Genomic DNA, 243,793 nt, shown 5'->3' with positions numbered 1-243,793 from the left:
TCAGTCACCTTGGCCTCTCTGAAGGAGCAGACAAGTGCTTGTGTGCCAATCCAGTTCCCATTTAATGAAACCATCACCAGCTGCCTTTTCTTTGCCCTTAGGTCATGCCTCTGACCTCTCTTTCTCTTGCTCATGAAGGAGACTGGGAGGTTTAGAGGGCAGCTCCACCTGGCAAATGTCACATGGGCTCTGCTAGTCTGGCACCTTAGGGGACTGTCTACCTAAGCTTCAGGCAGTGAGTTACTGGTCTGATTCACTCCCCTCAATCTGGTGCATCTGTCCTGGCAGTCAGGTGTCTCCTGTGTCCATCAGTCGGGTGTGTGCTGCAGAATGAGAGCAGAGGAGGTGAACGCTGCCACTGCCTGCGCTGTCTCAGCTCTCTCTTGTGCCCAGCTCACCACCCTCAGGCGTGCAGCTGCATGATCAGCACTTGCTGATCAACTCCTGGCTTTCAAGGGTAAAAGAGAAAGGCGAAGAAGAAAAAAATGGTGTGCTGCTTTAAAGGTAAGTGCTTGATTGTGTATTTAGGATAAGTACTTCTATGTCTGTGCTGCCAGAGTTAAACTGGTGAAATGGTATGGGTCATGCTGTCATTCAGTGAAGCGTATGGCTGTTATATAAAGGTTTTAATTACTTTCTTCATCTGTCTGCTCAGGAACATCACGCGTCTGGCAAAATTTTGAGAAGGCTCAAGGCGTTAAAGAAAGCTCATCTAAATAAAGGAGGGTTAACGTGACATTGCAGTTACTTAATCCTGTATTGTCCTGCCATGTGACTGCAGGGACACTGAGGCGCAGCATTTCTTTTGCCTGGTGCACAGACTATGCTTTTCCTGTCATCTTCCAGAATCAGTTGCTTTGTTGAACACACCATGGGAAAGAAACAGAGGGGCAGCATACTTTTTACAGCAAGGCTTCCACACACAGTGACATTTCCACGGCACAGTGACAAGCTCACAGGCTGAAGAATGAATTTAAGGCAATCCCTACAGTCAGCTTTTGGACTTTTACCAGAATCAAAGAGAACTACGTTCTTAAGGTCAGCTATTCAAAATTAGCTAGAAGTATCTGGATTTATTCAGAGGAGTTAATCAGCTTTCTGTTTGACCTTTATCTATCAAGTTCTCAAAGGATCAAGCTAAAATCTGAATATTTGTGTCAAATATTTTGCATGTGTCAAATGTAGCATAGACAGTGAGCACTTTTCCACTTTCTTGCACAAAGTTTGCAGTTTTAATTGCAAAGCCTCTTTTACCTTGCAGCTGAAGATCCTGACACACTAACTCTGCTAGTGAGGAATGGATGTATACAGCTTCCAGATTTATCTCTGATTTTGAACAAGACATGCAATATGTAGATGTGCCAGATTTGGTTTTGAACAGTTTTTCAAACTAGTCTTTGGACTTTCTGTAAACTGCTACTATTATATTTTTTCTTTTGCTGCATTTACCACAGTGTCCATAATGTGCAGGATTGCATATTCATACAGAATTACTTAATTTAAACTTATCAGGACATCTTGTTAAATGGGGAAGTGATTACCCTATAGACTATGACAACAGGATATGTGAATGAAGGAAGTCTTGGAAAATACCGCTGTTCCAGGTGGCATCATGAGGACAGCAAAGAAGATGATGGGCACCAGGAGTGCCATGAAGGAGAAGAGGGAAAACAGCATAGGCTGACCCCATTTGAGAAGCTAATGCAGGATATGTCTCATAATGAAAAAGTGGTGAAAGAATTAACCCTGGGAAAGAGAATTGCCTTCTATCGAGTCAGAGGAGAAATAGGAAGTGGGAATTTCTCACAAGTGAAGCTTGGAATTCATTCCCTAACCAAAGGTAGGCATTATTGCATGCTGAATGACCTATATAAATGGCTTCCAATGGGAAGAAATATGCTGTATGAGCCTTAGGTACATATATAGATTGTGTGCGTTTCTGTATCTGTGTGTCTGTGTATTTTTAATGCTTTTGAGTTAATAGGCATACATAAAAGCTTAGGGTTGGATTAGGTGTTAAGGAAACTAGAAACATTTTCTCTACATGGCAGCTGTTACAGGAGGAGTTCATCGCTGCACTTCATGGAGTTAACACATCTTATCCTGTGTCTCAAACACTCCACAATTTGAAAAGTGGTATTGGGCCTCCCCTCCTATAACCTGCCCCAGCTCCTGGCCTGCAGGGATACAGGTGATGAATGCTCAGGACAGTGGGCTAGGCATCCTCCTGCCTGCAGCCAGAGGTAGCAAGACTTCCTTTGTTTCATCACAAATTTTACTAGTATGGACAAAAGTTTTATTTGGTCATGGTGATTCTGGTGACAAATGCTATGCCAAATTAACTGAATCATTTGCTGATGGTTCTTTACTGTAAAAATCTGGGATGGGGCTAGAGGTATGGGAGGAACAGGTGCAGGGAAACAAGCTCTGGTATTGCCAAACTGGTGTTTGGTTTGAATTGTCAGTTATTTTTCTTGTTTTAATTACAAAGCACCCTATCTGCTGCTTCTAGGAAGGACTACAAGGGCTAGGTAACTAGGGGACACTTCAGTCATAGATATAATTAAGAACTTGTCATCAGCCGTCCTGTTTCTTCTTCTGCCTTTGTCTGGCAATAATATAAATTGTTGTTGTTTTCCATCAGGGTGACAAAGTTTTTCTGTTTCTTTGTACATTACTATCTTGCTTTTCTTCTAATAGTCTTTACTTTTCATTTTGATTAACTCCCCTTCCCTTCATCATCTTAGAGGAGAGAGAACAAAATATGCCCCAAAACTGTATTATCTATTGTTATTTTCTCTAATCACTTCTTTCAGCCCAAATTTAAGAGGGGTGAATGCTCACAATTGTCTCTTGGGTGCAGCAGTTGTTGCACTGGGAATCTAAGTGGAGAACTGATGGTACTTAATTTTTCACATTTAAGCCTGCCAACACCCAAGGGTTGCTTTAACTGGGTGTTGAGTTTTTGGTTATGTTTGATTCAGAAAAGCATCTTTGTTCTACTTGGCCCACAAGTTGTTTTCTCTTCTGTGGTATTTCTTCTTCTTCCCAAGGTAACTGTTTTGTGCTTACTGTTGGAGGAAATGCTGCTTCTGTACTGGGAACACAGGGAATACTAATGAAAGGCAGTTAAAATTTTGATATGGATGAACCCTTTGCTGAACTTACTCAGGAAACAGGTTGCTTTAGTATATGAATAGAGCTGATTAAAAAATTATGAACTTCAGTAAGCTTGGAAACAATAAATACTAAAACCAAAACTGTACTTTTTCTTTTTCTGGACAAGGTTCTTTTTCAACAGATATCTCTCAAATTATTTTTCTTTTGTTTGTTTGTAATTTTTTTGGTTAAAGTGTTCCCTGGAGAATGAGTTGATTTATCAGCGCTAAGTTTGTCACTGTCATGAGGAAGAATGAAAGATAAATATTTTCCAGCTCATCTCTGCCTGTGAGCTTATCTGTGTTAATACAATACAGTACATGGACAGAAGAACAGAATGCACATAGGCATTCATGTATACACACTCACCATCATCAAAGAGGATTCTGTTTTTTGCAGTAGATATACATTGTTGTGTTGGCATTGAAATGATGTCCCTGCACAGTGTTAATGAGTGCAAGTCTTTTATAAAATCTGATTGTATAAATGAAAGGCTTCATCATTAATGCTGTACTGATCTCTGTGGTAGAGGGTGGTGTATGTGTCAGAGAGCTGTTCAGCTCTTCAGTTACTGAAGTTTTAATATGGTCTCTCTCCTGTATGATCCTGTATCAAAAGAGGAAACAATTTTTTTTTTCACTAACATAAGCATTTGTAACAATTATATATATGTGCTTTTTTGTTGCCCTTGCTATCTGTTGCAGCAAGACTAATGATTGAGAGAGAGAGAGAGAGGGGGAGAGAGAGAGAAAAGACTACTTCAGGATCATACTGGATAATGAACCATGTTTCCGTCATAAGGGCTGTCTTGGTTGTTTAGAAAACACAGAAAAATCTCTGGTGCTATGATGTGGATGCCCTGTCCTATGCCTTGGTCAGGTGCACTCTTCACTGGATAAAAAGCTGGCTGGCTGGACTTTGGGAGTGGTGCTGAATGGAGTTATATCCATAGGGGCTAGTCACTAGTGGAGCTCCACAGGACTCAGAATTCGGGCCAGGCCTAATCAATGTCAGCTAGTTTGCAGGTGACAACACACTGGGTGTGAGTGTTGCTCTGCAGAGGGATCAGGACAGGCTGGATCAATGGGCTGAGGCCAATGGTGTGAGGTTCAACAAGGCCCAGTGCTGGCTCCTGCCCTTGCGTCACACCAACCCCAGGCAGTGCCACAGGCTGGGGCAGAGTGGCTGGAAAGGACCTGGGGGTGCTGGTGGCAGCAGCTGAACATGAGCCAGGCTGTGCCCAGGTGGCCAAGAAGGCCAATGGCATCCTGGCCTGGCTCAGCAATAGTGTGGCCAGCAGGAACAGGGCAGGGATTGTCCCCCTGTCCTGGGCACTGGTGAGGCCACACCTGGAGTGCTGTGTTTCATTTGTTTTGGACTCTTCGCTACAAGAGAGACTTTGAAGTGCTGGAGAGTCCTGAGAAGGTCAACAGAACTGAGGCACAAGAGCTGTGAGGAGCGGCTGAGGCAGCTGGGGGGTGTTTAGCTTGCAGAAAAGGAGGCTCAGGGGAGACATTTTCAGTCTATAACTGCCTGACAGGATGGTGTAGCCAGGTGAAGGTTGGCATCTTCTCCTAGGTAGCAAAGGACAGAATAAGAGGAAATGGCCTCTAATTCTGCCAGGAAAGGTTGAGGTTTAGGTTAGATATTAGGAAAAATTTCTATACCACAGGGGTGGTCAGGCCTTGGAATGGGCTCCACAGTGAACTGATGAAGTCACCATTCCTGTAGATACTTCAAAGATGTGTAGATGCACCATTTAGGGACAATGTTTAGTGATGGGCTTGACAGGTAGGACTGCATGATCTTAGAGGTTCTTTTCTGGTATATGTTTCTATGTGTGTTGTGTTATTCAGGGGTTTTGCCCACTGTATTAACCTGAATTTTGGCAGAGATTTTCTCCAGAAATTCATGGAGTTTTCTTGCTAAGGACTGTTATGTTATTAAGCCCTGTATAACTTCTATTTTACATGCCTGCCAGCTGACAAAGGAAGTGTGAGAGCTCAGCTGAATAGAAGCAATTAAGAGCATCCAAAATTTATAGCTAGTAAGAAATCTGGCTAATGTGATATAAATTGCAAAAGCAGGAATGTCCAGGCACCCAGTTTCTGCTTTATTTTTAAAGCAATTTTAACTTGGTTTTGGTTGTATTTTTTTTCCTTCTGCCATCACAGCATACACCATTTCTTCCTGAAATTATTTTGCAACTTTTTCCTAGTTTCTCTTACCAGGATTTCACCTAGCACTTTTCAAACCTCATACACTGCATATAGTCAATCAAAGTATCTTTCAACTCTTTTTGTAATTATTTTGGTAAATAAGCTGCCTGCTAAAAATGTACTTCTGTTCAGCACAGCTGCTAAGCAAGAGTAATAGGGGATTTGTAAAACAAGCATTGTTTGGAAGCAGAAAGGAAGAATTTAGAAAATAAAAGAAAGGTGTCAGATTTTTTCACTCAAGGTGGGCTGGGTTTCTTTGCATGTCATGCATTTGCAAATGCAATGATGTTGATTTAAAGGTGCTTGGTCCTGATTTATGGTGGTGTTTGAGTAGGACAGGCTCTTCAGTTTTAAACCTTTTTTCCCCCTCCTCTTTCCTTTTAAAACCTTGCAGGGAAACTGACCAGGATGAAAAGTAGAGCAAAATGAAAGGGAAAAAGTAAAGCTTGAAGATTTTATTTTAAAGCCCAAATGTCCCCAAATTCTGTAGATGTAATGATGAAATTACATGGTTAATACTGGAAGAGTTGTAAGGATTTAGTTGTGCAAATATAATCTACTGCAAGCTGCTGCATTTTCCTCTTGGTTTAGGGGATCAATGCACTATGAACATAACAAGGGTCTTTCACCAGGTCAGCAGTCAGAGCACTGCCAGCATCACTGCCAGTAGCTGCATTTCCTCCTGGTTCACCCACCTCCACAGCACACAGGAGGTACCTGCTTCCCTCAGGGGCTCTCCCTCAGCTCAGAGAGAAGCAGTGTGGCCAGGACAGCTGCCCTGTGCTCAGCACAGATTCCTGAAAACAGGCACATCAAGGGATAATTCAGCACCTTCCACCACAAGAATCACTTGTGCTTCAAGTATCTGCTGCACTTCACTAGGGAGACCAACTGATATATGTATTATACTAAAAAAATTTAAATACAACAAACATGGAGTTTTCTTGATCTGTACAGACACATGCATAAGTATCCTTAACATTCCCTTATGTATGTTGAAATACTAAACTTGAGTTAAAATTTGATAACATTCAGTAAAGACTTGAATGATTTTATATCTAAACATGTGTAAAAATGTAATAGCCTTCTCATTCTTCTCACTTTCTACAGCAAGGGAACAATACTTTTTTCTAATTCATTCCCATTTACTAGAAACCAAGTGAAGTATTTTTTTTCTGAAATAGTTATTAAAAGTGATCAATTATTAAGAAATATGTGATTGTTTGATTAAGATAGTCTTGAAGGGAAAAAAACCCCAAACAACCAAGAATCCCTTCTTCACAGGAAAAAATAGTTGCTTCTATTGCTGTGATCCATTTAAATTTTGCTGTCCTGACAAGTTGTACAAAGCCACCATAAACCTGTTTTAACTAGACTAATCCTTCAAATACCAGCTGTATTCAGAAGAGTAAAGACAAAAGCCGTAACCTACAGACTAATACAGGAACATAAGGGCAACTGTGATTGACCTATTCATGCTGCTCTGAGCTACCCTGATAATGTAGTGTGGCTGCAGATATGTATGTTTTGTGGCCTTAGCTTCACTATGTAGGCTTTCAGAAACATGTAGGACTTAACAGCAGCTTTGCATTACCAGAACAGCATATGCCAGCTAGATTTGCTGTCTTAAGGATCCCTGCGACTTACTCTACTTCACTGCTCAGAATAAAATAGCCAAAGCCTCTAAATTCCCCACAAGCTTGTCTGCCTGGTAGGGAAAAAAGCACACGAATTTTGCAACTCCATTAGTGTCCAAGTACCTGGCTCGTCTGAGGAGCTCTGAGCTAAGAACAAAAGCACTGACTTTCTCTACCAGCAGTGGACACCTAAAGCAGCTGCTCTGCCTTCAGATACGTATTAGCCTGTCACAGCAAAGCACACCACGGCAGCAGATGATTTGATCAGCCCTTGGAATACTCTACCAGCCTTCAGTTACCCCAGCACTGAGTAGGATGTCACAGACAGAAAGGAGCAGGGGTTGTATGAAAGATTGCAGGGCTCAGTAGGTCCCTGCAGCTTAGTCTATACTGATGAGGTGAAATTTTATTGCACTTCTACAACCAAGCATTACTATATGTAAATAGTATTACAATTTGTACTTTGTTGCATTAACAACATGGAAAAAATGTTTTTCTCCTCAGAGAAAGTTGCAATTAAGATTTTGGACAAGACAAAGCTAGACCGGAAGACTCAACGTTTGCTGTCTCGTGAGATATCCAGCATGGAAAAGCTGCACCACCCAAATATCATCAGGCTCTATGAAGTGGTGGAGACACTCTCAAAACTGCACCTGGTGATGGAATATGCAGGAGGTGGGGAGCTCTTCACTAAAATCAGTACAGAAGGAAAGCTGCTAGAAACAGAGTGTAAAATAATCTTCTCCCAGATTGTGTCTGCTGTGAAGCACATGGTACGTTGCTCTTACACAGGCATGCTGCCTCTCACTACTCTAAGCACATTTTGTGGCTATTTCTTTTGACTTTTATTTCAGTTGTTTGAAACAACTGACTGTTGTTTCAGCAACAGATTTACTGTTACCCAAAATTTCAGACCCACATTTCTGAAAAGCAAAACAGCTATAGAAGTGCTGTGTTAAAGGTGTCTAAGGATTTTCATGTCCACCTCAAGTTACTGCCTCTCTTTTGACAGCTTTTGGGAGGAGACTGAACTGGAAACACCTGGTGGGTGGAATCACCCTTTTAGCACCAGTGTTGTATTTGCTTTAATGTGCTGTGGGCACCAGTGAACAAAGCTTCATTTATTCCCTCCCTGTTTCAAAACACAGGATCGGTGATTCTTCTGCTTCCAGAGAGGCTGGTTAGGTGTTGCAAATATCTGCTTTGCTTATGTGGGAGTCCGTCACTTAAAGACAGTCAACTCCTGGTTCCACTTCGATGCAAATCTGTGAGGTTAACACCCAACAAGTCACTTCTTGCCTTGTCTTCAGTATATACACTTAGGGTGATGCTATTTATGTAGAGCCCAAAGTAGCTTGTCACAGCAGAAAAAGAGCAATTAACTACTTTGGTACATCTTCTCTAAACCTTGAAGAGTAATTACAGCGACTTCAAAAAAATAAAAACGGGGAGAACTGTTCTACAATTCTGAGAAGCAACATTCGTTAAAACTGGCTCAGGCTGCCCTCCGGTGGCTCCTGTCCTTCTTGCCACGTAATAGCTTCTGCCGAAGTCAGAAGCAAGGGTGTTCTCAGGTCAGACATCTAGAGACGGCATCTCGCACTACACCTGGCTTATATAAACAGCATGCATTTCTCATGTATTTTGATGAAATGATCATATGCTTTAAGTGGTGGATTCAACATTTTATCCACAGGACAGGCACCCTGCAGCTACAAGAACTGAATTTACATTTCAAAATTACACATCTATTTCTTAGAATTAAACATAGACTATCAAGCTGGCCCAACCTCTTCATTTGTACACAGAGACTTCTGCACATTTCACTTTTGCTAAGCCATCACATCCAGGTTACATAAATCCCATCTCCCTGATGCCAGTGCACAAGGACAGAGGATCCCTGGCTATTACTGATGAGAGTTGAAATAGGATGCCAAAGGGTTTCTTTACAGCCTCCAGATACTGTGCAATGTTACTCCAAAGGATAAAACAGAGAATGCTCATCCATTCCTTCTACCTTATTCCAAAGAAGCTAAACTCTAACTTAATCAAGACAAGTATGTCATGACTAGGCAGAGCAAATTCAGTTTGAGTCCTTAGCTACTACTGGCATTTCCAAAGAAAAAAAGTAGAAGTTATGGTTTATGTATTACAGGTTTCTAAAACTAGAACACCACTAAACTTGGTTTCCTGCATCATGTAGCTCTATGAGGTCCAACTCTCTGGTCCTTTTCTCCTGGCACCACCAGTTCCTCATAGGACATTAGATCACAGAATGTAGTGGTAGCAAATTTCTTACTTTATCTGTGAAAATGTTCAGTTGGTGAACTAAATGTTTAAATCTGTAAGTTACATGCAGTAATGGCAAAACCCTAAACGGCTGTTAACCCTAAAAAAATACAGATTTTTCACATGGTATCTAGTCTCGTAGGATTAGCCACACTGCTCTCACACATTTGCTTCATGAAAATAGTTGCTATTAATTAATAAGTTGAGAGTGCTGTGCTTAAAAAATCCCAGCATCCTTCTTCTCCCCCTACTCAATTGTTTTGGTATCCTTGGAGAATTAAGTTAAATTTGATTAATATTTTTCCAATTGCAATACTAGTTTCTGAATTTGCCCAAGATAACTCGCTTTCTCCTTCAGGGTAATTAACCAATTAGAGGTAGCCATTGAGAACTGTCCTGGGAACAAACCAACAACTTTTCCTCTCCTTCCACAGCATGACAATAATATCATCCACCGGGACCTGAAAGCAGAAAACGTCTTCTATGCCAGCAACACCTGTGTTAAGGTGGGAGACTTTGGATTCAGCACAATAAGTAAAAGAGATGAAACTTTAAAAACTTTCTGTGGCTCTCCTCCTTACGCTGCTCCTGAACTCTTCCGAGATGAAAACTATATCGGCATCTATGTAGACATCTGGGCACTGGGAATCCTCCTGTACTTCATGATGACAGGTAGCATGCCATTCCGGGCAGATACTGTAGGCAAACTGAAAAAGTGCATTCTTGAAGGGACATACACTTTGCCTCCCTGCCTCTCAGAAAATTGCCAGAAACTGATAAAAGGAGTCCTTCAGCCAGTACCAACCAAGCGATACTCTGTCAAACTGATTATGAACAGTGAATGGATGCAAGGAATACAGTTCCCCAAACCTTTACAGACATTTAAATTGGATCCAAAGTATTTATCAGAAATCAGTACACTCAGAGAAGAAGAAATTGAAGTGAAAAATATTCTGGAAGATCTGGGAATCACAGAAGAGCACATTCAAAACAACCGGGGAAGAGATGCACGCAGCTCCATAACCGGAGTCTACAGAATTGTGTTGCACAGAGTACAGAAGAAAAGGGCACTTGAATCCGTTCCTATCATGTCCCAGCCAGATCCAAAAGAAGACGACTCAAGGAACGGAATCACTTCTTACAGTGGCATTAAGCACACATCCAAGCTGTGTTCTATTTTATAAAATTGCACTGCAGGCTTTATGCTCAGCACATTTGACAAAGGGGATTACTCACTTATCCTTAAGTTGTAGCATTACATTTTTTTTTGTAATTTTTGAATAAACCAGAAAGGCCTCATTTTCTTTGCATTTCTCAATTGACAGTGAAGCACTCAAATCAGAGCTCTCGTGCATTTGTTTGACCCATTCTCCAGACACTTGGTATAGCCAGTGCAAGAACTCAGTAACTGAAAAGATCATGAGTGGAGGGATCTTTCAATAAACACCATGTTACTGCACTTAATTTGGGAGTTACTCTGCACAGGCATGTAACAGCTAACTTCTGAAAAGGTGTATCTCAGCTCAACACAACTAAGCTCAACACTGCAAACTGGGACAGTTTTTGCAGAGAAATAAATTCAAGTAGACACCGACCATAATCTAAACCATTACAAATTCTGCTTTTGAGCTTCATCAAATTAAACAAGTTAATTTTGAAAAAGCTTCTTCCAAGAAGCATCAAAGCTGTTGTTGCCTGCAGTTCCCAACTTGTCATGATTCCAGAAGACCAGTCAGGATTCAGTATTTTAACCCTGCATGTGTGGGTGCCTGACTGGTTGGGCTGCCATCAATTACCCTTTTGACGCCTTCCACTGCTTGCACAATTCTGCCAGTCTGGAACTGCTTGGACTCCAGCTGCACTCCAATAAAGATAGATTTAAGCAGACTCCAAAACCTATGTGGTTTTAAGTTCTTGCCTTAGCTCTTGTTACCAGTAGCTGAATGCAAGCAGCAGCAAAATCTGCTTATATTCGCTGAGCATTACAGGCTTGTCCTCACTCCTGCCATCCTGCTTTGGCAACCAAAGCTGACACAAAGCTCGTCTTGACACTTGAAAGTTAAAAGCTGACAACTCCAGTTGTCATCTGCATCTGCACCAAAATGCAGATGCTCTGATTTTCAGCTTTAATTGCTTATTCTATGCTTAGATCTTCAACAGCATCAACTCCAGTACAAAGGACAAGTGTGGCAGCTGTTCTCTGAGCAGCGACAGCTGATGTGCCTAAGCTAGGAGGTAGAACCTATGAGTTTAGTTAAGGTAAGATACCAAACACAAGGTGTACACAGGCACAGCTGGTGCTTTCACATTTAAAGGTGGGGTGCCTTATGTGTTATGACATCGATGAGTCTATCATTTCACTTCAGAGGGAATAATTCATATAAATGAGGAACAGAATAACTATGAAAAGGCACGTATAGGAAACTGGACTCAGGGGGTTCAGGTGTGTACAAAGCAAGAACCATGCCTCCTTCACAGGTTTTCTGAGGGTAATAAAACAATAAAACAATCAATTTTTTAAAAACAGTAATTAAAATTAATTCCATTTCATAAAGTGGGTATTAATTCCTCTACTATAAACACTTTCCTTATAAAAGCATTTTAAGTTATCTTGAAACATGGCCCTGATAAAATTGTTTTACACCAGCCTAAGAAACTCTTTTTCCCCCTTTTGCAATGGAACAACACTAAGAAGAAAGATACAGAATGTCCACACAGCTTGTGAACCCACAACTTTGAGTTTTTACCAGAGCCAGCTTCTGTTTTCCTATTAAAGAAAAAGAAATCCATTCTAAAAAATGAACAAGTCAGCATTACTCCAGCAGGTTTCAAATATCTCAAACTTTATTTTAATAAAGGATCAGCCTCACAGACCCGTGAGGCCTGTGCCAGTAGCTCACTTCTTGGCTTGTCCACTGCCAGCAATGGACTTTGTTCCATGACAGTTTGTTTTACAGGTGCCAAGGTTAAGTTTCATGAGGGCAGCCTAAACCAAAATACTTGCAAACACTATCATCATGCATTGCTCCATCATTTTCAGCAGAACAAACAGATTAGTATTCGTCAATTTATAATAAACAACTATTTGTCAAGGCTTGACTGTACAAATACAGCAAGTTATCAAATCCTAGTGAGTGACAGGTAATACAAACACTTCATTACACACACACAAAAAAATGTAATTAACAGAAATAATTTTTTGCTACTTTATATTAGATGATGTAGCTTTGTAGAATTAGCAAAGAAATAAACTCAATGAAACTTCATTCTGTACATTAGCTCAACTTAAATATATATATATATATATATGTATGTATATATATATATATTACAAGCTTAAAAGGCTCATATCATAGTTCACTTCCAATCTGGGCTTTAAAAATCTACCAGAATGGACTCCCCATAACCACTGTATATGTATCTACTGCTTGCAAAATGGATAACTTTAGCTTGCACATTGGGGAAGGGGGAAAGAAATGAAAGACTCCACTCCTACAGTATTAACAATAGTGAGAACAACTGCAAAGTACAAAGCCAAATTCAAAGCGAGAAAGAGTCATTTGGAAATGTATTATATAAAGACAACTAATAGGCTGGAGTTCCAGACAAAGTGATGAACATCAGTCTCTTCCTTCGCTGGCCAATTAAAACAGCTCCACAATAGCTCTAAATTGTATTTGGAAAGTCTGCTGCCTTGGATATTCTACTAAGCAATCCATTATGGTGCCAAATCAATGATCCCCTTTCTTTAGAATAAAAAATTTACTACCTCCCTTCTTCTAAATCTTTCCTCCCAGTCTCCTGTGACTTAGAATGCAGGTATAAAACATGTAAGATGTTAGGAGGGATTACACAGTAACTAAGAAATTGGATCACGGAGTTTCTTCTAAAAAAACCACTTGTCAGCCTAGCTGTTCTTGATCCGGTCATTTTGACAGGGAAGAGAGATTCTATTCCAGAAACAGATGTTCTTGGCTCTATGCCTATCCCAAAGCAATGGGGTGATGGGAGGCAGACTGGGAGATGAAAGGGAAGGTGATAAAGTGAAAGAGAATTGCAGTATTCAGAAGGTTGACTGCTTACTGTCAAGGCACTGAGAACCCTAACATTAAAAGCTTGGACTATTTCGCACACACTTGAGTACTAGTAGAAGTTAACAGTGTAGGTTTCAAGTCATTTTACATGGAAGAGCAGGCAGAAGATTCCTTTTTTTTCCTTTCTGTGTATGATGACTTTGTAATAAACTACAGCTATTTCTCAGCAATTAAAAAAGTTCAGACATGTTAAGGAATCCCCACAGCACCTGGCAAGTCCTTCTATCTCCAATATACTCCTGATTGTAGTGTTCTGAAAATACTATAAAATCAGCACACCATATAATGATGATTTTTTTCAAGGAGCCTAAACAGTTTTTCATGCTCCAATTAAGTACTACTGTACACTGAAACTTCAGTGCTACTGCAATCCTTTTTCTCTCTCTCTCTGTCACCCTGCCCTCACACCTTGTTTCTTTCCCCACCTCACAGAGGTATCTTAGTGCTCCCCATTGGAAATGGCGACAGTAACGCCTTCAGATTCTGTTGTTGCAGGGATTCTTGGCACTTTCTTAGCAGGGCTTGGGATGTGCTAAGAAGAAGGGAAAAAAAACATTAAATACAGTTTTCTAGTTCACAGACATTCATACTTCATGGCTAGTCCAACTCTCAAACAACATTCATGCAACAATGGACGGCTTTGTCTTAAGTCAATCAAATTGGTCATGCTTCATGCAAACAGATTGTGTGAGAAGAGCCAGTTTGTTCTTCTTTCATTCTTCAGCAGTTTTGTTCTTTTTATGATGAAATGTACTTTTTAAAATCGCAGTTTCAACTTTTTACTTCTGGCTTGTATGTTACATGTTAACAAAGTATTCAAGGTAACTCGTAAAACCACTTCCTTTTAACATACATGCACATGCTAAGAGAAAGATGTAAATGGTTCCACCATTTACATCAAACTTTAAAAGAGTGCCGAGTGTTCACCTCATGAACAACGCCTGGGTGGACAACTCCAACTCTTGCTTCCAGAGGTCCATCGCTCATAAGTGGGCGCCGGGCGTAAGTTCTCCTGTGTTTCTCATCCACACGCACAAGGTACCATGTTCCTTCAAAGAGATCCTCCACTGAACACTGCGGAATATAATTGGCTGTAAGAAAGGAAGGAACACACTGTTAGTTGCTTCCCGGCAAGTTTTTCACCCAATGCACGCCTTTGCAGATTGGATGCACTGAGACAGAAAAAAGCAAGCCAGTATTTTTACTTTAGATATGTTGGGCCAAATGAACATAAGCTACGAAGAAGCAGAAAGAGTCAGACATTTCCTTCATTCTACACCCTAATCATTTAGTCAGGTGGATAAAGTGATAAGCATTTTGCTCTAGGACTAGGTATGACCGACATTTATTAGGTTCTTACCTAAATGGTGTGTTTCCTGTCTGAGCTTCATGTTTTCAGCAAAGACATCAGGTGCAACACATTTTCTTGAGTCAAGTCTTGTTTTGAGATCAGAAAGGCTGGCAGTTATTTTGTCCAGTGCAGAACCTGCAATATAGAATCATCATGTAAGGCAGAATCAGTATTGAGAACTGCACACTGGTATGTGAACATTTCATTCACATGAAATGAAAAGTACACCCCATTCAAAGTACTTTGCATTACAGAATCTGAAGTACTAGTCATTTAAAAATATTCCCAATTACCAACTCAAAACATTTAACAGAGTTTGAAGGCTATTATTTGTTTGTTCAAGGAGACACTTAAACACTCCCTGAAGCTGGATACTCTCAGTGTGGCATTGCTGTCATTAAGACACTGCCCTGCAGGTTTTCTTATGCTGGTAGGTTGTGTAACAACCTACCAGCTCTTATAAGAGCAAGCTGAGCAAGGGAGGCAGTTGATGTAACCTCGAGTCACTCACCAGGAGTGGCATCCTGTGTCACCCTGATGGAATACAGGGTAGCAGCAAAACCAGAGCCATATGAGAACACACTGATTCTCTGTCCCGCAAGCTGCTCTGGGGTGTACCTGCAAATCATACAACGGCTTTTAAAAGTCACAATTAAGCCAAAGTGACAGTTTTAAATAACTAGAAACTGCATCTAGCTTTGGAAATCAACCAGAAAAGTATAATGTCTATAATACACATTTAACATACTATATGCATAAATACAGACTTTTAAAAGCATATTCAAATACTGCTGTTATGTGATGAGTTAGAAAGCTGCCTAGAGCAAAACATGCCTGAGAAATGCCCAGAATATTATGAAGGCAAACAGATTTCATTCTTAAGCAAACTAAAGCCAAAAATAACCCCAAAACCACATCCTGGAAGTCAACGTCAGAATAAAGGAAAATAAAGAAAAAAGGAAAAAAGAGAAAACCCAGGAGTGGTTTAATGTAAACTTAATATGATTTTGCAAAAGACTGTATTAGAAAAAAAACCACTTTAATTAAATGCTAATTTAATTTAGCTTTGCTTATTACAGTAAGATAGAGAAGATTCAGATTTTTTTTCCACTTCAGGAATGCTTCTAGGGGAAGAAAGAGCCGGGGGAAAGTTGGGGCTGAGAACAGACGCTACCTTACAAATAACATCCTACTCTGCAAGGCAGTAAGCAGCTGTTTTTGATCAGCTTCTGACACAGACATTTTCAATCTGCTTATCACTTGAACTGAATGTATGTGCAGAATTGTGTTTTAGCTTTAATTTTTCTGCTTAAGGAAGTCTCATAAGAAAAGGTTTGCTAAATGATGCTTTTACAAAAGACTTTCTGAAAAAAAACTTTTATGACCTTATTCATAAACAGCTTTTCCCAATTTTATTCTTACTGGGCTAGAAGAGAAGCAAGGCAACCATAGACTGAAGGGGTATACATATTTCCATTCTGATTGGATACAAGTAATGAAGCTTTGGTTTTCTGATTGAAGAGCTCTGTACTAGCTTTCATAAAAGCTTTTTCCACATCTCTGTCAAAGTATGTATCTTCAAGTTTTATATCCCTATTCAAAAGAAAAGAAAACAAAAAGTTCAGAAACAGTTACTAAAATCGCAGAAAGTAAAAACACACCTTAGATGTGTAACAGATTATGTGAATAAGGAAGACAGCAGCCATTCTCACCTGAAAGCTTCCAGACCACTGAAAATACCAGTTGCTGTTTCTGGGTTCTGGTCACTGAGAAAGTCATTCAGCAAGAGTCTAGCCACAGATTTCTGTACCAGTTTACAGTACGGAGAATGGAAGATCATGAACCCAAAGTCATTCAAGGTAAAATGTCTGTCCATCCCCTCTGGAAGTGGCAAAAGTGTTGTGTTACAACCTATGTTTAGTACTCACTTCAATTATGGAAATAAAGCAGGGAGCCGGCAAAACACCAGTCATCTTAACATGTTTGCATAGAAAAGACACAAACACACAAGTAATACTACTGCCATCAAGTGCACTTAACACACTGAACTGCTTCTATTAAAGAATTCTTTTTTTACCACCTTTTGTAGCAGGTAACAATGTTAGCACTTTCTCTAGAACAAAAAGCTATGTTTAACAGAATCTCTGTATTTCTACCCAGATTATTATTTTCACATAATAATCTATTTAATTTGCCTCTCTTCATATCTATGCCTCTTAATATAACTGAAGCAATCATTAAACATGTTGAGTTAAAAAAATCTGTATAATTACATAACATTTAAATATTAACATAAGTTTCTTAGAAGCCTGGATGGAGGTAGGTAACAGTATGCTTTTAACCAAGGCATTATATGTTATACCAACAAATGCCTGTAAAGACTACTGCTTACACACTGTCATGAATTTAGCATGCCAGAACAGACATAAATGATTTTGTACAGGATAGAGCAAACATTTCAATTACTTCAAAACATACAAACATGAAGAGACTCACAGACTAGTTTTTAGATCAGATAATAAAACTGTCTGTGTAGTACACACTCCAGCATCTGCCAATCTTGCAGTATCATCAGGAGAAGGCTACGCACCCTTTTGCCACTGGGCGTGGATTTTGTTGCGATAGACGGTGTAGCAGCGGTCTAATGCACTGAGGTAGCACTGTATGGAGAGCTTGCCATCCACTACAGGATATTCAGAGACCATGTCTGGTTTATAGAAGTCATACGCATGCTGCATGTGGGTTCCACGCAATCCTGGTGGATAGAAATCAACAAAAGTTGAAAATTAGTTAATTCAGCTGCTTTGAGTCAATTGGGATGTGTAAATTGGCACACATGGGAAAAGAAGCAGTTTTGGCCCCAATTCAGCAGTTTTTTTAAGGCACTTCTGGCCTTTTAAGGTAAGGTTTCACACAGTCCACAACAGCCTGTACATTAGAGTACGACTGAGCATGACAAACACATGCAATAAAGGATTGTCATATTGTCCTGGAAGTTGAATGCTGTTTTATTCAGCTCTTGTATTACTCAATCAATTTTACTGGAGAATCCTCAAGGAAATAAACAAATAGGAGCACCTCTAATTGTTCTCTGACATGTCCTGTAACAGGACTTGGCTGAGTTAGCCCAGAGCAAAAGAAGGCAAAGAACAATTTCCAAAATTAGTGGGAGTTAATCTACCGCTTCAGCAAGGCACAAAAGCCAGGGAAGAGGCTCCAGGGAAATGCAGTAATCTGACCTGAACAGTGTATGTCCTCCCACAGGACTAACCTCTCTCAAAAATCAACGGTGCATTTGGTCCAACCAGCATTGCAACAGCACCAGCTCCCCCAGTGGGCCTGGCATTTCCAGAGGCATACACAGCGATATCTCCAGCCACCACGAGGGCATAACGTCCTGGGAAAAACAGACAGGAAAAATGGTGAGAAGGAGCCATGAGTCTGGCACACCATAACATCCATCAACAATTTTTAGACTTCAGTTATTGTGGAGATAACATCACGATTAAAGGGCTTGTCAATTTTGACTTTTCTCACACATTTCAATTGGCAATCACCAAAATTTACAGAAGACCTTTGCATTAGTAGCTATGTCCTTATTCTTCACACTGTAACTGAACTAGAGGCAAATGCCCAGGGCATTTAAGAAAAGGACTTCCGAAGAGAAAAACAGTTCACCCTCTGGATTTTATACGGTTAAGCATGATCACTGTCATTGTAAGGCAGTCTGATGTAAGGATGATGTAACTTTTCAAAAAAATACCCTTGACTTACCATCCCAGGAACTGGACTCAATCCAATTAATGGCATTAAAAAGAGCAGCAGTGCCTCCATAGCATGCATTGGTGGTGTCGATTCCTTCTACATCTGTATTACCAGACTCTTCAAAAAGCTGCATCAGGACAGTCTTCACAGACTTTGATTTGTCAATTATGGTCTCCGTTCCAACTTCTAATCTCCCAATACAATCATAGGAAAGGTTATTCCTCTCCATGAGCTTCTGAACCACAGTCAAGCAGAGGGAATTGATATCTTCACGGTCAGAGCAGAACCCCATCCTTGCCTGGCCTAGCCCAATGGTGTACTTCCCAGCATCCACACCATCATACTTCTCCAGCTCTGTCTGGTCAACATACTGAGAGGGAAAATATATTTCCAGTGCCACAATTCCCACATCTTTGGGCCAACAGGATTCAGCATTCACTGGAAGAGACCCAGGCATCGTGGCAGATCTTTAAGGAAAAAAAAGAAAGCCACAAAACCATGTAATTCACTCACATATATTTAGACAAACTTACTTTCAGTTCCTGTAATTGTACAGAGAGAGTTGTGTTGCACGTACTCTATAAGGTCATTTGCAAAAGGCAAGCCTTTGCCTCTGGTGAAGCTTCAGTACAAACATTCTGTAAACATCATCAGAGTTTTGTAAGATTTTTTTTTATTAAGGGAAAATACTTATATATAAGCCTATAAATAGATTTCAGCCCTGGAGATGTAGGTTAACCCCAAAGCTATCTTTCTGAAGCAAAACACACACCGAGTGTTAAGTGTTTGAGACATAAATGTTCAATATCTTACTTTTGCTTATATGCAAAGTCTCAATTTTGCATATAACCAAGCTAGGAACATTGGACATTTTTATTAGCATTACCAGTTGAAAACTCTTACTAGAAAATCGCCATCTTAAAACAGGCTGGGACCCTTCAAAATAATTTTTATTTTCAAACAAAGTGATATAGGTCACTTTGTTTTGTTTATACTTGCAACAAGGCAGAATTATTTCCAAGCAAGGTTTGTTTTTTTGGTTTTAGGGGGGGGTGTTGGTGTTCTTTTCAGGTTTTTTTACTTGTTGCATACTCTATTTTGGCATTCTAGAACACTGGCACTCCCAAGCCTGAGGACTCTTTCATGGGCTGAGATTAACAGTGTTCTTCCTGATAGGCTGAGTTTCCTTATTCTAACCCAGCTTTCCTGTCACCACACTTGAGGATTTACTACTCCCACGGACACCCTATACCCTAATACTACAACCCTCCCTCAATTCCACAGCCCGGCACCATGTTCCTCGGCTTACATCCTGACAGGGCACTCATCCCTTCCGTACCCAGCTCCAAGCTTCCAGAAGCCAGAACCAGCTGCGTAAACGGACAAAGAACGGCCCTATAGCGCACTGCGCAGTTTTAAGCAAAAGAACCATTTCACCTTGCTTGTGCCCCCTGCCGCCGCCCCACCACCTCAAGGTTATCCACAGGGTACCCGGGCGCCAGGCAGGACCGTACAGGGGGTCACAGCGCGCCTCAGCCGCAGGCTGGGCTGAGCCGAGCCGAGCCAACGCGAGCCGAGTCTGGCTCGGCTCAACCCGGCTCAGGTCGGCTCAGCCCGGCTCGGCTCAGCCCAGCCATCCTCCCGCCGTCCCCCCTCTGCCCCTCACGCCGCCCGCCTCTTACACGCTGCGGAATCCCATGGCCTGCTCCTACCGTAGTGCGCATGCGCCCCGCGGGCAGTGCGCATGCGCGGCAGCCGCCTCACCGCAGCGTGAGGGAAGCAGTGGGACAGCGCGCTTGGCTTGGCCGCCTGACTCGGTCAAAAACCCCGGTCAGGACATACAACTGAATTCGCCAGCACCCAAAATCCCGCTGTGGGGAGGCTTCCTGTGTGGTTTTGGCTTTTTTCGTTTGTTATTTTGGACAATCCCTCGTCACCTCGCTTCTGCTTGCAAAGTGAGGCGGCGCCGTATCGCCGCATTTTGCTTTAAACTAGACAGATAAAATAACCCACAAACTGAGCCAAACCATCGTTATTCGTGCCTCCTGGAAACTTGGATTTTTTTCGGTACAGCAGCAGGCTGATGCTATTAGTAGAGTGGCCATCACCGATTCGCTGAAGCCAGGGCCAGGGGAGGGAGTGTGCTGGTCCAGAGAGTCCCCAGGAGCTGCGGGGGCCAAGGGATGTCCCTGCTCAGCAGCACCGTGAACTAATCACACACACGGCTTGGGGACACAGAGCAGCGCCGGGGTACAAAACTTGGCTCCAAGCGCTGTGTCTTATTCCAGTTCATCAATGTCTGGCAGCCACACTGAGGGTGAGCCATGTACCCAGAGTGGAGCTCACTGTTGCTGCAAGGGCTAGAAAGCTTAAAGTTGGAAGCTGCAGAGAATCTGAAAAGGCTTAACTTTATTCAAGATTTATACAAAAATTATTGAATAGTTTGGGTTGAAAGGGACCTTAGAGATCATCTCATTCCAAGCCCCCTGTGATAGGCTGGCACACCTTCCACTAGACCAAGTTGCTCAATGTATCCAGCCTGGATTTAAACACTTCCAGGGATGGGGCATCACAGCTCTTCTGGGCAAAGTGTGCCAGTGCCCCACCACCCTCACAGAAAATAATTTCTTCCCTATATCTCATCTACACATATGCTCTTTCAGTTTGAAAGCATTGCCCCTTGTCCTGTCACTACACATTTTTGGACAAGCCCCTCTCCTTCTAAGCTCATTGTAAGTACTGAAAGGGCACAGTGAGGTCTCCCTGAAGCCTGCATGGAGCATGTAATGGACTTGACAAATAACAGGCATGGGAGAACAGCAGCTTTTAAGCAGGCAGTGAATTACTGGGAAAACCAGTATGCCAAAAGGTATTGCATTATTGGTGAGAGCTAATGAAAACCAATGTTTTCAGTGCTTGCTCCTTACAGAACTTTGAGATGCCAAAACTGGCATTTAAGTGATATCACTCGCTGCAGTTCTCTCATCAGAAAACTTTGTGCAGAACACAAAAGGGAGGGAGTTTCTGTCACGTTCCCAGGCTCACCAAATACCAAGCTCACCAGTCACACCTAGCAGGGCAGCAGTCTGGGCTATCGGGCTGTGCTGCCATGAGAAGCATGGCTTTGTAAGCATACTCTGACCACTGAAAAAAATGGAACATATGGCATCTTGAGTCAGTCATTACAGAAAAAAAATTGTTTACTCAGAGTAAAACAGACAGTCTTTTGTCTCCCTGGTCAAACAGCAAACAACATTCTATCATTGAGTTTCTACTGGAAATTAAAACTTTCTCAAAAGTATGATTTGTTTTAAAAGAACAAGAACCCCAAATGCTTTGATTTATGGAAATGAGAAACATGCTTTGTTTCGTGTCTCTATACGATTCTGCTGGGAATGAACAAGAAGCGCAAGACAAGCCCCTGCTTTCTTCTTGTGTCACCAGAAACATGTTCGCTCATAATGACTGGTAGCATTATTGTTTTCTTTGGGAATTTGAGCATATTATGTCAATAATTTGATTCTGTTATTTCCTGCCTAATTTTTAATTCTAACGGAACAGTTCACTCAAAGGTAGAAAATAAGTCCCGGCCTTGTCTGCCACAAGCGATGCCTTTGGCTCCAAAGCACCAGTGGGACGGGTGTGCTCGTGGCAGCCCCGGCAGTGACATCACCGGCTCGTCCCCGCAGGTAACACTCGCGCGCACCAACCCGTGCCGCCACCAGAGGTCGCCGCGTCCGCCCGGACCGCGGCCACATCCCCGCGGGACGCTCGGCTGCGGGCACCGGGATGGGCCGGGACAGGCATCCCAGCGGGATGCGCGCCCGCCTCCGTGCGCCGGCATACAGGCAAACCGCGCAGAGTCGCGGCGACGGAACCTTGGACGGAGCCGTGCGGCCCCACCCGCGGGGATGGCGGCACATCCGAGCACGGGGCTCCGGCAACACGGGTGGGCGCCGGGATGCCCACACCCTGCGGCAAACGCCATCAGGAAAGAAGGCTGCGGCATCCCTTGGGGCAGAACCCGGCTGCCTTTGCTTGGGCGGCGGGAGGTGGCGTGGTCAGGGAGACGCTCTCAGTCCGCCTTCCCCGGCTTGGGAGGGCGAGGCTGTCGCGACATTGAGAGGCAATTAGGGAACACACCGAAGGCTTCTCGCTTGCCTCCGAGGCAGAGCCCGGCGGAACCCCGCAGCAGCCGCTCACCGCAGCTCACACAGCCGGGGGCCTCCCCCGAGGGCAGGACGGGAGACAGCGGCCGGGACCTCCATTCCGGGATGCGATTCTTTCGGGAGGCACCTGGTTGCCCGGGCAGTGAGCGCCGCCCGTTGCGCCGCCCCACGGGCCGTGATGCTCGGGACAGCGGCCGGAGCGGGATGTGGGGTGACACCTAAGTTAGGACACCCTGACACACCTTTTTGGGGTGTTTTTTATCCTTTCCACCCCCCATCTATTTATGGCTTTTTTTAACTATTTTTTTTTAATTTCCCCCCTGCCACGCTACGGGCGTCCCTCCGAACACGCTCGCATCCACTGAAAGCTGCTCCCAGCTATGCCGACCCTGCATGCGGCTCCATCTCCCAGACCCGCCGCCCCTCGCGTGCTTCCCCCACGCGGCTCCGCAGTCCTTCGCTCCCGGCCCGAGTGCCTCCGAGGCCCGAGCCGCGCTCACCCGTCGGAGGTGATGGTTCCCGGTGTCGTTCCCGATGTCGCTCCCGTTGTTGCTCCCGGTGTGGCTCCGCACGCGCTCAAGACAGCACCGGCCTCCGGCGGGCGTGCGGCCCCTTTAAGCAGCTGCACCGCCTGCCGCCCGGAGCGCCGCCTGAGCGGCAGCGCCTTCCGCCAATCAAAACCGTCGCCGGGTCAGGTCCCGCCCCCCACCCAGCGCGCGGCGGGCGGAGCGGGCGGGGGGAATGGCGTGAGAAAGTGACGCGGCGTGGGCAGAGGGCGGTGCACCAATGGGGACACGGCAGAGGCGGCGAATGCCCAATGGGAGCCGCGCGCCGTGCGGGAACAGCCAATGACAGCGCGCGGCCGACCGCGGGTGAGGGTAGGACGGGCTCGGGCCGGGCGCGAGGCGGTTGCCTGGCAACGGGAGTGTCCGCGTGTCCCGGCCGGAGCCGCCCGGGCTATCCCGGCCCCGCCGCTCCCAGGCCCCGGCGCATCCCGGCCCCGGCCCATTCCTGACCCAGTTTGTCCCGGTTCCCGCCCGTCCAGTGTCCCGGCCCGGCATATCCTGACCCCGGCGTGCCCCGGCACCGGGGCTCGCACGGGGCTCTGCCAGCAGAATTACTTCACGGAGGATGTGACGGATGCCCTGCCCTGCCCTGCCCTGCCCTGCCCTGGATCTTCCCGTAACTTTTTCGTCCGATCTCTTAAATCCTCCGTGTGCCAAGCCGCACATCACGGGGTTACTGCTGTCTGGCAAATTGACATTGTGTGGGTTCCTCCTGCCAGCCTCGCTTGCCTGTAGGCCGTGCTAGGATTTATTTTCATCTAATCCATTGCTGCACACCCACAGAGAACTGGGAGCACAAACCTTTGTTGCAGATGGGAAACTGCTTGACAAAAGTTAAACACAAATTTTGTAGCTTGGATAATTGTCTCATAAACCACTGCTCAAGTCAAGGAAATGTACACCCTTGGCAGCTGTCAGGTTCTGTAAGATCTGACTGCTGAAGCCAGCAGAAGACACCACCTTGCTCACCTCTCACCACTCCAGGGTGTTAAACCACCATCTTAGGGACAGGTAAAAATACTGCTAAGGAAATGGAAAGCCATAACTGAAAGTGTTAACTCCTGTCCTGCTTGTTCAGTCTGTTTTGAACTTGTAACTGTTGTTCCATTGTCATGCAAAATCATCACAGATTTGTCACAGAACTATCTGTAGTGCCAGGATTGAGAAATACTACTGAGAAATCAAGAGAAGTTTCGTTTGTACCTGCTGCCCTGCAGCCTCCTGATAAGCTTGTGCCAGTCGCTGTTACAAGCCAGTCCCATTTGTTATTCTGAAAAAAAACATGTTGACAAAATGCAAACTCAGTAGGTGGTGGCATAGTTACATCATGTAGACGCACTGTTACCTCCTGTGCCTACAGACAAAAGGGATTTACCAGGAAAGTTCATCCTCTGCTCTGGGACTCTAGAGCTTCAATTCCTTCTTCTTGTCCATTCCTACTGAAAAACAAACCACAAAAAACCCCACAAAACCCCACCCCAAAAACCCCAAAAAACAACAAACAAACAAAAAAACCCAAAAAAAAGCCCCACCACCAACCAACCAACCAACCAACAAAAAAAACCAAACCCAAAACAACAAAACAAACAAACAAACCCAAAACAACACAAAACCAAAAAATGAGAAACAGAGCTGTATCCTTGTTCTAGATGTCAAAATGGGCTCCTAATGCCAACTTCTCAATATGTGCTTGGTGGCAAAATGTTTCCTGCCACAAGGATGCCTGGATTGCCCTGGTTTTACAGATGAGGTGCCAGGGAGCAGAAGGAACGGTCCACTTCCCTGCTCCCTGGGGTCTCAGCTGCCTATGAACAAGACCAGCACTGGTTCCTACATCTCAGATAGCCTGAAATGGGGCTGCCCTGGAGAAAGAAGTGTGACAGAGCTGTGAGGAGACTCCTTGGCCACCTCTTTCCTTTCACTTGAGATGGCAGTCAAACTTAGGCCATTGCCAGAGTGGTACCATGAATGTGCCTGTGCCTGGTACAACTCTTGCTGATCCTGACCCAGTGACTTGACTTCCCACCTTCACCTCTGACCTACTCATCTTTACAGACTTGTCTGGAAACCTGGACTCTTGGTTGACCCTGTTTTGCTGTCACTGCTCCTGCTCTACATGTTTGGGCACTGTGAGAGGGTGCCCTTGGTGAGGTCACTGCCCTGCCTGCTGCCTTGTCACAGCTCTGGCTGTGCCTACTCTTGCTGCTCCTGACAATGCAAACCTGCTCGCCTGCGAGCCTGCAGTCAGATGCAGGGTTTCTTTCTGATAAATGTCTTAATTGCTTTCAAAATGGTGAAGTCAGAATTGGATCAAATTTTTTTTTTTTTTGTGCGTGTATAGTCAACACTAAACACAGATCTTAAAAAAGAATCTTCTTTTAATGATCTTCTACAGATGTCATAAAGAAACCCTGCCAAAATTATGAAGATTAGCTTGGGGTGGTGATCCATATTATTGCTTTCTTTCCCATGGTCTATGTGTCTCTACTCTCTATTTAGAGATTTACCTGGTCTTTACACTGCTAAAAGCATTATTTTTGTCTCCTCAGGATGTTTATGGATCCAGATGCTAATTTAAATTTATATCAAGTCCAGACGTCCTCCTCTTGCAGACTGGTTTGATGACTAATTCTTTATAGCCTAAGATCTGGAACCTACTTTTTCTTATTAATCAGTGAAGTTTACTTTGTAATTGTTGTCAATACTGTTATTCTTTTTATTCAGTTTTATGACAGTTTGCTTTTCCTGCCACAGACTGTATTACAAGGGAATATTTATAAAAAATCACAATTGTTTCTTCACAAGAAAGGATCTGCCTATGCTGCTGTTGCAATAGTCTACAACAGTTTTAAACTAATTTCTCATAAAGACTGCTTTAATATCATTAAAGTTGTTGGTGAATCTTATTCCAAACATCTTAGTTAATTAATTGTAGTTCTCTAACCAAATTGTACTCGAGACATGTGATTGCACGATTTCCAGCCCAGCTACTGAGAATGCCGGTCATTTCTCTTTCATGGATATAGAGCTTAACCAGTCTACCCAGGGAGATATTCAATCAAAAATTGTATCTGCAAATTCTGTTTGTTAATTTGGACTAATGCACCAAAATGAATGCTGCACCTCAGTAAACTTAGAAATAGAAACCTAAGAAGGGACAGGTTGTTTTAATAAAGATGGTGCTACCAAAGAAACTCAGCATAACTCAGGATTGTCTCAGAAACATGTAGAGATGTGCTAGTCAGAGGGCAAGCATGTATTCTCTCCCTCTCTTAAAATCCAGGCTGTTTTGGTAAAAGATGGATTTGAATTTGAGCCTCTACCAACATTTTTCAGCCGCGTAAAAGTGTGTGGTAACTCCTAACCTGGTGCTGTTTTTAAAGAAAGGAAAGTATTTGCAGTTTTATGACTCTAGTGTGACTTCTAGTTTTAAGCAAGAGTATCAAATTGAGGGTGTTGGTTTTGCCTTAATAGACCCAACTTTGCTTCTGTTTGGCAGTTCTTGAGCAATGATAGCTGTGATTTTTTTTTAAGTACCCTAAAGACTTAGAGGCTGTCACATTAAGTTAATAACTCTTAAAATAAATGAAAAAGCCAGATGATAATAATCTGTTAAGCTGTTTCTTAAAAGTGCTTATAAGTGCCTTTATTGGAATTCTCAAGAATATTAATTACAAGCCTAATTTGGACTTAACTGGATGAAAGTTACACTTCTAAGCCACTAAAATACTCACTGGGGTTTTCAAATGCATCCAACTAAACCTTTTAAGCACCTAAACCCTTTGAAAAGAGAGCTTTATTCAGCATTTTTAGGGAAAACAAAGCTATGTGCCCTAATAATCTCTTCCACATAACAAGATGTTGAGATGACTTTAGCGAAAGGGGCATTGATTTTATTTTGTTGCCAAGTACAAAATAGCAAAGGTCAAAAATAATGCTCAGGTACAGAGAATATGAGGTCACTCAAGTGAAGGTTTGGACACTGGAAGACTTTTCTTCTACATATTTGTGTGTCAGCATTCAGGGATAAATGAAACTATATGAGGCAGTGGATCTTTCAAGTGCTGTTTTGGTACTTCATACACCAGTATCAGGGAAGGAAGTTTTTTTTCCTTTTAGATTGAATGACAGAAGAATGCAGAGGAACCAAAACTTGAAATACAGCTGGCAGCAGGAAGTGAACTTTGTAATCTCATAATATCTCAGTTTGATCTACTGGTTCCAGGAGAACCTGATAGAAGATATCACATTGAAGAGCTGGAAGATGTAAACAAAATTATAAAAGCCTGTCTTTTAAAGTAGGTCCAGTAAATGCAAATATTTCAATAACATTTGAGTTGCAGATCTGGCTGGGTCTTTAATTTTGAATACAGAGAAGGAATTGCTAAATTGGTAAGAATCAGAGATTTGGAGTCCAGAAAAGCTGGCAGCACAAAAACAAGTTACCACCTAGTATCTGTACTGCTTTCCAAATAGGAAAGAGAACTGCAGCTGTGCTCTGATCCTACAAGTGCCAGAGGACAGGTCTGCAAGCCAAGAGTGCATGGAGCTTCCCAGCAGCCTGTACCTAAACCAGCACAGACCCCTTCCCCTTCCCCTTCCCCTTCCCCTTCCCCTTCCCCTTCCCCTTCCCCTTCCCCTTCCCCTTCCCCTTCCCCTTCCCCTTCCCCTTCCCCTTCCCCTTCCCCTTCCCCTTCCCCTTCCCCTTCCCCTGGAAAGGTTGTTCCATACTCTAATCCTGTGAAATGCTCTCTCCCATAGCACAGCCATGGAAATTAGGGTATTAGTATGTTGTGTATACACTCTAAAGGTCACTGGTTGATGGCACAGCTTTTGGTACCATTGATGACACCACTGATGGCACAGCTCTGAGGACCTGAGATGCCGTCATAAACCCATGTAGAAATCTGAAGGAAGCAAGAAGATTCAAAATCTGAAATGCAGAGCAGAACATGAGGAAGAAAATGGAACTGCCAGAAAGAGTAATATAATATATGTTGATGCCATATTGTAAAGTGCTTCAGCAATTTTGCATTCCTGGTGCTCTGTTGACCTGGGCCCAGGGAGATTGGATTCTGTGTGATACTCATTAGCTAATTATCCATGTGGTGTCCAGGCAATGCAAATGGAGTGGTTGAAAGCATGTGCCATTTCAGCATCCATTAGCCAGGGTCACATAGTCTGCATCAGCAGTGTGCCAAGCACAGCCTTGGGAGGAAGAACCTCTGTGCAGGCTCAGAGTCAGAAAGGGCAGCTCCAGCTCCTGCTCCCAGCAGCAGACTTCCTGTATGCTATTCCAGCAGGCAGAAGATGGAGCCATGCCAGTGTACATGCTGTACAAATTATTCCCTAGGATCTGGAAGAAGAATTATATCAGTTGCCTCATCCCTGTCAGAAGACAGTTGGCTCATAAGAACAGTAATTGTTTCTCTTATCTCTTTTGGAGGGAGTCAGGTTTCTTTCCCCAGATTTGCATCTGTAGGAGTATGCTGTTTATCTCTAGTGACCTTGCTGCAGTTGTTCATCAGCTCTCTTATACAGGGGAACTCCCGGCAGCTGCTTCTATCCCCCATCATCAGCCTTGCTTTCTGCCGTGCTTGCAGGTTGTAGTTTTACATAAAAATTTCAAAGCAAACACTAGAGGCAAGTCTAAGGAACTTAAATAAGTGCAATGCAGTGATTGAAAAAAAAAAACAGTAATTGCTGGGAGGAGAAAGAGTGGAATTAAGCTGCTATATGAAGTATTTTTGGCTTATGAGATGTTGCATTCTATGGCACTTACTCTTTTAAAGATATCTCTCTTCTTCCTTTTTAGCTGCTTACTCTATAGGTGTCTGTGAGAAGAGCTGTTGATGAAATGTGTTTGTGGAAATACTAAATTAGTTTGAAGTTTTCAAGGAATGAGGGAGGGAATCAGGACTGTGCCACACAGGAGAAGGCAGTGCTGAACAGAAGAGGGCTATGGACTGGGTAGCCGAACTGTCATCCTCAGTTCTAATTATGAGAAATTCTGCAAAGAGTGTATTGAAGGATCTGAGTATTTGAATAAACAAAACTGAATGAACAAAAGCAATAGAGATGATCTTTATTGCATAGCTCTGAGTGCCACACTTTGAATCCTATGAAGAGGATCAGATATTACCACTGAAATTATATTTCATGGTATTAACAGCTGGGAGCAGAGACTGCTTAGAACAGGTAAAAGATATGGTGTTGACAAACAAGCTGGAACTATCTGAAAAAGTGTTTGTGAAACTATGTAAGATGAAGAAAAAAGATTAATGACTGGAAGAATGTAAACAAAACAGGCAACAGCAGAAAGATGATTGCTGGCAGGGAAGAATAAGGAAAAGGATAGGACTGGGTAAAAATTGAGGAATGAGAAGGAGCAGTATGTTAAAACAGAAATCACAGGGGAGGTTGCCATAAAAGCAGGGTGAGAGAGAGAGGAAGATTTAAGTCTTCAAAAAGATCCAGGAGGTATGGCAAGTACTTGTTACAAGGCATTACCAGGAACAACTTGTCATTTGTCTGATAATCTGATCAGCATTGTTCTGAGTACAGGTGATGTTTTCTGCCTCTGCTTTCTCTAGCACAAAGAGATTTGAAAAGTCATTTTAATCCTACAATCATCCACCACTGGTGAAATCTGGTATCCTCGCCCACAGTGCTGTATGGCACAGTATCTTCATCATGGTCTTGCTTCATTTTGCTGCTGCTTCTGTTCTTTCTGTTTGGTAATTCTGGTTCTTCTCTGCTTTCTGATATGAGATTTGCTCCTATGAATCTTGTGCTTCATCTTCTTCATCATTTTCTTGATTTTTCTGTTCCATGGATTCACACAGAACTTTTTGCCTTTCATGTGAAGACTAACAGAGAAAAAATGGTTGTTGGTTTCAAAGAAAAAAAGTAAAAATCCCAGCTTTTAAAAATCATCATAATTATCATTCACCTATGAAGACCACCAAGTTAGACTTGGTTAACCTTAAGTTATATTTTATGCCATGTTTATTAATTTTTTTGCTGGTTTCAAATATATTAGGATCTATGTTTACATGACTAAACTTATATTCCAAAATCTGAAAAAATGCTTTATTACTTCAGTACAAAAAGAACCACAGTGCAAAGCAAAACATTTCTATAAACAATAACTAAGCAGATTACTGTGTAGATATTCTGACTATGATTATCATGCAAAAGTCTAGAAAATGTACCAATTTAATCCAAATGGTATGATATTGTACCAGGAAAAAAATTAGATATAGTTTATGCACAAAAGTAAAGCTGATTTAATGAGTTTAGGCAAGGGTTTTAGAGGATAAATAATTTGAAAAAGCAGAGAAGTCTTTAAGGTGTATGAGTAATTTTTCAGTTCTGAAAATATAATATTCAGTATATTTACTGAAAAAGTAAATTTTAACAATCGAGTTCAAATATCACAAGGAAGGACATTTCTTAAATTGCATACAATGTTGTTTTTTGAAATTGTGTTAGCTTTCTAAAATGCTACTTATTTAAATGCTGCCTAATAGGTTTTAACTTGCAGTATCCCTTTCATAGTGAAAGACACAAAATATCTCTTACATAACAGCCTCTAGGTGACACAGGCCATCAGCTTTCTGGATTTCAAATCTCTCCACTCTTCTGAGAATTCCTTTGGGAATTTCATTTGAAATTTTCATGCAACAGTTAAAGGCCCCAGGAAACAAAGCTAAAAAGAGGAGCAGCAATGTTAGAAACAATACAGATATAAGAGGGATAAGTCATACTTTGACTGTACAGAATCACAGAGGGGTTGAGATTGGAAGGCACCTCTGGAAGTCATCTGGTCCAGCCCCCTGCTCAGGCAGGGCCATCTGGTCCCTGGGTCCTGCTTGAGCTCTGCTCTCAGCCCCTGATAATGTGCTTAGCTTAATTAACTCCATTTTATGGGACAAGCAGCCATTCTGTGATCAAGCAAGTCATGTGTTCATGCCCCTTCCCTCATTATCAGCAGAGCCATGTGATGCACCTGTAGGTCCTGGTGAACAAGAGACAAACCGATCAGAGTTTTATTTCTGTTCCTACTAGCCTCCAGCCTGCCATCATTCCTCCCCAGACTCATCATTTCCCCTTGCTGAACTTTGTGAGTTTCCTCTCTGCCCATTTCTATGTCAGCAAAACCATGTGGCACACCAGCTACTGCTTCCAGTTTGTTATTGTCTCCAAACATGTCACAGGCACATTCTGTTCCATCATCCAGGTCTTTAATGAAGGTATCAAACTCTATTGTAGCCCATGGTGACCCTTGGGGTTTTTGGCACCAATTAAAGCCCTCTGGACCTAGTCCTTCATTCAGTTCTCTGTCTGTGTCAATCTTCACTGGTCTCTCCTATATTTTTTCAGCTTGTCTATGATGATATTGCAAGAGACAGTAATCAAAGCCTTTCCTGAACTCAAGGTACACAAACCCCCATCTCTCTCCTCTAGACCAATAAGTTAGTCACAGTATTTGGAGATGGCTACCAGGTCAGTCAAGCATGATGTCCTCTTCATAAATCCATGCTGACCACTCCTGATGGCCATCTTGTCTTTCAGATCTCGGGAAATGCTTTCTCAGAAAATTTTCTTCATCACCTTCCCAGTGACTGAGATGAGGTTGGCCTGGGGAGTTTTCTGGATCTTCTTTCTTGCCATACTTGAAGATAGGGGTAATACTTGCTCTCTTTCAATCTTCAGGAACCTCTTCCACTTGCCATGACTATTCCAAGGTAACTGACAGTGGCCTCACAATGACATCAAACTGCTTCTTCAGCACTGGTTGTAGTCCATCCTATTTGTTCTGTGGTCTTATATACATCTAGTTTTTAAAAGTGCTCTCAAGTTTAGTCTTTCTCCACTGACAATAAATCACCCTTGCTGCAAACATTCCATCTGGTCCCAGGAACCTGGGATTCTTGTTATTCTGCCTAGTTTGCATAGTAAAGAGTAAGAAAAAGAAAGTGTTGAGTATCTCAGCCTGTTCTATGTAATTTGGCACCAGTCACTTTGTTCAGCTTAGCAGTGGGTTTTCATATTCAATCCTCTTTCTTTTGTTATTTATAGACTTGTGGGACATTTTGTTACACATGACATCTCTTGACTGATTCAACTCCAGCTCAGCTTTGACTTTGTCCTTTCTAACTTCATTCCTGCATGATCAGACAACCCTATACTCCACTTGGGTCAGTGGCCCTGCTTCCTCCCCTGTGTTAGACTGTTTTTAGGTTCTGGTGCAGTTAAAAGCTCTAAGTGCATCCAGCCAGGCCTCCTGACACATTCCTTGGGTTTCTATTTGTCAGAACAGACCTTTCTAATGCTTGGAGGGGGTGACCCTTGAACACTAGTCAGCTCTATTTGACCCCACTTCTACCCAGGATCACATTCCATGGGACTCTTCCAAATTTCTGAAGAGGTTATAAATCAGCTCTTATTAAATCCAGGTCCATGATCTTGCTTTTTGCCCTGCTCCTTTCTCCTAGAATCCCAAACTCCACTACTTTATGGACACTGGAGCCAATGCTGCCTCTGATTTCATGCCCCTGACTAGGACTGCCCTGTTTGCAAGTATCTGGTCCACCTGAGTGCTTTCCTGTGCCTTGATCACTTGTTGTGGATGATGTCATCAATGCACAAGGCTTGTGGATTGCTTCAGCACTGTTGTATTGCCCTTCCAGCAGATATCAGCATGGGTAAAGTCCTCCATGAAGACTAAGACATGTGAATTTGAGGATTTTTCCATCTATTTGAAGAAGGCCTCAGCTTCTTCTCTCTGGTTGGGAGGTCTATGGCAGACCCCCACACCACCACATCACCCCTGTTGGTCTGCCCACTAATTCTGACCTGTAAGCTCTCAGCCAGCTCATCTTCCATCCTCAGGCAGAATCCATGCATTCCTGCTGCTCTCTTGCATAAAGACCAACTCCCTCTCCTTGCCTTCCAGCCTGCCATTCCTAAAAGCCCATTTCCCTCAGCTGCAGCACAGCACTGACATGATCCACCCCTGAGCATGTGTCCCTGAGCCCAGTGAGGTCCAAGCCCTGCACCTGCAGCCACACTTCACACTCTTGTTTGTTCCCCATGCTGCATGCCTGAGTGCAAGGGAAATTCGGAGTGCTGTCAAGGGCTAGTTATCCTCACAGCTTGTGCAGTGAGATACTGTCCTCTCAGTTTCTCCCACTAGAGAGATTGGTGCTTTAAATAAGTTTCCTTTACCCCTCCCTGTGCATGTATATGTAAAGGCTTGTTACAGTAATATAAAAGTAATTTTAAAATATTTATTTTTACTTGTGGAAGATCACCAACATTAATGACACAGGAAGTGTCACGAGTATAATTTAGAAGCTCTGGTTTTTAGGTCAAATCAGGCCCATTATCTTTTGTTGTGTCTTTGAAATGATCAATGTTCTTGCTGGGATTTGTGTTTTCTTTTACCCCAAGGGCTCCCATGGTTGAATGTCTCTCCCCTATGGGATTATATGCTGCAGATTTTTTTCCTGTTTGCTAATACCATCTTGAAAATAAAAAGTCACTGAACTTTAAAAAGAAGATCATCAATCTAGGTGGATTTTTGTTTTTTAAGACAAATACTAACATTTGGGGCTTGATTTTCTTCTGTGTTAGCAGAGAAATAGATCTTCTAAAAGGGATTTCCTCCACTAGCTCAAGAACAAGCAAAGCTGTATTGCTCAGGGATTTATCTAGGATGAAGGTCTCAGGATTAAACCCATGCTTCAAAATGAGCCCAGCAAGGACCCCTGGGTCCCCTGGGTCCCTGACTCTGAACTAATCTGGGAGAAGTGTAGAGGGAGTTTCCTTCCTATTTGTTTTTGTTTTTCTTTCTATACATGCTTTCCCTAAGTAATCATTTAACCTTGAATGCAAGAGTCATGAGCTAGAAAAAAAAAAAGAGAATCAATTTCAGCTTCTGTAAGCTGACATAAGTCTGTTTAAAATTTTTCCTGTAAGCAAGACAATTCTGTGTGCTTCTTCTTACAAGAGTGCTTGCTTAGTGCTGGAATAACAGATGCTGGCACAGCCGTAGCAGTGAGCTTGAGCAGTCAGCAATGGAGCTGGGGTCATCAGAGAGCACTCACACTGCCTACTGCTGCTCAAAGGGGGATTTTATACCTGTAGGATTGATGACAGGGCCCTGGGATTTCATAGTCAGAAGGGAGGTGGAAAGACAGAAGCTGGCTCAGCAGTTGTCTCCTGAGCAACCCAGAGAGGAGTGCTATAGATAATCATATGGTTCAGAAGGACCAATTAAGTGTTGATTGCTACCTGTGTTATTTCCCAGTTGTCCTTTGTTTTTCTCTCGTCAGCAGCATACGTCTTGTGAGGCAAGTTAATTGATGTTCGCAAATGGAAATCCAGTTCATTGAGCATCACTAATTGTAATTTTTTTTCTAGGTCCTCAAGATAGAGTTGATAAAACTAAAGTATAAAGTTTTGTTGTTGCCAGTCAGCTCCTGACAGAAGGATTCTGTCAGATAAAAACTTAAGGAAGGATAACTGTATTTTAAACTGTCTGATGTTGCCTGCTGTGCTTTTTGGAGAGGTCTATTCCACTATTGCTTTGGGGTCCAGTAAACAAAAATGTTTGGCAGGGCCAGTACTGCCAGTTTCTGTGGAGTGGCTGAATATTACAAAAGGTGTTAGGGAGAGCCAGCTTCCCTTGAACTTTTCCTCAACTGGTTTTCCTGATGCTTTTGCTTGTTTATTACCTCTTGCTCACATCCTACTTTATGTACTTAAAACCATCCCTTGCTTTGATATTCAGATCTGAACTATCAGTATTGCACTTTTCAGTGCACTATATAGCACCATGCTACCCATTTGTACACTTTATAACTGAAAAATATTAAATTCATATTGATGTACTTTTATAGTTTATAGAAAAAACATACTCAGGCTCAACCAAGGAAAATAAAGTAAAACTCCTGATGCATCCAGGTGGGCTTGTGTGTGTCTCACTGGCCACTTCTGACTGACTGCCCTTTTGCAAAAAACTTAACCAACTGGAACTGTAACCTTTAACAACTTGTTTATAACTTCACATTTAGACACCACTTACTTGGCCAGAGTTGCCATTTTAGAGCAAATTCAATCATTCATTGCTCAGTCAGTCTTTGACCTGGAGCATTGGATGCCACTGACATCCAACCCACGCAGTTGTACAGAACTGTGCCCCACAGTGGAAGCACAGGCAGCAAGCTGCATGTGAACCTGGGGAATGCCCCTACAGAAACCAGACTGAAAATAAAATGTAAATAGGTGCTGATAAAGAGGCAAGAGCATTTCTTATGGACACTGAGAGCCTCCTAGTACATTTTTATTAGAGGCATGTGCCTGGGGATGCTTTCTTGCTTTCATATGTATTTATTCTTTGAGGAATTCTGATATGCACCGAGTTTTTGATGAAAAAGAAGCTGTCACAATTAATTTTCTTTTTTTTTTTTTTCCCTACATTTTGTTAAGTGTACGAAAGCACAGATACAATATGGAAAATAGAATTTGATAATCTGTGAATCACAGATGAATGCATGGCATGAGGGTCTTTCTGTCAGAGAACACGAAAGTTTTACCAGCAAAAAAGACAGAGGCACTTCTGAGAACTGGTACCTTTTTACATGGAAGTCAGTTTTAAAAGTGTTTTTTTTTCCTGTGTATGAAGTACAAAATCAGTGAGCCAAGGAAATCCTGTAATTCCCCAGAGCCCAGGAGAACTGATACTGCACTCATGGAGCACTGAGCCATTCTGCAGCTCCACTGTTACTGTAACTTCATTCTAATCTGCTAAATTACTATAATTTAATTTTAATCTAAGTGGGAAGAAATTAGGAGGTAAACCTAAGCAAAGCTAATAATTTCAGCCCAACCCAGGGCCGTATTTTTTATGTGGTTTCAGCAATTAGCTCAGGGTTATTAGTAATTGTTGATTTAACAGTAGTTAAAAGGAAAGAACTGTGGTTTTGCACACGGTTGTTGGCATGGCCTGTTTTATGCCATTTATCAGTCAAGAGGATTTTTGCAGTGCTGCTGATTTCATTTGTCTCTGTGCTCAGTGACACAGTAAGAAATACACAGCAGCTTACCCAAAAATTATTTTGACCTGTTGTCTGACACTGAGACTCTTAAAGCTAAAGGAGCTGCTGAAAGGACTAAGCTTAGTGATGGATCTTGAGACAGAAGGGATTCCTCTGTTGTTATTTCAGCAAGTGATATTATCTATTTTGGTATTTCTTCTTTGGGAACTCTCTCCAGGGAAAGACCTGTTGTCTTCAAAGTTATTTAGCACACTCAGAAAAAGGAAAAAAGAAAAAAAGAAAAGAAAAGCAAAAAAGGAAAAAAGGGGGAAAAAAAGGTAAAGTTGTCAAACTTGTCCCTGCACAGGACAGAAGGGGTTGGAACTGAATTGATTATTGATTATCTTTGATAATTTGAATTATCAAATTATCTTGATTTGGATGCCTTCCAAATCAAACCATGCTGTGATTGAAATGGAGTACTTGGGAATAGAGCACAGTGAAAACAAAGCTTCTCATGGAACAAGACCTCCATGAGTACTATCCATTATACCTGTCTTTACGTTTTAGTTTATTAGTATCAAATCTCTTTGACTTCCTAAAATTTATTTTTCCATTTCCTCTCGCTATCTGGCCAAACTTAGTCTATAGAAACTTGTCTTATCCTTTTTATCATTCTCGAACTTGAGAGCCACATGTTAATCAGCCAGAGAAGGCTGGTTGTCTAGAGTTCAGGCAAAAAATACTAAAAAGAATTATTGGTACCTACTTGATTTCTGGGGCCACAAAGAACTTCTCTGTCCTTCTTCAGTTTCAAGCTGATATTCCTAGATTCACCAAATCTCTTAGGAAAACTGTCATGCCTGATGAAGAACCTTCCAGTGGCACACAGTGGGAGCATGCCAGGCTCTTGTACCGCTTTCCTTTGCAGTTTCAGGCAGGTGGGGCTGGGCAAGGGGTAGGGTAGAGCACTGGCAAGGAGAGAAATGGCAGTCAGTGGTTCTGCCAGCCTCCTCCACACAGAATTTAACATGGCAGGGTGTTGGAGATCCAGGCACAGAAAATGTCCCTTTATCTATGCTGTCAGGCTCAGGCACCTGAGAGAACACTGTGTTTAATTTAAGACCATGGAGAAGGCTTCTAAAACTAAGTTGAGAAACTGGGAATGTGAATGTGTGAGTTAGATAGAATTATGTTAAGTTACTGAGTGAAAAATACAGAGTTTAGAGATATAGTAGTGAATAAGAGACAAGATGGAGGTTCTTAGGCATTGGTTTGTCTTTGCCTTCCTTCTTCTTCATGGATTTTGGTAATATTTTTGTGATTTTTGGAGGTGAAAAAGTTTGCAGTGCAGAACACAGGTGTTTGGTTTTTGGGTTAAATGTAAAAATAAGTTAGTTGTCATTTGATAATTGGATAGTTTTTGCTTAAAAGGCCTTGTGGACAGAGCCCAAGGTCACCATTTGTAGCTTGCTAGGTTAGTGTTTAGAAGTACTTACTATCTGTAAAAATGCAGTATAGATAAGGTAAAATAAACATTCTAAGTCTGAATGTGAAAACTGTCTCTCTGCTTGTCAATCCTGATCCTGGGGAAAAGAAGTGAACACTTTTACATTTGGTGCCCCAGAGACTTCTACAGCAGGGCAGGTCTTTGCCTCATGAAGGAGGGCCAGATGGAGGAAGAAAGGGGAGATGATGCCCCATGGAAATAGATGGTGAGTGATGGAGCCATTGTGCCCCCAACCCCTGTGCTTGCTCTTAACTATTGGTTTCATTTTGGTCTCTTTTGACTAAAGATGATAAAGAAAAGCTGTGCTTTAAGTGAGAACAGTAGGGAAGGCATTTTACCTTCCTTTCTCCATTTCCCTCCACTCCAGACCCAACCCAGCTGCCCAGAACTTGTGCAGCTCTTTTCTTCACAAGTTTTGCTCCAGCAGTCAGTTTTGACCATGCCTTTGGTGGTCCCTCCTGAATCCTACTGGCAGTGCACAAGAGCCTGTCAGTACTGCTGGCAGAGCACCTGGTTCACCTTTGTGAACTGGACTGCTTGAGTGAGAGGCCACACTGTACTTGTTCTTTCATGTAACCAAGAAAAACAGGACAGTTCTTGAATTTTCACAAACTAAGGGACCCCAACAAACATGGGTAACATTATTTAGCAGGATGGGTTCCCTCAACACTTTGTGTGGTCTGAGGGAATGCTTCTCTTGCATGGTGAGGTCCATAAATTTGAGTCACTTTCTGATTCTGTGCTGAAATGTGAGACCTGCTGCTAATTGTGCCTCAAGTTCACCCTGAATGGTTGCAGGTCTGTACACATTGCACAAGTTTGGCACACCTGTGCTATTAGCAGCAGGCATTAGTATTTCCTAATGGAATTCTTTTGAGGTTACAAAGTAGGCTTTGAACATCTGGAAAGAAAACCCAAACAACTTTGCATTGATTAATTGTATTAACATCTTGCTTAGTCAGGACATGGTGTGTATTGATACAAACATAGAATCCAGGCTCTTCCCTTGGATGGAAATTTACTATCACATCACCTGCACTTAATATTAACTACTATCAGGTAGCTTATTTAGCACTCATAGTGCATATTTAGCACTTTATTTCATAAAGCCAAAAATGGTTTCTCTCATTTAATTTGAGGCTATTTTAAGAGTTCAACACCTCAAGGCATGTCTTTTCCTCTTAACCTAACGCAAGCCAATAACTATTTCATTATGCAGAAGGCTCTGATTCTGGCTGACAGGTGAACAATGCAGGATGTTAGAATTCTTGGGAAATACAGCATAGACATAAACTGTAAAAACAAGGAAGTTGTTTAATTGCTGGACTTGAGAGGGGAGCTCAAATACTGAAAAATGTTCCAATGCATCCTACTATTTTGACATGGCAATACATACAGTTAAAGCACAATTCTGAGAGTTGAAAAAAAAAGATAGAAGGGATTCTAAGCTAAAACCATATAACCATAAAGAATAAGACATAAATAAAAATAGTATACTATATAAAGAATAAATATAAATGAAGTTATGAAGTGATGCTTTTCCTGTTCTGCTGTTAATACTGACATGTTCAAAGCTGGAAGGCTGACTGGAGATGGATAGATGGGTATTTCCTACAGGTCAGGATTTTAGGATAGGTTTTTGTCCATCAAATCATGATCAGTTTGCAAGCTGTCTGTCTCCATATAACATCCTTGGTGCTTGGGTTACAGAGCATCAAAGAAATGCAGGCTGAAAATTGGCAAAACAGAGTGTAATATTGATGTGGTCAAAAAACCAGTAATATCTACTGCCTTACCAGAATGGGAAATTTCTGCTATTCCTAGCAAAAACAAACATCACAATGTATTGCATATTAAGATGCAAAAAGAAGCTGTCATGTGAATATAAATCTGTTTTTTTTCTGTAAAGAAACACATTTTGAGAAGAGGGAACCCATCTCCCACACTGTACAGACCAGACTAGCATTACTGGAATATCTTCAGTAGGGTAAGTCCAGATAACTCCTTTGGGAAGTCTCAATCTTATTTAGTTGTTATTCCTGTGCTGTAGCATTGAACATTTGATTTGGATGCTATTACTGTATGTGAATTACCAGTTTTCTCCCTTCATGTCTTCAAGATGAAATTCATGTAGGAGCTTCCAGAATAGAATTTTTTTGTCTTTTCAAACTGAAATTCAAACCAGCCATCTCTGGAATAAGCTCCGTTGTCCAGCCTACTTCATACTTCTTGCAGTGCTGCCTCCTTCACTGAGGAAATCCCTGTAAATCCTTGGCTGAGATGTGATCATGGAAGATTACCAGGATTTTTAAAACAAAATTGAAAAATTTATTTTGAATTATGTTATGGGGAATTGGGGTAAAGGGGTAGAGTTTGTGGAGGAGAAATCCCCATCACATCCTACAGAATACCTTGATTTTTTTTCTGGCCTTGCCTGGCTGGGTCATGTTTAAGCCTGTAGCTAGGTGTGATTTTGAACAACAGATGGCTTTCCTGACCTCCATCAACAGCTGCCAATTCACATCCACAAGCAAAGGAAACTACCACAAGTTTATGTTCACCAGTCCAGATCTTACTTGTATGTCTGCTGTCACCCTGAATTAAATGGGTGCATAATGGCGAGCCTAGGAAGCGTAAGCATAGGTAGGGTTAAGTACAAATCTGGTTCAGCTCAGGTAGGGTGTGCCTGAAACCCAACCAGCCACCTGAAATTCTGCTCATTTTTATTGTGGGTCTGCCATTTGAGAATTTAGTCAAGTATGGAGCATGTCTGGATGAGGAAAGTTGGGTGGTAAAGGCATTCAGAAGGTTCAGTGTAAAAGAACACATTCTAAGAGAACCTTTACTTTGACCTGTGCATGTATGTGTCAGTTCTATTGTGCAAGACCTTGCTGACTGGCCAGAACAAAAGCACTTGCAGAGCCTTCCATGCCAGCAGGTGCAGTGGCCATTTTAACAGGATACAATTCTAAGGCAGATTTTGTCTATGTGTTGTGTAAATCTTCAAGGAATTCCACAATTCCTACTCCTACTGAAGCCAGTAGAGCCTGAAAAATAATCATCTTGAAGAAACTCCAGAATCTGAGTTACCTTCTCTGTGAACACAGTCTATTTTATAGTAAAAAATTACAAAGAAGAAGTAAGAAATCAAGCACAGCCTTGCCTAGTTGGTTTTGAAAGCTTTTAAAGTTAATTTTTAAAATTTCTTTTTAAATTTTGGGTTTAAAGTTAAGTTTAATTTTTAAGTGTTATTTGATCTCCTGAATCCTTGAGACATGCTGCACTGGACAGAGCAAAGTTGCATGCAAAACTGCTTTTCTGCTGGGAGAAATCTGTTGAAGTTTTTCATAAAAAGTTTTTTGAAACCTCTGTCACCCAGGGCAATTTTACTTAAATTTCACTTTAAAGGAAAAAGACCAAATGATTTTCTAAACACATTTCCTCTGGGAAGATTGTAAAGGAGGAATTTCCACCTGAACTTGTGAGTTCCCTTTAAACAATTACTGACATTTTACTAGGTGTTCCTTCAGGAAATCACTGCTGTAAAGGTCATACACCCTAAGCAGGTAAACCCTTCTTGATAATGTTTCCTACGACAAAGAGCTCATATGACTTTTCCATGCTTAAGCCACTTCACAGAATTATAACTTGCTCACATCTGTTGTGGAAACATCAGGTTTGCAGAGGAAATTCTCAGGTGAATCCCTGACTGCTGAAAATGCCAACTGCTATTCAGTTAAGACACCCAACTTCAACTTTTTGAAGAAAAGCAACACAGACCTTTGAGCTATCACCTCTGGTCCTGTGCAGAGCTGCAAAGGCTCAAGCAGACACGGTTCCAGGCAGGCACACTTCAGGTCTTTTTTCCTTCAAGAGATCAAAGTATAGAAAAAGATAAAATACAGATCTACTTACTCTCAGACGTCTGACTAACCATGAGTGGTAGAACAACCAAAACAATGACAAATTTCACATCCATTCCTCCTTGTTGCTGCGGGAACGCAGCCACAGAGCAGGTGGCGAGCTGCAGGACTAACACCTGATCCTACCTGCTGGCTGCCGGGGATGAACGTGCCTTAAAGCCCCACCCTGAGCAGCAGCTTGGCGTCAGTTCTGTCCTGTGTGGCACTATGGACTTCAGCAGGATCCCTCCTCTCACCTGAAGACGTGTGTTTTGCCAGATGGGAAGACAGGCTGTATTCCACCCAGATCCCCAAGACGGTACTGTCTTACAGCCAGATCCTTGCAGCCCTCCTCACTGATGAGGCTGTTCAGAAACAGACTTGCCAAGGGTAAGAATACCTCAGAAACAAGTACTTGCAGGACTGAGGATTAAGAAAAAAACCCTCTGCTATTAAGTGTTATCTGCATGGAAGCTACACGTGCAATGCTGTGGGCCGAACTTGCTGCGCTGCAAACAGGTACAGCCTTAAGGAGACTCCACCATTGCCCTCAGTTTCTGTTTGACCTAGGCATTTTCAGTCTGTAAGGACCATGTTATTCCTGTCATACTTGGCTTTCAGGAGGTTTCACAGCTTCCAAACCCCTAAAAGATTACTGTGTGGTTTCAGTCTGAACTGAGCTCTGTGGCTGTAAGGGTGGCAGACAGCTGCTGTATTCCACCACAGCCAGTGCAGTGCAGGCTGCCTGCTTTGACCTGCTTTGACCAGGGCTGAGCTAGAAAAAGCAGTCTGGGAATTTCCTACACCAAGCTCATCTTTACTCTGGCTCATTACACCATTCTTAGAATTCTTTAATTTCCAGACACAAAGTGGAAGAAATTGCTAGCTTCAGGGACTTTAGTCTATACTTACACTGTCTCAACACTGGTTTTGCAATTTCATCTAATAATAAATTAATAAAGTACAATCAACCTTTCTGGCTATCAGTGTTTTACTTCATAGCAGTTGGTTTCTGCTATTCACTGTTATCTGCCAGGATTAGAGACTAGGGCAAATCCAGACTACCACACTTTGAAATAAAAGTCTACTGTTAAAATGAAAAAGAGTAGAACATAATCTTGTGTGGTTTTTAAAGTATGATTTTGGGGAAGTAATTTATGTTGAGATCAGCAAGTTGACCCATTGTCACCATTCAGTTTATAAAAGCTAAACCACCCTGGCCAAAGCTAAGACAGGTCACAACACCACAACCTGAACCTAAGGACAAGAATACTAGCAACACTACTGTTCTTCAAAGTAGCATGAGGAGGAACAAACTAGATTAAAAGAAATACAGTGAGACAGATGCTACTGGAGTAACATGTTAAAGAAACAGCTTCAGTCAGTATTAGATTTTGTATTCCAGTATCTGGTTGATGCTGCTAATCAGGATGCTTTGTTTTCTTGCAGATAATTAATTAGTTTGTTCTGGCAAATGCTTCACATGGGATGGTACAGTTTTAAAGACCTGATCCAGATTACAAAGGTCTTTCCACAGTGAGAAAATGGACTACAGGGAGCTGTAGCAGTGATGGGGATGGAGGAAGAACCAAAACATTTTGTGTTTCTTAAGACTTGTTCCTCTATGACAAGTTCTAAGAGGTCCCCAGAGGTAACTCAGACACACACACCTCCTATGTTCTAAAACCAGGGAGTGAATACAGGTATCTGAGTATTATTTTCTCTGCTGCTGGTAACAACAGCACACTGAATAAAACTTATTTCAGCTTGAGCTCAAGTTTTATATCTTATGTTCCTCTATCTTATGTTCATATTGTCATTTATAGGTACAGAATAAAGTAAATGGCCATTTACTTCAACATGAAAGTGCAGCAAGGAAGCTGGGATTGTGTCAGACCCGGAACATGCTTTCCACTTTATGGAGGCTATATAATGTGTCAACAATTTAAAATGCTAAACCTATTGGAAAAGGACAAAATGTAAACTGAGGAAATAAGCTAATTTATGAGTCTGAGAAATTAAAAATAAAAACAAAGTCAGAGAACAATAGCAAATATTGTGCTATGGCCCCACATGAATGAGCAGGCAGCCATCCAATTTTCAAAGGAAGGAGTTAGCCAGAAAATCTTTTCCAAGAAATTGGCTGACAAGAGTTGACAGTGGCATTAGTTACAAGTATAGCTGAAAGAAGGCAAAGAGTTTTATTGACATATTGACTTGGAGTGCATTCAAAACTCAAATCAAAGCACTAACCTGCAGGTAGTAATTGTTGCATATGAGAAGCTAGTCATTCTTTTATCCTGAGAAACAAAGTAAATGGTTTTTAAAATCCTTTTTGAAGTTCTACCTTTTACTTGTGAAAGTAGAACAACTAGCAAGGCTAAAACTGACAGACCTTTTAATCTGAGCCTTCAGTTTTTGACCAGAGGTTAATGATTGTAACTTCTTCTACTGCACTGTGCACTGTAACATAATGCCCTCAGTTATATTTACTGTTCTTCAGTTTCTCAAGCTGAGGCAAGAGCAAATGCTCCTTCCTTCACACCTTCCTTGCAGTCAAATAATGATCTTTTGCCACAGGAGTGGCATGCTGAGGAAGACTAAGCCCAGTTTGCTAACACAGGGTAATTCATGCTAAAATACTGTTACTGTTTCCAGCAAAACTTAATTTCATGAAGGCTTCTAGCACATTGATAGATGCAATAGGCTTATTACAGTACTTATTACTCTGTTAATGATGATAATAATCAACTCACAGTAATATTTATTTTTTTTTTCCTAGTTTGGCTTGAAATCATGAATGGACATATTTCACAATGATTTACAAATATACTTTGGACTTCCTAGCAATGTCTCAATTGTTTATGTGGGTATCAAAACCCGAAACTGTGGCCTCCTCAAATGTCCCCTATTCTAGACTGCATTGCCCTGTGCCTGCAATAAACCTCTGACTTCAAAATGGTTTGCACAATTCTCATTCAGCCTTCTCCATACCAGAAATTTTGTCCGTGGCTACTTTATTTTGGGAAAAAAATAGAAGAGTCCCCAAGAAAACTTTGAGCTGTGAAAATTATTAGTGCTTAATATGCAAGTTCCAATATACAAGCCAGATTCAGTCCTCTGCCCAAGAGGGAGGGTATGGATACACCCACATATCAGATCAGCTCCCCAGCAGCCTGCTAGGGCCTCAGTGGGATGGATCCATCTTACACGCAGCACTGCATCTTGTGGGTAGATAAAACAGGAAAGGAACTTGAGGAGGGACTGGAGCACCCATTCCTCTTGCACCAGATGAATGTCCCCACAGATGATGTTCATGTGCTCCCGCTGTGCTCAGCCTCCCCAGCACTCTCTGGTGCACAAAGGTGCACCGCTTTCAGGAGTTGCTGAAAGGCTTGTTTCTTTCTGTGCTGTTGCCTGCCACTCGGGGCATAGATTTCCCGTTCCCTGACTACTAAATTTGTACAGAATAGGATGAAAGCTGAGTTCTTTGGGAGAAGATGAAGGTTTTTGTCCTGAAACGACATTTTGGGCTTTACAGACCAAGAAGCCAAAGCGCTAAAGTTTCACAGAAATACCTAGAATTTCCCATTGTCCATTTCAGTAAACTGTTTATTATGGGTATTTTGGATTTCATCTGGAGCAGCTGACACGCAAAGTCATGGACAGACAGACAGACAATATATATACACCTCCAGGCTTTTTACCTGGAGGTGGCTGTACGCATTTAAGCTCTTCCTGTGGCACCAATAATCATCACCAATGGAAACAGGACAAAGGAAGCCCCTACCACAGGAGGAGGAGAGAATTCCATGGCACAGGTGCTAATAGAGAAGAGGGGATGACTGGCATTCAAAAGAGGAGTGAAAATCTCTCTGAAGTGAGAACTGTGAGAAAACTGATGCTGAAAGAAGATCTGTGATTCTGTCCCTCTCTGAAGGAATGAAACTAAAGAGAAGGTGGCCATGAAAATATTGCAGACCAGAGAGGCAGACACCCAGAAAACAATTACTGAAGAAACAAGGGGTACCATGTGATAGAATTCCCTATTAGCATCATGTTGCAGATGGTGAACCATTCTGGGAAGTCAGTGCTGAGCAGAGCCCCAGGATTCACCTCAAAAACTTACTTCAAGACTGCCAAAGAATACATTATTGCTGGCGAATTAAAAATCTTGGCTCCTAATAGCATGTTCCCATCACTTGAGATAGCCAAAGTATAACCCCATCTAAGGCTGACACACTATCAGGCAGCATTAGAGGAATGACCTAATTTATTGAGGCAGTAAACAAAAGGACAAACTGAAGACCCTTCCCTTCTCATTCTCTACTAAAAAAACCAAAAACAAAACTAAAACAAACAAACAAACAAACAAACCATAATTTAGAGGACCACAAGGTAGGTGCTGAAGAGAAAGAATGGCAGATATTTTCCACAGCTGATTGACTCAGGAGAAAACTGACACTGAGATGCACAAGCAGGAAATAAATACACTGAGAATTGTGGTTTTGAATAGAACAAAGACCAGTAATTCTGCATGCTTCCTTATTGTTTTAAATGTATCTTCTTGACTGCATAGCTGAGTTGTTCTTCAAACCAAATAAAAAACATGACATTTGCATCAGTCCACACAGCCTCTTTCCAATTCTACCTGCCAAGAGACTTTGCCTTTTGTCATGACAATGCTGAGTTCCAAAGACCAGGTACTTCTAAATTTTGGATGGTTTTTTTTTTTTTGTCCTAGGCCTTAACTGACTTTTTGAATGAGGAACTGAGTCTGTGCTTTTGATTCCAAAAGGCAAAAACCAAAACTGGGGATGGACAGAAGGTCCACGTGTTTCACAAACATGTGAAAGCTCATGCCCTACAGCGGCAGTACCTGACCAGGTCAGTGGTCTGGATCAGCAGGATGTTCTGCTTCTCCTGAGTCCTAGAAAACTTGAAGTTGTCTTTCTGTTCAAGATGTACCCTGAACGTCTATTCTGATCTCCCTATCTTTTAAAACCCAACATTATATGCAGAGGATGATAACAAAAAGTGACAAATGGAAATGCATAAAGTCAAGTTTTTAAAAAAGTTTGGTGCTGTTTTCTACCAACATAAACAAACACAGAAATGTTCTGGTCTTACAGTTTGTCTGAACACGTTTACGGTCAGAGAGGCTTACGCAGGACGAGCGCAAACATGACCGCAGACAAGGTTATACCAACACGAGTGTGTGCGGGGCACATGCAGCGCACTGCAGCAACGCGTGGGGAACAGCAGCCTTGCACCAGCCTTGCAGGGAACAAATGTGATTATAGCTCTTTTCCTGACCCAAATCCACTGACTCTGACAGTAGCTTGTGAAGTCATTACCAACCCTGAACTATGATCTCTTGCAGCCCTTGTTTATACCAGGAAATTAAATTTTGTCTTATAAGCCATCATGTCCTCATATTACATGTTTGTTATTTAGTTAGCACTGAGGCTTTTATACAACTTCAGATGACCTCAGGTCTGCCAGGTAACAGGCAGTCATCTCCTCACAGCTCTGAGGCCTCTGAGGCTATGCTGCACTTGTCAGTCTCACACAGCCTATCTGGTTTTTTGTTTAGAGCTGAATTCACAGTTCATTTAAGACCATTGTGAGCCAAGACTTCTTTCATGCTTTCTAGCTGAAGCTAAGAAATGTGATGGTGACAATAATGAAGGATCTTTCTTTCCTGAACAGGCCTTGTGGCTCACTGTAAAAGTGTTTTCACTCTGTGTCTTTGCATAAATTTCTATCAATGCCCATTCTGTCTCTGGGGCTGTCAGGTAACTTGGGCCAAGTGGGGAAACTCACCATGCAAGGAGCAGTCATCCAAAACAGTTTCCTCCCCATGCTACTTTAATTTTTTTTTGGTTCATTTTTTTTCCACAGAATGGAACAAAATAATTTCAGCATACAATTCCATCATGTGTTATGATGAAACATAGTAGACAGGACTGCAGTTGGGTTAATCTCTACCGTCTCACTTAGAAAAAATCAGATTTGGCATGCTTTTAAAGGAGGCCAGACTCTACCAACAACAGGACACAGAAAGAGTAAATTTTTGAACAGTAAAATGATGCATAAATTGGATATAGGTCCTCCCCATGATTCTACATTAAGTCATTGTCTCAGGAAAACATACTTAAGAATTTTCTTTAAACACTCATTTAAAGAAAAAGCACAAAAAATGTGGGAGTATTCCTGGCCACTCTCTTTTTGGAATACCAGAAGCATGAATTTCACAAGCGCCTGGGATGCAGGGAATGTCAACAGTTTGAGAAAAAAACTACTCATCTGCATTCATTAGTTTTAGTTTACATTTATAAAGTCTGTTACTGGAACTTAAACAAGATTACAATCACTTCTTCCATTTTCATATTTTTACAGTTAAATGTTACCTACATGATATAAACCAAACTATTTACATTGTAAGACTACTTGAGCACAGATTGTCTTATTGTTAAACAATGTCTAACATGAGTAACTGAAACCTCCCTGCACTAACCCAGACAAATAAATTACTAATAAGGATGTTATTAATAATATGAGATAATACACTCTACAGTTATTGCTCATTAATACCAGAAGGTCTTTGGTTGCTGGATTTGGCCTGCTTTTCTTTTGAATTCTTCTTAAAAAATCTGGTCACCAAATATTCCTCTTTTACAGTAAAGGTTACATCATGAAACTACCATAGCAAAACAAGCTCATCTCAAAGCCAGCAGATAGAGACTACACAGATATAGCAGAGTTAATTTGATTCATGAACATACACAGCTATAAATCTGCACTTTTAGGTAATATCAGCCACTTGAAGTTGGGCAAGTAAATTTTTTGTTTAATCTCATTTACTCTCTAATACCACTTACCTTTGAACAGACATATTGGCTCAGCTACCCCATTTCTTCATATTAGACAATAAGCATTTTTACCTCCTGTAAACTAATTAGGGATCTAGTGAGATTGGGTAATTCTTACAAAGCACATTGGAGACAAACATGAAATACTACCACCAGGAAACTCATGGAGATGGAGCAAAGAAAGGACTAGCTATGAAGGAAACTTCAGGACTACTGAAGGAAAGCAGACAAGTGGCAGTGAAGTTTTATTTTGATAAAGTATGAAGGAATAAAACATTCAATAGCACTGAAATGTATTTTCTGTATGCTCCATAACACCTCTGCTCAACTGTTTTGATTTTGAAAGCCTAGTGAAAAGCCTTCATAACATTGGTAAACCAAATTTCCTTCTGTATGTAACTCTACATGTTTTGTCCTTTTATGTGAAGCAGCTAAAGGCTGGTAAATATGGTTTGGGATATATATATGTTTTGGGAAATACAACTTTGTGAGAGAAAGGAAGAAGAAACAGCAAACACCCTTTGTAAACATGGCAGGATGTGAGTGCTTTGAAACAACATCTCCAGTGCAAAGTATTCCATTGCCTTTTTTCCTTTTTTTTTCCTCTTTTTTTTTGCTAGTCTAGATGTAGCACATACTTGGAAAGTTTTAGTAGAAGCTGTTCTCATTACACTGAGAACATCAGTGTTTATTGCCTCTGTAGATGTAATTATGTGAGTACGTAATCTCATCTGAAACGCAAAGCTTCTCTCTCCTGCAGTAAAACAACTCCTGCCAGGTTCCCTGAAATATCACCAGAGCCAGGAAAATAATGTGTTCTCTACCTTCAATCAATACCAATCCTTTTGAGTGGTGCTTCCCCCACCCACTCTTGGGGGTGGTCTAGCACCACATGAGGAACAGAGTATTCTGCTACCATCAGGTAACTCACCTTCACCTGTGCATTTGAAACCCTTCCCCTCTCAAATAAGCTTAGTGTATGCACACACTGTGTGGCAATGAGAACAAACTCACTCAAAAGCCAGTCCTGCAAGGCAGGGAGGTAGAACAACTGGGTGAAATAAAAAGCCTGAGCAAAACAATTCTGTCTTCAACACTTTGTTTCCCAATAGACTTTTCACACTGTCATTTACTTTCTTGCAGAGGAGATTCACCTAGAGTATGTTATGTAAGCAGTTTGGACACATCCTGATTCAGTATTCAGTGCATGCCTGGTCTGAAGCATTCTCCATCTTCTATTGAATACCCTTCATAACTGTGACAGGTGAATGCTTGTGAATATGTACCAAAGGGAAAAAAATGTTGTCCTCAACACTTCCAAAGCCTTCTATCCGTTCACTAAAAAGAGGGGAAATGCTCAGACTTGGTGACTAAGAAAACATGTCCTTTACTTGCAAAGCTAATCCAGGAACAGAGAGCTACAGAAATGTGCCAACATTCCTCACTTTGCAACAGACAGCAGGAACATACTTGTAAATCAAGTCACTGACAAACTGGTTTTCTTATCTGAAATGAGTTTTCAAGAAATTTGATCATTCAAAAAGACTTTCAGTGGCTGAAATTCATTGGGGAAAATCCCTCTCTTTTTGAAACTCATGATTTGCTTTGTAACAGAAGCAGGTTTTAACACTCACGGAAACCACTGAAGCATGGAGCCCCATAGAGCACATACTCAAGCCATGGTTTCCCTTAACTAACACTGCAGCACTCCTTCTTCGCGCTGAGTCTGCAGACAGCAGCAGCAAACACTGCTCACACCTCCCTGGTGTCTGCAGAGCAGCAGCAGGGGCTTCTAGCTGCAATAAACATTTATCATGACAGTATCAGGTGGTCAGCTTTTCTATATTACTACAGAGACTAGCAAGCTAGACTACCTAATACAAGCTCTACTTTAGGAAACTTAAACAGAGCTTCTTCTGTGTCAAGTTTCAAGAGAGAAAAAGGTAGAAACTCTAAACAGATTTCATGTTCTTAAGTCCCCATATACTGAATTTAGAACATATAGTAAACTGAAGCAAATATTTAGCACTGAAAACTTCTGCCATGATAAATATTCTCACTGAAATTGTGAAATCTTTCAGAGAAACTCCTGTGTTTGGACAGATTTTGACAAAATTGTCTAATTATACAATAAATGCCTAATCTGCATTTTAAAAATTAAAATAATTTTAAAAACCTTGTTATCCCTTTACTGAAATATGCCAATCTAGAAGCAGCTATAGCATCAGTGCCTCTTGAGAAATGTCTCTAGTTGTCTCACTTTTTTATGTTTACATTATTATGTTACACATCAAAGAACCCCTGGATAAAATAGTCCTTAAAGGGATAGTTTCCTTCTCCAGCAAGGGGAAATCATGTGAAGGGTAGGAAGATAAGCCCAATCTACAATCCCAATTACAGTTGTGTACCATCTAGTTAGAACAATCTGTGATGACTGGAATGCAATTCAGTACACCAGAAGCATACATCTCTCTCAGGAAGAGATGAATCACATTTTAAACACCACTGAATGGACTGAGAAATCACACACTGAATAGAAAGGTTCTCTATAGTTGTTTACTTCTAGACAGATATCTACCACTTACATTTGCTACACCCAGGTGAGAAATCTGGTACACTGAGGCAGCAGGATCATGCTTATCATCCAAACTGAGTTAAGTCAAGCACCAGGAGAGCACATGAAATTCTAAGAGTATCTGCAGCCATATAAAATTGCTAGAAATACTATTTAGTCAACATTTATATAGATATTTAAATGCAATATGCATGATGCTAAGACGTGGAATTATTTCTTACCATGGCAAAAAATTAAAATTAAATTACAAAAAAATTAAAAATTAATTAATAAATTACGAATAAATCATGTGCACATATTTTTATAGTATGAAGTTCTGTGTGCCTCTGCTTTGCTAATTTATGTTGCACAAGCATACAGAACACTCACACAAAAGATGCTGGCAAAGCACTCAAACTTCCACCTTAAGAAAATGTATCAAATAGAAGGGATGATCTATCTCTATGTGGACTAATGAAACAAAAATTACTTGTGTTAAAGGGCTATGCTAGCTAGAGCATTTTGTACCAAAACTCCCCAAGCCACAAGCATGTTTCCACAATAAGACCAGGAAATGAGTGTGTGTACCTACATATGTACAGCTAAATGAACAAGATGACACCGATGCTTTTGTTGGAAATACATTCAGAAAGCCTTACTACTCAAATCTTACAGTATTCACTTGGCCCAGAAGCACCTCAGATTTTTAGAGCAGTCACCACAAACTTTGCTTTCGAATTACTGGCAGTAATACATAAAAATGAGGTAGTTTTGATCATCAGCAATTCAATCAGCAAGCATTCTACCTTCTAAATTCCTTATGCCAATATTATGTCCACTTGGACATAAACTGACTTAATTTCTTTTGCACAGTTACTGTACTGAGCTTCTTTGGCTCATCTGTAAAAACTGCTGCGAATAATTGGACAGTTAGTTTAAGGAAATTACCCCACCTCAGGCAAGGAGCCCTTGCTCAATGTACCTTTTAAAGGGAAATTGAGATCAAAGACTGAATTCCCTTGGCAACATGAGGAAAGCTCCAGAGATATTACTAACATTCCTAGACCAAAGGAGTTGTTTCTGTGGTGAATATAGCAACAGCAACTTGGCTGATTATCCCTGCAACAGTTTAATTATACAAATCCAATTTCATGCAGATTGTTCACTCATATTTGCTAACACAAATGTTTTCAGTTTTTATTAGTTTTGATTAAACAAATCTGTTTTTAAAAACTGCCTAGGAACCTAATGAATGCTTCCATAAAAGGACAGTATAATCTCTTTTATTGTTTTCAATATTCTGAAGATTTCCTTGCACTAAAATGTTTCTGCTAAGTTGCAGCATGCCTGGTTTTCTCCAGTCACTGAGAAAAACACTTCTCTTCACTCCAGGAAAAATCAATACAAAATTAGCTAAACAAATGCAAAATTATTGTATGAACATACAAAGAAAGATCAGGGTGTGATACACACACACACACACACACACACATATATGTATATGTATATATAGACAATAAAAGTACCATTTAACTTCAATAGCGGGCTTAAAAAACAGGAAACAGTTCTACAATACAGCATTCAAATATAAAATTTGCAAATATAAATTCAAAAATTCATTGCAGAGGGTGTAAAATTCGGGAAATTTTAAGAAAGAACTGAAGGCACCAACTTATCATTTTGAAGAAAAGCATTACTACTGTTTTTTTTTGTAATGAATACAAACTTCAACTTGACAGCTCTTCCTTTTCTACAATGCAAGGTCTGCCTGTAGCAGGGAAACAAAGCCTAGTTTTTGGGCTCAAAATTACCAGCTGATGAAAGCTCATGGTGTATCTCACGCTGAGAATACAAAATTTCTTCTGCCCTGAATAAATTTGCATAATTGACAGAATTTAGATTAGCTCAATTCCTCAAACAGACATGTACTCTTCTGATGCATTTCATCACTCAGCTTCATACTGACACTGATGGAATAAAAACAAATGTGTCCAAAATTAACTATGTACTAACATTTCCATCAGACTGAATTTTAATCTCTTCTCTCTCTTTCTGGAACTTTATTTCCATTAGCAAAGGAAATGTTCTTCTCATAATAAGTGGACTGCTGTAAAAATTATTCCAGTTTAATTCAAACTTAGCATCATTTTCTTTGAGACGTGGGATCAATTATGAATAATTCACTGTCCAATTATTAAGGGCACATGGTATAATACATACTGCACTGTAGTAAAAAGTGATACCAGCATCCAGGTGAGATTTGCCCACAGTTGTTGGTAAGGGTTAGTAAAATCAATCTCTGCTTCATAATTTCTTTTGCTACCTTTAATAAAATTGCTTCAGTATTACTTCAAAAATAGTGGACTGAACTAGACTAGTAGTTACAGCTACTTATACTACGTAGTAGATAATTCTGATTAAGATCTTTTAGTCTCATCATTATCATAATAAGTAATTTATATAAATATCTCTAGTTTGTCAACCTAAATCCTGTGGGACAAAGCTGTGAAAAGCTTCAATAACGGCTATTTAATCCATTAACATAAACCATTGACTGAGTGAGGGGCTAAGGATGGGTCCAGCTCCACCCAGAGGCCTCTGTTAGAAGTTTAGAAAGCAAGAGGGTCCTGTCTGCCTTGTAACCCAACGGGAGGTCTTCTCTATAATCACTGTAGCTCCCACTCTGCCCACGACAAACAGGCTGAAACAAACATCTAACTTCCCCTTTGTACCCTACTCTGGCTACCCACAAATTATAGCAGTACATGCCAAGTGTCAGTTTACTTTGAAAAGCTGCCGATGGCCTCAGCTAAAGCTGCCTAAATGTCAGGTTAAGGTGTGAGACTGCCATGTCTGTCTGGAGGGAAAGAAGTCATGGTAAAAAGTACTTGCTACTTTCCTTAATATGTATCTGAGAGGGGTTAACCTATTGCTGTGGTAGAACTGGTGTAAGAACACGGCCAGAAAACAGTTTCAAAATACAGCTCCAAGCAACTGTAAAAGCTCCCACAGAAATATCTAGAAATAAAGAGAATTAAAATATGTAGTTTTAAACTACTGAAGATGCACTGATCCTTAAACATAGCTAGAATGGTACAGTACTGATCTTAAGGACTGGAGGCAGACATACAGTTACCAGAAACACTACAGCTACAGTCTAAAAGTGAGAAAGTGTAATTCTACACTTTGTTCCTATATACATTTCCCTTTGCAAAAGATCTGGATAAAGCACAAAATTATGCAAGTATTATACCATGAAACAAGAATACAGAAAATTTTCTACACAGGTTTCAGTGTTCACCCCTTGCACAAAATTTATTCATTATTGGCATTTCATAGCCTGTAGTTTAAAATATAGGATAGAAGTGAATGAATAAGCAATGCTCCTCTAGTAAACCTTTATGCTTTGGATAAAAGACAGTTTTGATCTGAGGGCTCTAAAGCAAGACATTTCTTATGCTGTCTCTGGAAAACTCCAAAAGACAGAAATTCACAGCATGAGGATAACCCTCTAAGGAATGTTTTGTTCTTCCAATCTTCTTTCCAAGAAAGAAACCTTTTATTCATTTTATAATAAAGGATAGACAGGCCCACTGCACTATTGTACAAACTACCAAATTTGCATTGGCATACATTCCTAACATGAAGAACAGACATGACAGGGACTATTCTTCTGCTGCAAAGACATTTTAAAGAGGTGTAATGCTTTCCGTGATTAGCAGAGTGCTGCAAAGAGCCTTAAGTATTCTGCAGCTACAGAAAGTTTCTGGTACTCATTAAGACAGACATACTACTTAATAATTTTTTTTAAACTTTATTCTATTACATTTAATAACGTAAATTTACACATTGCTTAAACCCATTGCTTACACCCATTGGTAACCTAAGTTAAGCACATGCTACCTAATACATGCTGTTCCATAAAAATGATCCCCTTTGACAGCTATTCATCACAAGCTGGAGTAGTTAAGGCCCCATCTCTTCAATGGGTGGAGAATAAAAAATTTAAAAATTATTAATAGACATTCTCAGCTTGTTCATCATAAACTACACAAATCCAGACAGTCTTGTCTAGTTAGACAAGACCAGACAAGTTTTAATTTGGGACTCTGAGAGATGTCTATAAATGAAAACTGAATAGTCCATAGTGCAAATTACTACCTCATAAACTGCAGCATAATAATACTTTTCCTTATGGAACTTTTTTATGAGGAAATTTCTATTTCAGTATGATGATAATAATATTAATAACAATAATAATGCATTTTATTTTACAATTATGAGGATGATATTGCACTTAATGGAAAATGCTTTACTGAGTAGTAGTGTCTTTAAGCAAACTTGTGTTATAAGCAGTTTTTATTTTCTTGTGTCTCCTTGAAACTTCACACAATTCTTAAATATTTACTAAAATTCCCTGGTTCAAATTAAATAGTATTCATAATTAGTGTATTTTTCAAAATTAAACAATTTGGCCAGCACATCATAATACTACAACCAAACTGTCTACACCATTCTAATTTTGAAGCTAGTAATATCTGCAAATTTAGTACTAAGCAACTACACGGGGATATAGAATTTAGTAAAACACTCTGTGATTACAAGTTCAAAGAGGTGTGGATAGACAGTGTGAAATACAGGCAGTATTTCTTTTCAAATGGTTGAATACGAAAGTCCAGCCAGCCTCCTAACATATAAATAAATTCAAAAGGCTAACTGAGTGATTTTTTAGAAGTGCCATACACTGTTAAATCTTCAGTAATACCTAGCATTTATATAGAACTTCACAATTTTAAAGTGCTATACAGATACTATCTGGATGAAATGTATTCTCCGAAGGCAGAATACAAATCCAAAGTGAATACCGATCAGATGAATGGCAGTAATAGAAAGTACTTTACCATGACAGTAAAATGTAATGTAATTACTACAGAGAGGAACTAAGTACTTTATAATCAGCTCGCTATGCATGAACTATCATGGAAGACCACACACTGTACAAGGGAAATGTACAGATATAAAATTATTATCATTCCTTAAATAGGTTCTATGACCACAAGGAATTGACACAAGAGCTGTAATTGGCTCCACAACCTTAAAATTACTAACTCAGAAGGTGCAGCAAACATAAGGAAACCCTTCAGTGACAGACAGACAGGTTATTTCAAGTGCTACCACAAACCACTTTCAAAAGCCATTATTCCTATACATCAATGCGAATTCCATGTTTTATAGACATTAATTCTCTAGTGCCCGTTAAATACATAATAAATGAACATAGATGAGGTAAAGATGCTGTAATTGCCACATACAGCCAATACGGCAAGGGAGGAGTTTTTCCAAATGGGCAGATCCAGAGGCCATGACGAATCCCATCACGGACATGATGAGAAGTCCAGGATATGAACAACATCCAGGGAAGAAAGCACCATGAGTCCTTAAGCCTGAAAAGTTGCATGATAAACTTTAATGTCAGAGCCACCACAGGAATCACAGTAGAACAATGAAGAAGTGGTCTCCGTGGAAGAGTCAGAGCAGCCTGCAGAAGAGGAAAATATTATTGTCAATGGCTACAACAATGGTGACAAGAGAAAAAAAGTTTCATGAGTGTCTGCAGGTGTACTGTCAGGTGACTAAGTGGAAGCAGAAAGAAAAACATACTGTTCCTTTCCATTACAATTAATTTAATTTTATGCATGAGAGCTGTGTGCTGCCCTGTCTCTCTATTGTATGATATGAATCATGCATCCTACTAAGTACTATCATCAACAAAACAGGGAGGGAGAGCGATGAGGAATCCTATTTGTCACACAGTTATGTGGTACACAGGAACTTGTATAATCTGCTGCACTGATTATATGTATTTAATTTCAAGATAATTAAAAGGAAAACAACCATGCAATACACTTGAAATATTTAATGTTTTACTTGAAATAAATCATGTGCTTTAATGGCATTTACTTCCAAAAATACATCCTGTATTTTACTACAGTTGTTACATGGAAAGTTGGTTCAGTTGTGCCTTGTTTAAAACAGAAGGATAATTTTCAATGGGACAAAAATATGATCAAAGTTACATGTATTTTGAGCACCTCGACACAGTATTCTTCATGGACAGGCAAAACAAAGTTCATAAGCCAAGCTCTGAAGCATTTGTATCAACAATATCAACAACTTAACAGTAACTCAGTTAAAAGCCTGATATTTGGTTTTAATAAGGTGAATGTCTAGCCAGTGAAAGTCAGCCATTTTAAGAAATGATAATGTCAATTTAATATACATGTTTTAGAAGATACTCTGTAGGTACTCACTAGCAACAGTTACAACCACCACCACAAACTTAAACATAATAAAAAACCATAATGGCATTTTGAATTTGTATTCAACAAATAAGTAGATTCTGGTGTCTGTAAGCACAGGAGAAACAACAGCACATTACTAAGAGGTCTATGGAAGAGCTGATGTGATTTTCATTGGCTTAATTTAGATACTGGTGAGCACTCAGAAAACCTGTAGCAAAGCACCAGAGATGTAACATGACAGCATATCTTTACTATGTTGAAACACATCCCTCACCGCACCTCCTGCAGAAGGCAGACAAAGGCTAACCTGTTCATTCTTCAGTTGTCCCAATCCTTGCAGGATTCAACAGCAAGAGGACCTCGCACTGAGACTCTGGCACAGGTTCATCAAGCTCATGCATAATTTAGATTACTGCATGGAACACTATCCTCTCTGCAAGGAAACTTTGATGTAGCCTTAGCCAGTTAATACAGAGATGGGAAGCTATAGACTACCTTGAAATGTAACAGCTCACACTTTAAACCACAGCCAACATGAAAAGGCCTGCAGAAAGCTTTGCTCTTTTAGCTTCCCATCACATGCTTGTCTGTGACTCTCCTGATCAGGTAATGGGATCAGGTAAAAGCTCACAAACTGTCGCAACAATTCTTAACTCTAATGTTGTGGACCCAATTCCTTTAAGTTGGAGCAAAAGGTTTATTTTCTTCAATTTCAGCTCTGTTTCACACAAGCAGATTTTTCACAAATTAAAGTGGAAAAAATCTTGTGATGGTGAAATTGTTTATCATCTGCCTTTCAAAGAGTCAGATTTTTGTTACTGTCAACAGGAGCCTCAAAAGTACATACTAATCTAATTTTGAAAAAAAACTGCATAGTGATATGTTTTGGCAGATAATCTGTTGACTGGCCTCTATTTCTGCACTTTGAAAAAAAACCAGTAGCAAAGTCTAAATTAGTCTTCTCTCTGGCTGATTAAGGTAAGGTGCCAACAGAGAAACAGTGAGTAAGGAAAATTTTAATGTTACTAATGTACCCAGTTTATCGGTATTGATGCCAAGGTGATGCTTAAATTCTTTTCATATAAATTTCAGATGGCAGGGTTGTTATAGCAATATAGTTGATGTAGCAAACCTATATGTTCAATTTGAGCAAGAGAAAGTCCTGTTCTCTAACTACAGGACAGCCATCAAGCTTCTGATATGCTGCTGCCCAAGGTCTGAGAGAAGAACAGTCTGTTTCCTCTTTTACATTCTGCAACTAAAAGGAACACCTACATTCTTGAGTTGCCAAGCCGTGGAGACAGGTAGTTCTTTTTGCTAATATAAGCTGCTATACTCTTTCTCCTAATAGGAGAAACAATCAAAAAATTTGTTTGCCTTTAGAAAGCAGATCTTAAAAAACAAAACAACAAAACCTAACAAAACCCCAATAAATCAAACAACAACAAACTCCTGCAAAAAAACATAAAAACAAGCCTTTTCTGTCTTAAACGTCCTGAAAAATTTTGCAAACAGGATTTATTTGCAAATGACCTTTTCCATTTGCCTACATGTTCAACCAGATCATCTTGCAGTTGTTTCTCCTCCAGCCTCTCTCACTACAATGAGCAGCTGGAGACAGGAGACAGTAATTGCATGCAGGAGAACCCATGCAAATTATCTACTTTACTGCTCATGGCGACACCATAGATATTATGTAACAACAGATGCTCCCTTCCTGGTATTCTACACTGCTTCACAAGCCTGACGTCTTTAGTTTGTAGCAACATACTCAGCGTAACATATATTATAGTAATATACATTAATATTAATATATTAACAAGAAATATATTAACAACATAGTAACATATTCTATATAGAAATTGTGCTTGTGCAAAGCTTATTCTCCAGTTCCAGAAATGCTCCTGTACAGCCCTGGTCAGTCACGGGTGACACATTTCCCAGCAGTGTTACGTATGTTTGTCACCAACTGCATGTTCTACTTCTAGAATTTGGTGAGTCTTTAGCAGCAAGACAGCAATTTCTTCATGTTTGTGTGTCTATGGTCCTGGTGGAGTCTGAGAATAGTCCATTATGTCATGCCAGCACTCCTGACTGAAGACACACTGCAGAAACGACCACCTTTGGACTAGTCAGTGAGACAGGTTCTTCTATACTTGTGTGCACAGTAAAAACCACATGGAACACAAAGAACTACAAATTCCAAGTAGTGAAGTAATTGTAGACTTCATACTTGTTGCAAAAACAATGTGGGCAAAAGGTCAGATCACATGGTACTTGGTACACAAGTATTTATCAGAGCAAACATATAAATACCACAGGTGACTATTTACCCTGAATACTGCAGAAAAATAATGATGACCACGAAAAACAGACCAATGGCCAAAGAATCCAAGTGCTGAGTGGCATCAGCAGGAACAGAAGCAGAGTAGTGTGAAGGCAGCAATTGGAGGTAGAAGGCAGTACTGGTTACCACATAAAAAAAAAAGGTTACCACATAAAAAGGAACTCATCATCAGATTTAGAAGTGATGATGACGAGCCTTATATGTGATTGTGTACAGTGAAATATACTATTGGTACAAATTACTAATAGTGGTGTGGTTCGTTAATTAGACTTTTTAATTTGTTATTTAGTAATGTGTTGCAACAGCAGTAAACATGTTAGTCTCTTAAAGCAGTTACTCTCAACCATGCAATTTAAAGATGAAGAATGGGACTGTAGCTACCAGATATGTAGTTAAAAAGTATCTAAAAAACACATAGTAAAACAATATCCCATGAAGTAATAAATTACAAACGCAACTGCATGAAATTGTGCCAAGAAACTGAGAGGCACATCATATTAAACCCCAAGAAAGAAAAATTACATATTACAATCAGATCTAGCTGGCCAGACAGAAGCAAAGTAATGGGCATTATGTTACATCACAAACCAAAGGGACTCTGATGGCACTGCAAGAAGACAAAACCTGCAACAGATTATTATTTTTTTTTAAAGGAAAGAAGCATTGTATTTTTGTGCCATTGAAAGGCATTAAATTACAGCATTTGGCTCAAATGAAGTCTTACTTAAAATGCTACTCACAGTTGTGGACAGGACCCTTTAGAGGTAAAAGGCAAAAAAAGTGATACAGAGGAGAGGAGAAAAATTGTATGAGGTTTAGAAAACATAAATTTATTCCTTTAAGATTTTTTTCTTAAAGTTATTTAGTTGAGAAGAGAGTCTTTGGAAAGAATACTGGCTTTACAAGTTGTAATGATTTTGCTCTAGGAGTCAGAAGACCTACACTGGATTATTTCCTTTATTAGCACAGTTAACATATGGAAAGGAAAGGAGCTGGTAGGCAAATCAGTCTGTAAAAGCCTTTGGTTATGTTGTCTTCTCCTTACCTCAGCTACATAAAAGGGCTATGACTCTATCTGCTAAGTTTTGTGTTCCTGATTTGAAAAACATTTTTGGGGGGGAGCAAAGAAATCAGCTGTCTTTGGCAAAAAAACCCCGAACTTAAAGAGAACTGGATCTAACTGTCACCAACAATACTTCAGGCTGGATTAGTAAGTGATCTGCAATCTGCTTGGGAACTGAAACCACCTAGGAAGAAATTAAGTCACAAAATTACAAAACTTGACTTGGTTTCACACAGTAGGGATATGCCAGGCTACACAAATGTTCCCCATCATGGAAGGTGTATTTAACCTTGCCTCACTGCCAAGTGGCAGGTCACCTCCTAATTCCATGACACAATTCAACAGTCAGCTTCTCAGACTTTGGTGAAGTGGGACATCTAGTGTTTGTAAATAAGAAAAATACTGGTAATCATCTAAAATGCATGAAAAAAGAGCAATACAATTTTAATACTTTCTAACAGCTAGCCATTCATTTACTTGCATTCACTGATTTAAAAATAAGAAAAAACAGATGAGAATAATTAGAGATTTAAATTCTATTCCATATTGCATGCAGTAATAATTTTATATGAATTTTATACCATTTATCAACCAAGCTAACTTTCCTTCTCTTTACATTGCATTTCCACATGCAAGAAGTACACAGAAGGGGAGAACTAGGGACTGTTTAGGAAAGAATGATGCCAAGCACCAGGACATGCTGGAGTCTGACTGTCCATGTGACAAAATGGTGGTTAGTGGTATCCTGGGCTGCACTGGGAATGTGGCCAGCTGCTTGAGGAACCCAATTGTTTCCTTTTTCCTCAGCACTGGTAAAGCCAAGAGGGGAAAACTGATCAAATGCACAAATAAAAGGCATCTTTTCTCTACAAAAATAGTGATACTGTATGTCAACAAAGCCTATTTTTCCATTGTAAGTCTGATTTTTACATCTCAGCTATAAGCAATATTTGCCTCTTGCACTTAGCTGTAGCCTAAATATTTTTTAAAAATTGGTAAACCATTTTTCTTCTTTACTTACATGAATATAAAGGATTTCCTTTCCTTTCCTTCCCCTTCCCACTATTACCTTATGAACAGGGTAATAGCATTATGAGCAAACTAGAGGAGGAAAACTACTGGAAAAGAGTGCAATAGTCTGGTAGCAAAATCCTATTGAGAAACTCAGTCCTAACAAGCAGTTTTGCAAATAAATGATGATCTATTCACTGCTTAACAGGAGCCAATTCAAATTTTTACTTTTATTAATAAACTGATTTATTAATAAGCTTTCCTACTATTTTTTGGTTTTGTTTTTTTTTTTAAATTTTATTTTTGAATGAACTATATTTAAATGCAACTTAGACTGCCTTTTTAAAGGTGACAGTTCACATATAGCTTATTCGTGGGAGAAATATTCAGGGCTGGGTAAATCCAATGTACTACTCATAAGGACTGAATTAAATTACACAGAAGCTCTATCATCAAAGTTTCATATATTTCTACCCCACATTTCAGATATTTCTAACCCTTATGGTAAAGACAAGCAGAATAATCCACTTCATCCACAAAAGTGTGCAAGACAGCATTTAACTCCTTAAGCTGGGTAACAAAGCAACTATGTGACACATGTAGAATAGCACGTACATGTGCAAAACTCTCTTTTTTTCCTTCTCATAGGAAGGAAGCACAAAGTAGGAAGTAGCAGAAACTGAACAGTAGATGTAAAATATTTTTATGCCTTTTAAAATCATAATAAATATAAAATATAATTCCTGTATATCTATTAAATGTATTCAATTAAATTATCAATGGAACTTTTTTTGTATAGGACATGATAGAAGAACAATAACATAAATAGTGATAAATTAACAAATTACTGATCTATTGACTTACCTTTAATGACAGAGATCCAGCAAGAAAGAAGTGGTCCACATCAATGATAGAGGCAAGGAAGCCAGCCAGGGTGATCTCAGTGAGGTCACTTTTCTTCCTGAGTCCAATCACTATTGCCCAGGACCACATCCCCAGTATACCATGCACTGCATTATCAGATAAGGCTCGGAGCCAGTCATTTTGCTGAATGAAGGAAAACTGCAGAAGTCTGTCTGCTACAAAGCAGAATATCCCCAAACCTAGACTGGAAATAACTGACGCTGTGCTGAAAGTCTGAAGAAGAGCATGGGCCTTTTCAGTCTCAGATGCCATGACAAAAACCATGTTGTAGCACACAAAATGTCATCAGGATACACACTGTGCATTGTCCTTTGTATCGTCAGTTGTTCTGTAAATGTCAGAGATCAGAAAGAAAACTATTAAATAAAGAAAATCCATTTGCACAAAACAGTTGTTAACACAGCTACAACTGGGCATTAAGACCCCAAATTCAGTGTTTGCATTAAGCCTTCACAGGGAATTTTTAATTTCAGCTAGTTTATTGGCTTAAACACTACAGCTCTGAATTAAAATACCTGCCCTGTTTTAATTAGAACCAGCACAAGTAACATTGAGAGCTCTAATTCCACTTACTGAAATGTTAGATATTACAAAATAACTTGAAACATATCTATGATAATACACTGAATATGTTTGAAGATTCCTTCTGATCTTAAATATATTATTTAATCCAATGAAATACTTTACACTATAATAACAAAAGAAGATTCAGTTTGGAGGACTCTTAGGACTGATGCTCAAAATCCCAGATTTCTCTATACAACAACTGTTAAAACTGAGTTTTCAATCTGTAATCCAAACTGCTGCTTTAATTTACATTCTTTGCTAACACGTGTAGTATTCCCCTTGTACCCTTTCCTGAGCAATGCTTTGATTAGTTTGGAGACTTAAATGTAGAATAAACCTTATGAAAACCAAACCCACTAAAATATCTTCACTATTTATAATAAACACAAAGTCAACAACCATTTAGTCAAGCAAAGTAATCAAAACACCTCCTTACAGAGCAAAACTACCTAAGCTTTTCCTCAGCATGTGTTCCATCAGAGAAGTTGGCTGTTACTTTTAGGACTTACCTATTGTCTGCCACATTACCTACATAACTCCTCTTTTTGCAAGAGAAGTTCTAACTGTCCCAGCTGCTATGCTAGTCTTTTTGGGGAGCTGTAGGGACAGACCACAGTTTTAAAGCCTATATCCTACCAAAAAATGGATTCTTCCCATGGGTTTGCCATTTTTGTGCAATACATTAAATCTTGACAACCCCTCTTTAGGTAAATTCTTATTGTGAAGGGCCTTTTTAAGTGTATGTCTTGGTTTGAAAAGAGACATTATCAGACATATAAGACATTTGAATTCCTAAACTGAAACAGAACAATTCGTAATTTCAAACATATGTAAATCTCACAAAATATAAATGTTTCTTCCTGATTATTTACATGCCTGTTGTAGAATTATTCACAAGACAGAACTCCTGGCATTTCTGTGGGAAAAGAAAAAGCCTACTAAATAATTTATTTAGAAAACATTTTAAAAAGTAAAAGAGAAGAAAGCATGAATAATACATGGACTTTGCACAGAGATGAAAAAAGTGGGTCAAGTTTAGTCTGTTAACCATGACTGTGCCTCTTCTGAATGAATATGTAGACACAAGGTATTTCCTGAAACAATGGAAGTGCTGTTTTCTGGTGAGTGACCTTATGGCACACAGGACATTGCTGAATAAATTCCACTTTAAAGAAAAAAATGGCAGTCTCCTTACAAATGTATCTTCTATATGGCCATCACGTCAGATTGGAATTCACTTAAAATTACCATAAAAGCTGTGTAAGAATCCAATCTGTGAAGAGGTGATGTAGCAAGATACCTTTAAAAAGCACACCAGTATTCAGAATCAAACTTCCCCTGGGACTAGGAGAACATTTTTTTTTCCATCACAGGTGCCTTACTCCAGTAGGAGATGTCTGTGGTCTATGCCTCAGTGTTGAGCCTCTGTGCTTTCTGAATCCAGTCTGCCCAGTCCAGTGCAGGAAATACCAATCACCATTTGTCCCATCCTAAATAAAAACAAACCAGGCGCCAGTAAGCGCTGATATTAGGCAAAACAGCATACATGAAATATGAACAGTAAAAAAATCCAGAAAGAATAAACATATATTTAATTGATTTGTAAAAAAATGTAATTGAGCTAAAAGCAACTTCAGCTAAGCTTTGAAGCGCTATAAAAGAAAGCAGAAAAAAGACCATAAAACAAGAGAAGAGCAGAAATAAAAATAGAACATTATAGCAACTAAAAGATAATAAAACACAAAGTCCAAAAAGAACAGTTCCAGTCTTCTACATAATTGCATTTCAATGGATAGCGCAATCAATTTTTACAGATTTCTTCTTGTGCCCGGAAGATTCCCACCTGATGAAACATTTATGAGTCCCACTCAGGGATCTCTTTTTAAATTCCACCCCATCACTTAGTGACCTTGGAAGAGATGAAGAGAGATCTAGAAATTAATACAGGAAGAGAGGTCTGTGTCAGTTCTGTGTTAGGCTTACACTTTTGTTATGGGTAATGTTGGCAGGTGTTCTTTGCACCAGAATGAAGAACAGGATGCAAAACTGGCTTCAGGTCAAGTCAAGAGCCATGTCCTACTGTTCTTTTTAAACTGTTCATTTCAGCCTCTTTTTGAGACAAAAATGAGTGCTGCCTGTGTAAAAATCAACTCATGTTCCCAAGTACAACAGAATTTCCCAGAAATATTCTGCATATCAAGAAGGAAATCAGACCAGAAAAAGCAAAACTCTGGGCAACCAAAATAATCTCTGAAATTATAAATTTTAATGTAAAACTAGAACATTTTTTGTCCCTGAAAAATGATGTTTTTCAGGCTCTTTACAAAATATCATAATAAAGCGTCAATTTTTCCAGCACATAAACCTCAGAAAGCAGTTGTGTAGCTTGCATTATTGTTAAAACAGAAAAGTGGGGAATAATTCACAAAAGACTGCTTCAAAACTTCTGTGTCAGCCCACCTCACATCCTGAAGGAAATTCTAGTTAGGTTTTACATAAAACAAAACAGCTCTGACAGAGTAACCCAGCTTTGAGCTGTGGTTTCCCATGACATTTTTACATGAGATAAAGCACTAAGCATAGTCTCTGTAGTGCCAAAATTGAATTTTGCAGATATGCTTAATTTAATTTAAGGAAATTACCAAAGTAATTTTTATGAACACACAGTTAACACTTTAAATTACTGAAGAAGAAGATATTTAGATCAAAAACTGTAAATACATTTATGGGAAAATAGTTGACAATAAGAGGCCATGGTGTACAAGCAAAAAAAATACAATGGCTAAAATTACCACTCAGATATATTGCTCTGTGTAATTTTTGCCCTAGTTTTGCATGACGCTATCAGATATGTGAATACATATAGGAATTTAATGCATGAAGTTACAGAATCAATTAGGTTGGGCAAGACATCTGAGATCATTAAGTCCAATCTACAATGGAACAACACCCTGCCAAGTAATATTATTATGCAGTCTACACAAGAAGTTAAAAGACTGTGATCCTTTACAATTCTATAATCTCCTAAACTCCTCATTATATGATATTGGATGTTAATTTATTTTGAAAACTGTATGAAGCAGAATTAAAGGCTTGAACCAGTTCAAGCCTTTATCGTACAATCCTGTGGAAAAGGAGATACCAGCCCAAAACTATCCCAGAAAAACTGTCAGTGCCAGCATTTTTGGGTCAGATAATTGTAACACATTATTGGAGTGATCACGCAAATGCTTTTGGGCAAGATAATTACAATCCATTATTGTGGTGATCTACCAAATACTTTTGGGCCAGATAATTATAACGCATTTCTGAGGTTGGAGAGGGCAAAAGCCCAGAAGGAAGAGGTAGGATTTTACCACGACGCTGAAGAGCACACTAAATTAAACCCAGTAGGAAATTAACCTAGAAACCCGAGATCAGCAGGAGCGTGAGGGGAGGCGCGGGCCCTCGGCGGGGTGAGGGGCGCGGGAGCCGCCGCCGCCCGCCCCGCCCGCCCCGGAGCCCACCTGGAGCGCGGCCGCCGCCATCCGCCCTTCACCCCATGGGGCTCAGCCACCCCGATCCCGGCCGGAGCTGGCTGGGAAGCCCTCAGGCACCGGGCTTGGAAGCGCCTCCAGGAGCCGGTTAGGAAGCATGCGTGGCCGCGGAGCAGGCTGGGACCAGGACCCGCCTCGTCTCCTCCCGTCCCCGCCCCGCGCGGCCAGCGGGGCTTGGTTGTGAGGGAAAGATGTTTCCAGGATTATTAAATAAAGGATTTGGGAGTTCACGTTTTGGCTCCTTTAAGTGCTGGGGGCAACTCAGTTATGATAATGTAATATTTTTATGTTTCTAACATAAATTATGAGAGCTTAGTGTTGTTACTAAGGACATAGTGCACTACTGACATGCCACAGAGCAGAGAAGTGTCTTCTGCCCTGAAATTAGTACTTATTTACTCAAAGAAAGCACTATAGAAAGCATTTGGGAAACATTTTATTCGGTATTAAGACTTCTTGGTGGAAACATCTGAATAAAAGCACGTTTTTACACTGAAAACTTCCCGTGTCTCTGCTGGTCATTTCAGCAGTGATCCATTAATCAAATTTATTCAAACGTATATTCATACATTAAAAGCAACACTGTCAGGCCAGGCCTGACCTATTCATACAGCAGTGCTCCATTATCTCAACTGTTCTCTTTTCCTATACCAAACATAGCACTGGTGTTATTATTGATATTGCACTAGCACCTGACAGACTTCCCCAGAAATATGCTGGCAACTTGTCCCTCTGCTTCAGCCTTCATTCCTCTCTCCCCTCAGAGTCTCCCCAGACACAGCTGGGACAGCTTCTATGAGGACATGGAATACAGGGCATCATGTGCCTGGGGGCTTCACTTCCCAGAAGCAGCAAGCAGGCGTTCAATATCCTGAATGACTTTAGAAGTTTTTTCCAAAGCCTCCAAGACGCAACCTTCACTGAGTTCTTCCGTCTCAACCCTGTTTTCTTTTTTTCTGACAGCAATACCAGATGGATTGGATTTTGCAGCAGATGTCCTTTTCAGAATGTTGCTACTGTCTAATAAAACTAGTGTTACTTTGTTAAGAAAAAGTTTCAGATTCTTCCTCCTAAAAAGAAAAATTAGTCTCTGCATTTATATTCATCATTCTGCCTTGCCAAGTCTCACATTTTGTAGCATGGTAATTACATACAGCTAAAAAAAGAAAAAGACTATTACTTGAAACATCTACAACATTTATAGAAAAATGTCCTTTAGACTTCAATTTATCCAAAAGTTACTTTGAAAAGAAAACAGGTGTTAAAGCCTGCACTTTTCATACTAATAGAATTGAGCACTGGCTTAAAGACAATTATAGAGTGGCTTTAAACAGATTCAGCACAGTGCACGTTTTGAGCTGGCTCAACACAACACTGAGGTAGAACAATACTAAGGTAACTGATAAACAGAAAGATACCCAAAGGGAACTGTGTTGTTCCTCTTTCAAGAACAGATCAGCAGATGACTCTTAGCAAAACTGCTGCAATACACATTAAAGGGCTTTGTTTTCTGGTGCCTTTTCATTTTAGTTTTGTACTTTGACACTGTTTTTGTGGTTTTTGTTTGTTTTTCTTTTCCTTATCTTTACCACAAAATAAGTGTTAAAACAAAACAGATAAGCACAAAAATGAGGTTGTTCTAAGAAGTGAGACAGTAATAGAAGGTAAGATTAGGATAGAGAACCTTTGATGATCTAAAGTACATATTTGAACATGCAGATAAACAGCAGAATATAAAAGTGAAAAAAATCTTTACAGCTTTTGAAAGGATACAGTTAAATCTCTGTATTTTTTCAAGCTCAGCATCAGCAGACCTGTCCAAGAAAATAAAGTTTGTTAAATGATTCAGTATCATAAAAGGTTCTCAAGGATATTTTCTACTTCAGATTTCAATTTTTAACAGTTTCTAGCAATACTAAGAATTAGATCAGCAAAATCCAAGTGGAAAAAAAAAAGAATTTCTCTGTCTTTGATACCAGTATTCAATAGCTGACATTTGCCAATCACTTGTGTTTCTAAAATTGGGTCTCTGCCCTAAGAATAGTCTCTTTGCTGTATGTATAAATATAGATAGAATTTTCATTTCATCAGCTTATCAGCTATAAAATGTATCAGCTGAATCTGCTTTAATTCAAGTAACAAGTGCAACTGTAATTTATTTCAATTAACACATTTTTAATATCTCAATATGTGTGCGGATGATGGCAGTAGATTTTTGGTCAGTAGCATGTATTAAAAAGGACAAATATGTCAGCAAAGAGATACAAGTGTCATTAGGCAGTTCAAAGTACTGTTTTGGACTGCTTAGTGTTCCATTAAAAGCCATCTTTCTTAGTCTGGTATCTTTTCTTTTCACTGCAAGACACTATTTTTGTAACATTAATTGTCCTTTGACAAAGACACCATAATTCTGATTTTTAAGTAAGACAGCCAAAGCTCAATGAAACAACCTTCACCTGAAACTCACTGAACATTTTAAACACTGAATGAAAAATATGAAACCATATACAAAATAAATGGACTTTTAAAATAAATTTTCATTTTTGACCATTAGAAAATGCAAGATATAAAATTAAAAGCTTATAATATTTTTGAGTTTTGTTTTCAACATTATTTATAGTCAATTATCTGGGATAAAGATGAATACCAATTTTCTTCAGTTACAGAGTGTGAAGTATATTCAGCCATCTCTTTCCTTTCATTCAAACTTCTGCACCATTCTATTACTATTCTGATGTACCTGTGTTAACATGGAAATTCAAAAAAGTAGTTATTTATATGAGAAATAAACTTTATTTTCAAGCAAAAAACTAAAGGCACTAAAGAATACACTAGGATCTGAAAGAAAAAGCTATGATTCAAAATCTATCTTTTTTCCTAGTTTGCCTTGCCATTTTTTTGTCTAGAATCTTCTTCATATTTAGATCTGTACAGTTAGAGTAAATTATAACAAAATTGAATAGTGGACAAGTGTTAATTTTTGTTTGTGACGATCTGCTTACTAAAATGCAACACAGAAGACTTCTGATGATTCCCATAATGAGGCTGTAATTAGAGCAAGCAGATTAGAAAAAGCAATCTGCAGACGGAGGTCAGTATCTTTAATAAGCAAAAATTGAATAAAGTGCTGTTCAGTGCCTTTTATCAGCTCTATACAGGACAAATGTGTTTGGGCTTTTTTTGTCCACTGAAGTAAATGCCAAGTTGCAGCTTTAGTTATTTTTTTAAAAGACATTGCATTAACAGTTATAATGGGATCACAGCATGCAGTGGCCCTGAGTCACACAGGTCTTGAATCTTTGCTAGAAGTAAAATAGAGCTTTTATCATTACATGTTTGGTCCATCCCCACCAGTATATTGTCAGTAAATACTGTTTCTCCATATAAGAGGATTTGTAGAGAATAATTTTTATATTTAAATTGTTTAAATTAAATGATTAATTTAAATTACCTTTCATAGACCCCAGGATGACTTATTTGTATTAGCTGCTGTAGCCCATCAGGAGTGGTTAACTTACACCAGCCTACATCTTCATTTATCTTAGAATAAAAAAAAAAAACCAAAACAACTCAAATATTAATTTTCTGCTGCAGTCCAAAGGAAAAAAAAAAACCCCACAAGTATAGCATGCCACTTTAAGAAAGAAATATCTGTGAACAATCCACTTAAAAAAACTTGCAAGTATGTGTTTTGCTAGGGATAGAATCTGATATAGTCTTCTATGAAAAACACAGGGGAAAAACACCTGGCAAAGCCCCAACTCCTACTTTGTGCTATTCAAGAATAAACTGTTTCTAAAACTGTGTAAAAATGTCTCCAAATCTATAGAATTTTCAAATATTTTTTGGTTTTGTATTTTATTGGCATCAGAAGCTTTGTTTGGTATTCTCTTTAGTTTCCTAGTAACACTTTTTCATGGAAGGTTTTAGGAATAGTCCTTCCTCTAAGTCACACGTTACCTTGATCTCACTACAGGAAGAGCTGAAATCCCAAATCATAGTCAGAGTCATCCCATCCCAAAAACCAGCATGGACTTTATGATCCGAGTATACAAGCAGTCTTCCTATGCTGGGAATAACCTTTTCATGCAGCAAAACTGGCAACATTTCTCGTCCATCAGTCTCAGATACCTAGAAACAAACAAATACATTAAAAACTTGAAGAAAGACTATTTATGTTGTTAAGACTGTATCTGTTCCAGATTTTTAATTCACTTGTTTTTCCAAATCACAACCAGCTCTCTTCATTATGAAATATAAATATAAATATAAATAAAATATAAATAAAATATAAATATAAATATAAATATAAATATAAATATAAATATAAATATAAATATAAACATAAACATAAACATAAATATAAATATAAATATAAATATAAATGGCGTGGTTTTGGTTCCCATATATCTGCCTTCCAGTCTGTGAGGATACACTCACCATTCTTCCCCCTAGATTAAGTCCTGTTCCCTATAGCCTGTAAAATTATCCTTATAACACTGCAAGATTTATAAATTTTCAGCTACATACCACTTTCCAGCAGCAGAGATAATAATTATGACTTAATGACAGTTTTGTTTTGCAGCTATACTGAAGTATTCTGAGGAGAGAAAAAAACAATGTATTAAGCATTTAATTCCTACTATGTCTTCTAAACACTTGTAAATTTTGTTTTGTAAGTTTAGGTAGGTCCTAGTGCTAAGATAACTTCCTTTAATTTTTATACTTAAAATAATAATATGCATTTTGTGTAATTTTAACTCCTATCCTTTCTAAGTCAGTGGAATTAATGTAACATAGATAAAGTTACTTGGTTGCCTGAGTAATAATGGAGGATATAGAGTATGGGTGTCCTGGCACATCTGGAGGTAGGCTGCTCACTGAATACATCTTTTCTTCCACCTGAGTAAAGAGCAGAAAGAAGATGAGTCAGTTTCAGGTACTGTAGCATGAAAACAGAATTAAGAGCAAATTATGAAACTGCTAACCTCACAGAAGCCAACTATAATAACATAAATCTGCCACAGAACACAGACAAATATCTCATTGAAAAGTATATCCTTAATCCTATGTCTGTGCGAAGAAATATTAAAGTATTCAGTTTCTTTACACTCAGTAAGAACCAGGAAGTCCTCTTGTCACAGTAAACTGCAGGTCATTACTGAGTGGCAATGTTTGACTACAAATTAAAGGCTGGGTTCCAAGAGTACAAATGTGATCCTTAATTCTGCTTTAAAAATACAAGGTGTTACATTAGCCCTTGAGAGGATCTCTTCTCTGGGGGAGCTTAACAGACACACACAGAGGCAAAATCCTTTTGCCAGCACAGCACTGCTGGTCTGCAGCAAAGCCAGAACATAACCTGCACCTTGTAGGTTCTATCTTCCTACAGTAGGAAAGCATTTCCAAGAACAAAGAGATTAAATTCTAATCAATACACTAGCTTCAAGACTAAACTTCCAAATTAATGAGAAATGGTTGTTGTAGAATCTTACTCTTGAGTTTGATAAAAGTTACAATGAAGAAGAATTTTCTAATTGTGTAAAATTTACAAAAATACTTTCTGAAAGAGAAAGAATAGTATCATCTTTTTGTATGAATGATGAGGAATTATAGTAATTACCAGTATAGGGACTTCACTATGCATTGCGTAGCCAAATGTCTTAAGGAAGCTGCTAACTTGAAGGGATTTGGAACTTTTGGATAGTTTTGTACCTTTCTTGTTCCTTTTTGGATTGCATAACGTATGAAATATTTTCCCAAAAATGATCCCTCTGACTTGAAAAATGAGTCATCACCAGGGTAAATTTCTGTGATGTTTGTCCTACCATGGATAAATCTAAGAAAAATAACAAGATTGTAAGGAAGTATTTAAAATGCTGTGTCACTGGACAAGCAAAACAGGTTATTACACCTGAAGAAAAAAATAAGCAGAAACACATTTTCAGTAACTCACACGTGAAAAAGTTCTATTGTTTCACAAACAGCAGAATAAATACAAATACAAATAAACTATTTTAACACAGAATATTAACATTACTAGACTCTTTGTTTGCACATGTACATGGAGGTGGGATTTAAATAAGCTAAGGAAAGCATTTTTTGTGTTGAGGTAAACACCTCTCAAGAGTTGCTCATTCCACTGACCACGAAACATAGTGGTCCTGAAAAGAAAAATCCAACTTTTTTAGTAGACCAGCCATACCTAGTGTACACAGAGAACTGCCAGACTGAACAATTCCTGAACAATCAGAAGGTCTTATTTGAGAACAAAAGCTCTGAAAAAACTCGGAAGTGTTGCTAAACATTTTGTTTAGATGAGATGAAAATTTAGGAATTACAGTGAGGAAAAATCAAGAACACTCAGCAGAAAGGTTTAAACACCAGTGATGATGTCTTTTAAAAGTCTTTTATCAGACTTTCAGGTGCTAATAGCAGTTGTAGCAATTTCAATTTGAATTTTTTTTTTTCTAATTTTGTTTGTTTGTTTTGTTTTTGCTTTTGTTAGCCATATGGACAATGTAACTTGCCAGGAAATTGCACAGCTGAACATGTGAATTATGTAGGTCACCAAGACAAACATTTCTAAACTATGAAATCTTCAGGAGCAAAAGGAGAAAACTAATTTGCAAAGAAAGCAAGTACCATTATTGCAAGTGAAATTTGTGGGAACTCTGGCTGTCCAGTAAACCTTTAAGAAATCAGATAACCAGATCACTTAAACACGGTTTCAGATTTGGACTGAAAATACACCGTGCTAGAAAATGTGAAGTTAAATTAACAAACAGCTGAAACAAAGAGACTCTGACATGAAGATTGTGTTCCATTTCTCCAAGAGTGAGAGAGGAACAAAGTAAGACATTTCATGTTAAATTTTAATTCCCATACAAATAACATCTTCAAGATAACACAAATGATCTCCTACCTGTAGAAAACACCCTGGTGCCACACAACTTGAATTAGTTGAGGGAATGAATACTTCTCTGTATTTTCATTCTGAAAGAAGTCACAGAATGTCCACCTGTGTGTGTAAAATGCAATGAAAGACTCACTCAGTTGGCTTCTGTGAGGTTAGAAATCCATGTGTTGGTCGTTCTTCTGTGTGTGTGTTTGCTGGTAATAATTTCTATGACTAAAATTGATGCATGCACACATTCAAAAGATAAAAGGACGCATATTTTCAGAGTTCTCCAATTCCTTCGTGATCCACTTTAATTACCAAATGAAACTTCTCCATCCTGCAAATGATTTTTTCTTATTTTTAGTGATATGCCACTGGCCCACCTCACAAATATGATCTTTCCAAAACTGAAGAGGAAAAATCAACCCACCCCTATACAAAACCTATGTTCTTTTTTTCAATGTTCTCTTTTTCATGTACATATTCATACAGCATGTCAGGATTTTTTTTTTAATCTGAACTAATTACTCTAGCTTCATTACAGTAAGTTACAGAATATTGGTTTTACAATGTCATGTTTCAAGAAGTTCCTAAGAAATCCACAACTGATAGTAATTTAAAACTTTTTTTACAGCTAGGATTCAATTTTTCTCTAGAAGTTGAAGTTCCAATCTGCAGAATTTTAAAGCATATGTTAACAACCACAAAGTAAAGAGTTTAAATTACCTGTGTAAATGTGGGGCTCTGCAGCTGAGTGGCAAAGCTGTAGGTAAACAAGAAACTGTTTCATGTGTTTCAGGGTCTGCCAAAACATCACCTTCAACAGTGGTACAGCTGTTTTTCTCAAATGTCTTCATCACATTTTCCACAGTATCTAAGTTACAGAATTTTAGTGCCAAGGACAAAGGATATTTCCATTCCTCTGGGCACAAGGAAACAGTCCAACGCTGTGTAACCCATGTGTATTCAGAAGAACAATTTGTGTGGAACAAAGGGGCTTCATCTCCATCACTTTGGTCCTTTGGTTTGGTTGGTTCCCTGTATTTTCCTTCTGCACAACCATGTTTATTCCTATTTTGTATTCTTTGTTTCAATGAGGCTCCTGCATCAGAATTTTTACCTGGTTTTCCACATTGATGTCCACTTTGATAATTGCTGTTCTTTTCAGAGGAGCATGAGGTTGCTGCAGATGACTGGCTGACTTTGCATAAGAACTCCACTGTAAATTCTTGCTGCAATTCTGACAAGTAAAGGTGAGCATAGCCATCTAGAGATGAGATCTTCACACTGCCATTGTCCAAACATCTTGTCAGATCAGCTGTCGCAGGGTCAGGCCATTTAATTTCTAAGATATCACTGGGAAGAATCTAATACAAGAAAATGATTGGAATGTGCAGCAAGATAAAAATGACCTGCTGCCCAGAAACTACAATGGAGCATTTATATTTAAACTAATTCAGTCCTTCTGCAAAGTGGTGTATAGCAAAAAATGTTGCTCTGTATTTATCAGAGGAAGCAAACCATCTAATCTTCATATCTGCTTCCTCCTGTATTATCAGAGTTCTATGTAGCAATAATGTTTTAATTTAATCCAATCATAAATTAGTAAGGTACATGGGCAAGTGACCACATATTTGTGTTTCCAATGGCTTCTTCAGAAACAAGGGAGAGAATGTCAAAATTATCTTGTTCACTTCAATTACTAGTGAATTTGATAAAGAATTGCAAAAGGACACTAAAAAATAATCAATACCAGACAACAAGGTTACATAAACATAATGTGATCTCAATGGGGAAAAGCAATCCTAACTATATATAGTTATAAATACATGTATTTCTGTATAGGAGGATGGGCTCTGAGCTGACTGCCACCAACCAGGATTCTGGTGTTGTAATTCTCAGTCCCATGAAAACACACTCAGAGCTCTCCAGCTGTTTAATCAGTATGAAATGTTTGAAAGTTTTAGGAATGGAACAAGAGCAAACTGAACATATAGTGATAACACTAAATATATATTCACAGTTAACCTGCATTTTGTATACTAGCTGCAGTTCTGAACAGGCCAGACCACTGACAAGATTCCCCTCATGGAGCTGTCTAGACATGTGGGTGGCTGGAGTGGTCAAAAGAAAGCCTAAGCACACCACAGGGTTGTTTTGAACTGAAGCATAAGGCAAGTAATGCAGTCTAAGTGTTTTTGTGCCCATTAAAGTATTGTCACTGGTAGTAACAGGCCTCGAGTCTTAGATTAACTCTGCAAGGCCCCAGTCTGGCCTCATTAACAAATCATTATGAGAGCTGAAAGCTTAGTAACTCTTACTTTATTATGGTGGACTGCTGGCATGTGGGAAACAGCCAGGACTTTGAAAACATGGGCACTGTTTGGTAGCAGGCCACAGAACAATAAAGTGACAGTAAACTGCTGCAGAAGGACAATCTCAGGAGTTCTAAGACTATTTTGGCTTTAAGAAAAGCAGGAGTTTTTCTCAAACTGAGGGGGAAGAAACCAAAGCAACAAAAAAGGGGTGTGAGGGAGAAGCCAACCAACATAGTAAGCTTGCTGTGGCCTAAGAAGTTATATCCTTCAGCATCCTGAAGCAGGTAGTCACAAGGGATGCTGTAAATAAAACAGTCTAGAAATCCGGGCAACCTCCAGATGAGCAAGATCTTTCAAGGCTTGAGAGAAGGTGGAACTTACTGCTGCTAAGAACAGATAATTAGCTCTTTGCTGCTGTACTTTGCAGTGAATGCATGACTGGTAAGGACTGATGTCTTTTAATTAAGTATAGGATGACACTGAATGACAGTGCTTTAGGCAACTAAACATTAGCATGAAGGGTGTTATTAATAAATGGTCAGTCTAAAAGCTGTAAAACTCACTTATTAATCAGTTATCTTAAGACTCTGACCATGCTGTGCAGACACTAATACTCAGTGTGAACACCCAGAGAGATGCTGATCTGGAGTAGAGCTTCCAGAAATGCTAATTTTGTCCCTGCATGGATGTTGAGTCTGACCTGGAGCAGCCATTCCCACAGAGGGACACGTTGTCCCATTCCTCTCACAGACCCCAGTGGCACACAGGTACTTCAGTGGGGAGACCTGACTGCCTCGGAAAACACCATCCTGTTGCACTGTGACCTCTCCGAAAAGTTTCTACCGCTAAAATGTATCAATGTACAAAATCCTAGGTTTTACCCTTGCTAGGAGTAAACAAACTTGTGTGTTTCTTTCTCCAAAGACAATGCATTAACAGAGGTCTAAGTAACAGTTAAAGTGTAATTTAAAATGGCAGTAATTTAAGAAAGATGACAGCTCCATTAGCCAAATCGCAGCTTGTACCCACACACACGCATGTGAAATTACATCAAATCCGTTAGAGAAGTCTGTTTTACGAAAGTATTAGACACACCAATCCCACCTTTATTCGTTCTGGAGGTATAAGACGCGAAGGCAAGTACGGGCGAGAAGAAAATGTGTTCCGGAAATCCAGCGCTCGTAGAAGCTGTTCCTGTTGAAGTGCAGAGAAAAACAAACCCTATTACGAGTCTTTACATGCAATGATAACATTTTATGCTGATTTAATAATTTTTGTGGAGCTGAGGCTATGAAACCCTCTCCTTGTTCGGGAGGATCCCCGGGCCGCCCCGTTCCCGAGCAAGGAGACAACCCTGGCGCGGCCCAAGGGATGCTCCCCGGGACGGCGCAGGGATGAAAGACAGCTCTCCTGTCCCCAGAGGCACTGCCCACCTCATACCCGGTAGGCACTGACGACGAAGGCGACCCGCTGGCGGGTGGTCTCCGGCGGCTGGAGCGGGTGGGCGGCCGCGGGGAGCGCCGCTTCGTACAGATACTCGGAGCCGCAAGGAGAGAGCAGCAAGCGGGACCCCCCCGCGTAGTGCACCTCCACCGAGTCGTCCCCGAACAGCACCATCAGCCTTTCCGCCTCCATTGCACCGGAGGCCGAGCCCGCACCGCGGACGCTGCTCGGGCCGAAGCGGCGGAGGCGGCCGCGCCACCGCACGGCGGGAACCTCGGGGCGGGACGAGCGCCCCAACTCCTGCCCGAGCTCCGCCCGGAGCTCCTGCCGAGCTCCGCCTGAATTCCAGCCAGAGCGCCGCCCAAACTTCTGCCGAATCCCCGCCGAACTCCGCCCGAGCTTCTCCTGAGCTCCTCCCCAGCTCATTATGTCCGTGAGGTTACCGCGCCTTCCTGCTCTCTCATGGTGGGTGAGCGCATTCGATACACACCTCTGTAAAATAAGCTTGAAAGAACTGTACACGGCGTCTTTGTGATTTTTTTTTAAAATAAGTTTTAAAATTTGCTGAAAACGGGGAGGGGGGTGAGGATGTGGGGCTTTTTTTGCTACTCCGGAAATAAAAGCAGTACAACTGTGCCTCTCCAAAAGACACCTCGTTCAGCAGGTGCCCCGCTGCAGAGCAGGGCTCCCCACAGAACTGCTTCTCCTGCATCCCTATGCAGCCAGCACACAGCTCAGCAACTGGGCATTCGCTCCTCCCTCCCCGCAGCAGCACCTCTGGAAAATCAGGAGGTAGTCTGCCTATCTACAACATAGCCCGGAGACACACTACAGATAGATAATTCTCTGGTGACAGCTCCTTTTCGTTCACTCATTCACTCAGGGCAGGGTGAGCCAACACACAGCTCTGTACCTAGAACTGGGCAGTAGAAGCCCTATCTGAACAGAGAGAAAGACCAAGATGCCAAAGGACAATTTTAATACGATGCCTAGTTGCCTTTTTCTGACTATTGTATACACCATCCATCCCCCACCAATAGTTACAGTTTAACCCAAGCTGTTTCAAGTGGATTGATAGTTCATAGCTAAGTGACAATTATTATCAACCCCCACTCCCAGCACTTAGAAAATGCAATTGAACATCCACACTAGTCCATATGGTCTCTCTTAACTGCAACGATTGTCCATTACCTGCTTGGGGAAGTACAGGTTTCTTAGATTAGTGCTATCATGGATTGAGTGCATTCAGTACAATTTTCCATTCTCAACAGCTGTTGTCTCAGCATAGATCAACACCCAGTCAAGTGGCTGCTGACACAGCCATACATCAGAATAACCTGGTTCTAGTCACAATACCCCTTTTTAATGAGTATTATTCTATTCAGTACTTGCCCGAAGCAAGTTTCCAAGTATATATTGGGATTATGAATGAGTTATGAATATTGTTATTTATGGATGATGCATTATATTTTGCTGGCAATTTCACTGCTCTGGTTGGAGCCCTCAGCATAGGAACTGTGAAAGTAGGTCACCCAGGCTGAAGTAGAGGTGGCAAACCAGTAGTTCAGGGTACAGTGTAGCATCTTCCCTGAGTTTTGGCTGGAATGTAATTTTCTGTTCCTGTATCAACTAATGATCCACAGACATCAGCTGGATGACTGGAACTATAATTCAGTCAGAGAGAAGTTGCAAACTTGAGCTGTCAGTAATTCAACGAGTTGTGTGTAGTAGGAAGGAAAGGCAGAATATGATAAGGAAGTAATGTCCCAGTGAGAAATAAAGATTACTAGTACAAACCTGACCAAGTGTCACTGACATTCAGCACCACAACTAAGTATTGTCCTGAAAAAAAATCCTGCCTATGTGCAGTTTGTGATACCTGTGATAACTGATGTAGCTGGGCCAATCTTGCTTCTCTTTAGTGGTACAATTATTCTAAAACTCAACAGTTGAAATGCAGTGACCTCATCTGTTAAAAAAAAAAAAAAAAAAGCCAAAGTAGCAAGAACTTTGCAGATTTAAAATAAAAATACTGAGAACAAGCTGACTTCATTTCTGGATATGAAAATCACTGACCAGCAAAGCACATGCAAAGCAACAACTCTTGCAGCCCATTTTGAAATACTTTAAACAAAGTGTGATTTTCAAGTACAAAACATTTTTGCTTAATCATAATTAATTTATCAAGAGTGGGAAATAGCATGCATATTTTTATTGATCCGCAAAGCTTGGGTCTCATGCTCAAATTCAAATGTGAAGTCTGTTTCTTTTCAGAACCAGTGCTAAAGAACCTCGCTTCACATCTCCCCCAAATTTTGCTTTCCATGCCTTCACACTGATTTACCCTTACGCCATTAAGAAAATACATCTTTTAAAAAGGTTGTACATTTGCAAGGCATTGTTCAGAAACCTGTAGATGAGAAACACTTTTACACTTTTATAGTGCATTTGAAATTCGTAAATGCTAAAATTCAGGTGAAATAACCTTTAAACCTCTCATGACTCTTACTTTATCATAGGCAGAACAATGGGTGATTAAGAGTGGGCTGACAAGCAGCAGACAAGGGAATCTTGGCAGTGAGAAACCTGCTGCTTTCTTTTGCTCTCTCATATTCGCTAGCTATGAAGTAGTATATTGAAGTATATTGAAGTTCTGTGAGTTTTAAGACAAGTGGGAAACACTTCAGTGTTTCACAAAAAGATTATCCTGTTTTCCTTATGCAGCAGGACAAAGTTAAAAACATTTTTCCCTGCTGCAGTGAAGACTGAAAGCACTTAAAAAGTTCATATTTAAAGACCATAAACTTCTACATTAGTTTGAACAAAAGTCTCACATTACAATTTTTAGTATTTCCAGTGGAGGAAAAAACTTGTATTACAAACTTGACCTGAGCTGCTCTCTATAGATACAATTCCTAGCATCCTAATATCCTAGTTCCTGGATTTTTTTTTTATCCAGTGATTTGGTATGGTTCTTATCTACTCATAAAATTACTGTTTCTACAAGCTGACTGTACATCTGGAACTGACAGCTACCTTACAGAAAAAGAAGACTCATGAAAAATCATGCAAACTAAAACATGTAAAGTGCAGTCCTTCCAAGGAATGCTTGTTCCTTGGGACTTTAAATTCTGAATAAATATAATTTCCACAAGACATCTGCTTGTAAAGCCAGCAGAAAGTCTGACCTGTATTTAAAGTTTTGTATGAAAATTATGCTCAACTTAAGAGAATATGTATTTGAAAGTAATCTAGTTTTCATATTTCTAGTTTCTGAATTTTAGTCTAAAGACTTTGGAATGCTAATACAGTCTTTATGAACATACTGCATTTTGATACATTTCATTTTTCCAGCAAGAATCAAAAGATAATTGTCTCTGGAACTGTGTGCTTTGGAGAAAGGAATGCTCAGTGAAGGAGAAGCAGAAGAAAATAAAAAAACTGTTTTTGTTTTAAAGCAAGAAGACAAGGTAGTGATATTATACCAAAGGAAATAAAGCTAGTTAAATTTTATTTTCCAAAACTCCAGCCTAAATAAGTATGTTAAATAAACATCCAGAAAACAGTCACTGCTTACTCTACTAGCAGATGCACAACTTATTTAACCAAACAAATAACAGTGAAATATTATCAGAATTATTTACATGCATATTTACAATGCGTGTTCTTTAGAGTAGCTAACTGTTGGGAAATACTTGTGTTTGTTTTTGGTAAGGATTTCTACTCAAGTCTAACCAGCAACAGGTAACAGGAAACAGTTCAACTGAGTTTGGCAACAACAACAATGGAGTATCCTAGGAAAACTAACATGATTATATGGAGTCAAAAAAAAGAGCAGTTGGCTTCAGAATGCTAACATTTATGAAATATATGAATTTACTCCAACTACAAAATTAAATCAAACTACATAAAATTGGAAGATTAAAAGAAAGTTACAAAGTTGCAAAAGGTTAGACAAGTTAGATACATTACTAGAAAAAAAAGAAAAAAAAAAGCACTGCACATACTCTTGGTTTAGATGCATGGTTTAGAACATAACCGTATTACTACTGCCTTGAAGAACACAACAAATTACAGAATAGCTTTTTCTTGCAGATCTGAAAATAAGCTTATCTGAACCAAAGATCTTGAAAGCACCTCACTTCCAAAATACTGCTTGCTTTTTCACATATCGACATGTAACATATTTATTCCAGGAAAAAAGAAAAGTCCAGACCTCACCCATGTGTTTTGAAAGAAGAAAAAGGAAATGAACAAAACAAAAACTCATACACAAAACTTTCACAAGCCACTTTTCATGATTGTGATATACAGAAAAAAATTTCTTTCTTTTTTGGATTGTACTCTTCTTGTGGGGGGAAGTGGAGGAAGTAAATGCAAGATATATTGTATATGGTAAATAGGATGAGTAAATCCCAATATATACTAAAGCAAACAAGCAAGCAAATTCAGATCATTATTCTTTCCCTTTCTTCCTCAAGGGAAGTTTTAAGGGACAGTTCCCCATTAAATTTTAATTTCAATTATAACTTTTAAATAATTTTTATTGCAGCCAAAACATTGTTCAAAAAACATTTTTCACAAAATAAACTATGATATATACACAACATTTTAAGTTACAGGGCATAAGTTTACAATTTTTGGCAGATTCTGTTAAACAAAATGGAAATTGTGTAACTTTAGTACTTGGAGAAACTCAAGTTTCTCATTTTGGTACAAATGTTTTGTGTCCCCCTTCACTCTAAGCATACCTAAAGTGGTTAAATAAACTAACATTAATACATAACATCTCACTGTTTTCTCTTATGTTCTGATTCTAGACAGAATTTTTCATATGCTTCTTCAATTTCTGGGTCCATCTCATCATCAATCTCATCAAAATACCTGAGGGGGAAAAAAAATCACCAAAGGTGTTAAGTTTACAGATTTTCAGAACCAACAGATTTTTAGAATCTGTGCAGATGTCAGGAATAAAACAAAGCTTTATAAATGACTTATTTATGACGTTTTCTTAAAGGGAATGAAAAAGAAAAAATAATAGGTACTAGGAAAACAAATAAACAGAAACCTCAAAGCAGCATAGGTATGTATAAATATGTATAGATACATATTGTAGTATATGTATAGATACATATAGATATGTATAAATACCTACAGTGTTTGCCACCTTTTTAGATCACTCTGCCCAATTTAAAAGACGAAAATAGTTTCTAAGATGACAGAAAATGCAATCATGCAATCTAAGTTTCCCAAAGTTAAATAATACATCTGTACTGATCAATTTACAAAAAAACATAATTACTAACATATTAGTGTAATTTTGATTGGTCAACATCCTAATTCAAAGACAGAATACATTAATACAGAAACCCTGCATTCCTATTTGTTGATATGTAAAAGAAGGCCACAGAAAATGTGTAAGCAAAAGTTTTTTTCCTTCAAAAAGTTGTGCATTGAGGAAGCAGTCTACATATTTCTCATTGGTTAGTTCATTCCTGTTGAAGTGTAGCCTTCAGAAGAAAGAACCCTCCTCCCTGATGTCAGCCATGAGAAACAGCTGACAAAGAATCAGCAGACTGGCTGTCTAAGCTTTTCTTAAGCCTTCAACAAAGAAGGTTACAGTCACCTTGCTTGAAGGTTGACTCAGAGTGTTCTATACGTCACTCATAGGATTTGCTATGTTTTTTATCTGCTGTCCGTCTCCAGTTTGTACTTTTCTTCTAAGCAGAGGTTCACCTGCATCTTTTTTTTTCCCTTCAGTATGAGCTTATTGATTTCTGATGACATTTCTGATATATCTTCCAAGGTTCTTGACATTCCCCTCAGCTAGGTACAAACTGAAAGTTTTCTAATTTACTTAAAAAATACTGGTCCAGGCCTGCACTATTATCACACATAGAAACAACACTGAGAATGTTCTTCTGTGTCAAATCACGGTCTGGAAGTCTTCTGAGCATAAAGTTTAGAGCAATTTATTTTAGACCATATTTCTTCTATTTATTTTACATATTTCTTTCTTATAAAGTGGTGCCAAAAAGCCAGACTATATTCTCACCTATTGCTTCCCCTTTTGCCATTAGGCTGCTTTCCTTGCTTTACAGGAAGTCTGAGTAGCCCTCTAAGTGAAGGAAATAGTACTTAGGCTGAGGAGAGAAAGTTAACACTTCCTCCCTTTGAAAGATACTAGAAATTTGGTAATCATCACTTGCTGGGATGTTCATGCACATCAGTCAAAAAATTAAGGTTGCCTCACTACAAACACTTGAAGGCTTGGTGCTTCATTTTGCTTGCAATTTTTTTTTTTCTTAAATGCAGAAGTATGTTTGTACATGTGCACAACATCTGAAATGTAATTACCATACTCAGAAAAAAAAAACCCCATGATATAGGTTTCAAACTTGAGTGATTAAAAACCTATTTAAACCCAAACAAATATATTCACTGTAGAACTAAGTAACAATTACATTATTTAGTTTCATTTTTGTCAGCATTTGGATCCTAAGTCTGCACTATCACAATATCACAGTAAAAATTACTATTATTAAAAAAAGTCACTAAAAAAGAAAACATACAGTTCTCCAGGTCCTGTCAGATCTGCTCCATTTTCTTCATAATATGGAAACAAATCCTCTCTTTCAAGCAGCTCTTGGTATTTTTCTTGATAATCTGGCAAAGTAAAAATGACACTGAGTAATATACAAGACTAGTCCTCTAAATTAACAGAAATATATAAAGTTTGGAAATTGTCTGGTTAACAGAACCATAAAAGGCAGGAAACATATTAACAGGAAAAGCTCCTTCTGCAGTGTTTTCTCAGGACATGAATGGATGTCTCGGAATGATGCCTAACTTCCCATAGAACTGTAAAGGTAGTGACAGATCTCTTTACCTCAAATGACATTATGCTGCACTGTGCTGATTACAGGTAAAGAAACCAAAGATTTTGATTTGATTTTGATACTAACAACGGACAAACAAAAGAAGATTTGAATATTTCTGACTTTCTGGAAAGACCAAATGCTGTGGACTACTGAACAAGTTCTTCTGACCTATATGAACTCAAATGCACATTTTCCATTTCAAATATCTACATTCTTTAGCACAGAATAAATCATGTGCTCCACCAAAACAGGAATTCAGGCAGAATTTTGTCTTTTAAGTTGTATAGGTTTTAGATTCTTGAAGAATAACATATTATGTTCTTCAACAGGCCATAAACTTAATTACAATCTTTTAAAGACGATTGAGAAAATGGGTAAGATAAACTTGTGCCATACCTGGGTCTGCTGCAGTGAAAGGAACACCATCAGAAGTGTAAAATGTTGGTTCATTCTAAAAATAAAGTCATACAGAAAGTTACATGTATTCAGAGAGAAAGAGGTTTGTAGTTTTGAGTAATGCAATTCTCTATGAATCAAACCAAATTTGCATGAAATTAAGGAACTGAAATGTCCATATATTCTTACCATAAAGTAGTTTGGGTCATTTTCAGGGGTAGCTTCTGCATGTGGAGTTGTCCCATGAACTCTACCCCAGTTACTAGATCGCAGTTCTACTAGTTTCAGGAGCATGTGTTTCACATCTCTGAAATAGAGAAGCATTATAGAAGTTAGAATGTTTTGTGCAAAGCAGGAAATTTGGCTTCTCTTACTGTGCAAATACAAGATAGTTAAATCCATCCAAAAGAAACAAGTTCAAGAAGGACAATATTTGGTCCAGTGTGTAGATAAATTTGAATTCAATCTTACAACTGCAAGTATTGATGCTTTATGTGTCAGTTATGAGATATTCACCCTCTCCACTTCCTCTGCTGTTAAGTAAGGAGCTCGTATGAAAAAGAAAATTGCTGTAGTTTTTATTGAGATACCACACCTTGCAGTACAAGTTGAAGAAAAATTCCTTTTTTGTAAAAGGATAATACTGGGAACAAAAAGGGAGAATGTATCCAAATTTTATTTTAATTATGCATTCTAAGCTCCTAACTTTAGTCCTCTTCATCAAAGTGAAATGTTTTAGTCAAAGGGAAGAAGTAATGCCCCAGTACATCAGATACCAACACCCATTTTATCCCTAAAATAAGAGAAAATACCTTCTTCTTTTAAGCTAGTCTGTGGAAAAGAATACTTAAACAAATAAAATTTTCCCAGCTGAAACTGACTTTTGCCTTTTTTTCTTTCATATATTCTCTATATTCTTTACATATATACTTGTAGCTCTGTAATCTACTACAGTATTTGCCCTGTAACCTACTACAGTATTTGCAGCTAGTATTTTATCTACTCTGCTAGACAGAAAGACAAAACAAATTCCTCAGTGGCTCCAAGCTGGTGGTCCAAGGTTAGCTTCTCAGGGAAGCCAAGGTTGAAACCAGCTCTCCCAGACACATTTTCATAAATAAAGTTTAGTTCCTATCTTAAGTGGGGGAGGAATTCAGGAAGGGTTGCCACGGGGGGGAATTACCTCACCACTTATGTCTTTACCTGGGGATCCCTGTCAGTTAGGCTAATTTGCTAAACGTACAGAAATTGTATACGTGTTAGGCTGGGTGTGCATCTTTGGTACTTTTCCACCTAGTGAGTTGTGCACCTAAGGATCCTTATAAGGATAACCCCTTTTTGCCACCTAACTGTGTCTGGCTTGTGATTATAGGACCAGTGAAAAGTCATCAGAATTAGTCTGTTGTTCTGTATCTTTGAAGCCTCAGCCCTAGCCACCTATTTTGGTTTCTGAAGCAAAAATTTCCTCATCCTCATCCTCCTTGGGGGCAGCTCAATTTCAAGATGTTATGAGCTACTCTTGGCCTCCCTCCATATGGATAAATATTAGTGTCTGAGCCCTCTACAGGTTTTTAGTAAATTTGCAAGAAGCTGAGGATGAAGCACAGCAGAATCAGATAACCTCACATACACAAATGGTTTTATGACAATTTTATAATTAGTCAGCCACTAATACGTTACTAATATGTTACATTAGTCAACCACACATTTTTTTCCAGATTAAAGCTAAGACTGTGCCAAAAAGGTGTGCTCTCCGAAAACAAACAAACATCAAACCACGAAGTGTATTTCATTTTGCCTTTACATTTATAGTAATTTGTATGTATTTAATACTGCTACGTATTTAGTACTGTTTGTATGTATTTAATCCTGTTCAATTAAAAATAAAAAGTATATAAACTATGAGAGATTGCTCCTATTTTCTCTTTGTATATACTTGTTTTAAGTGCCTAAAGCACTTACCACAGATATCAAGATGTAATAGGTTAAAAAAACTTAACCAAACAGTGGAACTTGAATCTCTATTAAAAACTAAAATACAAAAAGCGCACCCCCCCCAAAAAAAAAAAATCAACCCAACTGCCAAAAAACCCACATTATCCTTTAACTGAAAAACACATTTTCATTTTTTTTACATGGAAAATTACCTACACATCACATTAATTTTCATAAATATAAGTTTTAAAGATAATCTTTTGGACCTGTTCATTATAGTTGAAGATTTCTCAAGGTGTTCTTTTTCATATAAACAAAACCCTGCACATAAGCTTATCTTCTCACCTGCTACAGTTTGCATCCAACACAACATTTTCAATTCTCTGAATCATTTCCTCCATATCATTCTTTCCTTTTTCTTTCCAGGCATCTTCTAAAACAGAACCTGTCAACTAAGGACAAGGGATTAGTATTTTTTTTAAAGAAAATTAGAAATCCTTAATAAACAATCAATTTAAGAGATTCTGTAACAATTCATGACTCTTGGACTACCTGATGGCTGATGTTCCCAGCTCCCTGTATCTCTTTGCTAAACAGATTAACAGATCTCAGGAATAGTATATTTTAAACTTCAAACAGTATAGGAGTTCTATGTCCAATATTTATGTTACCTAGAAGTTCATAGCCACTTGTTTTAGTCTTGAAATATTATTTCAAAACATCTCTTCAGTGACATTGGTCAGATCTTACTTGATTTAAGAACATACTACCATCCTTTATTTCCTTTAAATCTTATTTTTGCAGCTGATTCTACCAGTTTGCATGAAAGCAGCAAATACTTTATAGAACTTTAAAAACACTTCAGTCAACTTAGCCAGAATCACACATGCCAGAGAATTTCATCAGGTTATATATAAAGGAGACCAGAATTATCTGAATAAGCCAACCTGAACGTTAGTACATAAAATTCTGTGAGGCTAAAGCTGCTGCCAAGAGAGCTTTAGCAGTAGTCAGTCTAGAACACCTATAGATGAAAGACTTTTACTACAAGAGTAGGTACTTAGTTGCCCAAATATTGCAAGAGGAGTTAAATCAGAAAAAAATCGGAAAAAAAAAAATAATATTTTGCCTCTAATAGCAATCTCCTCAGCATAAATATTACACAATCAAAACTGCTTGGAATGGCACTTGATTATGCAAAAGGATAAAATCCCAAGAGAAAAGCAAGCGTATTGGTCAGCATTTGCTTGGCTTTCATAGTATTCCAGTGGTCTTACCTTAATCCTGGATAATTAGTTAAAAGCATCAAGATTAATTAAATATAAACATATTGCACAGTAAACAGAGAAAAACCTGTATCTATCACTGTATTAAACAGAAAAGATAAAATGAGACATTTATTGCTTCAGTAGTGAAACCAAGGTTTCATGAGGTAGCCCAGTCTAGCTACATATACATTCAACATTTGTAGATAGTGTAAAATATCAGGAAACACTTGTAAGAAAAAAGAGTCTATTCTGTAACACCTTTTAGATAGAGCAGTGTGTCAGAAAACAATTTAGATTACTGATTTTCTTCTTCTTTTCTTCTTTACTTCACTGTAAAGTTTCTTGATTTGTGTATTGATGCTTAGAAAGGATCTTCAGTGGGCCTTGCCTCAGGGAAGTGCTGCCAACATAAGGGCTGACCACAGGAGTGAATGTGCTCATTGAGCATAGTCTCACACTTGCTGTAAAGCAACCTCCTTAAACACCCAAGCTTCAAATTAAGGTTTTAAATTACAAAAATCTCTCTTCCCTACTCTCTGTTCATGATATCAAAAGAAGCTGTCAGAAATTAAATTCAGGATAGAACAGTCTGAGAAGCAGTGGAGCATGAAGAAGGGTAAAAAATGAAGAAAAACAAACAAGCCAACCAAAAATCTTCAGAAAAATACTGTTTAGCACTTGACCTTCATTCTTAATTTAAACTGTTTTCCCAACTACAAGTATAATGATACCTAGTGAAGATAAGAGTTTCTCCTGCTTAGAGGATAACCATTTTACAAGAAAAGATATAGGTTATGAGCAAAGAGAGTTATTTTCAACATGAAAGGGAAATCTATGTATTTCTACAATATAATGACACAGACAACACAGAATGAAGTAATGGATATTAAGAACCTTTTGCCACAAAAAGTGGTGTACCCTTAAACATCCTTCAGAGCACAGAGCATACCTAAGGTCTCACAAATCATTCAGACTGGTTAGTTTTCTCCCACACCAGAAGTAGCAAAGATCTAGAGGAAGCATTTACTCCTTTGCATCTTAACTTCAGTTCTATTGCTCATTTGTACACAAATGGCCTTAAATTTATTTTTAGAGCATATTGTTACTTTTTTTACTGTCTCAATTTCCTAATGGTACTAAGGAAAACAAAAGTAGTTTTCTCTGTCAATGCTGTAATGTATAAACTCCATATAAATACTTCCTCATTTGCATTTTATCCTACTATTCCCTATATTAAAGCTAGACACTTTAAAGAACTTGATCTTTTTTTCTTTTAAAACTACTGTCTCACCTTCAGCAGTTTCACTGCACATATCAAATTACTGTCCACAGGATTAGAGAAGAGTGCATTCAGTAATTCCCGAAGGCCTTCTTGAAGAATTTCTGCCCGTGTAACCTGTCCCTTTGTTCCTTTGATCTGCAAAACATATACAAAACCCCCCAACATTTAAAAGACTTAAGTTTTAGGAATTAATTCAGGCACATTTTCTCTCTTGAATGCTGTATGATTTGGTTTGGTAATGAACATAGCTGACCTCTATATGCCAAATACTGTAACCATTTTAGAACATAGACTTCCATGGAATCATAAAAGGGTTTGGGTTGGAAGGGACCTTACACACCATCTAGGTCATCACCTACCTCAATCTGCTGACCATACATCTTCTGATGCATGTTATGTTGAAGTCCTCATTCACCAACACCCAAAACCCTTCTCAGCAGAGCTGCTCCTGACTGATTCTCCACCCAGCCTGTATTTGTGCCTAGTCCAGATAAGTACTTTGCACTTGACCTTGTTTGCATGGTCCCACCTCCCAAGCCTGTCTTGGTCCCTTCAGGGTGGCATTACTTCCCTCCAGCATGTTGACTGCACAACACAGCTCGGTGTCAGCAGAAAACTGACTAATGTACTCAGAATTCTGACATAGCAATGAGTGTCATATTTTGCTTCTCTGCTAACAAATTGCTAAGAAAAGCTATCAAATGCCTGCCTAATGATCCAAAAAATACCAAATTCACAGAACCTCATGCTCTTTTCCACACTGCATTACGTATTCTCTACAGAAGTGGTAGCTTAGTTCTAGAAGGCAGTCTTTACATAAATTAAAAAATTACAGGAACTGGTTTGAAACCAAAAGGTAAAATCCAAGGTAAATGGTATACTCCACAAATGGACAATTTCCCCTGTTCCAAAGTATTTGAAAATCTTCCTTTTTTCTTCTGCAAAGTTAAAAGTAGAGTTCAAGGACCACTTACAGTCCATAAATCAAAGTCAGAGAAGGATTTTCCTCATGCCTGCAGAACATTTTTATACTGTTTGCTTAAATCAAACCACTGAAATAGGCAAGTCAAATTTATATGTTCAACTACACTACAGCAGGAAGTGAACTTGGTAAATGCACAGGTATAAAAATACAAAAAATTTGTACATATTTTTGTACATATCACAGATACAAGAAAACAAATCAAAATACAAGATTGCATGCTTCATGCATGAGCTAATGACTCCAGGAGAAATAACTTTAAAAGTCTGGATTTTTAATACCTCATTTTGCAGGTTTTCACATCTGCCTCAAGGGTTTGTTAACACCTCTTATTTGTACCTGCATACTGAATTACATGTGTTATTGATCCTGATCTGCTTCTGCTAGGCATTTAACAACATTTAATATGTTGGTTAAGTATAACCATCTGGGAATTTTGCTAGTAAAAGAAAATACTCAAAACATCTTCATTCACAACCAACAGTGGTTGGTTCTTTCCAAAAATTCTTACACTTTGATTTTTATACATTTCTTTTCCAATGATCTTGTCCGTTTTTGTTTATACGTTTATACGTATAAAATCCAATTTTAAATACAATCCTACTTTAAAGTTCTTTTACTTTACTGCCCTCTGCCTTTAGAGAAACACCTCAAACTATGGTCCATTTCAGTGTTTACTTACACACAACAAAAAATTTATGAAAAGCTGTGTGACACCCAACTTTCTTCTTACCTCTAGGTTAAGATAAAGTTCAGCTAAGAACAGCACAAAGGCATGAAATTGTTTTCTAGTAGTCTCATCCCCTTTGGTAGCTTCATCTCTGTTTTCATACTCGGTTCGACACCTGTAAAAATTAAAACATGATTATAACATCTGTAGCCATTCTAACATACGTAACATACTACTCATTTAAAGGAATGCTGAGAACTTATGAACTGCATGAAGACTGTTACATGCTGAATGCTGGCATGTATGATCTGTGAAGGGAATGAGAGACCTTCAGAAAGGAACAGTGGATTTGCATCCATTCAGAGGCACACATATGATTACATGATTATGTCTTTAAGCACTGAGATATCTGACGCAGAAAAACTAAATAGAACAACTTACAACATACAGAAATTAATACGGTAACACAATTTATACAATTGAATATGAGTCCAGGATGTGCAACAGTAACACAGACAGCCAGTGCCTAAAGAAATGAAGTAGACATGTTCCCCTCTTCAGAGTGGAAGAATTTGTTTCTCTCTGTTTCCACATTGTCTTAGATGCTGTTACACTCATTTGATAAACTCTTTATCTTTCCATGTTAAGTGACAGTGATACATAATTCATGACTCCCAGCTGAGTGGTGTTAAGTGACACTGTAGAGGGACCCTGACAGACTTGAGAGGTGGCCCTGACAGACTTGAGAGGTGGCCCTGTGCAACTCATGAAGTTCAACATGGCAAAGTGTAAGGTTCTGCATATATGTCAGGGCAATCCCAAGCATCAAGAACAGCTTAGGCAGGGAAGTGCTTGGCAACAGTCCTGATAAGAAGGACTTGGGGTGTTGTGTGATGAGAAGACCAATGTGACAGTGCATGCTTGAAGCTCAGAAAGCCAATTGTGTCCTGTATCCACAGCAGTTTGGGCAGCAGGTGAGTGAGGGTATTCTGTTCCTCTGCTCTGCTCTGGTGAGACCCACCTGGAGCACTGCATCCAGAGCTGGGGTCCTCTGAACAGGGAGGACACAGACATATTGAGTGAGACCAGAGGAGGCCAAGTTCACCAGAGGACCTGAGCATCTCTCCTATGGGCACAGGCTGAGAGAGCTGGGACTGCTCAGCTGGGAGAAGAGAAGGCATTGGTGACACCTTATAGCACCTTGCAGTACCTAAAAGGGGCCCACAAGAGGGTGGGAGAAGAGCTTTTCACAGGGGTGTGCAGTGACAGGACAAAGGGAAATACTTCAAACTAACAGAGGACAGGTTTAGATTAGATACTAGGAAGAAATTTTATACTGTGCGGGTGGTGAGGCACAGAGACAGGCTGCCCATAGAAGCTGTGGATGCCCCATCCCTGTTTTTAAAGCCAGGCTGTATGGGGCTCTGAACAAACTGGTCTAGCGGAAGGTTCCCTGCCCATGGCAGAGGGGTTTGGAAGTAGATGAATCTTAAGGTCCCTTCCAATCCAAATAGTTCTATGATTCTGTAACTTTAATATAAATACAAAACACAAGATTAACATACTATGGCAGTGAAGTTAATTTTTTCTAATATTTAGCAACTGCCAAAAATACACATGTTTACATAACAGTACAAAAGCAAAATTAAAAAATATTTGAGATAAAAGGAAACCTAGACAAATTTTAATGTATTCTGAATGACTGTGCAATGGATTGAGAAACAGTGGAGAAACTGAATTATCTAAAGAGCTGAAATACAAAATTTCATGTTTGAAACTTCATTGAGAAATAGAAGACGATCTCTCTGTGGTCATCTTTTAGGTCAATTATTAGGTTGTTTATCTACACTCTCCCTGCTCCCAATTTCATCCATATTAGCATGCAAAACATAAGCAACTTTAAATTTATGGCTTCAGAGTGCTAACATTAATGTTATCCATTGGGTTTGCTTCAAAACAGAGAGCCAGAAAATGCAATATTAACAGGAATTGCCTTTCATATTCAAGTAACACAGTTAAAAAAAATCATAAGCAATAACTTTGAAAGAAAAAAGAACAACAAAACAACAACAACAAAACATTGGGAGAAAAAATAGTATTTTCAGCTTCTGCATGCCCTGGTTTTAGCTGGTGCTTCACAGTGTTTACAATACATCAAGGACTCTTCTGCTTTTCCCTCCACCCACGAGGAGCCTGGTTTGAAGATGAGGGGAGACACAGCTGACCCCATGCTGACCACACAGGTATTCCATCCCATGTGGCCTCATGCTCAGGATATAAACCAGGGAGAAAGCTGCCTGGGGGCCACTGCTCACGAACAGTCTGGTCAACGTGGGCAGTGAGCAATTGCATGGTGTGCCTCTTGTTTAGTATATGCTAATTATTTTATCACTGTTATTATATTCTCATCCTTTTCTGTCCTAATAACACATCTTTATCTCCACTCATGACTTTTACTTTTTCTGCTCCAAATTTTCTTGCCTATCTCATTGGGAGGGTGGGGAAAGTGAGTGAGGGGCTGCAAGCTGTTTAGCTACCTGTCAGGTTAAACCACAACATTCCACTTATGACAAAATACCATTGGAATGCCCTACAGTAAAAGTGTATCACACTTTTACTAGACTAAGTAAAAACTTTTCAAATAAGAGGCAAACTTGAAACTTACAAAGCCAGAGGTCTTTAAACAAATAATAAAAGGCAAATTTCTAAAGAATTCTGAAGTGTCAAAGAGTATTCCTCCAAATGTCATGCAGTAATATTTGAAAGGATATATAACAATTTAATAATGTTGCGCTTTTGTCATATACGAAGCCTAATCATTATTAAGCTAAGGTCCCCAGAAACCTGCAGTAACTGAAACTGAAGAAATTTATCCTTTATATATCTGTTTCATAGATACAAAGTCAGTTAGCCAATCAGTGAATAAACCTTACATTCCAGGCAAAAAACAAAAGCACTAAAGAAAAAAAACCATAATGAAGTAAGTACTGTCAAGAGTCAAAGGGCAAGGACAGTACCTATATGTGCATTTAGTATACTTATAAAGTAGATTAACTTTCCAATTTGCACTATTTTGGGGATCAGACTAATATACTCAGTTCAAAAGATCTCCAAATCTTTTTTGAACTTCAAATGGAGTACTATTTTTATATTTAAAAGTATTAAAATATTTTAAATTGCATGTGTTCAATACTCAGCATGTACCTGTGTTTTGATACTCCTAAACCTATACTATTTTAAGTAAGTATCTTTGTATGCAACAAGAGGAGTTAACACACAACCCAGAAAGATGTAACTGAAGAGAATAACAGGCTTAAAGTGACTGATACTGACCTTTGAAGCAGTAACTGTCGGAAGTTCCCACTTTGTGGACTAATGGTTAGATGGTGAGATAGATAGTTACACAACCGTGCTCCCATGTACGAAAAATTTGGGACAGATGTGGCCTTCCAAAATAAAAAGGGAAAAATTAATTAATTATAAAACTAATGATTAGGCTATCAGGAAATATTTTAAAAGCTTTTTTGAAATCTATGCTTAATGTTGATAAGACAACTCAAGACCAGAAAATCAATGATTATTTATTACTATTTGCCATGTTTGCTTTTGTATTGCTTCAACATTTTACTATATTCATTTCAGCAAAACTTAAAAGTTCATTATATTGTGATTCTGTGGCTCTAAAAAAGCAACCACCATTATACCATGTGTCTTCATGTAACTCTACTTCCACACTGTGACCTACAATTAAGGGGTATCTCAAAGTCTAACAATGGACATTAAAACACTTTTTCAAGGACACATACTCTCTCAAGGAACAATGAGTACATTTAAACATCATAAAAAGTTGTCTTCTTTCAGTCTATAAGTTATTTATTCCATAATCTCTTTTTGCCATGGTTAATACACAGGGAAAGAGTGTAAGAATATGGCAAGTAAAGAGAAACAATTTCTCCCATACATGCTCCATAGCAATCTGCAGAATAGTAAACTTCTGAATTGGAGAGTAAGACATTACAATTAACAGCTCTTGATGGATCCTTTTTTTCTAAAACAAGTCCTGTTACTGCTGAACATCTATACCTTTGTCATCTAAAAAAAGGTTATAGGAATTGTGTAAAAAATCTTTTGATTTAATCTGATAATTCAAAATTTAAAGAGGTGACAATTTATTACTGTTCACAAATTTTCAAGCCTACTGTAAAAACACCTGAATTTCAGATTATTTCTGAGATGCAGTTTCAGTGAAAACAGGTTCTGCTGCAAATAACTTCACCAGCTCTGCTCAAAAGAAAATGAGGATACTAAGAACTCAGTAAATTTCTACCTTTTGCTTTATAATCTTTGAACATTACTTTTACATCTTGATCATCTATCAGTGCTATAGATATGTTTGCATATTTGAACTGTTCCAACATGTTTGAAAAAAAAGTCTTGCTAATGCAATTATACCTAGCTACCTCTTACAGGTATAGAAAAATATGCAGTTAATATAATTTGACCATGTGCACACAATTGCTGGAAACAAACTAAGTGTCTTTGGAAGATACAATAAGTTTAAATGATTAAGATAGACAAACTTTCCAGTAAGAGGCTTGTGAACTTCCTGAAAAGACTTTGATGCTTTGGTCCAATCAGTTGCTCTGACTAGAGGAGGTACCCCTTTTTTTATAAGGCGACCCTTTTTAACACCTTTTTGTAACAAAAAAACCCAAAACAACAAACAACAAAACAAAACCCAATGCAACAAACCCCCAGCGAACAAAAACTTTTAATACCAAACTCCTACACTTATTCTTCAAACCTCATTTGTATTTTTTAAACACTATCTTTCTTATTAGTTGGTCTGTACTTGTGGTTGCACCAAACATTGAAATAATGAAATTTAGGTATTATGATCTGGTGTAGCACACCCAGATTTGAAAAAAAACCACAAAAAAACCCCAACACCCTATATCTTCCTAATAATCAATCATCACATTGCAAAATCATATTCCTAGAACAATTATTGCTGGTAATGCCACTTTACCTCCAATTCAAAAAAGTTACAATCTCAGCATGAAGGCTAATCTACCAACATACCTTGAGAAACTAGTTGCTCTAACAGGAACAATCCACTACATTAGACAACAGCCAAGGTTCTTAAACTATGAAGTTGGTGTCCAACTTTTGGAAGACAAAAGAACTGGCACTTCACTGTGTTCAGACATAAGTAGGATTTTCAAAATTATAATAATTCGGAGGGAGGGGGTCTACATTCTTTCATCCCAAGGGAGGCTCCTGCTCTCCCTAGCAGACACCTGTCTTCTAGAACCAAGACACTATATAATTAATATTTACAGACAGGCTAAGACACCTTAGTGGTATTATTCCCTTATATATTCCCTTGGAGGTGCAGGGAAGACTCTACAGGACTTGTGTTTACTTAATTTCAGTATATTTCCTTTACAAACCCACCATCAGTAAATCTACTTAGTTGGGTCAAATTTGTATCACTGAAGCAGATGCATATAATTTCAGGAATTTTCATTGTTTTGTGAAAAGCCAGGAGACAAGTACTTGAGCCTTTGCTCAAGACTGAAGAATAGTAAGCATAGTTGGCTTTGCTTAAACACTATGCTAGCCTGACACATAACATATCTAAAATTAGATGCTTTTGGATACTAGCATAGCTTTTTGGCATTAAGCTTTATTCTTAATGTAATTTCAGACTAACATTGAGCTTCTCAGTTGAGAAAGTCACAGTAAACCCTAACACTGAACTTGTTTTTAAAGGGGGCAGAGAGGAAGAGGCAACATTAAAGACTTAAATGAGAATTAATGTATTTAAAATTCAGGAGGTTAAAACCAGAATAAAATCTTTTTTTTTTTTTCCTTCCAATAAATTTACACGGGATATTTTAATCTCTTTCTAAACTATCCTGCATGGGTTCAAATAAAGAATGGGAAAATTATGCTGCCAAATGCAGCACAGGTGATCATCATGTCTAACTAAACTGGTCTCAATTAAATTTGCATTAATTCTGTATAATAATGAGAAACCTGAGACTCTACACTTCTGTACAATGACCAACCAGTCATTCCACTTCTACATACACCAGATGAAAATATTCTGCAGATATCTGCAGTTGAATAAAAGTCTGCAAGGTAGAATTTGAAAGTAAGAAACCTGTGAGAGAGACACCCAACACAAAAGAGAGCAAGACAGAAACATGGCTTCATTCTCTGCAGAGAGCCCAAAAGACAGTAACAACTCATTTGCTAAGCAACACGTATCAAGCTATTCTTTCCAATGGCTCCCCCAATTAGTACAGAGTTCAGCTCAAGGTCTCTGTCCTCATTTTCATGACCATCAATGGGACTAGGCCTAGTTACCCTTAGAGGAGCTTTCCTTTTCTCCATTTATACTGTTCTGAAATAGGTATATTTCAATTAAAGAAAAAAGTCTGGCAATAAAGAAGCATTTCCCAAAAGTGTGTGAACTTTAGGTATGAATTAAATTTTTTTAAAGTATCTAGGAACTAAAAAGTATCTTTGGACTATGAAGACTTTTTTTCTTTTTGCACAAGAGAATAAAAGTATTCAACATTGTATAAGTTTCTTCAATCTTTGCTATACAAATACAGAAATTAAAATATAACTTCCTTTAAGTAAGTGCTGTAATTTCAACTGCAGTACATTACCCAGGAGATAAAAACAAAGGAAACAGAGCAAACTGGAAAATGTGTACAATTCAGGCATCCCAAATCTGGCTACCATTTCAATTTACTGAGCAAAATCCTTCCCTATATATTTCAGTCTAAAAGGGAAAAATACCAAATCATTAAAATACCACATTCTTACAATTATGTAACAAATACTGGAATGCCTGTCTTGGACACTGGGTAACAGAGACATAATGTCCATCTTGTAAGACAGAATACATTACCTGCTGATAGATGAGTTCAACAAGTTCTTGTAAAGCTTCATCTGCAATGACCCAGCCATTCAGTGTTTCAGCAAATTGCTCTATTTCTGTTTCAAAACAACCTGGTTGCTCCATAAGGTGATTTAGGAAGTCTTGTACATATTCTGCCAGAGTCAGATAGCCATCACATCTATCTTCGAAGGAAGAATCCTATAGAAGTGAAAGAATAAACCAACAAATTAAAAACAACCTTGAATAATTGTTATACCTTTTGTCTCCGGAAATAACCATACAGCCCTTAGTTTTGAATATCTGCATACTTGATAGAGATCTTTATTATACAGTTCACTTTAACACTTTTACAGAGCACAGATCTCAACACCTCCTGGAGTGTTGACCTCAGAAACCCCCTGTAGTCCAATCACCTTAAGAACCACGCAAAGTATTTTTACAGACACTAGGGTCTCCCAGTAAAATACATAAAAAGATGGATTAAAGAGAAATAAGTTTCATAAGCTGGTTGCAAGATTAACTAATAAACAAATTAAGTTTATCTGTTAAAGGGTGGAACTACCAAATTGAGGCTCAACACCCATTCCTGGTGTGGAGACTAACTGTATTGTGGATTTATTAACTGTAAAAGGAAAAAGAATGGAAAATTTGAAACTAAGTATTTTTGACTTGGATAGTGTGTATAGTGCTCCAAAAATATGCAGAAGATAGAGTAATTAGAGAAATACAATAAATACATAGTATTGTTCCCATGTAAAGAGTATAATCAGAAAAAGTGATATTTTAAAATCTTGGCAAAAGATGGAAGATTACGAGGCATGAAATTCAAATGGAATTGCATTAATTTACAGCTACTGAGGTTTAAAACCAGACAATACAGTAAACACACTTGCTCTCTAAAGAGACGAGAAAGTACCCAGTATCACTCTATTGATATTTATGCTCCCACTGATGGAACTGAAGAACACTGATTTTGTCCATTCAGAAATGAATCTATGTGGGAGTATCTAAAGTCAATACAGTTCCACATAATTATAATGCTGGTATATGAGTGGAATAGCAAAGAAAGCAGCATACTTTGTGATGTCACTAGTAGAAAAACAGTACAAATAAATCACTTTGTCACACTACACAGAAGATTTTGTAAAAGACCTCATAGATTTCAGATGTGCAAGGAGCCTGAAGAGGCACTTTTAAAAAAATGACTTACAATTAGCAATTCAAGATATAAGTGTAACATAAAGAAAATCAGAACTCTCAACTGTTCTACCATTTAAAAATGTTTAAAGGACATCTATAGTAAAACTGAGCTAAAATGATAAAGCACTTTCTCTTTACTTAGTGTACATAAATATATCAACAAGGATTATAACTAAATTCTCCCACTCCCTCTTCTACCCCTTAATAAGGGATTTTTTCATTACTTTGTCTTCAAAATGTCTGTCTCTCCTCCACTGAGAAGCAATATGGATCTGTGAAAATTTTCTGGCTGGGTATGAACTATGAGAAAGACAGATACATGTTGAAAATCACATCCTGGTATTAACTTCATGACTTGTGAAGAATGTGTGGGTAAAAAAAGCAGAGTTTCCAAAATCATTCAGACACGTCATAAGTTAGTGAGGTGGGGCACACATCAGTGTAACAGAAGTAAAACTAGAAAGATTTCCTATGATATTTAATTAAGTAGAACATATGTCAGTTAATAACACTAAAGACTAAATAACTTAATGTTGCCCCACCAGAAATAGGAAAAAACATGGGTTTATGGAAATAGAAGCAAATTGTTATTACATAAATCCTATTACATCCTGAGGATTGGAGCATGGGCACTTCAGAGGTCCTTTCTATTATTCCCAATGATTTCTATGATTCTAATGGCTTGAAGCTTACAAGTCCAAAAACTAAAGGCTAACAGGCCTGTATATGACTTGCTACATAACCTGCTTCACTAAAGGAAATCAACATTTATAATGTTCAAACAGCCCAGTAGGAGTTCCACACAATATATTTAAAACTACTTTGTTTTACAGAACTATTACATTACTGGGCAGCTACTGCAGCTTAATCACACACAGCTGAACTAGCATCTCTCCAAACAACCTGCCTGACTCCAGCCAGGCTGCAGAGCATGCGAGTGCTGTAGCTGGTAAAAGAAGCTGCTCCTTCTGACAGCCATCAGATTGTTACAAGATCCTCAGCAGAGAAGAAGGTATCTTCCTCTCACACTCACTTGGCAAGAATCCAGTCTTAGAGAACATCCTTGTTTGTAAGGGATCCCGGTACCATTTGGTGTACTGGTGTCCCTGTTGTATACACTTATTTCCAGTTCATAATTAAGAGGCTACACACAGAGAACTAAATTCTGTACCATATTCATCTAGTTGTATTAAATATGCAACTTCAAAAGTCTCAGTTTCAGTAACTATGCCAGGGAACTGAACAGGAGAATAAAATGAGTAATTTGGAAATTCAGAAATATACAACTTTATTATTTATATTTGATACTTTAAAAACTAACTAAATTTAACCCATATCATTGATCTGATTTTTCTTCAGACTTCTTAGGAACAAGCTTTTTTTCCCTTCAGTTATATGAACTCAGCAAATTTTCAACCAAGTTATTGGTTGAAATAACCCAAGTACCAAAAGACTGTTGCATATACAAAACCACCTATGCATGCTGCATGAGGTTAAGTGGTACTCTCATACTCGGTCTTCTCATGGAAATGACTGAAGTTAAAAAAGAAAAAAACAGGAGGGAAGGATTGTGGAACCCTAAAATAAGAAAAATCTCACTCCTAAAGCTATGAAGTAAGAATGTCATTATGACTATCTGATGGAGTGACAGCCATATTATTACCATACAGACATGCCAAGGAACAAATCTGATGTTTCCTACTGGCAATCCAAACCTCCCTAGTCACTAGTTCTGCTGCAGACATCTAAAATTTCCAATGGGTTGGACTCTGTATGCAAACAGAGAATTCCCTTCTCTGGCCTCTCTCAGGCCTTTCTTCAAAGTCCTGGTAAAGTTTTTCTGAAAATTCTAGTAAACCTTGTAAGCTGTACTCCTTAAACCATCTTCCTGGGTAATTGATTGTTTTGAGCATCAAAAAATGGAAAGATTGGAAATTAACTGTCCCAATATCAAATGTTACATGGACAGACACAGTACTTATAATGGTACACAATCGAACAAGGAATCAACACTACTCTTAAAATAATTTTTTTTTTTGCTATAGCAAAACATCTGTATTTTATGAGAGAAATACAATATTTCAGATCAATAAATTCAGGGATCTTAATAAATGAAAGCTGAAAATTACTAATTTTAAGTAAAAAAAAAAGTTTCTCAAAACTTTGCTTTGATTCAAATTTTAAAACTCATGGTCTAAATCAGTGTAACTGTAAAGTGTGTTAAATTTCTCATTTTTATTACAACTGAGCCCAATTTATAAAATTCCTTCAGTTACTAAACTAAAAAAACAACAGATTTTGTAATAGTGAAGGATGAAAGAAAAATACCACTGTTTTATGTGTATCATATTCTCATTAAAGTCCCTGCAAATGTTTTGCTAACGTTTTTAGAGGTATTTTTATTAATAGATGAGTCACATTCATAGCCTATTCCAACAACATAGCAACCAGGAACTCCCACATGCTTGTGTGTTTTTGCAAAACAGCTGAAAAGCAACATTGTTGGCACTGAAACTTTGCAGTTTTAAGAGTGCACTATGTATGCTATTCTAAAGGTTGTTTGGGTTTTTTTCTTTGTCTTGAAACTGAAACACTTATTTATAGAAAACATGTAACCAGTGCTTGGGCAAAGTAGTTTTTTTTTCCCTCTAGATGATCGATTCACCAAAGCAGGTTCACATTAGCATTGTCAACAGTTTTATATTGGCTGTGGGCTTTATTATTCATGAAAATAATTACAATCAGTTAACAGGCAAAGCTGGTAACACTGAGGTAACATCAATTTTACTGGTGAGGAAAAGACTTCAAAATACACCACCATATTTAGCATTCAAATGAAGTATTTTCCTACCAGTTATTAAAAATCTATTTGATTCAGCATCCTTTTTTTTTTTTTTTTTTATCACTTGACTGTATTTGTAAAAGTTCCCACCTGTTTAGATATAGTACCAGAGTTTGACTGCTTGCATAACAAAAGGATATTCCAAGAATTCACAGAGATCATCCCTGGACTAGCATTACTGAAGCAGTAACACGGAAGACAATGGAGTAGAAAATAGAAGTACCAGCTTTTATTACATGATGCATCTACAAACTGATCTGAGTCTGGCTGGAAATACATTTCTTATTAGGTGTGTGGGTAGGTAACTGCTAGGAATGAGTCTAATACTTTTTTTTTTGCCCTTTGGTGATACAACACCACTGAAGGAATTAGGACACAAGATGGTACACTAGCTTAGGCAGTCACAATGAGTGGTACCTGTGGCACAGGAAATTCAGGAAAGGCAAAGCCTGTGGTCAGAAAAGCTAAAGTTCAAGCTTTCTCCCGTGCTTTCTTGAAAAACCTGTGAATTCTTTAACACTTAAGGTATGCTTTCAATTAAGATGCAGTATAAATGTAACTACAACAGAAAAGCCAGGTTTCTCTCATGTTGGATTTAACCAGTCGTGGTGTAGTCAAAAAGGAATGTGGCTATCTGCAGCAAGCTTTGGCAAAATATCCAACAGCAGAGGCTCTCACGTACATCCTGGCTGTAACTCTGGAGGTTATCATCAGAATTTTTGCAATCTCATCATCAAATACAAAATTCAAAGTATCTGACATAAAAGATCTCAAGAAAACATTATTAATTTGAATACAAGTAAATTGGCACATACTGAGGAAGGAAGTTAAAACACTCACCGTGAAATTCTGGTTGAAGTTCTGGTTGTATCCTGGTGGATAAAATTCAGGTGCTTTAACAGACAAGTTTGATGTTGCTACAGGGTCCACAGCTAACTGAGGTTCAGCCATTCCTGGTCCAGAATCAAGAACTGAAACTTTATCTTGTGATCCAGATGGAATTCCTGTCTTTTGCAGGTGTTCTGAAAAATTTTTGTTAACACTTATCTTAGAAATCACCAAATTAATATGTGTTCACACAGAGTAAACACAGAATACATTTTTCTTTTATTTAAAGTACGATTTTACTATAAATATATTTCCTTTAAATGCATAGGCTTACTTTAAATACATAGGTTTTATTGTTTATTCTTAAGTAAGGATACTCATTCAAGCACACTCTAGATGTCTTTCTACATGATAGAAAGTAAAGAGTGTTCATGTGCAGGTGCCCCCCCCCAAAAAAGAAGGTAAAAAACCCCTTTCTTCCATGTAAACACATTTTTTAAGAGTTAACCTAAGTAACTAGTAAATCTGCTTATAGTACATTTGATTATCCTGTGATTTTTCATAGATTTTAGATACAAATACAAGATACATTTGGAAGGTCAGTAAATGACAGACATCACTAATTTTTACCAATGTTTATTTTCAACAAAATGCTCAAGGACACTCGGTTACTATTGTTCTTATATACCATTTGCTAAAACATCCAACTGAAGTGTTTTTAAAACACTATTTTCTAAACCTCTCTTTACAGAGTAGCTCATAAGTTTATTGGAAAGAGAACCTGATACCTACCTGAAAAAAGCTGACCAACAAACATTGCTTTGTGTTACTGTTGGGTTGGGTTAGTTTTTTTGCAAATAGGCTAGAATTCTTCAGTAGGGGGAAGGCTGAGACCATCTGCAGTCAGATTAACAGATGGATAAAAAGCACACTCAGATGTGGGGGCACAAAAGGGGGGAAAAGACAGAAAGTATTGCAAGCAGATGCAATACAACATCACACCTTTACCTGGTCCAGGTCCATAACCCCATATGCTGATTTCAGCTGGGACAGAGTTAATTTTCTTCTTGCTAGCTGGCATAGCACTATGTTTCGGATTCAGTATGAGGCAAGTGTCAATAACACACATTTCCCATGCTCTGATGGTGAGCAGATGCACAAGAAGCAAGAAGGCAGCAAAGACCAGACAGCTGACCCGAACTGGCCAAAGGGATAATCCATACAAGAGAACGTGACGTTCAGTATATAAACTGTAGGGGAGTTGGCCAGGAGTTGTCAATTGTTGCTGGGGGTCAGGCTGGGCATCGGTCAGCAGGTGGTGAGCGACTGCACCGCGCATCACATGATTCTCTCTGGTTTTCTCCCTCTCGCCCCTCTAGTCACCCTGCTGTCCGCCAGCCCCCAGAGCTCACCACGCTGACCCGGCCTCAGCGCGGTGCACGCAGCGCACACCCGGGAACAGGACCACGTTCCCGAGGGCAGATGCCGGTGACCCTGCGGCGCCGCGGGGAGCCGCGCAGGTGCCCCGCGTAAAGAAAGAGCGGGGACAGCAGCCCGTACCTGCCATCCCGGTGCCCAGGGGCGCCGTCTTCGGAGGCCGCAATGGTTCCTGCTGCGGGAAGAGGCCGCCCGGCTGGTGGTGCTCCTCCTCGGCCGAGCCCGAACCGCGGGACGCACAGCCCGCGGGGCGGGCCCCGCCGCCGCTCTCCGGCGCGCCGCACCCGCGGCCCCGGCCGGCACCCGGCGTTCGGTTGAAACTCTCCGACATGCTGAGGCCGGGAGGCTCGGGCGCTCATGGGAGGGAGGAGCGGAGCGGAGCGGAGCGGGGCGGGGGGAGCGCGGGCCCGCCCCGGCCCCGCACTTTCGGTTTCACCCCCGCGCAGCGTCGCGATGGCCGCGCCCGCCCCGAGCCCGCCGCAGCCTGGAGACGGCGTTTCCTAAGCCACCGTATTCCCTGCGACTGCATCTCCACGGTAACGAGCGGGGCGAGGTGACCGCGGCAGAGCCAAGGTTTCAGCTACAATGGGAGACCTGCAGCCACAGGTGCATCATGCCACGCTGTGCATACACAGCTGTTTCCACCAGAAAAGGATGGAAAAACTGCAGGCGAAATTCTAAATTTAACCCCATAAAGTTAAGCCTCAAACTGGACCATATTATTGTATGGCTACGACTACTTAATAAAAATATGTTCGCTCAGAACAATATATTTTCATGTATAACTTATACAAGATGAGGTCACAAATGCTCTTCTGATTTAATGTTTAACAAGGACTTTCCATGCCAATGCGAACCAACTGAAGAATATGGTTCATGTAATGCATTTTTCCTAATATTATCACATAAACAGTGAGTGGTTCAACTCACATGTTCATTTACAATTTAATTCATCTATTCTTCTCAATTTCAGCCCAAAGTCTTGCTCTACTTGTTTTGAAAACCTGGTATCACAATCAGCTTTCAAGATTAGGCAAAGAAGTGTGATCTGGTACGCCACAAATATGCCCCAGCTGATCCTGCTGAGGGAGTTTATATTTTGTCTCCCTGAACAGTCTGATCTGTGCTGCCCTGCCACAGACGAAATCAAAACATTGTGTAGCATTGGGTCAAACTCTGTTCACCATTCATGAAGGGGGTGAAAAAAATAGGCAACTATGGATGAAACATTACTAAAAAAATCAGAATAGCTCTGTCTTGTATTAAAAAAAAGTCCAATTGGATTTTTTTTAAATGGTGCCTTTAGAAGTCAAGTTCCTATTGGGTTTATTATAACATGTTACCATTTTCAATTATTAACAGGGGAGAGGCAGGGTATAAAATATTTGTTATTTCCTCAAGGCTTGAATTGGACTGATTTTTGGTGAGATAAAAAGGTGGCCAGACATTGAAGGTGTCACAAGTTAAAATTAATGAGGTTCATGGGGAAACTGTTCCTAGGCAACCCCTCTGGAAATATAGAATGGTAAACTAATAAATCTATAGTCTGCAACTGGAATGAGAGCCGATGCAGGATGTTTTGAATGAGTCTTAAAAAAATTGTAATACCTTACCTGTGTAAACCACTGTTAAAACTAATTTAAGCAGTATTATCAATTCTTTAAAGATCACAAATTAGCTACTAAATTTCTACATTAAAAATATTCAGTGTTCTTGTGTTATTTCAGCTCCAGTTTTAATGCATATATTGTCACCTCTGTCCACATCTGTAGACTTTGCCTTACCAGGAGGAGAATGAAAAGCTTACATTACTGTGAAGATGAAAAATTAAATTCTCCATTGTTATATACTGGGATCACTTTTGAATACACCAATCTTTCAAGTTAGCAAATCTCATTCTTCAAGGTTTACACCTTATGTATATAACTTAATGTCTTAAGTTCTTGAGCAAGAAGTTTTCACCTTTGGACATAAAAGTGAACTCTTTTCACATTGCAGACATTTTGTATTAATTTAATTTAATGACTGTTCAGTAACTACTTACCATTTAAAGTGGAATGTGATCCCAAGTCCATATTTTTCTTACAGATGCACTACTTAAGTTTGCATGAACCCAGTTGCGTTTGGTTGGGAACCCAATTTCCTCTCCCTAGAATAGACACCTAAAACCAGAAAAATAATTAGTTAATTCCAAAATGACCCCCGAATATTACCTACACCCCTTTAGACTGCTTAACATTATGCGTAGAATGTTTTGGCCTGACTAGCTGTGAATTACTTCAAGCCTCTGAGACCACACAGCAGAAGTCCTGAGATCGCTAAACTAAGCAAACCTATCCTAAGTACCTAATGACTGGATTAAAACTTTCACTGAACACAACTTTGAACACTTCTAGGCAGCCACAAGGAAATACCTGCTTTGCCCTAAATGTCTTAACTAATAATCCAAAACTTAGTTCAGAACCAAATCTATACACATCTTCAGCGCCTGGCGCTGAGAAATCACACATTGTAACCTATCACTACTCAGAACACAGGCATTTTTACATGCTCTATTTTTTTTTTTATGCTGATAACATATTTCTAATTAGAGAATAAGAGAGGGCTGATTCTAGCTTTTCAAGTGTAATTTATTGTTAATAGCTGGAATTATTCCAATCGCTACCATACTGATGAAGCATGCTGTTGTAGGAGTCAATGGTTATTGAGCCCAAAACATAAAGCACAGGTATAATCTGTAGCTCTAAAGCTCTGCAGACCTCACACATGCTTATTTCAAAGCACAGTAATGAACACTTAGTTGTAGAGTATCCTATTAATTACTCTCAGGGTAACTTTCATGTTTCCAGTGCTTAACTTTGCTTGCTAAGTCACCATTTAGAAGTCTGGAAGCTGTATGACACCTCCAGCAATATGCAGTTTGCATGAGCAGCTACACAGACTTAAGCAAATTATAAAAGCTAAACCAAAATATGCCTAACTCATACATGGAACCCACAGATCGTCTGAAGTAAGACAACATATGCAGGATCATGCGAAGACAATATATTGGGGCAATGGGCAGCATGGCTGGCGGTCCTCTGGAACTGCTTCTCCAACCCCATGTGCTCTTCATCCAGCTAAGCACAGAATCGATTAAGTTGGAAAAGACCGCTGAGATCATCGAGTCCAGCCTATGACCGAACATTACCACGACAACCAGACCGTGGCACTGAGTGCCATGTCCAGCTTTTCCTTAAGCACCACCAGGGACGGTGACTCCACCACCTCCCCGGGCAGCCCCTTCAAAGATCTAATCGCCCTTTCTGTGAAGAAATTCCTCCTAATATCCAAAGTTGACACAGCTCCCCATTTTCTGTTCTCGTACTGCACCTACCACTCCAACACCCCGCTGCTTTTTCAGGCATTTTAAGAAGTAAAAATAATGAAGAGGACACCACCTACGTGCTATGGCGTTAGCCCCAAGTCCAACACGCGCGTTTCAGCACGTCTCCTGGCCAGCCCCGATCTTCGCCGCGACCAGTCACGGGCGGTTCGGCGCGGTTACCCCGCTCTGCCGCTGCCGGCGCCGCGGACTCGTCAGAACCACGGCCACCCCGCGCCGCCGCCCCTCAGACGCCGCGTGACGCGGCCGCCCGACCCCCGCGTGCCCCTCAGTCCTTCCGGGTTGGCGGGCGCGGACCCGCCCCCGCCCCGCCCAGAGGTCGGTCGGAGCCGCGGCGGCGGCACCGCGGGCGGGAGCGCGGCGTCGTGTGGGGCTGCGGCGGTGCGTGTGCGGAGCTCCCTCTGGGGCGCGTGCGGAGCCGTGTGCGGAGCTCCTTGTGGGGCGTCTGCGGAGCTCCCTGTGGGGCATGTGCGGGGTTGTGCGGACTCGGTGCGGGGCTGCGGGAGGAGCGTGTGAGGGGCTCTGTGCGGGGCGCGTGCGCCGCGTCCTGTGGGGCTGCGCCGGCACCGCCTCGTTCTCCCGCTGCGTGCGGGAGCCAGCCGCTGGTGGGGAGAAGGCAGCGGTGTCCCGCTGTCGGGGGGAGGGAGCGAGCGTGGCAGGATGGACGCGCGGGAGGGGGCAGGTGGCCCGGGAAGGGGCCCGCGGGAGCGGGGAGCGCGGAGGTGGCGGCTGCGGAGCGTCCCCCGAGCGGGGACAGTGCGTGGCAGGGGACGAGCCGCCCGCCCAAGGTCATTCGGTGGCCGCGGGCTATAAATAGCGACGGGAAAGAGAAGGGGCCGCGGGGGCCCGGCGGGATTCCGGGCGAAGAGGGCATTCTCGGCTCCCCTCCCCGAGTGCCTGTTCTGCTGAGCCTCCCGGGCGCCTGCAAGCTGTGTCCCACCCAGGGCGACTCCTCAGGGAGCTGTGGCAGGGATTGGAGTAGTTTGTTTGGTGCCTTGGGGCCCCGCGGTTTCCCGTACCGCAGTTCCTGTTTTAAAGCAATGGTGTAAAGAGAAAATGGCCTTAAGTCGCAGAAGTGCGATCCCCACGTCATCTGGTCATGCCAATTGCTTTGGTTAAGAGCTATTTTATTTAATTTGGAAAAAAAAAATGATACTGTTTTCTAGCCAGAAAGGTAAAGGTGGTTAGGAATGATTGTCTCGTGGCTACTGGCAGTTGACTTGTCCTAAACGTGCTGCGCTTACATGCCTTCTGTCCAGTGTCATTAATAACTCTTGATTTGTTTTCACATTTGCTGTAGGGATTCCATACGTGGCAAGGAATTTGTTCTGAAGTCGCAATGGCGAGCCTTCTGCGTGTTGCTGTCAGTGGGTGCTCAGCTCCTGTTTTTGGCAATGTGCTCCCACCGAAGGTGTGTTCTGCAAAGATGCCGTGCTTACGAATGTTTAGAACCCACCAGGTGCTTGGGTCTCAGGCAGCTCCAAAGCCAGGTAAATTGATGAAAGTACTGTAAATAATATGTTATTTTAAAACATGAATATAAATTCTTTCTTTTTTTCTTTCTTTCAGATCTCCCTTAGTACAGAAATGACTTAAAATAGAAAGAACACTCTTAAATCATATCAGCAGAATACTTGAGTCAGTTGCAGCACAATTTTAGACTGGCTTTACAGGGCTTATGCAGAAGGTGTTTGTGTTAATTATGAGCACTTTGGACCCACACAGTTTTTGTGGTTACATGGTCTGAGCTCCTGCTAATACTTTCCTTACTTGAAGGTACTTAAATAAATGTTTTGCTTAGTTAAAAGCCTGAGTTCCCATGAATTTTGGTAGTTTTGGTAGTGCAGCTCTTTGTGTGTATGTGAGAGAAAGTACAGACCTCACAAAGACAGCAACTGCTAGCATGAGGATATGTAGCCATTATCATCCCATCTATAAAAAATCTCATGACTTTGTTTAGGAAACACTTCATTGTATCACTTTGAAAAACTATTGATCTGTATCTTCATGTGCTTGTTAGTGCATTTGCACAAATTGCATTTCAGCAGATAATGGACAAGTTCAGGTATTTCCAGGAAAAAAAAAATGGGAAAGGGGGCACCCTTGTTTCCAGTTTCTAACATGAACCTGGTATATGAAGATCGTAACTGATAATTTTTTTCTCTATTGCATGCTGTACATAACGTAACAGTTGGAAGACTGAAGAATACTTAATGCAGGTTTAACAATATTTTTGCCAATTATTACTGCATAGGTCATGTCTCCCTTGGAATTTAGAGACCCTGCTTCTCTGCAGATGTAGGACCTTAGTCTGCAAAAGATTAATGTGGAGAGATGGACTGGTTGCACACATCATGTCTGGTTCTTCCAAATGTAGACAGTAGGTAACTGCATTAGATACTTGAGAGTATTAGGAAACTAGTGCAGTTGGAAACAGAAGTGTCTGGTTGTAAAAACATGGGACACAAAAGTAGCATGTAGTATCTATGATAAGCCTGTGTTGCATTTGTTGCAGTACTAACAAGGAATGGTGCATTTTGTGGTCCTTTCAACTTGGTGACTGAAGATTTTGGAACTTCTGAAGAAATGTCATGAGAGGAAGTTTTTTTACTCTGAGGGCTCCTGATAAATCTCTGTCATAGTTGTGTGGTGAAACCAGAATTTCTTTCATAGATTTGAGATGGTCTCAATTTTTTTTCCATGTTAAATATCTGAATGACTGAGATATCTGTCAGTCTTCATACGGCAGATTGTCCCTTGGTTGGGAGCATAAACTGCAACACAGGAAACTAGGTTCAAAGTTCTTTCTGAAATATCCCAGGTAAGTGTCCTCGTTTGAGTTTGGAATCAGTTTTGTATTTGACTTTGACCACAAATTTCATCATGAAACTGTAGAATCTCATCTATTTTACTGAAACTGGTATACTACTCTGTGTGTGAATTTTCTCATTTTTAAGAATAACTTGAAAAATTTTCCTACAAGGATGGAGAATTCTGATTAGTGTCTTCTGCTTAAATGTTCATTGTTGCCCCTTCCTGTTGTGTGAATGTATTTAAGGATTAGTAGTGTTCATGAAATACATTTATTTAATATGGAGAATTACAAGTTTGGTAGTCTTGGTTGATAATTAAGCTGTCCTTGTAGTACACTTTGGTAACGTGATTTGTCATTCAGTAGAGGACAAATCAAGGAAAAAACAGTAATTTAATGACAAATTAGAAGCAGGGCTATTGCTTGTATTTACTTTCTAAGTGCTCTTGAATCAAAATGTAACAGATACAGAATAACTGTGTTTTATTCTTTTAGAAATTAGCTTTGATTATAGTAATACTTGGTAAAGTCACTGTAGCACCAAGAAGAGTAAGTTTTCTGAGAAGGCTAGTGTCACAGTGATTCTTCTAAAGGCTGTAGTCATTACTTTCCTTGTCTCAGATTAGCTTGCATTCAATCTAGGCTATGTTATATACAAAAGCAATAACAGCTTAAGGAGAAGAAATATGGAGATACAGAGTCAGCTGAAAAGTAAGTCTGGAGCATGGATAATTTTCTTACTGCCAGCTATTATTCTGCTGCTTGCTTACTGGAAACATACCAACTTTCATACAGAAGTAAAATAATTTGTGCCAGATAATCACTAGGACCTGTGCTTCAGAAACAGAATCAAAACTTTCTGAAGCCCTCGGAAAAGTGCATATGGAGTGACTGACTCTGACCTTCCCAGTATACTTCCAGATTAGTTTGTCCTACAACTCTGTGACTTTAACCCCTCTCTGTTTTGGGATTTTAAAAATCCTTTTTATTTTGATGATTATTTCTTAAAATTTTCTCTTTTTTTTCTAAACCTGGAACAGTTAATTTTCAATTAGTTCTCTAGGTAAGCTTTATTTTATTTATAAACAAAAAATATGCTCCTTTAATTTTATTTTATTTTTTTTTTTAATTCCTTATTTATGTAATAGGAGGGATCAGGTGTTCATTTAATCTTCTGTACCATTTTTTTTTTTTCTTTTTGCCAACATCATATTGCTGTTCTTCGGAATATGTCCTCATCTTCAGAACAGGTGAGATGGTTTGTTTAAAGGTTATTAGTGTAACATAAAAAACAGGCATCCTGTTTTCAATCCCAGAACATGTGGCACATAGTCAAAACTCCTTTTCCCTAAGTCACTCTCTATTGGTTGATACTATTTTGTTGCAGACTACTTTCCAAAGTCAGGTTAAGGAGATCAAAAACCTGTATTTTCTGCTATAGTTTTCACTTAGATTGTCTCTAAGATTCTTGTAGATAGAAATTTCATGGAGAAAGTCACTGTCATAGTTTTGTTTACCTGAAATTTGAATATGTCTTCATTGCACAGTTAGGATTATGGTAAGGAAATGAGAGTGTGGCTTTTTACTAGTTTTTCAAAGTTCTAAGTTATGTATATGCCACTGCATTTCACAGGAATGTACACTCCATTTTAAGACCTGTGAAATTTAATGATTCTACTTCTGATAGTGGCAGAATCCAAGTACTGTGTATCTTCTACTCAGTATATTAAGAAACTTCATGACTGGAAAAAGTGCTCTGGGTATGTGTATATCAGTCAGTATTTGGAAGATGTCCATGATGTTGTAAAGCAGTTAGTTACTAAAACATACTCAAGGCAGTTCTTAAAGAGATTATCTGACATGAAGGATTAGAGAGACAACTTGTAGGCTTCACACTCTCATGTAACTTTAAACCCCTAGCAAGAATAGCAGACAAGCTTCCTCAAAATAAAACTTAAATCAAGGTCCTAAATATAATCCTAGGTTTCATCCTTTTGAAACTACCGACTTTGATGAAATTGCTGAATTCAACAAACCAACTCTGTGTTAATTGCAAAGTTCCTCCAGCCAGAGTACCAATTGTGTGTATCAGTGCAAACAGGCAGCTGGGAAGACACAAACTCATGTCTAGAATCCAAAGGGTAAATTTATTTCCATTACTTCACTAATGGGGTATTGCTGAAGCAGGGCCCGGGCAGAGGAAAACAAGTGGAGAAACAGGCACCAGTAAATCATCACAGACCTGCTGTTCACTTAGGCTTATCAAGAGTTATTTCCAGCTGAAAGGGAGCTTTGCAATCCTCCTTGCTAGTGTTCCGCTTTTTAACCCTTTCTTCCCAAGATCTGTGCTGCAGTTTTAAGATAGATCTTTGTTTTTAAGCTGTGGATACCTGCTCCATTTTGGTGCTGAATCATGTGGAAGCTCAGGGCAGTCTACTTGAAAAATGTCCTGTATCTTCTCTAGGTAAAAGCTGGCAAACTGACAGTTTGCTTATGTATTAATTTGCTTTTGTATTTATGGGTTACTAGAGTTCTGGTACAGTGGGAAACTGAAGAAAAGTAGGTACGGCAAATGAGACTTGTTGAGTATTTATCTTGGATTTGATCTCCCAAAGCTCTGGAGAAGAGCATGTTCCTCAGTGCTGATCTGTGCTCATTCTGTTTACTAAATAAGGTGCAGATACTTTACATCTGAAAAAGTTGTACTAATTTTTATTGCGTGTAAGATATACCAATAAACAAAGAAGTGAGGAATGAGGAAACACATTTGGCATGTAGTGAGTGTATATTTGTGTCCTGTTACTCCTAGCCATTTATTTTTCTATTCTGATACTCCACACAGCAGCAAATGAGCAAATGGAAATGAGAATCATCTATTGTCATTAGAGGCTTAGGAGCTAAAAGAAGATTTGCTTGAGAAAAAGAAAGGCTTTAGTCAAATGTATTTGTGCCTTTAAATTTGCAGTTATCTATTTCCTTTATGCTATAATTTATTCCTTCCCCTATTTGCTCCTCCTTTCCCTTCCCTTTCTTCCCCTTTTCCCCCTTATTTTTCCCTTCCCCTATTTCCCCCATGTTTTCCCCCTCCTTTCCTCCCTTTCAGCATTCTTGTGCCACAGAAATTTCCAAAAGGAGAAAGGGAAGGTTGTTTACTCAGTGCTTTTTGAAACTTTTTGCATACTATCCTACCCTAGAGCTATTTCCTCGCTTAAATTCTGATTGGTTTCTGTTATCCTAACAAATTTCAATCTTCTAGGTTTCATTCCTGCTTCTGAGAGACAAGAGAGCTCATTTCCACCGAATTGATTTAGTGAAAATCAGAAGCAGAACTTTATTGTGTAGTAATTAGAAGAGATGAGGAGAAAGTCTCTTCAAATGACAAGGGTAATTTGAGTGACAGCAACAGTTACCACAGCTGGTAACAAGTGGTTAGTGCTGCTGTGGTAGGTATGTCCTGAGCTGCACGGTGATGTTTAGATTTGGTGTATGCTGGTGGAGCAAATCATTGCAAAGCTCTGTTACCTTCGTGGATCTGTTATTTCAGATGTGCATTTTGCTTCTGTTGTGACTTTGTTCTATGAATGTATGTCTTTCTGAATTTGAATGTTGTCTTGTGATTAAAACATTTCAAATGTTCTCCACCATATAAAACATCAAAACACTTCTATCTTCAAATTATTTGATGCTATTTTATTAGTCAAATTTCAAAGACAAAGCTAAAATTAAAAAAAAAAAAAAAAGTAAAAGTAATTAGACTCATAGACTCATTAAGTTTGGAGAAGACCTCTAAGATCATGTCCAGCCTTTGAGTGGACTCCACTTTGTCAACTAATTGTAGCACTATGTGCCACATCCAGTCATTTCTTGAGCACTTCCAGGGATGGTGACTTGACCACTTCCCTTTAGCAACCTATTCCAGTGCTTAACCATCCTTTCAATGAAGAACTTCTTCCTGGTGTCTAATGGCTCGGTACAACCTCTCCTAGTGCAGCAACTAGAAATAATGAACTTCTTTTTTCTGGTGGGCTTTCATTCTGTCTTTTTGGATGTATTGATTTTTTTTTAAAGAGTTAGTAGGATGAGAGGTATAAGTAGGTATTTAAGTACCAGTTCTTAGCAACTCTGCACTGTTTTTTCAGAACACAGTATGTTGACAGTTTCTAACCAAAACATTTTCAGACTGTCAGCTTTAAGCACATTATAGTCCAGCTTCAATTTCATAGATAATTTATTTTTATGTTTTAAATCTGAATCTATTTCCTGAAAGCTGTTATATTGTAGTTTGTTTTTAGCTTTTTTTGCATGTTTCTATCTCAAAGTCATAGGGAGGCCTTCTTAAAATTTTCATTCTTTGCCTGGTACAATATTTTGTATCATAATACATAGTATTGTTGGACAATCTAAAAAGAGATTTGTGATTTTAAACAAGCCTGTTGTCCTCTTCCTCTCCTTTTTTAGGTTTGGGGTTTCTTTGGTGGGTTTTGTTGTTGTTGTTGTTTGATCATTAATATGAGTGACCGCTTAGACTGCTCAAATTATAGTTTATTAATATTCATGTGGTGTAAATGTCTTGCATAGTAATGCCACAATCCAGGCTTAAATTCTGGATAGATGTCAGTGAAAGCTGGTACAGGATTCAGCCTATGCCTAGCATGGACTGCATGCTGTCAGTGTAATTGAAGCAATGTAATAGTTTTATGTATGATTATTCTGCTTGAGCCTGTGTATTCATAAATAATGTATTTAAACACTTGTTTGGATCAGAGAAGTTTATCTCACAGATATGAGACTGAAAGCCCCCAAATTGTACTCAAGTGAAATTTGATGTTTGTAATTTGAAAACTTTAAGTAAACCCCAAATTTCTGTGTCAGCAGTTTCCCAGTGTTACTTAGTGGAGCTTTGAACAAATTAGGACAAGGAAATAACTTTGAAGAGAAATATTTTCAAAGAAACTAGTAGCTGGATATTCCATTATTTTGCAACTACTTTTGAATTCACGTTTTTCATTTCTGTGGCAACTTTAAGGGTAGCTCATTGATGTAGATATGCCTTTCAATGTTCTTTCTGGTGCATATGTTGCATTCAGTAATAGTGATTTGGTATAATTTGATATGTATTACACATTGTAATGTATATTACAGTTGTAATTTGATATACATTACAAATGTATTCAGTTAAAATGCAGTTCCACTGTTCAAGCTCATTTGTTTCTTTCTTCACAATAACCTGGAAGCATCTAGAAAGCGATTTAAATTCTGGCCTGAGGCAGAATCTGTTATCACCAGTACGCCAGGTATTGTGTAAATCAGAATGCCTGTTATACAGTTGGAACTCTGTAAATGCCAATGGGTATGAACTGCACCAAACACTTGTTATTGCTTGTGTGGCTGATTGTGCTCACCTGCTGATTGCTGAGAGAACAAGGTTCTCTAGGAAGATGGTGTAATTTAAGAAAATATAAATGAGGTTCCTAGAAAATAGCATTCTGCTTCCTCTTACCTTAGGAGGGAGAATTTCTAACTGTGACATGTGTCTGCATGTGTCTGTACAACATTGAAGAGTGTCCCTTATATCAATTAATTAGTGTTTAGTACAGTTAATGCTGTCTTTTCTGCCACTCTTACAGGAATTCCTTACAAGCAGCTGACTGTAGGTGTCCCCAAGGAGATATTTGAGAATGAGAAGAGAGTGGCTCTGTCACCGGCTGGAGTTCAAGCCTTGGTTAAGCAAGGCTTCAATGTTGTGGTGGAATCTGGTGCTGGAGAAGCTTCCAGATTTTCTGATGACCATTACAGAGAAGTTGGAGCAAAGATCCAGGGGACCAAGGAAGTCCTGGCTTCTGATTTGATTGTGAAAGTAATTGCTTTATTAGTATATTTCCTATTACATTGTTCTTGGAGAAATGTATAGGTATTTTTTTTTCTAGTAATCTGTGAAAAATTCAGTAAATAAGGTCCTTTAAATTAGTGTTTTCCGTTTTGAGTTCTAATTCAAGTTTTGTAATTTTTTTTGGTAGCTCTGTGTGCACCTACACTAAAAAAAATCGTAAATGACAGTGTTGAAAAAAAAATGTGGGTAATTTCTTAGAGAGTTTTTAACTACCTAAGAGTTGTTTTTCCTGGACTGAGGTAGACTAGTTCTGGAATCTAATCAGATGAGATTCCTGCTCTAAGAAATCTTTTATCCAAAATTGATAGCATATAACTCTAGTTATTCTTTTAAATAGAGTGGTTTGGGATTTTGAAAATATGATTCTGTAACTTTTCTGAATTCAAACACAGCAAAAGCGTGTTTAAAAATTGGAGAAAACAGCAATCTTACTTGAGAGATCTTAGGCTGTGCAGAGTCCTGAAGGGGAAAAAAAAAAGAAAAAGACCTTTACCTTATTGTGGCTTCCTTCAGTTGTTCTGTTTAAAATTATCCCATTGAGCATAGAATTTCTGTGAGCTGCTTTTTGAACAACCCTTTTAAGTAGGTTTGTCTTTGGAGAAAAGTGAGAAACTCAGAAGTGAATGTAGATGAATGTAGATCAGTGTCTGCTGGACATCTGCCATGAAATACCCTGTATGTAGTCATGCCCTGCGACCTGATTGGTGGTTCTTAGTTTGTAGAGCTTAATTGTCATATCTGTTGAGTAATAATTTTGCTTAAAAATGGTGGGTTTGAGGGTAGCTGTCTGTTGTAAAAGCAGGAGATGCTAATTAGAAGTCATCAGATTTTTCTGAAGGTGTGTGCTGACAATTTTTGTCTTGTCACAAATCCACCTAGTGCAAATTCCATGATGTTGGCTGCAGCTGAGAAGTGCAGTTACTCAGTTCAGTTGTGTAAATATCTTTTGATTTACTTTCTCCCTTCTGTACTTTCTGGATGGGAATGGACAGACTGCAACCTGGGAGAAAGGAAGTGGAATGTGTTCTGATTTCTTTCCTCTGATTAACTTGGAAATTTCTGTCTTTTTTCAGGTGAGAGCTCCTATGTATAACTCATCTCTAGGTGTACATGAGGCAGATCTTTTCAAGACAGCAGCAACCCTGATTAGTTTTATCTACCCAGCACAAAATCCAGACCTCCTGAAAAAACTTGCAGAAAAAAAAGCTACTGTCCTGGCTATGGATCAGGTTCCACGGGTCACCATTGCTCAGGGATATGATGCACTTAGCTCCATGGCCAACATTGCTGGGTATGGATTTATTTTGGTTTTTTTTGCTTCACTGAGTATAGCTGGTTTAAAATCATGTGCTTTGAAATTAGGTATATCTAAAATGATTCTCCATCTCTATATTCATGCAGAGCTGTTTCAAGCAGGGTGGTGTTAAAGTTTCTTATGGTTAGCTTTACAGCAGATCAGAGCAATGCTTTTAAAATAAACAAAACTGAACACAATTTTTCCAATTCCTTGACTGTTTTGTCTACTACCTTTTTGTGCTGAACTAGGTTATCTTGAGCACAGATTGTCTGTCATGGGGATCTGGTGTTGCTAGGAGCTAACTAACCCAAACAACACTCACTGTGATTGCAATTGCAGTGGCAGTTACAAACAAAAGATCAAATATTGTCAGACCATCTCCATGTTTTGCAACTAGCATTTTAGGTATTGCAGTGAATTAAAATGTTTTTATACCACATTTCTTTAATTGGTTTATTTTATTTTTTTAAAGTTATTATTTTTTTTACTTTTTACTTAGATGATGTCTGAGGCATAATAAACCATTGTGAAGGCTGCTAGATTTTGTGCACACAGTGTACATCCATTCACATGTTAACTTATTCCCTATGTTTTCATTTGGTGTTACACTATACAGCAGAAATTCATAATGTTTTTGAAGATGTAAAATACACAAAGTATATTCCAAATTTGAGCTACTTTTATGGCATACAGACCTCTATATCTCTCTGCTAGAAATAGGAAAAAGAGTGGAATGGGACCGTTGAACCACAACACTGTTAGTAAAAATACAAGAAAATGTGCCTTGTTGTTAAGAAAAGATGAAATTACACATTAATCTTTATTTTCAGGTAGCTCTGCTGGTGTTACCTTGGTGTCCAGCTACGAAGGTAGCTTGGCTGGGGCAAATAAAGTAGCAAGTTTAAGCTATTTGTCCTATGCCATATAGCTCTGTGAAGTTTGGGTCAGAGTACCTTCCTTGAATGTGCCCTTGCTGGCCTAAGTGGGCCAACTGCTGAGTTGCTCTGGGTTTTGTAATTACTTGTTCATGCTCCCTTCCATAATGACCCTCAGGTTATAGCCTTGGAAGGTAGTTTTAAGGACCACAGAGTTAATTTTTGGCAAGTTATACATTTATTTTTCAGGTAAAATTTTATTTGTGAGAATGATTAGTTGTAGACATCCAGTATACTGAAGTCCAAAAATTATGTGTGAAAATGCATTCCATGGTTTAAAAAAAATCAAAAAACACATGGCAAGAAATATGAACAAAGACTATTAAGCTTGTTTTCAGTGGTAAAACACTAAGCTTGCTTTATCCTAAGCATGCTCTGGTTAAATGTTCATCTTTTAGATTGATGTAATGAATGGAATTTTACCGAATCTGAGAAAATACTGATATGTGTTCATCCTTGATTGACAGTTACAAGGCTGTGGTCCTGGCAGCAAATCACTTCGGTCGATTTTTCACGGGTCAAATCACAGCTGCTGGTAAAGTTCCTCCAGCAAAGGTATGTGCAATTAAACACATACTGTTGCAAAAGAATATGTTAATTTCTGAGCAGAGGTAGTTGTTGCTGAAACTATGTTGAAAGACTTTTTCCTGTCTTTTGACTTTTTCTAGAGACTTTAGAAATCGCTATAACTATTCTCATACAATTTTTTTGTTCACATCTGTTCTGGTTTTGTTTTGGGAATAATAGCATAACTTCAGTTTTATTTAAGTTTGCTTAGTTTTAAACATCAGATTAGCTATATGGGGTTGGGTTTATTTATTTTTCTTCAAAATAGGAGAAGGCAAGGAAGCAGTTAAGAAAATTCAGAGATATTGGTATTTCTGGTGCATTGAGGAATGCAATGGAAGGGCTTACTTAATTGGAATTACAGGTGGATTGGGTTGAAGAGAAATGAAAGTAGAATTAGAGCAGGAAAAAAGGAAGATAAATCAAGGAGAACACCTGTGTTTTCTTAGGTAAATTATTAGCTACAGAAGAACTGGCTCTTAGATATGTGTAATTAGGAGTTACAGCTTTTAAGCTGTTGGACGTAAGGGGGAATCTGCTAAAGCAAATTTGGTTTTATCCTAAGGTATCTTATTTAAATGGCTGGTTAATGAGACTTATCATTCTAGGTACTGATCATTGGAGGAGGGGTTGCTGGCCTGGCTTCTGCAGGAGCAGCAAAATCAATGGGTGCAGTGGTTCGTGGATTTGATACTAGGTAAGGGTGTGAAAATTGTAATATCAATCTGAAATTACTTTGTTTGTGGCTGTATTACAAATGAAATAATTTGTGCTGCACTGAGTCATAATTCAATTCCTGCCATTTTTATGCCATCATCAGTTCTTCATTTTTTATTAATTTAAAAATCTGTCTAAAACTTTTCCATTTTCATTTTAATTCCCCTTTTTAACTACTCTAGATACTTTTATCTTGAGATGTAAGAAATTTCTGTTTAATTCTCTGCATGTTGTGACTGTTCACCTAAAACTGAAATTTAGTCTTATTATTTAATGTGATGTCATATGATGCAAAGTAAATCTAAGAATATTAACAAGCCACAGCTGCAAACACCCACCACCTGGTAGTTTCCTCTGTGAAAGTAAGACTTATTAGTCCTTCCCAACTCACAGTTTAAAGACAAGGTCCCAGGTTCTGTGCTTATCTCCCATTTTCGGCACCTCAGATTGGGCTGTAGATTTACCAAGTCATGACAACAGAAATGCATGAGGAGAGTTAATCACCAAAGCCTCAGCTTTGAGGCTTTTCTTAGAGTAACTCTGCTGACAATACTGGAAACCATAGGCTACCTTCATTCCTTATTTAAGTATGTCTGGAACCTAAATTTATCAATGAAATTATTTTTTTGCACTGAATACAGAAAGCTGAGGGCTTTGATTATGGTCTCTTTAATATTAGAATAAGTTTTACATCTCTTGTCTGAAGAGAGCTACTAAAAACCACTGGTAAAGTCATGATGTATTTTTAAAGTAGTGTTTTTTGTCTCACCTATAATTTTCTTTTTCTAGAGCTGCAGCTTTGGAACAGTTCAAGTCTCTTGGTGCTGAACCTTTGGAAGTAGACTTAAAGGAATCTGGAGAGGGACAAGGTGGTTATGCTAAAGAAATGTCCAAAGAATTTATTGAAGCTGAAATGAAACTCTTCGCCAAACAATGCCAAGATGTTGACATTATCATCACTACAGCACTTATTCCAGGTATGTTTTATGTGAAAAATGCTACTTTTCATTTTTCTAGTTAAGTTGTCATATTTTGAAGTTGTATCTGCATAAAAACAGAGGGGTTAGTGAATTATGTCTGTGGGAGCATGTACCTTTACACTTCTATGATAAAGGTCTGGTTTTAAAGTGTGTCCTTTTGTTTTTTTAAACAACTTTTGTTTTTGAAGACTATCAATATAACTCAAATACTATCATGTTTTTCTTACTAAAAAAGGAGTAGGTAGTAATAAAGTAGGAATATATAATTCTCTTGCTTATCTATTGCATCACTGCTACTTCTGCTATACATCTTGTGCACTGGAACAAGTCTGATTGAACTGGTACTCTCCTTTACAATTGAAACCTAGTAAGAAAGAGCTTAGATTTTAGTGCTTTGTGTTGCACAATATGCTGTATTTTAATAACTCACAATGTGGTGGGGTATTTTTTTTGTTTTTTGTTTGGGTTTTTTTTGGGTTTTTTTTTGTTTTGACTGGAATTGTAAGATTGGATGTTAAAACTGTCAATTTACTGGCAGAATTTGACTTATCTTTGGCAGACTACCGTGCATAACTTTCTTGTATCCTTTTGGAGCAGGATGTTCCAGCACCTCTTTTGTCTTTGTAAAAAAAAAACTTTTGTGATTTTTTTTTTTTTGTCCCTGGTAAAAATTTTGCTTACAACATTAAAGCTTATATGTAGAGCAAAGAGGAGTAGTCATCTCCTAAGCTCAACAGATAGAAAGCTGTATTTTGTGTTTAACTTCCTATGCCTTGTTTTGTCAGGCAAAAAAGCTCCAATCTTGTTTAAGAGAGATATGATTGAATCAATGAAGGAAGGTTCAGTTGTTGTGGATTTAGCTGCAGAAGCAGGGGGAAATATTGAGACTACAAAGCCTGGAGAAATGTATGTTCATAAGGTGAGCATTTTAATCTGCAGTTCATTCTCAGTTTACCTGTACTTCCATGTTTTGTAAACTGCATGCTGAAAATGAACAGCTGAATTTTTCAACAGTCTTTCAGCTGCTTTGGGTGAAGTAATCCTTTAGATTTGCATTTGGTCACTATTTATATACATCAATTTGAATATTTTTAAAGAAAATAACACTTTTGAAGAGTGTTAATTTGGTTGTTAATGGGTATTACAGAATTCTTGCTACTTAAACTTCCAAGTCTAGTGTTTGTCTCTTCTGAGTTGAAAGTCAGATTTCATATCTGTTTCTCAGTCTGTCTAAAAAACATAGCAATAGGTTCTTTGACTTGCTTACCACCTCCCATGACTGGAGCTTAACATTCCCTGTCATAGGTAAAGCTAAGCAGGTTCAGACTCTCGATGTCTTACTTCAGTACAAAGTCTCTGGCCTACTCAGTACTATTTCAGCTTCAGGAGGGTGCTGGTTTGCTTGTCTTTATCTTCAACAATATGAGTATATCTCCCATCGATTAGCCAAAGCACTTGAAACCCAAAGTAGATGTAGCATGAATTGGTTCATTAAAGTAAGTAGTTTTGGTCTTGGCTGAACTACTTTGGTTTTGCTCCAGTGTTCATTTGCTCAGCTGAGAACTTGTCTTTTTGTTTTTTGTTTTTGGTACTTATAAGAAGTCTGCTAACAATTACAGAAATCTGGGTGATGAGATTTATAGTAGTAGATTTCCTAGGCTGTAATTTGGTAATGCAACAATATAATACCTTTATTTGGGAAGTCTGTAGGACACTGCTGCCGTGGTTGTCATTGACACAAGCAGAATTCTGTTTGTATGTATCAAAGAATCACATGTTGCATTTGTCTTTGTGGCTTCCTAGGGCTTTTGATGTCATTGCTTAAAACCTGAAACTAGAGAATGTAAAAGAGAGGTGAGCAGATACTTGCATGTAGAGTTTATATGGAACGCTTTTAGTCAGAGGCGTATTACCCCTGGATTTAGTGTACTGGCTCTGTGCTTTGGAAAATAGCAGTGGTGCAGCATTATTAGGATTGTGCCAGAGCATTGCATTAGGAAGCCAAAGTTCTGGAAGCATGCAAGGATTTTAGGTGTAAGTTGTGGGAGCTGTATTTTAACACAAGCCTGCTTTTGAACACCTAAGAGTATATGCCAGCCTTAACTTCCCACTCCTTCCTAAAGCTTGATATCCTCTAGTTCTCATTAGTTCTTTAAGCAGTGAGATTATATTAGGTTACATTTTTACGTACGTATGAACTCAGACTTATTACTTGCACAGCTCTGAGTGAGCTCCCTTCACTCCACTGGCATACAGAAATTGTCTCTAGTGCTTGCCTTTCAGAAAAACAGAGCATAAGGCAGATTAATATGTTACCTGGTTGCTTAAAGAAGTTAGGTTCTGAGAGAAGGTAGGATTTGAGAAGACAAGCTCTTGCACCAATATATCTTCTTGTCTGTGAAGTCATGTTGTTAGAATTAATAGCATTTAATCATGTTGGATTCTGTAGCTATTGCGGGTGATCTGTCCCTGACACAGTAGTGTCAGAGCTGCAGGTAGCAAATTATGTTTGGGTTATAAACAGGTAAGTGAAACAGTTTGGATATTTATTTCCAGAAGGATGTACTAGAAGGGATGACGCTTTTTCAGTGAATGTAAAAAATCCTTATTATTTTACTTGAATTTTTTTTTCAGGGTGTTACACACATTGGGTACACAGATCTACCTAGCAGAATGTCTACTCAGGCTAGTACCCTGTATTCTAATAATATTATCAAACTTCTGAAGGCCATTAGTCCTGACAAAGAGAATTTCTACTTTGATCCAAAAGATGACTTTGACTATGGGACTCTGGATCATGTTATTAGAGGAACCGTAGTAATGAAGGTAAGCCAGTAAAGACTGTCTTCTTAATTTGTGAGTACAGACCTAACATGTATTACTTCTGTCCCTTCAAAATGCATTCAGAGATACTGCATGTCAACAGACTTCAGAGGTGGCTTGGTAGAGCATGTGGGAAACTGTGTGTTTATTCAGCTGAAAATCCCTGTCTCTTTGTTTTGTTTTTTTTTTTTGTCTTGTCTTCTTGTCAAGGTTAAATGTAATGTGTTTTCTAATGAAAAATTAGAAAAAGATAAAATTTGCGTGTTCCATGTGATTAAAAACATAGCTATTGAAAACATATTTGAGGCTTTACCAGACCAAAACATTCTTCCAGAAAAACATCCTTCCTTTTTTTTTAAAAAAGAAATTTTCCTTTTATAGGAAGAAAAAAAATGGTGAAACTAGAATATGAAAAATACTTTCAGCTTTATCAGAAAATAATAAAATAAAAACTCAGGGTGTAGACTTCAGCTTTGAAGTGGTGTGTACTCAGTGCTGATAGCTCCACAGAGGCCTGGAGAATAACAAGAAATGTGGGATTATGATCCTTGGTTCCTATCTGAGGTCTGAAAAAGCTGTGATTACAGTTCACATCTGTAGCAGTTTTTGTTATTTCCAAGACTGTGTTTTATTTTGTATAGATGTTTTCCAGTTAAGGAACTTTTATCTCTTTGCTTTTCTCTTATTTCTGCTCTGGAGCCTTGTTCTGTGTCTTCACCAGGTGCCCTGGACACTAATACCAAATCTTGTCTGAGGGATGTGTAAACCAGTATGATTAACTAGGGCATGCCATGCAAACTTCTGCTGATGCAGAAAAGGAGCCTGTTCCTGGGCATGGCTGTAGGATATTAGCACTTTTCTGACTTGCAGGATTAAGAAGAAAAGGCATATCTAAGTACTAGGCATCTACCATGCTAGGCATAACTATAAATATCTCTTGTCAGGATGGCAAAGTGATTTTCCCAGCACCTCCACCAAATAACATTCCTCAAGGAGCACCAGTGAAGCAGAAGACTGTAGCAGAGCTGGAAGCAGAAAAAGCAGCTACTATTACGCCTTTTAGAAAAACCATGACTACTGCATCTGTATACACAGCAGGTGGGCAACTTCTATTGCTGGAGAATCTGTGTAGAGTACTTCTCATTTGGCTAATACCTTTGAATGACCCATCATCTAACTCATTCAATTGAACACTGTTTGGGAGAGCCTTTGATTTGCTAGTGTATCCTGGTGCAAAATCAGTGCAGTGTAAGAATTGCTTGAGAGGGAAAATAAAACTGGAATTTTACCAAAAGTATTGATTTTTCAACAAGTGCTGATTCAATCTCTGTGCATGTATGTGTGTTTGGCTCTACTTAAATATTAGTAAAATGCTTAAAATTCTGAATAACTCCTGCCAGGGACTGTGCCCATACTTTGCAGCAGAATCATCTCAATGTCTTTGCTTTCTTCAGATTTTATTGTATTATGTGAGACTTAAATGGCCACAATCTACTGAAGTATTGGAAATAGGACATTTGCTTTAACAAATAAGTATTGGCTCTCCATTTCATTATTACTGTCATTGCATCAGAACATCTGCATTAAGTAATTAATGAATTCAGTAGTCTTAATCTTAATCCCCTTCTCTTCATACATATGCTTTGATACTTCCAAGTAATATCTCAACATAGTTGTGACTTCTACATTTTTTTCTATAGAACAGGAGAGTGACAGGATTCAGTGTTTGTGTAGAAACCTATCTTTGCTGCATTGTGTTAATGCATAACAAATATATCTGGATTATATTTATGGCTTTGTTTTCTGTTACAAAGAAACACTGGTGCTGAAAGAACTTTGTGTATATAACAAAATGATCTCACTGGTTTTGAAGCTAGTCGGTGCAGAGAACTCCATTTTGCTTTTGTGTCAGTACTAGGCTCCTGTTGTATACAGTTTAAATGTAAGATGTCATTGAAAAGTTACAGAGTTTTCCTGTCTTTTCCTTCTAGGTTTAGCTGGTATGTTAGGGCTGGGCATTGTAGCACCTAATGCTGCTTTCACACAAATGGTGACGACGTTTGGCCTCTCTGGAATAGTGGGGTACCACACAGTGTGGGGTGTGACTCCTGCTCTGCACTCCCCACTCATGTCTGTCACTAATGCTATCTCAGGTAAGTGGCTGTCACACAGCTGCTTGTTTTCTACTTGAAGGAGGAACAACTCCTTTTACCTGAATTAATGTTGCTTTGCATATTAGAGTTTACTTTCATAAATAGCAAAGACACCTAAAATGTTGTATTTCTGAGAGTATGATTTTTTCAAAAGAAAGGCAAATATGATGCTGCATCCTTTTAATTTTCATAATGTTTTATGCTTGACCTATTTGCTTAAAAGTTTGTTTTACTGGCAGGGCTGCAGTCTCCTTTCATAGACCACATCTTCCCTCCCATGTCTCCAAAATATTGCCCTGAAAATAACTTACCTTTCCTATTTTTTACATTCTTTTATTCATCTCCTCAAACTATGTGTCTTGAGAGAGGGGGAAAAAGAAAAGAAATCTTTAGATACCCATATGATGCATAATTCTTAAAAATAAGATTTTATTTATCTGTGTTTGGCTATATGTGGCAGGTGACAAGTGTTCTACTTTGGTTATTAAAAGCAAAGTTTGTGTTATTGAACAAGTACTTGGCTAACTCTGTGCTTGAGGCACTGTTCTCCAGAACTACATTCATACACCGTTTTTTTCCTTTTGAAACATGTTTGTATTCTTGAAAAAGACAGCGGTAGTCTTCTTCAAGCATTAATGTGTGAAGTAGGAGTCAAAATTTGAATTGACTGGTATTTGTCCAGCAGATGAAAGGAAACTTCCTATACTTATAGAGGCTTTTAAGGTTACATAGTAACATTTTCCAGTAACACTTTTTCTCTTTTAAACAGGTCTGACTGCAGTTGGTGGACTGGTGCTGATGGGAGGACACTATCTCCCTGAAAACATTTCCCAAAGCCTAGCAGTGCTTTCAGCCTTTATATCTTCAGTCAATATTGCAGGTATGAATGTTAGGTTTTCTCCTGAGGATAACTTCAAGTACTAGTGTAATTAACTCTTTAATTATATAATTCCAGAAGTACTAGTCTGAGAATAGAATCTGAGAGCATTTATCAATAAAAACCTATCACCACTCCCAATTTTCACAGTAGATATTGTAGGTATTTTGCATACCCTGTGAAGTAACCTTTTTTAGGAAATTCTTAAATGTGCATTTTCCTTTCATAGTATCCTTTGGGTGATGATTATATTTTCCTGTATAACCCAAGAGGGTAGTTGTAGAGGATTTGTACTTGTTTTAATTTTCCTAATTGAAATAGTGGCATAGAACAAAATTTTGTTTCCTTGAGCTTCTGAAGTCCCAGCTTCAATAATAAAAAAGACAAGAAAGTGAGCAATGTGACTTAGAAATACTGCTTTTCCTAGACTAGGTGGGTAAAAGAACACAGTCATAAATGAAGCTGTATCCTGCAGTCAATGTAGAGTATGGAGCCCCAGAGCAGGTTCTCCTTTTCTTCTGAATTTCTTCCAAAGGCTAAAAGAGACAGTAAGATCTAACCCTGAATATACCTTTGTTTCCTGGTGGTTTTCTAGGTTACTAGCTTTATTGGTTGCTGAATTGTGTGGTGATATGGTATTACTAAATATTTCTCTTATAACTTGGCATGTGCTTGATTTCAGATTTTATTTTTTTAAGAGTGTTCCTTTACTTTGTCCAGGTGGCTTTTTAGTTACACAGAGAATGCTGGATATGTTCAAACGTCCCACAGACCCTCCTGAGTACAACTATTTGTACCTGCTCCCTGGTGGTGTATTTGTAGGAGGATATGCAGCTGCTCTCAGCGGTGGCTATAACATTGAACAAGTAAGAAGATAACTTTATGGCTCTTAGCCCAGTGCTCAGTGTTATGTTTCTTCATGCCTGTTCTGTTGAGGAGTAAATAACAAATAATCCAAGGTCTTTCCATCATGTTCCCACAAGGCAAATCTGAAGCTGATTAACTGTAAGCTTGCAGTCACATAGCTAACATACTTTAAAAGCTCTGTTGTTGTTTGGTTTTGTATTAGCATAGCAGGTGCTTTTATGTATTGGACTGTTTTCCTAAATTACAGTCTAAATAATACAGTAACTACAGAAATCAGTCTTCGTTTTAAATATTTCTGAAAGTTCAACTTGGCATGACAGTTAAAAAAAGTTGGGATCAGTTTTCAGCACAGGGGGATGTACAGGGATTTTACCTAAAGCATCTTTTATAGTAAACTTTTGTTTGCATTTGTTTTAATAGCAAGAAAAAGTTTGGAAAAAGCAAATCCAAACATATTGTTATGGCAGAGGCTTCTAATGCATTTGGGTTTTTTCAATTATCTGGACATATATAACTCAGTTCATGTAAGTTTGATTATACTTTTTGCAAGCAACAGTTATAGAGTGCCACAGAATCATCAATGTACAAGAAGACCTACGTTAAAGATCATCAAGTCCAGCTATCAGCCTTGCACCACTAGTGACCACCATGGTCACTATCAGACCATGTCCTCAAGTCCCACACCCACAAGTTTTTTTGAACACTTCCAGGAATGGCGACTCCAGCACTTTCCAGGGCAGCTGGTTCCAATATTCTGCCATGCTTTCCATGAAAAAGAATGTCCTAGTATCTAATATAACCTTCCCTTTGAGCAAGTAGAGGCCATTTCCTGTTGTCCTCTCACTTTTTACCTAGGAGATGAGACCAATTCTCACCTGGCTACAACCTCATTTTGAGGAGTTGTAGAGAGTGATAAAGTCTCCACTGAGTTTCGTTTTCTCTAGACTGAACACCCCCAGCTCCTTCCTCATCAGACTTGTGGTCCAGATGCTTCACCAGCCCTGTTGCCCTTCTCTGAATTTGCTCCAGTGTCTTTGTTGGAATGACAGGTCCAAAATTGGACACAGATTTCAAGGTGTGGCCTCTCCACTGCTGACAACAGGGGAATGATCTCAGTTTTATTCCTTCTGACCATGTTATTGCTGGTAGTTCACAACTATCTAAATTATTTCTTAGTTCAAATTTGCCATAAACAAATTCTAAAACTATTCCTATAATGAACAGGACCATTTAACTTTGGGTTTGTGCTTAAGGAAAGGTTGCTTCTGAGCTGATAAGGAAAATTAGTTCTGCTCTAGTTAATATTCATTCTGCAGATAAAATAAGATCATCATGTAAGGGAAAAGCTTTGTAGATAGCACGTTTTAATTGGCTAAAAACACATCCTGTATGACAGTTTCTCAACTTCAGTTAAGAATTGTGACTTAAACACATTCTGGAGAAGTCAGCCCTTTAGTGTAATAATTGGAGATGTTTTTACAGCAATGTGATTTGTCACTACTTCATACTGATGGTTTTCCTGTTTTAAAGGTGATGTATCTGGGCTCAGGACTGTGCTGTGTTGGTGCCCTGGCTGGTTTGTCTACCCAAGGAACAGCTCGTCTTGGAAATGCTTTGGGAATGATCGGTGTTGCAGGAGGTTTAGCCGCAACCCTTGGAGGCCTTAATCCCTCGCCTGAATTGTTGGCACAGATGTCAGGTGCAATGGCACTTGGTGGAACCATAGGTATGTGTATGATGAGGGAAACCACATGTCCAGAGGTAAATGATCTTGCCCAACTTCATGCTTCTGTTCAGTTTCTGACCAAATACTGCCAAATTCCGTCTTTCACTCTGTGCCTCTGTCACAGAATACAACGAATTTCTCAATATTTATTGAAGCTTCTTAGCACATGATATGCTTTAATCTTTCTATTTTTCATGATGTTCTGCTTGCACAAAATACACATGTGCAGCCTTCTGTTCAATGCCATAGCAATTTCTAGTTGGAGCAGGCTTGTGTGTGTGTGTGTAATCATTGCACACTGAACCATCCTATACTAATTTCCAGCTGAACAAGTGGGTTGTGGTTTTTAAGATTTCCCTTCTGTCTTCAACTCTCAATAGGTCTGACAATTGCTAAACGCATCCAGATTACAGATCTGCCTCAGCTAGTGGCTGCTTTCCACAGTTTGGTTGGTTTGGCTGCTGTGCTCACCTGTGTAGCAGAGTACATGGTTGAATATCCTCACTTTGCCACTGATCCTGCTGCAAACCTCACCAAGATTGTGGCCTATCTTGGGACATACATTGGTGGAGTGACTTTCAGTGGCTCTCTTGTTGCATATGGAAAACTGCAAGGTGAGAGGTTCTATGCAGAATTAAATATTTGTTAAAGGGCTTTTCTTCCCCCTGGAGATGGCTCTACTTTTAGACTGCTGTGTAATTGGGAAGAAACACTGCATTTTGCGCCAGGTAAAAGTTTATATGTTTAATTTTAACGAGTGTACTTTTTTGTTTCTAATTCTGTTTAGTTTGTGTGCAGCTTTAGTTATGAAAGGTTGTCTTCAGTGCTTGGGCATATTACTACTATCCATCTCTTGTCTAGAAATAAGTGTTGCTTTTCTGTTAATACATCAATGCTTTTCCTTGAATTTATTTTATTGAACTTTTATGATCATAACTTTGTATTTCTGAGCAGACATTTTAATTGAAACTCTCATGTTGCTGGATTCAGTGAGAACTAGTAATAATTCTAGGATTTTGTTCTTAACACTGCAATCTTCACTAAGGTAGGCAGCTTGCAGTATTGAGGCTGTCTCACTTTAAACCATTCAGTTCACTGTCTATTTACCTACTGCACAAACTCCATGCTTCTTGCTGTTTTAGCTTTCTAAGTTAAATACTCACTAATTCCTGATTCTTATGCTTGCAAAGGTTTCTTTATTGCATTAGTTTTTGTTTTTGTAAGCACACAGCTTTTGAGAAGCTGAGGTAATACTTGTACTAAGAATTTCAAGCTAACAGCTTCCTATTACTAATTCTGTTGTTAACTTTGCAATAGTTCCTTTGGGAAACATCTGTTTGCTTTCTTCAGTGTTTGTGAAACCAGCCATTGAAGGAGGAAATATGACAAGGATGGAAAGCTGTCTTCTCTAATAATCTTTTGAAGGATTTGTCCGTAGTATGTATTTCTGATGTATCTCTGCTAAGTACTTACTCATTTATTTCTTCTTGGTTATTTTTACTCTCTCCATTGTACCCCTCAGTGATTTGTGCGCATGTCCCTGGTGAGCTTCACTGCCTGTTTGAGCCTGCTCTCCTATTTCTGTTTACTTTTTTTTCCCTTGCATTTTCATATCATCATGATACAAAATATGAAGCTTGTCTATCTCATGAATTACTGATCCTGTGGTATGGAAAAGTAAGTCGCACACTTTGACTCCCCTGCCTGAGACCATCAGTTCATTCTTTCTCTTGAATTCAGCTAAATTTTAATGAGACACTGTTATTCCTGATGTAAGTTATTACTGGGAAACTTGCATTTTGCAACTCTTTTTCATGTGGTTTGAAAAAAAACCCATAATGCGAAATAAATGTGACTGTTTTAAACTGAATCATACAAATACTGAACCCCTTTTTCCCCATCAAATTTCTGCAGATGTGGGAAGCTGTGGGAGTTCTGTGTGACTGAAAGTAGTTGTGAATTTAATGCATTTGAAAGCAGGAGTGTTTTGTACTTGGTGTTATCTGTGTAGTCATATTTTTCTAAGCACAAAATTTTTGAGAGATTGAGATAATCCTTGTGTAGAAGTTCCAGCTAAAAGCCGTAGTTAACATACAAAGACCAGGAGTCAAAGTAAAAGCACTTTGTTGAAGGAAAAATAAAAAAAAAAATCTCTTTTCCTTTTTCAAAAGGAAAAGAGATTTTCCTGACTATTCTGGAGCACTTCAGTGAAATTAGGAAGTAAACAGAGTTCAGACAAGAGTATTTGAGAATCTTGAGGAAGTTTGAATGTGTTGCAATTCTAAGTCAGCAGAAGATCTCAGCTTCAATTAACTTGTTTTATCTTTGGCCCCTCCCTTTTTCTCTTTTTTAATTTTTCTTTTGCTGAGTAATTCAGTCTTCTCTGAAGGAAAGAAACAGGCTCCCCTGAATGTACACGTTCATGTCGGAAAATGTGTTTGGTTGCAGGCATCTTGAATTCTGCACCTCTGCTCTTGCCTGGTCGACATGCATTGAACGCAGGCTTGCTGGCTGCCAGCATTGGTGGGATGGTTCCCTACATGATTGATCCTTCTTACACCACGGGAATTACTTGCCTGGGTTCTGTGTCAGCACTCTCAGCCATAATGGTAAATTGAGGAATTGTAGAAAATGAAACAAGGAGTTTATTCACCAGTTTTGCAAGTTTCCTCTTTACGGATTATATTTTACCATCCTGAGTCACAGTGGGAATGGTGCCTCTCTGTGTGGTAAATTGCAGTAGCAAGTAGCAACTGACTTTTCTAGATCTAGCTGTAAACCAGAACTGTTCCAGAGAACTGGAATGCACTTTTATAATTACAGCTTTTGCAGCTATTAATTAATGAAGCTTTTTATATGATACAGTGATATTTGATAAGACTTTTTGGAAAGTTAATCACTAAAATACTTTAAATAGCTCTGGATCTACTTCCCCCATTCACTTACACCACCAGTGTACACCAGTGTTGCATAATTTACCTTGAATATTGTCATTCTGTAAACTGAGTCTTGCAAAGACTGCACAATATGAATGCCTTATGGTGTGAACTGGTCCATGGAGCTGGTAGGATAATTTTGCAAGAAAAAAAATATGTGACTAAATGGAACATGTATATGGTGTGGTACTTTTCTGTCCTCTGAAAAGGCAGATATGGTAAGTCAAATCCTCAGGCCACAGCCTCAATACCTACACTGAAAATACTTGAATAGGTTCTAGGTAACTTCATAGCTGCCTAGAAAGGTTGTGGATTCCCCATTCCTGTAAGTGTCCAAGACCAAGTTGGATGGGGCCCTGAGCAATATGATTTAGGCTGTAACATCCCTGCCTAAGACAGGGCAATTGGAACTGCTGGAAACTGTTGGAAAGGCTGACCTTTAAGGTCCCTTCCAACACAAACCATTCTATGATTCTATGTTTATTCTTCAGTGCTGCAGGCTAGGTATCTTCTCTGGATGTTCTCCCTAGTCATTGCTGATACTGAAGTATTTTCTTTCCTTCTCCAGGGTGTCACTCTGACAGCAGCTATTGGAGGTGCTGACATGCCTGTAGTTATTACTGTCCTGAACAGTTACTCTGGATGGGCTTTGTGTGCTGAGGGCTTTCTGCTGAACAACAACTTGCTGACCATTGTTGGTGCACTTATTGGCTCCTCTGGTGCCATCCTCTCTTACATCATGTGTGTGGTAAGAAGTCAACAGAAACTGTGCTTCTTTGCTAAGTAATGAAAAAACTTCTTTAACCATGTTTTTTAGGAAGATAAGTCATTAGATCTCAAACTGTTATATGTTTATAGACTAGAAAATTCTTGATTGAAACAGTTGGACTAGATGTCAGTGATTTTTCTTTGGTTCGGTGAGAGACATATCTCAAAACTGAGGAAAGCCCTTGCACTGACTTAAGCATTAAGGGTTTGAATCTGAGCTCGAAGAAGTATGACTACTTGTGGTCAGCTATTTATTTTTCAGTCATACAGCTTCTGAAACCTGGTTAAATTTAAGCTAGATTTAATATGTAGCAGGAGATACTTTAAGTAGTGTGTTTGTTTAAAAAGCTATTGGTTAGCTAGTGATTTATGGTTAGTTTTTTGGAGTGCAGAAAGGTGTAATCTTGTCTTCAGAGCAGCTACTTTGGAATACCACGGGGTGGCAGCAAGCTTGCACGAGTTCAGTGCTGATGCGCCTGTGTGTAATTCTGCTTAATTTCTGCCCTTGTGCTCTTTGATTAGTGCCACTGTTCTCCTGTCTGATGTTTTCCTCTGGTCAGCTCTGGCGATCATATTTTACTTCATCTCCACTGATAAACAGTATTGTTACCATGTTAAGAATGTTCAGTATCATTCTTTTTCATCATTCTTGAGGAAGAATTTCAGAAAAGCTTTAGAAGGTATTCTTGTGCAACTACATGGAAGTGAGTTCAAATGAACAACTCAGGTATGAATTCAAAAGAATCTTGTTCTTTCTTGATCATTTTCTGTCTCCTTATCAAAAGGAAATCAAATTATGTAGGTCATATATTTAGTTGTATACATTCAGGAATTTAGTCCATGTCACTGAAAAAATAGTGCTTATGGGTAACACAGGTATGAAAATTCTGTTCTTTAAGGATCAAATGCTTGTAAACCTTAGGGAAAAAGTGAAACATTTAGTATGTATTTACCAGTAATTTATCTATACCTTCATTTTTCTTACATTGTCTCCTTCCTTTCTTAAAATTGCTTACCTCTTAGCACTCACAAAAGAATTTTGAAATACTTACAGAGTTGGTTAGAGGAACGCGGGTAAATAGGAAGCCTGGGGGTATAGTTAGCAAAATAGTTAGGCAGTGGCAGAGTGGCTTTCTTCTATGTTTCTCAGATTACAGGAAGTTTAGTTTTTGAGGTAGTGTCTAGAAATCTTGTGCTTCTTTATATAAAAGCATATAGAACTTAGACAACTGAAGGTCATCAACCAGTAAAATGAAAATTATTTTGTATGATTTCTGCACAATAAATAGAATAACATGCTCTCACCCCAGAATTTTTTTTTTCTGCTTTACTTCCTTTAATGGAAATAATTACTTTTAAAAGCATTGTTACAATCAGGGGATTCAGTATCATTGTCTTGAACCTGCATTTCAGAAGAAGGAAATGCTCAAGAGTTTCAATAAATTCTGCTTTTGGTGTTTCAACCAGTGCTAATGAAGCAACAGTTTTCCCTTCCACTTTTGTTTTTTTCTTTTGTTTTGTCCTCCCTACTCTTCAGTATGATTTCTGTCAAAACCATTATGGGTACTTATCTACTACAGATGAAAAGGTATTTGTGGAAACACCTTAATAGTTGATTGTGGATCTGATTTTCTGAGTCTGTAAAGGTTTTCAGCCTGTCAGCAGCTGATTTCTTTCCCAAGGGAAAGTTTCTTGAGAAACTTTTTCTCTCAAGGACAGTTTCTGTAAATATCTTACACTTCTCCAAACAATTCTGCACAGCTGTGCTGAGTGTGTTTCTCTTGTTCCATCAATGGGACTAGAGAGGTGTTGTTCCCTTTACCAATCATGTTAAGCCTGCATCTGAACACCTTATGAAAGGTGCCGAAAAAGTTTTGAATAAAGCCTTCTGATCATCTTCCTCTAGCTGCTGAACTGAACTCATGCTTCATTATTTTGTGTCCAACGGTGATAATTTATATCTTATTTTTACAGCATTTTTCAATTAATTTTTGTGATAAAACTGTAGGTTAATCATCTAAAGGCAGTCCAGCTAATCTCTTAAATCTTCAGTAACTGAGTTAAAGACAGAATTCAACTTCAAAAAGCAAAGGCCTGTACTGTTTGCTTGTCCTGTGAATTGTGACTCTTCTAAGACACCAACACAACATATCTTCAGAACATTTGATTGTCAGCATGTCCTTGTACTTCCTTTTTCCCCTAGAGGGAATATTTGATGGTTGCAGTTCTGGTATTAGAATCATTATGGGATGCAGAAGAAACTTAAGGTTGAAGAGGAATCATTAACTGGGTTGATGAAACAGAGGAAGAAAGGGGACAAACTGTGTTAGTCTTAAAATTGTATGCTGGCCACTCTTGTATGCTAGCTGTGTAGTTTCTGTGGGCACAATGGAATCATTTGCAGTTCTCAGCATTCAAGTATTTGATTCAGGGCTGTAAGCTCCTGACCATTCTTACACATGTATCTATGCACAACACAGAGGGCTTTTTGCCAGTTGTTGGATTATCAGTGAGTGACGTCTACACTTTATACCTCCATATTTGTAGTCTGTAGTGGTAAAGAAGATGGACTAGGCTACAGAAGAGTCTTCACACTGTCCCAGCTATGTTGGTTAACCATTGCTTGATAAGGTCTTGGCTCTTCTGTGCTTTCCACATTTTCTCTTGGAAGGGAAGTTCTTCTTGGCTCTTTGCAGTACAGCCAGGCAAGGGTGCTTCAATCTCATGCTTGCTTTTAGGTGGTTCTCAGATTTCTAATAATATCATCTCTTATTTTTTTTTTTTCCCTTTGACTTAGTCTGACTGCTGTCTTTTGGTTTAGATATGTGTAGAAAGTGCTCTTCTTCCTGCACAAGCTTGGCATGTGCAACATCTGAAGAGGGTATTCTTGTCTAAGCTGTCTTACCTGGCACAGCTGCTGTAATGTTGAGATAGATGCCAAAGGCAGTGTGTTCTTAGGGCATGTGAACTACTGTGTGCTGCAGACAGTAAAATAGTTGATTTTGCTTTGTTTGTGTGTGTCCCTTACAGTATCTGAAACAGTGCTGACTTACTTGATGAAAACCAAAAGGTCCGACATCATCGTTCTGCTTATTTGCTAGATGATAAGTTCCAAAGAATAGCATGTCTTTTGAGGCTATAGCAAAAAAACTGTGGAACTGCATGATTTGAAATGTCAGTGGAGAATGGACGTCTGGAAGCACAATTTTGTGGGGGTGATTCCTCCCACTTATATGTGTGTCTCTTCAGATCCATTCCTAAATTTTGTTGTGGTTTCTCAGCTAGTACAGAAGATGTATGACTCACATGTGTAATTAAGAAACATTTTATCCTCTTCCTTTCTTGCTTCTAAAGTTTTTTTTTCCCTGCAGTTACAAGTTTTGCCTAATTCCAGTTATTGACATATACTGCTTTGGGACCACAGTCACAAGTAGATGTGTCAAAGAAAGCATTAGCTAATGGCTTTTCCTGGCTATGTGACAAATGGAGCCAGATTTTCAGGGTGTGTTTTTCTCTTAAACCTTCCAGTTAAAATCTCTTGTTTTCCTTTGGTGGTCAGCCAGTATCAGCTCTTTACAATGTGGCTGGTTTGTGTGGCTGGTTAGTTGCTTTTGTGTTTTCCTGTCTTGTTGCTGTAGGAGTTTTGCTCCTTTAAGAGCTTTGTGGATTCCATGCTGTCATGGAGCCGTGCTGTGCTTATATGCTGAACTGGTTAAAAGATATGGAAAGTATCTTGTAAAAATGTGTGTGTGTATATAGCAGTGTAAAAAAAAATTAGCAACTCTTATTGAACATGCATTCTTTCATATTCCTCTCTTTTAAGAACAAAAAGAGACCAACATTTTCTATTTGCATAGTTTTGTTCTTTGTTTCAGAGAAATATTGGTGGTCTCCCACTATGTGTGTCACGTAATGTGTTCAAAGCTGGTGTTTGGTGATTGCTGTGGTAAACTGTTTTAAAGAGCCTGTTTTAAGAGTGTTTGGGTTATAAGAAGGGAAAACTAGCTTATAAAGACTATTGTCAGGGAGCCTGTAATATTTTCAGAAAACTTTATCAGAAGTTTTCTTTGTGGACTCTCATCTTTATTTTTGTATTTCTTCTTTCTATGATCAAAATCATCCTCTCTTTCAGGCTATGAACCGTTCCCTTGCAAATGTGATTCTTGGAGGCTATGGCACTGCATCAACAGCTGGTGGGAAACCCATGGAAATTACTGGAACTCACACAGAAATCAATGTGGACAATGCAGTTGAAATGATAAAAGAGGCCAATAGTATTATTATTACTCCAGGTAAGACTTTCTTGACTTATACAGCAAGATGTTCAAAGGATGCAACTAAAAAAAAAAAGACTCCAACCAAATAAAAGCAAACAAACAGAAGTGTGGCCTGATGTTGCAGCATGGCAGCAGCATGTTAAATGTTGACTGAATCCATGTGATTTGTCTTTGTTTCCTGGTTAGTTATCATTCCCTGGTGCAGATATGTGTGCCAATTCATATTTCTTTGTGTATGTGTCTTCGAAGTTTGTCCTTTTCATTTGAATTTTAAATTTTCCAGAACAAAGCCTATCTTTTATAAATTAAGCTCACACCACAACAGCTGTACACAAAACTGAATTTCCAAGCACAATTACAGTACCACTGGTACCTATATATCTGTCACTTAAATCCTGAAAGACAGGATTTTGTTTACACTTCTCATGTACTTGCTCAATTCTTTTTCGGTTTACAAGAAAAAAGGCCAAGAACCCCCATCCAAAATGTAGTTAATATAAATACTGTAATTAAAGTAAAAAAAAAATCCAACCTGAAAATAAAACCCTGAATTGTCTGACATGATTATGTAGGCTGTTCATGTCATTCAGTGGCACGTTACCTTAAAGGAAAACTCAGGTAGGGGACAGTTCAAAACTTCTTCAGCTGAGTGGCATAGCCATTATGTTAAACTTGTTTTAGCATTGGAATGTGAAGAATGCTAAAATACAAAGTAATCTTTCATTTTGCTTCAACTTTAATGTGACCATCAGGGAGGCAGGGTTCTAATTTGAGAAGCTACCTTTGCTTCTAATGAAACTTGCAGTCATCTTCAAGAAGTTTACATTTTTCTCCTGTGGTCAAACCTTGAGGACACCATTAATAATATATGCTTTTTATTTTTCTTCTGGGTGTAGTTGCTCTGATGAATTAGCTCAGACAGACTGAAAAGATTATTTGCTGCTAAAAGCCATATCCAGCTGCTAGATTTGCATTATGCAGATTGAAATTCTGTTGAGGATAATGGATGTGAGGTAACCTGGCAATTGCCCTTTTATCAATTTTTCAAAATACCTGTCTGAAACATCCTTTTCTGATAGAGAAAGGAACATGTCTTTTTGCGAAGGAGAAATAAAGGCTTTCGTAGTTGATTTGACTGGTCAAATCACTGCACTAAGTGCTCAGTAAATAAAAAAGGGATTAATTACAGTGGTCAGGCTGGGAATAGATGAGAATCTGATGTATTTTTTTTTTATTTCTTTAATTTATTTTTAATTATGAGAGAATGTATTTTTCCAGAAGGTACACTTATTGTCTGCAACTAGTCTTTCTGCACTAAAATAGGAAAATAGGTTAAAATTTTGAAATTCTTTCAGGTTATGGTTTGTGTGCAGCAAAAGCTCAGTACCCAATAGCTGACCTGGTGAAGATGTTACGAGAACAAGGGAAAAATGTGAGGTAAGTGTTTTCCTTGATGAAAGTTATTACAGGTGGATTGGTTTGGTTTGGCTTGGATTTCTCATTCCATAAAAAACCTTAAAAAAATCTTAGTTTTGGCTTAACACTTTTTTCAGCATTGACAGAGGCACAGAATAGCAAAATTAAAGATATTCCTGGAGATTGTCTAGTTCATCCAGCCTCTTTGCTCAGACCAGAATCAACTGGAAAAGTTACCTCCAGAATTCGGTTTTGAATATCTTGTCTCCAGAGACGGAGACTGACAGCCTCTTTGGACAGTTTCTTATGATGTTCACTCATCCTTACAGTAAAATTGTATTTTTTCTGTGTTGTAATTTTCTGCTGTTGCCTCTTGCCCATTCCTTGGATACCCCTGAGAATAATCTGGCTGTATCCATCTTTTTTACTGCCCTCCATATGTATTTATTCACAGCGATAAGATTCCCTTGATCCTTCTCTTCTGCAGTGAGCAGAATCTCAGTTTTCAGCCTCTGCTTTTATGGCAGATACTCCAAAACATTAAGCAGCTTAGACCTATACTTAAGGGGTTCCTGTAAGATTTTGCTATTGCAGGCAAGACTGCTATTAGATGTCTTTGAGTACCTCATGAAAGGATTATGGGAATGCATGTCTCCAGTCTCATGAATTAATTCTGCCAGAGTGCTGCTCCAAAAAGCAGAGATAATTCTTAGATTGCTAGTACTGGCTTCAAGTCCTTTCCTCCTTCAGTTTTTCTGTAGACCTTATAGATTCTGAAAGTACTGAAAGCAAACATATCTTTCTTGCTGGTTGTTTGACATTTTGCTTGTTTTCTAATTATGATAACTTAATATTTTAAAATCATTTGAGGCTCAGTTTTCATTTTAAACAAGGTATTTTGGCAGATGCTGGTTAGCCAGACTCATTTCTGATTTCCATATGTTTATTTCAGTTAGATGGTGGCTTCCCTTTGGAAGTGTTTTTTGGTTTTGTTTTTCTTCTTCCACTACTTTTTCAACCTTATTAAAAATTTGTAAGCTTTTGTAGGGTATTACAGCATTGTGTTGGATAACAGCAGAGTTCTAGGGTTTAGCAGCAATAACTTATTAGTGTTTAACCAGGATTTTGCAATTTTGCATATAAAAATGCTTTATGGATGTATTTGTGCATACATGAGAAATGAGGGTGTGTGGTGGTGTATTTGCTTCCTGGAGCAGTCTTCACACCTTGTTTCTCCATGTTTAGTAACAGCTCTGTGTGTGTCCAGATCCCATTAAAACTTTTGAAGATGCCTTAGTAGTTGTGCAACAAAAAAAACCCTTCATGGCTAATGTGATGACAGTCTTGTGTACTTCTGGCTTTTCTTTCAGTGCTTCTGTGGGGGGTTAGCTTTTTTTTGACCAACCTTGGTGAAATAAAAAAAATAAATATTTTTTTTGTCTTTTATGTTGGCTTTGCAGGAGAGAAAAGTGAATGAGTCCTTGAAATAAATGGCTTATACTTGAAATGAGTCAATTTCAGGAAGGGATCACTTCAGTGGTTACCTAGTATTTTAATGAAATAAATCTGTATTTACAGTTTGTGGTAATTCAGGCCTTTCATCACTTTGCTGAGCTCCCATGGTGTTCATTGAGTGCAGCTGTTGTCCTCTGGTTTCAGTAGGCCTGGAGTGCCTCGGGACCCTAATGCACTCACCATCCAGATGTAGTGACACTCTCACACAAACGCTGTGGAGGGCTGCCAGCATGGACACAGGATTGCATCAGTCTGTAATGCCCATCATGTGCCAAGAAAAATTGTGACTGTCATACGGTCTGGTTTTTTGCTTCATGGCTCACCACTGATCCGGAGAAGCAGTTGTTTTAATTTGCTTTGCCTATAGCCATAACATTCTCAGTGAAGACCGCAGATAATATAACATGATGCGTAACCTTTGACTAGGATTTAAATTTAGAAATACAGGAGAGATTTTGGAAACTTTAGACTGTTTTAGTTACTCAGTTGCATAGCTAACATCATCACTCACTTGAGATGGTCTTGCAGCAGATCACATCTTTAATGCATTAGTAATGTCACAGAGAAAGCTGGATGTTACTGAGCCTTGAGTATAGCTTTCCCTTTTCATGGATGGATAAACAACAAAACTTTTTATAGGCTAAATCCCATAGCCCCCAGAATCTATTGGCCTTGGAGAGGAAATGGCTGTTCTACAACTGGTGTTGTATTTCTGCAAAGTTAGAAGTAAGTAAATTGTTGAAAGTTCTTGCCTTACTAAAGTTCATCAGCCACATGTTATGTTGTTTGTAGAACCCTGGTTGTGAAATTCTGATTTTTTCTGTATAATAAAATTATATTCTGTAGTAATTTCATATATAGAAATATAATTACAGTCTAAAACTGTATGTTCTCATATATGCAAGGGTTGTTGATGCTCATATCCACATGCAGTTAACTGTCCTAGTTTTACCACATATGTCTTTCCTGAGACATTTTCTATCACTGTGTTTTGTTCTCCTTCATAGTAAGATGTTCTTGATAAGCAAAATGCATTTTGGTATGTAAGGACTCTTAAAATTGTGCTTTATGTAGACTTTCTAAATAATTACATAGTTAATAAGCTGATTCCTGGGAATTCATAGTTGAGAGACATGTACATTGCCTCTTTAACAATGACCTATTTTGAAGCCTTTCAAAATAGTTGCTAGTAAATTAGTGTTCTGGTTTGGGTTTTTTTAACCTTTTTATAAGTAGATATCTTGAAGAACTTGAATTTCTGTCTTTTGATGCTGGAGAATGTAAGTACTTTTGAACACATGAAGAGTCTTGCACATTTTTGAAAATATGGTAGTATTTATTTAGTGTTGTACCTGTGGTTTAAAGGTTTTTTCATTGATACTTCAATGGCTGACCTCTAATCCAGTGTGTTTAGTGTTCTGATTTATTTTTGCACTCTTTACTTTCTTGAAAGTAATAGAACATGTGCATGAGTATCAGTTTCACATTTGTCTACAAGTAAATAAACAAGACTGATTACCTACAACTGTTTATGGTATGAGTTTAAAGCCATCATCTGTTGTGGCTCTACAAGAAAATCTAGAAGAATTTTAAAGCTAGTGAGCTCTTAAGATGCTGTCCCAAGAATCTTCAACACACTGTGCAGGTCACACGTGCAAGATGGAAAGTACTGTCATTGATGAGCAGCAGCATAAGAGCCATGTGTGCAGGTGCAGGATTCTGGAAAGCTGGGTTACACACAGCATGAAAACACAAAGTGCGTACCTGTGAGTCAGTTCTTGGTTTGTTGTAATCAGCTTTAGTGTATGGGTTGTGAATTGTTAATGCTGCAGATGAAGGGACAGCTGGAGTCGCACAGGTTTGTTTAGCCTCGGTGCTTCATTGCTGTAGTTAGAACTTGCAAACCATGCAGTGCCTGATGGCTTCTGCAAGGATGCAGCTGTAGCTGAGTGCTCCCGGGGGAGTATTGTAGATGTGCTATTGGTTCCATATGGGTCAGCTCATCTCTGGATGACCTTACTAGGTGAGTATATGATGCTTTGTGGAAGCAGACTCTTGTTTTTTTGCCTGTAGTTGCATTCTTGGGAAGGCTATTGCACAGACCTAAGATCCATCTGGATCTTGCCCCTGCTTTCTTAAACCATAGTGGCTGGAAATAGGGAGCCACTATCAGCCCTCATTTAAGTACGTGTAATTTAGCTGTGTAACTCCATTTAAATTTAATTGACTTGACGTGTGAGCCACTGAGCTTGGTCCATGCTTGTTCCATGCTCTAGGACTGGTTTTGGGGACATATGTTACCTTCAGCATGACAGCAGGTCTAAGCTAGCTAGCAGGGCTAGTGCTGGGTTAGGGTTAGGGTTTAGGGTTAGGGTTAGGTTAGCTTGCAACCTACAGTCATCCATATGTGTGATAAATATCCAAATGTGTGATTACACTCTTGAGTCATGCTGCACTGCAACTGTTACATGGCAGGATTCAAGCTATGGAACACCTGTATGATATACTTGTCTGTTCATCTAGTTTTTAGGTGTTTTTTTCCCCTTCCTGTTACCTAGAATAATGGATTGCTGTTTGTACTGAAAACAAAGCTGAAGAGAGGTGTCTAAATAAAATGAATAAGATGTGAGGAGCTGTAAGTGAGGCAAAACCCTTGGGCAAATACAACATTTAAAGTGTTGAGTGAGCTGAATTAGGCACCAGCTAGATGCCACTTTGCTCTGCCCAGCTTTGGTATAATGACAGGAACCCTATCTTCACGTTGATGAAATGATCCTGAAACACTTCTGCACTGGGTTAAGTGCTGCTCTTGTAAGCCAGCTCTTTCAGTATTGATTAAACAATATTATTCAGCCAGCTGTAATAAAGATAGATACTGACTTTTTGAGCTGTATGAAAAGTAATTTCTATTCTGAGATTTTTCTGTCATTTTTCATGCTACAGTTTTCTTTTTGATATTACTATGTATGTAACTTCATACTATTTCACCACCTTCAGTCCTTTCTATCTCCCCAACTCCAGATGAAGATTTCTCTGTATGTCAGGAGTTCTGGATATTTAGTCTAAATTTAAAATAAAATGCTGCACTTTTTGTTTTGAAAAAATTCAAAATGTAAACTTGTGTGCTCTGTTGTCTTTATAAAACTAAAAAGTATACAGTAGAGGCTGGTTAAAAAAGTTGAATATCCTTGTCTCAAGCTGTGTATCTGTGAAGTGTGAGTAGTGAGATGATGCACACTTCAGTATTTGACAACTATTAGTGTAAGCAAGCCCTACATTATGTTGTCAGGGTCAAAAGAAAAAAAAATTCTTGTTGAATTCTGTGTTTTAGTGACATATCAGAACAGTTTTTCAAGTCATACAAAACATGATTATGACTATGTGTTGTGGTTTAAGATTTCTTCTTGATTTATAAACAAGCAAACCAACTTAAGGGAGTTCCTGCATTACTGATGGCAAAAAATTTGCAGTTTTTCCCTTGAAAACATTTTTGCCATAAAACATGTTTTCCTTTTAAAATAATTTCTGTGTTAAATTTTTGAATATAAATGAGGTTCATGCTATGAACATCTGAGACGACATATGCAACAGAATGTTCCTGCTGAAGTGCACATAGCTTTGAAGAACTGCTGCTGTTGTGAGTTGGAGGCAAAATTTCTGCTTTTCTTAGACACATTTTGAGCCATCAAGTATTTTAGGTATCTATTTTCCATGATTACCTGAATTCTGAATCCTGCTTTCTATTGGACAGTATGATTTCACTCAAGAGGTGTGTAAATGTTACCTTGTGACATAATGAGAGCCCTAGAGTATATATACATTTTAATTATTCTTTTTGTCTTTTTTGTGTATCCAATTTTGAGTAGTACTGGCAAGCTACTATCATATTTGGTTAACAGACTCATACAAGCAGAATTCTGGGAGTCATTTCAATATTTGTCCAAAAAAGCTTTTGTATGAGCAGCTTTCTCAAACTCTGTGAGTACACAGTATGTGGTTTCAAGCAGAGTCTGTCAGAAATCTCTAACTATTGATGGTTCATGCCATAGCTCTTCCTGCATGAAGATAATTTGTTTTCTTTCTTTTCTTCTTTCCTTGCTTCTTGCCAGGAATGGCAAAGTCAAAGGTGAAATTCAGTCTCTTGGCAGCTTAAATTTTGGCTTTCCAGCCCTTGAAATAATATTGTATGTGTATATAGTACTTAATAGAAACCTCACGAGTATTTTGTTTTGTGTATTGCCAAAGCAGCTTTGGTCACAAAAGCACTCAAATAATTTTATTAGACACAAAAGAGAATTTTGTTGGAAAATCTATTTTCACTGCCAGAGGAGTGATGAGTTTTCTCAAGGGTACTTCAGAATAAGAGTTCTCCTACTGTACTGTTAGTGGTCAAATTTGGTTTACTTAAGATCTATCTGCAGTACTACACATGGCTTGTGTTACTGAGTGGTGTGAAGCATAAGCTGTTAGTAATTTGTGCTGTATATTTGCTCTCCTTCTGATGCTACATATTAGCCTTTGCAACAGGGTCCCAAATGTTTACTAGCTGAACACAATCTATTCCTGTTCTTCTTTAAAAGTATTCCTTTTAAAACTAGCTTTTATCCTACTGCTTGACCTAGAGCTTAAAGTTGTAGTATGTCTAGTATTATGTGGACTAATCATATGTCCTTAGTTCTGTTGCTGGAGTTCCAATTGTTTCATTTTTTATTGTATTAATGTTGCCTTGATGATGGAGTGCTCAGTTTCCCATTTAAGGATGTGTTTGTACAGTCTTCAATTCATAACTGATCTATGTTGATTGGACTGTGACTTGTGGTCCATCAGTGTTGTGTTCTCCATTCCCATCACAGTGGAGTTGAAAATAGAAGTATATGACAATCCATCTGTCATGGCAAGTTGATTTATTAGTATGTCTCTCCTTTCTGAAGAATTCTGAATTACTGCCATTTAATTCCCAACTTACTTGGATTTCTGTTCAGAAATTTCTGTTCCAAAATCCAAGAATTCAAAAATCCAAGTTTTTTTCTTGACTATTTTCCTTCTCTTCCAAAGTATTTGTAAGCTGCTGAATTAAGCATTCGTCTTCAGCCCCATATAATGTTAATCTAAGACAGTTCTGGTGTGCATGAGTCAGTATTCCATCTGGTGTAGCTCCAGAGATGGAAAGACAGAAAAGTGCACAGGACAGTAGACATGGATATGCCTTGCTTGTAAGGGCCAGTAGGTGATCAGAAGAGTAGCAGGAAACAGATTTGCTTCTAACCAAGTACATCTTTGGTGGTTGCAGCTAATCAGTTTAACATCTTCTTTCTGTCTTTTTCAGGTTTTTTCTCTTAGGGAACTGCATGCATGCCTGAGCACTCCAGGTGCCACCCTGTTAGTCTGTCTGAAACTTTAGTAATTCATGAGAAGTGTACTTTCTCTAAGTTGTTTTTGAGCTGTTTTGAAAACATTTTTTTTAAAAAAATATGGTTAAACTGTTACAGTTTCTTAGCTCTCCACCTTTTCAGTCCCCATCCTTTGTTTTATCTCCATTTCCACCTAAGATCAATCCTGAGAAGAAAGTGGCATGTTAACCTAATTCAGCAAGGCTTTGTCTTGTGCTTGAAGTAGATCCCCTGTTAATTTTCCTGTTGGATTGAAAGTGTGCATGCACTTCATACACAAGTGTTTCTTGTACATAATCTAGACATACCTGAGTCAATAAAGTCATTTCCCAAGGCCATCTATCTCTAGGTCTAGGAATGGTTTCGCTTCAGAAAGGTGGCATGGTGATTTTATTTAGTCTGTGATGTTTTCAGTAATGTAAGGGACCTGAAAAATATATTAATGCGAGTGGTAGTTTTGGAGTTAAAAGGTTAATTTGTAAAACTCCAAAAGAATCTGTCATAAGGTTTGGAATATGATACTGCTTGGAAGGTGAACTGTTCAAGTTTAACAGTTTCATTTTTTTAATTGCCATTTGGACTTACACTTAAGAACTTCTCAGCCTTGTATGTGTCACAGATGACAATTTTAATGTATAAAACACGGTGGTCCAAACTTATTAATGGGATTTCTTCCCTTTTAGGTTTGGTATTCACCCTGTGGCTGGCCGTATGCCGGGTCAGCTGAATGTACTGCTAGCAGAGGCTGGTGTTCCCTATGATATTGTACTGGAAATGGATGAAATCAATGAAGACTTCCCAGGTTAGCACGTGAGCCATAAGTTTCCAGTAGATTGGATGATTTATTTGATTCTGTTTGTGCACTGCACAGGGATTTTCAACAGTAGAAGGCCAAGAAGTTAAGCCATTTAGTTTATCTTTGTAGAGGATTAGACTTTTTTTGGGGGGAGGGGTGGGGTAGTGGGGGGAGTTGTTTTTTTTAATTGCTTGTAGCTGTGAAGGAAATGGCAAATGCTGCATCTTTATTCAGCATTATATTATGTTATGGTGTGGTGTGTGGTGTGTGTGGTGTGGTGTGTTGTGTTATTACAGTAGATTATATATTACTTTATATTATGTATTATATTATAATTAAGATATATGTTATAAGATACATTATATTATATATAATCTATTATAATGGAATATAACATAATATATAATATGTTATATAAAATTAATTAATAGTATGATAATTAATATTTATAATATTAATTATATTAGATTATTACATTGTATTATAGTTTATCTCTGTTACTGCCCCATTCCCACAGATGAAAATTGTTACTTCTTTAGGTCAGGTATTGCAGTGACTTGACCCTGTAATATACTGCAAACCTGTACAGAATTGTACTGGCAACTTCTTGCTTACGTCTTCATTTAAAGGGCAAAAGGTCGCTGGTAAGAGGTTTTTCAGAAGAATATTCAAAAGAAAAGCCAGGCACAAAAAAATTTGAAAGTGACGATACTATGTGGGTATTCAACCACATTTAAATATGAAAAAGATTTAAACTTCGTGTGGCAGGGTGGTCTAATAAGTTCCTTGGAATTGGGTCGTGGATGTGTTTGTTAGAGGTAGCTGGCAGCACATTTGAACTCTCATATAATGCGGATACAACTTGCCTGAGAAGTTTGTAAAATACTTGTGTGTATGCTTAACCATTAGGGGTTCTTCTACCTAGAATATGCATCAGCCTCAGTGTTCCAATTCCAGATAATTTTTCATCAGTGTTATTTTCTTTGTCTGACTGCAGAAACTGACTTGGTCCTTGTAATTGGTGCAAATGATACAGTTAATTCAGCAGCTCAGGAAGATCCGAACTCTATCATAGCTGGAATGCCAGTTCTTGAGGTCTGGAAGTCCAAACAGGTGAGATTAAGAGTTGTCACTTACCTATAGCAAGCTTTTAAAAACATGGTTTATAGGATAAGCTAACAAGATTCTTCCACTATTCTGGTTTCCAAAAGAAGATTTTCTCCAGGTTGTCCAACAAAATGGTCAGTGCTTTACAAGTGTGACATACTTTTCATGGTTTTATAATCATCATCAAGTGCTTTAGTGAGACTAATGATGACTGCAATAGAAAAGATCAATTGGAGTGCTTCCACTAGATAGAATGTGATTAGAATAAATGGTGGTCTGCTTACATCTGCAGCTCTGAAACATTTCTGTAGAAATACCTGTTAAGTTTATATTTAACAACTTCAATACTGTGGTAGAATACAAGAATGAATAATATGGTTAAATAAAGTAAAAAAAACAATATAAACCCCAACAAACATAGCCCCCAAAAAACCAAACAAAACCCCAAAACAATGCATGGCTGAGTCAAGTAGAACGCTTAGACTGTCCAAGTTGAACCAACAATTTAGTTACCTTAACAGTTTTGCTCTGATCTAAAGTACATATACTTGTGTTTCCCTGGTGTAAAATCTTTGAATGCAGTCTTGGTCTCAGTTGTTCTGTGGGTTATCCATTAAATACTCAGTCACAGGCATATACATTTATCAGCAGTGTGTAGCTATATATTGCAACAGACACAGTTAAGATAAAGCTTCTCAGTTTCTCTGCTGAAGGTGCCATGGTTAACTAATTTGACACAATAGCTGGAACTGGCTGATTTTTTTTTTTTTTAATGTCCCATGTATGAAGTAATACAGATCAATAATAAAGACACTGTTGCACCAAGTATTTATATGAATAGTTATATGGATTTTGTTGCTATCAGGGAATTGAACACTTCAAAACTAAAGTCTCAAACCTTTTCAGTGTTATAGTCATCAATTGACAACTTGCTTTGACTTCATTACATGGAATAAAGTAAATGTATTTGTAACAACCACCATGTCTTAAGCTGAAATATAACATTGTTTTTAACCACAGAATGTTTCTGAAATTGGTCTGGATATCAGTTTATCTTCTATATTAAAATCTGAAATACAGTTTCACAGCAGTTTTGATCAGAGGTTTCTCTTCCTGTATTTGTGGAGTTTAGTTTTGTGTTGCCTTTATTTGAGGGAGGGTGCTGGTTGCACTTTGCTGTTTCAAACATGAACTCTTTATGTGCAGGTCATTGTAATGAAGAGATCTCTGGGAGTTGGTTATGCAGCAGTGGACAATCCCATCTTCTACAAGCCAAATACTGCCATGCTGTTGGGAGATGCTAAGAAGACCTGTGATGCCCTGCAGGCCAAAGTCAGGGAATCGTACCAAAGCTAAATAGTGATTTATATTCTGCTCTTATTTACGACTACAGTTTTGTCACAGAGGTCACAGAAAATGAGAGGTGGAAGAATATCTCACTGTCATAAGGCAGCTGGCTTTTGGAGAAGACTGCATTGACTCCTAGGAGATGTAGTTCAGTCAGGGGATATAGACTTGTATAAAAAGATGGGCAGATTAGCCCTTCAAACTAAATCTCCAATGAGACAATGCATAAAAGAATGAAAATGTTCTTTTTAAGGTCAACATTGAGTGGTTACAAGAAGGAACTAATAACTCATGGCCATCTTTAAGTAGTTACTGACTTCCTCCTCCTTACTGTCTGTACTTCTGTCATGGAAATTCACTAAAAAATACTGTGCCAAAACTGTATTCAGTCTTATCATCAAAGCTGTTTTTTGGCTGGTATGGACAATGCAACTGTTGATTTCATCAAAACTTAAAAATAAATTTCAAACAGATGCAAGCAGAAGCGAATCCTTCCATGTCCCTTCGAACTCAGGACATTCTCTGAAATAGATGCTAACATGATTTGAGATCTAAGCATAATGTTATTTTTCTTTTGGGGATTGTATGGATGCTGTGAATCAGGAACATTTTAGGAAAGTTACTTTTCTTTAAAATACGGTTCCACTGTTTTTATGGTGCACACTTATGTTAAATGAAACACAGGATATCAGGCACTTGCCAAGTAATCTTCAAGTCTGACAAGGAAATGTACATTTACTTGAACTGTTTACCTATTTTAAGCAGCTTGTAAATGTTCCATCTTTTGCCTTTTTAAGTGTCTGAGAAAAAATATGGTCCAGTTCTGCACAGGCAGAACATATTGCATACTTGATCTGTTCACAGAATTTGGACCACAGTGTTTCAATTTGTTCACTTAGACTTTCAATTGTACTTACTACTTTAGGAGTAGCGATGCTTAGTGATGCTTTCTTAATTAATATTCTTGTGATCCTGAAAAAAGCACATTTGAACTCTTCCTCTCTGTTCTGCTCTTGTGAGATCCCACCTGGATTGCTGTCTTCAGCTCTTGGGCCCCCAATGCAAGAATGATGTTGACCTGTTGGAACAAGTCCAGAGGAGGCCACTAAGCTGATCACAGGCCCTGTGCATCTCTCCTATGGGCACAGGCTGAGAGAGCTGGGACTGCTCAGCTGGGAGAAGAGAAGGCATTGGTGACACCTTATAGCACCTTGCAGTACCTAAAAGGGGCCCACAAGAGGGTGGGAGAAGAGCTTTTCACAGGGGCGTGCAGTGACAGGACAAAGGGAATGGCTTCAAACTAACAGAGGACAGGTTTAGACTAGATGTTGAGAAACTCTTTGCTGTGAGGCTGGTGAGGCACTGGAACCGGTTACCCAGAGTTTGGAATTGCTCGCGAGCAGGCTCTATGGGGCTCTGATCAGCCTTGTCAGAAGGTTCCCTGATGAGGAAAGTTCCCTGCCTCTGGGATTCCAGTTGGACCTGGATGATCTTTAAGGTCTCTTACAACGCAAAACGTCCTATGCTTCTATATTTAAGATGCTGAAAATTCATTAGAATTCTATATTTAAGATGCTAAAATTATTTAGAATTTTTCTAAATAAATAAGCTATTGTTTGGACAGCACAGTAACATTCTAAACTTAAAATCCAGTGTTTTGATTATTTGGATTTTCACTGATCTAATTAAAAGCATGTTTAATTTTCCTAATAAGTCCAGCAAAGTAAAATTATGACATAGATTTCTGTTTCATTTTTATTCTATTAAATTTACTTCAATGAAATTCAAATATTTGCCTAATAACATGGATTTTTCATATTTCCATAATAATGTAGCAATTGTCCATGGTGACAAAGGCAAAATAGAAATCACTGTCCTTGTGTTAGAAAGCATTCATATCTAGAGAAGACAAACTATTGTGAAGAAAGTCATAGAAGATTGAAATGAATCCAGCTTGGTCAAGAGAACAAACATTTTTTTTATTACACCATGAATAGAGACCTCATATCAAATACAGCATTTCTTCTTGGCTACCTCTGTTTTTATGTGAAGAGCATTTAAAACACAGATTTTGAATAGGTAAAACACTAAAAAATGTAACCATACAGCAGATCTATCATTTTTGCAGATCTCTTTTCTATGATCTGACATAAAAATTATAATGCAAGCACTAACATGTTGTATACTGCAGGAAAAGGCTTGTAATTAAATTTTAATTTAAAACACTGTGACAGCTATATTGGAACGTATCATATATGGCCTCTCAATTTCATTGTATTCAACTTTTCCTTCTGGGCTGTAAAAAATAGGAGGAAAATGGGAGAAGAGGGAAGAAAAAAATTAATTCTCCTTGTTTCTCCTTCCCAACTAAGCAAAGGGGGATTTGAAGGGACCTAACATGCTAAAGCACTAATTTTTGTCTTGTCAGACTTGAAGTATCTGGCTGCAGTATGCATCATGTCTCTGCTCATAGACAGCTAATAAGAAAATCTAGCTTTTCTTTAAAAAATAGCAAGCAGGGGAGGGGGAACACTTTTTCATTTTTACTTGGAGAAAGACCCCATTCTGTTACTTTGGATCAGTAGTACCAGGGTTCTCTTTAGCAGGTGCTTTAACGTGGAACACTAGATAATTGCTGAAGTGCTAATAAAAAGTCAGTTATTTTTCTCTGTTGATCACTTTGTTTTCTCCTGTTGTTTTTTCTGAGTAGTTAACTAGTCCAAGATTGCTTTTGAAAGTTAAGGGAATCAAGCTGCCACCAAAGGATGTTGAGATTGAAGGCTGTAGTGAATGGAAATCATAATAAAATATTATTTTTCTTCTTTCTTTAATTGCATTTGTTCTTTACATTTTTTCATTCTAGGTGTGACTGTCACCTGACTGTAGCAACTCCACTTAGCTTTTTTAGTAAATGAACAGTGTTAGATAATTGAGAGTGATTGAACAAAATATGTGTTGTTTTTTTGAGATTAAAGAAAAGAAAAGCTGTAATAACTGACTGGTCTGAGTGGTTAATTTTCCAGTGGCTAAGGTGTGAGATGAATCCTGTCCTTTTGAGCCAGGTATCATACAGATTTGTTTCAATATTTTTTAGTTCTACAAGAGTGTTGAGTAGGTTGCTGTGATGATTTTAGTTTCTACCTTCAAAGTAAGTGGTAAGTGAATAGTTTTAGCCATCTGACAGTCTGTTCAGTAGTATCACAAGACTGGCATGGAGCTTTCATGTTTTCCTCAAGCTTCAGAGAAGCCCAGACTGAAGGGCTCTTCCAGAGGCTGCAGCCTGGCATTGGCTCATGAAGTAACTTGTCTTCCCTCTTGATGGTAAGAGGGAAACATATACACAGAGCCTGTGGGTTTGTAGTGTGACAGAAGGTAAAGTTCTAGCCTAGTCTTGTGGATCTGACTGCTGCTATGAAGGTTTTCCTCTCTATCTCCAGCTTCTTGCTATCACCCAAGAGGTGTTTGCTCTAGCCTGACTCAAGCAGGCTATGAAAACCTGATCAGGTCATGGCAAAGCAGTGCAGCAAGAAAGAGAGTATGCAGGACACTTGTCTCTATTCAGCTGTGAAGCTTTTGTAGTTTGCAGTGTGTGTCCATGACTCACTGAGACAATTTTAATATTTGCTGTGGTGTTTTGTTGTTGTTGTTGGGGTTTGTTTTGTTTTGTTTTGGGTTTGTTTTGGTTTTTTAAATACAAATTGTTACATTACTAAAGTTACAAAGAAATTTAGTTTGGAAAGATCTGTTAAGTTGGCCCAGTTTCTTGCTGAAAACAGATCCAATTTGATTAGATTGGTACAGGTTTTTATTTGAACTTCTTGGTGGAGATGTCAGACTCCCCGTTGTTACAGTGTTCAATTTTTCAGTTGGGATCAAGTGATTTTTTTTTTAAATTGTAATTAAAATTTCCTTTTCAACTGTAATTAGAATTTCCTTTATTGGAATTTCTTGCAGCCCCATACTCCAGCAGCATTTCATACCCTTTTGCAGGCTGATGTACTCTCCCTCTGGATTGCATTCTCTGGAATGCATTAATTGTGCAAGCATTCAGTCCCCTCTACAATACCCACCTGGTGTTCTTATCTTAGACAAACCACACTGAACATCAGAGGCAGCTGAAAGGGAGGGGATGTGTGGGGGGAAGATGGACTGAAAACAGAACTATCTTCCATCATTTTTCCACTCTTCTTGAGCCAAAGACTTATTTAGATCAGAAATTAAACTTATAAAATACGGTATTTCTAAGAAACACATTTCTTATTTTCTGTACTGAAGTACAAAATTTTTTGTGCTATTAAATTGGCTTTGAAATTTTTTGCAAGTAGGGGAATTTTACTGTTTACAAAATGACAAGGTTTCTGTTATGTGATCTATCAATCTTTCTCTTAGATTCTTGCTTTAGTCTATGGTGTGGTTTCTGAAATTCCAATCTAAAGAGTTGTGTATCCCACTATATTGATTTCATGCAACACACACTTAATTCTGGTCTATTCAAATAGAGAAGTTGGGGACTGAACCTGCTTCTGGTATTTAAGTTTGAATAAAACCCCCAGCATTTGGAGTTTTTTCCACTTGCTAAATTTTGGGTTCTTTTGCAGAGCACTCTTGGAGTACACAAACCTGGATGTTTTTGAAACTGAGCTAGAAGATATATTTGCACCAAGGAATATTTAGTCTGTAGGACTTAGATTAGAGATCACCCATAGTAAACACCCTCAAACAAATACGAATGGATTTCATATCCTCAGCACAGAAGGCCTTGTTTGCTAGGTTTGTTTCTAGAATGCCAAAATAGCTGCTGAGGTAGTCTTCTGTATCTGCAGTGCATGAGAGACAACAAGGGGATATATTTCAAGTTTCTTCCATTCTAAGGCTCAGTTAGTAAGTAAACTTAATATTTAAATTCAAAGAAACACCATACCAAGAGTGTTTTGCACCACCAGCACATGTGAGCTTTTGTGTAAGCTTTCAAATTCTGCAGGAAAACTTTAAAGAAGGGGATTGGAGGAGGAGTAGTAGATCTGAGTTCTAAGTACCTAAGAAGTACAGTTCAAACACTCATTTCATAAGACTTGCAATGAGTATTGTTCCATCAATGTGATTAGTGTGGGGTGGTTTATGAATAAACAAATTACAAATGGTAATAGCTTGCATAATCCAACCGCTCTGCAGCTGCCCAGAGGATATATTGCATTGCTGTCTTAGGCTGCTGTGATACATGCCTCTTCCTGAGAGGAAGATACATACTTAGATGTTTCCATAAATGGACTTAATAATATTTCAAGCTCTGAGTTATCAAAAAAGTGATGTTTTTGGAGTGGCAGAAACAATTCTAAAACACTAATTCAAGGTATTACTTGAAAAATTAAGGGACTAATTTATAGCCCTTATTCCAAGGTGATCATTCTAATGACTTCTACGGAAAGAGCATTTTCTCCAGCTGCAAAGATAGCGAGGAATGTTAGCTAATGGGAAGACTGCAATCAGGATAGAGTGTTAGGGGAAACAACTGTTGTGCTTTTTGTTTTCACTTTTGTCTGGAGACACATTTTCCTTGAGAGTGAGTGGGATCATATTCTTCAACTGAACATATGCAGAGGTAGTTTTGTCTTCTTCCTTTCATGGTAGTTCATCAGTTTTATCCCATACACTCCAAGGCTGGCTATAGCCTCTACATCACTTTGAAACCTGTCACTTCAGAGTCCAATTTTATGCACATCTTACACAAATTACATGTTAATACACATTTTTATTCACTTATTAGGGAAATGGCTGTGTAAATTCTACATTACTAATTTTTAAATTCACACACCTTTGAACTCTGTGGACTGTACTTCTGCAAAGCAATTGTAACTGGAAAAGGATATGGAAAACAGCTATTAAACCTTATTTACCAACTACAATTGGTTTTAGAATATTATGTAAACAAGGTACAAAATATGTCTGCTACTCATTTTGATAATAGGGTCAATATGGGCCAGAAAAGGGGGAGAGGAACTGTATGTCAGAGAATTAAAGGAGTCATACTGTAAAGATCAGCCCTTTACCTCACACATAAATATGGCTTTAAAATAAGGTTATACATGATGCAGTTCTGTTAGATGTGCTAAGGATGACATTTACTAAGTGTGATGTTTTGCAATTAGATATGGTACTGCGAAAAGGCCCTGTTGATCTCCTCACCATTTTTTCTTGTCCCTTGCTGACAAAACCCCATAAAACTGGTTATTACCCAACCATTTCCCTATTAAAGGAAGCAACAAAGGAACTGGAGGACAGAAGGACTGAAGGGGCTTCACACTCAGTATGAAGTGTCTTCTGAAAGAAGTTTGAGGTTGAACTGTAGCACAGCATGAAATTAAGTTATTCTATTACATGGTCAGTCTAACCCGTAATTTAAAAAAATTCCTAACAGAATGGAAACTAACAGCTAATGAACATAAAAAGCTCAAGCAGATGTTAAAGCTGTCTCATGCAGTAATAACTAGCAGTTGCCTATTCCTCCTATTAAAATATTACAGATGTGGGTAAGAAAAGCCATTTAGTTTTCTGATTTTACATTCTCAGAAGCTCATTTTTGCTAAGGATCATGGAACAATGAACTTCAGTTTTCAAGAGTTTTTTGGTGGATTTGCTGATGTATGGACACAACACAGGAAGTCTCTAATCAACATCCACAATCCTTATTTTTCATTAGCATTTTGTCCCCCAGAATAGTCACTGAATATTAGTTTAGTGAACCATATAATTTGATGTAATTGAATTATAAACTTTTTTTTATAAGCTTTTAAAACTGAGAAAAAGTAAAATATGCCAACAAACACAATGTGCTATGTATTGCTATAATTTTCATGTCATATTGCTGATGCTACACTTGACTTATTTTTTAAATTTTCGGAGATCTCCTAAGCCACACTTTATACCTGGTTAATTTATCTGTGAAGTGTAAAGCTCATCCATAGAGCAGCTGAAGGTTGGCTGTAGACCTTGGAACCACTTTTTTTTTTTTTTTTCTGCAGGATGATATAGCAAGTAGCACCTGTTACCTTTTTACCTACTCATTTCATTTAGTGTTTTGTGAGAAATTACCATGACATTTAGTACTTAAATGCTAACTCTTTCTGAGGCATTTAGTTTCTCTTGTCCACCTTGGAAACTAGTTGTCTTTGCAAGTTTTTTATGAAATTGATCTTACAAGAAACCCAACAGTAGCCCACCTTACTGTCCTGTATCTCTAAATCTGCTGCCAGGTTTAGAAACGAGAGGGAGCTCCCCATTTCTGCTCAACCAGCTGTTGTGGTTCCTAAAATGTTACTTGCCTGGTGCTTGTTTGTTTTTACAGTGAGGGTGGTGAAGCACTGGCACAGGTAAGCCCTTTACATTCATTACAGATTTGAATAGAATAAATACAGCCTGGATGGGAGATGATATGAGTGAGAGGCTTCAGTTTTAATGTGGAAATATTCCCTAGTGTATTGTGTTGCTTTGGGACTGCATAGTCTTCATGCAATTCCTCGGGTTTGTTAAAATTAATTTTATTGAAAGAGTAAGTAAAACAATGTTGGGATGAAGTTGAGGTGTCTGAAGACCAAAATACAGTTTGAAAACCTTAATGTAATAAATAGTGTAACACTGCACATAAAATGCCTTGCTTTGGTTATCCTGCAGATGTGTTGGGTTGATCTCCCTAATGAATTGCAGTGCATCCCTCTGAATAAAGAGACATCTGAAATTTTATGTCTTTTGTTGATGACATGAGAAATTAGAAAAGTTTCAAGAAGGGGTGATTTTGACTTTTGTAACAGACAATTCCCTTTTACTCTATTCAGGGCCCAGTCCTGTGGCTTTGGGCTGAAAAGTTAAATCTCAGTGTTTGGAGGGGTGTGATATCCTTCCATCTCAGAAAATGTACAATGGCTTACAAACAGCAACCATTTTTTAAATAAAATAAGTAGTAGCCTTAGCAACACATTGTTTCTGTGCATGCATTCTTCTCAAAATAATTGCTTTCAAAATTGTCAGCTCTTAAAAAGAGAAAGAGGAAAGCTGGATCTTTTGCCAGCCAGAACCTGGAACACATATAGTCTACAGACTGGTCCCATGCTCTCTTGTGTTTGTAAGGTGGTATTCTACCCTTAGATCTTAAAAAACCTGTAGCAGAGGCTTCTGTGGATAAGGTAACTTCTCACTCCAAACAGCTGTAAAAGGAGTAAGTCCTGGTATATGAAAGACGTGTATTTGAGAGGATGGTTTGTTAGAATTGTTTCTGCAGACAATGCTTTTCTTTCTTCAAAAAATCCCATGCCAGTGAGGTGCAAAAGTTAGTATTTGAGCCTTAGTTTCCAGCCAGTATCTTTTAAAATTGATTTTCAAAATATACTGATTTTACTCTCATCCAGACTTACCTAATACATTACAAAGTTAGGACAGGGAAGTAGCTCAGGTTTTGATCAGTTTGACATTATGTTTACCATACCTAAAGACTTATGTTCTTTGCAGGAAATACCAAAGCATTCTGCCAGAGTTTAAATTCATTAATATTTTTCCATTTCCAAGCAGAGTTAGTATCAATTTGCTTTTGTCTACCTACCTTCAAAGATTGCTTTCCTCATGGCTTTTACTTTTAAAATTAGTTGTAGTTGCCTTGGGATGATAATCAGGAATGCTCTGATGATCTTGTAGTATAGATTTTAATGCATGGACTTTGTGGGTGAAAATTAGTTTTGGTTATTTTCTTAACTGTCTGCATTTTGTGTTGGAGGAGGTGGCCATAGTTTGTAGGAATAAAAACATGGGAAAGTGTTACCATGCTTTGCAAGCAATTAAATTGAGCTGAATACAAATATAATAGGAAGGGAACAGAAACAAATAGGAGTTGGGTATCTAAAGCATTTTTTCCCCCCAAATTTTTGTTGTTTTTATAATAAAGCTTCCATAAAATAAAGAAGATACTTATCAGCCTGAATTTGATGCTGTACCCAAAAATTTCTGTGTTCCTTGTAGGAATTACTTGTGATTTATTACAGTATTCAGAAGCTTTAAAAAAAAAAAAAAAAAAAGACATTTAAGAAATGCAAATGTTGATATGTTTATATATGACATTCATGTTTTCTGATTAATGAGTAGATAAACCATTATCCCCTTACTGGATTGTATTTTCTAGGTAGCATATATTTTCAGGATCCCGAAACAATGCATGGTGGAAAAGAAAGACCCTTAATAACAGGTTTTTTCTGCCCCAGGGCAGGTTTGATACTCTGAGCAGTATCTAAGTCCTAGTTTGTCTCATGTCTGTCCTGTGATGGTAGCAGTACTTTACAAGAGAACTTATGATCTTTGTCACCCTAACCACTACTCCAGTGTTCAGGGTGTGGGACATGAGTTCCCACAAATTAAGAAGGCCTTTAAAGGCTAATGTTTTGCCATCATTAAAAAATCCTGTGGAAATAAACACTGTTGAGGTCTAAATAGTGTGGGTAGAGCACTCTGCATATGTGCTGCAGTATGTTGTCAAAACCTGCTTCAGCAGAAATATATACACATATAAACAAACACATTTTGCTCAAGTATCCAAGACTTTTATATATGTTGCTGCCTAGTTGCATATTAGGGAGTTTTTTTTGAAAGCTTTTTAAAGAAATGCCAGTTAGGTCTCTTTGGCTTAGGCTGAATTTGCATTACTACTGAGAATTAACTTAGTGCAGAATGTGTAATGGAGCAGCTATGGTATTGTCTTCTGAAAAAGACCTTTCCGTCTTGGTGAGTTGGTTGTTGCTATTGTTTGGTGGGCTGCTGTTGTCATAACAGACTAAAAATTAAAGGGAAAGTTGACATCTTTTATTAGGCAACTGCTGTAATTAGGAAAAGAACAGACACATTTTTTTCAGCCCTCATTTTCTTTCTCAGGTCAGAAATGGCCTTGTACATAGCTTTGAACTGTGAACTGTGATTAGCATGAAATATTCTGGTCCTTTTACAAGCTATATTGTTGGGTCTTACATTATTTCTTCTTACAAAACTTGCTTTCCATGCCATGTCAGGTAAACCTTTATAAAATTTCTTATTGCTGTGAGATCTAAAATTATTAAACATTAATATGGTACTAAATATATCTCATGTGGTTTTTTTCCTGGCATTTATTCTTAAACAAATGCCTATTTTCTCTAGCAGAAATAATTGTTAATGTTATTGTAAATCCTAATGCCTTGAAAATTCTTAAATAAGAATTTAAAATGTAATACATATATTCCTATTGACACAGCAAAAATGAATCATGTTCCTGTAAATAAGCAACAGCAAATAAAAGTGTGTGCATCCATGGTAAATAGCTATAGATGACATTTCAAGGTAGGAAAAATGGGATAATTTTTAAAAATACTGTATGGTGTCTTTTGGCCTTTGGTGTCTCTCACACTAGAGTACTTGATTTGAACATTTTATTAAATATGTCTTAAAATTTAACTGAAACACTTCAGCCTCTTACGGAATTACGTATCTTGTAGCAGTCTGTCATTACTTAACTGGATCGCTGCGTCCAGCCATGAACCTGACACGTTCTCATGTCTCATCCGTGTCCCTAAATGACACGTAGTAGTTTCCATGGCAAAAAAGGTCAGCAGATAGGACCTGACCTGCTTTTCTGTGCTGTGTCCTTTTTCACTGAGTTCTGCTGGTAAGAACTGCAGCAAGGACTAAGTCTCTGATGTTGTGACTGGGCCTTGTGCTTGTGACTGTCACAGAAATCACTCCAGAGTGTCCAGGTGGAAGATACGCCCATCCCCATCCTCTCTGGTGTACAGAGCCAGACAATGTGATACTACTGAGTGCAGTGTTCAGAAATGAAATTATTTCCTAGGTCTTTATGTAACTATCTCTTCTGAGAAAGTCAGTATGGAAATGCTTGGGTTTTGAGCTCATAAAGATGTGGTTGAATGTAGTTTGTATGTATAAAAATACAACATAACAGAATATGCAGGAAAAATGCCCAATGTGGCTTCTGTGCTCCATTTCCTACTCCTAGAATAGTCTTGCTGGGATTTTTTTAGACACTTAGACAACCCCTAATATGCCTTCTCAATTCAGCTGCTCAGCTGTGTTTTTTTGAGAGTATTCTAATGCAGCACTTTGAGAACTGATGAGTATCACAAACGTGGCAAATTTCATTAGAGTGCCTTTGGGAAATCAGTTTTCATTCTGCTTTTCTGAGATCAAAACAAGCTGCAAAATAAATAGCCTTGCAATTAAATTCAACTGCAAATCTGAAATACAAAATCCTCATTTAAATGTGATCTGGGCTATCTCTGTGCCTCCCTTGTGTCAGTCTCCCATGTGCTTTTTCTAGTGAGGGCCTTGAAGAAGTTCTTTTCAGTCAGAAAACCTGACTGGGCATCAAGTTTGGGCACTTGGAGTAAAGAGGGAGCAGAACAAGGGAAGAAGAAAGATGTGGATGCTGGAGCACCTGGCTTGAGAGCTGAATGGTAATTGACTGTACCGGCCACTGGATGTCACTTGTTCCACATAAATATATCTGTGAAGCTGATTGTCTGGCAGCAGCGACAGAAGATTGTGAGTCTGTTGGGAACATGCAAATGGTATCGAAGTGAGGACGGGCAGCAGGATTTTTCTTTCTCTGCCTTATGCTTTTTCACCTGAAAATCAAGAGAGCTTAATTTGAAGTGACATCTTTGATGTTACTTTGGACCACAAGGTGCTTGTGGCTGGCTTTTGCCTATTCTACCCTTCTTAAGTTTGGATGCTGGCTTTTCCTGGAATGTGGAGCCATAAGGCAGCCATCAGGAGGGTCCTATTTCTGCCACTACTGTGCTGGTCTCCACCCCCTTTGTAGCATTAACAGTGACTTGCACCATGAGTTGAGTCAACAGAAATGTGGTTTTCACAACAGTGCTTTTGATCTTTTTTAAGTAGGTTTGCCTGAAAGATGAAAAACATAGGTGTAGAGAAAGATACATGAAAGTCAGAAAAGGAAAAAAAAGCAGAAAAAAACCCCAAAAAAACAAAACCAAAAACCCCTCAAAAACCAAAAAGTCAAAATTTACTGTCCTTCTGTGTATTGGCTTATGTAGTTACACTTGATCTTGTCATGTGCTATGCAAACAGAATTGTGCCTGGATTTACAGCCTGTCACCTCCTGAGAGGAGGCTTTAGCCAGGTGGGGTGGGGGTCTCTTCTCCCAGTTAACCAGTGACAGGACAAGAGGTCACAATCTTGAGCTGTGCCAGGGAAGGCTCAGGTTGGACATTAGGAAGAATTTCATCACAGAAGCATTGATCAGACACTGGAAGGGTCTGCCCAGGGAAGTGGTGGAATCGCTGTCCCTGGAGGTGTTTAAGGAAAGGCTTGACATGGCACTCAATGCTGTGGTCTGCCTGACAAGGTGGTTGGGTTCAATGACCCCAATAGTCTTTTCCAGCTTAACTGATTCTATGTGATTCTGTAATTGCATCATCTGATAGCAACCAAAAAACTAATATAAAAGGAGAAAGGGCCTTTTCCTGACTGATCCACAGATAAGTGTGTCAAGCCTTTCACTTAGGTGTCAATGCATGTGCATGAACCCCCAGCCAGAGCACATTGTCCCATCACTTCTTTTCCTGGCTAAATTTTCATAATTCTAGTAAGTATATAAACAGTGTAAATGTTTGTATAACTATGTAAAAACAAAAAATTCCAAATATATTCATGAAATGAAATATGAAGACTTGTAAAATAATCTAAAGGATATAGAATGCATAATATGAGTTATATGTATATATAATATCCCATAGTTAGTGAGTTTATGTCAATACAGACTTTCTGTAGTGTTAGAATGTTGTTTTCCACTGAAATACTTCCTGTGTAGGTGTCAGCTCTTAAAATTTTACTGGTATTTCAGATGCAGAATGACAGTCGACAATGACTGTTTACTAGAATGTCTACTACAATGATTAGTGAGGTGAGGTCTACCTCTTCAAATTAGTTCAGGCTGAGCATGTTCTTCTCACATGAACTGAGTTGTTCTCAAGTGTTACTGCATTCTTGGAAGTGAAAACCAAGCATCCAAACAAAGCTGTTCTCTGTCATCTGGGAAAAAGCATTTTAAAAATCATCCAGTGAAAAATCAATTTTCATTTTTATTTCTAACCAAAACTAGTTCAAAACGGAAATATATGTTGTTGCATGTTACAAAAGTCTCCACATTTGACTCGAAGAATGGGAGTTCAAGTGTTGATCCAGTCTGAAAACCAGTAATTATTGTTAACGATTTCCTTCTACTTACCATTCCCTTGAAACTTATGCATAAGTTCATTTATGCACTGTGCAGTGCACAAACACTGAAGTGATAGTGTCTTTGCAGGTTACATCAACACATTTTTAATACATTTGTATGTTTTTATTTTGTTGTCACCTGCTTATGGCAAATTGCTATCCTGAAGTTTTATTTACTGCTTTGGAAAACTTTTAGGTTTTTTACAGCAATGTTATCAAATATCGCAGGTGTTTAAAATTGAAATAGTGATTGTTTCCCTTCTATTTGTATTTTCTGCATCTGATGTCATCTGCCATTAAAATTCAAGTAAGGGTCACTGCATTGTAGAGTCTCAGGTAGCTGCTGCTTACCAACTCTACTGTTCTTAGAGAGTGGTCTCTTTCCAAGGGTCTCTTAGTGATCACATCTTCTATAAAGGAGTTTTGTCTCCTCAGTTCTGTTGTGCTTTCTCAGTTCTGTGTACTTAACAGTGAAGCCTGAAGTCCCAGTTTCTCATGACTCTGTGTAGTATAAATTTCTCAACAGCAAAGGTTGTCTCTGTCTTGTTATTATAACACTGTATTAGATACCAATGGAAACAACAGATCTTGTTTACTCTTAACTACATACAATTCAAGCAGTGTATAATACAAACCTTTGCTAATTTTGTTTCAACAGTTAAACATATTGGTCAAATTTGGTAAATGATGCCCTAAAGGACTGTGCTACAGATTACAAGAGCTGTATGAGCTTGTAAGCTGCTTTCTGGCACTGAATTTTAATTAAAAATATGAGGGGACCACTTGTAGTCACACACATGCAAGGACCAGAAAAAAAAAAAAAGATTAAAAAATTCCCCTTTAGCTTATAGTTGTACACCTTAACATATTTTTTTCCTCTAGCAGCTATACCGAGATATTTCAAATGTTCCCAGTGCAATTCAGATAGGGAAGGAGACAGCTGCCTATTTGCATGACAGCTGTTCATGGAGGAAAGCTTTCATGTGCTAGGTCTCCCTGCTTTCAGAAGGAGCTGTATTCACAGTTTGTCACTTCCTGTGATGGCTCCACTGGTTCATGTCTCATTTCACATTTGGGAAGGCCAGGGGACTGCTGGTAGTTAATGACAATGTATTATGGCTTCATGTCCTCTTTCCCCACTTGTCTTTTGTCCTCTGAGCAGTGTGGATTGCACCCCAGGCAAGCTATTCCAAGCAGTTTTATTTCGGTTGGGGCTTTTCTGTGCAGCCTTCTACTTCACATGGTAAGGAATTTCAGGAACAAAACCAAAAAGGCGCTAGGGTTAGTGTGCAGTGAAGTTTCCACTTCTCCCTTGCTTTGCTGGATAACAGAGGGACACCTTGCTGGATTTTTATTAATTTCCTTGTCTAGCAGTCCTATAGGTCTTTCGGTTTTGGTGAGATAACCACTTTTAAATTACAGATGAGTAGACATAAGAACCTTGCTTGTCTTGATTTGTATCAGCTGCTTCCAAGGAGCTCTTCCACAAGTTTCATGGAGTATCTCCTATGTCTGATCCATAATATTGAAAACACAATGTAAGAAAACATTTCCTACATTTAAATTCACATTATGTGAAGTCACAAATTGGAATCCAAACAGAAACACATGCATCTAATGGTACCAAAATTGCAGATCCTTAGGGTAGGAGTATTTTAGTCATACAAGAGAACAGAGCTATAAATTTTACAACAGTCAGGTTACAGACACTGTAAGTGATGAAATGAAACAGTACCTACTTGAGTTCCTCTTCATGCAAACATTTCAAACAAGCTGAGGCAAAATGAGTAATGCATACATTAGTGTTCTGCTGGGTGATATAGTCATTAATTCTTTTAAAGTGTGTGGCGGATCTCCATGTGAAGCATGAGAAAATTCCAAGTACCTCCAACCTTCTAAGTGTCAAAAAATGGTATGAAAAACTTATTTTTATTTTGTTCAAACTTTTAAAGTGTGTGTGTCCGTGTACCTTAAGCTCCTGATAGGCTATTCATTAAAACAGGTTTTTTTCCCTTTTTAAATTCTTTTTCTTTTGCAAATAATGAAGCAGTTGTGCCACTGGCAACTCAGAAAAGTAGAGAGAAGAAAAGTTCAGGCAAAATATTGCAACTAAACTTTTTTCTAAAAAAAAGACAGGCAAGGAGATGAGACCATTTTGTTGAGTTCTGGCAAGTATAAAAATGACTCATGTTCTAACAGTGGGTACATTTATGTTCCATGCTAACACCCAGGAAAGCTTTGAGTTCTATGTCCCAAGAGACTCACCATTAAACTGGGAAAACAAAATCTTTGCATGGACTGTGAACATCCTCTGTCAGAGGATCCAGGCTGGTGAGGTGAACATAGCTTAGAGGAAAAAAGGTATCTTCTTGTCTCAGCTGAGCAGAACTCACATCTCCCATCCTTCTCCCTCTAGTGAGGCAAATTTTGGCATCAGCTCTGTTATGCTGGTGTGAAGGATCCCTTTGCAGCAGAAAACCTTTCTGACTGTGGGCTCAGGAGGGCAGGCCCAGCTGAGAGCTCCAGCCTGGTGTTAACCCAGCTGATGCACCTCAGCCTTCACAGGCTCTGAGTGGGTGACCAGCAGGTAATGCTGTATTTCACACTGCACCTCTGTGGGCACAGACCTCTCAGGGCTTGAGCCCATGAGGAATCTCTGTCTATAGAGCTGCAAGGGTTTGGAGAGGTTGCATTCTGCCCAGGTCAGGCAGCGGGGAAGGACCCACTTGCACAGTTTGTGAAAGGCCGGCATTCCTTCCAGTGAAACTGCGCAAATGGACACTCGAACGCATTTCAATAGGCAAAGTCACATGTAGTGCTTTCTCTAATTAAGAAAGGTTTATGTGAATAATCTCTTAGGCAAAAGGGGAACAACTATCATTTTTCCCACATTTTGAACTCTAGAATGTGACCCCAATAGGAAAATTACTTTTGCCAGTGGATTTTTTTTCATGAGCAATACTCTTTGGTCTGACATTTGAAACTTGTGCCAAAACCACTGGGGTCAAAAGGTAGAATTAAAAAATTCCAAAACTCCTTTTTCCTTTCTTTCCTTTCATTTCCTTTTTTTTTTTATTTATTTATTAAAAGAACAGGTATGTCTCTCTATACAGAAATTAAAGAGATGGGGTGTTTTTGCCTTTCAAAAAGTTACTTATTCACTAGAAGTTTTACAGAAGAAAAAGTTACACACTGGGCAAATATGTTCTGTTTATCTGCCAAGACAATTCTTGCACCATAGTAATTACTTCTGAAGAAACAAATGTCCCCTTTCACATTACAGCTATGCACAGTTTACATGAATTTTTCCAGGACTCCACTTTAGAAAACTGCAGCAACATTTACATGTTTTTCTTTTCCTTCATGTGTAAGCTGTGACCTTTTTATCATGGCCCCATGCTTATACAAGCCAAAGCACTGGTAGGTGATAACCTGTAAGTGTTATGAGAAGTACTTTGCTAAACAGGAGCACTGCAAATTTTGTCAGAGCAAATGGTTTTACCACATCCGTGTTAGAAGGGCAGACCAGAACAGGATTTAGGAGCTCAGACTCAGCAAGTGTCTGTGTGACTATGTGACTATGTGATCCATGAAAGACACCCTTGACTTTTTCCTTTCTTTAGGTCCCCTTCTATCAATGTTAAGAGCGCCATTATATGTACAGTAAGTTTCCTAAGATTTGTTGTGCCATCAATTCTGGTGTTGCTTACCAGAGAATTCTTTAAATAAAATCTTGCACCTGGGCTGAGTGATGCCCTTGGGATGCTAGTCCACTGGGAATTCTCCCAGGACACTTAACTCCTGTGGCTGAGTGAAACTGTATTCTTTTCAAAATAGAGTTATACAGATGCTTTATCTTAAAAGAGGATTGACACTCAAAATGTCAGCAAATAACTATAAAATAACCTCCTGCTCAGAGCAGGCTCTGGAAGTAGAGTGTGTAAGCCATGAGGAGACATCTGCCTCCTCAGAAAACTAAGACATGTCTCCAAGAAAGTCCTTAAGGAATGGACTTCAAAAACATATCATACTTTCATTATATTTCAAACTAACCTTGTGTTTTGGTTTGAAAGACAGGTGTGTGCCAAGGAAGGCTGGAACCTCCCTTGGTACGGAGACTATGACCCCCTTACCTCTGAATTATTTTAACTTCGAAATTAAGGGGCTTTCAGGCAAAGATATGGGAAAAGGAATAACAGTTTAATAACCAGTGTAGGTATGGACAACAAGACAAACAAAAAGGAACAATGGTAACCACAACAAGCAGAAGCAGAAAACACAATGAAGTCTCTCTGCTCTTAGAGCACTTTCCCCTCACTTTCACATATCGGCCCCTTCAAGAGAAATACCTCAGATAAGAGAAGGGCAGCCAGGTCCACTCCTCCCCCTCCTTCTTTCCCGTATATATCTTTTGTCTCTAAAGTACCAGTCATTATTATCTCTTTTGTCAACAAATGGGACAAAATTCCCTTAGAAAAAGAAAAGGAAAAATCCTAACTCCTAACAAGCTGGCATTTTGATGTTACCAGGCACACGTTTTTAGAAAAGGGGTGCACAAGTATGAGTTTGAAAAAAGGCTTGGGTCACCTCCATCTTCGGTGAGTTCAGTGCTGCAATCAAATTTATTGGTCCTGCTGGCCATGTTTGTAGATATCCCAAACTAATTGTGCACAAATAAACATCTGTAACATGAATCTTTTGTGGAGTGGAGGTCTCTGACCATTATGAGTGGCCAAAGTAAAGCTGGTTTTGCTGGACTAACACCCTGAAGGTATATCGTCTCCCCCAAGAATTCTCAATAAAACCCAAGAGGCATTTTTAAAACTCATAACTGCTCAGATATTCCCAACTGCATATCTTCAAAATACTTTGCATATCACCAGGATTAGGCATTATTTGGTTTGAGTCACCTGTGCCTTGGAGGCCAGCAGTTACAGATTTGCTTTTACTCTTGACAGTGCCTTACTTTAGTGAAAAAAATACTGGTTTTCCTTGTTAGCAAGTTCCTTTTCTCTTGGTACTGATGTATTGTGTCATTCACAAAAGACCAGTGACATTATTTATGTGATGTATATGATTCACAAAAAATCTTCATTGATTTCAGCTGTGCAGAGTAGTATCTTGATAAGCAGCATTTTTCGAGAACCTTGTGGAAATTGTAACTTTGTTATGTTGTCCTGCATTTTAAAATGAAGGTAAAAATTATCAGAAATTAAATGTGCAATACGGGTTTCATACAGTAAGTTCAAATGGAGGTATTTCCTGTAAGAAATGCTTCACTTTATAAACATATTACCTTTCTTTCTGGAGAAGAATTTCTGGAGAAGTATTTCCTGTGTTTTAATACTCTTGACATATTTGTTATGATTGGTCACAGGAAAAGTAGCTAGACATTTGGCTAGTGGAAATGGAAGATATATTATTGTTTTCATTACCAATGGTAGCTTCACTCTTAGGATGAAGGAATGTATTTTCTTTTAATGGGTTATAGGTTTTCAGATTGTAGGTGCTTTAATGAAAAGCAATATTGATATGGTGTGTGATCAATACAAGATAAAACATTAAAAAAAGAAAATTCTGAAAATATTTTAGTTAGGTATTTTTCCTTGAATTCTTTCCCGCTTGTGAAGTGGGAGCAGGCCTGTGTGTTGGACTTTAGAAAAAAGTCTATTTGGTTCCAATTATGAGATTTTATAGAATAAAATGCTTCTCAGAAATGCAACAACATTAGAGAACACTTAAAATTTGAACCGTTCTTTTTGCTGGGGCAGTTTAAAATCACATTAGATTTTGTATTAACTTTACATTTTTGTTTGAAATGTATTATTAAATTAAAAATTTAGGCCTAAACTATGCTGACACTGTCTCTTTAAGGGAATGTCAGCATATAGTCAGGACTCTGGATATGCTTTAAATTTTATTATTGTAGAGGGTTTTTTTTGTGGGGGAAGGGAAGACAGGAGGGATATTGGACAATTCAGAGCAAAGGGGAAGAAAACCTAACAAATTCTTGGGTATTGTCCAATTCCTGAGCTAAGCCATGAACTCCATATTTGGCTTGAAATAAGGAATTTTCTCCTCAACAGCTGTCCCTGGAGTCAATATAAACTATTCTAAAATATTTAGTTACCAGAAGAGAGATACTACAGGAGACACAACCAAACTGTTGTGAAGCACTGGCCATTGCAAAGGAACCTTGATTCACAGGCTGACATTGCATAATGGCGCAGCTATTCCCCAGCGTGCTTCTAATGTTTGACATGTTACATAATGAGAGGACTTCCGAGGCACCCAAAGCGTTCTTTTGGGAGGAATGACACAGGGATCACTAAAGCTGTTTGTAAGGAAGGAATGCAGATCCAGGCATGATGATAGAGGCTGAACTACCTTTCCTTTATTCCTAAGAAAACTTAGGAAAAAAAGGAGAGTGTTCACCTCTTGGCCTGTCTTGGTACATTTAAGGACTTGCTGCTCTAATAAATGATGATTTCTGAAAACAATGCTTTCTGACAATGGAAGAAAGCCAAAATCCTGTTAAAACCTAAATGGAGCAATAGAACTGAAAGTACCCTTTGAGTAAAATTTTACCATTTTGAGTGAACTATGTATTCAATCAAAATCTTGAAATGCTACTTAAAATGAAGCCTTAAGAAAGTCAGTGCTTTTCTTCTTCCATTTGTAAATCTTCATAAAAGCAGGACAAAAAGTTCTTTGTAATATGCTGCTTGACTCCTCAGCTGCTGAACCAAAACCTTATGGTAATTCATTATTCAACTGAATAATGAACTGAGAATGAGATTACCTACTCTAGGTTGTGTATTTATACTCCTAAAGAAGCAGCAACCTTACTGTGTATTTAAACAATGTATGAAAGAGGGTGCATGCAAATGAAGAATGTCAGGTAGATATAAACCAGGACTGGCTGGAGGAAGGAGACTGTGGAGCTGCATCTTCTCTTATGGAACATTTTGCAGTCTGCTATAAACTGTGTGTATTTTATTATCATCAAGGATGATTATTGTTGAAACCTAGAATATTGACATAGATGGCTTGGATGTAAGGTCTGCAAAGCAAGTATTACCAGTATGCACCACTGGAAAGAATGTTTTTTGCAAGATTTCTCCCCTTAAGCACAGTTAGAAAGAATGCAATAAAATGGGCTAATTTTGAACTGAAAAGCAACAAATGCCAAGAGCTCTCTTGCAGCCAATGCAAAAGATTAAATGTGTCTTGTGGTAGAACGTCATACAACACCAATGGCTGAAATGAAACTCTTTAGCTCACAGGTATTAAATAAAGATTGCTGGAAACAAACTCATTCACGTTTTGGATGTTGTCTGTTTCGAATGTGGTTAGCACCATTCCATTAAGCTGGAGGACTGTCTATACTGTTACTGGAAAAAGCACAGCACAAAAACCCCCCAAATCAGCAGCTTAACTTGTATTGCAGAGAACAGAGACAGTGTGGGAAGATGATGGTAAGGTACAGCAAAACACAGGCCAAGTAGACACATACAATAATCTTATACAATACATAAGAATGCAAATAACTGTGGGTTCTAAAAGGATGAGGTTTTTTCTTGTCTTGCCCCTAGTATCTGGGGATTGAGCAGGTCCAAATAATGACTGAACTTTTTATTTTCTAAACTGAGGCAATAGTTGGTATTAAATTTCTGTACATAATTGCTGTCTTCCTCAGCAAAACTGTTGCCATGAATGAATTACAGTATCATCTTAAAATTATACCAAAACATAAGAAAGAGATTTCTACATAAAATTGATCATATCTTTTGGTGTGCTGTAACTTCTAAATGAAAAGAAGCCACTTCCTAGGGACAGTCTTCAAGAATGGTATTCTCTGAAGCCATGGTACTGGTTGAGACAGCTAGCATGTGCAGTCAGTCTGGCTCTCAGCTCTTTCCAGCTGCCAACTGTGAGATTCCTCTGGCAGGCTGGTGGGGAGCCTGCAGTAATGTTTTACATCCTCCTAAAGCTGAATGCTCATCAGCCTGGGACAGATAAGGTAACATACAGGTAAAAGCACAGAGGGCACGGTTGTGTTTATTTAATTTTGCTGCCTGTAGCTGGTTTGGCCAGCTTGTGGAATGATGCCTTTCACTTCTGCCCCTTGTAGAAAAACTGCCTTTGGCTCTCCAGCTTCCAACTCTATATGGTGAATAAATTATATGGTGTTCAAAAGAGATTCAGTTAAATTTAGGATGGATGTAGAACTGAAATTCATGCTCGTGATGTCAGTGAAAAACCTGCTAGAAAGCTGGTTAGTTAGAAATGAAGTTAGAAATGTTTAAATTCATACAACAGGATCTCTGTTGTAACCCCTTAATGAAGTTCATTCCCTGGAGATAAATCAATTTTTTTACATGTGAGCATATTCCTCCAGTAAAACGCTGATATTTTCTGCATCTACTTGCATGATCTGGTCCCCTGTAAGAATTTATGTAGCATAAAAATATCCAACATTTTGAATGAAATCTCCTTGTGGAATTTATTGTCTTCAAATTTTATTTTGTGTAATATAAATTGGGCTGTTGACACTTATAATAACAACTACACTAATAATAACAAATAATATTTTAAAGAGTGTGATAACTTCATTTAAAAATGTAAATGGAGGCCTGTTCTGAGAAGTTCTGAATTCAGGGTTTTAATTTAATTATATTACTTAATATGTAATTTAACTTTTCTATACAAGTTTCAAATTAATAGTGTGTGGTTTTTAAGTTCCAGACAATTGTGAGTTTGTTTTGTTATGGGATCTCTGCAATGTAAGAGGTTCTTTAAAGCCATCAATCTGCAGTCTATAGTAAATCACACCTTATTTCTGTGGGTTTTACTGAGCGTACACATACAAATAAAAATAAGCTCTCAGCTGTCAAATGTTGATAATTCATATTTGCTGGAGTAATTGATTTTATAAAAATATCCAGTATACTTGGTACTTGTGCACAACCTGCACTCAGTATGGAAGCAGGTTTATAAGTATTATTGTGATAAAATTTATGATGCCAATAACCTTTCATTTCTGTCAATGTAAGACCTTGAGATTTAAAATTGTTTGCTGTTAGAAACAAAATGAACTGGATGGAATTCTGCTTCAGAAAGTGTTTTATGGGATGTTAGGGGAATTCCTTTATTTTCCTCTGAAGACAGCACTATGAGCGTAAGCATCAAGGTCTTAAGTAGATCTGGTTTACCTTCATTTGGTCCAAGTTTGCTCTAAGTGGCTACAGATATATTAATGAGATGTGTAGCTGTACTAATAAAACTGCTCTCATAGTTCCTGGCTGAGGCACAAACCAGCTGGTACACTCACAGAGCAGACCCAGCTGTGAGACCTTCCAGGAACCATTCCCAGGAGCTGGTTTGGATTTTTCTACCCTGTTTTCATGTGTGGATAGGAAGGGGTGTGCACTGTGCATGGCTCAGGGCCAGCAAACTGTACCAGTGCTTCTGTGAATACAGCCAAAAACACCCAGGAAGGCTGAATGAAGTGCTCTCCCTCTTGCTTAAAGAAATCTTTTCTGGGCAGGAACAATTTATCAGTACCTTCTGGAAAAACACTGAATAGGAAATTTTTATTATGCCCAGAAAAAGAATTTGTGCATGGCAAAGTGCAAGGAAGTGTATTTTGTAGGGGTCTGCTCCTTAGCACTTATTTTGTCCCTGCTCTGCCCAAGGCCTCGTCTCTGAGAAGCTATGATGTATCTTTGCCATTCTGGGCCTTATTTCACTCCTGACATGAGCTGGGATTTCTTTTCAGATCATGCAGAGCTAACATGCCCCAAGATATTACCCTGCAGAGTCTCCCATAAATGCAGGTGGACAGACAGCTCCATTTATCTCTCCAGGAGATGTACTGGTAGCCCATCCTACTGAAAACCACAGTTTCTTTTTCTCCCTTTCAGAAGAAAGAGTGAAAAAATGATCCCCAAATCTTATGACAGTAGTATTGTAGCACGAAAAAGAGTGTATAACCATGAATTTGGTACATAAAATATTTACGGTGAAGTCTAGGATTCTTTCTCCTGAGCTTGATTTCACATTTATGTGTGCCAGAATCAGGATCTGCAATACAATCTATTGATGATTTCAGTTTCCCAGAGAGAGGTGGGTCCCCAGAGCACCAATTATTTGAGTTATAATATATTTGTCATTCCAATATCACCATCTGAAATTCATAATCTCTGGGACTAAGAGGTCAAAAAAACCTGTTTGGAAAAAACTGAAAAAGCCATTTTTTTTTTGTTACTATTTCTGTGATTAGTGTGGAGACATTTGTCTTCTGCAAACTTTAGTTCAAAGTGTTCTGCCACTGTGTCTCTAGTCTGAATCTTCATGATGAAGACATGTGAAGACACTAGTATCTCTTGACTAGACCTTACAACTGAGACTATTCACGGGCACAACACCTTCTTTTGGGATCTTCCCAAAGCTCACAGGCTAAGTAGGGTAGGACATGTTGGGAAACTTCTGGAAAGAGGTTGCAGTTGAGACTAAGGGCAACCAGCAAGTCGCTTTTGTCAAGTAAAGCCCCTTTCCTGGGCTTGCACTTCATTTTTCATGCAGCTTCTCATTTCTCGGTGTGACTGAGGCTGTGCCTGGTCACATGCTCAAGTTCAGCTGACAGGGTTTTGGGTCACTCAGTGGCATGCCAAAATGCTTTGCATCCACACTACCCTTGTCCTTACCACATCATCACATGGTAGACACTGTGCAAGCTGGTTGTGAGGCTTTTATTGGGTGTATCTCCAAAGTCTGGGGTCTGGCACTCTCCTAAGCTGTTGCATAACGGTGTGACTGTGTATCTCTGAGATATGTCTGCTCTGCTTTTCGGGGGCTGCATGGGAAACCCAAACAGGCAAGTGTATTCATCATCCTGCTTGCATCCTACGGGCTTTGAATACATTCTTGAGGGACTGCAGAGAGCCCCTTTGATGTAAAGAGTGATCACATGTTTCTACTGGTACTACAAAGTTGGGCACCTTCCCAAATCTGTTGTTTCATGCCTTGGTTTCCCACTGATTTAAAACATCATGCCCTTGTCTTAGAGAGGAGCTCTGAGAACAAGGGTATGAATGAGTAGAATATTCTAGGGTACCATTGGAATAGAGGCCATTAGTGTATTTCCTTTCTTCTGTGTGAAAAGTCTAAGATTTCAGATATCCTTTATTATTTCTTGGCTTTCAAGTGTTCACTTTGGAAATGATGTGATAAATAAGTACACTGTCATTTGGCAACATTCATGTTAGAAAAACACCAGCTAGGACCTGGTAAAAACTTATGGATGGCCTAGTTTGTTCTTGTGTGTGTTGTAAGTTATATACCAAATAACATATGTCCATAAGACAAATAGTTTTTCACTTTTTGAATTTTTTTTTCAACACCACCAATATGGTGCAAATTTTGTTAAATAAAGTTTTGAGTCTGTCTGCGTTTGTATTTTCCCAGGCCCTTTAATACCTGAGGGAACAATTTATAGGGCTATAATTTTGTGGGTTACTGTGTTATGACCATTTATAAATGTCTCCTTAGGGCACTAAAAGGGCCAAGAATATGTAAATACAAACACAAAACAGAAACAAATACCTGCAACATGAAGAAACCTACAAGGAGACAGACCATATGGCTTAACAATTCAACTCCACTTAATGGTTCCATTCACCTCCAATTGAAATTAAAGTATGTTTTACTATTGACCACGGTGAAAAAAGAATTGAATGCTAAAACCTCATCTGTAATGTGACAAATACCTAACTCCGTGTTTGACAGTATTCATGCTAACGTACATATACTTTTTTATTACTGGGCATCATTTCTTTACTACCAAATATAACTTCTTGTTTTCCTTTCCCTCCAAGCTTAATAATTAATATTTTGCAGTATTCCTTTAGCTCTGGGCTGGGCTGATTAATAAGCTCTGTCTAATTTTTCATGTTGGAGTAATTAAAGGGAACTGTTGGCTGGGACACCTGATGGGAGCCAGACACTATGGTTCCTATTCACTGTTTATGGAGAGAAATACGTGTTCCCACGTGAAGAAATTGGAGCTTTGCTGGACTGACCTACTCTGTGGACTGTGAGGGTGCTGAAAAGTCTGGAGGTAAAGCTGGATGAGGAATGGCTGAAGTCACTTGGTTTGTTCAGTCTGGAGAAGAGGAGACCACAGGGAAACCTAGCTGTGGTCTTCACAAGGGATAATGGAGGACCAGAGATTGATCTCTTCACTCTTGTGACCAGTGACAGGACCTGAGGGAACAGCCTGAAGTTGAGTCAGAGGAGGTTTAGCTTGTATGTCAGGAAAAGATTTTTCACCCAGAGCATTGAAACAGGCTCCCAGGGAAGAGGTTGCAACACCAAACCTATTTGAATTCAGGAAGTAGTTGGACAATCATCCACATGATGTGACACATTGGGTGTCCTGTGTAGGCCAGAAGTTGACTGGATGATCTTGATGGGTCCTTTCCAACTGAGCATATAATATGACTTACAGTTCTATGGGAGCATCTTCACATCACATCTTGTGAAGTTTCTGTCCACTGTGCTTCACTGTGAAGTGAAAATTTCTGGTGTGCTTCTAATTCCTTCAGAATTATGTTCCTGAAAATACACCGAAAGGTATTCTTTGCTCTTTATATATTCTTTGCTCTTTATATGTACTTTGCTCTTTATATATACTTTGCTCTGTTAAAAATGAGTACACCACATGTATGTATGGCATACATTCACAACCTGTACACTCTGAGGTGCTCCTGAGGTTGAGGCCATATGGACAAATGTTGTAGTGTGTTTTTATTTCTTAGTTATTTTGATCTTAAATTATTTAAAACAGTATTTGCAGTATGTTCTATGCATAGTGGATTGTTCATTCCCCCCATATTGTTACTTTTTCCCAATTTGTACCCTTCCACCCACCTGCCTGTCTTGTCCCAGACCTGCCCCTTTACCCAGAAGGTTCCCTGTTTCCCCTCCCACTGAGTTGTCAGTCCCACTTTGTGCCAACCCTTTCTTCTGAAGACTTCTATACCAATCTTATGGTGCTTGAAGTCCCATTGGTTTATGTAAGTCGTTCCCACCCCCTCTGTTCTGTGTCCTCGTTGGTTCTTATATAGTAAACCCCACCTTGTGTCCCTCCCCTGTATGTTCGTTATTGGTTCAAGATTGTACCCTCCCCTACAACCTCCCCTTTTTAAAAATCCCTGCATATTCCATGTCTGGGGCTTGGTTCCTGGCCCTTCCTTGGAAATGGGCTACCTTGGAATCTCGAGGAGTGACCCCTCTCTCGTTTCTTGGCTTCACTTACGCTTAATAGCACCTTGTGCTGTAGAGCTGCTCCCTGCAGTTGCTGCATCTCCGATCTTACTCCAGAGAGCAGCCCAGTCCTTGACACGGTGTTGGGAGTCGGCTGGGGGGAATCCGGCACCGTGACAGACACGTGTCTGTTTGAAGAGAATGTGTCTTCTCCTTTATTCCATGATGAGATTTTGTTAATAACTACCTGCAAAGGCTGTATGGGCCAAGTCATGGGCACTAATGCACAGGACTAACTTCCTGGGTTTATAGAGATAAATGTTGGATAACTTAAACTCTCTAATAAATTATTTAGTACAGTGTTTTTCTACGAGGAATCTGTGAAAGACAGTTAATGAAATAAAGGCTTTGCTTAGCTTATGTTTTCCATACATATCTCTGATTTTTCTGCAGAAACTTTGAAGATCCAGAAACGGAAAATGCCAAAAATCACTGCTTTGGGCCATTCTTTCTCTTATTACATCTGAGTTTTTCAAATAAATCTATTTGAACTTGGGTAGGAGGCTGTGTGAGAAAGTTTAATGGGGCTGAGGCAAACAGTCCTACCTTTTTCCCATCTGAGAAAACTTTAACTAAATGGTATGAAAACGAAAAGAAGTGATGTAATCAGGAAGCTTTTTCAGCCACACTGATGGTTTGCAGAAGGGTAGGTACCAAATGAGCAATGCTGCATGAGCCTTGAAACCTCCTGGCAAAAAAATTAGTTATAAATGAAAAATCCTTGCCAAATGCACCCTGTCATGTTTTCCATCACTAGAACGGGATATTTGTGTATAATTCCTGTGGGATTGGAGGATGGTAATGTATACACACAGAAAAAGTTCAATTTCAAGTAGCTGCTAACATCCAGTAAACAGTATGTTCCAAATTCCTTTCAATGAATATACCAGATGGCCTTGTGACAGTCCATTTTTAACATCATAAAATGGGGAGAATCTAGGTCCTTGTTCTATGGGGCACCGTGACCAAGGCAGACAGAATAAACCAAACTGCTGTTGGTACTGGAGAGACACGGAGTGGCAGGGGCATGCTCAAAAGTGCCTGAGATGTATCTGTAAGTTCACTGAATTTTAAAAAAGAAAATAAAATCCCTGCTCAAGGTTTTTGCAAAGCTTGACATGCTTGTGTTTGTGTTTATGCATGTTCACAGTGAGCAGAACTTTTGGTCAGCCACATAGCAGCATTGAAATCCCTATCATCAACACTGAAATTACAGAAGAAAATTCCTGTGTTTAACTCACATTTTGTTTCTCGACACAGCACATGCCATAAACATCAGCCACCAAACACACTGCAGCTCATCCAAACACACTGAATTCCCTTCTGGATTTGAGAGTGCATGGAAGCATGTGGTCAGACTTTTTTACTCTTAGACAGCCTTTTGCTCACTTGCCATTAATGTCATCAAGCAAAAGAACTGCTCAGTCTTCATTTAAAGAGAAAGATGTGATGGGCCATACTTGAGAGATGAAATATTTATCCAAGAGCTTATGCAGTACTTCTGGATGTTAAATAAACAGACTTCAAAAATAACAAGAGTAACTTAAAAATCATGACTTGCCTCATCATAAAATGCCCCATGCTTTTCCCTTGGACTTTGAACTTTTAGACACAAGGGACATTTAGGCATTTTTTTAAACCTCAGCATGAGAAACTTCATGTTGTGGCCAGGTCACCCAACCTGTGCTTCATTTTTACCACATCAGGACAATCTTCGAGGATATCGTTTCCATCCAGGAGTGTGTTTGGAGGCCTGTAGAAGGAGATTCTGTCTGCTTAAATTCTGTATAAGGGATTAATTTCTTGGGCACACAAGCTGAGTGTTTAGGGTAAGGCCTGAATGCCCCTCTTGTAAGCCACAATCTTGTAAGATTCTTCCTGAGCTGTGATTTTGAGAAAAGAAAAATGTACTGGGTTCTTGATAAAAACTTGAGAGTTGCTAAAACTATGAAAGAGAAAATGAAAATATACAGTTTTGTTTGGATTTCTTAGGCCCTACAAGCAAGTAGGAATTCCTGTAAGTAAAGTTACCTTGCCTTCTCCTTACTTTCTCACTTTTTCCTTTCATCCTCCTTACCTTCTTCCCCAACCAAAAATGATAATTAAAAATGATAATTAAAGGTTTTGTTATATTATGATTAAATACTAATTTTCAAGCTATAAACAATACTCAGAAGTAGTGGCATATATGGCTACACCCAGTGCTTGTAAGTGGATTTTCCAATACTTTCTCAAATTGCGAAACAGTGAACTTGTGTGCATTATTGCACTGTGTCTATAGAGCAGTAAGATTGTTCCTGACTGCACCTATCACGCTGGGTGGACACACTGCATTATGAGTATTCACAAGCCTTTGGATATGTTTGCTATTGAGAATCTTACGGAGCGCCTGCTAGGAATTGGCAGTTCTTTCCAGTTCTCACAACCTTATTTGACCCTTGTACAGGTAAAATAGTTCTTGTACAGGAACTCAGTCTTGTGACTCCCATCAGTTAACTTCACTAGGTGCTTGTCCTCTCTGCATGGAGGCTAAGATGATCTTTTTAATAACTTCATTTGTGATTATGATGTGAATGTGTGTGACAGATGTTTAGCTAACAGCAAAGAGTAAAGGTAAGCAAATTAATTTTCCCATCACTTATAACAGAGATGGCCAACCTTGAGGTCTGCAAAGAGAGATCATGATGGTTTTTTGTTTCTTTATTTTGTGGTTAGGAATTTTTTTTCAGGTTGGAAACTAATCACTTGCATTGCATTACTGCTTTCAGTCTCTGACTGTCCAGGCGATGCTGGAGGCGAGCACCTTCAGTGATTAATCTTGCTCTTTGAAATAGAAAACTATTTCAGTAGGGGGGATATAGTTTATTTTATAAAAGCTGTCTGTAATGTCAGCTAATCTATTAACTGCTAACATTGTATACTGTCCCATACAATCACAGAATCATTTAGGTTGGAAAAGACACCTGAAATCATGGACCTCAACCTTTGACCGAACACAGCCTAGTGTGTTCATAGACACAATTATAGACTGCACTAATTGTCACATCCAGTTGTTGCTCGGACACTTCCAGAGCTGGTGACTCCACCATCTCTCCGAGGCAGCACAGTCGAATACAACCCTATCTCTGAAGAAATTGATCCTGATGTCCAACCTGAATCTCCCTTGGCACAGCTTGAGGCAATTTCCTCTTCTGCAACTGGTTGCCCGGAGAAGAGGCTGGAGTAGTATCCCATCTCGCCTTTCAGGAGGGCCCTGCACCCTTGGCCAGCTTACTACACTCACCCCAAACATAGTCTTAGTTCAGAATTGGTGAAAATCAAATAAATCGTCACGCCAAAAAAGAGATTATACTGAATTTGATGAAGATTGTGATTCTAAAGTTTCTAACTGGCACGAGTCAAAGAGACTGCGGTTTCAGTTTTTCTACCTGGGTAAGCCACAGCTAAGGCACTCAGTGAGATTTCTCACCTGGGGTGTTGGCTTAGTAAGCAGGCCAACGTGATGTCAACTGCCTTGAGCAACTTGCTCAAGGGTGAGGAAACCACTCTCCAGAACAGAACTGCTATCAGTTCCCTTCTACTGGCCCATGGAAATGGGTGTGAGGACTTCGAGGGGCTTTGCTCTTTTAATTTATCAATACACAGCCAGACCATCCAGTCAGACATTAAGAAAATTCAGGAACAGGTCAAAGATCCACAGATGGAAAAGAAGACTGCGGACTGGCTTGACTCCTTGTTCAGACATTGGGGTCTTCCAGGGTGGGCTTCTTCCCTTTTTAGATGGCTTGTGTGGGTCTTAGTCGTTGTGGTTGTTGTTTTGTTTACATTTTTATGTTTAATTAAGTTCATCAAAAGGACTGTGGGGAGATGTTTTCTCAGTAAACAAAAAAGGGGGAGATGTTGCATCCCAGGAGTTGGTGGGGGATGCTCCAAGTGGGATACCTTGGGATGTGACCCATATTTAGGAAATGTTCTCTCACAGTCCCTTACATTATGTACCGCAGTTACATCATCCAAGTTATGTCACTCCTTGTCCCCACCCCAGAGTTCCATCATCCCGGTTCTCCACCCCAATTCCAGAATGCTCCCTGCTCCTGTTTTCCCTATTGGTTCCCCATTCCCTGTTACTCCACACCTGAACCCTGGTTGGTTGTTATCCCTTAGCACCGCCTTTGTATCACCTTTGTGCTCTCAACCCATTGGTCCTTGGTCCTGATGCTCCGCCCTTCCCTATCTGTATAAAATCCTGGTCCCTCTTGTTCTCGGTTTTGTCCCTGGTCCCCTTCTAGGTGAGCATAATAAACTCCCTAGAAACACCATACAGAGAACCCCACCTGTCAGTGTTTTCTTGTCAATCTATAGGCAATGTCATGGTGTGTTAGTGCTCGGGGCTCAGAGCTATCCCTTCCCAGTGGAGGCACAAGGGTCTTGGGAAGGCAGCGGTCTTGGCAGCACTTCTGCACCGATATTCTTCCTCACCACTTCAGCATACCGGTATGGCCTGCTTCCATGTTCTTTTAAGATTTCTTTCTTGAAGTATTTTCAGTCTTTATGTAGTGTTTCCCAGGGGACTCTCTAAGGCAGTGTCCTGAACAGGCCAAGGCTGCCCTCTGGAAGGCAGAGGTGATTTTGTTAATCTTACTTTCTTTGGTAAGATTCAAAAACTGTCATTTTGTGATCACTATACCCAAGACAGCGTCTGACCAGCATGAACAGCTAAAGTCCATTCCATTTCTTCCTGTCACACCTCATCCTTTGACTTAGTGCACGACTTCAAACATGAAAGTAAAAAGCAGGATCTAACAAGAGTGAAATTCCATTAAGCTGGAGAGAACATCTTTTGAATTTTACAAATAAAAAACTGAGTTTCTATTCTAACTGGTGAAAAGCTTTGCCTTGCCCTAAACAAGCTGTGAACTGAAGTGGTGCTGGAGCCGGCCAGCTCAGCCACAGCACCATGCCGGGAGCGGGCCACACCTCAGAAACACGGCAGTCTGAGCTGTGACTTAGAGCTGATGCTCTACAGCAGTTTGGTCATCAGGCACAAGTGGAGGTAAGGATGAGGAAGAGGTCTTTTGTATGGATTCCAAGGAAGGTTTTATTCCAGGGAGCATCCAGGGACAAAAGACAGAAGACACAGGAGGTGCAGCAACTTATGTATGAGGGAGGTTCAAGGGGAGGGTACAAATCCTCAACCAATGAGGTATATCCTGGGGAGGAGTATAAGGCAGGGTTTCGCAATATGTCATCCAATGGGGAAAACCTGGGGAGGAGAGCAGGCCACATGGACCAATGGGCACCCAGGTTTAGGGGATTTCCCAAGAGGTTGTCCAAGAATGGGGTTGGCACAAGGGAGGATTGACATCTGAGGGGAGGATGGACAGAGAACATTCTGGAACAAAGGGCAGGTATCGGGGTGTATTGACATCTGGGGTAGGAGGGTACAACTAGACTAGATTATTAACATAGGGGATAATAGAATAAACCATTAAATTAAAAACATACCACACCAGTGAACTGATAATAAAAGAAGAATTTTCACATATTAAAATATGGCAACAATCTTTATGACTTATGAGCAGAAAGGTTCATCACACTGCTAGTTTTATGAGTTGTGCAAGCAATCTTCCTTCTCTTGACAAGATAACAAGAGTGCCCTAACATGGTTCCAATATAACTTTTCAGATATAGCTATAAAATTTGAGAAGCGGTTTTATTGCATGTGTTAATACTTTGCTTTTTATCAGGAACTTTTATCTAAGTCAGAACACTTACAAATATTAATTAAGCTTTACAAAATTCTTGTGAAGTAAGAGTAATAAATATAGTGATGCTAAGTTTAGATGAAAGATTATCCAAAATGTTAAGCAATGTGCCAGTACTACAATCCAGTGCTGGATTTAGGAATACAGCTCTGCACTGAATGCTTGAAGCCTTTAGGCTCGAGTGGATGACAGTTGACTGGAACCATAAATGAAATTAGAGCAGTCCTAATGCATACGGAAAAGATGGCTTAATGTTCTCTGTCAGCAAATTACAAGGCAGGAAGTCAGCCACACTGGAACTTACCAGAGAATTTGATGCTGGAGCAGTTGGATTCAGTAATGCAAACTAATGATTCTTGATGTGGCATTATATGAGAGAGCTCTCCAGCACAGACAGAAATGACACGGTTGTTTTGAGAGTAGGAGAATCCCATCTTGGGAAAGTCAGCTGAGTATTCAGGCTTGACTTTGAAGCCTTTGATGAGAGAATCATGTCTAGTCTAATTTCTGAGTGACAGGTTCATCAACGCACACATTACAGTTGATACGCTAATGGTCACATTATGCTCTGCTGATTTGCTTTGCCCTGCTCATTTAATTTCTTTAGAAATTTCAATCCAGAGATGAAAGAGAAAAATGCACAGTATGTTGTAGGGACCAAAAAGATTTTGTTTGCAAACTCTCTTTTTATCCAGCAAGGCACTAGAAAACTACAGCAGCTCATATAACTTAAAGAGGCCATGAAGCATGACAGAATACCACTCTTGTAGATGAAAATCTGTTAATGTCAGTGGGAGGTAAATATAGATTAGCAAGGATACAATGTCACTGAGAAATTCAGGCCCTGTCTTCAGTCCCTTTGCTGGTCATTTCTCTGGAAATCATTTGCTACCAAATATGACTATCTCTCCTGCTTTGTGTGATGATGTGACTAGTAAGTAGAACAACTGGCTTCACTTCTTGCTAGGGAATTTTTCCTGAGAAGAATGAAGCAAGTCTTCAGGAATTGCAAACATGATGAAAACAAGGGTTGCTATGATGCTGTACACCAGCTCTTGCTGGTGGCTACCACAGCAGTGCTGGAAGGCTGGGCAGCTGGGACAGGAATTGGGGTAGCCTATGAGACATGTTGATTCAAATCAATGCTTTTGACTGATCTCTTTGGCTGAAGGCCACTGATGTTCTGTGCATCTAGCTAGCTAAAATCCTCTCTTTGTAGCTGTTTACAACAGATGGTAATGAACATTACTAAGACCACCATAAGAAATGTTTGCAATTTTGTTTATGCCCCTTCCAAATCTAATAAATTTGTAGTGATAGTTTCATTTCAGGTCCCAATGGAAAATAATCTCTCTTTAAGATCTCTGAGCTTAACTGGTATGTTTTTCTTTTACAAAAGAGAATGCAAAAATTTTAATCTTGTGTTTGTAGGCAAGATGGTCTTGCCAGTTTCACTGGCCATAAAAACTACCTTCCCACTGATGAGTTAAAGCAAAATTGTATAGCTCTTCTAGCTATACAATTTAATTTTTTCATTTTCAAATATCATCTCTTGTGTCAAAAAGTTAACTACATTAATTCAGGGATATGTCATGGTGTGGAAAAGGGCTCTGAGGTGTGATGCTGATTTATCTCTAGCAATGCCACTGTCTTGCTTGGTGGCCTGTGGTGTGTGACCTTCCAGTTTAGTATGTCTGAATGTCCCCTGCTCTTTGTTCACTCAGACCCCACACACTCTTTTTCCCACATTAGCAAAAAAAAGGGTTTATATTGATTAGCCATAAAGGGACACTCCAAGGATGAAGGTTTATTTGTGCATGTTGAGAGAAAAGACAGTAGGAATCCGCATGATGTTCTATGCTACTCTTCTCTCTCTCTCTCTCACTCTCCTCCACGACCAGAATGTGGAAAGGACTAAAGGTATCCACATAGAGGCACTGCTCTCCCCTGTGACCTTGGTGGGAACTGAAAATACAGCTCACAGCTGATAATGGGTTTGGAAGCTGTTTTCTGTTACAGGAAAATGCACAGCTCCTCAGCCCTTCCTCCAGTTTGGGCATATCTGTTAACTGACCAAGGCAGTTGCATTCTTCTTTGACTTGGATGTCTGGAAAACTTTCACCTTGGTATACTACTGCATGACTCTGAGGTTGCAGCCTGTACTTTTTTTACATGCTATTGTGGCCATAAAATCCTATCAAATATTTGATCTTGGCTGTCTATTGTAACTGTCCCCAAAAGAACGGTCTACTAAATATATTCAGTTATAAATCTAAATTATGATTATGACACTATAAAATTGCCTTCAGCTGTCTAGGTCAGATCAGCAGATAAGTTGTGATGGTTTTACATGTATTTTGTGTTGGACAACTGTATGCTTTGGATTCTTGTTGCAGTGAGTCCAGACACAGACAAAAAAGAAACGCATATGGATTAGTTAATATTTGTGTGAACCCTTTGTGCTGTTTCATCCACCTCTCTAGGTGATTACATGCATGGTGTGGTCCTAATGATGTGTAAGGTACTCTGTTCTTCAAGGCAGACTGTCCTTATATGCACTCTGTACATCTTGATAATTTCCCTTTGGATCCATCTTGTTAGCAAAACTTTTGGTCCCATTCCTTGTGCTCTCGGGAAGTCAGATGGATAACAAACAGCTTTCTTTGCTTAATGCTCCTGTACCCTCCTTGAACTTGATGCCTCAGCCAAGTGACACTTAATTTCCAATCTGTGTGGAGCTACAGGGGCTGAACACAGGACACCAGACACTTTTGTTCCATCCTTAGGCTGTCTTTGGTGCCTAGGTCAGTGCTGGGAGTGTAGTGAGACACTCACATATTCTGTGCAGGGCCTCTGAAACCTTCCTGGAAACCTAAGGATTAGGTCACCCTCATGGACATAGAAGATCCTTTTAAACCTTGACTGGCACTGTATGACTGTGTTAAAATTCATTTTGTGCATGGCTTACAAGAAAACAAAATAACTTTCTCATAGCTCTGATTATCCCAAGTAACTAATTATAGAGCAGTTGTAACTGAAACTGTATTGTAATTTGGAATAATGTGCTTAATATTAACAAATTTATATAGTAAATTGTGAAAAAAAGCAGGATACTTTCTGCCCCAAACTCCTTTGTTCAGGAAGGTACTTCACTGTAATTTGAAAACCAAATATAATATGACAGCTTCCTCCCATGGGGTAATTACCAAAATTGCATCAATAGCAAACAGAAAAATACAAATGGCATGCAGACACAGATAGATGAAAGTCTTTGCAGATGAAATGTAGTAGAGAGAGAAAAACTGTGAAATAAAGACAAGAAAGAAATAGTTTTCACAAGGAAAATATATTTTAGTAGTGTATACTTGCTTTATAGGAGACTGGGATAGGAAACAGAAAGGAAGAAATACAGAATCCTGCTGTGTAGCTGTCTTAAGTTTGCAGACTTCCAAAACCTAGTTACAAAGCCAGCAGTGGTTTTAATGCATTACAATATCAGAGAATGTGTAGAAATAAGAAAACCTAGAAAATTAGGGAATAGGTTTCAATGGGCTATTTCTCTCATAAAAGGCAAGGTAATGGATTTGAGTATAAAACAAGTGATGTGAAATTTATTTCACCTGATCATTGTTTCACTTCTGTGCTGTGGTTTTCTAACTGAAGTAAAAAACATGTCTAACACTGTCTTGTAGAACCACATCCTGGCACTGGCCAGGACAGGGTTAATGTTTGCAGTAACCAGGAGGGTGCATGGCCAGGATCCAGAGGTTATTCTATAGCACCTCACCTCATTTTCTGGGAATGGTGGAGGGGGGGTCCCTTCCAGGTCAGGATAATGGAGGGCCAGCTGGGCTCCTCATGGTATCGTGGTGAGCATTTGCATGAGAATCAATTGCCTCTCTTGTGCTCTTTTGTTACTGTTACTGTTTCTGTTAATTTTCTTACCCCGCTGCTGTTTCCAGTGTATTGTTCTTATCTCAACCTTTGCTGCCTCAATTTCTCCTGTGAACCTGCCTCAAGGAAGGGAGAGGAGGAGGGAGGAGTGAGCAGTGCTGCATGGTTTATAATGGTTTCAGTGGGAGAAGCAACTCAGTGGAGTTGGTTTCAGTAAATTGGAGAGTACCATTCCTAAACTATGACAAAATATTAATAAAAATGGGTACAAGGGTGCTATTTTTAAGAACTTAACTGGTCTTATTATTAAGCCAACAGACTAAAAAATTGGAGAAACTAAGTAGACAAAATACTGTGTTGTCCCAGAGGAAAGTTTAGTAGCATGACAGAGCAGTTGACAAGGTGGAATAAAATATTCAAAAGATACAGAATAAAAGAATAGTTAGTATCAATACTCATACTCTGAACAGAATGCCAGAGCTTATCATTGATAGTAATGGAAACAGAGGCTGAGTCCTTTAAGGAAGCTGACTCTGCAAACACTAACACACTAGAAGACCTTATGAAACAGAAAACTAGGGAAAGTAATGTAAAGCAAGAAGTAGACACAGCCATGGAGTCAAACATTAAATGTGGAGGAGAAATGTTAACGATTACATAGTAAAGTCAAGAGTGTAAAAGACACAAAAAGCAATACTGGCAAAAGAAATGAATACCCTGAGATTAAGATAATAGAATTTCCAGGAGAGTGGATAGTACATGAGAGATGAGAAGTCAGTAAATGAAGGAGAAGGGCCTCTAAGAGCAGCTTGGATTAATTTACTGCCAGAAAAGTTAAAAATTACTAAAATCTCTTTTAAAGCTCTGCCCCAACGAAAGCAATTTAGCACAAATAATGTATCTAGCAAGTTACAGAGCACTTGAAATATATAACAAACTCTCCTGACTCTTAGAGTGACATCATTGTTAGCCTGTCAGTTTTGGGAAAGAGCAGTTAACTTTGAATGTAGACCTAACTTGGAAGCAGGATGTTACACTGAAGTCCTTTTCTTACTGCGAGAGTGGATATTTTATGACCAAATCAGTTTGGTGGAACCTCTGGATCTTGAGTATTGGTCAGTCTAGTTCCTCAGGGCTGTGAGGCAATGCTACAACTCTTGAGCAGTCAATTCCATCTTGATAAGGAGGTTGGGTCTGCCACAGACTTTGCTGACAGGAGGCATTCCCAGCACCATGTTGCTTGGATGCATTTCTAGAGAGCCTACCTGGTGGTGGAGCTCTTGTTTCTAGTCTTTAGGGATAAAGCAGTGGGTAGGCGAGAAACTTGGACTTAGCCAAGCCACAATCACTTTTACTCTGGAAAACACTAGACAGTTACAAAACAACATCCTGTACATACCCTCCTCCCCCGCCTAGTGTGATCTCATCTCTCCTGGGAGTCATGTTTTGGACATCTTTCCTGACTTTTCATCATGCATGTGGTAGTGGTTTGCCCTTTGTACTCACACAATCAACTTTTATCATGGTCTCTGTCGTTCTTTTGCTCACATTCTTCAACTGGGAGTGGTGTAGTTTGCATACTCTCCACCCTCCACTGGCTTCTCTACACAGTTTGTCAAAGCAATGACTTTACTGGTAGAAAACCCACTTTTTCAGTAAAAAAAAGATTATCAGAGACCAATGGATCTTGACTGCTTTCTCAAGTAAGCAAGGACATGATTAAATGGTATGTCAGAATGACATTGCCCAAAGGAGGAGTCATCCCTGGGCTAATGTGGATGGACACCAGTGCAGAAATACACTTTCAGTCTACATATTTAAAAAAGGAGGAACATAGTCATTTCAGTGCAAGTATTATACACTGCTGCAGCATAAAGCTTTTCCCCCACACCCACCTGTTTTAGTGGTATTTACACATTAGCAACTTCCCGATGTATTTAGAAATGGTGCTTGTCAATTTCGAACTCATTTTGCTGTTCAGGTTCTTTCCAAGTCAGTGGAGAAGCTGTTGAGCTGTCATATACTCCAGAGATCAGTCTTTTTCTTGCACAGTCTGTATTGTAATTTTTTTAATCTCAGTTTGACTTCTTTTATTTCAAAGCGTTGAATTTGTAACTAACTTAATGGTTCTTAGATTGTCTTGGTCCAGATTATCATGAAGATGGATTTGCATCACTGAGAAAAACTGCTACTATATTTGGCTTTAGCTGAGATGCTTGCTGACTCTTTGAGATGAGAGGCCAAGGATTTAATTTATCATGGGACTGAATTCTTTTGTTACCTCTCCGATGATCTGGTCTCTGCTCAGTGGAGGTCTCCACCCAATGCTGAGTCTGGCAGTGTTTCCAAGCAGCAGAACACTTGCATCAAAGAAAAAAGGGGGAAAAAGCACTTAAAATGTTATTTCAGTTTTCACTTGTAAATGCCACCGTGGGAATAATTTACTGTGCTGATCCAAGCATGCTGTTTAGCAGTGGTATTTTAGAACTCTACTGTAGAATTGGCAAATAGATGATTAAACTGTCCAAAACTGAGATGAGTGGACTAAGGCTGGAAATTTAGAATAGAGTGGTGCAGAAGAAGGCAATGGAGAAATGGCAGGTGAGCATCTTTCCCCACAGCATTATTTTATGTGTTAAATACTGCTATGCTTTCACAGAAGAATGTTTGATAAAACATGTGATTTCAATGGGAAAAAAAAAATAGCCCAAATACTGTTTTGCTATTTATATTTAATATTGTTTGAGCATACAGGAAAGACTGTCTTTTTTTCTGCTCAGTTGGGAAAAGGCTCCAGTAATGTTGGTCATATGTGGTAGAAAAAGAAAATATGTAAGGAAAAGAAAATATGTAAGCACTTCTTTCATATTTGGAGACCTATTAGAATTCTTTTGTTCTAATACATGAACACTTCTTCTTTCTCCTGTTTTTTCAAACAGGCCATTGAGACATCTTCTAGCTGCATGCCAGATTACAGATATTTGAGCTTAAAGTGACTGTAGTAGAAAGAAGAGCTGAAACTGGGGAAAGAGCATTATAAATCACGTCTGTCTCCAAATCAGTTTTGTCTCAGACTTATTTTTGTCTCTAGTGCCATTCATGACTAGGCCTGAGTTTGGTAATTTTCCATGGTGAAAAATAAGATGGATAACTTTTTAACAGCTGTTAGAAAACAAAAGTGATTCTGTTGCATACATCTGGATGAACTGAAATCCAGCTTTCCAGTCAATCCATTCTCCCGCTATTCTGAGAAATAATCATGCTGTCTTATTTAGGATTATTTTAAATACTCTAGGCTTATATGCAAGAAATATTATTCCCTGATTTAGAACTCCTGCAGGCCTATTGACTTATATGGAGAGTGAGACTCACTGCCGTTCTCAAAGGTATGTAAATAGCAGCTGTCAGTACAAACAAGGCTGCAAAGAACCTTCCTTTGGAGGCCATGCATGAAGGCTTGCTGTTTATTTACTGCTAGAAGAAAAGTGGCTAATGTGTTCCCTGCAGACAAAGGTAAAAGCCAGTCTGTCACAACAAGGCACCTCTCTGTCAGAGTGTTTGAAGGGATATTAGATCCAGGAGTGCATTTTACCACTACCCTAGGTTATGAACCCTGCTAAAGGCAACAGAGAAGCTGAATTCTTTTTTGCCACATGTAAAGTCTTTTTTGTGTGGGGTGTGTAGATAGTAGAGGATTACAGGCTGCTTGTGAGGCACACCATAAAAGATGTTGTTCTGTGATATACTATGTTGAGTCAAATTTATGACTAGACAGTATAACTGAATTACTTCATTGGAAAATACAGCCAGCTTGCTCAGCATTTGGTCTTACAGAATCTCTTGTAAGTTTATTGGTTCAGTCTGAGGTGAACTGTGTACTTCTAACCAAGCAGATAGGAGATCAGAGCATTGCATAAGTGATAGTATCAAACCACAGCAGCATCATGTCAAGGACAGGAGATGAAACATGTTATGTCTTACCCAGGAAGGTATCTGTGAAACTTACCTGGTGGAGTCAGAAAGCATGGAAGATTCTGGAGAACACAATGAAAGACAGACTTTATTCACCACTCCTTTCAGCAGTGCTGTGAGGGAAAGTGGGGAATTAAGGGTTTTCTTCCATTTTTTAAAACAACCTCCATGGGTTAGAAGTTGACTGGATATTCAGAGAAGAAACAAGGGAAAGAAAATAAGCTGATTTATTTAAATAGAAAATTATTTTAATTGCCCATTTGATATACACAGTTGTCACCAACTAGTGATAGTTCCTAGTGTTGACAATAGTTTGTTCATTTGTGATGTATTGTACAGTCCATAGTATTGGTGGAAATAATGTTTATGCCTTGGTCCAAGCTATGTTATAGAGATGGATGCAAGTACATGCTACTGGATAGAGGGACAGAGGTGGAGTGTGAAATGGTATTGCAAAAGCTGATAGTACAAATCCTGCCTAGGTTAAGTATCACAGTTAAGAGCAAAAGCAGTTGTACATGCAAAGTAATGCACAGGCCTTTGTGTAAGCAAGACTTCAAAGTTACAGTGTTTTGCCTCATCCTATTTTTCCTATTTGACAGGGTTTGTTTTCCTGTTCCAGTGCTTTGCTCCTCTGCTTGGCAAACCTCTTGATTCAATTTCAGCAGGGTATTGCCTCCTCAGGGCTTCTACCAATATTAGTGCATAAAGTGTTTGCTGATACTCCTGTCCCATCCATAGAAGCTTCAGCTGGGCTAGATCTGAATGGTAAAGGTTGAAGAAAATCCCATGTACAATTTTACCTGAAGGCAGTCATACCACAGCTTGGTATGAGCCAGTTCTTTGAGGGCATACATCTGTGGTAATATGTGTCTGACAGGTTTGCTAGAATAATCCCTTTTCTACATCTCTGTTATTTACAGCCCTGAAAATGCTTTGCAACATTACAGGATCAAAAAGATGTGAAGAAAATGTGACAGGGAAGCCACAGATTTTGTTGAATTCTTCAAATTTTGAATCTCTCTCTCAACAGAAATGACCTCTGAATTTTGTATGTTTATTTTCTGCCATTTTCAAGTCCCTGTCTTCGTTGTCAGTTTATCTGTATGTGGATGTGAACCACTGAGTTGTCCATTCTTTGTAGGTCTGTGGTTGAAGGCACTCCTCCTAGGTGTTGGGAGTTCTTCCTTTCTGTGTCTGTGTTTCATTTTTCATCATTGTTTCATCATACTGCACTATCCTGTGCAGTACTACTTACTTTAGAGTTTTACATTTAGAATTTGGGAATCTAAATACCCTTAATACCTATTCTCTCCACACCTATAAATTCCCATAATTTCTTTTGCTTTATTGATTCAATGGCTTTTCTTTTTCTGTCATAAAATAATTATGTTGTATGTTCTATGTAAAAATTACTAACAAAACTCTCTATGGGACTTTCACTTCCACATCCCTAAGCAATTATTTCTCAAACAATTTTAGAGTGCTTTAGATGAGAGCAATCTTAAGTGAAAAACAATATGTAAGGATTAGAAGTTGAAAAGATGTGGCCATTCTGTGGAAGAGGAGGTGGTAAAAAATTGGAAACTAAATAAATTAGTTTTGAAATTAAAGAAAAAAATTATATTATTAAAAAAAAGGTACAAATTAATTTGGAAGGGAAGGAAAGAAATAAAAAAATATTTTAAGAAGTAGACTGGAACCTAAATACAGAGCTTTGTAAGGAGATAAGTGTTTATGAGGTAAAGGACTGGCAAAACCTTACAAAATTCAGCCTCAGTTGATGAAATACAAAATTGTTGCTATGAATGTGAATGAGAATTAAGAGGGGTCACACAGTAGTGCTATCTGGCACACTCCATTTGGGGACCAAATTAGGGAATAGGCCTTGTGTTTTCAGTTTAGTGCATTTGTGATGCTGTTGTGTATTTGCTTCATGCATAGGGAGGATATTCCATCCTTGGTGTTGTCAAGCCACCTTTTAGTGATTACCTGATATCAGTATTGCAAAGCAGCTTTAGATCATTAAGATAAGCCAGACACTTTACCAAGAAACACACATGTGGCTTTTAGTTTTTCTCTGAAACCGTCTCATCACAGACAGACCACAGCTGCAATATAAACATCTCTCAATGGTTCTTGAAAATACAACACAAAGAGGTCGATTAGCTACTGTAGGGTAACTGGAAGTAATGAATTCACCAGTTTCAAAATGTAATTTTTTATATATATATATATATAAACACACCTGTAGATATATATATGTATGTAAAGCAGCAATAAGACCATCAGTGATGACTCTGACATTTCAAAAAAACCTGTGTATTGATGTAGATTATGACCTTGGTTTTAGTATCTCTAGTGATAATGCCAACAGAACACAGTCTCAGCAAATTAAAGCTTAAAAATGAGTAGTGCAAAACAAAGCACTTTTAGAATTCATTGGTAAAGATGGAGCAATTTTGCTCAATCAAATTTTGAGCACCTCTCTCAGGTTCTTATAATCTGGGATGAGATCAGAACATGCAATCAGATTTTTGCATCACCCATTTTTTAATTAAATTTAACACAGACTATAGATAAGTGAGTGCTTTCATTGTGACCTGACAGCCCAGGTTTATGTGATGAAAACTGAACAAATCAAATGCAAGGTAGTCAAGACAAAAGTGTAATCCTTAAGTGGAAATCACCTTTCATTTTCCATTCTATTTATTAACAATTCCTGCATAAAAGGAAGAAAACAAGCTGTGATTTAGATTCATTACCTCAATGCTTATAAAAGTCCTCATGTACTGCATGTGCAACCAGTAAATATTGGTCACCTAAATGCTTACCATCTGTTCTATTATCCTCACAGTAAATAATCACTGTTGCAGCATTTAAATCAAAAACATGCTTAGAAAACTGTGCTTACTTTCAGACAGTTCAGCTCATCATAGTTCATCATAGTTTGGTGATTATGACAATACCAGAAAGAGAAGCAGCAACCTTTCTATAGACTGCACAGGGACTCAGTTCAGGCTCAGTCACCTCATCCTGACACCCATGCAGTTTATACTGGGTGCATTTTGTAGTTTAAGGTAAGTATTAGTGTAGTCACTGCCATCCTGATATGATTTCATTATCTTACTTGTACAGTCCTGCCAACAACTGGAAAACCTTACACCGGAGAAGACAGAATTTATTTTTAAATGCACTTCCAGTCAGTTTTCCAGTAATTTTGACTTTTGGCCAGTTTGAAATGTTAGCAGTATGTTATTGGGAATGAATGGTGAAGGTTATAAAATGACTGTGCTTTCAGTCCATAGTGATTTTACTGAATTAGCCCCAGTGTTTACAAGACACTTGCAAAGTCACACCTACAAAGCTTTCAAGTGAATTTCACCATTTGTGTAATTCTCTGAGGAGGAAAACGTTTTTGCAAGGTTCTTGGCACAAGTTTCTTTGAAATTGTTTGAGCCTTTTATTTACCAAACAGTGTATATTGTTAAAAGTAAAACTTCCCCTGTGCTCTAAATTTTGGCCCAGTTAATCTTTCATCAGTGCTGAAAACAGAGCCTTAATTAACAACTTTATCAGTTAACCCAGTCACTCATCCCAGTGCTTATCTGATACTGTGTCCATACAGGCGTTTGGGGACATCAGAAAAAGGCCGACTTGTCAGTGGGACAGCTGAGAGGACCTTGCTGGCCGGGGCAAAAAAAGAGACCACAGAAATGGATGACATTAAATGGAATTTGATACAAATCCAAAAGGAATTATCTGACCACAGTAGTCTAGGACAGGCATGGATTTCTCTTGTATTTCTCCCTGATCTTCTCTGGTATGTCACCCGCAGGAATAGAGAGGAAGACAGCGGTCCCTTGCTGTGTGAATGTAGCATCTGGTGCGATTGAAGTCCTTTGCTGGGGAGGTGCTGACTGAGCTGAGAATAAAACCGTACTGATGCTGTCGTCGCAGGAGCAGCCGGCTCAAGCCAGCGTGGGGCTCTCGGCCAAGGCACTCATTAAGCTTTTTGCTGTCTTCAGCAGCAAAGATTTAGGGAGAAATCTGCTCTCCCCAGTTGCCTCTAATTTTTCTACTTTCTGTTGAAGAGGAAGAGGGTGTGTGTATATACGAGTCAGTTGAGGGGGTGATGTTAATGTTCGAGTGGACCGAAAAATTGTATGTGCTTGCCTGTGAAGGGAACTGGGAAGAGTAATGGGTGAGGACTTTCTGGTGGATGGCCAGAACAGAGGAAACCCATGCTGATTTGTCTTGGGGATGAAAAGGGAAGACATCCTTGTTTCCTTGTAAGCCTGTCATCACAGACCTCTCGTAGCAGGAGTCTTGTGCTCCACTTCATGATACACTCAATCACTAGCAGTATTTGTCATGTGAGAACATGAGTATGTGCCTGGTGGACACTGTGACCAGTCCCAGGGAGGGTTTGACTTGTGGTTTTAGAGGCCATGCCTAGTCCTTTGAACTAAATAAATAACAATACCCAAAGACTTAAGTAGGAATTAAAAAAATAAGATGACTGAAAAGAATTGGTTTGCTTCAGATACTCCCGCTCAATATTAAACATGGAAAATCAAAAATACAATAAGAAAATAAGCATGGAAATGTAAAACAAATTACAAAAAATAAAGGCTATTTAGAGAAAAAAACAGAAAGAAAGCTTTTGGGGATGAGCTTCATTTGCATTTGTGAAGTGGTCAGTAATGCTTGCACTTGGTTTACACTCACATGGCATCATTTGTGGTTCAGAATTCTTACTCACCTCATTTTTCTCCCCGAAACAAAGATGTACCATTCATATAGTTGTAAAAATGTCTTGTCAGCAAAAAATCTGTAGTTCTTGCCAATGCAAGGAAGTCTGATATTAAAAGCATGCATGGCTTCGCTATCTTAAGATGAACCCATTAGCATGTGGCTGAAGAGTAAGTTCGAAAGAGAGAAATCGTGTTAAAGAGGACAGAGTGACTACCTGGTGCCAAGAAGATATTTTATGCTTGCTCAAGTGGTTTTGATGAGTTGATAGCTGAAATGTTTATGCTTTTATTCACATAGATAGCATACTAAAGAGTTTTATTTTAAACAGCAGATAATCCAAGTGGTGCATTTGGTTTGTGATGTAATTGTGTCTGGTGTTCTAAGGCTTGGAGGTTTGTTCCTGCTCCTATTGACTTCTAGCTGGGCCCTGCAAAGCGAGGCCCATGACTTCCTTCCAACCTGAAAACAAAAACCGAGAAGACATGCACAGGCTGTAAATTTTCTGTTCCTGTTGATGCAGAATACAAATGCAAAGCATTGTAATGATTTCCACTCTGATGCCAAATCGTGTATAGTCACAAAGAGTTCTGCTTATAAATGGAAAATCTGTGTCTTAGGAATGTTGAAGTGTGTAACTTGGTGATTTAAGGAATTTAGTGAAGCCCAGTTCCAAACTCTTAAATTTGATGTTAGAATTTAAGTGTCATTAACAACTTTAACCTAGGTGATCTAAACTTTTCCTGTGTATTGTCACCTCCTTCAAACTGCTGCATTCACCTTTGATTGCTTGTTTTCCCCAACAGCCTTTTTCTTGATTTTCTGATTCTTCCTCTTCAAAAATAGAAATAGCTTTGTCACTACACTATCCTTTGGAAAAAGAAATCTTCCTTTATTTCCCTGTCTGGATCAGTTACATCTCTGGCATCAGATCTTGGCGGTCTGTTGAGGATTGTGGTTTATATATTCACTCGAATATTGTTAATCTTTTTTTTCACAATTCTAGAATGTGAAAGTGAGATTTTATCATAAAAACAGCCTACAAACCTCTTGCAGCCTCACCTTTCTATGGAGGGGTGTTTATATTGATATAGCTTCTAAAGGGGCAGAAAACCAGAGTAATCAAGATAAAATAAGCAGAAAAGGAACAGTAAAATACTTACTTGCCTGCCATCCATCCATCCATCTATCCATCCATCCATCCATCCATCCATCCATCCATCCATCCATCCATCCATTACCACTTTCTTCCTCTCCTGCAAATCCTCTCTTCCCTAGTAATCACAGGTTAGCAGCCCATTCTAATAATTTTGATATGCATGTAACTGTCCAGACTATTTAAAAAACACCTGAGGCTGATACAGCTACTTGTATTTGCTGCAACTGGGGAACCTTTTGTTGATGAACTTTCCATGCAAATTAATTCTAAATGTCTTGGTAGAAAAGCTAGTGGAAAAATTTAAAGTATGTAAACTTTTCAATCCTTGTCTCTGAAGGAGTGACATTTTACCAAGCCACTTGGTAGTTTCTGCGATAGGTTATCTAGCTAATGTTATGACAGCTCCTCAAGTTGTATCATTTATATCTATTAGTATTTGTCAAGGGCTGCCCAGCAGCAGTGACTACTATGTGCCATCTGTTTGGGATTACTCATGACATGCTGGGATTTTGGCTTCTTGATGCCCTGGATCTGGGTCTTTCTCTAGGTGTTTTTCAGTCTGATCGCTCCTGTGACACAGAGATACAGCCATTTTTCATTCTGCCCCATTCAAAGACCTATTACCAAAATTCTAGGGAATTTCCCTCAGAGGAGGTAAGGGGAAAGAAGTCATTCAGTCCATTCCTGGTTTATTTTGTTCATGAAGGATATTTGTCTAAACTGTTCTTAAATGCTTCCATGATTCTAGTACCACAACTTCAGGCAACGGATTGTCAGTGGTTACTACTAGAAGGTTTATCCTAATGCCTTCTCAAATATCCCTTGCAGCATTCCTTCTCCTACTGATCTTCCTAGCAGCAGCCTAGATGCCAGATTATTGATACTCTGTTTTTCATGAATCTTCTCTTATCTAAGTTAAACAGTCCCAGGATCTTTCAATCACTTCTTCCAAGTCGCATTTTTTTAGATGTCACTGTACCACTGCAGAACTCCTTTGGATTTGTCTGTATCTCTGCAAGTGATTGAGAACATATTCCTCCTTAGGCCTTATTCCAGTGAAAAAACTACTTTGAGTCTTCTGCATGGAAGTGGAATTGCTCTTTAAATGCCTCAAATTGGCACTGGTCTTTCCTTCGCATGAATTTTTTGATTGCTATGGAGCTTGTGGTCTGCTATTTGTTGTGCAATGTCCTGTATTCCTAATCATTCCCCAAGACCATTGTTGCTCCCTTGTCCGCTGTATTGGTTTCTTTATACCATTATTCTGAATTGGCAAGATCATATTGAAATCACTCATATCTCTCAAGCTTGATCTTAATCAAAAATTTGAAATTCAGTTTATTTCATCCTCCGTGCTGACCATTTAGTATTTGCCACAGGACAGACCCTTTCATAAGGCTCAATAGCTTTAATTAAATTTAATTTCATTGTTAGCTTTTTTGATCCCACATTTTCGTATTTTTTTTTCAGATTAGGATTTAACACATGGGGATCTGTGACTAGATAATATCTGTTAGGGGCCCAGCATTTTGACCAAGTTTGTGTTGGTTAATTGCATAACAAAGCTGAAAATTAAGGCAGCAGAGAACTTTGCATTGTACCCTAACTCTGGAAGCGATGTCAACAAATGTAATTACTGAAGCTAAGACAAACAGCACCTCTGCTTTTCCTCCCCATCTAAACAATCTCTTACCTATCACAGAAGAAGATTTGACAGGAACTTGGCAGGTCTGTCTTGGCTGTTGCTTATCTCCTCCTTTCTTCTAGATTCATTTGCAAACTGTTACCTTCATATCGGCCGGTAGTTTGTTTCTTGTTTTTTTTTTTTTCCCTTGAAAGTGAAGTTAAGCTGGCCAGTCTAATATTCCACAGTTCTTGTTTTTCTGTATCATTTTAGAATAGACAAAATATTTCCCATTTTTTGAGCTTCACTGATTCCTGCAGCCTTGCAAAGATTATTGGAAACTGTGATAAATACTGTGGATGGGCCTTCCAAAATTTTCTAGAACTAGATTTAAAATCTAGATTATTTGAAATAATCTAATTTATCCAGTAACTCTCTGATACTAATTCTATTAGTCTTTTAGACTAATTTAATTCTAATTGGTCTTTTAGAATAATCTGAAATGAAGTAAATATTACATGCTCTGATCTATATCATATTGAGTATCTTCTGCCTTTCTCATTAGATAGCAAGCCAATATTTTTCCTGGTTAAGCTTCGACTCCTAATGGATTCCTAGAAACAGTGTGGCAATTTCTTTTCAATGTAGTCATTTTGCACCTATACTATACTGTTTTGTCCATATATATTTAAGTGTTTTTTTTTTACATTTCCCCCAAATGCTCCCAGTTCTCACTTTCTAAGAGAGTCCCATTTATGTGCAATTTCTTTTTTTCAGTCAATAAACACCTACTCCATAACTAGCAATTTTTTCATCAATTCTTTGAAATGCTAGATTGTGCTGTTTTCAATGAAACAGAACCATGACCTGATACTGGTTGAAGGCTAGCTAACAGCCAGGGTTCCCAGACTAAAAGCAAATCACATTATCAAGAAAATATTAAAAATAACTCACCATCTCAAAGATCAGCTAGAATTCACTTCAGCATTGCCACAGTCCTTCAGCTAAATGTAGTCTCTACACTTTACACTTTATACTTTGCCCTATGAAACATTCTCCTGTGTGTTTTTAGTACACAGGAATGGTGGTGGTGGTGGGGGCTGGCTTTGTTTTCTCTCATATGGTATTTACTTCATATTCATTCAGTCTTCATATAACAAACTTTGTCACTGAATTTTTTGCTTTCAGAAATTCTCTGTACTTTTTTTCTCATTTTTTTTTTTTCCTAGTGCTAAGAAAGTAGAAAATACTAGCTTCTGTTTAAGTAAGGTGTATAAAATTGAGGTTGCATTATGAGTGAAACTGGAACAGAGAATTTTTTACCTGATCTTATATAGCATTTTGAGTGCTGGCTAATCAAACACTTACTTTTTTTGACTCTGGAAACCCCAAAGCATGGGTCTATTGAGATAAATACTTATCATCTTACTCCAGCAGGGCCAAGATTTTACCTAAAAGAGTGTTCTCACTATCTCTCCACACTGTATTTCCCAGCTGAGAATGATCACAGCTGTTGTGATTCGAGCAACAGAAATTGCTCCATTTTCACTTCAGTCAGGGAACTCTTTTTCCATTGTTATGTTGGTAATTAATTCATGTTTTTTGCCACTGAAGGCAACTGTTTATGAAATCCACAAGGGTAAAATGGCCATTCTTACTTTACTATAAAGTATGTCACAGCCCTTCCATTTTGTATAGCACAGATGTCAAGTGAAGAAGCTTAAGTATGTAGGAGTGACATACTCCTATATGAGGAATGAGGAGACATATACCAAAAAAGCACAGAATGACAATGAAGTCAGATAGAAAGTTTTTGACTCCATATTATTGCAGAGAATTGCCTGTTTTGTCAGATAAACACTCAAGGATAGCTCCTGGAAGGAGCAAATTTCTGTCTTAGAAATGGCAATACAGTGAGTAACCAAGTGGTCTCCAAGGAGTCTCACGAGACAGCCAAACTTAAGTGTGGCAGACTGGTGCTCTTAAAGCTGTGGGTAAATGTGGAACATTGTGGTTTACTCTTTCTGTGATGTAATGCTTGCTTTTGTGTATCTCCCAGATGTAGACCATGATTAGTGGAATTATTCAGGGTTTCTTCAGATTTTGTTAATTCCTCCGGGCTTTCCTGTCTAACCACATGTTGGTTATTATGCTCTTTTCCAAAATCATCCACATGCAATATTTTTATGGAATAAGAACAAATGAGAGCATAACCTCATAGTGGTTTTTCCCCTCCTATTTTTCTAACAAATACAAGATATTTGGTAATTTATATTTTGGTAATTTATTTCTGAGTACATTTCATTTGCATGTACTCTTCGTTAGGGTCAAATCCTGGAGGTTTGTGACCAGATTTATCTGTTGTCTATGTTTCCATAGGATGGAGAGAGGAAAAATGGCATGGCAGATCTGATGTGTCAAAAAAAGTATGGCAGATGCCTCAACACCATGGAATGGATATTTGCACATCACTTATTCTGATGCTGGAAACTGCATCAGATATGTTTGTGATGTGGTATGAAATCCTCCTTGAAAGCAAATTTGACTTGAAAACTTGAAGTCACCACCAAAGACTTAGCTCATGTTTAAGAGCCCAAAGAACCCCAGCTCTTCATAACTGTGAAACAAATACTTAAGAGAGTTCAGTCAATTCTGGATATATCCCCGGTTGTCTGAGCTCCTGGACAGCTAAGGAAAGAAGGGAAAGAATATAATCAGGCTGCCATTTGAAAAATACATGCTGTCCATAGTGAGAATATTACAGTTATTTTCTTTCACCAATTAACACTGGATGTAGACTGTTTGGGCTCTACTTACCTGTCTCTGGGGAGTGATAATCAGGGAAGAATTCCAGTTTCAGTTTCCAAAATACTCCTGACTTGTGTAAAAACCTTTGTCTGGTTGAGGATGCCAGTGTTTTTGAGTACTTTCTATGGTTTTCTGTCTTTTCATACAAAAGCAGATTTTTTTCATCAGTGAAATGGGTAAAATGTGTGACTGTAACAACTGTATTTTCAGCACTTACCTGATTACTGCTTTTATGGTCAGATAGATAAGTAAAAAGACCTATACTTTTGCTGTGTCTGGATGATACTATAAATAAATAAAAATGACTATGTTTCTTACACAAGTTGTATCAGATTCTAGGAGTGAAATTACAGTTTTCTTCCCTTATCTTCTCGATTTAGTATAAAATAAGGGTTTCCAGAGGATATTTAGGATGTCCAAGAGATACCAGACTACTGTGCTTTGGCAGCTTCTTTCTGTTTGATAAATGTGTAAATCCATCATCTACTGTGTAATTTAGAGTTCTCCCTTCCTGTCTTGGCACATTCCTTTTCTTCTGCTGCTGAACTACCTGAGACATTTTTATGGATCATGTATGTTAACATTTAAAACATCTTTTGAACAGATTCTGATTAAGAATCAGGTAATGATGTGCTTTTTTCTGTGCAGCTTATCTGAGTTTTTATGCATTAGAATTATGTGAATCATGGTATTTTAGCGGGAAGATCATATAGTGGTGTACACAGAAAATGCATTGTAGAAATATTTGAGTTCCTTTCCAAGCAGAGAATAGATTAGACCAACGTGTGTTTTGAATGGGTATGATATGTGCTTTCAAGCACATCAAATGCTTGGTCACTCATTCAGCTGATCACAATTCAGTAGAATAACTCAAATCTCAGATATGCAAAAATACTTGATGAACTAAGCAAGTATCCCAGTTCAGTGAATATCAATTAAGTCCAGTGAAAATTATCTATTCACAGATGTCTGATAAATAGAAAAGGAGCTTAAAACTCATGGAATTACTCATTCATAACAAATTATTCACTCATAGTATGAAATGTGGTCCACTTACAAACAGAAAGAGCACGGTCTTTGGTAAAGACAAGATAATGAATTGCACATGTTCTTTTACTGCATCTATCTCCTGTTTCCCAAGGTACTTCCTAAAACTTGTCATAGATCTTTAGAACACTGCCCCTCCCCAAAGTGTTTTTCTTGAGTTCCTTTTCTTCTTTTATTTGGAAATATTTACAGATAATTACTATTTAAGTGTCAAATATGAAATTGATGTTTCACTAATCATTCTGCTTGAATAAAAAGAAAATCCTCTCTACACATATTAAAACCTACAAAAATTCCTGCATTTAAATTATTGGAAAGTCAGTACCAGTTCAGGACCTCTTTGAAGGTGCACTGAAGTTAAATAAAAAGACAAAGGAAGTTTGGAGCAGATGCGCAGTCCTGAAAAGACCCTTCTATCTTTATGAAAATCCTAAAGGCTAATTATAGTAGCTCTTTGTTTACACTGATGGGCTAGAGCAGCCCAAGGGTTGAACTGGAGACTACATTCAAGGCCTGCTATAGTATTTGCCAGGAGTAAGTCTAGGAAGCAGAATTTATCTCTGATTAAATTCGTAACATCTATGGAGAAGCCTTTTCAGGTGGATGCAAAGGCCAAAACTCTTTGAGTAGAGTTAACACATACACAAAACAATGTGCAGGTGGTTTGAATGATCAAATTAGACTTGCTTCAGCCTCCCTTGAAATGGCTTTTTCCCCCCCCCTTTATTTCAGTACATTTTGGAAAGCCTACTGTTTAATCCACTTATTATAGTTCCAAGTATGACACTGGGTTTCAAGGAGGCTAGCTGCTCTTTCCTGCTTACCCAGCTGTGTCTGATGTTGATCATGGTATGTTCTCAGATATATAGGAGGAGAGTCTTCTCTGCAGCAGTGCATTAGTGCACCGTCAGGGATCAAAGAGATCCTCTTCAGTGTGCACTGGTGAGGCTTTCCTGTGCCTTTGTGGCTTTGACTTGCACCTGCAAATGCCCCTTGGCTGTAAACATAACAAATCAAACATGCTCCTGAATCTTCCCTGAAATAAAACATGCTGTGCTTACACGTGCCCAGGCCACCAATGCAGCTTCTGTGGTTCTGACAGGCTGTGGGGCAACAGGTCAAAGATCAGGATTTGAAAAAACGTTTCTCAGCAACATTACTTGTAAATTCTTACATGTGATGAGCTCCCTACTTGTGTGGCAAGCAGCAATATGGTCTGAAAAGGCTCGCAAGAGGCTGCGCTTGCACATTTGACCTTCCTACACTGAAATTGCGGTCCCAGCATGTAAATGTGCCCATAGGGTAATTCATTTTCTCATCTTGTTTGCTTAGAGGCAGGAGGCACACAAATGTGGGGAGATCCTGGCTCACACCCCAGTGCTGTAAAACAGCCTATGTAGCGATTTCATAAGCAAGTCATATGGCACCTAATTCACAAATGTGAAAAAAGCATAGAAGTTCAGGGAACGGAGAAAGCTTTTAGGAAGGGAAAGCAGCAAAGATAGATCACATAACAGCCTGAATATGGGACATATCTTTAGATAAAGCTGAAACTGCAGCCAACTGCTGCTAGGAGTTGCCAGGGTGTAGGTGCCATGACTAGCAGATGTGCTTCCTCTGCTTGGTGTCTCTGTATTGCTGACTGCTGAGACCAGAAGTGCTTGAGAGGACAAAGAGAAATGGGTCAGTGAGGTCACAGAATTCATATTTCATTGCTCAGAAGAGTGCTTATTGGTGCTTATTTTCCTTAAAAAAAAAAGCTGTTAAAATCATGTTTTCACTCTGCCTGCACCAGACTTCCACACTAGCAAGTGCAGCAATGAGCACCTCCAGCCCAATGGAGCACTCAGGCACAGCTGAACCTCAGTTCTCAACACAGCTGTGTTTCACACCACCTAAATAAATTCAGTGAGCACGCTGTTCAAGTGTGTCTTTGTATGGTGTACAGAGAGCATCCAAAATTAAGCTTTTCCTGCACATTAGAGATATAAATTTGGATGTTTAAAATTTAGGTATTTAGACTTTAAAACAGTCTTGTTTTGGTGCTGTTTAACTATTCATCTATTTACAGTAAGTGACCTAAATGCCTTTGATTGCTTTTACAATTAGTTCTCCTTGTAAGCTTGCTACTCTAAAAACTAAAAAAAAATAGATCTTAAGGTAAACAAACTTCTGACTTCCAATTAGAATATAGCTATTCAGCTTTTTGCAGAATCAAATTTTTTTTTTCCAAATTAAAATGTTATAAACTAACAGGAAAATGCCTTATCTCGGTACTACGCTTTCACAAATATATTTCAAAATTATTATCAGTTGGACTGCAGATGAAGACTATTTTAATTACTCCATGTCCTAAGCTACTGGGTAAGCGAGGAAGTGATTAATCAGTCTAGTAAAAATTTTTTAATCACTCTTCTTTTGTTATAAGAACCATAAAGGCATAACCTAATTTTGGAAAAAGGCTTGAAATGACACTCTTAGTGTTACTTATACCACTCATTTTGTATGATTTTAAATTTTATCCAGCAATAAGTGCCTATGGAATCTCATTGAATCTTGTTTTTTTATTGATAAATAGTTGGCATGTAGAACTTGGACACAGATAAAATATTTTCCATCCAAGAATCACAAATACTATTAAATGAAATTACACCTCTGAATCAAGCTTCTTTAAAGCAAATGGTACTGTTCCTCTGTTACAGGAAGATAAGGTGACATATCTGTAAATATAAGTGGTCTGCTTAAAGTCACAAAGCACACAGCTGGCAAGGATCCAAGAGTTTGCAACTTGGGACTTCTTTGTATAACTATGCATCACATATTTCTATGCAATATCTACAGTAATAAACATCAGTTTCTTATTGTTAATTACAATTATTTCAGGTGCTCAGTGTGCACCTGGAAAAATTACAATCCTTGTATTGAAAGGAGACTTAATAAAAATATTTTGTGTCTTTTCCTGTGCAGTTCAGGGTCATTACTCTAATCTTTTTACTTTTTAACTCTTGAAAGCATACAATTTTCAACTGAATAATGAGTATTTGGGCAAAGTATCTCAACGTGCATATGTTGTATTTGCAAGGTGCTTTATCTAGGAAAATCCTCTTACATTTTTCCTTCAGTGCCAAGACATCATAATGCACTGGCAATGTAACACAAGTATATCTTTTGCTGTGTTCTCTTAATTCTTTTTGTTTAACAGAGAGTGGTTTCCATCATTTGCAAGGTAAACAATAAAAACTCCCTGCTAATGCTATCTGATGCAGCACTGAAAAGTGAGCTGAAATATTTCAGTGGAGGACTCTTGCTTTGTACATTTGTATCACAGGATCCCAAAGCACTAATGGGAACTTTACAAGGAGGGGAAAAAAATGGTAGTAGCTGCCTACTCAAAGACATACCTTATCTGAATAGTGTTATTGTGAGAGATAGACTTGTGAACAAAAGATGGAAATTACAGAAACAGGAATCAGATATCACAGGTCCAGAATAAGAATGGCGAATAGAATATGGGGCAAAAGACTCAAAGCCTGACTGGCAGCTCAAAGAAAAGATGGTATTTCATACATTTTCTAAACATCGCTTCTCTGCTTCCTTCAAAGAACTATTCAAATCCCAGATGGCTTTCCTAATTAAAGAACAGTGAGTGTTCTATAGATAGTGTGTGTGTGAGAGTAGAAAGGGGCTGGATTTTATTTACCCTTTTCTCATTATTCTCTTTTTCTTGTAAAACTATTTGAGTATTTCGGGATGTAGCTTAAATGATAATTAGCTTACAACAGAATAGTTAAAAGTTAAGCATTGCCAATTTATGAGGAGCCAAGAGGATGAAAAAAAAAAGCAAATGTGTGTGGAAATAGGTGGAGGCCTTGTAAACTGATGAACTAATATAACTTGTCTGACACTATAGTCTGTAATAAATGCTTTGAAGCATGTTTTCCAATGTCAGTTCCTCTCAGCAATTAGTCTCTTGAAGTAGAACTCTGTTGGAGCAGGGACAGAAGTATTTGGAAGAGTTTGACACTGAGTTGTTATTAATTTGACAAACCTACTAGGTCAGTCATCTCTGAAAGAGAAATATGTTCTTCACAGAAGTTTGGGGTTTTTTTATTAAATATATCAGCTGCTCTTTTAATTATTATTATTTTGGACTATTTTTTCATATTTATAATATTACAGTCAAATGATGACTGAAAGGTTATGAAAGCTGAGGAAACATGGAGACAAGAATTGCTTGAGCAAAACATACAGGATTTGTACCTAGTGCAGTTGTATGTAAACATAATGAAAAAACAGTGGGATGGAAGAAATTCTTTTTATGTCACAGTATTTTGCTGCACTATGTCACTCTTTTCATTTTATGACAATCAGAATACCTGAAAAAATGCATCTCAAAACATTTTCAGACTTAAATTTGAGAGCAAAAAATGAGGCAGGTAAAAACAAACTTTTCAAGATGACAGGTTTTAGTATGAGCAGTAGCAAGACAACAGATAATAAACTAGCTGTTGAAGGTGGTGGAGAAAACAGTATGTAGGAATAATAACATGTAGGTCTATGAAAGTGAGTTAAAGCTATCATAAATACTGTACATGAAAAGTGCAATTGTCTCATCCTGGAAAGGCGTGGTTACAGTTCCTCATGTGCTGCTCTCATGTGAAATTCCTCATGTGCTGCTATCTGGTGAATTATGACTGGAGGAAATACTGGGCAGGCTTTACTGGTTGAGACAATTGGAGGATATAGGCATAGAAGTGAGCAAATGCTGAGGGGCAGTTTAGAACCAGAAATTCAAACAGGGTAAAGATTAAAGGTTAAGGGTGATAAAATTACACATGGTTGAAATAAATGCTTGGCTTTCACAGCCATTGTTCATTAGAGGAACTAATGAGAAGAGTATATGGCAATGACTCTGAAAAAGGGAGACAAACCAAGGGGAAGTGTCTAGGAAGGCTATCTTATTTCATCATTATATTATTCCTCTAATTTCAGAGTGGCAATGAAACTACTTTCTCCAAGTTGTTTCTTTTTATTCTTACATGTTTTAAAAATATACAGTGTTTTAATTTTTCTTGTAATGCATTTTGAATGATATTATATATGGAACACATCATATTAAAAAAAGATATGCTGCATAGTTACAATTTCTTTGATGACACAGGGCCAAATTCTGTCAGTATATAAACAGGTGCAACTCAGTTTATGGTCTATATTATTCATGCTTATTTATGTCAAGACTGAAATTGGCCCAGAGCACATATATAAAAATCTAGGCCTCTTTCTTGTGGATTTTGTACTCATGCATCATCAACCTAATACATTTCTGTTTTTACAAGGGTTATACAAATTTCTGCTTCATTTTAGCAAGAGCTTGGAGGTAGCAAATAAACCGTAAAGCCTAATAAAATCCAACTTTCAGGCAAACCTTCTTGTATATAAAATTGAAGAGTACAAAGTGCCAAGAGCTTGTATTAGTACCATCCATTTTGTTAACATTTTTCCAATTTATCTTGCGTTACGAACCCTCAGAGTACTATGTCTATTGTAAATATTTAAGCATTACTGTTGACATAAAGATAATGCTGACAAATTGAGTTAACATTTCTGCAGAGGATTACTGACCATGTGTAGTGCAGAACAACTTTAACACCCACACCAAGCGCTGTGCTCATGCCAAATTCTGTTTAGTCTACAATACAGCAGTGTCCCTCAAATGAATTTTTAGCTTTGATTTACACAAAACATGAAACAACCTTTCTTGGATCAATTAATTGTTTGACTTTCCTAATACATTTCCATTTTAACTAGATTATGTCTGTATCACAGGACGAGTAATGGTTGCAAGATGTTAGTGCTCTCATGTGGGTGGGTGTCTGTGTGCACACATGCACAGTGCCATTGCTCTTTCTCCAATTCACTACCTTCTGTGTTTTCAATATCAGCCTGCAGGCTACTTCTATCTGCTTGTGCACAGCTGGGTGTGCACAGATAAAGGCATTAGATGGCTGTTGATGAATATTTTGTCTTCCAAGAAACAAGCTCTTGCAGCATTTTCTCCCTTTTGACAAAGCACATGCAGTGCAAAAATAAAGAATTGAGGCAGACATTTGAACTAATTTATTCCAGAGGTGTGATATTTATGCGCTGTAGTTTGCAGTTTGGTGTCACTTGCAGGCAGGAGTCTCAAAACTGCAAGAAATTTGCATGTCACATTTGCAACCACATGGCATCCTGGACAGCGACAACATATTTTGATTTGAAGAAGCCTGTAAGGCCTTAAAATATAACCTCAATTTACAAAAGTATTAAAGCTCAAGCCATTTTCACCTTTGCAATAATGAAGGTTGGTGCATGTGAAAAAACTCTCTACTTGAGGAATTGCCTGTGAACATTATGAGGTTAATTCTTCTGTGTTGACAGAATTCAAGAAGCAATTAATATCAAGCTGTGATTTCTAAATTTTGGACTGTGTAAGCACTAGCAGAACTGATGTGGATCAGGATGCCACACAGCAATCCTTTCCTCTTCAGTATCAAATTCCTCACAGTGTTTCATTACATTGATGAGAGATTTCCAAAACGTGTTTTACTAGGAGGCAACTAATCCAAACCTTTTCACGTTTTCCTTTCTTCAAACGACAATGTTTTCCACACTTACTATTTCTCCAAATATTATGTCAATAACAGTATTCCTAGTAGCTCAAAGATGTTTTACAGAGGGGGTTTAAAACTCTTTTCTTGGCTTTCTAGTGTGAAGACCCCGAGAGACTGACTATCTGCATAGTGGCCTAACAAGGACACGGGTCTCCTCCAGCTCTTGTTATACTCCTAAACCCAAAGAGTTGCAAATCCTAAGACATGAAACAAGGACAAACCCGAGCCTGAAACTACTGTGCTTTCTTAAGCAATGAAAGCAAACTGAATTCTGAAGAAAATTGTAAATATCATATCTGGGAAGTTCGTCCCAGGTAAAATACGTAAAAGTTGAAAGAACTAACCAAACCTTTGTTACTTTCATCTGGATTGGATTTCATCTGGACATGGGGCTTCTCTTCATGCAAACTTGGAAGCAGCCTTAGAGCTTGAATCAGAAAGTTGTTGGCCTCTGACTAGTGAGATGACTACTTGGGGGCCCATAACACTAGTACGCAAAGGGGAAGGTAAAGCTCATGTGTCAGTCCAGAAACAAGAAGCAGCTCAGATGAAGTATGTAAAAACCTTAGTGTGGCATTTACAGTTAGCTCATGTGATTTAAACAAGTTCTTTCTTGCCTTGGCCAACTGATTCTCTGGGTACCTTATGAAAACCACAGCCCTCATTCCAAGAAATAACTGTGGTGCTGTGAAGTCCTTAGCACAGGACTATAAGAACAAATTAAATTTTCTTTGAGACCTGAAGCAGGAGTATGTGTGCAGTGTAGAAAGATGCAATCTTGATCAGGATAATTTAACAGTAAAAAGAAAGTGCTAGTAAGATACTGGAGGTTTGTCAGAGCTAGTTATAACCTGCAGTTTCTAAGATCAGTATGCATCTCTATATTTAGCCAATGTATAGGGGAACTTAGCTAAAAAATATAAAAAGCACCCTGTCAGAAGTACATAACTAGAACTTAAACATTTTATATTCTACCTTAATCACTTCCCAGGGAACTGGTATAGCGTCTGAGCTCTTTACCTTAGTATGTGTCTGTTCTCAGTACAGGCCTGTAAAACTAGCAAAGAAAGAATTAAACAGACATACTAGAAGAAATAATACATCCTTAATCATAAAAAAGATCATTGATATGATAACATCTAATTGCCAAGTTTTATTAGGAAATTTTAGAAACTAATTGTACTATAAGAGATTGATTTAACAGTTTTCCTACCCCAACCATCTATTGTTTTGCTTGTCTTCTTTCCCACATAATTTATTCCTGTCCATTCTCCTCTTACTTTTCTGTTCTTCCTTGCAAGTCTGTTGCCTCTATTCCTTAAAATCAGGAATTTAACCTCCCTTTTTGTTCACTGCCTGAGTGGAAGAAGCTTCTAACCACTCACACATGCCTCAGTTCGCAGACAAACAATGGTAAGGTGGCCAGCAGTTCTGCATAAATCAGTGTGTAATTTCTTTATAAGATGCTCTTCTACAGCAACCTTTGTCCATGTGGTGCTCAAGAAAGGCATTTATATGAACACACAGCAAGTTGTCTAGTATGCTCTAAAGTGACATCAAACAGAATGTCTCTCTCATTGGCTGTCTGCCTGCTTACCAGGAAACTCAGACCATAGAAATCCATGTTTGGATAAGTTTTTATAGGGACAGGTGCAACACAGACACAATATCTTTGTGTTTGTACTAAATAATTTCTTTGTGTTTTGCAATCAATAAGTGTATGAATTCATTCTCCTTCTATTTGAGTCTTTGCATAGCTCTTCCTTTACAGGTCTTCACTTACAGAAGTTATAGCCTCCTACTTTGCACAAATAATTTCTACTTCTTTTTGAAATCACTGCTTAAAACTGCAGGGATCTTACTGTAGCTGGGATTCCTAGCAATCTTTTCACAGCTACTGAAAGAGTTTTGGAGATATTTGTGCCTTAAAGTCATACAAAACAAAACACATTCATTCACGCATATCATGCTGCTTATTTTGAAAAGAAACAGGCTGCTGATACTTGCATCTTGACAACATCCTTCCTGTAGAGAGGCAAAAGCAAAGGTTCTGGCTTCTGGGAAAATTGCTGTCTTAGTAGGAGGATCATTAAGCACATTAACACTGTCTTTAATGATCTTTACTAGGAACAAGGATTATTGTGAGTCTAAATTGGAACAAGGATTATTGTGAGTCTAAATTAGTGCTTTAATTGGTGACTGAAAAGAAGGAGTAATGAGCTTGGTATATCAACATTTACGAGCAACATCTAATTGCCTGGGAGGAACTGAGCACAAAGTGAAACTACAGAACTACTGCAGCAGAAGGTGGAGTGAAAATTGATTCTTTAGTTTGAAAAAAAATAAACCACTAAAAATGGGGAAAGATAACATTAAAAGTTAGAGGGAGGGAGTAGAGTTGGTGTTGGTCCAGAGTTAACTTGCTGAATAATGTAAATTAGACTTTTCCACTTATGTTTTGTCATGTCTTTTGCTGCCTAAATGATGCCTATGAGGGAGCCTCTGTGCTGAATCTCAAAGAATTATTTGAGAAGAAGAGCTGGCTACCTACTGTTCTCTGTTGAGGCTTTCAAAAGCGTCTCACAAACAACAGAAAACTCTCTTTCAGCATTCACAGACTGTCTTACTGCTCAGTTTGTGGTTAACATACATAAACGCATGCACCAAAACACACTGGTAGAATAGGACTGTGTACAGACTCATGTCAAAAAGGTGGGTTGGTAATAATCTCCCTGTACATAAAATGCTCTGGTTACACGTGAAATATCTTCTGTGGAAGCAATGCTTCCACACCAAATAGTACTGATGGGAGGAGAAATTCAGCGTTAAGGACGGCTGCTGTGGAGATGAAGCACAGACAGCTTGGGTTTTTTTTTTTTGAGATGTTTAGAATATAGCTAAACTCTTGAAGGAGGATAAACTGCAACAACCTTATACATGTGGAGATGAATGCATCAACAATACAGAGGAATTATGTACAATGACTTAACAGTGAGGGAGGTATCTAAGAACAGTAGAAGAGATTTTAGAGGAGGAAACTTCCAGGCCATGAGAGCTATTAGCCATGGAAAAATCCCATGGGGAGGAGCAGGTATTCTGTCCCATAGAACATGAAAAGCCAGACTGGGTAAAATGCCGTTAGGAATACAATAGGGGCTGTAGTCCTGCATTGAAAGGTGCTTAGAACACAGGAGCCCATAGGTTATTATTTGCAGATCCTATGATTACTGGAAGGATTGATAGATCTCCTCTGCCCCCCAAAAATGGTACCCTGCTACTCTTTTTGGACAGGAGGGAGCCTCAGATACTCATATGCAGTTGCTTCACCTGAATCAATGTCCAATAATATTTTTGTTGTCAGTGGAGATTTTTTTTGTTTTGAAGCCTGAAGGCAGATTAATCCCTCCCCTGTGCCATCTATCCCACTTTAACTGGGTACATGTTAGCTTGTACATTTCAAAGGTTTACAGCCTGGCACTGCTATTCAGACTCTTGAAGTTTTTTATAAGATCTGTCATATTTTCAGAGAAATGCCGGCTTTCCTCAAATAATTTTACAAATTCTAACTGAACTAACTGTGGCATTCTGAGAACTGAGTACTTATAAATTAGGGCAGAACCTGTCAAAATGCTTTGAGACGCTGCAGGAGGACAAAAGATGTTACAATAAGTGAAGCATCTCATTTTACTTGAAACATAGACAATTAACATTCTTCAACTTTTTACCCAATGTATGTGCGATGTTAAAATTCACTGACTCAGAGGAGAAGTTCTATAAAGCCATTCAGCATATCCTTTATTCTTCATAGAGATGCAGATCTATGAGATGGAATTGAGGCATCCTCATCATTGATTGATAGAGGCATAGCCCAGTAGGTGTGTAAGTTTTATAAATTAACAATTTTAGGTAGGATAACTCCACCTATAGATAGGATAGAAATAAACCAACACTTGCATTCTGGTAAATCTGCCCTTTTGGGGGCAGAAAATTTCTCTTCTACTCTACTTAGGCATATTCTCAGCATGTTGCACCAGTGGAAAGAGAACGTTCTCTTCACAGATTCACTTTTAGTGGAATTCTTGATTGAGAGGGCTCCTTTAAGCTCATTTCCACTGAAAATGAGTTTTCACGTATATACGGTATTTTCACAGTGTGCAGTGTTTGATGTGCATTTGCATGCTGCAAAAAATGGGTATCTCCAGATCCCCACCTTAATTTTATATGTAACCTAGAATTAATTACTTTGGAGTGGCTAAAATCATCACTTTCATTTCTCCGTTGCACATGAGAACACCCCTGCTCAGAGTTTTTGCAGAATTGTGCTAGTAGGCGGACTATGATCTTTCCAGTTCAGGAATAACCAAAGAAAGGAGGATGAAGGGAAATACTTCCTCTGTCATTTGATATACTAAAAATAATTGCACATTATCTTATAAACCAAATAGAAGATGAAATTGTCCTTTCATCCTAGTGTAATTGGGAGTTACCAGCTCTTTTCTAGATGAATGGAATTTTAAGTCACAATAGGAAACAAAGGCAAAACTGCAAGGCTTAGGTTACAGTCTGGATGCACAAAAAATCAGTTTAATGTACTTTTCGTATCTGATATGGGAGAATTTCATGATTCAAATTTTCTTCCTTCTATTGTCTTGTGAAAATAAGCACTGGGGAGCAAAACGGTTTTGGAGACTTAGAGGCAAAGTCAATGGGATGCCAAGAGAATGAAATTAGCAATAATGCTGGAGGCTAAAAGTCCCAGAATCCATACCCAGACTGTGCCTGTCAGCACTGTGTGCTTTCACCCGTTTGTTGTCAGGGCTGTGGGAGTCACTGGGGATGAAAGGAGGAACATTTTGAAGAGAAGGGAAATAGATCAAGTGAGAGATGCTCAGTGTTGCCGGCTGCCAAGCAGGTTGCTCCTGTTTTTGAAGTGAATTTGGTGAGATGGGTACACTTCCAGCTGTAGGCCGGGAGGCACAGCTCCAGCTTTGGGGCCTGGCAGCAATCCCTGCCGGAACTCCCCGCCCCCAGGGGGGGCGGAGCTCAGCGCTCTGTGGGCGTGGCCAGGCGCCGTTGGGACGTCACCGCTGGGGGTGTGGCTTCGGGGGAATGGCGGCTGGCCTTTCGGCTCCCTCAGGGGCTGCAAGCGGGGCCAGCAGTGCTGCTGCTCGTCCTTTCCCGTTCCTCCACAACGCGGCTTGGAGATGCACTGCTGAAAAAGCATCCGCAGGGAACAGAGTGGTGGAAGTGCGTCCAAGCTCAGCCAAATCTGACCTGAGCCGAAAGGAGCCAAGCTGAAGGGAGCTGAGGAGAGCTGTGGGGAATGGTCAAAAGTGGCAATGCTAATGCTGGACTCAGCCGTAAGGATCAAGTCCAACATCCAAAGTAGTCGTGTGGCACAACAGAGACCATCAGGCTTTTGGAGATTTATCCATTGTTGCTTTCCATTGTGTCTTGCAGCACTCATAATCTTGTCTTTGTCTGGGGAAAACCACACATTGACATAACTTAAGGGCAGAACCCAACATCTTGTCTTTGTCCCAGTGGCCCCACATCACTAAGCTGAGGTGGTGAACACCTTTTGTGTGTAAAGCACTTTTTCATTTTGTAGTCTTACTTTGCTAATACTGCTGCTGTTCCTGTGAGTTTCATATTCCATTGCTTTTTCTTTTCAGTAGATTGTTATCTCAATATACAGTCTCTGCCTCTCTCTTATCAGAAGAGGTGGGGGGAAGGTGAGAGGCTTGTTTGGAGTTTAATTTCCAGCTGTTGTTAAATCACCTCATGATATACTACCAATTAGTAATCAGAAGATATGTGGCTGTACAGGTTACTTTCAGAAATTCCTGAATCTCCTAGTGTCCTGAATTAAAGGCTTATAAGCATTTCAGATCAAAAGAAGCTGTTTTGAACAGACAATTGCCTGAAATGTGACCCTTGGGAATGTAGACATCCTAGCTATAATTTATTTGATTTCATGTAATTGGTGCATTTGGTGAATAGAAACAAAAGTGCACAGAACTGTGAGAGGAATGCAAGCCCCAGCAACTTCAACAAAAAAACTCCCACAAAATTAAGCTGCGTACAGACAAGTGTCCTAGAATGGGAGGAATACTAAGTATTCAAGAAATTTTTGACCACCACACAGTGTTTGGGGAGAAAACCAGAAAACAGCCTGTAGGAGGTCTGGGAAAATGGGCCCTGTGCATGTAAGGGCAGCTGAGGGTAGCAGAAGAGGGGGAAGAGGAGCTCCTTTCCATGCAGCATAGGTGGACTGGAACCACGCCGTGAGAGGTGTGAGTGGTCAGGCTCAGTCCCACGGACCCTGTTTGTTCTCACTCCAGCTCTGCATGTGGTGACCCAGAGATCGTGGAAGCGGTAATGTCTTGAAGCTTGGCAGGCTGCAGGGAATGTCAGATGGGGGAGAGCCAAATTCTTCATGGTTTGGGAAGACCATTGTGAGGGTCACTGGCCAGCCTAAGGGCAGGCATGGGTCATATCAAAGTATAGAGCCAATCAGAAAGACTCAAAGAACCATACCAGCTGGGAAGAAGTAATATTTGGGATGAATAGATAGCTAGAAAGACAAGTAACATATGAGGGAAAACAGATAGTAAGACAGAAAACCAGTAATTTTAGGAAAAAAGTGGGAAAAGATGAAATATTAAGAAAAGTATTCACAAAAGCAGAAAACATCTAGAAATCCCTTTCTTACTAATCCTCATATGGGTATATCCTTACAATTATTTTCTGCTCTTTTTCTTTCCTGTTCAGAACCTACAAATACAAAACAGAAACTTTGCAGATCTTTTGAAGCAAAGAGCTTTCTTTTTGTTCTGAAGAGATTTTGTAGATCCCAACTCTTTCTGAACAGATGTTTGCAGGGATTATTTCAGGGATGATCCTAGAAAAAATGCCTGTAAGACATGGAAGTAAAACAAAGGCAATATGAAAAATACTTACAAGCCAACAGAAAGTTTCTCAGTGCTGAACAGGTTTTGTTTATATGATCATTACAGCTAAGTTGTGTATCTTGTGCAAAGTTAAATTTTCTTTTTCCCTTCAATTCTTTGTTCATTTGTTCTTTCTTTGACTATAAAATAAAGTTGAAATGTGATTACTATAATTTATTTATTTATAATTTATTATATATATATATAATTTATTTTTAATTTGTTTATTTAGAACAAGAACTTCATCCTGGGCCATAGTATTGTCTGGGCTTGACTAGAATCTTATTTCTGCCTCAGGATCAAAGACTCTCTAATGTAAATAAAAGGAGAAATAGACAATAGACCTGGCATTGTGGTTATTTATTTATTAGCAGATGTAGCCACTGCTTTTTGAAATGGGTAAGAATAAGTTGCAGGTTTCAGAAACAACAGATGTGTCTGCTCAGGCACTTTTTACGTGAGTTCACTTAAATGACAGTGCTAATGTCTGGGTTGTGTTCTCATTTCTCTCCAGTGACAGACTATTCTGTTAAATCATTGGGTCAAAATAGACAGTTAAGTTTTTCAGTGTGGAGGCTGCACTTGAGGACCAGATGAAGATTTGTATGAAGGTCAGTCTGGCCTCCTGTACAGCACTACTTCTACATTACTTTTGAACTGAGCCACTTTGGAATTCAGGAAGTCATAACAGTGTCTTTGATGTGATGGTCCAGCTGCCCATCCTGTTGCTCTTCCTCTTGTGAGCATAACTGACTACAGGTTGTGTCTGTCCTCAAAGGAAAATATTTTCCTTAAGATAATGAAATATTGTCCCACTCATCTGTGGTAATCAGCAGAGCAAGATGCAGTTCAAAAGGCCTGATTTATGTTATTTCCCTCTGTTACTTGTCTCTGTTAATAGCAAAAGATTTTTCCTTGCAAACATAGTAGATTACAAAGATAATATCAGCAGAGTGAAAAAAAAAACAACCCAGCAATGAAGCCTGTGCAGACACAGATTTTGGGTTCATATGTATATTTTATATCTAAAGATGTTAAACAAAGACACTGAATAGAAGGGAAGAAGAAACATAATTTTTGATTTGAAGTGTAATAGCAATTTCATAAACATTCATTCCTTTTCAGTGAACATTAAAAGCCCTCTGAAATGCACATTTTGCCTTCCACTGTCCTGTTTCTTTTACATGTTGTAATTGTCACCTCCTAATATCTTTGTCTCGTTGTTTGTTTGCTTTTTGTTATTTTTTTAGATTTTTAGCTGAATGCTAATAGTTCTTTTTATAAACATAGATGCAATTGCAGTCAGAGGTTAGGTTGTCAGAATTATAGAACTAATTGATTATTCCAGGGTTAGAAAAATTCTGTCTTATTTACTTCTGATTATTAGCTTGATATATATTATTACTAGAAAAATGAATATAGGTGTCACTTCTTTCTAAACTACTTTCTGATCACATTTAGCTTAGAATAAAATACATTTTTTCCTACTGAAAATTCTTCATGTAAAAAATTGAATCTAAAATCCAGGCTGCCTCTTCTATCCTTGCCCGTCATAATTGTTCTGTGCTTGCAAATTAGGTGACAGTGCTGTTGCTGATGCACAAGGATGGCCTGAGGCCAGCTCCCTTTTCTACTCTGTATTTGGCTTTGCAGTGCTAACAGAAGTGAAACATTCCTTTTGTCAGAAAAAGCAGGAGCTACTTCTCAAAAACACACATGAAGCAGAGAGATTTTGAAGGAATGTGACATTTCTAGAGTTCTTTTTTTGGGTTCTAACTCCCACGTTAAACTGAGGGAAAAATTTTGGAACAACTGTCGTGAAAGACATGTTATATAGGGATTTCTTTAAATAAAACAAACCAGAGCAAATTACATCATAAAATCACAAACTAACTGAATTCTCTCACTTGAGAGAGATTTGTTGAAGTGTTTTGCCTCTCCCTGAAGTGTAAGCTGCCTCTCTAGGAAACACAAAGAATTTCCTCTGACATGGTTTACAGAACTATTTATTTCTCCATATATATAATTCAGCTTCTCCTGTAGTATGTGTGAAGGGAACAGGGATGTTGGGGAACAGGGCTCAGGGTGTTTCCCTGCATGCAAGAAACCTCTGAAGGCACCAGCTAGGTGAGGTGGTTTTTCAGCTGATTGTTGATCAAAGTGGACAATAGAAGTCTCTATGGCTCGCACAACTTGCTGTCTGTCTTTCCTTGTGCAGCTAGAGAAACTTATTCCCTCTGCTGGAGGATGAAGTCGTGGAGATCATTGTGTTCTCTCAGTCTTCACTATGCTGGTAGCCACTAAATAGTACTCTGTTCTTGCAGCCAGTATTTTCTGTGCAAGCAAAATGTTGTTTACAGACATGAAAACTGTCTGAGCCTTCAGCCACACTTTTTAACATGATTAGTAATCTTAGATGTGTTAGCACTATTTCTAGTCTAAACTTCAGCCTGATGTTCGGGAATCACAATTCCTTTCTTTCTTGGTATTTTCCTTTTGTCTTATCTAATAACCTTCCCAATCAGAGTTATGGCTTTAGTACTCAATATTCTCACCTAATGATGACACTTAGACATCATAGTCAACATCCTACTCCTTTTCAACATGTCTCTTGCTGCAAAACAGCTAACTACTCTCCTTATAAATATTTCTGTTGCTCAGATCTAACAATTTTCACTCATCCTTCTGAAAACATCACAGCCAGATTTCTTTTAATTCTTTGCCAAATTGTTTACCAGCTCATTCTCTTTTCTCTTTTTCGACTTTATAGGAAGTATCTTTAGTATCATAGTATCTTTAGCTATGGAGTCTTCCTCTGCTTTCTTTTCCTTAAAAACCAAAAAGGCTTTTATCTGTGTTTGACAGAGAAGCTTGTCCCCATTCTCTAGCACCTGAACATGGTCGGTCTGATGGATAGCTTTGTGGAAATGTGAGGACCACACCCCAGCCTCTAGGTTCCTCAAGCATCACTGGGTGCAGTTGGACTGGGATTATGTGCATTCAGTATTTTGAACACATTATAATGAGAAATGACATCTGCCCTTCTTGGCCACCTGGGCACACACTGGCTCAAGCTCTGTTGCTGTTGCCAAGAACTCCCTGGTCCTTTTTCACTGGTCACTTTCCAGCCACTCCGCCCCAGCCTGTGGCACTGCCTGGGGTTGTTGTGACCACAGGACAGGACCCAGCACTGGGCCTTGTTGAACCTCACAACACTGGTCTCAGCCCATGATCCAGCCTGTCCTGATTCCTCTGCAGAGCCTTTCTGCCCTCCAGCACATCAGCACTCACACCCAATGTACTGTCATCTGCAAATTGGCTGCGAGTATACTTGATTCCCTCATCTGGATGACTGATAAAAAAAAGCAGGACTGGCTGCAATACCGAGCCATGATGAACACCACCAGTGACCACCACCAGCTGGGTATAACTGTTCACTGCCACTCTCTGTGCACAGCCAGCTTTTTACCCAGCAGAGCACACCCATCCAAGCCATGAATAAACAGCTTCTCCATGAGAATGTGTGAAAAGCTTTACTCATCCAAATCCATAGGAAAGTCATGGTCCATGTTTTTCCTAGTTTGTCTACCTAGGTTCCCATCTGTATAAGTGGAATAATTCTACTTCTCTGCATTGAAAGCCTTTGATGAATGTATTTTAAAGAATGGTCAAGTTCTTTAATTAGGGTAATATGTAGAGAAAAGTGATTATCCCAGCATAGAACTTGAAAAATATCTGAATGTGAAGAGCAATTTATCTTGTTTGTGTTATCCTGAACAAAAAACTATATAGTTTTATGAAATCTTTGTCTCACATGGCTTGCTACATGTTTGAAAGTGTGTCCCTTGTTTGGATATATTAGTTTAATTTGTGCTTCAAGTTACACTTCAGTAAATCGACTACATAAAGAGCTATTTGGAGATCAACAGGATAATCAGTAAGCGATTCTCCACTCCTGTGAATTTAAATCAGGAAAAAACTTCTCTGAAGCACATGTAGTTGAATTAAACTAAAAACCATGCTTTGTATGAAAATGAAGCTCCCCAGTGTTTGCATTACTAGTTGCAAGACATTCATTTCTGCGTTCTCTTTACAAATGTCCTCCCACATGCTTTTGTTTCTTCTTGTGTGGGATTAGAAAGGAAAATGCAGGAAATTATATGATCACAAGACCAACTGGAGTACATGAAGAGTGATGCCATTAAAAAGTTTGAATACAAAATTTGGAGGATATGCCAGTGAAATGGATGAACATTTAGGAGGCATTATTAGTCAGTCCTTGGAAAGTCTTGTATAGACATCACAGGTCTCTTAGCAGAGGTAATTCCCATTCCATATCAGTGGAACAGTCTGGTGTTTTCTCTCACACACTCTATCTTGTTCTATTATTTTTTTCCTATACTTTCAAGGCATCTGTAATTGCAGTTAGTCTATTGCACAAAATGTGCTAGTTGGGGATGGGATTGTTTCCATTTTGGGTATTGTGCTGTTGATCCAAAAATGCTCTTAATCCTCCCTTATTTTGATGAAAATAGTGGCTGCTCAACTGTCCACAGTGGGCAAATGAGTCTGTGATGCATAAATTCAGAACAATTGCTTTTGCCTGTGTTTACAGAAGTGTTGGAAAGGACAATGGGAAGAACGGACTGAAGTGCTGTTGTCGAAATGGAGGGAGTGAGAGGGAGGGAGGTTGTTATCACTTCTGCTGGATTCAAAGCTCTATCCTTCTTTACTATTCTGCTGCTGGGCTGTACTGTGGTTGAGGTCTTACCCTGTAAATGGGTAAGACTTAATTCCTTGGCACTCTCATGTCATGTTCAGAGCTTTCTTGTATGAAGGAAGCTTGTTTTTGGAAAGTGTTTAATACTGCTTCGTTATTCAGTGGTATTTAAAAAAACCCAACAAAATAAACAGGGACCTTGTGACTGGAAAAGACAAGTTCTCTGTGTAATTTGAGACAAATATCTTGTCATTTGAAGGTCTTTCTGCTTTTTAGTTTACCACAGGATGCTGCAAGAAATTTCCTTTAGTGACTAAGAGCACATCCAAGACAAGGCAGGCCTTAGCAGGTGTTTGCCACATGCTGTTGTGATGGTTGGGATTAGTTGGGTAGCAATGAGCAAACATCTGTCTTGTATTATTCAAACAGACTTCATTTCAATTCATATCAATGTTCCTATCAGTATGTGACAGTTGATTTGGCTTTCCAAAGTTCAGTATGAGGGCTGATGGTAAAGTATCCAGAAAATATGTCTTTCTATGCAGGGATGGTTTCTTTCCTCTAGTGATGACAAGACTTACCAGGTCATCTGAACATGAAGAAAGGGCAGCTTTACCAATCAGCATGTGTCAGGGCTTTTTCTTAAGTTTTTTAAACTTGGCTATACAAAGAAAATAAATCTACAAAACATATCTTACCCAAAAGAAAAGTTTACAATAGTATACTCCAGTGGGAAATTAAAATATCAGGAAATAATTTTATTTTCTAATGTTTTGCCAGCTGCAGAACAGGGTCCAATAAGCAGAACAGACCTGGCTTGTTTGGTTGTTTCCTTTCTTTTGGCCAGATTTCTCTTGCTAGTCCTCTCATAGTCCTCTTTTAGGCTATTTATTTTCCCCTTCATAATGACTGGCAAACAGCAATCCTGTTGAAGAAAGCATGTAGGATACCTTTCCTAATGTTTCATTGGCCTTTAGAAAGGAAAAAACAACAGCTGAGGTTAGAAAAATTGTCAATTTATTATTTATGTAGTGAAGAGCAGTGTGATGTAGAAAAGGTAATTAACCCTGAGGAAATGTTTCCTCAAGACATAGCTCCAGTTTTTTCTTCTCTGGCTCTTTCCATGGCTTATTTCAGTTCTCTTCAGGGAACTGTTCTGGAGTCTGCTTTTCAGAATGTGTTGAGAAAACAAAGTAGATTGGCTTTTGTGCTTATATTTATTTAATTAAGGGGGTTTCTTTGTTTTGCTTTATTTTGTTCTAGGATGTAAGTCAAGATTTTAAAATAAACTTTTTGCTCTGAATTGAGATAAAAGGGTGAAATCTAGAAAGCATAAAAAGTCAGCCAGAAAAAAAATTCTGTTATTGATCAAAATATTTCTGTAATTTTAGAATATTTTGTTGCATTTTGTCTTTCCACCCAAGCAAGATCCAAGTCAACAAAATCTTCTTTAAAGAACTGGAGGAAGTCTCTGCATCAAAAACCTAACCTTCTGGGGAGAATTTAACTTCTCTAACGTCTGCTGAAAGAGCAACATGGCAAGTTGCAATCAGTTGAGAAGACTGCTGGAGGGTGTAAATGGTAACATCCTGGTAAAGATAATGGATTGACCAACCAAAGGTGAGGCGCAGTTGGATCACCTGTTTAATAATAGGGATGTGGTTGGGAATATGACAATCGTCAGTGTTGGCTGTAGCAACCATGAACAACTGGAAATCAAGGAAAGCGAGTAGCAGACTTAAACATATTTAGGAGACTAGATGGTAGGAGCCCTATGCTTCCATGCTATGAAGGGCAAAGGAGATAAGGAAATCTTGCAAGACTTTAACGACAGAACCATACAAGCCTTTTGTCTTACACTTGTGGAAAAGCATAGGTGTACCAGGAGTGTAATGCAAAGTCGTGCATTGCCAGTCATACCTGGGCAGGCAGAGTCCTTACCCTTTGCAACAGTAGGCAACCTGCTGGCTGCCTGGGTAGCAGCACGCTGGAGAAATCCCTAGGGCTTTGGGAGAGACAGAGCAGTGCACAGGAGAGGGCAGGCGGTGGGGCTGGCAGCAGTGAAGGGAAGCACCACCCCGTGCTCTATGAGCAAGGACACAGACAGAATGGGGGGACACAGTGGGGTCATGAAGGCATTGTGGGAGGACACGTTAGAATGTGATGAGACATGGGATATGGGGATGAAGAAGACATGGGGGGCACATATGACAGAAATGTGAAGGGACATGAGGGGACACGGGGGTGTGAGGGTATGTGTAGCAGGGGCATGAAGGAACAAGGAGAGCAGTGGCACTGGAAACACATGGGGAAGTAAAGGGAACATGTGGGGGACACATAGCAGGCATTGTGATGAGGGGTGGTACAGGTGTGGCACTGGGGACACAGGAGGGAAATGGCTGCGTGGAGGGTTAGGGATGTGAGGAGATGTGGGTGTGATGGGTCTGAGGACATGGAGAGTGAGTGGGACATGGGGGATGTGTGGAGGGGATCTGAGGGGACAGAGAAAATATATGGAGACATATGGGAAGAATATGGAGGGTTGAGTGGGACATAAGAAGGCTGTATCTCTGTCATGTCCCCTTCATGCCTCCATGTCCCCTCAAATCCCTGGTGAATGTACCCCCATCAGTATGAAGGACATAGTTTTGAGTCAGGTGAAAGATCTTTGTGCCAGACGCTGTGTTGGCAGACTTCCTTCTGCCCTTTCTTTGCTGAAGCCTACACTTCACTTGTTAGCTTGCCAGTCATGCTGAGTTTACAGTGTCAATTTGCCATGGAAGTTAAACTGATTGAAAATTAATGGGAGTTCCGTTTATTGGCTGACCCTTAGTTCTACTCTGATTTTTTAACATCAGATCATGATATAAGTTGTCTGTGCATTTATACAGATGAGCCATCTGCAAATGCTCTCCTAACTATTGAGCCCTGGGGACTGGGAAATAATTTACGTTACTTTGAATAATTTTAATGGAAATTTAGTGTTTTTTTAATACTTTGGTATTTAACACCTATTGTCCTATCTGAAAATTAATAAAATTAATGCAAAACATAACTTTTGCAAATATTCTCGGCCAAAGACACATTAGGCCCAGACAGATATTTTTAATATTTTATCCAGAACCAGTCTGAGCAAGTTGTAAAAGTTGTTCATGAAACAAGTAGCTGTGGTGACAGGTTATGGTTGCAGCCATCTGCTTTGCTTCTGCAAAGAAAGGAACTCAGCAAGGAAAATATGTAACAAAGGAGTCAAACTACAGTAGGTAGCATAAAACTAATTGCAAATTAATTTTTTTTTTAAAAATCAGAGTGTTCACAAATGGCCTATCCTTATGAGCTGTTGTGGTTCCAACTTGTGGATTGAAATCCCATTCCCTATGTCAGCTACTGGGTTATAAGGGATAAATGTTTAATAACTGCAGTCAGTAATAAACATGCATCATAGACTTTCATACCAGATCTGTGTGACTTAGTTGCTTTGATCTGTTGGGTTTGATTTTTTTTTTTTAATCTAAATGTTAGCAACGATTTTACTCTTTATTTGGGGATCTGACAATGACAATAATGAATGATTTGGGAAGAATGAGCAGTAGCTTTCTTGCATAAATATTTTCAAGTACTTGTCAAAATTGTAAACCCTCTTCAAGAAAATATTTGGCCAAAGAAGTTACATAGAGCCTGCAGCACACAGACAATCTGGTGATGGGTAGTTGTAACCGAGAACAGATTGCCAAGACAAGTCTGTAATTAGCTCTAGAGATGTCAGAACTGCTTAGGATTTAAATAGGTCAACAAATCAATAATTCTGGATTGCTGTTTTAACTCCATTCACTGCTGAACCCTTGTGATTGGAAAATAACGCACATTGAAATTAATATACATGCTATCAGCATTAGTCATGTCATCTGCATGGAATATTGTATTTGTAGAAAAACTAAAACACTTTATAGCCTTAGAAAATTAGTCAGAAATTATTTTAAATTAACTATTTGTTTCCAGATATTTTTAAGGTCCTAAAATTTTCCAAAATTCCCTTTAAAAAAAATTTGAGGCAGTATTTGTTTCTTTATTATAATCTTTTTATTTGGTCACATTTGTCCTGTAATTTCACAAGAATTCCTTAAAAATACAATCTTTGTATTGAAATTTTTGTGGGTTAATGGTATAAAAATTTAGTTCAGTTTTTTTTGTTCATGATACTAAATTACTGAATTTAAACCACACTTTATCATCACCCATACATATTGCATTCCTTTGAATGGCATTATTTACCACGGGTACTTTTTTGATATAATATTTTTCAAGTAATAAAATGCAAATGTAGGTAATTCAGTAAGGGCAAATAGCTGTTGTCTTAACCTCCATATTTTTTCTGTTTATGTAGTGTGTACATACACCTTAAAATTCTGCTTTGTTGTGATACCATGGATGGGCAAAGCAGCTGAACAAGGACTGGAGCAGCTCTCTGAATGGCTGGACTGCTGATATACAGAAACGATTGGAAACCTTGACATTTGTATGTCTTTAGCATTCTTTCCTTTTCTTCTCTAGCCTCACAATGCAGGGACAGGGATTATTTTCTTGTTAGAGGACAATACTCTTCCCAACATAACAGGGTTTTGGACCACGTCTGGAGACCCTAAGTGTTATGGTAATAGAAATTAAAATAGATGTTTGTAATTAGAGAAATTGTGTGGTGCTTTTGAGACAAATATGTTTAGATCACATGCAGGAGTTTGTATCTTTGTTCCAAAGATACAAAGTGGTACATGTAAATAAATATTAATTCCACTTAAGTCTAGTGTGTATATAGAATCATTCCATTCAAATCCATGAATTTACACCAGTCTGAAATATTTTATTTACATATTCCTTCTTGGGTGTACACCTAAAACGCTGAGCATATTCTACAACATCTTTTCTATAAAAAACATCAGGAAAAATTCCCCCAAATTTTATATTTTGGATCAGCTGCTGTAAATCAGCCTGCTTTGGAAAAATTAGCAAACCGTTCCATTAGCATGTATTGTTTAGAGCAATCAGTCTCTGTAATCTCCGTTGCCTGTCATAGAAACATGCCAGCTATCGGTTTGGATTACAGGCACATGATAAAATAGTTGTGATGAGCCATCTTACTCCACAAAACATGTGGACAATGATTTTGTGTTGATTAATGATGATTGGTTTTTATGGTTGACTTCACAGGTTATTGATTCTTGGCTTTAATCTCAGAATAGACAGCAGTTTTGGAGAAATTATTTAAATTTTTTACCTTTATCATAACCATCTGATTCTCTCAGACATCCAGATTCTGGAGGCTTGCAATTTTTGGTGAAGAAAGAAAAGGACACTAAATCCTAGACAGACATATCTAAGAAAATGTCTCTGTTGAATTTAATTGATGCAGCTGTTTTAAGATCAAACAAAATGTCTTCTTTTTAATTAGAAAAAAAAAAAAAAGATATTTGAGTTTTTAATGAATCAGATAGGTAAGGCACTCAAAAAGGTTGAGTGCAATGGCTGGGTTTTTTCCTGGTTGGTGTCTTTCACTGTCATGTCTGTGTTTTGCAGCAGATATGGTCAAAGGCATTTTACTGCATTTGAGCATTCCAGCTTCCTTGGGCTTCTTTCTCTGAGAAGGTATTAAAATATTTCAAGGACTTTTGCTTTTGGAAACTTTCCTATTAACAATAGTAAGTTGTGGATGTTTCAGAAATCCACAAAACAGGAGTTGCTCTGGACTCTGCATGAGGACATGACAGAATGGACAACAGTCACGCTTTTTCAGCAAACACACACAAGCATCAGTTGGACAACTGGCAATTCAGTATCAGTTAATTTAACAAACTTACAGTATTCTCAATATATTTTCTGTTTTAAGCAGTAGCTTTATAACTAGAACTACCTATGAGTTCAGCTCCAGTTATGCTGTATCACTTATCTTGGGCTGGATGAAGCCCTGCAATGTTCCTTTCTGACTTCAGCCCCTAAAAGCACTTTGTAGCTTCTGCCAGTTTATTTAGATTACTAATTAGGTCCTTATGCTAATAAATCTTTGTTGACCCTGAGTCTACCTGGAGGTTTAGACAGAGTCATAACAAGAGTATTGGGAAGAACAGGCTGTAGAAGGAATATCTTAAATATAATATCAATGCACAGCAACTTTCTTTTAGCTGTCACAACATGGTCACTGAAATCTATGTTAACATACGACATCTAATTTACCTCTTGTTTGTTGTCTTTTCTATTTAGTGTGTCCCATAACAGTGCATTAACCAAATGCCTCTGGAAACTGTGCTTATGTACCAATATCCAGATATTGGTGCAAAGTAGCAGACTGTCTGAAAGACTTTGGAGGGCAGTTTGACCTTCACTGGTTTAGAGATCAGATAAAAAAAAATAAATTGATAATTATCTCTACTTGTTTGTACTAACAAGGTTGTATAGGGCTGAATTTTAGGACTCAGACCACAGATTATAAACAGATATTCTTCTGGGAGTTATATAATTCATACTTGCTACTTTCTTAAGGAAAACCAGGCAGAATTTTCTTCAGCAATAATTCTTAGCTTCCTTAAGTCAATGATCTTTATGTAACTCCCAAAGGAGGAAACAGGAAAGTTTGCTAATATCCAGTAGTCTAAAAAGATAGATTTTCTTTCTGTCTTTAGTATGAGTGGATTTATCCCTTTCTCTCTGAATACTAACAGCTATTTTTGGTAGATGATTTTTTCAAGTACATGCAGTGTCATGTATGGTGCTAATAGGGTACAGATCTTTGCTGTCACACTTCTGACTGAGGAATGAGCTAAAGAAATTCCTGCTTGGCATGGGTTTTGTCTAAAATATTATACAAGAAACTTTTCAATCTCATATAGACTGGACTGGAAATACTAGAATTTGTTTATCTCTCACCTAATGTCTATTTAGGGAAATGAAGAGAAAACAAATTTTGTTAGTTCAGTTTATTATCTGAAATGCTGGAAAACCCTCTTTCTGTCTTTGACCAAAAATCTAAATATAGCTGAAGGGCATGTCTAGACTGCTGTCAGACTGGAGAATATGCTGTGGTTCTTCCCTTTTAAAGGCAGTCAAGTTTTCACGATTGGAAATCACAGAATGGAGGGAGGTGGTTGAGAATGTCCCTGGCCTCAGGAGCTGTTAGTACTTTGGCTGTGACCCACGTGTCATCAGTCACATGGGCACTTGCATGTGAACACCTTGCATTTGTTTGTTCAGACCAGGTTTACAGACATTTTCTAGGCTCTGCTTTCTGAAATGTTTTCCACTGATTATTTCTTGAGATATTTTTCCCCCAAGTTCAACTTTTTAATCAATTTTACCCACAGATGCTGTTGCCAGAATCCTTTTGGAATGCCAGAGGTTAGAGGGGCAGCAGCACAGACAGTCCAGCAGACATCAATGGTCTGGAAAATAACTAGATAGTGAAAGAAATTAAAATAGTCTTATCCTGCAAGAGCAACAGCGTTTGCAGTGCTAGCAGAGACTGCCACTCAGCAAGGCTTCCAATTCAACACAACTTCAGTTTCATAGTTGACCAACTTTAAAAGTTGTTTATAGCTGTTCATATCATTGTTATGCCACATAAATTCCCTTTTATCTCTAGGTTCAGGTTTTGGATATGCTTTCTTCTGGCTATATTTCAAAGTCAGTAAGCCGAGGGCTTATACTGCTGAAGAGGTTAGTCATAGCTTGGTCCAACTTCTGAACAATGATTAAGCTTATGAATTCTGAAATGTTTATGTGAGCTGTGTCTTGCATTGTTTATTGCTGTTGTTGACACTAACACGTATGGTCCAGATGGCAGAAGAAGATCTGCATTTGAGATTATGTGGTGTATTGTAAACTCAACTTTGCAGATGTACTTCTAGCTAATCAAAGACAGAGAAATTGCTTTGAGTCACATGTTGGAAAGTTAATAGGGGTATTTAACGCAACTCTTCCATTTCCAGCTTGGAGAACTTGACAGACACAAATAACTGGAGGCTTAGTGAGACATTTCTGAAGCTACTAACAGGCTCCTTTCTTTGGAAAACCGTAAGTGCAGCTGAAAGAGAACTCTACAAATTATTTACAAAATAAAATAGTAATTAATACCTGCTGGTGGGAGCAGACTTAATAAATACTGTCTGTTCTGAAAAGTGACCTAAACTAATTCCCTCCCAAAAATCCAGTGAAATACAGTAAATATGTGACTACTCCCATGTTGCTGAGGACAAAGATGTAGACTTTCATAACATGGGGACATGACTAAGCCTGGAACCTTGTTACCACAACTTCCCTCTCAGTCTGCAGGGACAGCTAGACTCTTCCAGAAAGTTTGTAATTTCTTTAGGAGCCGAACTGCACACTTCTTGAAAGAGTAGCACTCCTCACCATCTATGACTTTTGAGTATACTGTGGTCTGACCAAGCATCCTGGATTTGTGCTAAAAACATCCACAGAGGGGTTGGATTTCAGAAATTTGTTCAGGTGCCTAGACTTCTGCTTAAAATTTGGTTTCAGATAAGGAAGTAATTTTTAGTGAAAACCTGTCAGAAAGTACTGATATGATTCAAATGTAGTGTTCCCATTCTGCCAAGAAGGCTTGAAGGCAAGGAAGAAAATTTGAGTCTGTCCTGAAGTTGACATTACTTCTCTAATGTCCTGTTGGACAACATTTTCTGTGATTGTCTTCCTTGGAATTAGCATTTATTTGCAATTTAATTTTTATTTCACTTTTAGGTTTGCTTACACGGCCACTATAGCTGCTAATGGCATTGGATCAGAACACAGGCTTGTGAATGGCAATGAGGTATCATTTCTTCTGGGTCTAAAAAAAAAACACAACAGGAAAAGCAGAAACAGTGTCAGAGTAGTATTCTACCTCAGCTTGTAGCACAGGCTTAGAAGCTTTCAAGTCAATCTGAATATATTGTATTCACCTTCACAATTTTCTTGATTTGAAATAAGTCAACCAAAACAGCTTTATAACTCCAGGAAAGAAGTAATTTTTAGGATGAATAAGGTGAGTCAGGGATCATTTTTCTTCAAGAAGTACAAACAAAGAAGTGGGCAAGCTGGATTTCTGGGAAAGGTTAGGACTTTCAGTCTAGACTGGTTGTTGTAGCAGACTTGAGAGGTTTCAGCTCAGTTTTTCTTTACAGCTTGTGTTTTGTTCTTTGTTCAGCAGCTGTTGGTTCTTCTCTGCAGACAGGTGTTCTGTGCCCATCCCCCTGGTTTTTGCTATTTCCAGGAGTGGGGAACTGTTTATAATTCCTGTTACACTGAGCTGAATGTTCTACAAAGTAAAATTTCATTAGTCTTTGTACTTTTATTGTTGTTCTGATTGATCTACGATAACATCTAATGTGATTCAGCACAAGGAACATTGCATTTATTCAATGTAAAATATTTAATCTCTTTAGTTTTACTAAAGAAGAAGAAGAAGAAACTTCACACAAGAAACTTTTCCTGTTTTCCACTCATCTTTCAATTCTCTCTGGGAATTGTATATGTTCAATATCTGTGTGTTGTTAATGAGAAAATTTGTGTGCATGCCTTTGTTCTAGTGTTACAATAGTCTTTTTATGATGGAATACAATGTGAGTAATTTTTGTTTATAAACCACATTGCTTTTCAATAAATTGGAAATGCAGTTTACACAGAAATAAACCACAGACTAATTACCTACAAATGCAGTGCAGCCTCATTTCTTATGTTTTTCGTTATTACTACAGTATTGATAAACCATTAAGAAACAAAAAAGAGTACTGGATTTTTTTAGTAGCTAACACAAGTTTTGCATGTGTTTATGTGAAAAGAAGCAGGTGTTATGAATGATCAAACAAAATAAATCTCTGTAGCAAAACCACACAAAAGCCAAATGTATGCTTTTTGTTCACACTCTCACATTTTGATTTATGAATGTTTTAACATAGTTATTCAGATATCGCCAAATATCTCCAGGTGCTGATACATTTATGAAATTTAGTTTTCCCACAGTAAACATAACTAGAACTCAATTTGGAATTAAACTATATATTTGAAATAAGATCTCATAAAACTGGGTACATTTCACCATTTGTATTTGCATATCTCCCCTCTAAAGTAAAATTGAATGATAGAATCAGGCTGTGTGATTCACAGTACTGAAACATTTCTCTAATCTCTAATCTCCTTTGCTGTTTAGTATGATTAATTTTGTAAATATTTACAAGCAAGAATTTTAGAGAAATTAGTAGAGAAAATAAATACAACAAAAGTAACAAATCAGGAAAGCATTTTTTCTTGGCTACAGGCTGACTGGGTTCAGACTCTGATGAATGTTGCAACATAGCCGTTGTGCAAAGGTAGGGATTCCTTTTATCTTCATTCCACAGCAGCTACCACTGTATGTACCAGTGTTTTCTGTCTTTGTCAGGACTTTATATTTAAGCACATTTTACGGCACCTCTTTGTAGCCAGACTGGCAAAACAGAGCTCAGATGTTGCCCTAAACTTCTCCATCATTTGCTTTAAAGTATCTTTTAAAAGACAGCTTATCTCCTGTTTTGAAAGAAGATTTAAATGATTTTTGAAAATCAAATGATCTGGAAAAGTGTAATTTATTCATATGTTTACACGTGAATTCTACCTATTTTCATTAAAGTTGTATTGCTACCTTTTATCAAGACTGGTTTTCCAGAAGGTGTTACTTACTACATGGGGAAGGAGTGCACCAGCTCTGGATGACAATCCCAGCCCCAAAGAGGATGGTACAACGTGCAGTTGAACCATGGAAAGACTGAAAGAAGGGTTGGGGTTGTCTGTTTACCCCAAAGAGCAAACGTTGAGGGGACAAACTTTCTGTGTCTGACTCATTCACTTCACTTTCTGGCAGAGCAGAGTGGGTGGGGATCCTTCCAGAGATATTTCTCAAGCCTTGGACACAGGGTGATGGCTTCACCCAAGCTATTTTCCCAGTCTCCAGAGTAACAGAACCTGTCATCCAGTTCATGGCTCTTTGATTCCAGCAAATTTTGAAAGGCACAGGACTTAACGCTGGGTTATTTTTATGGCTGGACTCCATAATCTTAAAGGTTACAACCTAAAGGTTTTCCAACCTAAATCGTTCTGTGATCCTTTGAAAACCTAGTCAGAATTGTCAAATGTCTGCAGAGATTCTTCTGTAGGAGAATAATAGAATCCTCCATCAAAGTCACACAGCACCTAGGATGTAAACAAGATCTAGAGAGTGGGACTGTCCAAGAGATAAAACTTAGAATGCTGTATTTGGTATGAGACAGAAGCTGTGTGTGAAATAAACAGGAAAAGCACTTTGAAAACTGCAAAAAGGACTTGTTGGCACTGGGAGAACATTTTGCTGAAATGCAGTCTGTGACTGGACAGAGCTGGGTGAACATTGCTTATAAATATTTATCCAACTTACAGATGCAAAATCCACTCTGACTTGTTCCTTTTCTCTCCTTATTGCAAGAATTTTAGGAGTAAAATTTTTTTTGTAGAAGTATCCTTGGGAAAGCAATTGACCAACGTGTGATGGATTTACCCAGGCAGACACTTAGAAAGTATATGCAAACCTATTTAAAAAACTTTATTTGTTTGAAGATCATGCAATTAAATGAATGATAATAGTAATATTATATAAATTACACAATCAAGCCCACTGAATTCTGCACAGTGTTACTTCAAGATTCAGACTGCACTTCAGCCTCTTATTTGCAGTGCCACCCCATGTGCTGAACCATGGGTTTTTTAACAGCAATTTCACTGCAGCCATCTCAACCTTTTATCTGCTGTGTTCTGTGTTGCTACTAGTTCCTGTTTCTCAGGCATATGAGGCAAAGTCTTCTTTGTTTACAAGTGAGGTGAGTTGCTCTAATAACAGTCTTAAATTATAGCTGAAACTTACAGTAGCACTTAATCAATATTTGCACTGTTACCTGTTCTCTTCAGCCTACAGTTCTGAAGTTCCCTCTTTGCTACTTCACTACATGGACAGGGTAAGTTTTTTGGGACCAAAGCTTCAAATCTGTCTACATCACTTTCTTAGCCAAGTGGCTCTGCTTGTATATGTTTTTCTTCTTGACAGTCTGCTGGGGTGCAATGCTAGACTGTTTGTTTAGTTCAAGGTTGGTTATTTTCTTTATTTGTTTTACTCAGTCATTTTGTCTGACAAAATGACAAGATGGTAGCAAGTGTTTCTTGAGGCAAGAACAGCTGCCTGATGTCATCTTTTAGGGTGGTTTATTTTTTAAACAAGATCCCAGCTGCTCTGGTGCTGGGTGCTATGAAAATTAAATTTCTTCTAAATGGCTTGATGCATAACTGCAAACATAGAGCTATGCAGGTGTTGATTAGCTCCCTTGTGGTACAAAACCAAATCTCTATCCATCTCCTCAACACCAGCTTCCTCGGTCTCCTCCTTCCACTCAAAATGAAGATGAAATACTTACACTCTTTAGACCTTTTGTCAGTGAACGTGTAGGTGAATTGATATGTAAACTGCAGATACAGGAGGTGAGTGTAGTCAAACTGTGTTAGACCAAGCAACTTATGTGCTATTAAAGCACTGATACACATGCTTTGGGCTCATCAGCTGATGAGATCTTGGGGGAAAGCCTCAGACAGAAATATATCTAATATATATATCTATATATATCTAATGCTTTCCACAAACTTACAGAATCCTCCACATCCTTCTTGGTTTAAATTTAACTTAGGTACAGCTGATAGCAATAGACTGAATGACCTTTTTTTCAGTCTTACAGTTTACAGTTGGCTGTTTAAAGAAATCATTCATGAAAGGCTGGTGGGAGAGTATTCTTAAAGTACTCCCTTGGTATCTGTTTTCTCAAATATTTGGTATGTTCTTGAGTCCACTCAAAACTGTTGAATTGTACCACTCTGATATTATAATATTTTCTCAGCTCAGGCTGGAGTAAGGGTATTCATATGTTTTTCTTCCTTAGCCTCTTACACAATTACATTGAGGAACATAATGATATAAATATGTTGAAAGCAATCTCACAGACCAAGATCTGCTGACCTGGGATGTCTTCCTGGTGTTATTCTCAGATAAGCTGCAAAGAGCCAAATGTGACATTATGGGCAGAAAGAAGTAAATGTATGCATTCTTTGTACAGAGAAACCTATGGGGGTTATACTTGAATTTAGAAGTAGTTAAGAAGATAAAAAAGTGCAAAGAATACTGCATGCTCCCCAAGGTATCATGGACTTTCAAGAATAATCATGGGAACAGCAGGCAGGCGACGTTTACCATTGCCTTGAAAGGATGTGTGAGGGGAACCTGGCAGATCATCTACAAGGGTGGAACTCTGGTGGGGACAAGAGTGGAGGTACATTAGGAATGGTGGAAAAAAGGACAAGTTCCAACACCTCATGGTGAAACAGGAAAAGTCTGTTTCAATATTAAATATAAAAATATAGAGATCATTAAATCTAGAGTTCTCTGAGTTCAGTGAGAGGGAATACATTGTACTTGCATGTGTGGGCAGGTGACATTGCTCAATTTTGGAGAAATTATCAGGAGTCAATTTCTGGCTACACTCTTTTTGTTGAATTACCAACTACCACCAAAACACCAACTATCTCTTAGCTTTAGACTTCTCCTTCAAAAATAGATGGTGGCTGATGAAGGGAGCACCTCAGAAGGACATGGCAGAGTAAATTGCCCTCCTGCTCTTCAGCTGGAAGATGTCATGCCTGGAGGCTAGGCATGGTGTGGCTGGGTGATCCTTCCTGATAGCCACAGCAAGTTCTGCCTACCCTCTGCAGAAAACAGTGGCAGTCATGTCACTGTTCATACAAGTTACGGGCTTTTAGGAAGAAGAGAGAAGACTTAGATTATTTTTCACATGCTTTTCCTTATATTGACTAAAAAGAGGAAAGTTGGATCTGTTGATCACTTAGGTAACAGAAAGAAAGGAAAATTCTTGTCTTGCTTGTATCTTTCTCATTTTTCTGAGGGCACAACTCTGTTCTTTGATCAGCTGATCCTATTTCCATTTTGAGATTCTGCTCTCTGTGTATGCATAGGAGCATTACTGTAAATAAGGAGGTCATGTACAGAAGAATGATCTGCAAAGCCAACAAAGAGCTCAGTGTTGCAATGGCTCAAGAAGGTTTATTTTGGGGTGTTACTACAAGGATATTTTTGTATTTTATATTCAATAGGAAAGGAAGAACAGTTACAGCTTTGTTTAGGTATAAACAGTTCTTTTGTTTAAATAAATAAAATTATCTCATTTTCTGTAGGCCAGAGTAGTATTGTTTTCAAGCATTGAGTCTGAGTAAACAGCAGACTGTTCTCATTCAGAGGTGAAATAATAAATTGTTTTCCCCCTTTAAATGTCCCTGGACTTTTTGAAATGACATCACCTGCACATTCATCAAAGCTCTGTATTTGGCTGGTTTGGCAAAAATTAAGCAATGACTTGAATATAGTCCAATTTGTAGAAAAAAAAAAAATTACTTAAAAAAAATACATGTGTTTTAAATTTGCTTTGGAGGCTTAGTAACATAAAAGTTTTTATGCCATTATTTCCATACTTCTTTTCCCTCCTCAAATTTTTTGGAATGTGTATTGTGTAGGATCAGAAATGTTTTTTTATTGAAAAATGTGCAAACCAAGAAAATAAGCTTCTCAGAAATGTCTGTATTTTCATGATAACCTTGTTTGGAGGAAGGAATGTTTGCTCGAGGCCGTGCTGTTTTTTCTGCCTGGTGGGTGGGTTGGTGGTGCTGGAACATTCCTTCAAGCAGCTCTTGAGCAGATTGTGACAGAGAGCTTCATGCAAACACACATACAGCAGGAAAAAGGTGCCTGCTAGGTGCAGGATCAGATCCACACCACAGTGTGTGCTTAGCTTTATGCCTAAGTTTAATCCTGCCTCCCGTTTGCAGAGGTGATGTCTCAAGTCTCTGGGGCTGCTGCTGGATGGAGAGCCTGGTCTCAATCCTGCCATGGGCAGGAAAGATCCCCCATCTCAGCAGGCATTACGTGTATGTCTTGGTGCAGCTGGGGAGGCCAGTGTCCATGGTGTGTCCTGGTGTCTCCACAGGTGTGCTTGGTGTGTCCCCCCATTTGCCTGCTGCCCAGTGTGGAAGAGTGGCTGTGTCCTGCTGACCAAGTCATGCCAGTGTCCTCATGTCACCCTGGGCCAGCAGCAGGAGCTTCTGTGAGTCCTTCTGCCAGCCTGGAGGATAGCAGCTGGCAGGTTCTGCACATGGGGAGAACAGTGCCCTCCTATCTTCCACCTTCTGGCACCAGCAGCAGGAAGTACCAAACAATTCACTAGACTAAATAAATATCTAGATTTACTTTTGAAGGCCAATATAGCTTAACATAGGAAAAGTCCAAACTTCACTGTTTTTCTTGGTAATTAGATAATAAACATAAGTTGTTTTTTTTTTTTTATGATTACTTTTTAGTTTGTGTAACATTACTGGACAATGGAAGACAAACTGTGGGCAAGTTACATTCCCGTATTAAATTAATTAAGGAGGCCAGGCTGGAATTATGTAATCTTCATTCCTCAAAACTGAGAGCTTGGTAAAATAATTAATTCTTTTCATAGCAGCTTTAGATTGGACCCAGAAGGCCAGCTTATTGCTGGAGTTAATGAAAACAATATTTTTGCTCTGTACTCCTGTTTAAAGTCAGAAGGCCAAAAGCTGTGGCCTCATTGAACCAGATTTTTCTTCTTCCTTGCACTTTAACACCAGAATTATTTGTAGTGGACCAGAAAAAGACTCCTATGAAGCTCTTAACTGAAGCTTGGACCCAAGTCTAGGCTTTGTCAGGGCTTCATTGGGCAGTAGAGTTTAAGAGCCATCTGTAGAGCTGCCTTTAGCACCTCCGCAACCCCGTGGACTCCAGTGGCTCTTCTCCTGCTTCTTGATGGGGTTACCATGGCTGCGTGTGCCTTTTCTTCTCATGTGCTTACTGCTGGGATTGCTGAACCAGCCATTTCCCTGACTGATGCTTGGAGTGGCCTTCACCATTGCTTGTGTGCAGGAGCACATGCTCAGAATACTTTTACGTGATGAAAGAGTCAAACCAGAGTTTTTAATGGAGGACTTTGGCACAGATGATGACTGTCTTTGTATTTGGGTACTTGCTCATTAATTTTAGGCAATATCACTAGGCAAGATGCATCTAGAGATGTTTAGGCTGGATATTAGGAACAATTTCTTAATGGAAAGGTTTGTCAATCATTGCAACAGCCTGCACAGGGATGTGGTTGAATCACCAACCCTGGAGATATTGACATACCTTCAAAATGTGACACTTAGGGGCATGGGAAGTGTTAGGCATACTCAAAGGTATTAAGATATCTTTAAATGTAAGTGATTCTGTCATTCTGTGACTGAGATCTGCTTTTTTGGTAATGTAGTAAATTGGCATCAGAGAAGCCCAGGCTGATGTCTGGCTGTAACATTACTCCAATTTTGGGTGTTTGTACCCCTTTTTTTCCTGCTTCCTTTCATTTGTGGGTTGGGTAGTAACAATCAGCCTCATAATAAAACTAGAGCTTAAGTTACAGAGAGTCTCAGAAAACACCTTAAAGACTGCAGCTGGTGATCACCTTTTGAATTTGACTCTTTCTCTGGGGCCACTATTCACAGGGTATTGCATCTGGATGAGCAAATATTCAAGATGGATGATAAACCTCTGACTGAATTATGATCTTTGACTAGAGAAGGCCATTAATTCATGGGGAGAGTTTAGGCCCTTTAATTTACTTATAATCTGACTATATCTTTCACTGCTGTTTTCTGCTCAGATTCATTTTCATTTGTACATTATAATCAAACTGAATTCTGCACACTTTATTTCTAATCTTTATTCTAATCTTATCTGCACAAGACAGGATTTCATGCCAGTGAGTTGTCAAACAGTGCTGTGCTGGATCATGGACATTGGTAATCCTTCTGCACGTTGAATAAAACTAAAACTAAAAATTAGTCAGTTACCATTTCCCTTAGGAGTAATTATACAAAAAATAAAATCTATTCTTTCTGTGAGAGGCGAATGAGCAGCAAATTTATGAAGCAAAGGCCCTGCTGATAGCAGAGTCAGAATGCACTGCTTGACTGTTACAAAAAAGTAAAGAGTAAAAGTTTTATTTATGCTAACAGATGCAGAGGACAGACAGAACTTGCTTATTGCATTAAATTTCTCAAATAACCAGAAGTTACAAATAAACGTGTGCGGTGAATTTATCTAAAATTGTAAATGAGGGCTGACATGGTATGTTAGAGCTGATGTCCTTTTTTCTTCTTTTGCACTTGGAGAGTAAGTGACACGGGCATTTAGAAACAATTGTCAAAAGGAGGCTATTGGTCAATTTTAAACATACTAATCATTGTTACATTTTGTAAAAACAAACTATTATTCTTGTTCTCAGCAGAAAACACTAAGAAAGTGCTAAGACATGTGGTGTTGGTGGTTTTGTAAACCCCATATTGAATTTAAAAACCAAGAAGCATGAGGGAATGTGGAAAAAAGTAAGTGCGTAGTAAGGAAGAGGACACAGAATCAGTGTTAGCTGCCACTGTAACCACTGAGAAAAGTGAGCCAAGAAATTAGTGGGAGGAAAAAACCCGGGACAGTTACCAAATATGAATCCTGGTGGAAAGCAAGTAAGGACTTGGGTTATGAAGCAGTTGTTAGAATCTTGTCAGATGAGTAGAAAGGTATGTGACAGAACAGAAGGAAACTGAAGGGGAAAATGGTGTGTCACTGAAGAGAAATCTTATGATGGAGGATTGAAGTAGGAAGAACAGAATAAATACTTTAAACCGCAGAACATAAAATGTCAGAATCATAGGAACACAGAATATCAATGGTTGGAAGGGACCTTAAAGATTATCTAGTTTCAGTCTGCCCTGCCAGGGGCAGGGACACCTCTCGCTAGACCAGGTTGATCAAGACTTTATCCAGCCTGGTGTTGAACACTTTCAGGATTGGGGCATCCACAACCTCCCTGAGCAACCTGTTCCAGTGCCTAATCAATCTAAAAAAATTAAAATTTCTTCCTAATATCAAAACTAGATTTTCCCTCTTTAAGTCTGTACCCATTACTCCCTGTCCAGCCACAAAAGTTCTTGATGAAGAGTCCCTGTAGTTCCCCTTCAGATACTGGCAGATTGCCATGAGGTCTTCACACTACCTTCTCTTCTCCAGGCTGAACAGCCCCAACCTTCTCAGCCCATCTTCACAGGGGAGGTGCTCCATTCCTCTTACCAGCTTTGTGGCCTCCTCTGGACTTGCTCCAGCAGTTCCATGTCCCTCGTAAGTTAAGGACATCAGGGCTGGACACAGTGCTCCTGGTGGGTTTCACAGGAGCAGAATAGAAGGTGGAATCCCCTCCCTTGACCTGTTGCCCCCTATCCTTTGGATGCAGCCCAGGATTCCTTTGGCTTTCTGGGCTGTCATCACTCACTGTGGGCTCATGGTGAGTTTTTCACCAGCCACCACCCCCAGGTCCTTCCCCACAGGGCTGCTCTCAATCACTTCTCTGCCCAGCCTGTGGGTGTGGCTGGGATTGCTGCAATGCAGGTGTAGGACCTTGCACTCAGCCTTGCTGAACTCCCTGAGGTTTGCATGGTCCTGCCTCTCAAGCCAGTCCAGGTCCCTGGGGATGCCATCCCTTCCCTCCTGTGTCGACTGCCCCACCCAGCTCAGTGTCATCAGCAAACTTGCTGAGGGTGCCCTTGATCCCACTGTCCACACCACTGACAAAGGTGTGCAACAGTATCAGCCCCAGGACTGACCCCTGAGGGACACCACTCATCACTGGTCTCCATGTGGACAACGAGCTGCTGACCACAACTCTGAGTGTGGCCATCCAGACAGATTTTTATCCACTGAGTGGTTGATCCATCAATCTGCGTCTCTCCAATCTGGAGAAAAAACACTGTCCTGTTGTGCAGGAGAGTGACAGAAAAATAAAAGTGTACTTATGGTACAGTATAGCCCTGACGTAAAACTAACTGTTGTACTATTGATCAATGGTCCTCATCTTTTTCCTTATTTTCTCTCAATTCCTTTATTTTGCCTTTATTCTTTTGTGTGTGTGTGTTTTCAAACCACAGTCATACATTTAGCAGAAATTTCCGTTCTTTCAATGAAATGTAAGCATATGTTTTCTAGAGCAAAAATTTAGGAGCAATGCTTAACTGTAGTAGTGTTTTGTAGTAGATCTCATACTTCATTTTTTCATTTGTCCTTCTTTGAGATGTTCTTTGTTAATCTTTCATTTCTGTCATTTGCATTCTGCATTTGCTGGTCCCATTGGGGGAATCCAGAGAAGTTTGGAGAACCACCAGATTTTTTTTCTCATCCCCTTAGCCCAATTTACAGTCTAATGAAGCACAGATGCAGTCTATTTTATAAGGTATAAGTTTCTAACATGAAATCAACAACTAAATTGGGAAAATATCTAGTAAGTGGGGAAACTATGTAATTGAGTGACTATTGCTCTGTCAGAAAGTTCTGCTTTTGAAAAGCATTCCTCTGTGATTGCCCCTGATCTGGCCACCCTTGTGCTGTGAAAGTCCATACAAAGGTAAGTGGTGTGAGTATAACTGCGTTAGTAACATGTGAATTACACCCTGTCATAACTCAGGTCTTAGACATTTCTGTCTCAAACTGTCTCTTGGTTCTATGCTTCACTGTGATGTGAACATTATTTGGCAGCTTCACTGAAGAGCATTAAAAAAGTCTGAAATCTTCTTAACTTTGTATGAAAACTTGAGTTTAGAGAGCTAGACATTCAGGAAGTTTTGTGCTAAATAGGTTATAGAAGAATGTTCTGTTCTTACTATAAGCAGAAATGGTTAAAGTAGAACTTTGATTTTAGAGAAGCCAGGAATTAGTGTGTGCTCATTCCTTCAAGAAACAATAAAAAAAAGTAATTAAAGAAAGTATTTAACTCTTTATGTACCTTTGAAACTACTAAATATGATCTATCCCATATTAGACATTAATCCACCAATAAGGAACTGACACAGTGATGTGAGGTTAAATACCTGGAACTCCAAATGAAAACAAACTTGGTAGGAGCAAGTAGGAGAAACCTCAAGATTTAGGCCACAGCAGTATCCAGCCTACAGCTCAGTAAAGAAAATGTGCAGAAGAAGGAGTAACACTTTGTAGTAAATCAATAAGGCACCACAGCTCAACAGTAGCAACCAGGGCAATATCATTAAATGTAACCACGGTAGTTAAAAGCTGAGATGATGTCAGGCAGCCTTCGTTCCAGTCATGCTGGTGCCTTTTGACTGCCTGTTGGCATGAACTACAAGATAATCAAACAGATCTGTAATTTCTTAAATAGCCTGTTACCTGTATTGACAGTAGAGCTGATGTCCTTCATCAGACATCAGGGAATGATGCCTACAACATGTGTAGCCTGGAGTACAGTAGATGACTGCATATGTTTAGGAATATGTTGTGAGCTTCAGTGCCTAAAGTTGAAATTTTTGTATTTAAGAGAAAATTGTTGAGCTCCCCCATCCTTTTTATTTGGATAGCATAATTACTGCCCTTACAAATAAATGTAATGCAGTCAATACATTCAATGATTCGTAGGTACAAAGAATAATTCACTAATTTTGTGACTTTTCTCAGTATTGATACTATAGTAGAAAATACATGTTGTAATATCAAACAGAACTACATCACGATGAAATTTTGTGAGATGCAAAGTCACAGACAAGGTCAAAACATGTCTCATCATTATGTCCTTCTAAGACTTTAAGATTTAATACTGAGTTACTTAGTTACCAACTGAAATAAAATTTAACAGAATTTGCAAACAAATTTATTTATCTCAAACAATCTTGGTGTTACTGTTTCTTTTTCAGGCTGGAGTAGGGTATGCATAGATTTGCCTCCTTAAATATTTAAAAGCTGACTGTTAATGATATTAATGATTAAGTTATAACCATTATTTAGTTGAAAGAAATCTAATTCTTTTGCAGGAATGATTTTTACTAAGTCTAAAAAATTAGTTACATAATATGCTGAAATCTAGGGAAGATTAATCTCTACTAAAGGTTGTTGAGATGAGAAGAGTCTGCCTGGAGTAGCCAGAGGAAAAGCACATAAAATTGAAAGAAGGATCCAAGGAAAAAAAAATGATGCATATTTCTTGACTGAAAACTACAGATGTTTCAGTCAAAATTACTTGAGAATTCATGCCACATTTTGGTTGAAAATTTGTTACTTTTTATTACTGTTTTTCTGTAAAAGCAAAAAGTTTCATTTCAGATCCCATCAAATGAAATGTCTTTATTGAGATATCTTGATTTGAAATATGCTTGTTAAATTTTAAAGGTAAAAGTACAAAATAAAAGTTCTTTTTCTTTTTCACTTTAAGGAGAGGAAAACTTCTTTTCTATTTTGAGCTTTTTTAGATTTACTTTGAATTTCGTCATCTAGTTTGACCAGGGAAAAGTCAGTTTTTCATGCAGTTCAGTTTCTGAGAAGTCAAGAGTGGATAGTGTACCTAGTATAGGATACCATTACAAGAAATGCAATAAGAAAAGACTGTAGCTGTAGTAGTACACCAGCTATTTTAGTCTCATGATGTGTAACTCGATTAAGGTTATTTCTTCAGCTAGGAGTATTTTGTATCCTGGTTTACACTGTGATTAAAGACATACTTTTCTTACATAAAACTGTTATGTCATGTGAAATGTGCAAACTATAAAAAACACCTTATAATGGAATCTGCCAAGACTGATTGAAAAAGCAACAGTTCAAAATGGGGTTGAGAAAATAATTCTGACCAGGATATCCTATTTTGCTGGTTTGGCTGCTCTGATTGAAACCTTCTGTGAAGAAAACAGCCTTTGCGTGATAGGCCCAGATACAAATTAATGAGACAACACTGTGTTGACCTACTAAGCAAAAAACACAACAGCCCAATAACTACAAACAGACACAGCTATTTTACTGCTTTTCTAAAAACTTCCCTTCTCCTGCCCAAATTGTTTTGTGGTGGCTTCTTTTGGCTGTATGTAAATTCCCCTGTTAAAATGCACACTTCCCCAAACAGTCCCACCTGTGAATGATTGCAGCCTTTAACCCTTAGGTTACATTTTCCCTTAATAGTTCATCCAAAGGGGCATTTTGTTCTGTTTTGTTTTAAGCAGCTTAGTGGTTATATTACATAAACCAAACGGGATGCTAGGGAGTTTGATCCCAAAAGTCAAAACTTTAGAGGTTTCCACCAGAGGCTCTGATCACTATTGTGATCTGCATCAGAATTATGTCCTGTAACAAGTCAGGGTAAACACATTGATCCTGTAACTTGAATAAAATGACCAAACTACAGGTAAGGATTCTGTACCCTCCTGAAGGAAGTGAAATGCAGTTTTTATGTGACTAACACAAAATATTTTATAGCATCAAAGTAGCAGTTAATCTGTTTCAAGTGTGTCTATGGCAGAAGAATCAAATATTGCTTTTGTCTCTGCATGAGATGTTACAAGCCTTCTGCTGCCAACATGGACACTGTGACACTCTGCACATCATGCGTTTGACAATTTATTTCACTGAACTTGAACAATGTTTTTTTCATTATCCCTGTGTTTTACTGAAGTTTTTAAACACTGCCTAATCTGTCTCCTAATGATATTTACAGCAGAGAGAGTATATCTCAAATGCCTTTTTCCAAGATAGCTGAACACCTGGATAGTATAAATCTTTTAATAGAAATTCAGATTTTTAACTCCTTGGTTGCTAGTTGTAATTTTAAAAAGTCTATTTGTCAATATTAGGAGAATTAGACTAAACAAGTGAACATAAGAGCTTCCAAGAGCTGTTTTCACAAGTATACTCACAGTATAAATACTAATCTTATTGTCCAACAGTCTGTTCAATTTATGACTAATTTTTTTTTTTTATTTTTAAATTCCAAATTCGAGTGGACTAATAGTTTCCATATTGAAGGTATTTTAACAGTATAAACAAAGTAGGCATTTTCCCATGAAAACAACACTAAGAAATTGAACAACATCCATCCAGCATGAGGGAAAGATATAGTCTTTTCCAAATGCAGAGCTCATGCAACCACATGGGACACTAAGTGCCAAACTGATTGGTGCTCAGCAACAGGACTTACAGCTCCAGTAATATTAACCTAGAACTTTCTAGCAGTCTAAGTTGTCTGAGTGATATGTGGGCAGACAGTACATCATTAAAAACCCTTTCACTGGATTTTAAATGCTATATGAAGCTGTAGAAGAAGTCTATGCTTTGAAATAACTGGCTTCTGGAAATACATTTGGGAAAAATGTGCTGAAGACAATGGGATTTAATATGCTCTTAGAGAATTACACATTCATGGTTTCAGTTATAATCTGTCATATTATGTATAGGAAAAATGTAAAGAGTTAAAAAATTTACTGTGTAATTCAGTAATTTTCTAGGCTTTCATGAGATGTAGTATCAATTCTAATTAAAAACCAAACAAGCAAACACCACGATCCCCCAAACAAAAATGCAAATGAACACCCTACAAAAAAGCAACCAAACTATTACAAGAGTACATAATCCAAGAATATTTTTTTTCCTTTTTTATTACTTGTAGACTTGTTTTTCAGTTTGACAGCTGCTGTAAATCCCCAAGACTCTGTTCCTGCTGTCACTGCCACGGTAGTTCATGAGACATAACTCATCCTTACCACTCATCCTTGATACTGTTGATATTAATTGAAATCCTTTCTTTGGCTTGGAAGATGAATTTTTAACCTGGACTGCCATATTTTAAGACATATTCTGTGTCTGAGGGTTGAAAAATATGTTAAACTGTCATGGTGAAGATATTTTACTTCTTTTCTTACTTTTCTTTTCTTTTCTTTGCTTCTCTGGTGTCACATAAGAATTATTTGGGCTAGAAGAAGTGTGGTGGTGACTCTGTATACAGCAGTGGTGAAAAGACTCAACACTAAAATACCTTCCCAAATGAAACAGCAGAAGAATTTGGAGCAGACGTTTCAGCATCTCTGATGCCATTCTGTCTAAGTGGAGAATTATTTCCTTTTTACAGTAAAGCCGTATCTGATTTAAACTGCCTAACACCAGGAAATAGTTCATTCCTAAGAGCAAGTGGTCAGGTTCTGAGGTTAAATATGTAACCTTGTGAGGAAGATGAAGGCTAGAATTGCCTTTTTTTGCATTTCTTACCTTACAGTTCAGTCCAGGAATTTCAATGTTGTGATTGACTTTCACCATTCCTGTTTAAACTGGCTGATACTGTGATGAAAATTCTAGAGCCAACTTGAGAACTGATTCTCACTGACAGGTCTTGAAATGTCTTTCACAGAAATTAAATTTTTGAGAAGCACCAGTATCGTTCTGATTGGGAACGGCGATAAAGAACGACATGGACTCTCAAGGGAGTTTCAACACGAGAATTCTCTGGTTTATTACTTCAGGCCTGTCTTATAGACTGGTACGTGGAAAGTACAGAAAAGAAACTCTTATTGGTTAGCAAAGTGCTACATCACCATCATTGGTCAGTGGGGCACAACACCCCCCTGACTTTCTCCTGCAAGGGAAAACAAGAGGACAGACAAACAGCACCTGGCAGTTGTTTTCTGTCTCTGAGGATTGTTTTGAAATCCTCCAATGAATTTTCTCAGGCTAGCTTCTCAGGCAGGACTGAAAGGCCATGGGCCTGCAGCCTGCTCCAAAGCTAGCATCCATACTCCAGTGATAAGCACAACAGAGCTCTCAGAAGCACTTGTCCATTCATCCAGTTCTTTCATTTATTCCACTTGTGACTGAAAGCTTCCTCCTGCAGTGAGTACAGTGAAATATCAATGGTTTTAATTGATAGCTGAAAAGTCTTTTCTCCAGCTTCATGGGGTTTCAGCACAGGATCATAAGATAATTCAAGCTGGAAGACTTAAATTTAATTGCAAGCTTAAATTCTATGCTGACTGCAAGCCTCTAGCATATACCTGTTGGTCTAAAGACTCCTCTGTGGTACCCAGTGACCCACAAGCAGGTATTAAAAATTTCAGCTTCCCACATG

The 243,793-nt window shown here is 38.6% G+C and overlaps 7 protein-coding genes and 2 long non-coding RNA genes across 29 annotated transcripts; 4 read left to right on the top strand and 5 right to left on the bottom strand.

Annotated features, from left to right (window-relative positions):
* The first annotated feature begins 416 nt into the window (after positions 1-416).
* NIM1K (NIM1 serine/threonine protein kinase) lies at positions 417-10,603 on the top strand. Of its 2 annotated transcripts, XM_086869975.1 has the most exons (5): positions 417-504; positions 656-1,038; positions 1,605-1,840; positions 7,520-7,788; positions 9,739-10,603. In XM_086869975.1, exons 2-5 carry the CDS (start codon positions 968-970, stop codon positions 10,486-10,488), a joined length of 1,326 nt encoding a protein of 441 aa, XP_086726101.1. In that variant the 5' UTR covers positions 417-504; positions 656-967; the 3' UTR covers positions 10,489-10,603. The 2 variants fall into 2 exon arrangements, with proteins under 2 accessions (XP_086726101.1, XP_023800238.1); XM_023944470.2 differs by lacking the exons at positions 417-504; positions 656-1,038 and having other exon boundaries at positions 1,454-1,840.
* A 1,523-nt stretch (positions 10,604-12,126) lies between these two features.
* Positions 12,127-23,590, bottom strand: HMGCS1 (3-hydroxy-3-methylglutaryl-CoA synthase 1). 4 transcript variants are annotated; one of them, XM_086869970.1, is made up of 10 exons: positions 23,184-23,590; positions 18,524-18,981; positions 18,021-18,146; positions 17,340-17,504; positions 16,462-16,630; positions 16,172-16,342; positions 15,261-15,367; positions 14,759-14,884; positions 14,326-14,489; positions 12,127-13,930 (listed from the first exon to the last, which is right to left on the bottom strand). In XM_086869970.1, exons 2-10 carry the CDS (start codon positions 18,969-18,971, stop codon positions 13,838-13,840), a joined length of 1,569 nt encoding a protein of 522 aa, XP_086726096.1. In that variant the 5' UTR covers positions 18,972-18,981; positions 23,184-23,590; the 3' UTR covers positions 12,127-13,837. The 4 variants fall into 4 exon arrangements, with proteins under 4 accessions (XP_086726096.1, XP_086726098.1, XP_086726095.1 ...); XM_086869972.1 differs by lacking the exon at positions 23,184-23,590 and adding an exon at positions 19,824-20,276 and having other exon boundaries at positions 12,790-13,930; XM_086869969.1 differs by lacking the exon at positions 23,184-23,590 and adding an exon at positions 20,197-20,267 and having other exon boundaries at positions 12,790-13,930.
* Positions 23,591-29,305: 5,715 nt separating this feature from the next.
* On the bottom strand, positions 29,306-41,854 carry CCL28 (C-C motif chemokine ligand 28). 2 transcript variants are annotated; one of them, XM_023944471.2, is made up of 3 exons: positions 41,721-41,854; positions 30,834-30,960; positions 29,306-30,118 (listed from the first exon to the last, which is right to left on the bottom strand). In XM_023944471.2, exons 1-3 carry the CDS (start codon positions 41,782-41,784, stop codon positions 29,941-29,943), a joined length of 369 nt encoding a protein of 122 aa, XP_023800239.1. In that variant the 5' UTR covers positions 41,785-41,854; the 3' UTR covers positions 29,306-29,940. The 2 variants fall into 2 exon arrangements, with proteins under 2 accessions (XP_023800239.1, XP_086726106.1); XM_086869980.1 differs by lacking the exon at positions 41,721-41,854 and adding an exon at positions 31,062-31,145.
* On the top strand, positions 37,047-48,251 carry LOC111941353 (uncharacterized). Its single transcript, XR_002869973.2, has 3 exons — positions 37,047-38,010; positions 39,715-39,792; positions 44,490-48,251. It is a non-coding gene; the product is annotated as an uncharacterized LOC111941353 (long non-coding RNA).
* Positions 48,252-54,934: 6,683 nt separating this feature from the next.
* Positions 54,935-67,011, bottom strand: TMEM267 (transmembrane protein 267). Of its 4 annotated transcripts, none has more exons than XM_086869977.1 (4): positions 66,857-67,011; positions 64,733-64,840; positions 62,724-63,111; positions 54,935-56,675 (listed from the first exon to the last, which is right to left on the bottom strand). In XM_086869977.1, the coding sequence occupies exons 3-4, from the start codon at positions 63,045-63,047 to the stop codon at positions 56,340-56,342; spliced, it is 660 nt and encodes a 219-aa protein (XP_086726103.1). In that variant the 5' UTR covers positions 63,048-63,111; positions 64,733-64,840; positions 66,857-67,011; the 3' UTR covers positions 54,935-56,339. The 4 variants fall into 4 exon arrangements, with proteins under 4 accessions (XP_086726103.1, XP_086726102.1, XP_086726105.1 ...); XM_086869976.1 differs by having other exon boundaries at positions 64,651-64,840; positions 66,857-67,005; XM_086869979.1 differs by lacking the exon at positions 64,733-64,840 and having other exon boundaries at positions 66,857-66,951.
* A 295-nt stretch (positions 67,012-67,306) lies between these two features.
* On the bottom strand, positions 67,307-79,517 carry CZH5orf34 (chromosome Z C5orf34 homolog). Of its 3 annotated transcripts, none has more exons than XM_086869967.1 (13): positions 79,428-79,517; positions 77,546-78,062; positions 77,210-77,299; positions 74,514-75,154; positions 73,812-73,907; positions 72,602-72,725; positions 71,697-71,788; positions 71,417-71,486; positions 70,847-71,017; positions 70,338-70,426; positions 69,534-69,626; positions 68,660-68,700; positions 67,307-67,915 (listed from the first exon to the last, which is right to left on the bottom strand). In XM_086869967.1, exons 2-13 carry the CDS (start codon positions 77,972-77,974, stop codon positions 67,722-67,724), a joined length of 2,130 nt encoding a protein of 709 aa, XP_086726093.1. In that variant the 5' UTR covers positions 77,975-78,062; positions 79,428-79,517; the 3' UTR covers positions 67,307-67,721. The 3 variants fall into 3 exon arrangements, with proteins under 3 accessions (XP_086726093.1, XP_086726094.1, XP_023800314.2); XM_086869968.1 differs by having other exon boundaries at positions 77,546-78,040; XM_023944546.2 differs by having other exon boundaries at positions 77,546-78,075; positions 79,428-79,511.
* Positions 79,518-81,042: 1,525 nt separating this feature from the next.
* On the bottom strand, positions 81,043-107,882 carry PAIP1 (poly(A) binding protein interacting protein 1). Of its 3 annotated transcripts, none has more exons than XM_023944547.2 (12): positions 107,633-107,882; positions 106,233-106,350; positions 102,764-102,945; positions 97,891-98,079; positions 94,296-94,408; positions 91,026-91,137; positions 89,320-89,445; positions 87,106-87,212; positions 85,015-85,132; positions 84,826-84,880; positions 84,121-84,214; positions 81,043-82,432 (listed from the first exon to the last, which is right to left on the bottom strand). In XM_023944547.2, exons 2-12 carry the CDS (start codon positions 106,261-106,263, stop codon positions 82,339-82,341), a joined length of 1,221 nt encoding a protein of 406 aa, XP_023800315.1. In that variant the 5' UTR covers positions 106,264-106,350; positions 107,633-107,882; the 3' UTR covers positions 81,043-82,338. The 3 variants fall into 3 exon arrangements, with proteins under 3 accessions (XP_023800315.1, XP_023800316.1, XP_086726100.1); XM_023944548.2 differs by having other exon boundaries at positions 107,629-107,872; XM_086869974.1 differs by lacking the exons at positions 106,233-106,350; positions 107,633-107,882 and adding an exon at positions 104,312-104,680.
* NNT (nicotinamide nucleotide transhydrogenase) lies at positions 107,767-151,600 on the top strand. 9 transcript variants are annotated; one of them, XM_086869960.1, is made up of 22 exons: positions 107,767-107,891; positions 108,874-109,063; positions 116,013-116,242; positions 117,349-117,566; positions 118,975-119,062; positions 119,683-119,771; positions 120,581-120,768; positions 121,557-121,690; positions 123,406-123,597; positions 124,539-124,692; positions 125,586-125,747; positions 126,517-126,627; positions 127,345-127,490; positions 129,022-129,217; positions 129,598-129,831; positions 131,666-131,826; positions 132,722-132,901; positions 137,054-137,213; positions 138,554-138,635; positions 146,203-146,321; positions 147,313-147,428; positions 148,629-151,600. In XM_086869960.1, exons 2-22 carry the CDS (start codon positions 108,913-108,915, stop codon positions 148,776-148,778), a joined length of 3,261 nt encoding a protein of 1,086 aa, XP_086726086.1. In that variant the 5' UTR covers positions 107,767-107,891; positions 108,874-108,912; the 3' UTR covers positions 148,779-151,600. The 9 variants fall into 9 exon arrangements, with proteins under 9 accessions (XP_086726086.1, XP_086726085.1, XP_086726088.1 ...); XM_086869959.1 differs by having other exon boundaries at positions 107,859-107,954; XM_086869962.1 differs by lacking the exon at positions 107,767-107,891 and adding an exon at positions 107,927-108,062.
* Positions 151,601-226,687: 75,087 nt separating this feature from the next.
* On the top strand, positions 226,688-228,405 carry LOC147648536 (uncharacterized). Its single transcript, XR_015280609.1, has 2 exons — positions 226,688-226,772; positions 227,460-228,405. It is a non-coding gene; the product is annotated as an uncharacterized LOC147648536 (long non-coding RNA).
* The last annotated feature ends 15,388 nt before the right edge of the window (positions 228,406-243,793 follow it).

Source organism: Cyanistes caeruleus, chromosome Z, assembly GCF_971803275.1.
Source record: "Cyanistes caeruleus chromosome Z, bCyaCae1.hap1.1, whole genome shotgun sequence".
Taxonomy (NCBI): domain Eukaryota; kingdom Metazoa; phylum Chordata; class Aves; order Passeriformes; family Paridae; genus Cyanistes; species Cyanistes caeruleus.
The sequence above is the reverse complement of the archived record's forward strand: the minus strand, read 5'-3'. Positions and strand labels throughout refer to the sequence as shown.

Coding starts and splice junctions, on each gene's coding strand:
- PAIP1 (XM_086869974.1), bottom strand. CDS start 104,519: ATGTCGGAGAGTTTCAACCGAACGCCGGGTGCCGGCCGGGGCCGCGGG. Junction 84,881..85,014: donor ATGACCCAAACTACTTTATG/GTAAGAATATAT, acceptor CTTTATTTTTAG/AATGAACCAACATTTTACAC. Junction 82,433..84,120: donor CTGACAGGACCTGGAGAACT/GTATGTTTTCTT, acceptor TTTCCCCCTCAG/GTATTTTGATGAGATTGATG.
- TMEM267 (XM_086869977.1), bottom strand. CDS start 63,047: ATGGTTTTTGTCATGGCATCTGAGACTGAAAAGGCCCATGCTCTTCTT. Junction 56,676..62,723: donor CTGGATCTCTGTCATTAAAG/GTAAGTCAATAG, acceptor CCTCTTCTGCAG/GCTGCTCTGACTCTTCCACG.
- NIM1K (XM_086869975.1), top strand. CDS start 968: ATGAATTTAAGGCAATCCCTACAGTCAGCTTTTGGACTTTTACCAGAA. Junction 1,841..7,519: donor AATTCATTCCCTAACCAAAG/GTAGGCATTATT, acceptor TTTTCTCCTCAG/AGAAAGTTGCAATTAAGATT. Junction 7,789..9,738: donor TGTCTGCTGTGAAGCACATG/GTACGTTGCTCT, acceptor CTCCTTCCACAG/CATGACAATAATATCATCCA.
- CCL28 (XM_023944471.2), bottom strand. CDS start 41,784: ATGGATGTGAAATTTGTCATTGTTTTGGTTGTTCTACCACTCATGGTT. Junction 30,961..41,720: donor GGTTAGTCAGACGTCTGAGA/GTAAGTAGATCT, acceptor TCCTCTTTTTAG/CTTTGTTTCCTGGGGCCTTT. Junction 30,119..30,833: donor TGTCACCTAGAGGCTGTTAT/GTAAGAGATATT, acceptor TTTCTCTGTTAG/TCTTCACATGAAAGGCAAAA.
- NNT (XM_086869963.1), top strand. CDS start 108,040: ATGTGCGGGGTTGTGCGGACTCGGTGCGGGGCTGCGGGAGGAGCGTGT. Junction 126,628..127,344: donor ATCTTCAGTCAATATTGCAG/GTATGAATGTTA, acceptor TACTTTGTCCAG/GTGGCTTTTTAGTTACACAG. Junction 132,902..137,053: donor TCTCTTACATCATGTGTGTG/GTAAGAAGTCAA, acceptor CCTCTCTTTCAG/GCTATGAACCGTTCCCTTGC.
- HMGCS1 (XM_086869969.1), bottom strand. Junction 18,147..18,523: donor TGAGTCCAGTTCCTGGGATG/GTAAGTCAAGGG, acceptor TGTTTTTCCCAG/GACGTTATGCCCTCGTGGTG. Junction 16,343..16,461: donor AGTGGTCTGGAAGCTTTCAG/GTGAGAATGGCT, acceptor TCTTTTGAATAG/GGATATAAAACTTGAAGATA.
- CZH5orf34 (XM_086869967.1), bottom strand. CDS start 77,974: ATGAGCTGGGGAGGAGCTCAGGAGAAGCTCGGGCGGAGTTCGGCGGGG. Junction 77,300..77,545: donor TCGTCGTCAGTGCCTACCGG/GTATGAGGTGGG, acceptor GCACTTCAACAG/GAACAGCTTCTACGAGCGCT. Junction 73,908..74,513: donor AGAGCCCCACATTTACACAG/GTAATTTAAACT, acceptor TTACACACACAG/GTGGACATTCTGTGACTTCT.